General features: G+C 42.6%; 3 protein-coding genes across 6 annotated transcripts in view; all 3 read left to right on the top strand.

Annotated features, from left to right (window-relative positions):
* pclob (piccolo presynaptic cytomatrix protein b) overlaps window positions 1-37,286 on the top strand; it is an 86,049-nt gene extending 48,763 nt beyond the window's left edge. Inside the window, 14 exon segments of the mRNA XM_088996862.1 lie at window positions 1,043-1,110; window positions 1,184-1,425; window positions 2,833-2,880; window positions 3,427-3,557; window positions 5,905-5,931; window positions 6,294-6,387; window positions 8,961-9,032; window positions 9,112-9,403; window positions 19,869-20,063; window positions 21,950-22,094; window positions 22,167-22,225; window positions 23,071-23,208; window positions 26,904-27,049; window positions 36,343-37,286. Coding sequence (XP_088852988.1) covers window positions 1,043-1,110; window positions 1,184-1,425; window positions 2,833-2,880; window positions 3,427-3,557; window positions 5,905-5,931; window positions 6,294-6,387; window positions 8,961-9,032; window positions 9,112-9,403; window positions 19,869-20,063; window positions 21,950-22,094; window positions 22,167-22,225; window positions 23,071-23,208; window positions 26,904-27,049; window positions 36,343-36,486 — 1,801 coding nt within the window. The 3' untranslated portion in view covers window positions 36,487-37,286.
* A 9,034-nt stretch (window positions 37,287-46,320) lies between these two features.
* cacna2d1 (calcium voltage-gated channel auxiliary subunit alpha2delta 1) lies at window positions 46,321-188,399 on the top strand. Of its 3 annotated transcripts, XM_088996844.1 has the most exons (39): window positions 46,321-46,654; window positions 53,723-53,804; window positions 55,833-55,949; window positions 100,829-100,888; window positions 111,411-111,446; window positions 116,282-116,411; window positions 134,028-134,159; window positions 135,907-135,976; window positions 137,417-137,467; window positions 137,626-137,725; window positions 149,304-149,462; window positions 150,726-150,830; window positions 151,042-151,120; window positions 151,200-151,249; window positions 151,324-151,413; window positions 151,793-151,867; window positions 151,955-152,035; window positions 152,899-152,973; window positions 153,549-153,608; window positions 155,203-155,274; window positions 155,369-155,440; window positions 155,533-155,594; window positions 155,975-156,051; window positions 161,896-161,956; window positions 162,068-162,159; window positions 163,889-163,970; window positions 165,140-165,202; window positions 165,338-165,441; window positions 165,940-166,029; window positions 166,770-166,837; window positions 166,932-166,970; window positions 167,054-167,125; window positions 169,612-169,764; window positions 169,844-169,896; window positions 170,666-170,721; window positions 170,964-171,093; window positions 176,285-176,397; window positions 177,663-177,745; window positions 185,208-188,399. In XM_088996844.1, exons 1-39 carry the CDS (start codon window positions 46,566-46,568, stop codon window positions 185,319-185,321), a joined length of 3,297 nt encoding a protein of 1,098 aa, XP_088852970.1. In that variant the 5' UTR covers window positions 46,321-46,565; the 3' UTR covers window positions 185,322-188,399. The 3 variants fall into 3 exon arrangements, with proteins under 3 accessions (XP_088852970.1, XP_088852969.1, XP_088852972.1); XM_088996843.1 differs by lacking the exon at window positions 153,549-153,608 and having other exon boundaries at window positions 165,943-166,029; XM_088996846.1 differs by lacking the exon at window positions 153,549-153,608 and having other exon boundaries at window positions 170,967-171,093.
* A 28,104-nt stretch (window positions 188,400-216,503) lies between these two features.
* Window positions 216,504-260,299, top strand: hgfb (hepatocyte growth factor b). Of its 2 annotated transcripts, none has more exons than XM_088996828.1 (18): window positions 216,504-216,605; window positions 217,969-218,128; window positions 219,916-220,028; window positions 220,524-220,638; window positions 225,215-225,357; window positions 226,245-226,365; window positions 228,591-228,709; window positions 231,509-231,674; window positions 232,378-232,505; window positions 234,992-235,085; window positions 240,130-240,260; window positions 251,615-251,644; window positions 251,809-251,914; window positions 252,116-252,190; window positions 252,258-252,407; window positions 252,484-252,590; window positions 253,195-253,337; window positions 257,531-260,299. In XM_088996828.1, exons 2-18 carry the CDS (start codon window positions 218,073-218,075, stop codon window positions 257,714-257,716), a joined length of 1,983 nt encoding a protein of 660 aa, XP_088852954.1. In that variant the 5' UTR covers window positions 216,504-216,605; window positions 217,969-218,072; the 3' UTR covers window positions 257,717-260,299. The 2 variants fall into 2 exon arrangements, with proteins under 2 accessions (XP_088852954.1, XP_088852952.1); XM_088996826.1 differs by having other exon boundaries at window positions 216,539-216,723.
* The last annotated feature ends 28,059 nt before the right edge of the window (window positions 260,300-288,358 follow it).

Raw genomic sequence — 288,358 nt, 5'->3', positions numbered from 1 at the left:
CCTAACGAAAATCGCTTTACACCGGTTCGTACGTGAGTTAAGTGGAAAAGACTGCCTCTGGCCAGGAGAAGTCTCACAATACATTCAAATAATGGCTGCTAGCTAGCGCGGTACTTACTTAGTGAACTTTTGAAAAAACAGCCGTGTTGTCCTCCAGCCAGAACGTTAGGAGCCCCCACAGCCACCGGAAAGGAGTGATATTCTTTCCGTCTCTCGTGCGGACTTCACAAGCAGGCTTCAGCAAAGAGGGAAAAAAAAAACTTTTTCTGCGCTCTTCCGCTCTTTCTGCGTCAGTCAAGAGGCAAGTCCAGTGAAGGAACTACCTTCCTCCGCTCTCACCCGTCATTTTTTTTAACGGGCAGACCACCGGGAACTCTCCCCGTCTCCTTGTTGACTGGGGAAGCAGGTGGCATTCCTCAAACGCTTAGGCTGGCAGACTGGCATCGGGTTTTGGCATCAATTAATGTTCGAATTAAATTCTTGTTCCTCTTTCCTGGTTCGGTTTTGTCAGAAGTTCAGTGATAAAAATATCAGTAACGACGATAGATGGTGAACAAAAAACTACTTTATTCTAATGAGACAGAAAAGCACTTCTCGTCTCGGTCGGGGCAAAGACATGAGCACACGGACAAAGATAGGAAACCAAAGAGAACGAGCGCCCGCTCTGACAAGTTTTTGAATGTCCACAGCAGCGATCTGTTGTCCAATCAGCTATGGACAACTCAGTGTTGGGAGAGTCTTAGATTGTAGTTGGAGCTGTTGCTTCTTTGCAACGACTATTGAACTAATAAGATTGATAATGCTATTAGACTGAAATTAAACGTGCACTAATCATAATGTATACTAAGCTAAACATGAAATAACCTAATATGTTTACTAATGTGTATAAAACACTCTATCACTTAACAATGACATGGTGAGGAGTACTCTGAAGCTGCTCCATGTACAGCCAATAATTGCTTTCTTCTTTTCTTCCGTGGTCTCGCCACATCGTTCGCACTGAAAGATGGAGGCTAAAATGACAAAGGTGTTTTTTTAACAGCGACCTTAATATGCTGTCTGACCCCGAGCACCCTCAAGTCCTGGATCACCACGTCCATCTTAAGGCTGGTATGTACAATGGATTAGCATGCATGTGTGTAACACTATCACAATGTGATTACTCAGCTGCTTGCTTTAGTAGGAGGTCAACGTTCTCCTGGCGTGGATCCCACACAGCTGGCCGCAGAGTTGCACAATGTCTCCCAGCAGCAGGCACCGGGCATGGTCGGCGCCGGGCTCGGAGGACACACAGGTCTGGGTGTGCTGTCGGCCCTGGAGAGATCGGCTGTGGTCCATTCGGGTACGGGGTCGGCGGCATCTAGCGGCGTGCCGAGCCCCGGCCAATCCGCATCACCTGCAATAAATAAAAAACAGCAATACAAGGTAAGTGAATGGAACCTGCAATTGCATTGTGGGATTTGGAAGAAATCGTTGGAGGTCACAACTTAGTTGGTTACATACGAATGTGTTTATTTTTAATTTCACACACACACACACACACACACACACACACACACACACACACACACACACACACACACACACACGCGCGCACACACACACACACACACACACACACACACACACACACACACACACACACACACACACACACACACACACACATACACACATACACACACTGACCATAATAAACTAAATTGCCAATTGGCAGAAACAAGAATAAAAATTAGTAGTATTCACAGTAGTAATAGTTGCATCAGTATCAAAAATTATTTTTACTACATAAAATACTCTGGTCTACTAAAACTAATCCTGCTGTTTTTAATTCTCTCTACACTACTAATACTACTACTGGTACCCATATCAACAGTGATACCAAAAGACAATTATATTACTGGTATGTTTTAAATACAAGATACACACAATTAATAATATTGAGTATTGCATGTGGTGGAGCACTGGATTTACTGCCCCTAAATGGCAAATCCAGACTGATGCATCCTATCATGCGTCAAGATCATCCTCTGTTCATCTCTGCCATTAATGAGACATCACAAAACGTGTTGAAGTTGAGCCCCAGGGAGGAAGGTCAAATGTTAATATGCTTTACATCAGACATTGACAGGCCAATGATGATAGAACAAGTAAATGGTGCATGACCCTCACTCAAAGTGTGAGAGGAAGTGCACAAGGACAAATGCGAACATGCACACACACACACACACACACACACACACATATACACACACACACACACACACACACACACACACGCACACACACACACAAACATGCACACAAACACACACACACACACGTCGTCGAATGGTTAGCACGTTGACTTCACAGTGCAAAGGTTGTGGGTTCAATCCTCGACCGAGCAACCCTCTGTGGAATTTGCATACACTCAATGTGGAAGTGTAGGGTTTTTCCGGGTCCTCCGGTATACTCCCACATTCCAATAACATGCATGGCAGGCTGATTGAACATTCCAAATTGTCGAGAGTTGTGATATTGAGCATGAATGGACGTTTGTTTCTGTGTGTACCCCGTGATTGGCTGCCCCGGAGACGGCTGTAATCAGCTCCTGCAGCCGCCACGACGATAGTGAGGATGGAAAATGAATGAATTAATGAATAAATGACTTTTTATAGATTCATTTTTTTAAACTGTAGAACCTGACATTTGAGAGGGGTATGACAACTTTTTATAATCACTGTGGATCTCTGAATTATATGAACTTGAATACGGAGTATTTATGAATGTGATCAGGATTCACATGTGTTGTTAATTAAAATCAAGTATTCCTGCTCCGTTTTTTTTCAGCCAATGGACATAATAAGGATGTCTCATCCCATTACTGGAGAAATTCAGGTAAAAAAACTCATTGCTTCCCTTTTCACTCAACAATTAGTAGGAGTCATTAAAAGTAACAGCTTTAAGAGCAAAGGCCGGGCATGGAATAAGTTAACGGCTGTTCTCATACTACCATAGTGAGCAAAGTTAAATATACCTCAGTGGTGTAGTTTGGCAAAGGCAGTGATGGGGAAGGATTTGCAGTGCATACTGAAACAAAATAAATCAAGGACAATGCTAGGTAAGGAGAAAACTAGTAGCAGAAGAAAACCATTCAATGAAAAATGTTATTTTTGGACACTGGAATAAAGCCAGGATTTTTTTTTTTGAAAATGCACAGAACATTTCATTTAAATATATATATATATATATATATATATATATATATATATATTTTTTATTTTGAGCTACTGCAAAGCGTTTAAAGGCAATTTAGAAGATGAACAACGGTTCTTACTTTGCAGCTAGATGAGCAACGGTTCTTACTTTGCAGCTAGATCAATTAAAAGCCTGTCTCATTGCTAGGCAGCACACCAACAGTAACTCTTCCTTCTCCTGCTTCAGCTCCAGATCAACTACGACAGAAATGTGGGGAACCTCATCGTTCACGTTCTCCAGGCCAGAAACCTGGCGCCGAGGGACAACGATGGCTACTCGGACCCTTTCGTCAAGGTCTACCTGCTGCCCGGGAGAGGGTGAGGATATGCAGGCATTTCCAGCCATGTTTCCACCTTGTCTGCCTTACGCATTTGTGTTTATGTTCTTGTCCCGCGTTCACTCTCCCTGATCTCTTGTATTTTATATTTATAAGAAATTAGGATGAGATCACCTGCTGAAATTTAAGTTTTCCCATGAGCAAATAAACTACCACGATTTTCCAATTTACTTACAAGTTTGGCGCGTGAGACAATTAAAGAAAGACATGATTTGTCTCACAATGGAGATATTCCCAGTTTACAGCAGCAAGATTATAAAAGGGAGAAAGCATATGAATAAATATAAAATACAACACATACAAGTCTGTGTCGGCTCTCAGTCATAAAGGAATGGTCCATCGAGTAAAAAGATTTCTTCCACCGTCATCTGTACTTCTTTGAAGGCATCGGATGTTTTGCTCCTCACCCGAAGAGCTTCGTCAGTGAACTAAAGTTGTGCTGGTAAATCTGAACCTATATCTCGAATGGACAGAAGTGGCCCCACCAGACCTCTGCTCTGATAGGTATCTGTGACAGACCCCTGCTCTGACAGGTCTTTGCTCTTAGGTTCGGGGAGCAGTGGAGCACTCCCTGAAGCCAATCTGATTACAACTATTGTTCTATCCCTGGCTCTGATTTCACCTCATTATCCACTCTGATTACCTCTTCACTCTGATTACCTTTCTAGTTCTATCCCTGGCTCTGGTTTATCTCATTAGCCTACGTGGCATCGACTTAAGTAGTCTGTTGTAAGCACGGTTGAAAAAATCTTAAATCACCATGGCGATTTAGTGAAGGGTTTTGCTGTTTCACAAAAATCGCTTCTTTCAAACCATCGACAGTATTTTCTTTAGCTAAGATTTAAACCTCACTGTCGTCAAATGAGTGGTTGATTGCTTTTAGGTTCAGATGTACTGCAGATTGAGGCCCACTAGTATTGTACAGTGTGAGCGTGATAGTCTTTTTTTAAGGATTTGTTTGGTTTCCCCAATGTATTGCTCTTTACAATCTTCAAAGGAGTACAAATGAGGCTGCAGAAACCTTTTCCTCGAAACACATGTAAGGATATCAAAAAAAAAGGTGAGTAGAGTTGAGTCCAACTTTTCAATTTCATCTATTCAATTCCCTGACAGATTTAGTTTTCAAGTTTTCAATAGCATATCACGCATGTTTTGAGATTGTGGTGGGGAAACCGCCGTGCCCAAAGACAACCCACACAGACTGTCAGAACAGTCAAACCCCAAAGAGCCCAGGCTCTGCATCAAAAGCTGGACCTCTGCACTATGAGACAGACATGTTAACCAGTCAACTGTGAAGCGGACATGCTTAGCATTTGAACAACGTGACCCCCGGGCTGATATTCCCTTTAATGGAAATCACCTGGGTAAACATTGTACAGTTACACACAGATTCAGAAAGTGGACATTCATTAAAAAGTTTAGATGAAGTCAAATATATGAAACTATTATGCATATACGTCGGGTATTGAAGGTCATTCTAAAAAAATCCCCAAAAGCCGAATAACACGACTCACTTTTCACTTATATTCTGTTCATTAAACCAATGTTTTTCAACCTTTTTTGAACCGGGGCACGTTTTTTTACATTGTAATTTTTTTGCGGCACACCACGAACCATCTCGCAGGAAAGAGGCAATCAGTGATGTGTTGCCACACGGATGAATATTAAATTACCCTCCCAGTCTTTTCAGCACGGACACAGGGCAATGATATAATACCGGCAGAAATGATTAATAAATGTTTGTAAAATTTTAAATTAAAACACTAGTGTGCCGCGGCACAGTGGTTGAAAATCACTGCATTAAACAACTGTTCTATCCTTTCTAAGTGAGCAAACTCGCAGATCCAGCAGTGAATGAAAATGTTCCTTTCCCCACTGTAAACGTACCATGTTGTTGTTTTTGCTTTTGCTCTGACTGCTCTCTCCATGAGAACTTGAAAATAGCGCAGAGATCAATAGATCCATTAGTCTCCCTAACAGTATCAGTCTCAGATAAAATGCATGTATGTTTTTAAGAAGCAGCACTCTCGCCAAGCTCCTCTCCGTTCGTATATACAATATTGATGGCTGACGAAGCAGTTAGCAAAATAACACTTCAAATTTCCCCATCATCCAATTGCGCTCAGGTGTTTTGGGGTGACTTTGAGGAGAGCATATGGATGGCCTCAGACCGGCTCACTATCCTTTGACTGACTTTTCTTTGAGCTCATTGAGCTTCTCTGATTGTTTTTCTTTCTGTTTATTTATTGCTTATTCTATTATTTATTGTATTATTCTTTCTTGTTTGTGAAAATCCGCCCTGCTCATCCTCTTCTGGACTCCCTCAGCCAAGTCATGGTTGTCCAGAATGCAAGGTAGTGTGGTGCTATCTTTGCTTTCAGATGGTGTTGTACTGATTTTCTTACCTTTCCCTCATATTCTGTGTTTTCCATCCTTTTTGTTGTCTGTGTGTTTGCTCTGTATCGTAGTGTTAGATAAGATGTACCGTAATTTTTGCTTCTTCTTCTTCATGGCCTTCACCTTCAAATCTCCTGTGCCTCTTTTGTAAAAGCATTGAACATAAGCATTGATTATTCATTTATTTCAACCCATAATTTTCAAACAGTCATACCGACAAGCATCGTTTCCTTTATGTCCATGTATATAATTTGTACAACACACTAACCTGATGGGGAGATGGTTTTGAATTATTTTGTGTGTTATCGCAACTCTGCAGTGTGGACAACAAGAGATGGACCAAATATGCACAGAAAACCGTGAACCCGGAATGGAACCAGACAGTCATCTACAAGAACATCCATCTGGAACAGGTGCATGTGAGGGCATGCGCACACATTCCCACACTTTTGTACACACAATTTCAAATCGTCTGTCATATCCATGATGGGAAAAAAACACTTTGCTCACATGAACAAGCCCAATTTCATGCAAAGCATCGTAGTGACAGTAAAGGTTGATGTCAAGTGTTTGGGCTACACAAAAATAAAATGACAATAACTTTATACTGAGTTGTTTGCAATTCATAATGTGTCTTGAAGGCTATTTTCATTGTCCTTGAGCAGACTTTTGTCTCCACTCTCATAATGCATGTTAATCACAAGTCATAGTGCTTCTACTCTCATATATTTTAACACCCAGTGACACCCAAAAGTACTTTATGATATATTTTACAACATATTCTTTTCTTACAGACAGTGGTGTTTTGAGGTGTTCAATTACCTTACGTCACAGGTGTCAATGTCAAGGCCGGGGGGCCAAATCCGGCCCACCACATATTATTTTTTTCCGCCTGCGAAAGCAAATCAAGCTTGTGAAATTCCATGATGCTTGCTAAAATCCTAACCAAAATTTCATATTTTTGGATGTAAACGACAATAACAGTAATTATTCTCGACTTGGGAAACTAGTTATTCATTAAATTGTTGCACACTCTATATGTATTTTGTGGAGGAGATGATTCTAATGGCTTCCCCAAATTCATAACGGCCCTCGAGAGGAAACCATAAATACAATGTGGCCCGCGGCAAAAAATGACTGACAACCCTGCCTTACATTTTTCGGAGTGTACTCCCGACTTCGTCAGAGTGTCACGGATGTTTTTGTGATGCGCCTTTTTCAGCTGATGTTACTATGAGGGCGTGACCTACCTGTCACATCTGACAGGCAAGTCACACCCACTGCTGAAAAAGCTGAAAAAGGCGCGTCACAACAACATCCGCGACACTCTGATGAAGGCGGAAGTACACACCAAAACATGTAAGGTAATTGAACACCTAAAAACACCACTTTCTGTAAGAATATAATTTGTTGTAAATAAGATAATAACTTAACTAATGAATTTAACACAACTAGTACTTTGGACTGGACAACAATCACGGATGCCCTAATCAAAAAGGGACAGAGTCGCCTCTTCCTACTCAGGAAACTGAGGTCTTTTGGAGTTCAGGGGTCACTCCTAAAGACTTTCTATGACTCTGTGGTGGCATCAGCCATCCACTATGGAATTGTCTGCTGGTCAGGCAGCATCACCACCCGGGACAGAAAAAGACTGGAGCGCCTTGTCAAGTGGGCCAGTTCTGTCGTGGGCTGCTTGCTGGACTCTCTGGAGGAGGTGGGCAACAGACGGACGCTAGCTAAACTAAAAGCTATGATGGACAGCCCCTCCCACCACCTCCTGCCTACCCTGACAGCACTGGGTAGCTCCTTTAGCCAGAGACTATTACACCCGCGCTGCAAGAAGGAGAGGTACCGCCGCTCGTTCCTACCGACTGCTGTCAGGCTTCACAATTCTCAATGATCACATGTGAAAAAAAAAAACAAAACTGGACACTTGTAAATATGGGTTGTGGCAATATATCAAAATGCATTTCTTGATTCTGCACTATGTACAGTTTTTTTTCTCTTATGGAACGGTTTTGCACATTTACATTTGCACAGTATACAGTTGACATTTTTATTTTGTTATGCTTAGAATATCTTGTTTTCTATTATTTCACCCCACCCCAACCCCATCCCTTTTCAATTGCTGCTGTGGACTGCAAATTTCCCCATTGTGGGACGAATAAAGGTATTCTGATTCTGATTCTGACTTTATGATGTTTAGTTAATAATTAACAGAGGGATTTGTGCCATATAACCATTTTTATTCATAAAGTATTTTTCATCTCCAAACTACACTAAATATGTTTGTCATGGTTACACTTAAACTCCTCTGACACTTGAGACACTTTTCTAAAACACACGCACTTTTGAAATACAGTACTCTCACATGCTAGTGAAATGGTCCGAGTCATTAGTTTGTGTGTGTGAATGTGTGTGTGTGCGTGTGTGTGTGCCAATGTCATACGGGCCCCATTGGTCTATTTTTGTTATCGCAATGTCCAACCGTCAGCATCCGTTGTGACTGCCCTGATTTTAATCCAAATGGAGAGTTGTCTCAATGAGTGGCTAGTAATTGACTAAGTATTTATCCCACAATGAAACTCAATGGAGCAAACGCTCTGTTATGCCCAAACCAGGAAATACAGGAAACCATCACCCATAGGCACATTTAGCCAGTATTGTGAGTCGGACGTGAGAACCAGTCGACCACAGGGGCAGAAAATAAAATGAAAACAATAGGGTCCCTGAAATTGGACCCTGTGGAACACCACATCTCTGTATGGTGGAGTGAGACCCAGAGAAATTAAGGCTAACACACATTCACGTGTAATTTGAGTGTATTTCCGGAGGAACAGTGAAATTATTTCACTTGTATGTGTGAGAATATTTGATGTGTGCAAGAGCATTACACTGGTCTGAATAAAATAATTTTAGCTTTGTTTTCAAGTATCAAGTTTAGTTGTATTAGCATCTTGTTTTGCTTATGTTCTCTTTAATGTAGTTAAAGAAAAAGACACTTGAGGTGACGGTGTGGGACTATGACAGATCATCAACCAACGACTTCCTGGGAGAAGTGAGTCAAAGCATTTGTCTTCCTTCAAACCAGTTAATCTTCCCAAAACTTATTCTACTTCATTTGTTTTTTACTTCAGGTCTTGATCGACTTGTCCAACACGACCCAGCTGGACAACACTCCTCGCTGGTTTGCACTCAAGCAGCAGAGCGAGAGTATTGAGCACAGCAGAGCCCACCATAGGTGTCAGGGGCCGCCTGCGTCTGGAGCCGGACAGGGGCACAATGCCCAAGGCCACCTATCCGGGACCGGAATGGGACCTGGGCACAGTATGGGACAAAGGCCACAGCAGGGAGAAGGGAATTATGATTTGCCCATGAATTCTGTCATCAAGAGCAGAAGCCACGGAATCTTTCCTGATCCTTCCAAAGGTAAGGAGAATACTTGGTTTAGTCAAGATAACCACCGTGCAGGGTCCATGAAAAAAGATATAGTGACATGGCAACACGGAGAGGCTGAAATCCCATTTGATAAAAAAAAAAAATGGACAGAAGAAAAAAAGGCAATTGGGATGTGAATGTAACACCGAATGAGAGCATTTTCTGACAGTGTGTCGTGAAAAATAACATCTTAGATTGGACTGGATTAGCCTTTATTCATCTTGCAGTAGATACATTTACATTTGACAGCAGCAAGTTACGGAGCCCCTAAGGGGACTTTGAAGAAAAAAAAACAACTTTGCGAGATCTCGCAATACTTTGCAAGATTTAAAAAAATATGCGTTCATGTACTTCCGGTTCATCGTCAGTGTAACCAAAAACAACAAACATGGAGCCTTTTCACCCGTTCGTTCGTTCAATCGAGTTTTACTTTAAAGGACAACCGACGTCTCCGGACAAGTTGTGTCCATAATTTGTAAAATGGCTTCAAATGACTTCTACTGAGCGTACTTTGCAAAGATTCCACCGCATATAGCTATATTTTACGTTTTAAGACTCGCGCTGAATATTCAGGAAGTCTTGTACGTGACGTCACTAAAGGACCGCCCCTGACCGTAAAAAAGACGCATTGTGGCAGTCCTTCCATCATGTCAATGTATTTTGCTGTACTTGTTTGGTCTGGGGACCTCATGTTGCACCCAAAAGCCACCAGAAGGCCAGAAGAGGGCGTCCAAGCGCCATATAAGGAATTTATCAGCCTGTGGAAACGGAAGTGGCCACAGGAGGTCTCCATTTTGTGCCTCTTTTTTGGGTGAGAGATTTCCCCCCAATGTTGCCTCAAAATGGCACTAATAAATTATTTAATCGATTGCAAACATGTATGATTTCCTCTTCAGAACTATTTGAATCATATTCATAACTGGATGTGTAACAAGAAAGCATATTCTCCGAATCTGAAGTCATTGTTTTGATTCACTAGCAATGCAAGGCGTCTTGGCGTGACGTCACGAACTGGGGGTGGGACTTTCTGAAAATGCCTAATTCTCAGCTCAATTTTTTGCAGATATTGGACACTTTAAGTCATTTTTATTGGTGTTTTGTATTTGACTAAAAATATCATTTTTTGGGGTATTTTAGATGCTATAAAACGTTTTTCTGACGTCAGTTAAAAAACAAAAAAGTGATGGCGGTTTTTCTTTAAAATTGGCTTGAAATACAAAGATATAAAATCCGTTCTTTAAACATGGTTTCCTAATAAGTGAAAGACATTTGAAGCGAGTGGTGAACAAAAGTGGACTATTTCATTGAAAAACGTTCGATGACTTGGGTGTCTTGGTTGACTTTATTCACAACCAGCAGCATTCCGGACAACTACACGGTTACAGGTGGATGTACAGTAAGTGCAGAGAACATGGGCTTCTTGTCAGGAAAGATGTTTGTCTGGTCCTGAAAGAGTTGGATCCGAGAGGAGCGTATTTAAGGCAAGCAAGACGTCTGAGACGACGAAAATATTTCTCGAAAGGGCCGAATTTTATTTGGCATATGGATTCATATGACAAACTGAAACCGTTTGGAATTTGCATCAATGGGGCTATTGATGGCTTTTCAAGGAAAATTATGTGGCTCAATGCCTACACAACAAGTAGTGACCCGAAGTTAATTGGAGGTGACTACATTGAAGTCGTGCACCGTTTGGGAGGTTGTCCTCGAATCGTGCGAGCTGATTTTGGGACTGAAAATGGTCATGTTAAAGGCTTCCAGCGTTTCCTGGTGCCCATACCGCCAGGCAGCACCCTTGACAGTTACTTGGATGGAGCCAGCACCGCCAATCAAAGAATTGAATATTGGTGGGCGTTTCTTCGCAGCCAATGCATGGAATTCTGGTTATCACTCTTCAAAGACCTCAGAGACAATGGCTTCTTTGATGGTGGATTTCTGGACAAAAGCATCCTGCAATTTTGTTGCATGGGACTTATTCAGGTGAGTTCATACATTCTGTAGGTCCATTTATGAAATATGTATTTTTGTATTTGAGACACATGATGGGACACAAAAGAAGGTAAAAAAGTGGATAGTGGAAAGAAGATAGTGGTCTGTGTGTGTGGGGACATAGGGTGAGGGTGAAATGATCAAGGTAAACAAAGATGAAGGAAAAGTGGGGATGGGCAGAGTGGTAAACATGAGAGAGTGACGAGTGTAAGGTAGAAATGAGGGAGCAGGGAGAGAAAAGAAGTCTCATTATATAATGTATTGCTCGTAAGAGCTGCTATGACTGTGCAACTCTTCCTAAATCTGTCTGTATATGCGCACCAAACCCAGCAGACATTTAAAGAGCTTCTTCCCTCAAGCTATTAACTCTCTAAAAAGTAACAGAAATAGAACTATATCGTGCCTCCATTTTTCTCCATTTTTTGATGCGACTAGTGCAGTGTGTTCTACAGGAGACAAATTCCTTGTGTTCTACATACTTGGCAAAAAAACATTATTCTGATTCTGATATTATTCTCAACAGGATGAGTTGGATGATACTGCCCGACTTTGGAACAGCCATCTCATCAGGCCCTCAAAGAACATAAATGTCCCCAGTGGTCGGCCCAACGTGATGTATTCTTTACCTGAACTTTATGGCACAAGGGACTTCCTCTCCACAGTTGACAATGAACAAGTTCAACTATGCAAAAGCCAGTGTGTCTTCCGTTTAACTATGCCTTATGATCTGGATGTATTTGCATTGTGTGCTTCCTTAATGGCCCAGTCTGGTCTGATGCCACCAAAAGAGCCGTATCAGGCTGTGAACTTGTACTTGCACCTCAGAGAGGCCCTTTCTGCAACTCTAAATTAGAAGCATGATGTTTTCAGGGGTCAGAGAGATTAACCTTTGGTGAAAACATTTTTGTTTCCAAATACCAGTCAAACTGGAATTATATTGCATTAAAATTTAAACATGAATTACTCAAAGCAATAACCATATATATTTTTGGTGTGTGTTTGGGTGAAACCATTTTATGGCTCCTCAACTGGTTCGAAGTAACATTTATTGAAGGCTGAATCCGACCATTGCCATTTCTTCAACCCTTTGTTCATCATTGTTTTTACCACTTCACTTTAAATGGATAATTGGGATACATTTGAGGACTAATAATACATAGCCATCACAATTTAAATCATTTTTTGTCTGCTGTTTTTCTTCCTGTATAAGGAAAGCATATTTGATCAATATAAAATGTTCGTTTGTCAAATCATTCTTGGTGTCAATAAATATACTGTCTTGGTTGCTGATTTTAACCACAAGTACGTAACCAATATAGATCCTGAATAGTATTCCTGCATCCCAGTACACAATCACCTGCCTGTAAATGATAACATAATTCGAATAAACAACAATCACAAACATATAAATTGAATACAATATCAATTAGAAAAATGACTGCTTTTGTTTGAACAGTGCAAATATTTGCTAGATTACATGACGTATCAACTTCAAACCTTCAAATCATCGGGAACTGGTCTGTCCAGGTCAATGATTTCTAAGCAACAGAGAAATCTGTGGAATTTGGGAGGTCAATCCAAATGGCATCCTGTTCATTTGTGTTGGTGTCCTGCCCTTTGCCAATGTCTATTTCATTATTTGCTGTTGGACTTGAATGAGACGGTTGGGCTTTTACTGCCCCTTCTGCTGTTCCAGTCTCCGTCATTCATCTTTGCTTTTTTAACCTTGCTTGCAAATGGAGTGTCTGCAACAAATATAATGAAAACCCTCAAAATAATTGTCCATAGCAATTGAAAGTCATGTAATGGTAAACATTATGTTTTAATTCGGTGTTGTACAAACAATACATTTTAGGATTCTACTTCAGAACCACTATTATATTGTTGTAAATTGTCGCTCAAATGCAATTTTGAGCAAACATATTCATAGCTAGGACACAGGTTTTCAGTTTTTTAGAGCAAAACTACTTCACTGCTGTTTTACTTTAATCCAATATAAAAATATCAAGTGATACAAACCTGTTCTCGCGTGTCACTGTCAGACGTGTGTGTGTTGGTGACAGATGAATGAGCTTCACTGCATTCATCCAAATGAGATGTTGGAGTATTTTCTTTTGTGCCAATGTAAAATCTTAACAGTTTCAATTTGTTTTTTTCATAGCGTCTGCCAATTGTTTCATCTAAAGCAATGTGGTTTCTTTTGAAATCACAGACCTCAAAAGTAAAGTCTTCAACTGGTCCTTTGGTTGACCTTCCATCTGGGAAAAATAGCCCTTTTCCCAGCTCCAAAATCTGAGTGACACTTGCTGTTTTTTCCAGGATGGCATGCCTTGTGTTGGGTTATTTTTTATCGTTCGCCCTTGGTTCATTGCTTCGACGGGTGTTGATGGAGATCGATGGTTAAATCGTCAGGGAGCCAGGGCTTGAACAGAAAGTTGATTTAATTTGGAGAGCACGGGCATTGTGGTGCGGACGGAGGAGGGAGCGCATGGAGAGAGAGAGAGAGACGAACGGGCTGCAGGAGTATTTGTGATATATGATATATGATAATGATATTGCAGCTAACATCACTCAACACCAAAAGTGAAAATTTTGGCAATGATGATCTAGGCTATTGCCATTCCCCCCTGTTGAGACATGAAAAGTCTCAATTTGCCAATTGGGAACGTGTTTGCGCGGAACACGATCCCTCTTGGACATTGCACAGATCATCAATACGACCAGTCAGACCCTACTTCGCTGACGAAGCCTCTTGGATAGGAGGCGAAACGTCCGAAACCTTCAAATTTGTACAGATGACAGCTGAAGAAACCTTCTCATCGATGGACCACTCCTGTACGACTGAGAGCTTACACAGACATCAATTTGCATAAAACTGCTTGTCAATCATTGGTCAAAAATTTGGAGTCCAAATTTTGGCATGTCTCTCAACAACTGCATGAGAACTAATTCATGTAGCGTGTACCACGGAATTTTTGTACATTGAGCACAGCTTCTTCTGCTGTTACTCCTCTGCTGGCACCCAAGCAAATCATCTCTGCAAAAATGTGTTTTTGGTGGACATTTGCATGTCACCAAATGGTATGGGTGGAGGACAGCCTTCTACAATTTGCACAAATTGACATGGTCGTCAACATTATGGCGATCTGTGTAAATGGTCATCTCGTACTCGCCTTTTGTCATTCAGTTGGAGGGCACCAGTTGACAGTCAGTTTCGCTTCTGCGTAGGACATCCATTCGCGCAACCCAGCTTCATCTGCGGCCACCCTGGCACGGATTCCGCAGGAGTCCTCCCCTTCTGAAGGATCTCTTTCTCTCAATTCTGAAAGAAGCTGGTTAGCGTGGAAGCCCTACACAATATATCTGATTTCGCCTGAATCTCTGGCTGACATCGGTGCCCACTCAACTCATTTGCCAATTTCATTCTTACCGGCGAGAAATTCCTTTAATGTGCACTGCAGTCAATTACTCCAATGTGCACTGCATCCAATTCATAATAATAATAATAATTCACAATCAAATCAATCTTGACAGGTTATCCTGCACTTTTAGTCGTAACTATAAACTACTTTTGAACTGACAAATGTCATCACTGTACGCAAAGGCAGCCAGAAGATAAATTAGCATCTGCATGCTGTCTTAATAAACGTTGGATTTCCTCCATTGCATCTCCAACATTGAATACTTTCAAATCAATCAAGCCTAATTGTAACAATTCGTTGCTCGCTAGATGGTTGGATGAGAAATATGTGCAATAAAAATTGTCATGCATTACAATAAATGCCACACATTATGCTTTTGGAAAACAAAACTATTCTCAATATGGACTTTGTCATTGATACCAAATCATCAGGTGGGTGTGCCAACTCTAGTTCTGCAGGTGCATCCCACCAGCCATTGCGGCCTCTCCTTTGTTGGGTCTCCTATGACAATTGGAGCAGAGATTAAACTTTGTTTCCAAAAACACCAAGAATGCAAATTCGGTTCGGATGATACTCCGGATGAAAATCACAGGATGGGTGGATGAAAATGGCTTGTGCACCCCACAGTTCATCAATTCATCCTGCAAATGGAACAATTTCTCAATCATCATCCCAGCTCTGTTTGCGAATTGTTGCTTTACACATCATCTGCACAAAAAGCATAATGAAAAAAGTTCAGTCATCAAATTTTGCAACTCCATCTTTTCCTTTTGAAATTAATTTCTCTGCTCAGAAACTAATAAAGGTGCATCCGATCAAATTCAATTTATCGTTTTTATGAATCAAATCATCTGCTCTTTGATTTCAGGGGATGACAATTGTCAGGTCAAAACCAGTGTAATGATCACGTCACAATCATTATCTTAATAAATCTATAACTTTCCTTCTATGAAATGTCCAACAATATCAACTGGTGAATCTCTGTAAGGACTTAATCACCAGCAAATTTAGTTACATTTACCTTGCCAATTCCATCCAATTCAAGATAAATGTTCCTGTTATTCAGCCCAATTTACTGACCATTTTATTTACTTTTTCCAATTGAACCGTCGTTTACGAGCCAGCAGGGCCTCCGAATTTTCTCTGGGTCTTTTAAACCCCTCTTTGAAGCTCTGTCCTGACAAAAACCCTTGATAAGAGGCATCGTAAATAACTCTGGCTTGTTTCAAATGGCTTGAACAAGCTGTGGACAGAACAAGGTTCAGCTCTGTTTGACAAACTAAAGTCATAATTTTATAAAGTCACTCTTTGATTCTGTCATGTTATACAATTTCCATTTCATTTCGCATTTGCCCAAATCAGGATTTCAAAATGATTTGTCTTACATGGGAAAGGGCATGTAGCTTCAAAAGAGTGAATTAATCATAATCATTTATCATTGAATCTAGCAACATCTATCTTGCTGATTTCAGTTCAATTTGAGATAAACATCCTTATTTCCTCAATTGAACCGTGATAGAGGAAAAACTTGAGCAAAAACATACATGATTGTTATCCTAAGGAATGCAATGGTCTCACTGCTTAAACACCATCCCCCAGTTTTTGAGACACAGCAGGCTAGATCCCAGCAGTCATAAATAACTCCAAAACGCAAATGGCCAATGTTCAAATCGCTCTTCAGAACAATGTGGCACAATTTCAACGCTGATAATTTTACAAATTCACTGTAGTTCGGCTTATGTCTATTCATTTGCTCACTCAGTCTAATTAATTATTTAATTCAGTTTTTTTGTTTCAAGTAGCATTCGTCAATAAGCTATGGAAAAAGAAACAGTGTTATGTCATTCATGAGGACGTCGAGCGGAGACGAAAGTCTCCTCGCTGCATGGTTGAACAGGTCTCCCGATGAGACAGGACAGCCCACTCCATGGCACCCGGTCGAGTTCTCTCGTGATGACAAGGCCGCCTCGGTTCTGTGGAGAAGAGAGGCCTCGCGGCAGAATCAAATTCGGCAGGAAGAATGTCTTTTATACACATGTTTGTGAATGTTAACGCAGCCCTTTATTAATTTTATTTTCCTTTATTAACTTGTTCGCGAATGAATCAATTTGCCGATCTCAGAATGTGGTTGTGAATTCACCCCCCATCCCTCTTACGGGTACAGAAAGAAGAATGGGGAGGTGGTCTATCCGCATTCTTTGGTTTTCTTAGAAGTTTACACAACGCGCGTACATACACAACAATACATAAAAACACACAATGCATGCACAAAAAGACGAAAGACAAAACACGAAAAGGGAAGACAAGAACACACACACAAGGACTGCTCCCCCTAACGCCCCCCTCCTCCAGCCGACCACCCTCTGCCCCCTCGACAATGAAACTCCCTGGGAAACCCCGTAGCAATGGCTAGCATTGTTGACCATGTGCTAGTGTTGGTGAATTAATTGAATGAAATGAAATTACGGTAATTCACAATATCGCGTCAACAAGCAGGCCTCGCCGAGGGAACGGTCCCTCGTCGCTCTTGTGGATACAAGCAGACGACCACCAAAAGCTAAGAGCTTCTGTCTCTTGTCAACCATTATAGCTGCAGCTATTTAAAACAAAAAACGTCCGGAGTGAAATCTCTCAATTCCCCAATTTCACTCACGGCCCTCGCGCACAGTGAATTCCAAAAATTCACCCCTTGTGAATATTATAATTAGAATTATTCTGGTCTTACAGTATGGCAGCCAGGGCGCGGTAAACCAGACATCTCGATAAATATTAGGATCGATTTGTCGCGTATATATTTAATACACCTCCAGGCACGACTCAAATGGGGACCCGCCTTGGCCCGATCATCAGAAATAGAACCCATTCTTTGAACATGGGCTATAATCGGACGATATCTTCCAATAAAGTCGCGTTAGTAGCCTCGATACGTGGATTACGCGCAAAGAAATCCTTCTGGCCACAAAGGATTCCACATTCGTTCACCCAACATAGCAGCATGCTAGCGGCACTCACCCGTGAAACTCAACCGTGTGGTCAGGTCAGAATGAAGAGGCGCTTCCATCACGCACCCCTCAAGCGCTTCGGACCCAACCGGCGCGGGTTTCTTGGCACCAGAATGTTGGGTTATTTTTTATCGTTCGCCCTTGGTTCATTGCTTCGACGGGTGTTGATGGAGATCGATGGTTAAATCATCAGGGAGCCAGGACTTGAACAGAAAGTTGATTTAATTTGGAGAGCACGGGCATTGTGGTGCGGACAGAGGAGGGAGCGCATGGAGAGAGAGAGACGAACGGGCTGCAGGAGTATTTATGCGGCGCATAGTAATGACGCGACAGGATGTGACGTAATAAAATGCGACATCGTGTAAAGGAAGGCAGGATATGACATACGAGGAAGTTCAAAATGTAAACAAAGATTACAGAGCGATGTTTAGAGATGTTTGTATGGCAAATTACCCTAACACCTTGTTCCTCCATCTTTGCTTGTCCTCACTCACAGCAGAGGACCACTCCCTGTGGCCCCACTGATTGTTCCTACATTCCTGACTAACGACTGGCCCATTTCCCCCACTCCCACCGGTATCACCTCATCAGCATTACGAATGTTGCCTAACCTGTTTTGCCTAAGCAGGCTATTGTATGAACGATCCAAATTGAACCTCACCCCACCAGAACGGTTTAATGAATGATTTTGTTGTTTTATAAGAATTGCTTCTTTTACCCCCCTTTCAAACCATCTATGTTCTTTCGCTAAGATTTTAACATCATTGTCGTCAAATGAGTGGTTGCTAGCTTTTAGGTGCAAATGTGCTGCCGATTGAGGCCCACTTGTATTATCCCTGCGATGTTGATAAAGTCTTTTTTTGAGATTTTGTTGAGTCTCCCCAATGTACTGCTCTTAACAATTTTCATTCTTACAATGTATGGAATAAACTACATTACCTTGTTTTTCATTTGGTAGCCTATCTTTTGGATGCACTAATTTTTTTCCTTAACGTGTTTATCGGTTTGAAATAAGTAGGAATTTTGTGTTGCCAAAGGACTCTTTGTAATTTTTCAGAAACTCCTGCAATGTAAGGTACTGCTACTACTCTCCTTTTTGTATCTTGAGAATTATTGGTTTCATTCCCTATTCTTTCTTTCTGACATTTGTTGAATGACCACTGAGGGTACCCACAGTTAGTGAGTGCTCGCCTGTTATGTTTTGACTCCTTTTCTCTACCTTCGTTGCTAGTTGGTATTAGTTTAGCCCTATGCTGGAGGGCTCTGATAACTCCTAATTTGTGTTGTAAAGGGTGGGTAGAGTCAAAAAGTAAGTATTGGTCAGTGTACGTAGCCTTCCGAAAGACTTCTGTTTTTAGCGCTCTGTCCTCTTTTATAATTACTTTACAATCCAAGAAGGCTAGTTGATTCTCTTTAATGTCCTCACGAGTAAATTTAATGTTGATGTCTACAGAGTTGAGGTGATCTGTGAAGGATTGAATTTCTTGTTTTTTAATTATGACAAAAGTATCGCCCACATATCTAAACCAGTGTCTAGGTTTTGTCCCCGGGAAGGATGTGAGGCAAGGCACTTATAATGAATTTAACAAACACAATAAACATGAAAATTATTTACCTTCTACTACCAATACTATTTCGAAAAAGATCTCGCAAAGAATGCGAGATCTCGCAAAGTATTGTGAGATCTCGCAAAGTTGTTTTTTTTTTTTTTTCGACGTCCCCTTAGGGGCTCCGTAACAAGGTGATGAAAGCAAGAAGAAATGAAAGTAAGAAGTAGAAAACCGAAATATAGGACCTGATGTAAAGGCAGCCACTCTTGTGGCGCCATCTTGAAGTAAAAAAAAAAACGAAATAACAAATAATGTGACAACATAAAAGACACAGACAGACATTCAATCTTAAGCACATTCTGCACCCTCTTTATTGTATGAAGCAGTTCCCAATGAAAGAGGAGAGGATAAATGCTAAATGCCCACATGCTAACAATGACCAAAAAAGGCTACTAATATGTAATACATTAAATCTAGACTGCCATTTCCACAGATTTGCAGATGTTGCCTTTGGAAAAGTCCCACAGCAGCCCAGGCAGCTCGAAGTCTTCTTCAGACGGCCAGCTCCGTTCGCACGGCCCCTCACGGAGCCAAAGCAAGAGCAGCGTCACCCAGGCTCACTTGGAGGATGCAGGAATAGCCATCGCCGCTGCCGAGGCTGCTGTGCAACAGTCCCGCCTGCAACCAAGTAAATCCCTTCTCTACCCTTCTGCACCTCCTTTAACACGCTTCCTCCCCTTTTTACTTCCCTGACAATGTGCATGTAGCTTACACGAAAACCACTAAATTAACATTTTCATTTATTGAATTTACCAATAGTGAACCCTTACGTTTTTGTATTCAGAATTCACTTTTTTTTTTTTTTTTTGGTTTTGTTTCGCTCAGGCCAAAAATATGCCTCAAAGAAAAAAAATATTGATTTGGTACAATCTAATGGCATCTTTTTTAGTGAGTTTTTTTGTGAGGACCCCTGTCCGGCTCCTTTTGTGAGCTTTATGTAATCTCTCATCTTATCTGATTTTCCGTACCGCTTATTCCTCATTAGGGTCGCGGGGGTTGCTGGAGCCTATCTCAGCTGTCTTCGGGCACGAGGCGGGGTACACCCTGAATTGGTTGCCAGCCAATCGCAGGGCACACAAAGACATACAACAGTCACTCACACCTAGGGACAATTTGGAGTGGTCAATCTGCCTGCCATGCATGTTTTTGGAGTGTGGGAGGAAACCGGAGGACCCGGAGAAGACTCACGCGGGTCCGGGGAGAACATGCAAACTCCACATAGGGAGGCCGGACCGGGACGCGAACCGGCGACCTCTGCACTGTGAAGCCGGTGTGCTAACCACTCGACTACCGGGCCGCCCAGCTTTATCTAATGGACATGTGAAATGCGCCGCATGTACGATCTTGTAATATGCTGATTTCCCTTAAAACCTCTGCACCATTCAAAATCGAATCACAGAGAAAATTCCAGAAATGTACAAATATTTACAGCAAATAATGGACTCATGTTTTTTCGTTCCAATTATTTCGAGCTTCCTCTGAATGGAGCAGGAAGCTCAAAGGAAAATATATTGCAGCTCTTTGGTGAGATGGAAAGTATTTCGCTGAACCGCTGTGTGTAGGCCATGGAGCTTTGCTGCTATCTTGTGGCATCAGAAAGCAATTCTGAACGTTTTCATGTGTGCTTCATTAACTTGTAGATTCCTGATTAATATTTTCTGAGCAAATTTTCTGAGCAAATATTTTTTTAATCTAAAAACAATGTGGCATCGTTCACAAAATTAACAATAAATGTTGCAAATGTGTTGTCAACCATATAAGCGTGTCCCTTGGCTTTCATACTGCCATTCTTTGTGTGTCTTTGCATGTGTATACCATGTGAATGGACCACAAGTAAAGAGGCAACATGCTCACATACACACACGTGCACACACACACACGCACACGCACACACACACACACACACGCACACACACACACACACACACACACACGCACACGCACGCACACACACACACACACACACACACACACACACACACACACACACACACACACACACACACACACACACACACACACACGCACGCACGCGCACACACACACACACACACACACACACACACACACACACACACACACACACACACACTCACATGGTATGGCACACCGGCTACCCACCCTATCCGCTACCCTTCTGCCCCCTAAGCACCCACCCTCTTTATTCCCACTGCCCTCAACAATTGGCGGTCAAAGCAGGAAACAGCGTCAATCATTGCCTCATCCGTCAATGAGAGCAAAGACAGAAAAAGGGAAGGTGAGGCAACATATAGGAACAATAATCAATATGATAATCCTACATTATTGAAATATTTTAAACTGAATGCAAACATCTTGTGAGCAAATAACTGACACAGTCTATGGGTAGAGTGGTAAACATGAGAGATCTATCTATCTATCTATCTATCTATCTATCTATCTATCTATCTATCTATCTATCTATCTATCTATCTATCTATCTATCTATCCTCCCTCCCATCCATTCTTCCATCCAAACCCATCCACATGTGACAGGACCAGGCCACCGGTTGGGCGATGTCTCAGGGCCGGTGGTGCTGTCTGCTCCCAGTCTCGTGGGCGATGCCTATGGGGGTGGTCTAGATGGAGTAGAGGGTGGAGGAACTGGAGTGGACAGCGCCATATTTCAAGTCCCGCACATGTGAGAGGATTTTTTTTCTCCGGTCCATTGTGCAGTGACGAAGGCTAACATTGTTTGTCCTATTTGTTGCAGTGGTACAACTATTCCAAACGGAACCGATAAAAACCACATGGGAACTCCTGAGAATGAAGGCAAGTGGCTGACATCTTTTACTTTGAGAACTATGGAGCACAGTGGATGCAGAATATTTATGAATTTGCTGCTTTGCACATTTGGTCGTGAATTTAGATGTGTAGTGAAAAACTTGCATATGCACTGTTTTTGTGCTCAGTTCAAATCAAGGACATATCCTAAAACTTGAGTACATTTGTACAAATGACTGATAGAATGATGTTACTAACCAGTAATAAACACAAGTAGAAAAATAAAAACACACCATGAAGCAAACGCACATATTGAACGAACCACCACGCTGCAGCTGCTGATGCGAACCCGAGGTCGCACTCCTCAATTTCGTATGACACAGAAATAACAATTTGGGTTGGTGTGAGTCACCTTAATTAGATAATATAAAATGGTTGTTTATTTTAAATTCTTTTTTTTTATCATAGTTTGTAATGTTTACCGTATACTTTGTTATATTTAAACTTAACCATGTACCAACAACTGTTTTGTGGTTTGGGGCGCTAAGTTAGACTTTTTGCCGTGTGCCACCATCTGCTGACCACTCAGTCGAGCTGAAAGGAGGCAACAAGATTCGCCTATTTGTCTTTGATTAAGAAGTCCGTTCACATTGCAACTAATTTCCGATTTTCTGGACAATTCGTGACACATGTATCATTTATTTTTCATTAATTCTGAACATTATAATTGTTTTTTTAATTTAATTTCAAATCTGACTTGGTCATCTTTTTTCATGCAGATATAAATTGGATATGAAATACGCCTGTGACATTGAGCGCATGTGCTGCTTCATCAATTGGAAGACTAACACAACTCACTTGACTTTGCAAGTGACTGCGGGCTTTTGTTGTAGGCGGGAAGACACAAGTGATGGGTGAGATCAAAGTGGCTCTGATGAAAGAGGTGAAGACAGACGGCGACCAATTGGTCCTGGAAATTCTACAGTGCAGAAACATCACTTACAAGTTCAAAAGTCCTGACCACCTGCCAGGTAGACGCAACTGCCACAATGTAAATGCCAATGGACAATAAATACAGTAAAGTCTCGTTATATCGATATTCAAGGGAGTCCGAAAAAATATAGATATAACCGGGACTATCGATATATCCGACCCTGTTTGCATGTAATTTTCTCCGTGCGTGCATAGAAATAGTATCGATATAACCGGGACTATCGATATATCCGATATCGATATAACGAGACTTTACTGTATTAGCTGTAAAGGCGTTGTCAGGTCAAACATGTTCTCTTGAAGATGAACCAATGTGTCTCCACTCTACTAAACTGGACATTGTGATGATAATAATAATAATAATAATAATAATAATAATAATAATAATAATAATAATAATAATAATAATAATAATAATAATAATAATAATACATTGTATTTATAAGCGCCTTTCAAAACCCTCAAGGACAGTTTACAGGCACCGGATTTTCAGCTCATGGTAAGTGGCAAAATGGCTAACCCTGAGTTCAATGCAACCTGTTTCAAATTATCATCCAACAAACCAAATATCAATCAGAATACTATGTGTATACTCACGGGGGTGTTTGGAACACATCTAGGTTTTCAAAGGGGTGGGTGTCTTATTTGAAACTTCTCAGTCAATTTACCCGAAAGTTACACAGTATTTTGAAAATATTGAGCCAAACATTTAAACGGTATAATAATTTTTCGCGAACATTATCAACATTTTATGTCAACCTCAACCACAAATGCCCGTTAGTCGAATGGTTAGCACATACAGAGGTTGTGAGTTCAAGACCCAGTTCAGCCTCCCTGTGTGGAGCTTGCAAGTTCTCCCCCGGCCCGCATAGGTTTTCTCCGGCTCATCTGATTTCCTCCCATATTCCAAAAACATGCATGGCAGGCTGACTGAACATTCTAAATCAGGGGTCACCAACCTTTTTAAAACCAAGAGCTACTTCTTGGGAATTATTAATGCGAAGGGCTACCAGTTTGATACGTCTGTGTAAGCTCTCAGTCGTACAGGAGTGGTCCATCGATGAGAAGGTTTCTTCAGCCGTCATCTGTACAAAAGTGAAGGTTTCGGACGTTTCGCCTCCTATCCAAGAGGCTTCGTCAGCGAACTAAAGTCTGACTGGTCGTATCGGCCCCATTTAAATTTAAATTTATAAATTTATAAATTTATATATAAAGTCTGACTGGTCGTATATATATGAATGGGGCCGATATAAATATATAAAAATATATATATAAAAACGTCCGAAACCTTCACTTTTGTACAGATGACGACTGAAGAAACCTTCTCATCGATACCAGTTTGATACATACTTAAATAAATTGCCAGAAATAGCCAATTTGCTCAATTTACCTTCAAATCTATGTTATTATTAATAATTAGTGATATTTCTCTATGTGAAGAAACTGATCATGTTAAATGATTTCTCACAATAAATATATAAAGAGATTAAAATCAATATGCAACACTTTATTTTATCTTTTCTTTAAGCGAAACATTTTCAAATGATCACTTTTGTAGGAAAAGAAAAAGTCTCATTTTAACTAACCACTTACATTTTTTGACACATCATGCACTACTTTGGGAAGGACGCCCCTGGCATGCAAAGTCCATAGCACTTTGGATGAAAACATCATATCCAGTGTTTCTATGAATCAATTAAATGCAAAAATACAAGAAGTAAAAAATTAACAGTCAGATTTTTTAATAATTTATATCACACTTTGAACTGGACACCAAATCTGTTATCTGTTTGTCAGTTAGTGGGAAGCCTGGCATTGCATGCTTTTCACAAAGTGTGTTGTACTCTGGTGTGTAACTTGACACTGCAACTCTGAGTGAGTCTTGTAGATGTGTATCAGTGAGCCTTGTTCTGTGTTTGTTCTTGATGAAATTCATGTCAGAAAAGGCTGATTCACAAAGATAAGTTGAACCAAACAGGCTTGCAACCTTCATAGCTGCTGTGCATACACCACTGTACTTTTCTGTGTCAATAAAGCACCAAAAAGTTGGTGCAGTCTGATGGGCTTTGAGGGGGAGGTCATTTTGCAGTGTTACAATTTCCATCTCGAGCTGTTCAGCATCCAGGCTGAACATTGCACTTAACTGTTCAGCAATACATGATATGTCCACGTTCATGAAAGGATTAGAAATGAACGACACACATGTCTCAAGCTGATCGAGGTCACAAAACCTGTTCTCAAACTCTTGCCCAACTCTGTTTATGACCTGAGAGTACTTTTCTGCAACTTTGTCAAAGGCCTCAGATGCAGAAGCATTGTCTTTCAGCATCATCTGCACAGAGGGAAAGTGCAGCGCCTTTTTTCTCTGTCAGTGCACAGAGAAAATGTTTATCTTAGCTTTAAATGCATTTAAAGCACGAATCATATCAGTAATGGTTTTACCTTTGCCTTGCAGATCACAGTTCAAACTGTTCAGTTTCCCAGTAATGTCTGTCAAAAATGAAAGATCAAGTGTCCACTCAGTGTCCTCCAGCAGCGAGGTGTCCTCACCTCTGGACTGCATGAACTCTTTGATTTCACCCAAAAGTGACAAAAAACGAAGCAAAATCCGTCCCCTGCTGAGCCATCGTATTTCTGTGTGTAGTAGCAGGTCACCATATTCTGCTGACAGCTCCTCCAAAAGTTCCTTGAATGTTCTGTGATGTTTAGCTTTGGAGCGGATGCTGTTAATGATCTTTACGAAGGGGAGTCATTACGTGCTCAAAGCCGATCACTTTTGCACACAAGGCCTGCTGGTAAATAATGCAGTGGTAATGCAGAAAGTTTGGGAAGTTTGAGTCACCTTTACAGAGAGCGATGAATCCTGTGTGTCGGCCGACCATAGCAGGAGCCCCATCTGTAGTCATTGATACTAGCTTTTCCAGCGGCACCTTTTTCTCCACCAAAAACTCCTTGACCGCGTTATAGATGTCAACTCCCCTCGTAGTTGTCTTCAGGGGTAGTATTGTCAGAAGGCTTCTATTGCTTTTTGGGAGTTTTTAACCGGTTAACTCGTGAAAAAAGACTGCTGTTTGCGCAACGCTGCTTTTAACTCACAGGATTTTTCCGCTCGTAGTGCGCTGCCCGGTGGGTAGTTAGCATGGTAGCTTTTGTGACACGTTGTGAAATGTCTCTCCTCATTGTGCCGCTTTGCCGTCGCCACAGTGGCCCCGCAAATAATACACACGCAGGATCCTTTCACAGTGGTAAAAAAAAACTCTACCTCCCAGTCATCGTGAAAATGATACGTTTTCTTTCTTTTTTCAGCCATTTTTGGGGTTAACTCCTCTTGTTCTCGCTGCCCCCGCTAGCTCTCCACAAACTCCGCGGTTTACGCATGCCCACATTACTGACCTTTCAACTATACTAGGTCAAAGTTGATTTATATTAAACACTTTTCAAGGCGTTTTTTTATATTGTTGCCTGTCGGTAGTCAAAGCGCGAAAGCGTATGGTTGGAGGAAAAAAAAAAAAAAACATGGTGTATTATTTATTACCGGTGTTCAGTGGCATTATTTGAGCTATTTTTAGAACAGGCCTGCGGGCGACTCATGTGGTCCTTAGGGGCGACCTGGTGCCCGCGGGCACCGCGTTGGTGACCCCTGTTCTAAATTGTCCCTATGTGTGAGTGGATGGATTTTTAACCACAGTCTGAAAAGATTTTTTTGTCTTCTTTGTCTGTCATACTTCATCAGACCTGTACGTAAAACTATACGTGGTCAACGTGGCCACTCAGAAGAGAATCATCAAGAAGAAGACCAGAGTTTGCCGTCACGACCGCGAGCCTTCCTTCAATGAGACATTCCGTTTCCCCCTCAACCCCACAGGACACTCCATACAGGTACTCACAAAAATAAAATAAATAAATAAAAAAGCATCAGAAAGCATCACAAAAAGCAAATCATAATACGATCAAAAACAATACACTTTGTAAAGAACAGTCTTTATGGAATAAAAGAGGAGAGGTTGTACCGAGCAGAGCAAGTATTGAAACCAACATTTTCTGACAAACACGCTTGTACTACGCCACATAATGAAGAGTACAATTGCTCACAGTCATTCTGAGCATCACAAAATAATCTTAGGTGATGAGAAACATACTGCTTTACCAAGACAAACGACAAAGTACCATCCAAAGAGGACCTGCTATCCTGGACTAAACATAATTTTCACACAGAGTGAACTACTTATTTTGTATGTTTAGTTGGCATTAGCAGTGTCTGAAACTCATGACAAAACGGCAGACACCTGGGCAGAGAACTCTGAAAAGTTGCCTGCCCGGCCATAACGTTGCCTGCTCCATTTTTCCCAACTTGAAACACAATAAGACGACTAATCTTAAAAAAAAGAAAACATTTTTTTTTTTATTAAGGAAGCACCTACTGTTCGGTTTAAATTCTTGCTTCTTTCCTGGTTCGCTTTTCAAAGAAGTTCAGTGATAAAAATATCAGTAACGACGATAGATGGTGAACAAAAAACTACTTTATTCTAATGAGACAGAAAAGGCACTTCTCGTCTCAGTAGGGACGAAGACATGAGCACACGGACAAAGATAGGAAACAAAGAGAGCGAGCTCCCGCTCTGACAAGTTTTTGAATGTCCACAGCAGCGATCTGTTGTCTAATCAGCTACGGACAACTCAGTGTTGGGAGGGTCTTAGATTGAAGTTGAAGCCGTTGCTTCTTTGCAACGACGATTGAACTAATAAGATTGATAATGCTATTAGAATGAAATTAAACGTGCACTAATCATAATGTGTACTAAGCTAAACATGAAATAACATAATATGTTTACTAATGTGCATAAAACACTCTATCATTCCCTCCTGTTGTACATTTAAACATCAGTTCATACATTTCCAAAAGTTGTCATGCATGCACGTCATACTAACTGCACAGGGAACCATTCTTTATTCTTGCTTTACTCATCTAATCTAATCTATCCTATCTAATATTATCTAACTAACACCATGGAGAAGGCGAAAAACCTCTATCACAACTTTGCTGCTGTGATATGCAACCTCTCCATTTTTGAGGGTTTTTAAATTTTAATGAGGAAAACTCCTTCTCGGCTCTCCGTTTCTTTTTTTGCTTTTGTTTGTTGGAGAAACCCCACTCTGGCCATGGTGTACTATTCCAAGCTACAACACAGGGTCCCCTTCACGCATTTGTTGATACAAAAGCTTTGCGTAATTCACCTGAGAATTAGTTATCATATTCATTAGTGTTGCTCTTAAGCATGGAATAATACAACCAATGACTAAGAAAATAAGTACAATCACAATTGCGAATGGGATAAACATTCTGAGCAAAGTCCGATACCAAGGGCCCCCAAGGAGCCCATCAAAGATCCACGGGTGATCAGTCCGTCGATCTTTGGCCATGGCGTCTCTGAGATTCCTGACAACAGACAAAGCATCAGTCATGTTTATGGAATTCGCTTCTTCGGGTATGTACGTACAACAAGTGTCACCCACCATAGCACAGACGCCCCCTTGTGGGGCCGTCAAAAGGTCCAAAACCATTCTATTTTGCAGCACCATTTGTCTAATTGCTGCAATTTCAGTGTTTTGCATTTCATCTACTTCCAAACTGGCATTTACAAACACTTGAAACCTGTAGTCAATTGTTTCAATTCGTAGCATGTTTTTAGCCACTCCAATTTGTGGAAAAAGAGCTAACATTACCTTACTTCCCGTGCTATGGTGTTTGAATTGTTCTGGAACATCAGTTCCCCAGATCGAATCATGGGGCTTAAACGACACTCTTCTTTTCACATGATGGTCCGCTGGACGACTGGTAACGATGAAAGTATTGTCAGTTACAGTAACAGGTGCGCACATACCGTAGGCTCTCGGAGGAATAAAAGAATATACTTTCCAACCACATAACCACCAAAGATGTGAAGATACGGGTAAGATGGTGACATTGGTGTTTAACGGTAGCACATACTGTCATGATCTGGTTGGCGACCAACGGGGGGCGCTGTCGGCCCCGCCTGCACCTGCACAGGTGCTGGTCGTCCAGATCAGATTGGCGACCAACGGGTAGCGACGTCAGCCCTGCCGGCAGCCTCGCAGGTGCTGGTCGTTATGATCACTGTCACTTAAAATGACACCCGGCACGACCATCCGGGGCCGGTCCATTGTTTGTTTGCTGCTTGGTTGCAGCATGCATCGTGTACGTGTTTGTTTAACCTTGGCGGGCTTTTACTTTTGGTCTTCTTTTGCTACTTTGTATTTTTTCCATTCACATCATTTTGATGTTTTACATTTTGTTCCTGCTGACTCTATTTTAATACAATTTGTCAAACAACCTCCTGCTCCCTCCTGCCTGCTTTTTGGGATCCGAACCCGTCATCACCACCTCGCAAACCGTGACACATATAAACATCTATCCTCATCTATAAAACCTAAGTTTTGACCTGTACCGTATATTGCAACGCATACTGGTAATCGCAATCCGCTCTCGGTCATAACCTGATTTTCAGTTTCCAAAATGGTATCTAAACTTGGAACAATCTCTCCTCTCGAAGCATTGCGAAGAACTGGAAAATGTTGATCAGGTTTATGCGAAGATATTAACATATATGCAGCTCGAGCCATTTTATCTCCAAATTTTTTTATCTCCTTTGAATGCACTCTCTGTTGCATCACCGAATGTGGCATTTTGGAACAAACGAAGCAATTACTTTTCCTATTTTGTTTAGCAATTAGTGTAGCATAACGATACCACATGTTTGATAACAATGGATTCCAGTCATGTTTTTCTCCTGCAAACGGCTGATATAATGCGTCCATGACACCTGAATTTTGGGCTTTTTTGTCAGGCGTTTCCATCCAGGCTGTCAGTTTGATGTGTGGTTTGCGCTGGAAAGGCGATGTTACGACTGGTGATGTCACAGATGACATCATGCATATAGTTATGGGAAAACCAATGTGATGTTCACGAAAATCAGGACAGAGTCTCAAGTCCATGCATCCTGCAACCTTGTGGGTTACGATAACGAGTTGGATATCTGTCATTGTGCCAGTTCCAGTTCCTAACCAGTTCCCTCGAGTTATCTTTCTGACAATTCGTTTTGCTTCTTGGGCACAGCTATTTTGAACCCATTTTGTTTTGGGCTCAGAATGGACCACAACGGAGTCCCAACCAGTGGTCCAAGCCTTCCCTGACTTGATACGAGCGTACCAAGAACCATGAGGATAATCACTTCCATTTTGTCGTGCTTCGTTCATGAGGATGTTAAGGGGAAATGAGATGATTCCTGCATCTTATAGTGGCAAGCAGGCAACAGGATGTGCCATGTTTGGGCACTTTTCTGAATTTGTTGGATGTATTAGTGGAATTTCGCAGGCTGATGGAATGGGAGGTTTTACGTGCGTCATCTGGATTGCCTTAATGAATTCGTACAGCAAGATGATGTGGACCAACCCCATGGCTCTTGAGTAGTTTGGCTCCGTCTCTCTTCCACCTGCTCAGGATCTGGTTGGTGAGCGATCTTGCAGTGGCTTTGATGCACCCAGGTGGTTCTTTCGGCGATCTTGATCAGCACGGTGAATGGCCACTCCGACTTTGGTGCAGACCTTGATCAGCGCCTTGCGTCCGGGGCACAGCAGCCTCTGTTCCTGTGGAGGGAACACAGGACTGCGGCAGTACACGTGCTGTGGACCTCTTTGTTGTTGTAAAAATTTTACACGATTTTGCCAACAAAACGCTTGGATCTGATTCATTCTTTTGCCCAAAGTTCACCTTCCTATAATGGGAGGAAGAATGGTCTTCCATTGCAATATCTCAAAAGGCGTTAAGCCATTATTAGTCGGCATTATTTTCATATATATATATATATAATTTAATCAGAAATAGACGTTCAGGCCATAATTTGACTGTTGCCTCCATCGTTTTTCTGAGTCGATTTTTTATCGTACCATTCGTTCTTTCAACTAATCTTGCACTCTGTGGATGATATGCACAGTGGTTCTTTAATTTAATACCTAAATGTTCAGAAATTTTGGTTATTACGTCATTAACAAAATGTTAATGACCATTATCACTCCAAATTATTCTTGGTATGCCATGTTCTGGAATAATATGTTTGCATAACGCTTTTGCCACGGATAATGTATCGGATTTCTTTGAAGGCACGATTTCCCCCATCTGGTGAATGAATCAATTAACACCAAACAGTATTTATAAGAATTACTTGTGCTTAGTTCAATGAAATCCATGTGGACCACTTCAAAGGGGTGTGACCCCTGTGGAAATGTTCCTCTTTTTGGTCGCATGTTACCTTATGGATTGTGTTTACAGCAAATCAAACAATTCCGACAAAAGTTTTTTGCATACGAGTTGAAACCTCTGCTTAAATGGAATACTTTCCCTGCTATAAACACCATGCCCGCTGTTGATACATGTGAACTACCATGGCTCAATCAAGCCACCATAGGGAACATGTTTCTCGGTAAACATGGTTTGTTGTCTATTTTATACAGCTCATCAACGAGCTTAGCACCATCGGCAAGCCACAAATCTTTTTCGGATTTTGTAGCTAACGCTTGCATGTCCTTCAAAACTTGTGTAGGCACTAATTCACGCATTTCTTGATTTACCAAATTGAAAGTAGTCTGAGCAGCCTTCTTGGCGACTGCATCTGCTCTAACATTACCTGACTCATTCTGTCTTTAGCCCTCGTGTGCGCTGCACATTTGCATATAGCTACACTTTTTGGAAAGAGGCTAACCCACAATAAGCCTCTCACTAAATCTGTATGTTCAACAATCTTTCCTTCTATTCATTTACGCTTCAGTCAATGCAACAATTTATGTTGTTTGTGTTGAATACGTTTTTGGTAATGAACCATCAGCAATACTTTCAGTGTGGATGCTGCCAGATAAAGGTATGTCATCCAAATCAGGTTGTAGAAATGTCATCATCTTTTTTCTTTAGAAGTTCAACTACTTTTTGGAAAACTGTAATTTATCCAAAGAAGCTTTGTTACCTGTATTCGCTAAATATTGGAACAAAGCTATTGACACAGTCTTGTTCTCATCTTCAGTCGGTGAAGCAATTAAGATGTCGTCAATGTATAATAGAATTTGAGAAGTCAACGAATTTTTTAAGGTCAGCAATACATGAAGACATTTCTTGTGAGAAAATATTTGGTGTAACGACTGAGTGTCCCCAGTAGGGGACGTGTGTTCCAATCTATTCTCATCCTGACCCACATCTGGTCTACATAAAGCAGTAAGGGGGGGGGGGAGTGAATGTGGGGGAACAAGAGAGGGCAGCCTTCTCGAGGAAGTGGCGGAGTGGACCCCGCGCGAAGATCCTCCCCACCCCTTTGACCGCTGACTCCCAAGCTCAAATTCCCCATTCCACAGCTCGCCCCGCCTACTGCATCGGTTAATTCTCTGTCTCAGCAATGGCGATTTTAAGAACATGAGCTCCTTTGTCCTTCTAAGGCAGGAGGTACTTCTTCAGCGGCCATCTTTGAAGACATAGCTTTTTCATTCTTTCCAATCTGCTTGAATTGCTCAACATATATGAAATCCTCATCATGTCAGAAAATAATACAGTTGGGGTGTCAGAAAAACACACTGAAAGCGTCCTTTCAGTATATTTTTACATGTATCGCATTTTTTTTCTTTATTTTTTTTATGTTGAATTTCATACTCCGATGGATTTTTTCCATAATCTCCGGATGTTCTCAAAGTCCTGTATGCTTGAAGAATTAGCCAATTGAACAAGTGGAAAAGCTTCACAATCACTTTCATTATTCATTTTAATTTCATTCAATTCTTCAAGCGGATACAACAGACATTTGGAGTCATCACAGGGGGGTGAGTTGAACAGTAGAAGGAGGAGGAGGAGGGGGAGGAGGGGAGGGGTCTGAGGCGATCGCCTAGGGACAGCCCACAGCCCCTCCTCATGATCTGCTATGGGGGTGTTCTGCAGTTTGGATCAATGACTGCATCCGATCTTCCATCTTTTTTAATTCGTTTCACTTCCAATTCATGCTCTCTGATTCGCGCTTGTATAAGTCATCTATCACAAGCTAAACTCTCATCATGGATCTTTTGGAGAGATCTGCCAACCGCAGAGGCCTCTTCAACTGAAACATAATTTCGTCCAATGGCTGAATTTGCAAAGCACCAGAATATTCACCATGTTCCATCCACTTCTTGCAATAAAGTTCGCTTCCTGGAAATTTTTTGGACATGAATTTTTTTTAGAAAAAATAGCACCCATTTTCAATTTTCCAACAAACAAATTCCTTCAGTGATTATCACTCAGAAAAGAGGCACACTCCATGATGTTGATACAAACCCAAGAACAAAGGGCGTGATTCGCGCCAACTCTCAGTCACGATGCGCGTTCACGCACACACAAGGAATGCATTTACGCACGCACACACACACACACACTAACGGCTCAAATGACTTCGCCCCCACCTTTTTTCTCCTCTCTGAGACAAAGGACCCTCGCTGTGTCACTATTCTAGCATAGAACAAACCATTTTAAATGCATTAATTTTTCAGATAACCCAGTACTTTTGCAGCTGCTCTTTAAAATAACATATAACGTCTGCATCAGAATTAAAAACCTTTCGGTTTTGTCAACCAGACGCAGTCCTCACACAACTGAATTCCAGATTATCACCACCTTGTGATCAATTTCTTTCGCAGGAAAACTTCTGAATCATAAGTCGGCGTGTGGAACAAAACCAGACACTCTAGTCCATAAAAGCACTAGGATGTCGCGTACACAAGTCCTTTTTGTGCACCACCGGTTCCGTCTTCTTATTGGGCTCACCTTAGTTCAAAGAAAACCGCGTTACACCGGCATGTACATGGGTTAAATGAATAAGATCCTCTGGCCAGGAGGAGTCTCACAATACATTTAAATAATGGCTGCTAGCTAGCGCGTTACTCACTTAGTGAACTTTTGAAAAACTGCCGTGTTGTCCTCCAGCCAGAACGTTAGGAGCCCCACGGCCACCGGAAGGAGTGATATTCTTTCCGTCTCTCGTGCGGACTCACAAGCAGGCTGACAGGCGAAAAAATCTTTGTTTCTTCCGTAGGTTGGCGCCAGCCAAGGAGCAGGTTCGCCGCGCGTCCCCACGCGTCGTCTCCCGTTGAATTTTAAAATGGGCAGAACCACCGGGAGCTTTTTTGAGCTATTTTCCCGTCTCGCCTTGACCGGGCACACAGGTGGCACTCGTCACGCTAAGGCTGGCAGACTGGCATCGGGTTTTGGCACCAATTAATGTTCGGTTTAAATTCTTGCTTCTTTCCTGGTTTGGTTTTCAAAGAAGTTCAGTGATAAAAATATCAGTAACGACGATAGATGGTGAACAAAAAACTACTTTATTCTAACGAGACAGAAAATGCACTTCTCGTCTCGGTAGGGACGAAGACATGAGCACACGGACAAAGATAGGAAACAAAGAGAGCGAGCTCCAGCTCTGACAAGTTTTTGAATGTCCACAGCAGCGATCTGTTGTCCAATCAGCTATGGACAACTCAGTGTTGGGAGGTTCTTAGATTGAAGTTGGAGCCGTTGCTTCTTTGCAACGACGATTGAACTAATAAGATTGATAATGCTATTAGACTGAAATTAAACGTGCACTAATCATAATGTGTACTAAGCTAAACATGAAATAACATAATATGTTTACTAATGTGCATAAAACACTCTATCACCTACCACAAATGCTCCCTTGCTTAATTTATGGTAAATATTCCTTGCTGAAATTTTTTTTTTTCAGCGTTGTCTGCTCAAATCCATGTGGCCTCCTCTTTCTAAGTGGCTTTCAGAACTCTCAAGTACACTTTTAAGTCACTGTATAGTCCGAAGCGGGATACAGGCTTCTGATTGGCTGCCGTGCCGAGTATGCAAATTGTCAAACGAACGTCACTGAAAAGTGTACTTGAGAGTTTTGAATGCTGCTTAGAAAGAGGAGTGCACGTGGATTGCTTGTAGCTTTTGCTTCAATGAATAAAAAAAAAACCCGTTGATTTTAAAATATGGTTCTGTTGTATAATTCGGCCCATTTTTTGTTTGTTTTTTTTTCCCCCTGAAAAAGTAGCTTTGAAAGTTGTCCGCCCGATGTAAAAGTTGTACGCTGCAGACCTCTGGGCAAACGTTATTTCAAACACTGGCATTAGGCTATGTGATGCTTCATCAATACGTCTGTGTAAGCTCTCAGTCGTACAGGAGTGGTCCATCGATGAGAAGGTTTCTTCAGCCGTCATCTGTACAAATTTGAAGACTTTATCAACATCGCAGGGATAATAGAAGTGGGCCTCAATCGGCAGTACATTTGCACCTAAAAGCTAGCAACCACTCATTTGACGACAATGAGGTTAAAATCTTAACGAAAGAACATAGATGGTTTGAAAGGGGGGTAAAAGAAGCAATTCTTATAAAACAACAAACTCATTCATTAAACCGTTCTGGTGGGGTGAGGTTCAATTTGGATCGTTCATACAATACCCTGCTTAGGCAAAACAGGTTAGGCAACATTCGTAATGCTGATGAGGTGATACCGGTGGGAATGGGGGAAATGGGCCAGTCGTTAGTCAGGAATGTAGGAACAATCAGTGGGGCCACAGGGAGGTGTCCTCTGCTCCCCCCAACCTGAGAGTAGGGACCTATCATAGCAGTGGCCGATACGACCAGTCAGACTTTAGTTCGCTGACGAAGCCTCTTGGATAGGAGGCGAAACGTCCGAAACCTTCAAATTTGTACAGATAACAGCTGAAGAAACCTTCTCATCGATGCTTCATCAAATACGCATTATTATCTGATCACGCACAGGAGCCTGTTGAGTTTAATTCAAACCCCTTTATTTTCTATGGCGCTTGTCCTTATTGGTTTTGGGGGATAAAAGAGACATTGGATACACACAAGACTTAATATAATAAGCATTGACACTAGATAAGGACCGTTTATTCTACTCAAGTAACCAAGAATTATGCTTTTTGGAACATGGAGTAAGATAACTCGTGCAAAAATGGCAAGAGCATGCTAATTATTTGAGATTGAAACCTGGATCTCATGACTGCAAGGCAGCTGTGCTAACCACTCACTCATCATGCTGCCCATTTAAAACCTCCTGCTCTCTTCCTTGTAGCTTTTCCTTGTATCCAATGGGGGCAAGTTTGTGAAGAAGACCCTAATCGGGGAGGCCTACATTTGGCTGGACAAGGTGGACATGAGGAAGAGGGTTGTCAGCTGGCACAAGCTACTTGTCAGTTCTGTACCTAACAACCTCTGATCAGATAATCAGATAATACAGAGAATCATCATCATCATTATTTAAAAAAAGGGAGACATATACATTGATACATTGACATCAATGAATATTCGGGAGGTGTGACGTTCCTAATAATGCCCAGCATTTACTTTTTTATCTACAGTAGAGATGTTGGAATGTTTTGTGAACAGAAGAGGTTACAGATAATATCAATACATTCATGTATGACACAGAGAGATACAGACGCTAAATATTAAGACAATGATTTGCCAATTTGGACAGATTACAGTTTCTGCTATAGGAGACAGCGCTGGGGAAGAATTACTGAAATGTCAACTCACAGAGACATACATATACTTTCTATATTGTTTGCCCTCATTTAGGCTCCATGTGAACTTCAATCTATCTATCTTAACTGACTGTATTCAAAAGGGTTTTTGGATGAGCTAATGCCAGTTCCACCTGAATTGGTTTTGAGTGGGGACATACAGCCCTGATTATTCACCCAGATCCCGCAGGGCACAGAGAAAAGCATTTTATTTTCTGTAGTTGTTGTCCAAATTAGTGACTTTGATGAGCTTGAGACTGTCAGAGCTAATTTAAGGAAAGTCAAGACGCACCCCCCTTGACAGGTTGCATCACAAATTTGGGCCATACACAGAGAAACAAGCATTTATGTTCACACTGATTGACAATGTAGAGTCTTTGGTGAACTGGGAGGTTATGGTTTTGTCGTGTGGGGAAAAATAAACTGCCATGCTCGACTCTGAGGCTTACTCCTGCTCATTCCTCCAAGAAAAAAAAAAAAAAAAATATATATATATATATATATATATATATATATATATATATATATATATATATATATATAAAGAGAAAAAATGTTTAGATGATGTGTGACAGGTCACTGTAGGGGTTTGACCCTTGCCCTGTAGACCTTCTTTCATGTATGTGCATGCTAACACTCAGCCTGCATTTTGCACTGCACAGTGCTGTGGGGAATGTTCCAACATGAAAGAATGGCTCGTGTTCATTTTTGCCCATAAATAGCTCCTTCTATGTTTTACTTAGAAGGTCATGGTTCCTCTGTGCGTGCCTTGTGCTCTGTGCTTGTGTTTGTGTGTGTGTTTTGTGTGTGCGTGTGTGTGTGTGTTTTGTGTGTGTGTGTGTGTGTGTGTGTGTGTGTGTGCGCGCGCGCGCGCGCGTGCGTGCGTGCATGTGCGTGTGTGCGTGCGTGTGTGTGTGTGTGTGTGCGTGCGAGCATGAAGAAGACTCAGTGCAACACAGTGAAGACTCAGTGCAACACGGCGAGTTCACTGCCTGTGACCCCCCCCCCCCCCCCAAAAAAAAAAAAAAAACAACAACTTAATTGCACTTAATTACAGTGCAGGTAACCCCATATACAGTCTTAACCATATAGAAAAAATAAAATATAAAAAAACAAAAAAACTGTTGAAGCATATCACTAAATATGAAGAGACCAAGAACAAGATGTCGATTTAAACGTAAAAAAAAATATTTGATAATTAGAAATATAATATGGAAGATTTTTTTTTATTGTGCTATTTTCCGCTTCATTTGAGGTACTTCTATGCAATTTTATTTTCAGTAAATATATGTCTGTCTGTTGAAACATAAGGTCTAAAGCAAAAAAAAATACATGAATAAAAAAAAAAAGAGTATAAAATACTTCACAAGTATTTTATTTTGTAATTGATTCAAATCTATTTATGGGCGTGAAAGCTTGTGCACTTTATCGTTTCCCTCATTCATGTGTTTTCGTATTTCTGCCCTGGAATGAATTGAAAACGTAGGACGTTTTATGTGGCGTGAATTCATTTGTGTCAATGTAGCAAATTTTAGAAAAAAAAATTAAGTCAACATAAAAACGGAGTGCACAGCATATCATGAACAATGAGTGAAAGCTTCGTTTCTGTTTGACTTCTTCACCATTGCCTGTTGATTGTGCAATCATCCCTGTGCGTGAATGTGACTTTGGCAGTGTACATAAAGTGTTTATTTCTACAGAGTGAATGTTTATTTTGTCCAAATATGAGCATGCACAGAGAGTGGAAAGAGATATAAATGTACAGTTACATGTACATGCGTGTCTATAATTGTACAACATAAACGAGAGAAAACAAATGTCTTCATGTTGTGGATGTTGCATGTTTCGTCCAACACATTATGTATAATAATGCTGACTGTAAAGAAATTGCTTGAAAAATGGTCTTGTTTTTCCACCAAAAAAAAAAAAAAAAAACAATAATGTAATGGTTTCGTGGTTGTACACAGGATGTGTTTAGACATGATGCAAATTGTGTTGTAAAGAAATAAAAGATATCCCTGACACCCCTGCACAAGTCAAAAAAATACATATTAAAACTAGACTATATTACAAATGCAGAGTGGAGTTTTGTCTTTCATTTCATGAGTTACACATATGTTTTCAATTATGCCGCAAGGCACAATAAAGTTGCAGTGTGAACACTGTCACGGCAATCATAAAAAAGACAGCACTATGATTTAAAATTAATAGTTTTAATAATGTTATTGTCACACTTGTCAACATTTGGTGTGAAGGCAACTGGTGGATCCAAGTGCACAGAGGCAAGATGGGAGGAAAAGAAAAATGAAGAAATTAAAGAAAAAGATTTAAAAAGAGGGCAAACAGGCTAGAATGGAATAGTCCAAATCCTCAATCAAAAAAAGTCCAAAAACATAAGCCTCAAAGAAACTCGGGTTTACCACAAAAGAGAACATGACAAGAATACATTAAAGCTAAAACAATAGACTGACAAAAACTGAAAGAAACCAGATCACTAAATGCAAGCAAACCGACGAGACAATAAGGCAGCTGATCAAAACACGCGTGGCTGGAGGGAGTTGATTGGTCGCACAAGTAACAGACTTGACCAGACACATGGAAACAAAAATTGAACAAGGTGAAATGACATAAAAAAGGGGCAAAAATAAATCATTCAAAATTAAATTTAAACAAAAATAAAACAAAAACATCATGATGTCTTTTTGAAGCAATGTGATAAAGTTGGAGTACTTTTTACTTTCCTTCCAATTTTGCGGTTTGGACCTCCCAGTTAGTTGAGTGGGATTCCAATGCATTTGTCCTCGTCTGACTTCCCATTCTTCTTGAATGCAGCATACACTCAGAATTGTTCTTGTAAAAGCATTTGACACATTGACAAACATTAGTCTCATCTCATCTCATCTCATTTTCCGTACCGCTTATTCCTCATTAGGGTCGCGGGGGTTGCTGGAGCCTATCTCAGCTGTCTTTGGGCACGAGGCGGGGGACACCCTGAATTGGTTGCCAGCCAATCGCAGGGCACACAAAGACATACAACAGTCACTCTCACACTCACACCTATGGACAATTTGGAGTGGTCAATCTGCCTGCCATGCATGTTTTTGGAGTGTGGGAGGAAACCGGAGGACCCGGAGTAAACCCACGCGGGTCCGGGGAGAACATGCAAACTCCACACAGGGAGGCCGGACTGGGACGCGAACCAGCGACCTCTGCACTGTGAAGCCGGTGTGCAAACCACTCGACTACCGGGCCGCCCACAAACATTAGTTAATTAAGAAATATGTATTTTTAAAACCACAGGAGTTTGTATGGATGATGATTGGATTGGATTGGATTGGATATGCCTTTATTAGTCTCACAGTGGAGAAATTTACATTTCACAGCAGCAAAGTGATGAAAGGAATGAAAGTAGAAAAACAAAATACATGAGCTGCTGGAAAGGCAGCCACTCTCGCGGTGCCGTCTTGAAGTCAAAAGAACAAAAAAAAACTAAATAACAAATAATATGACAGCATAGAGACAATATGACAAAACAAAGACACAGAGAGACATTCATTCTTCAGGACTTGCTGTACCCTCTTTGTGATGACACAGAATGATGAAACAGTTCTCGATGAAAGAGGAGAAGATCAAAGCGTCTTTCCACCAGTGGATCAGGGACATCATGGTGGAATGTGCATGTCAACTACAAGCTAAATGTTGAAAGCAAACACGCAGCTGTAGCATCCATTGACGAAAAGAGATTGCAATTTCTATTCTCCATTCTTATGCTATATCCTTTTCTATTCAAATGTATTGTTTGTCGCAGTCAGCCCAGTGAGGTCACTATTGCTTGGACTTCATCTCAAATTATGTGTGAAATGGAAATGTAATGCTTTCTTTGTATGTGAAAGACATTACAAAAAAACAGAAGAAAAAAAACTCACCAGCTTCAACATCTCGTCTTGTGATGTCAATGTATGACCTTTAGGGTGCGGTATTACGTAATAAGACAAGTACTGTACAGTTACTGTACAGTACTTGTACTACAGTACCTCATCAATGGAGCATGTATGGGCTTCCATTGAGTTATTTTGACTTTTACATTTTTACACTTTTAAAGTGTTTCCAAAAAGCCATCATGAAATCAAATTCTACATTAAAGGTTGTGGTGCGTCAGATCACTTACTGCATATGGTTCTCCCATTAAAGTACCATTTTGGTTTTGTCCTGACATACAAGCGCGGAAGATCTGAAAGATACTCAGATCTTCATCACTGGATAGGGACTTCGTACTTAATTCAACATCCCTATTCATTCACTTTGGTTTCAGTGTAGCGGAAGGATCATAACAGTTGTCGATGCTAATGCACCATGAAGCCAGTTTGATATAATATAATTACATAATAAAAATAATAACAACAACAACAACAATAATAATAATAATAATAATAATAATAATAATAATAATAATAATAATAATAATAATAATAATAATAATAATAATTATTATCTCATCTCATCTCATTTTCCGTACCGCTTATTACTACCGGGCCGCCCAATAATAATAATAATAATAATAATAATAATAATAATAATAATAATAATAATTTATTAATTATTATTATTATTATTATTATTATTATTATTATTATTATTATTATTATGGACGACATTGATTCGCATATTATTATTATTATTATCATTATTATTATTATTATTATTATTATTATTATTATTATTATTATTATTATTATTATTATTGTTGTTGTTGTAAATAAACAACTTTTGAATAACACATACCCTACAAATACTATGCAACTGTACTGCATGTATGATGAATTTTGGAGATCCAAAATGTTTCTGAAGCTTGTTAGTGAAGTGCTCTCTCCACGCGTGAAATTAGTTTCCTCGTCTTTACTGGGAGGTCATGGACTTCAGAATTTCCTTCTTCACTTCACAATTCTTCGCGGTAACAAAAGCTCAACCTTGCCTTGGCGCCACAGGTGTGCGTGTGGGGAATCAGGGCGAGCAGAGGCTGATTTGCAAAAAGGGGTACTGCACTCAACAACTTTGCTGACGTTTGAAAAAGTATGTTGTCAATTTTAAATTCAAACATATCAGACAGTCTCATCATCTGGTAGGTTTAATATAGTGTGTGCAATGTATTTATTTCCTTCGATGGTGTTCTCCACTCAAATAGATGCCTAATCCCAAAGAGATGTGGGTACTTTATATCATTAACTAAATTAGCCATTGAGCTGCGATTTTAAAACATATTAGCCTGAGCTAGTTGTCGACATAGTCAAGTGATACTTGTGTTGGGTGGCACATTCACAGCTCTGCCACGCTTATTGTATTTTGAAGCTTGGCGGTGAAGTGCTGCCCCCTTCAAGGAAAAAGCAATCCACTTTCATCATGATGGAGCACTTCTCACTTTTGTATAATTGTAGCCAATTGCCTAACCACAAGACCCGAGTAAAACCTGGTGAACGAAAGCCTTCCTTGTCATTGGCTCATTAAAACCAAACTGATTTAAAAAACTCTAAAAACAAGATAAATATGTGGTGTGATCTTTTGTCTTGAGTGTATTTTTACATAACAATGCTTTTTTTTAATTGGAAGAGATTTAAAGTCAGTGAAAAAAAGCTGAATCTTTCTTACTATGAATGCAACTATCCAATGTCGAAGTATAAAGTGACAATAAGGATCCCACTTTTCAGTTGTTCCAGATTTTTGGGAGGTGCATTGTCAAAACCCCGTAATAGAAATGAAAGGTGTTGCTGGGATGTATCTAACACCTATTATTCAGGATGTAGCGACATGTTTCCTTGTTAATGAGAAAAAAAGAAGTAATGAATATCTGCCGAAGGAATCTGTCTTCACTTTTTCCTCCCTATTGTATCACTGCACTCGCTAACCCCTCTCTAGAAGCGAAGCGTTCTCATCTTCGCTACCCTCGTCCCAGTGCACTCTGGGAGCAAAACGATAGTGCCTTAAAGGTGTCTTGGAAGAATTTGGAGAGAAAATGAGATGGTGAGATGAATGCAACAGTGTTTGGTGAGAAGGGATAGACAAAGCGGAAAGAAAAGGGAAGTGGGGGCTGGCATGAAGAGGAGGAAGCAAAGGAGGGTGAGAGGACACGCAAGATGGTGTGGTTGCCAAGCAACGATTGATAACCAAGTCCCTGAGCATCCTGCCTGTGCTGCCACACTCCCCACCTCCAGGGTTGCATTACACGCATGCACATCCATGTTCAATATCTCCCAATCAAAACGCTGATGGTCATTTAATTCAAAAGGGAGCATAATATGACTTTGAATGAAAATTCAACAGGAAACACAAGAGTAAAAAACATTTTGCTCGATTTTTTTATTAATTTCTTTTTTTGCAATAAAGTGACTTGAGTAAAAGTGTATCTCTCTCTCTCTCTCTCTCTCTCTCTCTCTCTCTCTCTCTCTCTCTCTCTCTCTCTCTCTCTCTCTCTCTCTTTCTCTCTGAAAAATACAGACCGTGTCATATTCAATATAACATCCTATTAAATTTGGTCATTGGTTATTAATGTAATAGAGCATGGTGAGCCTCTTCATTAACATGTCCGCCATCATAGAAATAGATAGGTTTAGAAGTGGCGTAGAGACGAGGTTGATGGCAAACCCGGAAGTGACGGCACGAGTTGTAGCGTCCATAGTAACGTGGCTTGGTTTGGCATAGAAATAAGATAGTTTTGAGCGTATTTAGGTCAATTTAACGTATGGATGCTGTAAAAAGGAACAACAGTTGGGGGCCGCAATGTTTCGCTTACGGATGCTTCAACTACAAGCTGAAAAACAAAGGAATTTCGTTCTTCAAGTGAGTGAAAATGAAATTTCTATAAAAAGAAAAAAAAATAATTCGTTTTGCGATGTTTTAGCGACTAATTTTCGTCCTGTTTTCGATCTTCGACCATGTATAAGTACGTTCTAGCTGTTCTTCATTAGTATGAAATTGAACTGGCTCTGCCTCCTCAAGCATATAACTAATTCGACACTAAATTTGAACTGCAGGGGTGTGCGTTTCACTAAACATTGCTAACTTAACAATATTGCTAATACAGTAAAGTCTCGTTATATCGATATTCAAGGGAGTCCGAAAAAATATCGATATAACCGGGACTATCGATATATCCGACCCTGTTTGCATGTAATTTTCTCCGTGCGTGCATAGAAATAGTATCGATATAACCGGGACTATCGATATATCCGATATCGATATAACGAGACTTTACTGCATATTGCTAAGTTCATTGTTAACGCTAAAAACGTGTCTCACTAAACATCATTTAGCAATATTGTTAACGCCTAGCAATATTGCTAAATAGCAAAGTTTAGTGAAACGCGCCCCAGGTGAGCCGACTCTGCTCATACAACATACTAATAATTACTTCTTGATCTTTTTGATCCGTTGTAGATTTCACACATATATACACTATACACAGTGTTACCTAATCCTCTACAATTTCTGATTTAGTCCAATTCCGATCACCAATTAAGTATGATCATTCTTTATGAATGTTATTTTTTTCACGTTTGAAGATTGGTTACAATCACACTCAAAAGATAATTATACTATGTATTTGAATTTTCAATCTTAAAGAGCTGTCATTTCTATTATTCATAACATTTTTAGACTCTGAATAAATATACATCAATAGTGGTTTATTTAATTGCAATTGTATGTTTTGGATTATAAAAAAAAATATAATCCAAAGCATATCTGATCTTGAAAGTTGAGGTTTTTGGACTTGTCCGACTTCACATCGCGCCGAAAGACGACGTGAGAGTGAAGTAGTTGTCTTCTAAAACATATTTAGCCACAAAGTATTAGAATTTCGTCGAATACCGGAAGAAAATCGACGAAAAACGAGCAAAAATTATTCATATGGTACAGAACTGTGTCAGAGGCTACAACTCGTGACGTCAATCAGTGACGTCACGACCTGGTGACCGCGGGCGCAATGCTATTGCCTCCTTTGGCCACTTCTAAACCTATCTATTTCCATGTCCGCCATACATTCAATGAACCTGTGCTTGCATGAGTTGGATTTGGTTTTGACAGTGTCCCCTAGCATGCCAAATGAATCACATTGTTCAATACATTGCGAAATTTTCCTTAAGTATGAATGTGAGTGTAAATCCTTATTTGTCTATACACATCCTGGCAATCAATTCAACGTGCACTCTGCCAAAGTCAGCTAGCATCGGTTCCAGCTCACCTGCAACACAAACAAGTATAGAAAATGAATGGATGGCACTAATTTGATTTCATGAACTGTGACGGAAGGCTTCTTCTGCGTTGAGATTTGCTCAGGAGATCTTGAGCGTGAAATCAATTCTGTAACCCAAGCAATCATTATTCCCATGTGGCATTCATATTTTTGTCTTGTCACTCAAGCAACTCGGCACCATAGTAGACAGTATATTTATTACATATTGTGCTATGCAAAAAAGTGATACATTTCACTTGTCATTGGTAAAGAAAAAAGGGGAATACAAAGTAGAGTACAGTGAGACCTCAACTTACAAACACCTTAACTTACAAACTTTTCGTCTTACAAACGCCAAATTTATGAAAATTAAACCTTATAATAAGCACTATTTTCATAATACACACCCACCACGGCTGGCGGAGTGATCTTCGGCGGAAGCACACGACCGAACAGCACCAGAGGTTAAGTTACCAACAGTCTTTATGGAATACGTCTGTGTAAGCATCAAAAAGGTAAATAAAACTTTATTTTACAGCACCGTTTATTAATTTAATTACAGTCCTCATGTAATGCGCCTCTCTTTCCAAACAGCAATTACCTTTGACCTTCGACCTCCAACGCCATTCCATCAAGCCATAAATGAACATCACAAATGTAAATAAAGTGACTTTATGATACAATTCAGTGTATTTCTTTCATTACAATACAATAGCACATTTATTATACATAGAATAAGGTATGCTGTGTGTAGTTTTAAGGCTTATTTAGTTGAAAAGTATATTTTATGGAAATCCGGGAACGGATTATTCCCATTTTAATGGTTTCCTATGGGAAATTGTTTTTTGAGATAAATACTTTTCGCCTTACACACTCTGTCTGGGAACCAATTAAGTTCGTAAATTGTATATATTAGGGAGGGATGGATGGATAGATAGATAGATAGATAGATAGATAGATAGATAGATAGATAGATAGATAGATAGATAGATAGATAGATAGATAGATAGATAGATAGATAGATAGATAGATAGATAGATAGATAGATAGATAGATAGAGTGAGACAAAGAGAGATACATGCATCTGAGAGAAGGGGGATGGAGAGGCAGAGAGAGGCAAAGAGAGAGAGCAAGAGAGAGAGAGCGAGAGAGAGAGACAAAGAGAGAGAGCAAGAGAGAGAGAGAGAAAGAGAGAGAGAGAGAGAGAGAGAGAGAGAGAGAGAGAGAGAGAGAGAGAGAGAGAGAGAGAGAGAGAGAGAGAGAGAGAGAGAGAGAGAGAGAGAGAGAGAGAGAGAGAGAGAGAGAGAGATGGAGCCATACTTCCTTCTGGGTGAGAAGGAGGGGCTCCGGCGCTACCTGTCCTGTCGGTGCCGTCTGTTGTCCCCCTGATCAGCTTAGAAGCGTTAAACCTTTCCCGCAGCGAGCACCGAAGCAGCGGGAGGGAGACGCCGCGTCACGCCGGCGTTTTCTCCTATTTATCAGTGACGGGGTGTGCTCCATTCCAGCACCATCAATCTCTAACCCCTACCCCCACTTCATCGTTTTCCAATGGATACCTGCAAGGCCCACGCCTGGGTGTTTCAGGTCCTGCTCCTCCTGAGTGCGTCTCGGGCTTCCCAGTTTCCCTCCCAGCTCCTGTAAGTATTTAATCCAATTGATCGGCTTTCTCCTTTTCTCTTGTCTTCAACAGAGCCCTCCTGCGAGCACGCGCTTGATTTGTTTTTATAGGGCCATCGGGTGGCGTGGGTTGCCTGTATGTGAAATCAATATGCGCGCGTGGGCTTGCTGGATGTCATCCACCTTTTGTGTAGTGCGCGCGTGTCTCCATCATCAAGTTGTTCTTCTACTTGTTTAGTGTTTGACTCAACTTTGTGGGACTGACTGGACACGCACTTACACTTTATTAAAAATGGCGTGCTCATGGGTCATGGTTTTGTGCTGTGCTCTCATACTGTACACGTAACGTATAACGTGATAGATTTCTAGAAATGTAATGGGTGTGCATTACATAGACAATGATCTCCAAAATCCTAACAATAAAGACAAAAAACATAACTACAACAATGAATTATTGTCATTAATTACCATTGAATGGCATTTTCTCTAACATTTGTCAGACTGCTGTTTTATTTAATGGCCGTTATATAGCTTGTTAGAGTGCTGCTGATACAACCCTTGACTTTTTCCTAGGCGAGACCATTTGCATCCCATAACTGCTCCCAAATTTTCTCTTGTAGTGACATGGTGGAGTTCTATTTCCATACTGCAGAAAGAATCACACATGACAAAAGAGCACAATTTGTTTTATATTCATAAAGCTTTGTTTTTTAATTTTTCAGTGATCCTTGTGTGCGTAATGTATCCAAACTGGTATGCGAAATAGAGTGGATTGATCTATGTATTTACTAATAAAGGTTACATGTGTAATCTATCAAATGTATGTGAAACCATTTGCAACACATCATCCCCTCAAAGGCAAGCAGAACATAACTTAAACAAAAATCTAGCAAGATGGTGTGAAACTTGATTTCAATATGTCCCTGAAACAATGATCAGTGTGGAATTGGTACATCGGCTACTTTTAGTAGTATACAGATGAATCATTGCCTGGGTCAAGATCAATTGCACTTAATGTTTCAGGTCAATATAGTTGGTTTTAATCCTGAAGACATTTTTATTTGAATTATTATTTAAGTTAACTTTTCCTTTGTTTAAGTGCATTTGCAGTCTTAACTGAGCCTAGCCTCTTCTATGAAATTCACTGAAATAAGGAGGTATAACAGACCGATTTCATTTATGTATGTATGTATGTATGTATGTATGTATGTATGTATGTATGTATGTATGTATGTATGTATGTATGTATGTATGTATGTATGTATGTATGTATGTATTTATTTATTTATTTATTTTGGGCTTGCCATCAAATGTGGGTTAGCTTGGATTAAATGATGATGGTGAGGGACACCCTTTATTGGTCATTTTATTCCCCCCCCCCCCAAGTGATGCCGCTTTCACAACATCTGTCTCTTACTTTTTGTACGCTGTTTCCTCATGTGTGCCTCCATTTGCTCTTCGTGCTTTGGGAAAAACAACAATGCATCTGACCCACTTGTCTTCTGTGTGCTGCAGTTTTTCTATACGACGGGCTAATCAAAACACTCAAAGAATAAACCCCACTTGACGTCTGTGTGGGATATTTGAAACACCAGTATCGTCTGAGGGGGTGGCTCATTGGCTGCTGACAGTCGTTGCGAGACCTGTTGCGGCTCAATATGACTTCACATATGGTGCACCTGCGTATAAGGCGCAGGGTCATCGCTTGAAGAAAATGAAGGATTTCGGGTGCGCCTTACACCGCAAAGTACAGTAATGTAAGGAGAAACACTCGACAGACAATATAAAAGTCATCCTCTGCCAAAACGTAGACCATTCTTGCAAGTCACTTAGGGGTATATTTTCCCACAGGTGTGTCGGCCATTTCTATATGCACATTTCTTTCAGGACGATTCCCATGTCTGACACACCCACCTAATTGAAGCAAGATGCTAAATCATGTTAGGTGTTGGAAATACAGCATGATTTACGTAAGTCACTGGAGAGGTGTTCGCTTCCATGGAAATGTCAAATGTGTAACACAGAACAGTCTTCACTGTACAGCTTTTGGCAGTCCAAGAAGGGCTCATTCCACTCCGCATTGACATACAAACTGGGAATATGACTCATTGGGCGGCTATCAAATGCTGATTTGGCATCCGCGATCAGCGTACTCAGGAGCATAAAATAGATCTAGCTACACAGGTTGGAATAATTTGGCTAAACAAGGGGGGGGGGGGGGGTGACTCCCAAAAATATGCCACATCTGAGTCTTGTTACCGAGCTGTACCCACTGATGTGTCACATAATGTGTGTGTGTGTGTGGTTTCCGGATTTAATTTAAAACTGAATCCATTTTTCATTGACTTCAGACTACTACAATTCGGCAAACCTCTGAGGCGCACAACTTTGTAGATGGGGAGCTCAGACAAAATTTACTGGATTTGTGTTTTCACATTTGCAGACCATACTCTTTCTAGACAAACTACATGTAACTGGCGCCAGTATTGTCATTGGTTGCCACAACAAGAAAAATATAATATATTTGGTCCTGTTGTGTTGTAAAAGTGTTGAATGTTTCAATGTGAATATTAGTATTTATGTTTTTGTTACACTAGTTACACTACAGTACTATATGAAATGTGTTTTATGGACTGAAATCTTGTAAAACTGGGTGCCAAAATGTCAACAAAGTGTTATTTTCCTGAAAATGCTCAACTTCAAAATTCAGAGTCCTCCAGCACTCATAGCAGGCTGTGTAATCTGACTTTTGCATGACACATGATAGTCATCAACATTTCTGTTGAAAATTTTTAAATGGGGTAAAAAAAAAAAAATGGTATACTGGTATACCGCCATACTGTACTGTGCGCACAGTCTGGCGATACAGTATGCTTTGGAATGAATTGGATTAGCCTTTATTAGTCTCGCAGTGGAGACATTTACATTTCACAGCAGCAAAGTTATGAAAGGAAGAGGAAAGGAAAGAAAGAACTGAAACACAGAATATAGGAGCTGCTGGAAATGCACCCACTCTCGCGGCGCCATCTTCAAGTCAAAACAAATAAAAAACTAAATAACGAATAATATGACAACACAAAGACACAGACAGTCATCCAATCTCAAGCACCTTATTTGTTGCATGAAGCTGGTCTTGATGAAAGAGGAGAGGATCAAATCGTCCTTTTCAGTAGTGGATCAGGGACATCATGGTGAAATTTGCTGGTCTGCTACAAGCTAAATGTTAAAAGCAAACACAAAGCTGTTGCTTCCATTGACAAATAGCGATTATCTCACATCTTCTGTCCCATGTAAATCCGCTTCAATTCCAAGCCACGACACTTCCACATATACATACCCATCAGCAGTCTGCGCTGATGCGTCCTCCCACATTCCTTAAATATGGATGTGGGGTTAATGGGACACTCTAAATTGTTACTCGGCTTTATTGTGAGTGTAAATGGTTGGTCGTTTCTATGTTCCCTGCGATTGGCTGGCAGCCATTCCAGTGTACGCTGCCTTCTGCCCAAAGGCAGCACGGACAGGTTCTGGCATGTACGCAGCGCTCGTGAGGATAAATCGGTTCAGATAATAGATGGATGGATGATTTCATGCGTAGTCACTGGCCAGGTCCTCACAGCCCTTCTAACACAGTCAGCATCTAAAATGGAATTAAATAGTGGGCATCACAAAATGTGCTGTGGGTGCACATCTCCAGTCCAGAATATACTTTTTTCTTTATAAAACAGACCATTATGCTCAGTCTGCAGTGCTTGTTCATCACAACCTGGCTTTGGGAATTAAAGGAAAGCAGCTGCTTTGCACTGCGATTTGTTCACAATAGATGCCCTTCCCCCTTTCAACAAATTTACTTTGTGATTCTACTGCTGTGATACAAATACACTCATCTTTCTCACCATCAATGGTCTGTATATTTTGTACATATGATTCACTGTCCGTGCAAATATTACACTGCTGGCCTCTTGGTCCTGTTGTACACTTTGCAGCCTGCTCAGCTGCATGAAGCTCGTTCACAACGACCATTACACTCACTCGGAAATATCCTGTGGGTGAGCATATTGGTTTTTCCATGCTTACTCTGCCGGGTGTGGTGTGATGTACATTTGGGGTATTGCGTAACGCCGGCAAATAATAAAGATCAGCAATCTGTCATGATCTGGTTGGCGACCAACGGGGGGCGCTGTCGGCCCCGCCTGCACCTGCACAGGTGCTGGTCGTCCCGATCAGATTGGCGACCAGCGGGTAGCGACGTCAGCCCTGCCGGCAGCCTCGCAGGTGCTGGTCGTTATAATCAATGACACTTAAAAGGACACCTGGCACGATCATCCGGTGCCGATTCATTGTTTGTTTGCTGCTTGTTTGCTGCATGCATCGTGTACGTGTTTGTTTAACCTTGGCGGACTTTTACTTTTGGTCTTCTTTTGCTACTTTGTATTTTTTCCATTCAGATCATTTTGATGTTTTACATTTTGTTACTGCTGACCTTTATTTCAATACAATTTGTCAAACAACCTCCAGCTCCCTCCTGCCTGCTTTTTGGGATCCGCACCCGCCATCACCACCTCGCAAACCCTGACACAATCAGAGCATAATATGCTGACATCATAGCATTTGACTTGGTAGATTATTTGGATTTACTCATTTTATTTTTGTTTCCAAATATGGTGATAAGCATTCTTGCAAGGGGGACAGCCGACTGCATTACTTAAGGATCTACATTTAACATGTATGTGCATGCAAACCAAGCAGGTTGACTTTGTGTCAAATTATATGAAAATGTTCTACCTGTTTTCTTCAACATAAATTACTGGTTTTGGTTATTGTAAATTTGTGGGTGTGGATTGACTGACTTTATACTATTTTTTTTTCATCTAAATGATCGCATCTACATTAATTTCTTGTTCACAAGTACCAGTAAGCACATTAACTTATTCACTGCCAGCCATGTGCAAAAATGTTTCCACTCCACTGCCAGGGTTTTTTCATTGTCACTGGAATTTCAGGACCCACAGAATATTGAGTTGTAGGACTACACAGCCATTCAATACAGTGTTACAAACCATAGACTCTCTTCTTTCATCAAAAAGGAGTAATTTCCTCAATTATATGGGTCTGAAAATGCATGAGCTTAAAATGAGGGTGGCAGGTCAAAAGACAATGTAATGCACCTGTACATACATATTGGTTTATATAGCGCTTTAACAATAGCTGAAGCTGTAACAAAGCGCTAACATGGAAAAAATCGAAATGCTGCCCCCTTGTGGAAAAGAAAAAAAATGCCAGAGGCCATGGCCAGCGATTTGCCGGCACCCAAGCAAGAAAAAAATCAAACCCGAACAAATTTGGGAATAGGCGCTGGACGTCATATTTTCAATTCCTGAATACATTTGTGAATGACAGTGAATGAGTTAAGGTCTTTTGACAACATGGATTTTCGGTTTTACGTTCATGCAACAATGTGGCGCAGTGCTGGTGCTATACAGTACTAAATACATTTTCATTATGTTTGTGAACATAGGTGGCAGAAATGATAAAATACATTTTGTGTTTGGAATTGTAAGGAGGGCAATACTCCACTATGCCCCCAGGCCCACATTTTATAAAAAATGAAAACAGACGAAAGTGGGGGTGAGGATAACAAATAGAGTGATAAATAGTTGAACAAGGGACAATAGCATGTGTTTTAGTGCATAAATTGGGAAGCAAACCTTCATCATTAGGTTTGTGGAAGACATGATTTCACAGACACTTTATGTATAAAATGTTTAGTTGCTTTATCCTTGGGTGATTTAGCCAAGTGTTATCCGAAAGGGCTATCCGACTCGATAACACTAGCTCATCAGTGTATTGGCATTACACAAGCACATCTGAGTCATAAATGCAAGCGACATAAGATATTTCCAGCCTCTCTGTAAATGATGTTTAGTATGTCAAAATTTCCTCCAAATCCATTTTTGAATCGCCCATTTTTGAATCAACATTGCAATCACACGATCAATCTCTCTGGGAAACAATTTTCTTTGCACACCATCTTTTTAGTTGACACTATGCATATATAATTTATCCCAAATGAAAGAATGGCGTTAGTAATCAAGAAAGCCATTTAAACTTCTTTCTCAATCAATCTGCCTTGGTCAAATTACATCCATTTTGGCGAAATGGTGGTAGGGATTGGTGTGTGACATCACAGATTAAAGGTCTATATGTCCAGCCTTTGAGGTATAATGTCCATCGGGCTGTTGTAGACAAGCACATGAGTCTTACCTTTCACTTTCCTAACTGGCTCACTCACATCACAATAATTGTCACTGATGTCAAACGCATTTGGCTGCTTCTACAGAAAACGCTTGATTACACTGTACTGAATGGGTTAGGAATCTATGGCTCGCGAGCCATATAGAGTGCTTTTGCATCTGGCTCGCGTATAAAAAAATATTGCTGGATAAATGGATCCATCAATCATTTTTTTTCTGCACATTTTCTTTTTGGGCTGCACTTGTCTGCAACAGCAATATTGATTGGATAATACTGACGACATTGGTGTCAAGAGGAATTTTGATTGGACGTTGTCCATTGCTGTGGAAACAGGTAAACAGCTCCTTTTAAATCTACCCGCTCAGTCGCTATTGTGAGACAAAAACTAATAATACTGACGGAAATTGTCCATTTCAGGACGAATGGACCAAGGATTTACCTTTGTGGGGAGAACGGGTTCTCCTGTGTGTCTAATTTGCAATTAAACAATATCATCGATGAAACGGTCAAATGTTAGTGGCACTTTGACACCCCCCATGGTGGTATGTTCACAATCAAAATACACTGCAAGAGATAGCAGAAAGCAAGCATGCAAGCTAGCCAGCAATAACTTCTGTTTTGCCAACACCTCCCCCGGTGAATGTCTTGATGTCTCATGGTTGAGGAGTTTGACTGTCGCCTCCTGCGCTCACGTGATTGACAGTTTAATTGCACTATGATTGTGCCTCTGAAGTGGCTGAACAGTGTCCCGATGTGTGTGTGTATGCGCGTGTGTTTGTGTGCGTGTGTGTGTGTGTGTGTGTGTGTGTATGTGTGTTTTTTCTGTACGGCAGCATTAAAGAATGGGTTGATCAGATCCAGAGAGAACTCATCACTCTGGCCGACACCGCCACAGGTGGCAAGAGTCTCGCCCAGGTAAGACCAAGTCACAATGATTGCTCGTTAGCACCTGATCATTGAGATGCTTTCATCTTATTAGAATTGCTTTGCATGTGGCAACTAAATGGCTACTCAGGGTGTTTTATTGTTCACCAAATATTTGTATATACTGGTGAAATTTCTCAGATAATAATTGGCCGGGAATTAAACAAAATGTCTAAACCTGGCTAGTTGGGGCCACAGCAAAACAGTGTTAAGACCAAATATGATCAACTATTTGACAAAAAAATGCATTTGGCAGAAATATCCTGCTTTTAGGCAACCCGGATGTCACCTTCATTCCTCAGAATACAAAAAAGCACCCAATTTAAAACCAATTTGTACCTGTTAAACATTTTCTATCTTATGCCCTTTCATATGAAATTGGCCAGGGCGTTAGCCATTTTGGTTCATAGTGAGGGATTTCATTTATTTACAGTGTATTTATTTTTAAAAGAGGGGTGCGGGGGTGATTGTGATTTTTAAATGTTTAATTTAATCTCCAGTCGTGTCAACTTTGAGATATAATACAATACAATATTGAGTTTTAGGACTACATAAACATTCAATGCAGCATAAGAAACATTAGACTATCTCATATCATCATAAAAAAGAATTAATAATAAATACAATATACACTCAAGTATATGTTAGTGTGCGTGCGTGCGTGCGTGTGTGTGTGTGTGTGTGTGTGTGTGTGTGTGTGTGTGTGTGTGCGTGCGTGCGTGTGCGTGCGTGTGTGTGTGTGTGTGTGTGCCAGGTTCTCAACCGGACTGAATAATGTGTGGAATTCCAAAAATGCTGGCTCAATGTGTGATGTCTTCAATATTTATTGCAAAAAAAGTGCACCAACAAAGTACAATTTGAAATCACTGGTCACAAGGAGCCAGGAGAAAAAAAGGGAAGGTACAAGAGAACACCACGAAAACACAAATTAAATGTCACAAATCCAACAACACAAAACCAAAGATCAAGACCCATGAAAAAGAATAATGAAAAGACAAAAATTCTCTGACAAAACAAGAGCGACTACAAAGGTTAAAGAGAGATCAGGACGACAACAGCGAGCAAGGTCAATACTCCAACAAGAGAAAAGAGATGCTGGCATCCCTTAACTCATTCACTGCCATTCACAAATTTATTCGGGAATTGAGAATAGGACATAGAGCGCCGATCCCGAGTTAGTTCGTTTTTGTTTTTTTCATGTTTCTATGCCTATAAAGCACTGGCCAGACCTTTGGCAATGATTTTTCCCTTCCACAAGGGGATATCATTTCCTTTTTTACACGTAAGCGCTTTGTTCCAGTTTCATCATAAAAGCGCTATATCAACCAACGCGTATGTATTGCATTTTATTTTGGACAGTCACCCTCATTTCAATCTCATATAACTACAGACCCATACAATTTAGCAATTAATTCTTTTTTATGATGATATGAGATAGTCTAATGTTTCTTATGCTGCATTGAATGTTTATGTAGTCCTAAAACTCAATATTCTGTGGGTCCTGGAATTCGAGTGACAATGACAAAAACCCTGGCACTGGAGCGGTCATATTTTTGCACGTCTGGCAGTGAATGAGTTAAATACATGGCAGACTTGATTGGTAAAACATCTATTAGCTATCTAGCTTGCTTTTTGTCTATTTGAGTTACTTCCGGGTTGAGTGAACGCTGGCGCGGCTTCCGCTGCTCACCCACAGAAAAACCTATCCCGTGAATGTAAAGTGACCTTGAGAGTTTTGAAAGGCGCTTATAAATGAAATGTATTATTATTATTATTATTATTTATTCCAGCTGTGGCTGAAATCAAAACAAATACACAGAAGTGACTCCGTGTGCGTGTGTGTGTGTGTGCGTGTGAGTGTGTGTGTGTGTGTGTGTGTGTGTGTGTGTGTGTGTGTGTGTGTGTGTGTGTGTGTGTGTGTGTGTGTGTGTGTGTGTGTGTGTGTGTGTGTGTGTGTGTGTGTGTGTGTGTGTGTGTGTGTGTGTGTGTGTTTGTGCGCACGTGCATGTATGTGTGCAGATTTTTTTAAGAAACAAACACCTCTACAGTGTGGAGCAGAATGATGCAGAGGAGCTGGTCACCAGAGCGGCCATGAACATTGAACAACTGTTGCGCAAGAGGTCGACAGCCTTGGAGGTAAGACTGAACGCACTACACCAAGTAAGCATTTGTATCGGAGTGCAACACAGACATGTCGACATCTTCACTAACAAGGCCTATTGCTGCAAAATTTTGCACTGACAATGGCACTCTCCTAGATGTAGATGTTGCGCATGAGCATTCATACTCATAATCACAGTTTGGGAAACATACTCATAATACTCATACACAAAACTTCAGGCTGCTCAATGGTGCATGTTTTTTGCAATGTGGAGTAATCGGAAAATACACGGGAATAACATGCAAACTCCGCGAAGAAAGGGCGGAGGTTTGACTCAAAGCCTCAACATGTCTACTGTGAGTCGGATATTTCTCACCATTCAAGTGTCTTCCACCTAAATTCCCTTCAGATGGGGAAACAAAAGGATTACCGCAAATTTATTTACATGCTGTTATGCCTGCTTCAATTCTTTTCGCTGCCGTCCATTGCAATGTTCCTCGGTAAAGAACACCATTGTACAGTCGATATTTATAAAGTGTAAAAAACAATATTTCTATGAAATACATTTTTATTGTCACTTCCAAATTGGTAGAGGGCTCTAATGATGTCAATTTAAATTGGTTTGTATCACATTAATAATTACATCTATTCAACGGCTTCAACAAATAGCTTGACCTGATTAATGTCTCCTTTCCCTGAATATGTCAGTTTCCCTCAATGCCATCTGGCTTCTAATTAACTGAATCATATGTTGAATTGTTTGACTGGTTGAGCGTTCACAGTTCCAAGGGACACTGAATGGGATTGTTTGCTTTATCGTGGGATAAATAAGTGCCATTGTGCCCTAAGAGAAAGCCGTTGCACTCCTCCTTGCTGTAATAATCCTCAGCAGCAAACATTCACTTGCAAATAAATAAATATACCGTGTTTTCTGGACTATAAGGTGCACCTAATACACCGGAAAATGTGATATTCAATTACTATGTAGGACTCACAGTAGGGACGTAAAGAAAAAAAAAGCATAATTAAATTTGAAGCCAAACTAAACTAAACTTATTTTAGTTGAATTTAAATACAAATGCAAATAGCTGAAATTGCCAGAGACGATCGTTGTGTATTTCGCATCAAATCATCTTCTTCTTCTTCTTTTCCTTTCGGCTTTTCCCCTCAGGGTTCGCCACAGCGAATCAATGTCCTCCATCTCTCCCGGTTTTGTGCATCCTCTTCTCTCACACCGGCTACCTTCATTTCCTCTTTGAACACATCCATAAACCTCCTCTTCGGTCTTCCTCTCGGTCTCCTGCCTGGCAGTTCTAGGCTCAGCATCCTTCTGCCGATATAGTCACTCTCTCTTCTCTGGACATGTCCAAACCATCTCAGTCTGGCCTCTCTGACTTTCTCTGCAAAGCCTCTAATATGAGTTGTCCCTCTAATGTACTGATTCCTGATCCTATCCAACCTGGTCACTCCCAAAGAAAACCACAACATCTTCAGCTCTGCTACCTCCAGCTCTGCTTCCTGTCTTTTCTTCAGTGGCACTGTCTCCAGTCCAAACATCATGGCTGGTCTCACCACAGTTTTATACACTTTTCCTTTCATCCTAGCTGAAACCCTCCTATCACACATCACACCTGACATTTTTCTCCAGCCGCTTCAGCCTGCCTGGACACGCTTCTTCACCTCTTTTCGCATCAAATCATAATAGGACTTAATGTTGTAATTTATTTACCTAAATGAGCCTAATGGCAAGGCAATGTCCGACCATATATTGCGGGCTGTGCATGGCATCCAAGTTTGAAGATCATGATGATGATTTTCTGATCTTTTGATTTCACCTTCACAGATCAACAGAATATTGGTTGGGCATGTCATTCAAAAGGACAGTGGCATCCATGTTTCACCATTTCAAGAACTTTAAAAAAAAAAAAAAAATGCTCCGGTAAACCACTCAGACGGACCAGTTTGGACATTTCGATCATATAGGGATGCGTGAAAAGGTCAAAAGGACTCATGCAGAATTCATCAGCCATTTTGAGCTAATTCCAGCACTTGTATTTGAAAAAAATAAAACTCATTGGGAATTTGGCTCATTATCCCCAATCAGACGGTCTGGTGGGCCAGTGGTGAGCGCATCAATCTTACAGTGCAGAGGTTATGGGTTCATTCCCCGTTCTGGCCTCCCTGTGTGGAGTTTGCATGTTCTCCTGCATTGTTTTCTTCGGTTCCTCCAGTTTTCTCCCACATTCCTAAAACATGCATGTAAAATCCTAAAGATTTAATGTGAAAAAGAAAGTGTTAATGCTTGTTCGTCACTCTTAGCAGTCGGTAGTTGTACCACATAAAATTCTACCGAACTGCATCCAAAATAAGTTGCATTACACAAGTCATCTCAACAGAAAAGCAGAAATGCAATGTGTTAGTTAAAGCTACAGCACTACTACTTTCTTTTTTCCTTATTTTTTATTTTTTTTATATTTTGTTAACACAGACGTGGGTCATTGATAGACGGTCATATATGTGGTTTTGCATTCAGAGGGTGCCGGTAGCACTCGTCTCTCAGCATCCTGACCGACACCTTTATGAAGCAACCTCTGTGTTGTTTTATTAGCAATGCAAACCAGGTGATTCATCAAAATGTCTTCTAAATGTCTCTCTACCAGCTTAATGTTTCTTTTCCACAACTGACATTGTCCTTTCTTTGGAAAGAAAATATAATCATAGTATATAAATATTTTTGACACTATATACAGTTTTTTTCTGGAACATATTTGTGCGTTTGTTCAGTTCAGTCTTCTGAATATTTTTTATGCATGCAATACTTTGTTTTTCTTTTCGACCTTGCCCCCCACTTTTAACTTTGCTGCTGTAGATTTTCCTCATTGTGGGACTAAATGCTAATCAGAATCAGAATCAGAATACTTTTATTTGTTCCCTAATGGGGAAATTTGCAGTCCACAGCAGCAATTGAAGAGGGATGGGGTTGGGGTGGGAGTGAAAGGATAGAAAACAAGATATTCTAAGCATAACAAAATAAAAATGTCAACTGTATACTGTGCAAATGTAGATGTGCAAAAACCGTTCTATAACAAGACTGTACATAGTGCAGAATCAAGAAATGCATTTAGATATATTGCAACAACCCATATTTACAAGTGTCCAGTTTTTTTTTTTTTTTTTTTTTTTCACATGTGATCATTGGGAATTGTGAAGCCTGACAGCAGTCGGTAGGAAAGAGCGGCGGTACCTCTCCTTCTTGCAGCGCGGGTGTAATAGTCTCTGGCTAAAGGAGCTACCCAGAGCTGTCAGGATGGGCAGGAGCGGGTGGGAGGGGCTGTCCGTCATAGCTTTTAGTTTAGCTAGCGTCCGTCTGTTGCCCACCTCCTCTAGAGAGTCCAGCGAGCAGCCCACGACAGAACTGGCCCGCTTGACAAAGCGCTCCAGTCTTTTTCTGTCCCGGGTGGTGATGCTGCCTGACCAGCAGACAATGCCATAGTGGATGGCTGATGCCACCACAGAGTCATAGAAAGTCTTTAGGAGTGACCCCTGAACTCCAAAAGACCTCAGTTTCCTGAGGAGGAAGAGGCGACTCTGTCCCTTTTTGATTAGGGCATCCGTGTTTGTTGTCCAGTCCAGTTTATTGTTGAGAGTAACACCCAGGTACTTGTAGGAGGTCACCCTCTCAATGTCCGAACCCTGGATGTTCAATGGTGCAGGTGAGGATTGTTTCCTGCAGAAGTCCACCACCAGCTCCTTGGTTTTCCCGGTGTTGATCTGGAGGTGATTCTGCTGGCACCAGTCCACAAAGTCCTTTGTCAGTCCCCTGTACTCCCTGTCGTCTCCCTCTGTCATGAGGCCGACAATAGCTGAGTCGTCAGAGAACTTCTGAAGGTGGCAGGTTGGGGTGTTGTAATTGAAGTCCGAGGTGTAGAGGGTGAAGAGGAATGGAGCCAGGACTGTTCCCTGCGGCACTCCGGTGCTGCAGAGAAGCCTGCCCGACTCACAGTTCTTTACTCTCACGTACTGTGGCCTGTTTGTGAGGTAATCTGTAATCCAGGATGTGAGGTGATGGTCGACTCCGGCATGCCGCAGCTTGTCCCCCAGTAGACTTGGCTGGATGGTGTTGAAGGCACTGGAGAAATCGAAGAATGTGATCCTCACCGTGCTCCCAGCATTCTCCAGGTGCAGCAACGCCGTATGGAGGAGGTAGATGATGGCATCCTCCACACCGATGCTGGGCTGGTAGGCAAACTGTAGCGGGTCCAGCGATGAGCTTGCCAGCGGTCGCAGGTGGGCGAGGACGAGTCTCTCCAGCGTCTTCATCAGGTGAGACATCAGCGCCACCGGTCTGTAGCTGTTGAGCTCTTTGGGGTTGGCAATCTTGGGCACTGGGACCAGGAATGACGTTTTCCACAGCTGTGGAACTCTGCCCAGCTTCAGGCTCAAGTTGAACAAGTGCTGGACAATGACACACAGCTGGTCGGAGCAGGTCTTGAGGAGTCGGGAACTGATATCATCCGGACCTGCTGCCTTCCTCACCTGCATCCTCCTCAGTTGGTTCCTCACCTGCGCAGTTGTGACAGACAGGCAGGAACCAGGAGGCAGAGTGGCGGCTGAGGGTGTGGCAACGGTTGGGAGGGCAGATGTTGGTTGTTGAAAGCTGGTCGTGAGAGGGGCAGGGAGGGTAAGGCCACAGTGAGAGTTGGTGCAGGTGCAGCTACAGATGAAGTTGACGGTGGGCCGGGGGCGGGTGGCGTCTTGTCAAACCGATTGAAAAAGCGGTTGAGTTCATCTGCCCAGTCCTTGTCTTTTTCGTTCAATGTCACTGGGCTTTTGTGGCCTGAGATGTTTTTCAGGCCCTTCCAGACACCAGCGACATTGCTGGCTTGCAGCTGCTCCTCCATTTTCATCCTGTAGGCCTTCTTCCCCTCTCTGATCTTCCTCCTCAGTTGGATCTGCACGGCCTTCAGTTCCTCTCTGTTGCCCGACACAAAAGCCCTTTTCTTCTCCTTCAGGAGGACTTTTATATCGGGATTAATCCATGGTTTGTTGTTGGCAAAACACCGCACAGTCCTGGTGGGTACGGTGTTTTGTTCACAAAAGTTAATGTAGTCTGTGATGGTGTTGGTGAGTGAGTCAATGTCCTCCCCATGAATCTGAGTAAAGAGCTCCCACATGGTTGAATCAAAACAGTCCCGCAGAGCTTCTTCAGCTTCTGTGGACCATCTTTTGATTGTGCGGGTCACAGCTGGTTGCCTCTGGACAAGGGGTTTGTACACAGGCTGGAGATAAACCATATTGTGGTCTGCTCTTCCGAGAGGGGGCAGGGGGGAGGGTTTGTATGCATCCTTGGCGTTTGAATAAAATAGGTCCAATATGTTATTGTCTCTGGTGGCACAAGTTACATACTGTGTGAATGTTGGGAGGGAGAATTTCAGGGAAATGTGATTGAAGTCCCCTGAGATGATAAACAAGGCGTTGGGGCACTGGGTTTGCAGCTTGTTTACAACAGATATGAGGGCATCGGAGGCAGCGCCGCCATTTGCCGTAGGGGGAATGTACGTCGTCACGGCTATGACGTGTGAGAATTCCCGTGGCAGGTAATGCGGCCGGAGGCTAACGGCTAGCAGCTCGATGTCCCGAGTGCAAAGTTTTTCCTTCACCGTGATGTGCCCAGGGTTGCACCATTTGTCATTCACAAATACAGCAATCCCCCCTCCTTTCTGCTTACCGCTGCCTTCATTTCTGTCCGCTTGTACGAGTTGGAAGCCCTCCAACTCTGCGTGGGCGTCCGGAGTGATTGCCGAAAGCCATGTCTCCGTGACGAGTAGCAAGCTGGCTTCCCGGTACTCCCTCTGGTGCCGCCTTAGCGCCGCCAGCTCGTCCATTTTATTCGGGAGCGATCTCACATTCCCCATGATGACGGACGGGAGAACGTGTCGGTATTTCCTCGTTCTTTTGCGGTGATCTTTCCCGGCCCGACATCCTCGTTTCCTCCTCTTCAGTTCATCGGGGATGTCTGGTGCGGCGGCCGCTAGTCCGCTATTAGCCCGCCACGCTAGTTGCTGGTCTCGACTGTAAACAATGGGATTCCGCGTGCGCGTGGATTCCCCGTTCACAGGAGCGATGAAAAAGTAAAAAATAACGGTGATGAGCAAAAGAAAAGATGCCCATCTCCTCTCCGTAGGTTTATGGAACGAGATTAGGCAAAGCAAAAACGGAAAAGTAAAAAAGTGAAAAAGTAGACAAGAAAGGGAAAGAGCTGCTGTGGAGGCAGCCACACAGGGGGGCGCCATTTAATGCTAAAAGCTAATGCTATCTTATCTTATCTTAACTTTTTTTTTTTTTTTAACATTTTTTGAACAGTTAGAAAAGGGAGAACATGGTCACATTGAGCATCATCTGGTCAAGACATCAAAACAAAACATAGATCATATGACCATCTCAATAAGACGTTTTACATTTCTTGCAATTCTGCTGATGCAATGTCCTGTTCACTATGCCGTATAAGAAAGAAAAGTAAAACAAATAATGAAAAAAACAAACAAAAAAACAATCAGAAACAAATAATAGTAATACAAATAAAAATAATGAATAATAGTAATTATAATAGCAATCTTTAACAATTTTGATCTTGAGTGGATTGGGGTTCATAGGTTAACTTAAATATCTTTATAAGCACTTAGGTTGCTGTAATTTTTTTTCCAGGTATCCCATAGTCTCTCAAATTTCACTCGCTCGCCTCGGACAATGAAAGTAATCTTTTCCATTTCATAAATTTCACCCACCACCTTAATCCAGTCTTTGACTGTTGGGGGTTCTTTTGTTAGCCATCACCTCGTGATTGCTTTCTTGCATGCTAACAGCACGATGTTGTATATGTATTTCTGGGCAGAATTAAGAATTAAATCAGATTCCAGACCCAGATACAGGGCTTCGAAGGTTGGAGGAACCACTTTTCCCACAATCCTACCCACTGTCATTCTTGTTTCTTTCCAGTATTTGGAGATGACCGGGCATTCCCAAAAAACATGATAATGTGAAGCTTTGTTGTTGCCACAGGATCTCCAGCAAGCTGTACTTAATCCTTGCGCATGCCCTTGAGCCGGAACTCTAAAAAATCTGATGATGTTCTTCCACCCAAATTCTTTCCAAGAGTGGGCTATTGTTCTTTCCCATGCTTCCTGTTGTATTGTAATGCCTCCCTCCGCCGACCACTTGTGCTTTATATATGCTGTTTCTCCTCCTTCCAATTCCTGAAACTCTTTGTATATTTTTGATATAATTCCTCTTCCGGGTTTTGACATATATGCTAATAGAAATATCTTAATTAAATCGAAACCACTTTGTTGGACCCATCCTTTCTGTAAGTTTCTCTCTAAGTAGTGTCTTAGTTGAAGATATCTATAGAAGTCGTGATTACTCAGTCCATAGTTGTTTCTCAGGTCTTGGAATTGTCGTATCCCTCCTTCCTCAAGGAGGTCTCTATAAATCTTTATCCCTTTTCCAACCCATTTTTGAAAGCCTGCATCATTAGTTAATCCGGGGTCTCCAATAATTGCTTGCAATGGAATATCACTTGATATCTGGCTTTCTATGTCTTTCCATTTCGCCCTATATGATGGGTTACAGATATTGACCAAAATATTTATCTGGGTTGCCTTATAATAATTCATCATCTTTGGTAGGGAGAGGCCTCCCTTGCTTTTCATCAGTTGTAGAGTCTTGTATCGAATTCTAGGTCTCTTCCCCTTCCAAATGAATCGTGATATTACTTTGTCCAACTCTTGAAATATATCCTTGGGTATGTCGATTGCTAAAGTTTGAAATAGATAAAGTAATCTGGGCAACACATTCATTTTGATTGTTTCCACTCTTTGCAATATTCCAAGGAATGGAACCAGATACCATCTGATCAAGTCTGCTTTAATTTGGGCAAGGAGGGGGTAGTAATTTTCAAGCACAATTTTATCTAAGTCTTTTGGAATATTCATGCCCAAACATCTGATACTCTCAGAGTCCCATTTCAGGTTGACTTCATCTCTTCTCATCTTGCTCGAAGAAAAATTAAATGACAATATTTGAGTTTTATAGATGTTTAGTTTGTATCCCGAGAAATCTCCGTATGCCCTGATGGTCGAGAATAGTTCCTGGAGAGAGGTAGATGGTTTTCCCAAGTATATTAATATAACGTCGGCGAATAGGGCTACTTTGTGGGTGTCTTGTCCAATGGTTATACCCTCGATCTCTTCTTTTTGTCGTATCCATTGACTTAGAGGTTCTATAAAAATGGCAAATAATAGTGGGGAAATGGGGCAGCCCTTTCTAACCTGAAAAATTCAGTTGATCCTCCATTCATTCTAACTTATTTATTTTATATTTTTTGAATTTAAATCTCCGTAGTACATTGTTTAAGTATGTCCAATTGACAGAGTCGAAAGCTTTTTCTGCATCTAACCCCAGCAAAATGGCTTCTAAATCGTGTGCTTTTATATGTGCAATTATGTGTAGAGTTCTCTGAATATTATCCATTGTCTGTCTTTGTCTAATAAAACCAGTCTGGTCTAAATGTATGATTTCTGGAAATATTGATTCGAGACGCCTTGCTAAAATTGACGTAAAAAGTTTGTTGTCTTGGTTCAAGATACTAATAGGGCGGTAATTTGCACATTCGGTTTTGTCCTTCCCATCTTTTGGTATCAAAGCTATGTTCGCCTCTCTCCAAGAAGGGGGGATGGTTCCATTTGCTAGGACCCAATTAAATGTTCTCAATAATATTGGAGATAAGATGTCGCAATAGGTCTTATACCAGTCAGTGGGGAAGCCGTCTGTGCCTGGGCATTTATTTAGCTTTAGATGGGAAATAGCCTCCTGTAGTTCACCTATAGTCACCTCAGCCATGAGAACGTCATTTTGATCTCCCGAGATTGTTGGGAGGTTGAGTGATTCCAACATAGCCTCGGGAGCTTCCTCATCATTCGGAACCATTTGGGCATAGAGGTCCTTATAATATCTTTCAAAGCAACTTTGGATGTCCTTGAAGTCGAATTTCATTTGTCCGGTATATGGGTCCTTGATTTTATGAACCACCCTCTCTGCTTGTTGTTTCCTTAATTTATATGCTAGATTTTTCGTTGCTTTACTGCCCGCCTCATAGTAATTATGCTTTAAAAAAATACGTTTTTTTCTGAATATCTATGTCATGGATATCTTGTATCTGTTTTTTAACTGTCGTAATTTCTTGAGCCACCGTCATTTGGGCATTTTTTTGTGTTGACTCTCTAGTTGCTGTAATGATTTTTCGAGTTTCTCCAGTTTTTCCTGTCTGTTTTTCTTTTGTAAAGCCAATTTTGCAATTATTTTCCCTCTTAAGACTGCTTTGCCTGGATCCCATACCATGTTTGGGGGCACCGTTCCGTTATCGTTTTCTAATAGATACAGTGAGATTTCATCTTATTATTATTATTATTTCTTCTTTCATCTTCCCCTTTAATGCACTTAAGTTAAGTCTCCAGGCGTACGGCCCTTTATCGTATTTTATTTGTATGTCCAAATAGACTGGGCTGTGATCCGATAGGTCCATTATTCCAATTTTGCACGTCCTTATAAGGCCGATGTCTTTATTATACATGAAAAAATAATCAATCCTTGAATAACTGTTATGTGGTGGCGAGTAAAAAGTATAGTCTCTAGTGGTTGGGTTAAGCTCTCTCCATACATCACATATACCCATCTCCTTTATCGTCTTTCCCACTTTATCCGCCATCGGGTTATTGTGCTGTTGTGTTGTTTTTGATGCGTCCATTTTAAAATTCAATCTCATGTTAAAATCCCCACCACATATGACCAATCCTTGGGCCTTAGTAATCATCAGGTCGAAGATATGTCGGTAAAAACTCCATGGTGCCCCAGGTGGTGCATAAACATTGATAAGTGTCACCACGGAGCCCTCCATTTTACCCACAACCATATTATACTTCCCTTCCTTGTCTTTAATTTCTGTCTGCAACTCAAATATTACTTTTGTAGAAATAATGGTAGATACTCCTCTCCTGTGCCCCTTCGCATAAGAAGCGAAGAAGATCTGTTTGAATCCCTGTCTTTTGAGTTGCAGATGTTCCAAATCATTTAGGTGGGTTTCTTGTAAAAATATGATGTCTACTTTTTTTTGCCATTTTTCCCAGGATTTTGCTTCTCTTGATTGGGTTTAGGATACCTTTCACGTTGTATGAAGCGAACCTAAGTGGGGTTTTGTAACTCGCCATCACCTAATAGGAAACACCTATTACTGAAGCAACCCCTTTTCCACTCTAACTTTAGTGTGTTGGCAAGGAAAACTACAATAATAAACATAATCTAAATAAAACAAACTTAACAGATTCAGCAGATACCTCCAATTGAGGATTCTGCTGTGGGGATTCATAAATGACCCCAATAGAGCCAGGATCTTCTGCTGGCTCGGAGGGAAAACCTCCACTAACATTTCCTTGTAGAGGGCCCTCATTTCGTTGACGCCCTTCCAAATACATTTGTGTCAGAGAGTCCAAGCATCCTCGATCCACATAATACATCCATGTGTACATAAGTGTATGCACAAAACAGGCATACATACTCATTGACTCACATATGTTTTAAATTGTCACAGCCTAGTGTCATTCAACGTATAGCCACATACGTACACATGCCTACATTCATACTCATGCCTACACACACACACATATATATATATATATATATATATATATATATATATATATATATATATATATATATATATATATATATATATTATTTTATTCCCCACCACATCCAATCCAAAACAGACCAATCCATGGGCCTTAGTAATCATCAGGTCGAAGATGTCGGTAAAAACTCCATGGTGCTCCAGGTGGTGCATAAACATTGATAAGAGTCACCACGGAGCCCTCCATTTTACCCACAACCATATTATACCTCCCCTTTTTTATATTTTATATATATGTGTATATGTATGTGTGTACGTATGTATGTATATATGTATGTATGTGTATGTATATATATATATATATATATATATGCATTGACCCATGCCCAAACATCGTCATACACTCACAACAAAAAAAAGGAAGATAACCACTACCTTCTAATTCAACTAGCCCATTTGTTGTCCAGCGTTGGAAAAACTTGTCCTTTTGTCCGGTTTCAACTTTTTTCCTTTATATATATATATATATATATATATATATATATATATATATATATATATATATATATATATATATATATATATATATATGTCACGGGTGTCACAACAGTGACTGTCTTCATCTCCACGATGCTGCCGTATTAATGAAGACGAGACGCGTGGATGTGTCTTTTTATTTCTTTTATTTCTGCAACACAGTATGGCAGAAGGGATGGGTGAAGTCGCATGGGTTTCGTCTTGTGATTAACCTGAATCTCCTCGAGATTGTTCTGGAAACTATGGGCGGGACATAGTGCCACACTGTGCGCCGTTGCGTCACTTCCTTCATAATTTAATAATCTAAGCGCACAACTCCGTTACATACACCCCCCTTGAATTTTGCAGAAGTGAGGCAACATACACACGGAAGACAACAGAAAGACCAACAGGCACAATAGACAAGGTTATCGGGCAAGGATGTACAAGGAAGTCAATCATAGGAATTCTTCTTTCAGAAGTGTGAAGGAATAGGGTGGTTCAAAACCCATCCTATCACAGACTAGTAGAAATGCCATTTACATTTCACAAAACAGCACATAACTACACCCGTTACTGAGAAGCCATAAAGATAATGGCGACAATTGGCACACAGCACAAGCCCAAAAAAAAAAGAATCAAATGGTCATATTAAACCCACATTAATGTTGGCATCCCGACTCTCTGATAGGACATTTCACATATCAGCCTGTCAGGGGGTTTAACTGTCCTACCACATCTCGTGAAATTGATGGGGCCCTGTGTGTCTTGTGCTTGTGTGCAAATTACCTCCTCAAGTTCAGTCTCATCTGGGGGTGAGTCAGGGGTCGAGCGTGCTATGTCAAACACCGGGTCTGTGGAAAGTTCAGTCTGTGTGTGGATATCATGGCCTGCTGACTGACTTCTCTCACTGACATCCCCTCGACATGCATCGGCGGAATCATGCTCTGAAGAGAAGTGCTCATGTTCCTCTGTCTGAGCAGCAGACTGCATGACCCAGTTCTCAGTGCGCAGCTGAGTGTCCTCCTGATCATCAGGAACTGAGCTTTTGTCACTCCCACAATGTGCGTCCATCTCTGACCCCTCTGAACACGAACCAGGCTCCACCTGCCCCGAGAATGTCAAGAAGTCAACCGGGAGCAGTAAGTTCCTGTGTACGACCTTCTCTCTGCCTGTGGCATCATCTCGGATCCTGTACACATTGATCAACGACTTCACAGACACCACGTCATAAGGGGTTGACTCCCAACGATCCGCAACCTACCGCTTGCCCTTCTCGCCTCGATTGGCTAGTAGCACCTTGTCACCAACAGCCAATGGCGACCCCTTGACTTTGCGGTTGTAGATCTGGGCGTGGCGGGTCTGTTCCTTGGCTGCATGCTGTTGAGCAATTTGCACGGCTTCAGAAAGGTCTCTCTTCAAGGTGCTCACAAACTCTTTGTGACTGACAACATTGGCGTTCTCCAAGACATGATGGAACATGATGTCAATGGGCAAGCGAGGGACACGTCCAAACATCAAATAGAATGGCGCAAAGCCCGTCGTCTCATGTACTGTGCAGTTGTAGCAGAAAGTCAACATATTCAACATTTGTGGCCATTTGGACCTAGACTTTGGGGGAAGTGTTCTGATCATCCCTCCAAGGGTCCGGTTGAATCTTTCTGCGATGCCATTACCGATACGGTGTTGTGTGGGACTTATGCACCCCTGCCATCTCAAGAAGATCCTTGATGAGTCTACTCTCAAAGTTGGCTCCCTGATCCGAATGGATCCTTTTGGGGAACCCATAAATGCAGAAGAACTTGTCCCACAGGCAGCGGGCAACTTGCTTTGCTGATTGGTTCCTGCAGGGGAAGGCTAGAGCCAACTTTGAGAAGTGGTCGGTGACGACGAGGACATCGGTGGTTTTCTTGTCGCCGGACTCTGCTGTCCAAAAATCAATGCATACCAGTTCCATTGGAGCCGAAGTGCGGATGTTCTCCAGGGGTGCCCGGGCGTCTGGCTCGGGGGTCTTACCCAAGATGCACCTCTGGCACTGCCTTACATGTTTTGTAATGTCTTTCTCCATCCCTGTCCAAAAGAACCGTTCACTAGCCAAGGAGAGTGTCCGAGAACAGCCCTGATGACCAGCCGCGTCATGCACACCATGTAGGACTTGGTGTTTCAGAGACCCAGGTATGACGAACTGAAAGACTCTTCAGTTCATGTGGCGATCTTTCCTTACTCTGTAAAGAGTCCCGTCACGAACTTTCAGCTTCTTCCAGTGCCTCAGCAACAAAAGAACACAGCTCGTCTCAGCTGCTCTTTCATGTTTGGTAGGTCTCATATGTCGCTGCACATAGAACATGACTCGGCTGACTGTTGAATCTTGGTGCTGCAGGTCACGTAACTGACTATGGGGAATGACAATGGAAGGGTCTTCTTCAGGTAGTTGTAGTGACAATGGGGTTGCTCCAGGGAGTCGAGAGGTCCCGCCAGTCTGATGGACGTCTAAAACTGCAGACACCTCCTGCGCATCAATTGCACTTCCAGAAGACTGATCAGGAGCTTCTCCCTGGGAAACTTCTCCATCATGATCACCAGCCATGTGGACAGCCTGACAGTTGGTGGTGAAACGGAAAGCATCCTGTACAGTCTCATTCACGACCCCTTGGACTCCATTGAGTAGGTATTGGTAGGGTTCTTTCACCAGGCGATGGCTCACGCAAGACTGAACGAAGGGTTCTCGACTCAGTGCATCAGCCACTATGTTCTTGGGCCCTGGGACGTACTTCAAGTCAAAGTCATATGCTGCCAACTTCGACACCCACCTCTGCTCGCAGGCATCTAGTTTGGGCTTCGTCAGGATATATGTCAAGGGGTTGTTGTCAGACCATGCAGTAAAATGTCTGCCTTTTAGCCAGTGGGAAAACTTGTCACATACGGCCCACTTTAAAGCAAGAAATTCGAGCCGATGTGCAGGGTAGTTCAATTGGGCTCGTGACAGCGTTTTACTCGCAAATGCCACTGGTCTCGCAACCTTGTCATCAGGCTGAAGCTGGGAGAGGACAGCTCCAATGCCGTCAAACGATGCATCGACTGCAAGGATGAAAGGTTTCTCAAAGTCAGGGTGGGCCAACGTTACACTGTTTGACAGATCGTGCTTCAGAGTCTCGAAGGCAGTTTGACATTCAGTGGTCCAGTCCGCCGGTGTCAACTTCACATGACTTGATGCATCCGATGTGGGTTTCGACCTGCGTCTGGCCTTACCATGGGTTTTCTGGCCTGAAAGGAGCTTGAAAAGGGGCTTGGCCTTGATGGAGCAGTCCTCAATGAAGTGCTGATAATACAACACCATTCCCAAGAAAGATCTAATTTTCTTCTGCGAGGGAGTGAGGCCATCACTGTCCATTAGGTCTGGTACCTGTACACTGTTTATCGCTTCCACCTTTTCAGGGTCTGTCCGTAACCCTGACTCTGAGACAACATGGCCAAGGAACTTCACAGATCTCCGAAGAAAGTGACACTTCTTCGGAGCAAGCCTCAGATTATGGTTCTTCAAGCGGGAGAAAACCATCTCCAATCGCTCAAGCGCAATCTCTTCTGTCGGACCAAAGACCATGAGATCGTCAAGATAGCACAGGAGGCTGGTGAAGTTCTTGTCCCCGAAAATGGAAAGCATCATCCGCATGAATGTAGCCGGGCTGTTCGAAAGGCCTTGTGGCATCCGGTTATATTCATGTAGGCCAAATGGGGACGAGAAGGCGGTGTACTTCTTATGGTCCTCAAACAGGGGCACATTATAAAATCCCGAGGTGAGGTCCATGGTGGAGAAGAAGACATTTCCTCCAAGTGCGGCAAGAGCGTCAGCCTGATGGGGCAATGGGTGAGCATCGCGCTGTGTCCTCGCATTTAGCCATCTGAAATCCGTGCAGATGCGCAACTCCCCATTCTTCTTCCACACTAAGACCAATGGAGATGCATATTCACTCGTGGATTTCCGAATAATGCCTTTTTCTTCCATCTCATTGAGAGTCATTCTCAGCTTTTCATATTGACTTGGTGGCACTCTTCGATAAGGCAGGCGGAATGGTCTCTCATCCACGAGGTGTATCTTGTGCACAAATTCAGAGGCCTCTCCACAGTCCATCCTGTTCCGTGAAAATACTGCTTCATATCTCTCAATGAGTTGGAAAAGTCTGTCCCTCCACGTATCGGAGACAGCACATGCATCCAAGTCCAGATCATGTAGTCCAAGCTTGTCCAGTGCTATTGTGATGTCTTCTTTGGACCTTGGCCTTGCGGTTGCATTCTGAACAGATTGGGACATAATTTGGATGTTGTCAGGTTCAGACAAGTCTTCTGTCGCAATGCAGGGAAATGCATCTGCCAGCTTTGTGTTTCTTCTCAACACCACTTTTTCAGTCGAGGGGTTGATGACCCTCACTGGGAGCCATCCATCGCCCCACATCGGTGTGATAATCCGGCCAACCAGAATCTTCCTGGATCTGCACCTTGCTTGAGTTGGTTCAACTATGACCGTGCTGCCAACTGACATTGGTGCGCAGGCGGGAAGCTTAGCCCAAACAAGATGTTCACTCTCTGGTTGCAACATCACACATTGCTGCAACTTCAGCGTGCCAACTTTGTCAGGAATCGTTCCACCCCTCCATTTCTCTGTGTTGGAAAGCAGTGAGAAAAAGTGGTGGGAGTCATCATCAATCGAACTACCGGGCTCTGACATGAGCCGCCAATAGCCTTCAGTCTTCCGCATCAGGTGAAGGATTTTCTTAATGGAATTGCTGCCAAGAATTATGTCGTCGGTTTGTCCAGGCACCACAAACATGGGCACAGCTAGCTTGCAATTGTACACGACTATTTCCAGATCACATATGGCCGAAGGCGTCACCTGGTGACCACCACATCCTACAATGACAACGTCATCTGCAGAGTAACGTTTGATGTTAGGGTTGCACACTAACAATCGTGCCATAGCCGACTCACTCAATGTGCAACCAGTAGAGCCGCTGTCAATCATTGCGGTCAGGGAAATGCCTGCGACAGTGGCAGTGGTGTAGAACAAGCTATCTGACTTCAGGACCTTGTGTGTGCCTTGGAAGATAACAGTCTTCTGCGTGGGGACACTGGAAGTGAGGGACTCTAATATCGAATCAAGATCATCTGTCGAACTGTTGGGAGGGTCATGAACTTCATCCGCATCATACTCCCTTGGATGCGGAGACATTAGTTTCCCGACAGTAGTGATCTTGTGGGCTGCACTTGTGTGGGGCAGTTGCGTCTGGAGTGATCGGGTGAAAAGCACAGAAAACAAAATCTCTTTTCGCGGCAGTGAATAAGCGCAGAATGGTCAGCGCTAGCACAGACAGCACATGGTAGCTTATTCAAACCGTCCACCATTGGAAGCCTTGACTTGCGTCTATCAGAGGCAGAGGGATTGTTAGCTCCTTGCAGCAAAACTCTTTCCAGCATGGAAATGACACGCTCAAGATTTGCGGAGTCGGGTGGCCTGGCTGAGTGGGATATTTTATCGTTGTCCTGACATGCTGTATTCTGAAGCATTTCACTTTTATTTACATGAATGGGTTGACTGTTCGCCGCAGCTGGAGTGGCAGTCCTGGGACTCATTTCTGTCTGGTACTCATCCAGGATGGCTTGGACCTCAACTGCCGACCATTTATCCACTGTTTTTGACCTAAATGTCATGGAAAGATCTTTGGATGGACAATTTTTAATAAACATCCGTGTTACGTCGAGGGAAGAACAGTCGAAATCTCTGCCCTGTTCTTTGAGACGATTGGTGGCAACTTCAGCTGCGTTGTTAAGCCTCAACCAGTAGTCATATGGGGCCTCCTTATCCCTGGGCAGCGTGGTGTAAAAGTCTGCTAGAGGGAGAGGTGAACAAGGGGCAGTAGAAAAATGCTTGCGAAGAAGGCTATAGATGGCATTTGGGTTCTGGGTTACATCAACTCCACTGTTTCTTGTGCTAACCTTGACAACATCTTTAGCTCTACCGCTGATGTTCATGAGGATTTCCTCTGCCTGATGCTCAGGAGCTACTTTTGCTCTCCTTATGTAGTTCCTCATTAGGTCTTCCCACTCATCTACATTGATCAGTGTGGTCACCCTTGAAAGTCGGGGGTTCGCGAACTTTCCTGTGCGGTAGTATCAGAACTTGTGATGAGTCAAGACTTTGTGTTGTTGTGTCAATGGGCGTGTCATGTGGGAATGAGGTGTTATGCATGGGGACGTTATGTGTTGGGCTGAGATGTGCAACAATGCTGTCTGCCAGCTGCTGGCCAATGTGTCTAATTATGTCACTCATCTGACCAACTACGTCAGGTGACTGGGGTAAGGGATCTGTCACTGGTGTGTCAGGAGTCTGTGCGCTCGTCTGAGATGTACTACACTGGGTCTGGGAAGGAACTCTGTCCCCACTAGCATAAGTGGCCTCAGCTAGAACCTGCCCATTCCCCTCTACTACATCACTCTGGATGGGACTCCACACCTGTAACATGGTCGGGATGCCTCTACCTCTACCAATACACTTATTAAAAGGTGTGCTAAATGTCCCTTGGAAGGAGCTCATTCTCAAACTTCACAAAAAAAACTTACAGGAAAAAAAAGAAGCACAACAATTGCAAAACAGCAGCTCAGACAATCAACACACAATTTAAAGAACGGGGTCGACACACCGTCCACCGAGTGATGGGATGAAGACACTGTGCAGCATCGCGGTCCCGGTCCGAAGTGGAGAGTCACTTGTGATCGACGGGTCACGGCACCAATGTCACGGGTGTCACAACAGTGACTGTCTTCATCTCCACTATGCTGCCGTATTAATGAAGACGAGACGCGTGGATGTTCACATTTACCGTTCAAATACTAAGTAGAGACGAGCGGTGACGTCGTTGATGACGTCAGTGCCTCACCAGCCATGAACCTCACCGCACGTCACTGATATACACATATGTACACATACACACATACATACATACACACACATACACACACGCTTACAAACACATACATATACCTACACACACATATATACATATATATATATCCATACACATACACACATACATGCATACATACACACACACATCTATATCTTTATCATACACGTGTTTATACATATATATACACCTACAGCTATACATCTATAAATATACACACATATACACCCATATATACCTAAATGCATACATACATACCCATACGTACACCCTTACACAGATGTATACACATACATACCTATATCTACAACCGCACACCTATCCATTATCTTCTCCGACGTACATTTCCACCTACTCATGTAATACTGGTAAATACATTCGCTTTCTACGCCCATATGCATTCATATTCGACTACACGCATGTTCTTACTCACACATATACATCCATATACCTGTTTGCATATACACCCACCCCACATGCATTGACCCATGCCCAATGTCACGGGTGTCACAACAGTGACTGTCTTCATCTCCACTATGCTGCCGTATTAATGAAGACGAGACGCGTGGATGTGTCTTTTTATTTCTTTTATTTCTGCAACACAGTATGGCAGAAGGGATGGGTGAAGTCGCATGGGTTTCATCTTGTGATTAACCTGAATCTCCTCGAGATTGTTCTGGAAACTATGGGCGGGACATAGTGCCACACTGTGCGCCGTTGCGTCACTTCCTTCATAATTTAATAATCTAAGCGCACAACTCCGTTACATATATATATATATATATTTAAAAAAAAATCCTCGTCTCACCCACCATGGGTGGTGTCTGTCCTCATTTCAGCTCGGGTCCTCTACCAGAGGCCAGGAAGCTTGAGGGTTCTGCGCAGTATCCGTGCTGTTCCCAGCACTGCGCTTTTCTGGACCGAGATATCCGATGTTGTTCCCGGGATCTGTTGCAACCACTCGTCGAGTTTGGGGGTCACTGCCCCAAGTGCTCCGACCACCACAGGCACGACTGTCACCTTTACCTTCCAGGCTCTCTCCAGCTCCTCTCTGAGCCCTTGGTATTTCTCGATTTTCTCATGTTCCTTCTTTCTGATGTTCCCATCACTCGGGACCGCTACATCCACGACAACGGCTTTCCTTTCCCCTTTATCTATGACCACGATATCTGGTTGGTTGGCCATTACCATCTTGTCAGTCTGTATCTGGAAGTCCCACAGGATTTTTGCTCGGTCATTCTCCACCACCTTGGGAGGTGTTTCCCATTTTGACCTTGGGGTTTCCAGTCCATACTCCGCACAGATGTTTCGGTAGACTATGCCAGCCACCTGGTTATGGCGCTCCATGTAGGCTTTCCCTGCCAGCATCTTACACCCCGCAGTTACGTGTTGGATTGTCTCAGGTGCCTCTTTGCATAACCTACACCTTGGGTCTTGTCTGGTGTGGTATATCCCTGCCTCTATGGCTCTGGTGTTCAGGGCCTGCTCTTGGGCAGCCAGGATGAGTGCCTCTGTGCTGTCCTTTAGGCCAGCCCTCTCTAGCCACTGATAGGACTTCTTGAGATCAGCCACTTCTGCTATGGTTCGGTGGTACATCCCGTGTAGGGGCTTTTCCTCCCATGATTGTCCCTCTTCCAGCACCTCATCCTCTGTTCCCCATTGACTGAGACACTCTCTGAGTACATCATCCGTTGGAGTCTTCTCTTTGATGTATTCATGGAGCTTGGATGTTTCATCCTGGACAGTGGCTCTCACACTCACTAGTCCCCGGCCTCCTTCCTTACGGCTTGTGTACAGTCTCAGGGTGCTGGACTTGGGATGGAACCCTCCGTGCATGGTGAGGAGTTTTCGGGTCTTAACATCCGTGGTCTGAATCTCTTCCTTTGGCCACCTTATTATTCCTGCAGGGTATCTGATCACTGGCAGGGCATAGCTGTTTATTGCCCGGGTCTTGTTCTTGCCATTGAGCTGGCTTCTGAGGACTTGCCTCACCCGCTGGAGGTATTTGGTCGTAGCCGCTTTCCTTGTTGCTAATTCGAGGTTGCCATTGGCCTGTGGTATACCGAGGTACTTGTAGCTGTTTTCAATGTCTGCTATTGTTCCTTCAGTGAGTGAGACCCCTTCAGTGTGGACTACCTTGCCCCTCTTAGTCACCATCCGACTACATTTCTCCAGCCCGAATGACATTCCGATACCACTGCTGTAGATCCTGGTTGTGTGGATCAGGGAATCTATGTCCCTTTCGCTCTTAGCATACAGCTTGATGTCATCCATGTAGAGGAGGTGACTGATCGTAGCTCCATTTCTGAGGCGGTATCCATAGCCTGTCTTGGCGATTATCTGGCTGAGGGGGTTCAGTCCTATGCAGAACAGCAGTGGGGAGAGTGCATCACCTTGGTATATGCCACATTTGATGGACACTTGCGTTAGTGGCTTGCCATTGGCTTCAAGTGTGGTTTTCCACATCCTCATCGAGTTTGCAACGAAGGCTCTCAGGGTCCTGTTGACCTTATACAACTCCAAGCATTCATTGATCCATGTGTGTGTATATATATATATATATATATATATATACACACACACACACACACAGTAAAGTCTCGTTATATCGATATCGGATATATCGATAGTCCGGTTATATCGATGCTATTTCTATGCACGCACGGAGAAAATTACATGCAAACAGGGTTGGATATATCGATAGTCCCGGTTATATCGATATTTTTTCGGACTCCCTTGAATATCGATATAACGAGACTTTACTGTATATATATATACTGTATATGTATATACACATGTATATATATATACACATACACACATACATACATACATACATATATACATACATACATACACACATACATATACACCAGTGACGTGCAGTCAGTGGAGGCAGGTGAGGCACTGCCTCACCTGTCATCATGGAAAGCTGTCATGGAAATATCAAATGAAAAAATAAATTAAACAGTTAGATGTATTTCGTGATTTCTACTTTAAAGTTCTTGTCCATTTAACTTCACCGTTTTAGGATTTTTTTCAAAATCGCTGAATTTTCACATTTACCGTTCAAATACTAAGTAGAGACGAGCGGTGACGTCGTTGATGACGTCAGTGCCTCACCAGCCATGAACCTCACCGCACGTCACTGATATACACATATGTACACATACACACATACATACATACACACACATACACACACGCTTACAAACACATACATATACCTACACACACATATATACATATATATATATATCCATACACATACACACATACATGCATACATACACACACACATCTATATCTTTATCATACACGTGTTTATACATATATATACACCTACAGCTATACATCTATAAATATACACACATATACACCCATATATACCTAAATGCATACATACATACCCATACGTACACCCTTACACAGATGTATACACATACATACCTATATCTACAACCGCACACCTATCCATTATCTTCTCCGACGTACATTTCCACCTACTCATGTAATACTGGTAAATACATTCGCTTTCTACGCCCATATGCATTCATATTCGACTACACGCATGTTCTTACTCACACATATACATCCATATACCTGTTTGCATATACACCCACCCCACATGCATTGACCCATGCCCAAACACCGTCATACACTCACAAAAAAAAAGGAAGATAACCACTACCTTCTAATTCAACTAGCCCATTTGTTGTCCAGCGTTGGAAGAACTTGTCCTTTTGTCCGGTTTCAACTTTTTTCCTTTGTCCACTCTTCTCTTGTAGGTCGATGCCACAGTCGGCTCTTAATTCTGTCCATCCAGCTCGTTGGAGATGTGCAGACAGACACTGGAAAACCCCTCTTTCGCATATCGGTTGTGGCCTCATGTGCTGAGTTGTAGAGACACGTTTCCTTCGCGTAGAATACCCTCATCTTTGCTGGGAAAGGAGTCTGAAATCGTATTCCTTTCTCTCGCAGCACCTTCCTTGCCTCGGCGTATTCTCGTCGTTTCTTCAGGGACTCTGGTGCATAGTCGTGGTCGGCAAAAACTCTCTTCTTTTTAAACAAAAGAGACTTTTTACGCAGGAGCTCCTCCTTAGTTTTGTTGCTGGGGAATTTTATGATTATTAACCTCGGCGGGTAGTCAGCGGGAGGTTTTCGGCCAAGTGCCCGATGTCCTCGTTCAATCTTGAGATCGGTGTGAGGAGAAAGTTCAAGCTTTTCTCTCAAAAGGTGATCAACAAACTCTACCATAATTGTAAAGTTGGTCTCATCCCCCTCTTCGACACCATAAATTCTTATGTTGTCCCGTCTTGATCGTCCTCTCTTGGTTGGTTATCTTATCTTCCAGTTTAGCCTATAGCTTTAGCAGCTCCTTCGTCGCTTCTTCCAGTTCCAGCACTCTTTCCTCCGTCTCCGAGATCCTCGTTTCGATGACATCTATTCTGTTGTTGGCAGTCTTAATTTCGTCCTTGATTTCGGTGAGCGCATTGGCGTTTTCACGCCGGAACTCCCTTAATTCTTGCAGGATCGCTGTTAAATTAGCTGCGGCTTCGTTCGGCCGGAGCTCACCAGATACGTGTCGGCCGTCGATGTCGCTCGCGGGAAGTTCCTCTCCATCGGATTGGGTTGATTCAATCCGCGGAGCCGTCTTTTTAATTGCTTTGGCCATTTCGTTAATGCCTTAAAATACACTTTGCAGTTTGTCAAAACATTAATAGAGTATGGCGTTACTCAAGTTGATCGAGGAGCTCTGCAGACGTGCTTCTTACTCCATGACCCGGAAGTCTCGCCACGGCCTTTTTTGAGCTATTGTTCCTTAAAACATTAATAGAGTGTGCCGTTACTCATCTTATCTTATCTTATCTTATCTTATCTTATCTTATCTTATCTTATCTTATCTTATCGTATCGTATCGTATCGTATCGTATCGTATCATATCATATCTATAATCGATAGCAGCTGGGCTTACCAATGGAGGTTGCTCCCGTCATCCACAATACTTCTAGCACTATATACGTGTTTGTGGGTGTGTATGCGTGTGTGCGTGCGTGCCACGTGTGTGTTTGTGTGTATCTATGGTCTTAAGAGTCAGCCAGCTCAACTCGCCTTGAAATATAAATCACCTCTGGCTACTTATTGCATTTTCGTTTCCAGCCTGCCTTGTGAGGCTCCTCCAGGCACATTAATTTTGCCTTCTGCATTGGCTGAGGAAACACATAACTGGATGAATGTGTTAATGGCACACACACAAACACACACACACGCCCACACAGACACACGCGCACACGAGTACATCTTTCATCTGGATGTCATCCTATTTTTATTCCTTTGTCCCTAGTCACCAACACCAAACCAAGGCGACGGTTTAACCAGCCACCTGCATGTGGCAACTAATGTGTACTCATGCCTCCATAAATAGGTGTGTGGGAAGAGCATGGCATGCATTATTAATGAGCCCTTGGCTGCACATTGCTCAGCGAGAGCACAGTATCAAAGGTTTTACGATCCACGCCGGGCCTTGATATCTAGAGAGCAAGCACATTTACTGCCGCGGTGCATTTCACTTGATTGGCTGTGGTCATTTTGTTACCCCAGGTGAATAAACCTAAACACACAAAAATAAAGGTAAAGGGTTTGACTTGGGCATTACTATACCCAATGATCAGTTATGTAATAATTTGTCTTCAGAAAAACAAAATCAATGGGATTTAATTACCACTTTCTTTGGTCAGTCGGCGGTTGACATCATGAACCGGTTGTCAGCCAATCATCCATCCATCCATTTTCCGTACCGCTTATTCCTCATTAGGGTCGCTGGGGTTGCTGGAGCCTATCTCAGCTGTCTTCGGGCACGAGGCGGGGGACACCCTGAATTGGTTGGCAGCCAGTCGCAGGGCACACAAAGACGTACAACAGTCACTCTCACACTTACACCTAGGGACAATTTGGAGTGGAGTTTTTGGAGTGTGGTAGGAAACCGGAGTACCCGGAGAAAACCCACGCGGGCCCAGGGAGAACATGCAAACACAGGGAGGCCGGACCGGGACATGAACCGGCGACCTCTGCACTGTGAAGTGTGCACTGTGCTAACCACTCGACTACCGGGCCTGTCAGCCAATCATTGAGCACACAAAGACAAACAGCCACTCACACTCACACCATGGAACAATTTAGAGTGTTCAACCCGTCTACCTTTTTATGTTACGAATTTTTAATCATGAAAATGATGGTATCTATTACCACAAAAGCCATTAAATTGAGTAAAATATTTTCTTTACAAAAACAGGAACTTGGATTGGAGCACAGAGCACAGAGCTGCAAACATTAAATAGATAAACAGAGAGAGAGTGAGGCCGTTCTCCAAACAAGAAAATGGCAGCCAACTTGTTTTTGTCCTCTATTCCCCGCCCCCAGTCTTTGGTTAAAGCCACGTGATTGGTCAAGAATGCAGCATTGCGGGCGGGGGGGAATTAAACATTAAATAGTTAGGCAGACGACAGAGAGTGAGAACATGGATAGAAAACAGTGCAATTTGGACTTGTTGCAGCTTTGATAGTTCAAAGGCAGAGTGTGGACTGCAAAAAGCTATCAACCCAGCTAAAGAGAACACAATTGATGAGGAACTAGGTAAAATTATCGCAGTGAAAGCACCTACAAGGGATCATTCCTCAAGATGATGAAAGAAGAAGGCTACGTTCCTCATCAAGTGTTTAATGCTGATGAAACGTGACACTCCATTCCATCAAGCCATCAACGACCATCACAAAGGTAAATAAAATGACTTTATTATACAGGACAGTTTATTTCTTTAATTACAATGCAATAGCACATTTATTATACATAAAATAAGGTATATTTTGTGTAGTTTTACGGCTTATTTAGTACAAAATCATGTTTTATGGAGACCTGGGAACAGATTATTCTAATTTTAATAGTTTCCTATGGGAAATTAATTTTGGGGATACACACGTTTCGCCTTACACACTCTGTATGGGAACCAATTAAGTTCATAAGCCAGGGTATCACTGTACAGCCATTGAGGCTCTTGTTCAAATGACAAAGGGTTTGCTTATTATTGTTTGCTTGAGCCATCCTGAAGTTGGTGTGACACCATGGGTAAAAGATTTATATGTGACTCCTTTCACTGGCATACCATAAGTCTTGTTAGAATTCCCCATCTGTGCTGCTCCCTCAGATTCTGTCTTTCTGTCTGTCACACACGTATTCTCACCGGCACACCCATATTCGCACATCTCCTCAGCTTAATATAATCAGTACGGAGCGGAGAAGGGCGGGTGAGGAACATCTGGATCAGAGACTGAGATGTCTCTGATCCTATCATAACCTTGGCTAATTACATTTTCGTGCATAATGTCACATCTTGCACTCATTATGGAAACACTGTGGCAGAAGGCGACAGGTTAATAAATATACCCCCCTCAACCCCCTCCCTCCCTCACACACACACACACACACACACACACACACACACACACACACACACACACACACACACACTCTCTTCTCTCTTGGCAGTCCATCGAAGTCGAAGATGACGTCGCTTCCATTGCTTTGTGGGGTATTGGACAGTGGTTATCGGCGCTGGCGTCGATGCCACTGTAGGTGACTATGAAGCCCGATTCTGGAGCCACAAATCCTGCCACATTCAGGACATGTGAGGCCAGGACCGGGCTGGCGAGGTGATACTGAAGCAGCACAGAGGTGTCTTTGCTCGTGCCGCACGATCCTCCTCTGGGTGCGTTTGTTTTCAAGTTGTGTCACCCCTTCGTGGCATAAGGAATGCCACAGTGGCCTGTTAGCTGCAGCAGACTCCAGATCGCTGGGCTTGATGTTGCATTTCTTTAGAGTCTGTTTAAGCTGGTCTTTGTATCGCAGCTTAGGACCACCAGTCTTCCTATTCGCTGACAGGAGTTGTCCATAAAGCACCTGCCGAGGCAAGCGGCAGCTAGGCATCCGGATGACATGTCCAACCCACCGGAGTTGCCTCTTTGCCAGTATAGCCTCGATACTGGTGGAGGCGGTGCGTTGAAGGATGTCGGTGTGGGACACGATCCTGCCAGGTGATGCAAAGGATTCGTTGGAGGCACCTGATGTGGAATGCATCAAGGCGTCTCACATGGCGTCGATAGATGGTCCAGGCTTCTGCGCCATATAGCAGCGTGGACACACACACTGCTTGGTAGACTGCGACTTTTGTTGGAGTTCTTAAGTGGTTGTTTTCGAACACACGAGTACGCAATCTGCCAAAAGCTTTGGAGGCTTGATGGATGCGGGCCTGGACGTCATCGTCAATTAGACAGGATGGTGTTAGAATGCTGCCGAGGTAGCTGAATTGTTGCCACTGAGGGTGAACGCTGGGGTAGGAGAACTCTCTTTTGCCATGACCTCCGTTTTGGTTACATTGATCACGAGACCGAGTGATCGGTAGACGGAGGACATGGTATCAAGGGCATGTTGCATGGCAGCTGGGCTGTGGGCCAACAGAGCGCAATCATCTGCATACTGTAGCTCGTGGATGTCGCTGATCAGGGTCTTGGTCTTGGCCTGTAGGCGTCTGATGTTGAACAGGCTACCATCCAGGCGGAATTGGATTTGTACGCCGCCACCTTCCTGGATGGACTTATGGAAGAGGAGCGTAGCTGCCATCAGGAACAGGTTGAATATAGCAGGGGCCAGTACACAGCCCTGCTTCATCCCGACTTCCACAGGGAACGGGGAAGATTGCTGGCCACCAACAAGTACAGTTGCTTGCATGCCGCTGTGGAACTGTTTTAGGATGCAGAGAAATTTGGAGGCAACGCCAAATGTCTGCATGTGGTCCAGAGAATGTCACGGTTAACTGTGTCAAATGCCTTTGTAAGGTCGATGAAGGTGATATAGAGGTCCTTCTTTTGTTCCTTGCATTTCTCCTGAACTTGGCACGCAGCGAAGATCATGTCCAGAGTGCTTCGATCCTTCCTGAAACCGCATTGTGTCTCTGGGAGGATGTCTTCGGTAATGTGCGATGTAAGACGGAACAGCATTACTTTTGCAAGAATCTTGCCAGCAGCAGAAAGTAGGGAGATGCCACGGCTGTTGCCACAGACTGACTTGTCCCCCTTCCTTTTATAAATGGTAACAATGTTGCTGTCTTTCCATTCCTGAGGAAGTGTCCCGTTTTGCCAGATGTTGCAGATGAGGTGGTAAAGCTTCCGTGTCAGGAGGTAACCGCCGCTCTTGAAGACCTCAGCTGGAAGTCCATCAGGGCCAGGGCTTTTGTTGTTTTTAAGGCTCCGGATTGCAGAGAGGACCTCTGTGAACTGAGGAGGTTCATCAAGGGAGGGAACTGATGGAAGCTCTGGGAGGGAGTCAAGGACAGATGTGTCTGAAGGGTTTACTTGGTTGAGCAGGGAGTCAAAGTGCTCTGCCCAGCGCTCAAGTATTAGCTGTTTGTCCTTCAGTAGTACTGAACCGTCTGCAGATTTAACTGGGACAATGTGTTGTCTTCGTGGACCGTGCAGGGATTTTACAGCATCATAGAAGGCGTGTGTGTTGTTGTTGTCTGCATGCCTCTGGATTTCTTGGGCCTTGCTGAGCCACCACTTGTTCTCCATCATCCTCAGCTGTTTCTGTGTTTCACCACGGATGGCCTTGTAGTGAGAGAGGAGAAGTGGAGAATGAGGATTGGAGAGAAGTGTGGTATGGGCTTTGCGCTTGGCTTCCAGAAGCTCCTGTATGGCAGCTGAGCTGTTATCGAACCAGTCTTGATGACGTTTCTTAGTGAAGCCGATGGTCTCAGAGGCAGCTTGATGAATTATTGTCCTCAATTTTTTCCACCTGCTTTCAATATCAAGGTCACCGTTACTGGTGTCCTTGTCCAGGCTGGCAAGTCCCTCTGCCAGCTTGTTGCGGTAGCTGGCTGCACACTCTGGGGACTCCAGGGCCCTGGTGTTAAGACGCCTTTGGGGTTGCTGTTTCTTGTGAGGAGGTCGAATTCTCAGCTTGAGCCTGGACTTGATCAGTCGATGATCAGTCCAGCATTCAGCCCGACGCATGGCCCGTGTGATGCAGACGTCATTTTGGTCTCGTTGCCTTGTGATGATGTAGTCCAGTAAGTGCCAATGTTTGGACCTGGGGTGCATCCATGATGTGATGTATTTCTTTTTCAGTTGAAAGATGGTGTTAGTTACAATCAACTGATGCTCAGAGCACAGAGTGAGGAGTCGGAGGCCATTGCTGTTTATTTTCCCCGTCCCGTGTCTTCCGATTACTTGTTTCCAGAACCTGGCATCAGTACCTACTCGGGCATTGAAGTCACCCATCAGAACAAGTTTATCAGAGGCAGGGATTTTGGATATGGTGGCATCCAGGGACTCGTAGAAGGCATCTTTGGTGTTATCGTCAGCATCCAAGGTGGGAGCATAGGCGCTGATTAAAGTTGCGAAGCGACCTTTTACCAGGGGAATACACCAGGTCATAAGCCGTTCACTGATGCCTTGGGGGGACTCAGGGATGTTACTGAGTAAGCTGCTTTTCACAGCAAAGCCAACTCCATGGAGTCTTCGCTCATTCTCTGGGAGACCCTTCCAGAAGAAGGTGTAGCCCTCACCAACTTCTGTGAGTGAATCCTCGCCTGAGAACCGAGTCTCACTGAGTGGGCCAATATCGATGTTGTACCTCCTGAGCTCATGTGCGATGAGGGCAGTTCGTCTTCGAGGTCTCTCCATCCCGTCTCGAGCATTGAGGAGGGTGCGAACATTCCGGGAAGCCAGGTTCATAGTCAATAATTTATTTATATTTCGTTTTCGACCGCAGAGGGGGGATGCCTTAGTGGCTGCGGTGGGCCACCCAGGTGTGGTGGAACAAGCAATGTTTAGGTCACTTTTTCTAGACCCTTCCCCTATAAGGGGTGAGCAGTGCGGACCCTGAATAGGGCTGCTCAGACGCACAGGATGCTGCCGAAGGATAATGTTGCTCCATCCCATCTTCGCAACGACCATCAATCCTGTACCGCCCCTGTGTAGGAATCAAGCTAGAAGCTTCCAGTCACATCCATGACCTGCCCCCGTCACTTTATCCTATCGCCAGTGGACTTAAATGGTGGAAGCTGGAACCTGCGCTACTCGTGGATTTAGTGTGAGGGACGGGGCGCACAATTCCTTCCCCCACATACTTGGCCGCACCCGCTGTATTCCAGTGGCAAGAGTGAGGACTCAAGACGACCTTCAGGTGAGTGCGGTTGCAAGGGGCTGCCGGTGGTCCGATCTGTTGGACTCCGCCTACGCCTACCCCCGGGTGCGGATTTGGGATCACTCTTTGTCTGGCCTCTACCCTCCGACCTGTTCGGCTTGGGTGACCCTGCCAGGAGTACAAGACTCCAGCCGACATAGCTCTCGGGGTCATGGAGACGCGCAAAGTGCCTCACCACGATAAGGTGGTGAGCCCAGTCGAAGCACACACACACACACACACACACACACACACACACACACACACCCACACACACACACGCACACACGCACACGCACACGCACACGCAGACGCACACACACACACACACACACACACACACACACACCATCTTCGAAACAAAGGCAGACATTCTACGAGAAGGCACTTAATTTGCATTGGAAAAATCTGAAAAATGATCTTAATTACTCAAGAACAAAGGAGTCACCAAGAAAGTATTGTAAAACTCGAACAATGAGGTACTATTGCACAATTCACTTGAAGCACACATATTGTTCCATGTTCTATTCATAAGTATGATAACATCCAGGTGTGGACAATGTTTGTTTTGAGGATGACCAGGGGTAGCATATTGCAGTAATAACTTAGAAAATATGAATAGTTGGCATTCCCTGACAAAATGTTTATTATTTGCTTTATCAGCTGGTCAGACTAAAAACACAACACAAATTATGCCCTTAATAATCCTTTAAGACTCCTTTAACAACCTTGCTTTTACAAATAACAAGATGACAGATTATAAGGGGACTCAGAAAACCTTTATTCCTCTCACAATGGGGAAATTTGCAGTCCATAGCAGCAATTTGAAAGGGGTTGGGGTGGGGGTGAAAGGATAGAAAAAACAAGATAGTCTAAGCATATTAAAATAAAAATGTCAACTGTATACTGTAAAACTGTTTCATAAAGAAGAAAGGCATATTGATATATGTAGCTGTATTGCATCAACCCATATTTACAGTGCAAGCGTCCAGTTTTTTCTCCATAACATCTGCTAACGACCCGGGCTAAACTTCGCTCCTCCCCAACATACAAAGCCTGTCTCTCAGTCAAGATGAACTGCTGTCACGATCACTTCTGTACAATGTTTCAATTTAGACTAGGAAGCAACAATTTCACTTCTTAGTAATTTTCACACGTTGTGAGAACGGATGCATTGATTGTGAAGCAATTTGAGCAGCATTGTCAAGTTATGCTCACATTCTTATAATTAAGTTATTCATTGCCAGATGTGCAAAAATGTGACAACTCCATTGCCAGGGTTTTTGTCATTTTCACTCAAATTGCATGACCCACACAATATTGAGTTTTAGGACTACATAAACATTCAATACAGAGTTTGAAACATTTGGCTCTTCCTCAGAAAAAAAGGTAATACCTAAATTATTTGGGTCTGGAGGTATCTGAGATTGAAATGAGGGCGGCTGTACAAAATACAGTACAATACATGCATATTTATTATATAGCGCTTTAACAACAGCTGAAGCTGTAACAAAGCGGACAAAAGGCAAAAACATGGACAAAAGGCAAATGCTGCCCCCTCGTGGAAGGGATTAACATTGCCAGAGGTCTGGCCAGCGCTTCATCAGGACCGTCTGCAAGAAAAACAAAAACCCGAACAAATTCGGGAATGGCGCTTGTCCGGTTAAAACTTCGTTTGTCTTTCCTGGTTCGCGCATTGTCTGGAGTTCACTTGATAAAAATATCAGCAAGTACAATAGATGGTGAACAAAAAACTACTTTATTCTAATGAGACAGAGAAAGCACTTCTCGTCTCGGTGGGACGAAGACATGAGCACAGAGAACAAAGAGAAAGAGCAAAAAGAGACCGAGCTCCCGCTCTGACAAGTTTTTAAACATACAGAGTGGCGATCTGTTGTCCAATCAGTTGCGAACAAGTCGACCTTTCCCGTCCAATCGGTTACGAACAACTCAGTGTTGGGCGGGTCTCAGATTGAAGTTGGAGCCGCTGCCTTTTCCTTCCAACGGCTATTGAACTAATAAGACTGATAGTTTTATTTAACTAAATTAGACTGAAATTAAACGTGCACAATTCATAATATATACTAAGCTAAACATGAAAAAACATATGTTTACTTAATCTAAACATGAAATAACGTAATATGTTTACTAATGTGCATAAACACTCTATCATTCCCTCCTGTTGTACATTTAAACATCAGTTCATACATTTCCAAAAGATTTCGTGCATGCACGTCATACTAATTGCACAGGGAACCATTCTAATCTCATCTATCCAACGTCTAATATTATTTAACTTACCATGGAGAAGGCGAAAAACCTCTATCACAATTTTGCTGCTGTGATATATAACCTCTCCATTTTTGAAGGTTTTTAATGAGGAAAACTCCTTCTCGGCTCTCCGTTTTCTTTTTTTGCTTTTGTTCTTTGGAGCAACCACTCTCTGGCCATGGTGTACTATCCCTAGCTACAACACTGGGTCCCCTTCACGCATTTGTTGATACAAAACCTTTGCGTAATTCACCTGGGAATTAGTTATCATATTCATTAGCATTGTTCTTAAGCATGGAATAATACAACCAATGACTAAGAAAATAAGTACAATCACAATTGCGAATGGGATAAACATTCTGAGCAAAGTCTTATACCAAGAGCCCCCAAAGAGCCCGTCAAAGATCCACGGTTGATCAGGCCGGTGATCTTTGGCCATGGCATCTCTGAGATCCCTGACAACAGACAGAGCATCAGTCATGTTTATGGAATTCGCTTCTTCGGGTATGTACGTACAACAAGTATCACCCACCATAGCACAAACGCCCCCTTGTGGCGCTGTCAAAAGGTCCAAAACCATTCTATTTTGCAGCACCATTTGTCTAATTGCTGCAATTTCAGTGTTTTGCATTTCATCTACTTCCAAACTGGCGTTTACAAACACTTGAAACCTGTAGTCAATTGTTTCAATTCGTAGCATGTTTTTAGCTACTCCAATTTGTGGAAAAAGAGCTAACATTACCTTACTTCCCGTGCTATGGTGTTTGAATTGTTCTGGAACATCAGTTCCCCAGATCGAATCGTGGGGCTTAAACGACACTCTTCTTTTCACATGATGGTGTGCTGGACGACTGGTAACGATGAAAGTATTGTCAGTCACAGTAACAGGTGCGCACATACCGTAGGCTTTCGGAGGAATAAAAGAATATACTTTCCAACCACATAACCACCAAAGATGTGAAGATACAGGTAAAATGGTGACATTGGTGTTTAACGGTAGCACGTATAAACATCTATTCTCATCTATAAAACCTAGATTTTGACCTGTACCGTACATTGCAACGCATACTGGTAATCGCAATCCGCTCTCGGTCATAACCTGATTTTCAGTTTCCAAAATGGTATCCAAACTTGGAACAATCTCTCCTCTCGAAGCATTGCGAAGAACTGGAAAATGTTGATCAGGTTTATGCGAAGATATTAACATATACGCAGCTCGAGCCATTTTATCTCCAAATACCTTTGAATGCACTCTTTGTTGCGTTACAGAATGTGGCATAAAAGAACAAACAAAGCAATTACTTTTCCTATTTTGTTTAGCAATTAATGTAGCATAACGATACCACGTGTTTGATAACAACGGATTCCAGTCATGTTTTTCTCCTGCAAATGGTTGATATAATGCGTCCATGACATCTGAATTTTGGGCTTTTTTGTCAGGTGTTTCCATCCAGGCTGTCGGTTTGATGTGTGGTTTGCGCTGGAAAGGCGATGTCACGACTGGTGTTGTCAAAGATGACAACATGCATATAGTTACGGGAAAACCAGTGTGATGTTCACGAAAATCAGGACAGAGTCTCAAGTCCATGCATCCTGCAACCTTGTGGGTTACGATAACGAGTTGGATATCTGTCATTGTTCCAGTTCCTAACCAGTTTCCTTGAGTTATCTTTCTGACAATTCGTTTTGCTTCTTGGGCACAGCTATTTTGAACCCATTTTGTTTTGGGCTCAGAATGGACCACAACGGAGTCCCAACCAGTGGTCCAAGTCTTCCCTGACTTGATACGAGCGTACCAAGAACCATGAGGGTAATCACTTCCAGTTTGTCGTGCTTCGTTCCTGAGGATGTTAAGAGGAAATGAGATGATTCCTGCATCTTGTAGTGGCAAGCAGGCTACAGGATGTGCCATGCTTGGGCACTTTTCTGTCATCGTTGGTTGCAATGGTGGAGTTTGGCAGGCTGATGGAATGGGAGGCTTTACGTGCGTCATCTGGATTGCCTCCACTAATTCATACAGCAAGATGATGTGGACCAAACCCATGGCTATTGAGTGGTTTGGCTCCGTCTCTCTTCCACCTGCTCCGGATCTGGTTGGTGAACGATTTTGCAGTGGCTTTGATGCACCCAGGTGGACCTCTCGGCGATTTTGATGGCAGTTGGCGTGGTTATCAGCACGGTGAATGGCCCCTCCCACTTTGGCGCCGACCAGGACTTCCGTTTAATCGCTCTGATCAGCACGTGGTCTCCGGGGCGAAGCAGCTTCTGCTCCTGTGGAGACAACAGGGCAGACTGCGGCAGTACACAGGCTGACTGAACCTCTTTTGTTGTAAACATTTCACACAACCATTTTGCCAACAAAGCACCTGGATCTGATTCATTTTCTTGCCAGGGCACACCTTCCCATAATGGGAGGATGAAAGGTCTGCCATGCAAGATCTCAAAAGGCGTTAAGCCATTATTAGTGGGTGTTATTCTCATATATAATTTAACCAAAAACAGACATTCAGGCCAAGGTTTGCCTGTTGCCTCCATGGTTTTTCTGAGTCGATTTTTTATTGTGCCATTCGTTCTTTCAACCAATCCTGCACTCTGTGGATGATATGCACAGTGGTTTTTTAATTTAATACCTAAATGTTCAGAAATTTTGGTGATTACGTCATTAACAAAATGTGGTCCATTATCACTCCAAATTATTCTTGGTATGCCATGTTCTGGAATAATATGTTTGCATAATGCTTTTGCAACGGATAATGCATCGGATTTCTTTGAAGGCACAATTTCCACCCATTTGGTGAATGAATCAATTAACACCAAACAGTATTTATAAGAATTACTTGTGCTTAGTTCAATGAAATCCATGTGGACCACTTCAAAGGGGTGTGACCCTTGTGGAAATGTTCCTCTTTTTGGTCGCATGTTACCTTGTGGATTGTGTTTACAGCAAATCAAACAACTCCGACAAAAGTTTTTTGCATACGAATTGAAACCTCTGCTTAAATGGAATACTTTCCCTGCTATAAACAGCATGCCCCCTGTTGATATATGTGAACTACCATGGCTCAATCGAGCCACCATAGGGAACATGTTTCTTGGTAAACATGGTTTGTTGTCTATTTTATACAACTCATCAACGAGCTTAGCACCATCGGCAAGCCACAAATCTTTTTCGGACTTTGTAGCTAACGCTTGCATGTCCTTTAAAACTTGTGTAGGCACTAATTCACGCATTTCTTGATTGACCAAATTGAAAGTAGTCTGAGCGGCGTTCTTGGCTGCTGTGTCCGCTCTCGCATTGCCTGAGCTAATTCTGTCTTTAGCTCTCGTGTGCGCTGCACATTTGCATACAGCTACACTTTTTGGAAGGAGGATAGCTTTCAATAAGCCTCTCAATAAATCTGCATGTTCGACAGATTTTCCGTTCGATGTAGTCATTCCTCTGCGGTTCCACTGAGCTGCAAAGCAGTGAAGTGTGGAAAACGCATATTGACTGTCCGTAAAAATCGTCACCGTTCTCCCTTTCGCCCATTTACACGCTTCAGTCAATGCAACAATTTCTGCTGCTTGTGCTGAATACGTGTTTGGTAATGAGCCATCAGCAACAATTTCAACATCGGTCACAACAGCATAGCCTACCCTGTTAGCCCCTGCGTCTGACCTAGACGCAGAGCCATCAACGTACAGGTAGATGCTGTCAGGTAAAGGTATGTCTTTTAAGTCTGGTCGTGGTTTGCAGTTCTCATTTATTCTGTCAACGCATGAATGTGGTTCTCCATCCACAGGTAGAGGTATAAGTGTCACTGGGTTAATGCTATTGCACCTCTCAACAGTTATATGTGGTTGTTCCAGCAGGGTTGTCATGATAGACAAATGTCGTGCTGGTGACAAGAAGGTCATTTTTGTGCCTGTAATCAATAAGTCAACTGAGTGTGGTACCATCAGCGTTGTAGGATGAAAAAGTACTAGTTCAGCTGACGACTGAACTGCCAACGCTGCGGCACACACTGCTCTAACACATGCTGGAAGAGCTGCAGCTACTGGATCCAGTCTTTTAGAATAGAATGCAACTGGTCTCAGCTTTTGTCCATGCTTTTGTAACAGGACTGAAGTCATGTATTTGTCTTTGCAGTCAACTGTTTGAACAAAAGGTTTGTCATAGTCAGGTAAAGCTAAGACGCTAGTGTTTGCTATCAAATTTTTTAATTCTGTAAATGCTTTACTGCCCTCTTCGGTCCACTGAATAGAGTCTTTCAGTGCCATTTCGTCTTGGTATATAAGTGTCAATAATGGTTGGGTAACTTGTGCATAATGCGGAATGCAAGTTCTGCAATAATTGCACAGTCCCAAAAACGTCATCATCTGTTTTTTCGTCTTAGGTCGAGGAACCTGCAAAATTGTCTGTTTCTCTTAGTTGTCAACTCTCTTCCCTTTCTTGACAAAAGATGTCCTAAGAAAACTACTTCTTCTTGGCAGAACTGCAATTTATCCAAAGAAGCTTTGTTACCTGTATTCGCTAAATATTGGAACAAAGCTATTGATACAGTCTTGTTCTCATCTTCAGTCGGTGAAGCAATTAAGATGTCGTCAACATACAAAAGAATCTGAGAAGATTCAGGATGTTTAAAATCAGCAATGCACGAAGACATTTCCTGTGAAAAAATTGTAGGACTATCTGTAAACCCTTGTGGTAATCTTGTATATGTATATTTTTTCCCATTAAATGTAAATCCGAACCAATGACGTGAATTTTTGTGTAACGGAATGGAGAAAAAGGCATTGCTCAAATCAATCACTGTAAACCATTTTTTGTCAGGTTTTAAACTGTTCAATAATGTGTGCGGGTCTGGCACACACGGAGCACGTGATTGTATGGATTTATTTACCTGTCGTAAATCATGCACCATTCTCCAAACTCCAGATTCCACTTTTTTAACAGGAAATATCGGTGTATTACATTCACAAGTTGGGTCTTCAATCAAAATACCAGCTTTCACCATATCCCGTATTACAGGGGTGATGCCAATAATAGCGTCCTGTTTTAATGGATATTGTTTAAGTCTTGGTCGATAAGTCGTTTTAGGCAATACTTCAACTGGTTTCGCTGTTTTAAGTAAGCCCACATCAGTTTTTCCCGATGACCAAAGGGTGGCAGGGACGTCTGGAAAGTCCTCCGCCCCTAAAGTGGCCATCAGTCAAAATTCTAGTGAATCGACCTTTACTGGGTCCCCCATAGCGTCAACTACGAAGGACTCCAGAAAATTCACTTTTTTGGGTTTATACCCTTCTTCTGTTGGTACTAAAGCTATTTGCAATTTTTGTAACAGGTCTCTCCCCAACAAATTTATAGGACACTCTCCACTCAAGACCATAGTGACCTTGTATGGAGTTAGTCCCTCATCTAAAATTTTTATTGGTTTGGAAATCGGTAACAATGTCACTTTCCCATCTGCAGATACCACAGAAATTTGTTGTCGACTCGGAGTGACACCTGGAATGGTGTCTCTTAACACTGATCTGCATGCACCACTATCGCAAAGAAATTTGACATCCTTTTTCCCGATTTTTAGCCAATAATAAGGTTTTTCGTTTTCCGGTAAGGTTAAGGCAAACACATTAGTCAAATCCAAGATTTCAACTGGTTTTATTGATTCCCATTTCTCACTGTTGTGATTGTTGTCATCAGTGTTGAAATGGGGTTCCTCGCGTCAATCTGAATGTTTTGTTTTATGTCCTTCACCATATCGCGTATTATATGGTGGAGGTCTGTAAGATTTCCCATGTTTCCTTTTCGGTATAGGTTTCTTTTTGCAGTGGCGAGCAATATGCCCTACACTGCCACAATTGTAGCATCGATCATTGTGCGGCATCCGTCTCTTCATCCGATCCTGGTATAACACGTTCTCCATTATGTTACCCATGGTAGATGCCATCACATGTTCCATCGGCGAATCTGCACCATTTCCCCACTTTTTTCTCACCACTTCTTGGGCGTGTATTGCCCACTCCATGAGATCAACCAACCTTCCAGTCCGGTGTTGGACATAATGTTTGCGAATGAAATCTCCAATTTCCGGCGTCAAATTCTGCAAAAATGTTTGCTTGAATTGGTTGACATATATGGAATTCTCATCAGCAGATTCAGGAATACAGCAGTGGTTTCGAAAAACATTTTCCAAGCGTCCCCGAAAAATGTTAATATCTTCCCCACGTAACTGTCTACAATTCTGAATCAAGCCAAAGTTTGGTGTTTTTTTCCATAATGTTCGGATGTTTTCACAAATCAATCTTCGTTGGGTTGTTGCTTCCTCGTACGACATGTTTGTTCCCATCGATGTTTTCCCAGTAAAGTCACCTTTCACCCGATTCCAATGGTGTCCCAAGCATCTCCTGAGAACCTTAAGTGTTTCTTGTCCATTCAACTGATAAGAAGCACATAATTCCTCAAAATTCTCAGTCCAACTTTCTGCATTTTCAACAACATCACCTAGTCCTTTACACGCCTCTGCAACATCACTGTCGCCCCATGGCCGATAAACCAAGATAGTTTGATCATGTATGCTTGAAGAATTAGGATTTGCTACCTGAATAAGTGGCAAAACGTCACACTCGCTTCCATTATTCATTTCAATTCCATTCAACTCTTCAAACGGATACAATTGTCCAGAACAATTTGCTTTGATCCTCGTACGCGAAGAGACACAATCAGCAGCAATCTGATTTTAATATCAGGTTGCAATCCTCGTATTCCTCCAGTAGGGGTCATAAGCGCTCCATTCTGCTGGTCTGCCCAACAGACATTTGGAGTCATCACCGGGGGGGCCCACCCAGGGGGGCCCACCCGCCCCACAGGGGTTGAACAAATGGCGTCCTCCCCTTTCTTCAGCCCTGCGGAGGAGGGGTAGAAGGAGGAGGGGGAAGAGAAGGAGTGGTAGGAGGGGGGTCGCGGCGCCTGCTCGGCGGCGCAGCCCCCCGCCTCTCTTCCTCGCCTCCCGTGGGGGAGCTCTGGGGATTGAAACAATGGCTGCTTTCCATTTTCCACCAACTTTTCATTGGGACGTGCAACAGACGAAGCCACAGTTTCATCGTCAGAGCCCACTTTGGAAGACATTGCAACTATCGCTTTCTCCTCTTTTTTCATCCGTTTGGCTTCCATTTCTCTCTCTCTGATTTTTGCTTGCGCAATCCAAGCTTCGCAGGCAATTATCTCGGCACGTATCTTTCCAAGAGATTTTTTCATCGCGGATGCTTCCTGAAGTTTCAATCGAAACATGATTTCCTTCAAAGGTTGTAGTTGCAAAGCACCAGAGAACGTACTACAGTCCATCCACTTCTTGCAATAAAGTTCGCGACCTGGGAACTTTTTGGACATAAACTCTACGTCCCTATGAATTGGGGTCTTTTTAGAAAAAATAGCACCCATTTTCACGATTGCAACAACAAATTCCTTCTTTAACTATCACCAGAAAGGAAGCACACCTCGCGATGTTGATTCAAACCCAAGAACAAAGGGCGTGATTCGCGCCAATCCTCAGCCAGGATGCGCGTTCACGCACACACACAAGGAATGCTCTTACGCACACACGCACACACACACACACACCAACGGCTCAAATGACTTCGCCCCCACCCTTTTTTCTCTCCGAGACAAAGAACTTTCTCTGTGCCACTATGCTAGCATAGACAAACCAAGTTAAGAATGTATTTTTGATCTTATTTCTTTCCTCTCGACTCAGTACTATAGCAGCTGCCCTAAAACACTTCCGCTCTTCAGAATAAAAGCGGTCCACCACACTAACTGAATCCCAGCTATCACCACCTTGTGAACAATATTCTTTCGCTGGAAAACTTCCGATTCACAATTCGGCGTGTGGATATTTCGTGCACATTAATATGCACTCCTCCACCGGCATACGTATTCTCATTTGGCCACCTTGCCTAACGAAAATCGCTTCACACCGGTTCGTACGTGAGTCAAGTGGAATAGGACCGTCTCTGGCCGGGAGAGGTCTCACAATGCATTCAAACAATGGCTGCTAGCTAGCGCGCTACTTACTTAGTGAACTTTTGAATGCTGCCGTGTAGTCCTTCAGCCAGAACGCGAGGAGCCACAACGCCACCAGAAAGTTGTGATTCTTTCCGTCTCTCGCGCGGAGGATTGCACGAGCAGGCTTCAGTGAAGAACGAAAAAAATCTTCGTTTCTTCCGTAGGTCGCCGCCAATCAAAGAGCAGGTTCGACGCGCCTCTCAATGCGCGCCTCTCCCGTCAAAAATCATAAAACGGGTCAACCACCAGGAGCTTCTTTAGTTCCTGTCTCGCCTTGATTGGGTCGCCCACGTTGTAGTCCTCACGCAAAGGCAGGTTGACTGGCACGGGTTTCTTGGCACCAATTAATGTCCGGTTAAAACTTCGTTTGTCTTTCCTGGTTCGCGCATTGTCTGGAGTTCACTTGATAAAAATATCAGCAAGTACAATAGATGGTGAACAAAAAACTACTTTATTCTAATGAGACAGAGAAAGCACTTCTCGTCTCGGTGGGACGAAGACATGAGCACAGAGAACAAAGAGAAAGAGCAAAAAGAGACCGAGCTCCCGCTCTGACAAGTTTTTAAACATACAGAGCCGCTGCCTTTTCCTTCCAACGGCTATTGAACTAATAAGACTGATAGTTTTATTTAACTAAATTAGACTGAAATTAAACGTGCACAATTCATAATATATACTAAGCTAAACATGAAAAAACATATGTTTACTTAATCTAAACATGAAATAACGTAATATGTTTACTAATGTGCATAAACACTCTATCACGCTCAAAGTCACACTTTTCAATTCCCGAATAAATTAGGGAATGGTTGCGGACGAGTTCATCACAATGATGATTTGATCAAATCATTATAGCTTCTGTTCACACAAACTTTGTCGTCACTTGTTTCATACATTCGCACATCCAGAAAAATCAGGAATATTATGCACAGAATTTATTATACACCCCTGATGAATTTGTGCCTTTTAATGGCAAGCCATTTCGTCCTTTTTTCCACCTTGACTGTTGAAAGGGATTTGTGATTTCCCATCTCCTCCTGGCACTTAGTTACCTGTGAACGTAGTTTGTCATTATTGTTTTTTTTTTCGTGTAATAACAGTTTGATGGTTTTTTTACCTACCGTTAGTGTATATTGATCGGCAGGTCGGGAGGTGTTCATCTCAACCTAGATGTCAAACACATTTATTATTGCTGCATGATTGTCTGTGTATGTGTGTGTTTGTGTGTCTGTGTGTTTTCTTTTGTAAACGGCCCAAGTGGTGTACAAAGTTTCTGACAACTCCATAATGTGCATTCACTTGCTGCAGACATCATTAGTCCATCTTCCCACTCAGTAACGGTGTGAATGTGTAAGTGAATGCTTGTTTTTCCGGATGTGTCCCGCAACTCACAGGCAATCAGGTGTAGTCTTTTGTACGTGGTTGACTTGAATGGTCTCAAGACTCTAATTTGGAAATAAATAGATTAAAGGGTAGATATTATATTTATAGACATTTAATGCCACAAGATGCTGTCAGGGGAAGACAGCATTGAAATTGGAGCGTGAGACCGAAAAGCAGCTGCCGACCTTCCTGTGGGAAATTCGAGTGAGGCTTTCTCAGTGGGCAACTAGAGCGCTTTGCACTTTTTATTATTATTCTTTTTCTTTTTTTCACCTTCATTCCACAATGACCTTCTTTTTGCCCTTTTGTCACCCTGCTCTATCAAAATGGAATGTAAAAACCAACATGTTTTTATCTGCCCTGACCTCAAGGTTGACACTCTCACTGTCAAACTGAATAATCCAGTCACCTCATATCTCCAACCATTCAGAATATTATTTTTCTCCTGGAGGTATTCTATTTGTTTGTCCTCATGTTTTAATGATTTGTTTTCTTTCTTGCTCAGCATTAATCATTAAACTGATCATTCAGTCTTTTGTGGACTTAAAAAGTTTGATGTTTGTTTTTATTTGTAGAATGGCAGTCGAAAGTAGGTTTGTTGTGAAATCTCATTATTTGTTAAATGGTGGTTGTCCAATCTCCCAGGGAAGTGACATCCAAAAGTCTTGCAGAGCTTGATCGTGGCGTGGAGTCGAGCAAGTCGTGCTGGGAAACTCCGTCCGATGCTGAACGAGTCTCTGCGAGCTGCGTGTCTGTTTGAGTCTGAGATGATTCTCTTCTGCTGTCCCGCGACGGCTGCGCTTTTATCCCGTCCACGCGTGGGAAATGTGTTAGGCTGAGATTCACATCAAAGCCGCGGTGCGCACCTGTTCCGCCACAGGGCTCCCCTCTTGTATCCGAAGTCGATGAAAGCGATGAAGGAAAAATGAAGAACAAAAAAAAAAAAAAAAAAAAAACGTCGTTCGGAGAGGCCTGGCACGATGGCGGTCGATCACCGGGCATGGCGGGCGTCAATGGGGAGGTGGCCGAGGAAGTTTCGATGGTGGCTGAAGTCGTTGTACGGGAGCATGGCGACAAGTGCTCTGCGACTGGCAGTTCCATGGAAACTTTCCTCGCGGGCGTCGAGTCGATTCCGGAATGTCTTCAAACCTCGGAGTCGTTCGGCTGGGGTTGGTCGAGTCGGGGAATCGATGAGGGAGCGTGAGGACAAAGGAGCGTGGGGTTGGTCATGCTGCCGGGTATGGATCAGCCGGTCATCGGCGACGGTGACGTTGATCGCACTGCCATGCGCTCTGCAGGACACAGGAAGAACTAACGTTGGCAGCCGAGTCGGCCATGAAGCGTCTTCCCGAAGTCCGATGGTGGACATAAGCGATGTCCGATGTTGTCCGATCGTGGACATAAACGATGCAGCAAGTAGTCGTCAGGCGAGTTGGATGGTGTTGGCCATCGGGAGTGCGGCAGGTTTCACGGTGGGGGGCGGGTCGCCCACGGCTGGTGGCGGCCCATCGGGAGCTCCCGAGAAGATGCCAGGTTCACGGGTAAATCTGGGCCTTTCCATTCGGAGAGGTGATTGGGCTGGCTGGCTGGACAATAAAGAGTTTGACGTTCTCTTTATTTGTAGAATGGTAGTCGTAAGTAGGTTCGTTGTCAAATCTCTTTATTTGTTGAATTGTGGTTGTCACACGATGAGATTCACATCAAAGCCGCGGTGCGCACCTGTGCCGCCACAGACTCACCTCTACTCAGTTTGCCTCACTAACTGTCCTTTAAAAAGAGTTCTTATACCGTGACTGTAAAGTGTTCTTGAGAGTTTGAAAGGCACTTAGAAATTAAATGTATTATTATTATTATTATTATTATTATTATTATTATTATTATCCTATTTTATAATTTTGATGTGCTCATTATAACATTATTCCCCAAATATTAATGGAGTGGGTGGAGGGAATACAAGTGTGTGTGTGTTTGTGTGTGTGTGTGTGCGCGTGTGTGCGTGTGTGTGTGTGTGTGTGTGTCTGTGTGTGTGTGCGTGCGTGTGTTTGTGTGTGTGCGCATATGTGTCTGATCTTTCAGGCCATTAGTGCTCTTTGCGAGTTTTGTTTTCATTATTGGATTGGATATGCCTTTATTAGTCTCACAGTGGAGAAATTTACATTTCACAGCAGCAAAGTGATTTATTAGTGTAAGAGAGAAAACGGCATGCTCTATCGGATGGACCATTGATTTGAAGCTTTTTTTATGCACACATGAGAGTCTGGGGTTTATTCGGGCTGAACTTTTATATCCACTGTATATGTGCTCGTCTTTCTTCAATGTGTCCTGTGGGAAGTTTGCAAGAAATGGTACAAAGGGTTAAACACTGCATTAAACATGAGACCCCAACAATGTTCCAGCAATACAGAAGATGTGTTTCCCTTGGAATTATTAAGTATGACACAATTTGAATATATTTAAAGAATATCACAATGTTTATCATGATAATTCTTTTGGGATTTTGTCTGCCTGAAATCTGACTACACTTGGATTGGATTGGATTGGGTATGCCTTTATTAGTCATGCAGTGGAGAAATGTACATTTCACAGCAGCAAATTTATGTAAGGAATGAAAGTAAAAAAACAAAATACAGGAGCTGCTGGAAAGGCATCCACTCTCGCGGCGCCATCTTGAAGTCAAAAGAACAAAAAAACACATAACAAATAACATGACAACACAAAGACACAGAGAGTCATTCATTCTTAAGCACTTTCTGTACCTTCTTTGTTACACGAAGCAGTTCCAGATGAAAGGGGAGAGGATCAAAGCATCTCTTCACCAGTGGATCAGGTACATCATGGTGGAATGTGGAACGTTGACGACAAGCTAAATGTTGAAAGCAAACACGCAGCTGTAGCATCCATTGACGAAAACAGATTGTCTCACATCTCCTGTCCCACATAAATCTTCAATTCCAAGCCGCAACAGTTCCACATACGCATCGGCGCTCTGCGCTGACGCTCCTTTCTTCTTATCGCGGGCTCCTCAAGCCATGCATTCATACAGCTGCAGACTGTCCAACAGCACCGACCTTTCCACTGAACAAAGCGGGGCTGTGAAGACGCTGCCCATTACAGACGCAAAAAAGCACAATGGCCCCTTTGGTGTCGAGCGATGACAGTCGAATGGCACCGACATTCCTCCCATTAAAAAACAGCACTGGCATATTATTACTGCCGAAAAGGCGCAACTGCTCAGCAGTCTCCTCCTTGATGAATGTCATGGCCAAAAATGCTGAAAAACAATCTGTATCCATTCCACACGATGCACAACAACACAAAGTGACAAAATAAAACACAAAAACGAGATAAAAACAAGGCTCATGGGAGCACTTGCTGACAGCTGCCTACTTGGGCGCCATCTTGGACTCCTTTCATAGGAATATGACTTAGTGATGCTCATGGAACTGCCCATGGGAGAGAAAAAGATAATAGACTAATAAGCAGTTACAGTGAGATCGTGACAGGAACTGAGTTCGGAACGGCCATTAACTAAATTGTTGCTTTGATGAAATTTGTTTTATTTCCTTGCGACGTAGCACCGATCAGTTGGCATCGATGATAACTTGTTGTAAATTACTTTAGAATGGTGTGCTTTACTGTTATTACACAAATGTAACTAGTTTTGTTCGTGTTGGGAACAAAATACAGGAGCTCCTGTAAAGGCAGCGACTCCCGCGTCGCCATTTGGTGCACATATCCAATTATTACACATACCAATGACTGAGTGCATGTTGCATCATTCCAGAACTAACATCCTTGTTATCCTTCATTCTCCACCCTCTTCTCTAGAAACTAGCTACAGCTGCGGAGAATTTCCAGATGAAACATCAGTGGAAAGATGAGTATGAGGTGAGTAATAATAATAATAATAATAATAATAATAATAATAATAATAATAATAATAATAATAATAATAATAATAATAATAATAAAGTTTGAACATTTCAATAATGGCTTCAAAAAAAGACTATAAGAATAAGCCACACCAAAAATACGTGCTTCATTTAAATCAAAACATGAAACGCCATTCAGTTTTCAAAGCATAATAAGTGTTTTTAAAGAGAAAACATTGATTGATTCATCTTCCGGACAGAGAACAGTCAACCTTGGCTAATAGCTGCCCTTATAAATTATTACAGTTCCCGTATAAAAGTTGTCGTACGCCGTGTATTACTGGTCATGAAAAAAAAAAACGCAAACACAAGCGGTAATGCAGAGAGAGCTTATCGCGCCTGTGCACTTTGTGCTTTTATCAATCTGACCGAATGCAGCGATGAAAAAAATAAGATTGAATATTACTTTTGCTGGTTTGCCATGACAATAGTAACTAATGGCGGCAGCATTGTCATTGGCTACCAGCAGGTCTTGATTTGAGCCAAACTGGTCGTTTTAAGATCCTTTTTTTTCCGTACAAAGTTGTAGTATGCCGTACATTATTTGAAATGATGAAAAAAAACAAAATATGGGGAAAACGTATAAATTGACAGGTTTGTGGACCGCTTAATCCTCATGAGGGTTGCGAGGGGTGCTGGAGCCTATCCAAGCCATTTTAGGGCACTTGGCGGGGGACACCCTAAATTGCTTGCCAGATAATCGCAGGGAACACTGAGACAAACAACCAGTAACTCTCACACTCACACGTAGGTATGCTCACTACTTGACTCCCGGGCCGCCCCAAGAGATAACATATTTCATTACTTTTAACATAAATGCAACGGGCATCGCCATAGCAAAACCGTGGCTTGAAGATGAAACCCAGGGGCCCTAAAATTGAACCTTGTTGAATTTTATCACTCCACTCTTCGGTGGTCTCATTTTAAGGACAACAGTAAAGTAATCAGTGAGGCAGAATTAATGTCAATCTGTAAATTTACAGAATATGGAGAAAAATATGCAGGTATGAACAATGTTTTTTTTGGAGATGGCCCAAGGTAGCAGATTAGGAATCAGATAAGTCTATATTCCTGCAATCTGCTACCTCATCCTCTGTCAAAGTATGTATTGTTACCTTTACTAAAAGGTGTAAGTAAAATATAACACAATTCAAAGCCCTTTATCATAATTCAACACTCATTTGACCACCTTGCTTTTACAAACAACTAGCTGATAGATCAGGGGTCGGAAACCTTTTTAACCAAGAGAGCCATAAAAGTAAAATATTTAGAAATGTTTTTCAGTGAGAGCCACACGCACGCGCGCGCGCACATACAAACGCTCGCGCGCACATACAAACGCTCGCGTGCGCGCACACACACACGCGCGCGCGCGGCCACTTTTCAACAAAATATCAGAATGTATTATTTAAAATAACTTTGTGATAGTACTGACCGTTAACATGAATGGTTTTCCGTTCCTCGTGATTGGTCAAAATCCAGGCAAACGATCGGAATCAGAATCAGAATACCTTTATTCGTCCCGCAATGGGGAAATTTGCAGTCCACAGCAGCAATTGAAGAGGGATGGGGTTGGGGTGGGAGTGAAAGGATAGAAAACAAGATATTCTAAGCATAACAAAATAAAAATGTCAACTGTATACTGTGCAAATGTAGATGTGCAAAAACCGTTCTATAAACAAGACTGTACATAGTGCAGAGTCAAGAAATGCATTTAGATATATTGCAACAACCCATATTTACAAGTGTCCAGTTTTGTTTGGTTTTTTTTTTCACATGTGATCATTGGGAATTGTGAAGCCTGACAGCAGTCGGTAGGAACGAGCGGCGGTACCTCTCCTTCTTGCAGCGCGGGTGTAATAGTCTCTGGCTAAAGGAGCTACCCAGAGCTGTCAGGATGGGCAGGAGGGGGTGGGAGGGGCTGTCCGTCATAGCTTTTAGTTTAGCTAGCATCCGTCTGTTGCCCACCTCCTCTAGAGAGTCCAGCGAGCAGCCCACGACAGAACTGGCCCGCTTGACAAAGCCCTCCAGTCTTTTTCTGTCCCGGGTGGTGATGCTGCCTGACCAGCAGACAATGCCATAGTGGATGGCTGATGCCACCACAGAGTCATAGAAAGTCTTTAGGAGTGACCCCTGAACTCCAAAAGACCTCAGTTTCCTGAGGAGGAAGAGGCGACTCTGGAGAAATCGAAGAATGTGATCCTCACCGTGCTCCCAGCATTCTCCAGGTGCAGCAACGCCGTATGGAGGAGGTAGATGATGGCATCCTCCACACCGATGCTGGGCTGGTAGGCAAACTGTAGCGGGTCCAGCGATGAGCTTGCCAGCGGTCGCAGGTGGGCGAGGACGAGTCTCTCCAGCGTCTTCATCAGGTGAGACGTCAGCGCCACCGGTCTGTAGCTGTTGAGCTCTTTGGGGTTGGCAATCTTGGGCACTGGGACCAGGCATGACGTTTTCCACAGCTGTGGAACTCTGCCCAGCTTCAGGCTCAGGTTGAACAAGTGCTGGACAATGACACACAGCTGGTCGGAGCAGGTCTTGAGGAGTCGGGAACTGATATCATCCGGACCTGCTGCCTTCCTCACCTGCATCCTCCTCAGTTGGTTCCTCACCTGCGCAGTTGTAACAGACAGGCAGGAACCAGGAGGCAGAGTGGCGGCTGAGGGTGTGGCAACAGTTGGGAGGGCAGATGTTGGTTGTGGAAAGCTGGTCGTGAGAGGGGGCAGGAAGGGTAAGGCCACAGTGAGAGTTGGTGCAGGTGCAGCTACAGGTGAAGTTGACGGTGGGCCGGGGGCGGCTGGCGTCTTGTCAAACCGATTGAAAAAGCGGTTGAGTTCATCTGCCCAGTCCTTGTCTTTTTCGTTCAATGTCACTGGGCTTTTGTGGCCTGAGATGTTTTTCAGGCCCTTCCAGACACCAGCGACATTGCTGGCTTGCAGCTGCTCCTCCATTTTCATCCTGTAGGCCTTCTTCCCCTCTCTGATCTTCCTCCTCAGTTGGATCTGCACGGCCTTCAGTTCCTCTCTGTTGCCCGACACAAAAGCCCTTTTCTTCTCCTTCAGGAGGACTTTTATGTCGGGATTAATCCATGGTTTGTTGTTGGCAAAACACCGCACAGTCCTGGTGGGTACGGTGTTTTGTTCACAAAAGTTAATGTAGTCTGTGATGGTGTTGGTGAGTGAGTCAATGTCCTCCCCATGAATCTCAGTAAAGAGCTCCCACCTGGTTGAATCAAAACAGTCCCGCAGAGCTTCTTCAGCTTCTGTGGACCATCTTTTGATCGTGCGGGTCACAGCTGGTTGCCTCTGGACAAGGGGTTTGTACACAGGCTGGAGATAAACCATATTGTGGTCTGCTCTTCCGAGAGGGGGGAGGGGGGAGGGTTTGTATGCATCCTTGGCGTTTGAATAAAATAGGTCCAATATGTTATTGTCTCTGGTGGCACAAGTTACATACTGTGTGAATGTTGGGAGGGAGAATTTCAGGGAAATGTGATTGAAGTCCCCTGAGATGATAAACAATGCGTTGGGGGACTGGGTTTGCAGCTTGTTTACAACAGATATGAGGGCATCGGAGGCAGCGCCGCCATTTGCCGTAGGGGGAATGTACGTCGTCACGGCGATGACGTGTGAGAATTCCCGTGGCAGGTAATGCGGCCGGAGGCTAACGGCTAGCAGCTCGATGTCCCGAGTGCAAAGTTTTTCCTTCACCGTGATGTGCCCAGGGTTGCACCATTTGTCATTCACAAATACAGCAATCCCCCCTCCTTTCTGCTCACCGCTGCCTTCATTTCTGTCCGCTCGTACGAGTTGGAAGCCCTCCAACTCTGCGTGGGCGTCCGGAGTGATTGCCGAAAGCCATGTCTCCGTGACGAGTAGCAAGCTGGCTTCCCGGTACTCCCTCTGGTGCCGCGTTAGCGCCGCCAGCTCGTCCATTTTATTCGGGAGCGATCTCACATTCCCCATGATGACGGACGGGAGAACGTGTCGGTATTTCCTCGTTCTTTTGCGGCGATCTTTCCCGGCCCGACATCCTCGTTTCCTCCTCTTCAGTTCATCGGGGATGTCTGGTGCGGCGGCCGCTAGTCCGCTGTTAGCCCGCCACGCTAGTAGCTGGTCTCGACTGTAAACAATGGGATTCCGCGTGTGCGTGGATTCCCCGTTCACAGGAGCGATGAAAAAGTAAAAAATAACGGCGATGAGCAAAAGAAAAGATGCCCATCTCCTCTCCGTAGGTTTATGGAACAAGATTAGGCAAAGCAAAAACGGAAAAGTAAAAAAGTGAAAAAGTAGACAAGAAAGGGAAAGAGCTGCTGTGGAGGCAGCCACACAGGGGGGCGCCATCTTGTTCACAAATGAAACTCAATTTGCCGGTCCAGAGGCGAAGTTACTGGTAGCTAGCCTGCACACGGCTCATAAGCTTCCACACTTGCTATCTGCAATCTACTTCTCGCAGAAGTATGTTGATGCTAACGTTAACATGGGGCTTGTTAAAATGTCACTGACATTCGACTGTTTCATCGTTGGTATTGTTTCATTGCAAATTAGAATCAGAACATTTTCTCTCCTCTAATGCTCCGGTGCATCCACGCTGATGAGCACTAGTTGGGCGTGAAGTGCACTACGTCTGTGTAAGCTCTCAGTCGTACAGCAGTGGTCCATCGATGAGAAGGTTTCTTCAGCCGTCATCTGTACAATTTTGAAGGTTTCGGACGTTTCGCCTCCTAACCAAGAGGCTTCGTCAGCGAACTAAAGTCTGACTGGTCGTATCGGCCCTTTTTATATATCCCTAATATCCAGGCATGGCGGCGCCGGACACAGCTATGATAGGTCCCTACTCTCAGGTTGGAGGGAGCAGAGGACCCCTCCCTGCGGCCCCACTGATTGTTCCTACATTCCTGACTAACGACTGGCCTACTTCCCCCACTCCCACCGGTATCACCTCATTAGCATTACAAATGTTGCCTAACCTGTTTTGCCTAAGCCGGCTATTGTATGAACGATCCAAATTGAACCTCACCCCACCAGACCGGTTTAAAGAATGATTTTTTTGTTTTATAAGAATCGCTTCTTTTACCCCCCTTTCAAACCATCTATGTTCTTTCGCTAAGATTTTAACCTCATTGTCGTCAAATGAGTGGTTGCTAGCTTTTAGGTGCAAATGTACTGCCGATTGAGGCCCACTTGTATTATCCCTGCGATGTTGATAAAGTCTTTTTTTGAGAATTTGTTGAGTCTCCCCAATGTAATGCTCTTTACAATTTTCATTATTACAATGTATGGAATAAACTACATTACTTTGTTTTTCATTTAGTAGCCTATCTTTCGGATGCACTAATTTTTCCTTAACGTGTTTATCGGTTTGAAATAAGTTGGAATTTTATGTTGCGCTTCCTTACAAAGGACTCTTTGTAATTTTTCAGAAACTCCTGCAATGTAAGGTACTGCTACTCCTCTCCTTTTTGTATCTCGAGAATTATTGGTTTCATTCCCTATTCTTTCTTTCTGGCATTTTTTAAATTACCACTGAGGGTACCCACAGTTAGTGAGTGCTCTCCTGATATGTTTTGACTCCTTTTCTCTACCTTCAATGCTAGTTGGTATTAGTTTAGCCCTATGCTGGAGGGTTCAGATAACTCCTAGTTTGTGTTGTAAAGGATGGTTAGAGTCAAAAAGTAAGTATTGGTCAGTGTGCGTAGCCTTCCTAAAGACTTCTGTTTTTAGCGCCCTGTCCTTTTTTATAATTACTTTACAATCCAAGAAGGCGAGTTGGTTCTCTTTAATGTCCTCACGAGTAAATTTAATGTTGATGTCTACAGAGTTGAGGTGATCTGTGAAGGATTGAATTTCTTGTTTTATTCTGCTCCCCCCACCTGAGAGTAGGGACCTATCATAGCTGTGTCCGGCGCCGCCATGCCTGGATATTAGGGATATATAAATAGGGCCGATACGACCAGTCAGACTTTAGTTTGCTGACGAAGCCTCTTGGATAGGAGGCGAAACGTCCGAAACCTTCAAAATTGTACAGATGACGGCTGAAGAAACCTTCTCATCGTGAAGTGCACTAGTTGGGCGTTTACCTGTTTCAACATGACAGCCACTATCATCCAATCAAAATGGCGCTTTCGGCCATTCTAGGTCAGTGTCATCCAATCAAAATTGCGCTTTCCGGCAACTGCAGCCCCAATGGGAAATGAACGGCGAAAAAAACGACAATATGTATTTAGTTTTATCGGCGAGCCATATGCAATCATCAAAAGAGCCATATATGGCTCGCGAGCCATAGGTTCCCGACCCCTGTGATAGATGATTACACGACTCTTAGTAACTTCTGCAAACAATGCCTTAACCCGTACTAAATTTAGCTTCTCCACATCAGAGAGTGCACAATCTGATGTGTGAAGATGAAAACAGTTATCCATGCTACCTTTGGCAATTCTGATCACTGCTAGTGTTCATCTCGCTAGTTTAACATAATGGTCGATCGAAACTTGTCTGCAATACAAAAAAAGTTGAAGAAAAATCTTCACTTCTTCTTTTCCTCTTGACTTTTCCCTTCAGGGGTCGCCACAGCGAATCATTGTCCTCCATCTATCCCGGTTCTGTGCATTATCTTCTCTCACACCAGCTACCTTCATGTCGTCTTTGACAACATCCATAAACCTCCTCTTCGGTCTTCCTCTCCTGCCTGGCAGTTCAAGGCTCAGCATCCTTCTCCCGATATAGTCACTCTTTCTCCTCTGGACATGTCCAAACCATCTCAGTCTGGCCTCTCTGACTTTCTCTGCAAATCCTCTAATATGAGTTGTCCCTCTAATGTACTCATTCCTGATCCTATCCAACCTGCTCACTCCCAAAGAAAACCTCAACATCTTCAGCTCTGCTACCTCCAGCTCTGCTTCCTGTCTTTTTGTCAGTGGCACTATCTCCAGTCCAAACATCATGGCTGGTCTCACCACTGTTTTATAGACTTTTCCTTCCATCCTAGCTGAAACCCTCCTATCACACATCACACCTGACATTTTTCTCCACCCGCTCCAGCCTGCCTGGACACGGTTCTTCACCTCTTTTCCACACTCTCCATTGCTCTGGACAGTTGACCCCAAGTACTTAAAATCCTCCACCTTCTTTCTCTCTTCCCCCTGTAGCATCACTCTTGCACTTGGATCCCTCTCATTCACACACATATATTCCGTCTTGCTGCGACTGATCTTCATTCCTCTCCTTTCCAGGGCATATCTCCACATCTCTAGTTTCTCCGCTACCTGTTCCCCGTTCTTGCTACAGATAACAATGTCATCTGCAAACATCATGGTCCAAGGAGATTCTTGTCTAACATCGTCTGTGAGCCTGTCCATCACCATAGCAAATAAGAAGGGGCTTAGAGCTGACCCCTGGTGGAGTCCCACCTCCACCTTGAATTCCTCCGTCACACCGACAGCACACCTCACCACTGTCTTACAGTCATGATACATGCATCGCTCTGACATACTTTCCTTTCACTCCAGACTTCCTCATGCAATATCACAGCTCTTCTCTGGGCACCATGTCGTACGCTTTCTCCAGATCTACAAAGACACAGTGAAATTCCTTCTGGCCTTCTCTGTACTTCTCCATCAGCATTCTTAAAGCACACACTGCATCTGTCGTACTCTTTTTTTGACATGAAGCCATACTGCTGCTCACAAATGTTCACTTCTGCTCTTAGTCTTGCTTCAACTACTCTTTCCCAGAGTTTCATTGTATGGCTCAACAACTTTATTCCTCTGTAGTTAGTACAACACTGCATATCTCCTTTGTTCTTAAAAATGGGCATGAGTACACTTTGTCTCCATCCTTCAGGCATCTGTTCACCATCTAAGATCTTGTTGAATAACCCAGTCAGGAACACCACCGCCACCTCTCCAAGACACTTCCATACGTCAATTGGTAAATCATCAGGCCCGAGTGCCTTTCCCCCTTCATCCTCTTCAGCACCCTCCTCACTTCATCCTTGCTAATGCTTGTTATGTCTTGGTCCACAACAGTCACGTCTCATAGTCTTTGTTCCTTCTCATTTTCCTCATTCATTAATTCTTCTAAGTACTCTTTCCATCTTGCCATCACACGACTGGCACCTGTTAATACATTGCCATCTCTATCCTTAATCACCCGAACCTGCTGCAGGTCCTTACCGTCTTTGTTTCTCTGTCTCGCCAGCCTGTAAACATCAGTCTCACCTTCCTTGCTGTCTAGCCGAGCATACAAGTCATCATAGGCCTCTTGTTTGGCCTTTGGATTCGATATGCCTTTATTAGTCTCACAGTGGAGAAATTTACATTTCACAGCAGCAAAGTGATTTTTTTTTGCAACCTTTACTTTAACCGTGCGCTGCATCTCCTTGTACTGCTGTCTACTCTCGTCCGTCCTCTCAGTGTCCCACGTCTTCTTTGCTAACCTCTTTCTCTGTATACACTCCTGCACCTCCCCATTCCACCACCAAGTCTCCTTATCTACCTTTCTTCCACTCGATACATCAAGTACTTTCCGACCTGTGTGTTTCCGACCTTATGTATGCCCAGCCTGCCCCTTCCCACTGCCACACTCACCGAACTCTGAGTACACGCTACATGCTGTACGATAATCCTGAACTCTATTTTTTTGTTATTTCTCATTAGACAAGACCTCACTTCAACCCTTTCTAGTTGTTTGTTTTTGCAATTACGACATTACGTCACTTTATGTACGTCACTTCCTCACTTTACATATGTCACTACCTCACTTTACATATGTCACTGCCTCACTTTCCAGACGACACTACCTCACTTTACATACAGAAATTACATGTATTGTTTGTTGTCAATTGTATGTCTTTTTTAGCCACGTTATAAGTGCCTTGCATGTCTTGCACGCTGGGTCCGAGAGGACATTAATTTCATCTGTGCTGTATGTCATGCATATTAGCATATTTGACAATAAAGCTGACTTTGACTTTGACTTTGACTTTGACTTATGTATGCTGTAGTTTTCCAGTCATCTGGAAGGACCTCTTGCCCACCCAGTGCTTGTCTTACCTGATTCCTAAATGTCATGCAACACTCTTCCTTTTTCAACTTCCACCATTTTGTCCTTACTTCAGCCTTTAGGTTCTTCATCTTCCTCACTGCCAGCGTCATCCTACACACCACCAACCTATGCTGTCTGGCTACACTCTCACCAACCACGACTTTGCAGTCACTGATTTCCTTTAGATGACGCTGTTGACACAAAATGTAGTCTACCTGTGTACTTCTGCCTCCACTCTTATAGGTCACCCTATGTTCCTGTCTCTTCTGAAAGAAAGTATCCACAACAGCCATTTCCATTTTCTTAGCCAAAACTTAGTCCAAACCTGCTCATCATCTTTGTTTCCTGCGCCGACATGTCCATAGAAGTCTCCACCAATTCCAACCCTCTCACTTCTCGGGATGTTCTGTATGACTTCATCAAAGTCCAAACAAAATGTCTCCTTCTCTGCCAGCTCACATCCTACTTGTGGGGCATACCCACAAACAACTTTGAACATCACACCTTCAATTTCTAGCTTCAGACTCATCATTCTATCTGATACTCTTTTTACTTCTAAGACATTCTTAACAAACTCCTCTTTTAAGATAACCCCAACTCCATTGGTCTTTCTGTCTTCACCATGATAGAACAACTTAAACCCTGACCCTAAGCTTCTAGCCTTGCTCCCTTTCCACCTGGTCTCCTGGACACACACAGTATGTCTACCTTCCTTCTCTGCATCACGTCAACCAGCTCTCTACCTTTACCTGTCATTGTTGCTACATTCAAAGTTCCTACTCTTAGTTCTATACTCTTGGTGTTCCATTTCTCTCTTTTCCCCTGGGCACACTTCCCTCCTCTCCTTCTTCGACCAACAGTAATCGATTTTCCACTGGCACCCTCAAGGTCAACAGTACCAATGGCGGCCGTTGTTAACCCGGGCCTCGACCGATCCGGTATGGGATTCAGAGGTTTGAATCACATATTTGTTTTGGCAAAAAAAAATTACATCGGATGCCCTTCCTGACACAACCCTCTGTATTTATCCAGGCTTGGGACCGGCACAAGAAGACACTGGCTTGTGCCCCCTTGTGGCTACATTGAAGAAAAATATTCACTATGCTGAATAATTGTCAGTGTCATCAAATCAACTGTGCCTTTTGGTGTTCAACTCCTAATTTATAAATTTTAGGATGTATCTGCACATTTTTTTTCTTTTTATTTCGGCTGATGCAATCCAATGAGTTGATAGTCAATATACTAATACTTGGGTCTATTTCATCATCTGAGTTGATTTAATATTGCTGCCTGAGTGAATGTCATTGACAGTAATTGCAGCCCTGTCAGTAAAATTGCATATCATGACATATTAGAATGTCCTTTCGGAGCACTCTCACATCTGTGTGAAACTTGAGCACTAACTGAATTTTTTTTCCTCATGCTTGTTTACAGGAAGATGAAATTGCATACTACAATTCCAAGGACAATGTAAGTGTTGCTTGTCCTTTAACCAAAACTGTAAGTGGACCAAAGTATTGGGGACACTCTTGGGAAGACCTTCAACAAAACGTTGGATTATGTCTATGGGAATTTGTACTTTATTCAAATTACTGAAGAAAATGTGATTCATTATGTCTGTAAATTGATGCTAGGAAGATCAGATGATAAAATATATAGGCTTTATATCATAGATAAAAAAAACAATCATTTTCAGTCACATATTATAATAAGTCCAAGATGGCGCCCGAGTCGGCAGCCGTCAGCAAGTGCTCTCATGAGCCTTGCTTTTTTTGGTTGTTTTTGTCTTGTTTTGTGTTTTCTTTTGTCACTTTGTGTTGTTGTGCATCGTGTGGAACGGATACAGATTGTTTTTCAGTATTTTTGACCAAGACATTCATCAAGGAGGAGGCTGTGCTGAGCGGTTGCGCCTTTTCGGCAGCATGAATATGCCAGTACTGTTTTTGAATGGGAGGAATGTCGGAGCCATTCAACTGCCATCGCTGGACACCAAAGCAGCATCTTCACAGCCCCGCTTTGTTCAGTGGAAGGTCAGTGCTGTTGGCAGTCTGCGGCTGGATGGATGCATGGCTTGAGGAACCCGCGATAAGAAGAAAGGAGCGTCAGCGCAGAGCGCCGATGCATATGTGGAACTGTTGCGGCTTGGAATTGAAGCAGATTTATGTGGAACAGGAGATGTGAGACAATCTCTTTTCGTCAATGGATGCTACAGCTGCGTGTTTGCTTTCAACATTTAGCTTGTAGTCGACGTGCACATTCCACCATGATGTCCCTGATCCACTGGTGGAAAGACGCTTTGATCCTCTCCTCTTTCACCTAGAACTGCTTCATCTCATCACAAAGAGGGCACAGCAAGTCCTGAAGAATGAATGTCTCTCTGTGTCTTTGTTTTGTCATATTGTCTCTATGCTGTCATATTATTTGTTATTTAGGTTTTTTTTTGTTATTTTGACTTCAAGACGGCGTCGCGAGAGTGGCTGCCTTTCCAGCAGCTCATGTATTTTGTTTTTCTACTTTCATTCCTTTCATCACTTTGCGGCTGTGAAATGTAAATTTCTCCACTGTGAGACTAATAAAGGCATATCCATTCCAATCCAATCCAATCCAATATTGTCTATATCATAATCACATTTCCAAAATTACAAATCCTCCAAATCATATTCAATTACAGTGATACCTCAGTTTACGAATTTAATTGGTTCTCAGAAAGTGTAAGGCAAAAAGTGTCTTGCAACCATTAATTTCCCATAGGAAACCATTAAAAATGAGAATAATCCGTTTCGAGGTCCCTATAAAACATAATTTTACACTAAATAAGCCTTTAAACTACACAAGATATACCTTATTTTATGTATAATAAATGTGATATTGTATTGTAATTAAAGAAATAAACAGTATAATAAAGTCATTTTATTTATCTTTGTGATGGTCGTTGATGCAGCTGCCTCTTGATATCCGAGTGAAGTTGCTGTGCTTTCTCGGCGATAATACCCTCACACACTGTCCCCTGCTTGCTGCTTTTCGTTAATCCAAATCAACAGATGTTTTTCAACCTCTTCTATTGCCTGAGACCGTTGCTTAGACCAGTGATTTTCAACCACTCTGCCGCGGCACACTAGTGTGCCATGAGAGATCGTCAGGTGTGCCGTGAGAAACTATCCAATGCCCCTTTTTCAAATTAACAATTTTACAAATATTTATTAATCATTTTTTGCCAATATTATGTCATTGTCCTATGTCCGTGCTGAAAAGACTGGGAGGGTGATTTAATATTTGCCCGTGTGGCAACACGTCACTGATTGCCTCTTTCTTGTGAGATGGTTCGTGGTGTGCGGCAAAAAAATTCCAATGTAAAACAACGTGCCGTGGTTCAAAAAATGTTGAAAAACACTGGCTTAGACAACACAGAAACACCCTTAGCCACAAGTAGCAATGTTCGACTTAGCATACTGGTACTGGGACGCTAAGTCACACAAACGCACACCTCGTTCGTGTTTCTCGATGATCTCCTTCTGCTCGACCGTCATTTTGTTTTGTGTCTTCTTCGGCTGAACACTAGCCTGTGGTGGGGTCTTTTTCGGTCCCATAATAGCTAATGTATCCTTGAGAAACAAACCACGTATGCCACGTATGCACTCAGAGAAAGGGTGCGTGGAAAAGTAGTCCGGCAGCCACGGTGGCGCTGTTCAGGCATGTGGTTTGGTGTTCTTGGGCCAAAAACTAGTCCGGCAGCCATTGTGGCGCTCTATGTGTTTCCCCAAAAGTAGTTTGTATGACAAGATTATATTCTCGCAAATTTAATGCTTGTAAAACGAAAAGTTCGTGAGCTAAAGAGTTCGTAAGCCACTGTATCACTGTACTAATTTAAAACAAAATATTTTATTTTGTTGCACTTGTGCCAGCACCCCAACAAGACCAACATCTCTCTTTATGAAAACATACAACTGCTACATCATTCTTCTTTCACAGAACTGTTGTGAGAACAGTCAAAAGAGCGCTGAAAAAAGGAAGAAATACTATGACCGTGGTGTTAAAGACATTGCACTCCAGCCAGGGGATCGTGTACTTGTCAGGAACCTATCTGAGAGGGGTGGACCTGGCAAGCTCCGGGCTTACTGGGAGGAAAAAGTCCACAGGGTCACTGAAAGAGTGGGAGATGGACCAGTGTACAAGGTTCAGGCAGAAAACGGAGACAAAACTGCCCGTGTGTTGCACCGTAATCTCCTAATGTCTGTCAATGATTTGCCAGTTGAACAGCCAAATAAACAGAAAAAACAGCTAGACAGACAGGCAAAGAAGCAGAAAAAACAGCTAGACAGACAGGCTTTTTGCAGGGAAGCAGTTGGGCAGGAGTCTGGATATTCAGATGAAGAGGAGGGATGTTCATACAATCTCCGACGGTTACCTGTGTATACAAGGAGGACAGGCAGTCATCAGGTGTCTCAACCTGAACCGCACAATTTAAGAGCTGTGGCATCAGAATTCCACCCCCAGGCACAAACTTCGGAACCAGAGGATGGGCAGCAGCTAGAGGAAGCGTTTCCATTGGTCGTACCAGCATCATTACCAAAACCAACACCAGCTGACAGCCTGCCTGCTGAGGGAAGCCCGGAACAACTTGTAATGGATGATAATGAGGGTGATGCAGGAGCGCCGGCGGAGTTGGTGGAATCGGACACCGCGTCACAAAGTGGAATGGAATCGCTGCCACGAAGGTCTACTCGTACTCGAAGACCCACAGAGATATTCACATATGAACACTTGGGTCATCCATCATACCAGGCTTGGAGACCTGGGGCAAATGTGTTGTATACTTGCATGCCTTACCCCACGACTCATTATCTAGTGCGACCTGAACACTATTGCTTCTCTACCCCGACGGTATGGACTTGAATGTAGTTGCAGTAGAATGTGATTGACACCACCCTACAGAGACCAGACAGATGACTGTGTTTCTACTGGTACTTGACTACTTGTTGGTATAGTCAAGATGTCGGGGGACATCTTTTAAAACAGGGGAGAGTGTAAGGGGTTAGGAACGACCTCTGTTATTGTATGTTAGTCGATTAGACTACCAAGTCAGGAGAGGGCGCTACGCGCCTGTGAATGGAACAGAGGAAGGCGATGTAGGCTCAGCTCACGCATGCGCAGTTGTCATAAATGCCGTTGTGTGAAGCTGATTAACACGGTTGTCTCGTGTCATCTTTCCTCGTCGTTCACAGGTATTCAAAATAATAAGTGTTAGACATTCTCAAGATGTTAAAGTAATTGGGGACTTATTGGGCGATGCTAGATATGAAACCTTGTTTTGTGGCTTTGATGAATATTTTGTGGCTTTGATGAATTTGGATTTTTGGATGTCAATTGTAGTTCCCAGTACAACACACACGAGCAGGCAGACGTGCATAAGCATGTGCGAATGTGGAGGATATATACAATGTATAGATGTTGAATGTATAGATCTACACATGAATGTATTCTGATATTGAAATTGCTGAATTGATGTTTTGATGAGTAAGTTGTCATAAATGCCGTTGTGTGAAGCTGATTAACACGGTTGTCTCGTGTCGTCTTTCCTCGTCGTTCACAGTGCTACCTGCCTGTGACGCGTTTGAACCGACTCAGGTATCCCCTAGGCCTGAGGCCGGTTACACATGCTTGAATCTGCAATGTGCACATTGCAGATTGAAAGATACATTCAATCAGGAAAACGAAAAATAAATAACTCCCACAGTGATTTGAATGAATTAAAGTGTGCCCCAACACTTTTGTCACCCAAGTCAGTCGGATATGCACCAGTCAAGACATTGACCTCCCTTTCACATTTACGTCCTCCATCTCACTCCCTTGATCTTCGCGCTTTTTCACTCTCATGTTGTAGCTCATCTTGCTTTCATGTGTTGTCGCCTCCTTCAAGGCTTTCTTCTTTTCTCCCTCTCCTTTTGTTGGCTCTATTTCATCGCTCCTCCCGCCCCCGCTCCCTTTCTATTTTACAGGTGAAGAGGTTCCTGCTATGGTTCTCTAATTGACAGATGAGATTGATGAGAAAGCTGTATTGTTGCTTTATTAGGAAGCAAGTGTTCACCCGCACTCCTCTTGCTTCCACCCTCTGTCCTCCTGCTCCGCTGTCCTCCACATCTCAATACACGTTTCTTCGCATATTGTCATGCCTGTCCTACTCCCATTGATGCAACACCATACCCCTCTCCCATCTCAAGCAAGGTGATGAACATATAAAGCATGCAATGTCAAAACATTCACATTCAAGTGATCATCCCATTATCTCTGATGTTTCTCTTCAACAGCTGGATTCAAACGAAACTGAGGGACGTAAATCCAGACTACGGCCCGACTTTAAGGAGGATCCGTCGTTTAGACGCCTCACTGATCACAGCCACACAGCTGTGCACATCCCCACCGACATCTATGATGGCTGTGAGTGCACACACACACACACACCCACAAACACAAACACAAACACACACACACACACACACACACACACACACACACACACACACACACACACACACACACACACAGTAACCATGGATACAGCTGACACACACAAAAGCTGCATTTAAAGATGTTGCAGTTTGTGCTTTTGCCATGTTTGCCTTTAGGTTTAATAGAGGAAAATGAGCCAAAGCAGAAAATGATGATGCTCAGTTTTACACAGTTGGTATTAATACTGTATGATATATATATATATATATATATATATATATATATATATATATATATATATATATATATATATATATATATATATATATATATATATATATATATATATATATATATATATATATATATTCAAGGGAGTCCGAAAAAATATCGATATAACCGGGACTATCGATATATCCGACCCTGTTTGCATGTAATTTTCTCCGTGTGTGCATAGAAATAGTATCGATATAACCGAGACTATCGATATATCCGATATCGATATAACGAGACTTTACTGTATATATATATATATATATATATATATATATATATATATATATATATATATATATATATATATATATATATATATATATATATATATAAAAAAATCCTCGTCTCACCCACCTTGGGTGGTGTCTGTCCCCCATTTCAGCTCGGGTCCTCTACCAGAGGCCAGGAAGCTTGAGGGTTCTGCGCAGTATCTGATTTCCCTATTTCTGAAGTTTCCATCACTCGGGACCGCTACATCCACGACAACGGCTTTCCTTTCCCCTTTATCTATGACCACGATATCTGGTTGGTTGGCCATTACCATCTTGTCAGTCTGTATCTGGAAGTCCCACAGGATCTTTGCTCGGCCATTCTCCACCACCTTGGGAGGTGTTTCCCATTTTGACCTTGGGGTTTCCAGTCCATACTGCACACAGATGTTTCGGTAGACTATGCCAGCCACCTGGTTATGGCGCTTCATGTAGGCTTTCCCTGCCAGCATCTTACACCCTGCAGTTATGTGTTGGATTGTCTCAGGTGCCTCTTTGCACAACCTACACCTTGGGTCTCTTCTGGTGTGGTATATCCCTGCCTCTATGGCTCTGGTGTTCAGGGCCTGCTCTTGGGCAGCCAGGATGAGTGCCTCTGTGCTGTCCTTTAGGCCAGCCCTCTCTAGCCACTGATAGGTTTTCTTGAGATCAGCCACTTCTGCTATGGTTCGGTGGTACATCCCGTGTAGGGGCTTTTCTTCCCATGATTGTCCCTCATCCAGCACCTCATCCTCTGTTCCCCATTGACTGAGACATTCTCTCTCTCTCTCTCTTTCTCTCTCTCTCTATATATATATATATATATATATATATATATATATATATTCTTTTGCTTTCGGCTTTTCCCTTCAAGGGGTCGCCACACCCCAACAGGACGCATCTAACGACAGTACGACAGTTAACGACGACGACAGTACAGTGCATCTGCGGTAAAACCTGCAAGAATCAGAAGGGTTTGAAAATCCATCAAGGCATGATGAAATGTTTGTCCGCGGCAGTGATGACACAACGCACAGAAGTTACTTCTGGTCAGACGGAGGAGGAGCCAGGCCCGGAGGCAACCCACAGTGCCCCAAGCCCCCAAGAGACTGCATCACCTCCCAACAACCTACAAAGCCTTCAAAGCCAGAAAGCTTCAACAGTACCACCTGGCGGAGCGCCTTTGGCCCAACCAAGGATCCAGTGGCCTCAATCCTCGAAGAGAACTGATTGGAAGCAGTTTGATGAGGATGTGGACAAGGTTCTGGAAGCGACATCCAAGGGGGATGTGGACCAGCGGCTGAGAACTATGACCACCCTCATAGTGAACATCGCGGCTGAGCGATTTGGAACTGAGGCACCAAAGCCCACGCCAACGGCCTATGCTCCATGCCGCAGAGCAAGGAAAATCCAGAGCCTGACGGAAGAGTTGAAGCTGTTGAAGAGGCAGTATAAGATCACATGGGAAGTTGAGAGAGCTGGCCTAGCGGACCTGAGAGCAATCCTCAGGAAACAACTCTTGACCTCGAGGAGGGCAGAGTTCCACAGAAGAAGGCGGAAAGAGAGAGCCAGAAAGAGAACAGCTTTTCTGGCCAATCCCTTCAAGTTGACCAGGCAGCTTCTTGGTCAGAAGAGGGCTGGTCACCTTACCTGCTCTAAGGAGGCCATCAACAACCACCTCAAGGCCACGTACAGTGACCCTAGCAGAGAACAACCGCTAGGTCCATGCGATGCACTGACAACACCACCAGAGCCTACATCAGACTTCAACCTCAAGGAGCCTTGCCTAAGTGAAGTGGTGGAAGTGGCGCGGAGAGCAAGGTCGAGCTCAGCACCAGGCCCAAGCGGAGTACCGTACAAGGTATATAAAAACTGCCCAAAGCTCTTACATCGGCTTTGGAGGGCCCTGAAGGTGATCTGGAGGAGAGGAAAGATCCCCCAAACATGGAGGTATGCGGAGGGAGTATACATACCCAAAGACGAGAGGTCTGAGAACATCGACCAGTTTCGTGTCATCTCCCTGCTGAGTGTGGAGAGCAAGACCTTCTTCGGCATTGTAGCCAGAAGACTCTCCAGCTTCCTCTTGAGCAACAAGTACATCGACACGTCAGTGCAGAAGGGAGGAGTACCGGGCGTTCCTGGTTGCCTGGAGCACACAGGCGTGGTAACCTAGCTCATCAGAGAGGCAAGAGAAAGTCGAGGTGACCTGGCAGTATTATGGCTGGACCTCACCAATGCCTATGGCTCCATACCCCACAAACTGGTGGAGGTTGCACTGGTGAAGTATCATGTACCACAGAAGGTGAAAGACCTCATCCTGGATTATTACAGCAAGTTCAGCTTGAGAGTCTCAAATAGCCAGCTGACATCTGACTGTCACCAGCTGGAAGTAGGCATAATCACTGGGTGCACCATCTCAGTCATCATATTCGCACTGGCTATGGGCATGCTGGTCAAGGCAGCTGAACCAGAATGCAGGGTCCCTCTTAGCAAGTCTGGAGTAAGGCAACCTCCCATCAGAGCCTTTATGGACGACCTCACAGTGACAACAACAGCTGTACCAGGAGCCAGGTGGATCCTCCAAGGGTTGGAGCGTATCATGGCGTGGGCACGCATGAGCTTCAAACGCACAAAGTCCAGGTCCTTGGTTCTAAAGAGGGGGAAAGTCACAGACAAGTTCTGTTTCAGGCTGGGACAACACCAGATCCCCTCAGTGTCTGAGAAGCCAGTGAAGAACCTTGGCAAGGTCTTCAACTGCAGCCTGAATGACAGCGAGTCCATCAAAGCAACCAGCGCTGAACTGGAAGGCTGGTTAAAAACAGTGGACGAGTCTGGGCGGAAGATTCAAGGCCTGGGTCTACCAGCATGCGATCCTCCCAAGAATCCTCTGGCTGCTGCTAATCTACGAGGTCCCCATGACCGTGGTGGAAGGTTTTGAGCAAAGAGTGAGCAGCTATCTGCGCAGATGGCTGGGACTGCCCCGCAGCCTAAGTAGCATTGGGCTGTACGGAAAAAAACAAAAAGCTCAGGCTCCCCTTCAGCTCAGTCAGGGAGGAATTCATCGTAGCACGGGCACGGGAACATCTGCAGTACTCTGGATCCAGAGATGCCAAAGTGTCCGGGGCAGGGATCGTTGTGAGGACTGGGAAGAAATGGAGGGCAGCCGAGGCAGTTGAGCGTGCTGCAGAAACTCGACTGAGGCACAGGACCATTGTTGGAGCAGTGGCGCAAGGTAGAGCTGGACTGGGGAGCCGAACAGCGACCCGCTATGACTCTGCCAGCACGAGGGAGAGGCAGAGGCTGGTGCAGGAGGAGGTCCGAGCTGCAGTTGAGGAAGAATGAACCAGCAGAGCAGTGGCCATGCGGCAGCAGGGTGCCTGGATGAAGTGGGAGCAGGCGATGGAGCGCCGCGTCACCTGGAAGGACATCTGGTCATGGAACCCACAGAGGATCAAGTTCTTAATTCGGGGGGTGTACGATGTCCTTCCAAGCCCATCTAATCTGTGCACTTGGGGCACCACAGAAACACCAGCATGCCCCCTGTGTTCCAAGGTTGGGACTCTGGAACACATCTTGAGCAGCTGCCCCAAGGCCCTGGGTGAGGGTCGGTATCGGTGGAGACACGACCAGGTCCTCAAATCCATCGCTGAGGCAATCAGCAAGGGGATTGCGGCAAACCGTTACACCCGAGCCACTGCGAAGACCATTCACTTTGTCAAAGAAGGACAAAGGTTGAATACATCAAGCAACCGCTCTGCTGGTTTGCTCTCCACGGCCCGAGACTGGGTGATGGGTGAAGTTTCCAGCACACATCACCCAGACCAGGTTGAGACCTGACATCATCTTGGTCTCTGAGGCCACGAAGCAACTCTTCTTGCTGTAGCTGACGGTTCCCTGGGAGGAGAGGATGGAGGAGGCTCAGGAAAGGAAGAGGGAGAAGTACCAAGAGCTGGTGGAGGAATGTCGGAGGAACGGGTGGAGGTCGAGGTGTATGCCGGTGGAGGTGGGCAGTCGGGGATTTGCCAGCCACTCCCTGAGCAATGCCTATGGCACACTGGGCATAACTGGTGCAAACCGCAGAAGAGCCATAGGCAACAGCGTGGAGGCACTAGAAAGAGCCACCGAATGGCTCTGGTTGAGGAGGGGAGAGCCGTGGGGGCAGTGGAGCAGTAGCATGCCACTTGGACACAGGCCGGGGCCTTGCAAACCACGGTCGGGTCGCCTGGAGGAGGGTGTCTGTTGAAAGACCCGAAACACCCAGTGATTCTAGGAATCAACACTGATGATGTGTCCAAGTTTGTGCATCAGCAGAGTATTGTTAACTGAAACTATATATATATATATATATATATATATATATATATATATATATATATATATATATATATATATATATATATATATATATATATATATATATATATATATGTTCCCGACACCTGACTTAGATGGATATTACCATATAAAAATGCTATAACAAGGTTATTTGATGTGGAGGTAAGGACAAATTCAGACGATCGTAGTGACCCAGACAAAGATGGATTTAGCCGGAAGGGGCAAACCCTTCTTGCTAAGTCCAGGGACAGCGGTTAGTACAGTGGACACCTTATCATGTTATCGGGGTAGATGTTAGCATTACTGCTGCATGAAAGGGTTACAATTAAATTTGAGATCCAATGTATGAACTGAGGCTCTGGACTAGCGTGACTGCTTAAGAGCGTCTCGTCGCAGCTCTAAACATTTCAAAGAAGAGAGTTTACATTTTCTCTATTGCTAAGCCTCATTCATATCCTGTAGATTGCCTTAATTATTTATTTAAAGGCGAATTGCCTATATTGTTGCCCATACAGTTAAAGGACAACTGACGCCTCCAGACAAGTTGCGTCCATAATTTGTAAAATCACTTCAAATGACTTGTACTGCGCGTATTTTACAAAGATTCCACCGCATATAGCTATATTTTACGTTTTAAGACTCACGCTGAATATTCAGGAAGTCTGTTTTTTTAGTTGGTAACATGCCTACTGTGACGTCACGTCTGGAACGCCCCTGACCTAGAAAGTGCCACACTAAAAAGCTGAAAACTTCGTGTTGATCTGTGTTGATGGCAAGATTAGAAGGAAAGCACATACATAACGCAATGGTGCATCGTTGTGTGTTGCACCAAGACTACTATTTGATACTGGCTGACACATATTCCCAGCAGACAAATCAGCCCTTTTCCTACGGAGCTTGGGTGCCACCTTGTGCATTTTCTGGGACGCTACATTGAAGTCCAGACGGCTTAAAGTGACACGGAAGGACTTATTTAATCGATTGCAAACATTTATGCTTTGCTCTTCAGAACTATTTGAATCTTATTCATAACTGGATGAGTAACAAGAAAGCATCTTCTCCGAATCGGAAGCCATTGTTTTGATTCTCGAGCAAGGCAAGACGCCTTGCCGTGACGTCACGAACAAGGGGGCGGGACCTTCTGACCTTCTGAAACTGAAACTTTCTGAGGTCATTTTGAAGTAGTTTTGGGACATTTTAAGTTATTTTTATTTGTGTTTTTCATTTGACTAAAAATATCAGCCTGTGTGTTTTGGGTATTTTAGATGCTTTAAAACGTTTTTCTGGTGTCAGTTAGGAAACAAAAAAAATGGTATCGGTTGTCCTTTAATGAATGTACAAAGACAGTTGGCATGTTTCCAAACCTTTTCTGCAATGGTTAAAATGCATGAAATTGATTCCATTTTACTCTTGTTGCTTCATTGGATTTTTTAAATCCATAACACATTGCATAATCATGTAATGAGCCAAACAAGCAGTCAAATAGCCGATTTTGGCATGTATTATTATTATTTTTTTTTGCTCGAAAATAACAGCGACTTCAGATTTGAACTGCACTTCATTGGATGAGTTTGTTTGTTGCTAATGACAGATTTCCAACAAGACTGTTTCAAAACGTTATTAGAATAAGATACAGTTAAAAATAATTAAAACCAAAGCCAGGATTAGAATTCATCCATTAAAAGCATTTACAATTCCTTGGTGAGTAAAAGGGACAAACAAGAGCCAGGAGGCAAAAAAAAAGAATTGAGCTGAAGTTGAACAGTTTAATTTGAAGATGCCATCAGGTGTAAATGGAACCATTCATAAATTCTCCATTTTGGAATGGATTAATTCGGATCTCAGGTAAACTGACCTTGTTCACCGACACGTGGTGACGATCAAATGATGTCATGCAGGTGATCCACTTATGTTTCTGACTTGTGAAAGTTTGCCTTTTGTTGTTGTTTTAGCTTTTGTGAAAATATTGACAGTTGTTTTGGGTAACCCTGTTACCATAGCAAACGTAGAACAGATGGAGAGGATAAATAAATAAATAAAAAATAAGAAGAATGAAAAAATAAGCACTTTGTAGTGGAAAGAAATAAAAGAGAGATTGAAATGTTGCTATGAAACATGGGCGCGCTTATTGTGTTGAATTATTGAATGCAATCTGATTGGCTTTTTTTCCCTTGGAGATCGTGAATTGTGAGTCTTGTTATTTTCTTTGGTCATTGTTATGAAATTGTGGAATTAAGCTGACTGTTTTATAGTTGAAACGGGTTCAACCCCACATTTGTATTACCCTTTATTCAGACTCATTTCTCTATAATCATTATAACTATACATGTAGTGTATTTGACCAGCTCCAAAATCTCAGGATAATCAAATTGAAAAAAAAATGCTTTATCTCAACAGCTGAATGGGATAAAATTATGTCTTATCTGCCTTAGTGCAAGGGCATGTCAATGGTGTGTTTAGTTAATGGTACCATCTGAGGTTTTGCAAACCAGAATGTCACGATGAAAAGATCTATTGTGAGGACATTTCATATTTGAGTCATGTCCTCACAGTCGAACAGGACTCAGTTGGGAGTGTCAGCAGCAAACTTGAGAGCTCCGCTGCATTGGTCACGAAACTCACTTTTTCCAGTGTTGGGCCTCAAGTACGTGCAGCAACTATGTGGTGCAGTAATTTACAACATTCATTATCCTGTATTCTGTGAAATGTAATGTGTCAGCATTCACACAAAGGAATGGGACCGTGGAAGGTCCCGGTGTGGGCCCTTCTGGCCCCCAAGGTTACACCGCTGACCTTCTCTTGGGCTCTATCCTTTGGATGAAACAATGGACGCAGATGTACACCACTTTCTCTGAAAGGTCAGGGCTTGTTTGTTATTTTAGGGTTGAACCTGTCGTGACTTTGTCTTCTTTTGCCATTTCATTGACAAATCCCTGGTTATTTTCTGGGCCGTGGGTCATAATACTTCACACTCAAAGATGCAGTGTATTGCTTGCAAGTAATGAATATCAGCTCCTGGCTTATCTTCTGGACTAAGAGATGTTTTGATTTGCTCAATGGGGATTGTCGTGCGGCGAGACAGCAAGCAGGTGGAAAGAGGATAAAAGTTCACTCAGCTAGATGCAGGAAGGGTATTGTGAGTTTTCTTTATTTGAAGTTGATATCAGTTTTCGGCAGACCCCAGGTAACACTGCTCTCCAGGTTGTCCTTTGTCCCGCTTCTTCCTCCCCGAAGTGACTCGCTCAGTCTGGCTTTAAAGGTGCTTCACCTGAGCTTCTGGCCAATCGGGTCCCAGCGGCAATTGGCCATTCCCAGGTGGTTGCAATCACCTTCTCAGAGTTAATTAGTGGTCGCCCAACTCTACTGTTTTGGATGGGGAGAAATGCGTACCTTTCTCCCATCCAAGATCCAGAAAACACAAAATTATTTAACATTTCTCTTAGCATCATGACAGGGACAAAAGTCTGTTTACAGAGCTACATTATGGGGACTTGAGCAGAGTGGTGACCAAAACACAAGGACACTACATACAGTGACATTAAATGAGCAGGTATTTCAAATAATTTAAACCAGATTGTTTTCTTACAGACAGTGTCTTGTAAGTGTTCAAATACCTGACATGTTCCGTGACACTCTGACGAAGGCGGAAGTATACGGCGAAACATGTCAGGTATTTGAACATCTACAATACACCGTCTGTAAGAAAATAATCTGGTTTAAATTAGATATCAAGTAGACATGATGAATTTAGTACAACTAGGTATTTCAAATGATTGAAATTTTAGAGCATGGCTCCATGTGTTTTTTTGTATTTATTATTTTAGGGTGAAGGAGTGGGGATGTATTTATAAACACACACACACAAATACACACGCATACACATTTTTTCTGTATTTGTCTGTGTGTCAGATGTGCGGCACATACATGTGATCAAGTCATGTTAAGTCAGTTCTCAATGCTTCTTGGCTGCCATCGACAATTTACAGGGACAAGAAAACAATAAATAAAGTGTTTAATTAGATATGTTTTCAATATTTTTGATTGAAAATTCATTCTCAACCCCAATTGTGAATTATAAAAATAAAGGAAAAATATACTTATTTGCTTAACAAATACCAGTAAAAGTAACGTACACATTCTTCTTCTTTAAATATAAATGCAAACATAACCAAATTGTGAGCCCAAAAAGCAGGCAAATGGAGGACCAGGATGTACATGTCAAATAGTATTTATAAAGCGAAAAAAATGAATCCGGAACTCATACATGAAAAAAAGCAAAAATCAAAACAACCATGGATTGCTGAAGCTCAGAACTAACTGTGACTTAAAGGACAACTGACGTCTCCGGACAAGTTGTGTCCATAATTTGTAAAATGGCTTCAAATGACTTCTACTGAGCGTATTTTACAAATATTGCACCGCATATAGCTATAGTTTACGTTTTAAGACCCGCACTGAATATTCAGGAAGTCTTTTTTTGAGTTGGTGACGAGTCCGTACGTGACGTCACTAAAGGACCGCCCTTTGACTGTAAAAAAGACGCATTGTAGCGGTCCTTCCGTTACGTCAATGTATTTTGCTGTACTTGTTTGGTCTGGGGACCTCGTGTTGCACCCAAAAGCCGCCAGAAGGCCAGAAAAGGGCGTCCAAGCACCATATAAAGAATTTTTCAGCCTGTGGAAGTGGAGGTGGCCACTGGAGGTCGCCATTTTGTTCCTCTTTTTTTGGGTGAGAGATTTTTCCCCAATGTTGCCTCAAAATGGCACATATAATTCTTTAATCGATTTCAAACATGTATGCTTTCATCTTCAGAAATATTTGAATCATACTATAACTAATAGGGCGGCCCGGTAGTTGAGTGGTTAGCACAACGGCTTCACAGTGCAGAGGTCGCCAGTTCGCGTCCCTGTCCGGCCTCCCTGTGTGGAGTTTGCATGTTCTCCCTGGGTTTTCTCCGGGTCCTTTGGTTTCCTCCCACACTCCAAAAACATGCATGGCAGGCAGATTGACAACTCCAAATTGTCCCTAGGTGTGAGTGTGAGAGTGATTGTTGTTCGTCTTTGTGTGCCCTGCGATTGGCTGGCAACCAATTCAGGGTGTCCCCCGCCTCGTGCCCGAAGACAGCTGAGATAGGTTCCAGCACCCCGCGCGACCCTAATGAGGAATAAGCGGTACGGAAAATGGATGGATGGATATTATAACTAATAATATAATACAATAATAATATAACTAATATAACTGGATGTTTAACAAGAAAGCATATTCTCCGAATCTGAAGTCACTGTTTTGATTCACAAGCAATGCAATACGTATTGGCGTGACGTCACGAACTAGGGGCGGGACTTTCTGAAAATGCCCAATTTGCAGCTCAATTTTTTGCAGATTTTGGACACTTTAAGTCATTTTTATTGGTGTTTTGCATTTGACTAAACATAATGCGTGTTTGAGGTATTTTAAATGCTATAAAATGTTTTTCTGGTGTCAGTTAAAAATCAAAAAAGTGACGTCGGTTGTCCTTTAAGCATGAGCAAGAACATGATTGAGAACAAGAACGAGACATGAACAAAACATGAGCTAGAGGCAAACATTGAAATGTGACAGCAGCAAACAAACAAGTGGTATGTAGGCCCGGGAGGCGTTTTGAAGCAATCACACTATGACCAACAGGTGACATTACACAGTTTTTTTACTCAACTCAACTCAACTCAACTTTATTAATGTCACGGTTTGCGAGGTGGTGATGGCGGGTGCGGATCCCAAAAAGCAGGCAGGAGGGAGCAGGAGGTTGTTTGACAAACTGTATTAAAATAAAGTCAGCAGGAACAAAATGTAAAACATCAAAATCATCTGAATGGAAAAAATACAAAGTATCAAAAGGAGACCAAAAGTAAAAGTCCGCCAAGGTTAAACAAACACATACACAATGCATGCAGCAACCAAGCAGCAAACAAACAATGAACCGGCACCGGATGGTCGTGCCGGGTGTCCTTTTAAGTGTCAATGATTAAACGACCAGCACCTGCGAGGCTGCAGGCAGGGCTGACGTCGCTACCCGCTGGTCACCAATCTGATCGGGACGACCAGCACCTGTGCAGGTGTAGGCGGGGCCGACAGCGCCCCCCGTTGGTCGCCAACCAGATCATGACAGTACCCCCCCTTCAAGGGGCTGCTTCCAGAAGTCCCAACAGTCTCCCAAAAGGTCCACTCGCACGGGAACGGTCGGTAGAGAGGGAAACCGCTGCCTCTCCAGCATACGACGGGCAGCAACGGCCTGATGGGAACGGGACTCGGCCTGGGGTGGACGAAGACGCGGCACGGATCGTCGTGGGCGTGAGTGCGATCCCTCTCGCACGTTCACGTGACGGCGCATGGCTCTGCGTGGACGTCGAACTGCCAGGCGCAGAATGGCACCCCGTACGGCCGTATGGGACCAGGTCTCGGCCGGACGCCGACGTGGGAGTGAACTGCTCGGCTCCGGGGGAACGAGACCAGTCCAGAGCCGCTCCGGGATCCAGCGGTGAGTGGGGTCTCGGACTGACGTTGACGCGGACGTTGCACGGCTCGTCGTGGATGAGACTCAATTCGTCATGCACGACGACAGCGTGGCTGGATGTGGGCGTGCAATGTCAGTCACCCAGTGTCACCCTGGACGGCCACCTGGAAGGAGGTCTCGGCCGGACGTTTACGTGGACGTTGCGGCTCGTCGAGTGGCGCAATTCAAACTCGACGAGGCTTGCGCTAACGTGGACGTAGCATTGCCAGGCACAGGGTGGAAATGAGACGGGTCCGATGTACCTGCGGGATCCGATGGTTAGTCGGTTCATTCTGTCACGGTTTGCGAGGTGGTGATGGCGGGTGCGGATCCCAAAAAGCAGGCAGGAGGGAGCAGGAGGTTGTTTGACAAACTGTATTAAAATAAAGTCAGCAGGAACAATATGTAAAACATCAAAATCATTTGAATGGAAAAAATACAAAGTAGCAAAAGAAGACCAAAAGTAAAAGTCCGCCAAGGTTAAATAAACACATACACAATGCATGCAGCAACCAAGCAGCAAACAAACAATGAACCGGCACCGGATGGTCGTGCCGGGTGTCCTTTTAAGTGTCAATGATTAAACGACCAGCACCTGCGAGGCTGCAGACAGGGCTGACGTCGCTACCCGCTGGTCGCCAATCTGATCGGGACGACCAGCACCTGTGCAGGTGTAGGCGGGGCCGACAGCGCCCCCCGTTGGTCGCCAACCAGATCATGACAATTAATAGAACAGTTACTGTTTTAATTATTTAAAATCTTGGCCTGTCAACATCATGAACAAAAGGAAGCAAGCATATAATATTGTTTACTTGGTTTTTTTTCATCACATTCTGTTGTGATCGAGTGTTTGAAAAGATGTGACCAACAGTTACCCATGTTCATATGCACAGCTTTACTCATGTCCACTGAAACCTGTGAAAATATAAAAACTATCGACACAATCTGATCTTGCTGTATCTAAAATCTGAGTCGTTTGAATAATCTCAATTTATCTTCACAAGGGTTGCAGGCATTCTGGAGCGTATCAGTGCTATCTTCAGGTGGCATGCAGGGGACACCCTGAACTGATTGCCAGCCAATCCCAGGGCACACATGTACAAACATGCATTCAAGCTTACAATCACACAGGAACATTTTTGAGGATTCAATCAACCTTCCGTGCATGTTTTTGTAATGTGGGAGGAAACCAGAGACAATGGAGAAAACTCACAGGGTATTTCCATGTGTGATTCTGCCTTAAGATGACTTGAAGCAGTGCTAGAGATGTGGCGTTTGTGTTAAAGTGTCCAAAATCTGCAAAAAATTGAGCTGCGAATTGGGCATTTTCAGAAAGTCCCGCCCCCAGTTTGTGACGTCACGCCAAGACGTCTTGCCTTGCTCGACAATCAAAACAATGACTTCAGATTCTGAGAATATGCTTTCTTGTTACGCATCCAGTTATGAATAGGATTCAAATAGTTCTGAAGAGGAAAGTATAAATATTTGCAATCGATTAAAGAAGGTCTTCCGGGTCATTTTGAGGGATCAAGACTGATGTGTAGCGTCACAGAAAATGGTTGGATTGGTTGGAAATGGTTTGATTTTTCAGCTTGGAATTTTTGTCAGTGAATATCAAATAGTTGTCTCGGTGTAACATCCAACGATTCACCTTTGCGTTATTTGTGTTTTCCTTCTAATGTCGGCATCAACACGAATCAACACGAAGTTTATAGACCAAACAAAGTACCGCAAAATGCATTGAGGTGATGCAAGGTACAGTGAGACCTCAACTTACGAACTTAATTTGTTCCCAGACAGAGTGTGTAAGGCGAAAAGTGTTTATCTCAAAAAACAATTTCCCATAGCAAATCATTAAAATGGGAATAATACATTCCCGGGTTTCCATAAAATATACTTTTCAACTAAATAAGCCTTAAAACTACACGCAACATACCTTATTCTATCTATAATAAATGTGCTATTGTATTGTAATGAAAGAAATACACTGAATTGTATCATAAAGTCACTTTATTTACATTTGTGATGTTCATTTATGGCTTGATGGAATGGCGTTGGAGGTCGAAGGTCAAAGGGAATTGCTGTTTGGAAAGAGAGGCGCATTACATGAGGACTGTAATTAAAGAAATAAACTGTGCTGTAAAATAAAGTTGTATTTACCTTTTTGATGGTCGTTGATGGCTTATGGAAGGAGAGTCACCTTCCATAAGGACTCGCTGACGAAGCCTCTTGGATTGGAGGCGAAACGTTCAAAACCTTCAAATTTTGTACAGATGACGGCTGAAGAAACCTTCTCATCGATGGACCACTCCTGTACGACTAAGAGCTTACACAGACGTATTCCATAAGGACTGTTGGTAACTTAACCTCTGGTGCTGTTCGTCGTGTGCTTCCGCCGAAGATCACTCCGCCAGCCGTGGTGGGTGTGTATTATGAAAATAGTGCTTATTATAAGGTTTAATTTTCATACATTTGACATTTGTAAGACGAAAAGTTTGTAAGTTAAGGTGTTTGTAAGTTGAGGTCTCACTGTATGTCCTTTCTCGGTCGGGGGCATTCCTTCAGTGACGTGACGTAAGGACTCGTCACCAACTCAAAAACAAGACTTCCGGAATATTCAGCCCGAGTCTTAAAACGTAAAATATAGCTATATGCGGTGGAATCTTTGTAAAATACGGTCAATAGAAGTCATTTGAAGCGATTTTACAAATTATGGACACAACTTGTCCAGAGACGTCGGTTGTCCTTTAAGTCCTGGTCATTGAGTTATGAACCATTGAGGTAACATAGGGTGAAATCATCGTGCCTCCAAAATCCTCACTATTCAAGCAATCCCCCAAAACTGTGTTTTTGTTCAAGCATCAACATTGCAACATAAACAAGATCAAGCCATTTTTCAACATTTATGATTGGTCAAAACAGGCTGGATTTGTGAAAAAAAACATACCAGATTGTGTCATAGATGCCAGCAATTAAAATTCTGGTAATTGTCCCGAATTGTTTATTCGTCCTGTTTATATTATTGTCATTTGCACTATGAATTAATCACTGGGTTCCATGCATAATCAATGCAGTGCAATGTATTATCCAACATAAAAAGCTATTTTATTCTATCACTCCATTGTTACTCGTAGCCTCCCGCAATTTGAAATTTTCTCATTATGCACCATGGGCGATCGTGCTATTTTATCTCACCCCATTTAGAATTCTGCACTTAATGAGGTAAACGCATAATGTGCACACACACACACACACACACACACACACACACACACACACACACACACACACACACACACACACACACACGCACACACGCACACACACACGAACACACACACACGCACACACGTGTGTTTCAATTTAAAAATAATAAAATTGCAACTCAGGCTTCATTAACTCCTGTCGGGAGAGGCATGCATGCAAATGGAAGTGTTTGCACATCAATGGGCCTTGTCACAATTGATACAATGATTACCCATCTATTTCATTTGTGTACTTCTTATAGAAATTTAAAATTAAGAAGAGGAAAAAAACACTACTCTGAAACAGTATGTTGTTTGTGCAAAAATTACATTTGGGTTTACTGCGTATACATTTATTTTCTTTTATATGTGTAATTTGAACACTAAAGAAAATACATCAGTTATTTTATGTCACATACATCACACAAATCACAGAAACATTTAAAAAAAATATTTGGGTAATTCCCAATTCTGATGATTATGTTCACTCAGAAGTGGCAAAATCAGGTCGACAAAGTCAAGTGCAAGCCAGTTTGACTTTGGACAGAATTGTTCCTGCATCCTGGGAGCTCATGTAACTGAGTAGAAGCATGTGTGGCTAAAGGCAAAACTGCGAGAGGGTTTTTACTTGCCACCTCTGCCTTTACTGACATATTTGTCCTGTGAGTAATGGCATTTCCACATATTTTAAAGTCCAAACTAGACAAAATTGAATACAGTGAGACCTTGGCTTACTAACGTAATTGGTTCCCAGACAGTGTTTAAGGCGAAAAGTGTGTATCACAAAAAATAATTTCCCATAGGAAACCATTAAAATGAGAATAATCTGTTCCGTTAATTTTCAACTAAATAAACCTTACAACTACGCACAACATACCTTATTCTATGTAAAATAAATTGTATTGTAATAAAAGAAACACAGCACTGTATAATAAAGTCACTTTATTTATATTTGTGATGGTCAGTGATGGCTTGATGGAATGGTGTTGGAGGTTGGAGGTCAGAGGGAATTGCTGTTTGGAAAGAGAGTCACATTTCACAAGGACTGTAATTAAAGAAATAACCTATACTGTAAAATAAAGTTTTATTTACCTTTGTGATGGTCGTTGATCGCTTATGGAAGGAGAGTCACCTTCCATAAGGACTGTTGGTAACTCAACCTCGGGTGTGGCTTCTCTTCTTTGCTTCTTTGGAGACTCCTTATCATTTTTGCTGACGAAAAACCTCTTAATTGACACCTGTTGCTTTCTGACTTGTAAGGTCTTACAAAACTGAGGCATCACATTATCGTTCATCATGTTGATGATTCTCATAGCCACATTTTTTTCTGGATGGAACTGTTCGATAAAAGCCTGCACATCATTCCACTTTGACCACATTGACTTGATGCGCTCACTTGCTGCTGCAGCCATCTCCTCCTCCTCGCCCTCAGATATTATCGAACCATCCGTTGCTGGCTTTAAAATCCTCAATAAGCGCCGAACTTCCAGGTTGCCGCATGGCAATATCGGAGTGAATTAGCTGTGCTTTCTCACATATAATTGCTTTACTCACGCTGTCGCCGCTGGTTTTCGTTCATCCAAATTAACAGGAGTTTTTCAAGTTCTTCGATTGCCCGAGACCGTTGCTTTGACAGCAGGGAAACACCTTTTGCAACAGACGCACCTTTGATGGCTTCTCTGTTGTGGAGGATGATAGCAAAAACACCACATTCATGTTTTTCAATTATCTCCTTCTTCGCCTTGACTGTAATCTTGTTTTGTGTCTTCTTCGGCTGGACACGAGCCTGTGGTGTTGTCTTTTTCGGTCCCATAACAGCAAAATTATCTGTGAAAAACTCCTTGGAGGCGATTGACGTTTGCATTCAGAGAAAGGAGAGAAAGGCGGGCCGGCCGACTGGGGGGCTGTTGGGTGCTTTGGTGTTCTTCCGCCGAAGATTACTCCGCCAGCCGTGGTGGGGGTGGGGGGTGTATCGCGAAAAGTAGTGCTTATGCCAAGGTTTAATTTTCATAAATTTAATGTTCGTAAACCGAAACGTTCGTAAGGTAAGGTGTTCGTAAACCGAGGCCCCACTGTATTATTACCTTGTGGAAGGGTTTTATCCAGCTCTTGGATGAGACCTATAAAGGCATCGGTAGGTGAGTGGGCATGGGTGTAATTTGAACAACGCAATGTTTAACATACTGTCAGACAAATGAGACTAGCGTTCAAATAATATCTTCAGTGGAAGTAAGGAAACTAAAAATGAGAGTGAATTGAGGGAAAGGATAATAAAAAAAGGAGTGTCGTGAGAGGTTGAACCAGTTTCAGGCCGCCCAGTGTTCCCGCCTTCATCCGTCATTGTGAGTGCCATGTGGCTTTGGCTGTCCAAGTGCTGTGTCACTGCATCCATAATGCCTGTTGCCTCCCACAACAAACACTATCAATCAGCTGCTATCGCACACACGAACACACACGCTCACGCACACACATACACATACTCACACTTTTGTGGGAATTCAAATGTGTTTATCAAAAAAACCAACAAGGTGGTATTCAGTCCACAGAATCTGGGCAATTACAATAATGCATATTAAGGTGTTTGCTTATCTTTTTCTCTTTATAGATGACTTTGAACATATTCGTGGGTTGTAGAAGCTCAGTTATTCTCCAATTGCTTCACTCATGGACAATAACTATGCTTAAATGCTGTTTGACCAAAGCAGGCCAATTGATAACACAGAAAATGACTTGAATGATGTCATAGTTGTATATGGTAAATCATCATCTTCTAGGCCGTCTCGCACTCTTCTCCGGACAACTTTTCATGATATCCACTGAAGTTATTTGTCTCATCTTCAGTATTCTGTATTTACTAGAATTGTTTTTTTTTTAGTTTAAGTCAACGATAGTCACAAGGAAATACATTAGTCTCTGATGTGCACAAATATTTTAAAAAGATCCACCACAATATTTCTTTTGTTTTTAGCAACCATTGTGCTGAACGAGCTGAACTGGACTGAGGCTCTGGAGGACGTGTTTAAGAAAAACAGAGAGGACGATCCCACGCTTCTTTGGCAGGTGTTTGGAAGCGCGACTGGTCTGGCCCGCTACTACCCAGGTGCAAAAGAAAGTACAGAAATGTCTTTACATGCAGAGACCTTTGTACTGATAGAGTTAGGTAGGTAGGGAAGTAGGGACATAGTGAGAGTTTGGAAGGTAAACAGAATGTACAAACTGGGAAGGTAGAAAACAAACTCGTCAGGTTGAGTACTAGATAGTTGCTCCATATGGTAGCCATCCATTTTCTTCAGCTTATCTGGTGTCAAATCGTGGTGGAAGCAAGCTAATCAGAAAAGCCCAGACTTCCTTCTCCACAACCACTTCGGCCAGCTCTTCCGTGGGTGGTTCTACAAGACATTTCAAGTAAATTTCTTGCGGGTCAGCATTGTAAATGAGAAACTGCCTCAGTTTTGGATTTTGGGTTAACAAATGAGCCAAGAATAAATAAATCAATCAATGGATGCGGACGACTAATTACACTCTATGGAAGACTAGGCGTGGTCATGGGTTTAGATCTAATTCCCGGCACCAAATTGTCATTCTCCCAGGCGTATCTCCAGCAGACTTCTTTTGCTGGACTGGCCCGCATATCTTGGTAGAGGGTGGTCTCCAAAGGCTATGGACAGTGAGCCTTGCGTTGGTACAAAAAAAATATGATCTGCCAGCATTACCACCGTGGTGCAGATGTACTTTCTACAAAAATAGAGGCCACTGCCTTTTTAGTGAGTCCTGATTCTTCCTCCCAATCAGTACCAATTGGAACATGTCCTAAATACCAACCAAGAGAAGCTTTCACCTACCCAAATGCCACAAACAACTCATGTTGCTCCTCTCAATGAGAAGTGGCTCAAGTCCGATCCTCTTCTTTCCCACTTTCCGGCTGTTTCTACTTGCAATCATTCTTGTACCAACAGGTCATGACGAAAGGTGAGGGTGGGATTGTAGATTGGACACTAAATTGAGAACCTCACCACCTAATTCTTCACTGCAGCAGACCAATGTAGAGTTCACATCACATGTGCTGCACCGATCCATCTTTACGCTCCTCATTCGTTCGATTTTCCATATTACATTTTCATATCTCTCGTGAGATGGCAGAATGGCACAATATGTTTGTCTCTGTGTGTCATTTATTATCCTACTCAATGCCACAGATTTCTCTGCTTAAGACTATGGGACACAAAATCTACCTCGGTGCATTTGTAGTGCTATTTTTTACTCAAATGACCTTGACTCTACAGTCACCATCTTTGCAATATGTTCATATCACAGCTTATACAGGCTCAACATAAAATCATGTACACGTCTGTCCTGTACAAACCAATCATTCGTGCTTAAGCTTCATAATGTTTTCTATTCATGGCATCGTCTGTGTAGCTTCACCGGAGAGGGTGATTTGCAAAATTCTCGGATGAATTTGATTACCGGTTGACTGGTACCGGCTTTGACTACCGGTATTTTATTACACTATTTTTTTAAACTGCTTAACATGCATGAAGAGTGGGTTCATTCTCTCATGCATGCTCATTTTTCATGCTCCCCCACACTCACACCAAATTGGTGATTGTTAAAGCAATTTAATTAAGCCTGCATGTCCTGTCATGAATTATATTCTGGGCTAAACAAATTAATGATATGTAAAATGTCACCCAGAAATCGACCACATTTTTGTCACCATGGCGTATGTCACTCATCCTGACATGAACATTATATCATAAATAAAATAAGCAATTACTGGGTTTATCGCCTTGCTGTGTTAGACGGGTGTCTAACACAGGTGTCAACACCATTTTCATGTTCTGCAGCATCTCCCTGGATGGATGCTCGCAAGACACCTAGTAAAATTGACCTGTATGATGTACGGAGAAGACCCTGGTAAGAAATCACACTATTAAAAGCTGCTTGCCCTAGTTTACAAGTAGTGTATAGCCTGAACTGGTTTCTAGCCAATCGCAGGTCACACATAAACAAACAACCATGCACACTAAACACATCGAAGGACATTTTAGTCTTGAATCAGCCGACCGTGCATGGTTTTGAAAGGTGGGAAGAAACGGGAGTACCCGGAGGAAACCCATGCAGGCATGTGGAAAACATACAAACTCCAAACAGGACGGACGGAATAATTATTCATACCAACCGTGGTATGAATAATTAATCATTTCAAAATTGTGGAGCTCCATCCATGAAAAGATGGTCAGGCTGCTGAATGGGTGAATAGAAACTCACGACCTCTGTGAGGCGGATGTTCTAACTAGACACCCATCATGCCACAAGGAGTTACATACTATATATAATACACTCATTAAGTCCATCTCCACAGTCTGCTTAGACCACTTATCAAGATAGTTCCACAGCCATCGCAAGATTAAGACCACCCCTGCAATAAAATAAATGTGTGAAATTGAAATAGTCCATAGTCATGTTTTAACAAATTTATTACACTCAGGGAATGAAACAAAAAAGTTACAAAAACGAGAGGAGTAGCAGTACCTTACACTGCAGGAGTTTCTGAAAAACTACAGTCCTTTGGCAACACAAAATTCCTACTTATTTCAAACCGATAAACACTTTAAGGCAAAAATTAGTGCATCCAAAAGATAGGCTGCCAAATGGAAAACAAAGTAATGTAGTTTATTCAATACATTGTAAGAATGAAAATTGTAAAGAGAAGTACATTGGGGAGACTAAACAAATTCTCAAAAAAAGACTATCAACATCGCAGGGATAATACTAGTGGGCCTCAATCGGCAGTACATATGCACTTAAAAGCTAGCAACCACTCATTTGACGACAATGAGGTTAAAATCTTAGCGAAAGAGCATAGATGGTTTGAAAGGGGAGTAAAAGAAGCAATTTTCATAAAACAACTAAGTCCTTCATTAAACCGGTTTGGTGGGGTGTGGTTCAATTTGCATCGTTCATACAATAGCCTGCTTAGGCAACATAGGATTAGTAATACTGATGAGGTGATACCGGTCGAAGTCGCGCAATCAGGCCAGTCGTTAGTCAGAACAATAGGAACTATCGTGTTCTACCGGAAACAAATTCCTTGTGTGTTCTACATACTTGGCAATAAAGATGATTCTGATTCTGATTCTGATTCTGATTCTGATTCTGATCAGTGGGGCTGCAGGGAAGAAGGAAAAATGCATTATTCCCTCGAAAAAAATATGCTTATAAACATTGGTAGTGATGGCATGTCTATTAAAATTATGAGAGATTTTTGGGATACGTGTTGTTTGAGTAATGCATATGAATTAATCTCGTAAATCAAGCTACAAATGTGCTGACTGGTTAGGTGTGTGTGTGCAGGTACATCCAAGGAGCAGCCTCCCCCAAAGACATGCTCATCTTGGTGGACGCGTGAGTTTCGCTGGCGTCAATGATACGTCCCCAAATGATTTCCTCTGATCATATTTAATTTCTCGACTTCTATGTGTCCCTCGAGTTCCGTTCGGGTCTTCTAAAGGTCTTAACTGACAAACACAAGTGCAGCAGACTGATGTTTTCGGTTTTTGCAGGAGTGGCAGCGTTTCCGGCCTGACGCTCAAACTGATCCGGACATCCGTCAGCGAGATGCTAGAGACGCTGTCGGATGATGATTACGTCAATGTGGTTTATGTGAGTGCAGATATTCTACCAATTTGGTATTCATGAAGATATTTTGTATACTGTACATTTTACAATATTTTTGAACCAGATAGGCTGTTTTGAATGACGAAAGGTGTATTTTAGCAGACAAAATTGCATTTTGAAAACACTTTCCCCTCTGTTCCTGAAATTACCTTTAAATGGCAAAGCTACGCACAAAAATAATGATTCTAAATTTGTAGTGACAAGAAAGATCTGTTTTTTAAATGTATTTATGTATTTTTTATCATTTGTAATTTTTCAGCGAAACGCATCGTTTTAGGGGTCACTTGAAACTAAGCTTTTAAGACATTGATATTTTTCATGGGTCTTGTTGGGTTTTTAATCGTAATTTATTATTTGACCCTCAGTAGTAATAGTGTGTTATTTAAAGCATGCAATAAAATGGCACATGGCTTATTGTTTTCAGCAAAGATGCATTGCGACTGTAATTATAATCAATTTACTTTCAGTAGTTCATTTCGGTAGAATGACTAATTTTAAGAGGAACACCTTTATTATATGTAATACTTTTAGAATAATTTTGGGGAGACAGACCTTTTCTTAAGAGTACTATAGGGTTACAGACACATGCAAAGACATCTCACATGTACTCTACAATTTGTTTGTCACACACGCACACACACACACGCATGCTCACACAATACCGCACTGTGGTTCCCAAAGATTGATGACATGTAATGAAGTATGGATTTCTGCCACGTTTGGTGCACGGTCATGCATGCACGGTCATGAAATGCCTGATGCTCCATTTGGTGCATTGGATGAAACTTTGTTCTCTCTTGGCTTCCCCTTTGTTTTATATATCAGCATGCACAAAATAATTGTGACATCTCGCCAAGTTTCCCTGCCACCCTTGCGTTGTGCTTAAATAATTAAACTTCAACATAGAATAGTTCATTCATCATCTCTATTACTAGTTTCCACTTATTCCTTTACGCCAACGACTGAGGCACATATGCACCTTTTTCCCGTGCAACTTTCCCTTTTTAATTTTTTTTCAGAATTTTCTCCCGTCACTTCTTCTTCTTCTTGACCAATCACTCCAAAGACTCGCCACACTTTCATTTCTCGAAACCTTCCAGACTTGTGATTAAGCTTCCAAAAAGCCATTTGTGCGAGTGGTGTGTCCATCGTAGAAGGCTGCCGACTGTGAGGTGATTATTTTGCAACAGTCTGCAGATTTTGAACTTTGTTTTTCTGAAAACAATGTGCGCTTCTTCGTGGACGTCGATTATGGGAAGGTATTTAGCGGCCTGTCATCCTTTTTGTTTTTAAGAATGGGACGGATACAATAAAACAGAGAAGAGATATGTGTGCTTCAAAAACGGTGACAGGTTCATCGTTTTAAGATACAGGTATTGGCTTTAGGCGTGTATATCAAGCACAAGGAGTGGTCAACCTTTGGCCAAAACTTGGAGTGAGTAATGGGTTAGGTAAGCAAAGCTGTCCAGGAGTTTCGGTGATTCAAAATTTAAATTCAATTCAGTTGAAACTAATAATCCACACAAGGTCTGAGCATTATGACCAAGGGGTGACACAGCACAACACGGCAGAGGACAAAGAAATAGTGTGGTAGCACTGTGGTGTTAAACAGTTCAATATTTTTTAATGGGATTTTTTTTATCCCGTTTCAATGCACATTCTTGTTTTTCTTCTTTTATGAATGCAAAGTTGTGGGGTGAGATTTTTTTTAATCAATCTGAAATTTTCATTAATTCATTTAACTGTCGTATTTTATTTGCTATTGTTCTTTACTGATTGGTCGAGTGAGTAGTTGAATGGATAGGCAATCACCATCCTCATAATTCCCTAAACCCCGCCCCACTTGAAACATCAATTAGAAAAGTGCAAATAAACTGCGGTCACACTCATCAGAAGTCATTATTTTTGTGTCAGCGTCACATTCGCAGTATGTCGGTCTTTTTATCGTTGGAACTGCGCAACCTCGAACACGCGTGCATGACACCTGCAGGTGTTGGGGCTTGACATGCCATTAATCTCTGATGTTAGCAATGAATCCTTCCTCATTAACAGCAGCCAAGGGACTAAGTTGGCATTTGGTCAAGGAAGACACGCTCATACAATCACTCGACCCCCCCCCCCCCTCGTACACACACACTCACACATGCACACACACGCACACACACGCACACGCACACACACACACACGCACACGCACACACACACACACACACACGCAGGGACACACTCCCTGGATAACAGTTGTAAATCAGAAGAATGCCTATTGGGTACTTCCTCTTTTTGTGGTCATCTTTTTCCTTTCATATTTTTTTACTTTGACCTCCTTTTTAACACTTCAGGGACAATGGTTACAAAATTGTTTGTCATGTCATCAGGTTACAGGTTGCATGACTGCCTCCATAGCTTCTACTGCTCACAAGTGACAGTGATGTGAAAGTTTCTTTGAGAAATTGATTTAATTATCAAAACATTGTAATTGAGATAAAAAGAGTGGGAAAGTAGAAATCAACAAGACACGTTTGGTTACAGAACTTCATTTGCAAAGGGCCAAAACATCACTAAATGAGACCATTTTAGTTATAAACATTAACACGGTTGTTGTCAAGGTGTGATCTGCAAGCACAGTCAACTGAGACCCAAAATATCATTGAATTACACCGGTGTAAAACCCTTCTTCCTATCAAGGTTAAATCATTATTTTACTAATTTAACTTTTAAATCCAATACATTGGCATGTCGTCTTTTCAAACAAGTTATTTTAAATTTCACATTTGCGATGCGACTGATGTCCTGTCTGACAATTGCTTTCATATGAAATAGGATACACACCACCTCACGCTGCAACCCTGACTGCATAATCACCATCTGTGTAAACATGACATATCTCATGACATGATCTCATTTATACACTGTGCAGAATTATTAGGCAAGTTGTATTTTTGAGGAGTAATTTTATTATTGAATAACTACTATATTCTTAATCAACCTAAAAGACTCATAAATATCAAAGATTAATATTTTTGGAAGTTGGAGTGGATCTTTTTTTTGTTTTGGCTATCTTAGGATGATATCTATGTGTGTATGTAACTATTGTTGTATCGAATTATGAGGCAAATGAATACCCGAATATATAACCAACCATCTCACATTTTTTGATCAGACAAACCATTATAACAACTCAAAATGTACAAATAAGTATTTCTGACATTCAAAAATAACAAAAACAAATTAGTGACCAATATCGCCACCTTTTTTCACAAGGACACTCAAAGGCCTACTATCCATCGATTCTGTCAGCTTTGTGATCTATTCAGCATCATCATTGCATGCAGCAGCAACCACAGCCTCCCAGACACTGGCACTTTCTGCCCTTTTACAGATCCAGCCACGGTCCACATTTCATCAGTCCATACAATTTTCGAAAAATCTGTCTTGAGATATTTCTTGGCCCAGTCTTGGCATTTTATCTTGTGTATCTTGGTCGTTTTTCAGCCATCCTTACCTTGGCCATGTCCCTGGGTATTGCATATCTTGTACTTTTTGACACACCAGTAGCGTTAACGCAATGAAATATGCCACAACTCGTGGCAAATGGCATCTTGGCAGTTTCACGCTTGGTTTTCCTCAATTGTTGGGAAGTTACTTTGCAGCATCTTTTTCCAACGCGTTTCTTGCAACCCTGTTGGCTGTTTGCCACAAAACGTTTGATTGTGTTGTGTGGCCCTGCCTCAAAGGTTTGGCAATTTCAAGGCTGCTGCTTCACTCTGGAAGCTATCTAACAAATTTAGACTTTAGAGTCCGTCAAAAAAGGAAGTTGTCTAATATTTATCCACACCTGATATAAGGTGTTCATGTCATTAGACCACACCACTTATGATTATATGTATTTTGTTACTTTCATTCCTTTCATCACTTTGCTGCTGTGAAATGTAAATTTCTCCACTGTGAGACTAATAAAGGCATATCCAATCCAATCCAAATCCAATCCAATAAATGCACATCATCTGATATACCTAATTGTTAGTAGACTTTCAAGACTCCCTCACCCCCCCCTCCAAATTCTCATCTCCCTCCTCACACACCCTTTCTCACTAATTTTAATAGATTATCTGACATGTCTCATTATGCACACCTCTGTTGTGTTTCCAAATTTAGATTTGCTTGCTGTCTTCTTGATTTGGTGTGTGTTGTGTGTGTGTGTGTGTGTGTGTGTTTGTGTGTGTGCAAAAATCTGTGTGCGGGTGTGTGCATGTGTTTTTGCGTGTGTGTGTGTGCATGTGTTTGTGTGTGTGCAAAAATCTGTGTGCGGGTGTGTGCATGTGTTTTTGCGTGTGTGCGTGTGTGTGTGTGTGCGTGCGTGTGCCTGTGTGTGTGTGTGTGTGTGTGTGTGTGTGTGTGTGTGTGTGTGTGTTTGCAGCCATTGTGACCATGCCCTTTCTGTTAAATAAAGACGTGTTTGTCTCTTATTGTTAAAGGAAACACCGCTTCAGTGTCTGTCGGACATTGGACACACGCCTACACTCACCCACACACACACCCACACACACACACACACACACACACACACACACACACACACACACACACACACACACACACACACACACACACACACACACACACACACACAAACATACACACACATACGTACATGCATATGGGTCAGCTTCTTGATCAATGTTTGCGGATTAGCACAAAACCCTGATAAGTTGAGAGGAGGTATGACAATTTGAACACAATGGATGCTCTTTTTCACATTATCACTGCATGGTATATTTGAAGTTTTCGGAATACAATAATGTTGAAGAAGGTTCACAAGGTATATGGGTTCAGGGAATATTATTATTCGGATTATTATTAGTTGTAGTATTAGCGGTATACAGTTGTGTGTGTGTTTGCAAACATTTACAGTGTAGAGAATATGCCAGGCACATATGTATGCATGTTTATGTATGGATATACTTTACGTCATGCCTTCTTCTTCAAAATTCAACCCACCTCCATCATTGCTTGTCTCTTTTTTGACATTCTCTGGACTAAGTTTAACATGACAAACACTGACAAAAAGCTGCTTTTATTGATCGCATTTCCAATAATTTGCCATATTGTTGGTGCCGGATTAGTGGGACACACAGTGACCACATCGAAGAGAGATCCATTGTTCCAATATGACGGATATAGTTAATGATGTATATTTATGTTTTTAATGCTTTTTACTTTCCATTCTTAAAAAAAATCAACCCAAAGCTACTCAAGCCTGGCCATTTAAACATAGTTGACATCAAATGTCGTCTGGGGTGATCCTTGTTGAGCATTCCCACTGAAGTCATATCATGTGTAGTTAAAACCAATATTCAATGAGGGATACTTTAACAATTGAAATATTGGGACACAGATACTAGTTGTAAGCAGAAAACTGAATTGTTTTAAATGTGCATGTTATAGTCATTGTTTTACAGTAACACTCTTGAATTACACTGAAAAATATACCACATTTGCCAACTCCCATGCTCACGCTGAGGGACTCTACTTACGAATGAGTCGTGTCAAGGACTTTGAGCTGTGTGCATGGAAATGAGGCTTCCTCATTATTTTATTCCCCACAAAACAAAACAAAAAATCCATGGTGTTACTGCATCAATATGAAGCAATTAGTCGGGCTTGATGAATCTGTTTTTCCATTGGTTCTTAACAACCAAGGCCAGGTGAGAGTAAGGCATGTTTGTGCGTGTTAGTGTGTGTGTGTGTGTGTGTGCGTGTTCTCGTTTGCGCTCCCCGGTGGGGACATCAACCTGACTGCACGCAGCCTGGTGGGGACTCATGTACCCGTGGGGACCTAAAATGAGGTCTCCACTGGCAAATTACTCTGAGAGACCATGTTTTAAAGACGTTTCATGACATTTCCTAAAGTGTCCCCACAGGGGCATTCCAGACCAAAAAACTGTGAGTGTATGCGACCCTAATGTGGCAGACTGGTGTACGCCAAGGATGTATCCTCGTACCAGTCCTGTTCAACATCTTCCTCCTGTGTGTGACACTGTTGCGAGAGGATCGAGAAGAACAGTGGGGTTACCATAGATTTCCGGCTTGATGGAATTCTATTCAACATCAGGAGGCTCCAGGCAGTCACGAAAGTAAGATCAGAGCAAGTCATCGAACTCCAATATGCAGATGACTGTGCAGTTGTGGCCCACACACCAGAAGCACTACAAGCTAGTCTCTCAGCTGCTGCAGATGCCCATGGTAGACTGGGCCTCTCTGTCAATGTGGAAAAGACTGAGGTAATCTGTCAGTGGGCATCCATTCCTCCAGTTCATCCACCAACATGCACCATCTCTATTAAGCCACTAGCAATAGTGGACTCTTTCAAATACCTGGGCATCTTTCTCTCTGACGACTGCAGCATCGACACAGAGATACAAAGCCGGATCAAACATCTTTTGGCAGACTTAGGAGGAGAGTCTTTCAAAACAAAGATCTCAAACTCCACACCAAGACTGCAGTTTATCGGACTGTTGTTGTGTCAACCCTCCTCTACAGCTGCGAAGCATGGACGATGTACAGTCTCCACCTCAGGATGATTGAGGATGCATACATCAAGTGCCTACAATGCATCCTTGGGCTATCCTAGAGAGACAGAGTCCCCACACTGAAATACTCTGCAAAACCAACTGCACCAGTGTGGAAGCTACAGTCACCCAGCACCAACTTCGCTGGCTAGGCGATGTGATCAGGATGCCAGAAGAGCACTTTCCACGTAAGGTGCTTTATGGCCAGCTCCATCTTGGCCGTCGCCTGGCAGGAGGCCCCAAAAATACGCTATAAAGACCAGGTGAACACTGCCAGGAAAAAATGTGGCCTGAACCAAACCGACCCAGCTGGAGGACATTGCAGCTCAACGCTCCATCTGCCGGCAGCTCCTCCAACAAGGCATAAGGAGACATCATTCCAGTGCCATACCCACAACCCCAGTCAATGCCTTCACCTGCTCTGCCTGTGGCAAGCAGTGTGGATCGCGGAATAGGTTATACAGTCACATGAAATGGTCCCACAAGAAGAAGTAGAGCTCGACTGTCATCATCGGACACGATGGACAACCTTAAGCAAGTAAGACATTGTAGCAGTAGAGGAATGAGCATGCCCGCCAGAACATATTTCTATGTGAAAATACAGTAAAGTTTCGTTATATCGATATTCAAGGGAGTCCGAAAAAATATCGATATAACCGGGACTATCGATATATCCGACCCTGTTTGCATGTAATTTTCTCCGTGCGTGCATAGAAATAGTATCGATATAACCGGGACTATCGATATATCCGATATCGATATAACGAGACTTTACTGTATGTATAAGTCACACGAGGCCTACAATTGGTGCGTTGCATGTCGCATTCGATGTCACGGCCTTATGCCAACAACGTGGCACACTAGCATCGAGAGCGTCCATATTTCGTTCATATAATGATGGAACTACGGTGACATAGATTGGTCTCATAAATCGTATTTTCGAGTCTGTTGTCACCACCTTCACCATGGTTCATGGCCCAGTGCAACCAGCATTACTCGATGATTTTTATAAAATCGAATTACATTGATACATACAGCTAATACTGCAGCCCCAATTCTATTGTGAACGCAAAAACACATGTGCAGCGATGCATTTGGGTTGCCCCATTTACGCATTTTGACAGCCGCTGGCGCGCGTCTATCACGATTGGCCCATATTGCTACGTGATCTGCGCCTCATAAGACATACTTCTTTTAAAATAGCGAAAGAAACACATTTAGTTAAACAGCAATTGAATTGTTTGTTTTGCTTGAAAGGTTTTAACTTTTGACGTGATTCGCTGGAAACTGCTGAGATAATATAATCGAATAATCATTTACCTATGATACATTGCAGTATTTACATCGAACGACATCGACATAAATGGTTGCATTATGGCGCGAGAGAACAGGAGTAAAACACTAAAAGATATTGAACACACACATATTTTCAGAAGAAGCAACGGAGTGACAATTCGTTTCAGCAAACATTATTTCAGAGCTGTTGCAGCACATTGGAAATCTTCCAAGCAAAGAAATTTAAGTAGACATTAATGAGAAATATTGTGCTAAGTCTGTTCTCTTTGTCATCTCTGTACCGTAGCATATCAATCATTTATTGTGTAGTTGCTTAAGAAAATAGGAATAGTTTGTTTATTTTATCCATCCATCCATCCATCTTCTGCTGCTTATCCGGGGTCGGGTCGCGGGGGCAGCAGCTTCAGTAGGGAAGCCCTCTCCCTAGCCACTTCTTCTAGCTCGTCCTGGCGGATCCCGAGGCGTTCCCATGCCAGATGGGAGACATAGTCTCTCCAGCGTGTTCTGGGTCGTTCCCGGGGTCTCCTGCCGGTGGGGCATGCTCGGAACACCTCACCAGGGAGGCGTCCTGGGGGCATCCTTATCAGATGCCCGAGCCACCTCATTTCGCTCCTCTCGATGTGGAGGAGAAGCGGCTCGACTGTGCTTAATCTATTGCAAATTCCCCCATTGTGGGACTATTAAAGGCTTTCTGATTCCGATTCTATTAATCATAGATATAGGGAAAAACATATTTTTTGAAAACCTGGATTTAACATTTCTTGGTATGTTTTGAATAGCTATTAGAGTAGGTATATATATATATATATATATATATATATATATATATATATATATATATATATATATATATATATATATATATATATATATATATATATATACAATAAAGTCTCGTGATATCGATATCGGATATATCGATAGTCCCGGTTATATCGATACTATTTCTATGCACGCACGGAGAAAATTACATGCAAACAGGGTCGGATATATCGATAGTCCCGGTTATATCGATATTTTTTCGGACTGCCTTCAATATCGATATAATGAGACTTTACTGTATATATATATATATATATATATATATACTTACTGGTAGTTTAGGCCCTATATATATATATATATTTATATTTAGGCCCTATATATATATATATATATATATATATATATATATATATATATATATATAGGGCCTAAACTACCAGTAAGACTTTAGTTTGCTGACGAAGTTTCTTGGATAAGTAGCGAAACGTCCGACACCTTCAAAAAAGTACAGATGATGGCTGAAGAAACATTTTCATCGATGGACCACTCCTGTACGACTGAGAGCTTACGCAGACGTAATGTGAACCCTTACAAAATAAATCGATCCCACCAAAAATATCTGAATTTCATTCAGACCTGCACCGTGCACATAGCACTGAAGTACATATTCCTGATTTTGTATAACTCAATATATTTATTCTGTGTTTACTAGTAATAGGTAAAATTGATGGTAGGGTGGAGCTGGTGAAGATCTCTGAAGGTAAACTGTTATCTAGTGGCTTGTGAATGTGTTATCATTTGATGTATAAAAACTACAAAACTGTTACAAAATAGACCAATGATGACTTTGGACAGCACTGGCCTGTGTCTTAACTTTTGGGGGACTATTAATTTACTGTCCCATTTTATATAGGGAAGGAAGAAGTAAAAAAGTGGACAGAAGAAGAAATCCATGCCTTGGAGAAAACCTTGATGGACTCCATCAGGTCTCTCAAGGTTCCAGGCAAAGACGAATGCATGAACTGCATTAAGGCTTCACCAGAAGAATTGAAAGGGATAACTTGGAAGGGAGTTAAATATTTTGTGATAAATTAATGAAAATGTCCGCAAAACGCAGGTAAGGTTAGGTTCGAAATTAAGGAAAGGTTAGGTTTGGCAGCTGGAACAATGCATTGTTTTTATGTATGTTATATGTGTCATGTGCACTTGTTTCTGGCACATTTCAATACAACACAGACAATAGCTTTTATTTCAACATATTGAGTGTTGTTTTTTTCTTGAATATACAGTAAAGTCTCGTTATATCGATATTCAAGGGAGTCCGAAAAAATATCGATATAACCGGGACTATCGATATATCCGACCCTGTTTGCATGTAATTTTCTCCGTGCGTGCATAGAAATAGTATCGATATAACCGTGACTATCGATATATCCGATATCGATATAACGAGACTTTACTGTATGTCGTCTTAACTTCTCGACACACCAATTTTGTCCATCACTTTTATTTCAATCTTGAACGTTTTACACACAGTTGTTAATATGAAAGCAATTTGTATTTATTTTCTTACCACAATGTCTTGAATGTTTGAAATTTCAGGTTGATGTATTTCAATTATTAAAAAGATTGGAGGCTGCCATTGAAATTGGTACGTGAGCAGTGTTAATTTACTTGATTCTCTTCAATCTATTTTATAATTGTCATGTTATTTGTTATTTAGTTTTTTTTTTTCTTTTGACTTCAAGACGGCGCCGCGAGAGTGGCTGCCTTTCCAGCAGCTTCTGTATTTTGCTTTTCTACTTTCTTTCTTTCATAACTTTGCTGCTGTGAAATGTAAATTTCTCCACTGCGGGACTAATCAAGGCAAATCCTATCCAATAAATATGCAAGAAAAAGTATGTTTGTTCTCGCAACTTAGATTGAAAATTGAGAAAATTAAAATGGTTCAGGTCCGATCTGCACAGGGAGTTAGTCAATATGTAATTAAAAGACAAGAGATATTTTCCATAGATTAAACATACAAATCTAAAAACTACACAAAGAGCACACCAAGTGTTGGAACTCAGCACATTTATGAAACAAAAATTTGCTGGCAGCACCAATGGGATGTAATTCACAGATAAATAATAAAGAATAGCACATTGAAAAGTCCAATACTGGATGCAGTCAAACTTTTGGTTGTGACAGAACCTGGCAGACCTACATCTGGTGCTTGATTATTCTGTCGGATATCGTGTCTGAAAATGGGAGGGGGCTTGGACCCAGTTGTGCATGTGAACAAAATAATTCACAATTTATGTGTTAAAAATTTAGAATTGTCAAAAAATATACAATCATGGCTCCTGCAAAACACAATTGCTGACCTTACAGGCTCTAAATATTGACTGTTGAAAAAAAATAAGCGCCACCTGCTGGTAGTTTTGGTTTGACATGATTCGTTAAGTCCCCACGAGTTGCGAAAAACCTGGAAAATTTAAATCAAGAATTATGCCATTTTAAAGTGATTTCTGAGTGATCACAGGCTAAAAAAATGGGTCCTAAAATCAATTTTTTATGACTTTCATAAATGTTTTTTTCATGTTTGAAATTGGGTTGCCACGTGTCAAAACTTTTGCACTTTTGCACATCATGTCCCCACCATGTAGCAAAAATGTGTATGTGTGTGTGCGTGCGCATGCGTGTGTGTGTGTGTGTGTGTGTGTGTGTGTGTGTGTGTGTGTGTGTGTGTGTGTGTGTGTGTGTGTGTGTGTGTGTGTGTGTCTGTTGGTGCGTGCCACGCTATATTTCATTTAGGCATATGTTGCCTATGTGATAATGTATTCTAAATTGCGGCAAGGCAAATTCGCACAGAGGACTGTGTTTCACTCTACACCAGCGTGTCATTGGGGTCTGCACATTGTCATTTATTAAAACCTGGCTTTTTTTCCCAGTTCAACACCATGGTGAAGAAGACGGCATGCTTTGACCATCTGGTTCAAGCCAACGTGAGGAACAAGAAGTTGCTGAAGGATGCGGTGCAGAACATCACAGCCAAGGGCATCACCAACTATACCAAGGGATTTGAATTTGCATTTGAGCAGCTTGCTGCGGTAATGTTTGACCTACTTTCTATATTTTTATTTTGTTCATTTGGATTTTTGTTTTGTCTTTTTTTCCTTCAGGGATGGGATTAAAATAATCATTGCATTGTTATATTTTCCTGACTCAATTTATCAAAGTCATATAGCTTTTCTTACCTGTTTTTTTTCTGGGTTTAATCATGTGACATTCACTATCAGACTCGTGATTGGTCGTTACTCGAACCTAGACCAGTGCTTCTCAATTATTTTCTGTCATCTCCCCACCCACTTTAAAATAAGAACCCCCGTGACTATGAACAGTATAATTTGTTTATAAAATTGTTAAGTACGTCTCTGCACTTCATCACTTCATACTCATTATGTCATACTTTGTCCTGTGCGGAATGTGCGCATGCTCGCGCAAGCAAACCCCTAACACCGAATTCACTGCCGCTCAATGTAGTGGAGGTGCAATTGCATTTTATTCCAGGACAGTATAAAAAAAAAACATGTTCCCCTGAGACTCACTATTTGAGAAACACTGGCCTAGACCAACTATCACATAATTTAAAGTCAACATCAAGAGGCAAAGTGGCCATCCCTGAGATTGATTACAAACATGCTTGAGTGTATATTGTAGGAAATCTCTATTCATAGTTGATCAGACTTTATCCAATTTAATTTTATGTGAATGATAAATAAAATCACCACTAGTTACTGCTTTGTATATATGTGTGAAACACTTACTACTTGCTCACTCTTAATATTTTGTTCTTACAAATACAGTACAATCAATGTGTACTCTGATATATTTTATGTCTCAATACTTATTGTTTTGGTACTTGTTATAATTTTGTTTTCCCCAATTAAGGAATGTTTTTGATTCATTAATTACATTTAGTATAATTAGATCAACATCATTTACAAAAATATATTCATTTTCAAAAACTGATGAATGGGGGAATACATATTTTGGAGTACATCTTGCATGAAACATTTTTGTTTCCTTTTTAATGCATGTATTAATATGAACCTAATCAATTACATTTTCATATTTATACGTATTCATTTTTTGGATACATTCAATTCGTGGATGGATAATGCTGTTAGTTACTAAGGTGTGAACGTGGGCATGGGATGATGGCTAGAATATTATCCTGATATTTGCTGCCATCTGCTGGATACATTTTCTTCCTTTACATATCGTTCCAAATGGCATTGACTGTGTTCTATGAAATAACCCACCAAAAAAAATCAAAGTACAGTAGTTTCCTCTTCCTTGTGTGTGAACAGACAAATATAAGCAGAGCAAATTGTAATAAGATCATCATGCTGTTTACCGATGGGGGAGAAGAGCGAGCACGAGCCATACTGGAGAAATACAACGCTGACAAAAAAGTTGGTTTCATACAAAACAACACATAATTGCTTGTTGTCTTCAAGTGTTTATTGTTTAACTCGAGGGGTCATTTTACTGTTTAAAGTAAATTGAGACGGAGGCATGTTATGCTTAATACAGGATGCAATCCTGCATGTTATAGACTTTGTAGAGAGAGAAAAGTGCCATGATTGGGAAGCTTGAGTCAAAACAGACATCATAATGTTGTAGGTGAGGATCTTCACCTTCTCTGTGGGACAGCACAACTATGATAAAGGACCCATTCAGTGGATGGCCTGTTCCAACAAAGGTGAAGCATCGTCCACATTCACATTGTCCGCAATATGCCATCATACAATTCATCTCCTCGTTTTCGTAATCTATTTCAGGATATTTCTACGAGATTCCCTCCATTGGAGCCATTAGAATCAACACACAGGTGATTTTACTGAATGCTTGACATCGTATAATCATCCACATCCAGACATGACTGTGTTTTGTGGTCCGATTTAGGAATACCTGGATGTCTTGGGCAGGCCCATGGTTCTGGCAGACAAGCAGGCCAAACAAGTCCAGTGGACCAATGTGTACCTCGATGCACTGGTGTGACATTTCTGTGCTCTAAATTCTGATGACATTCACCAATGTATGCTCAATTAAAACAATGATGGCAGTGGTGGGAATCTTGAAAATGAGGTGACATTGTTCAATGTGAGTATGAAACAGTCCAGAGAACTATCTACAGGCAGTTCTGAAGCACCATTAGAATGTTCTTGATGATTTTATTAAGGTGATTTGCACGACTGCTTCCCCCACGGCCCACGCTCTCCACTGTGGGGCCAACCCAAGTATTGTTTTATTCAGCAGACGTAACTAGGGTATTGTTTAATTTTAAACATGATGGGTGGACAGGTACTATTTTTAAACGAGGCATTAAAAAGTAAAGTTAATATAATCCATGTTGTGTTTGTGCCTTACTCAGGAACTCGGTCTGGTCATTACCGGCACCCTTCCCGTCTTCAATAAGACCAAAACCAAAGACGACAGGAATGAGGAGGTACGGTGAAGTTGACATATGCTTACAGACTTAGCAGTTCTAACAGTACAATCCAGCTTATGTATTTTCCTTACTACCATTTCTCAGCATCAGAATCAGCTCATTCTCGGCGTCATGGGCATCGATGTGTCGCTGAATGACATCAAGAAGCTCACGCCACGTTTCACAGTCAGTCAAACTCAATTTTTGTAATTTTACTGCTTCTTTACCTGTCTTTGTGTTCATAAACCATGATGTGAGTTGACCTGTTGCTGCAGGCTTTATAACAGGGGTCTCAAACTGAATTGACCCGGGGGGCCGCGGGAGGCAAAGTCTGGGTGAGGCTGGGCCGCATCAGGCTTTTCCACAAGAAAAGGACAGATAAAACATTCCAATGTTGTCAAAATCTTGATTTTTAACACACACATCAAAATGAATTAAATGAATAAATGGAAAAATGAATACAAAATAAATTAACCAGCAATAAATAAATAAATAAAATGATTATAATATCATAAGGCAGATACAGACAACTGAAAAAAAACACATGCAGGAAAACTAATTATTGCGTTTTTTATTGCCATGCGTTTTGCTGTTTTATTTTTGCACACAGCTTTGACAAGATAATCCATGAATTGAAATTTAATATTTTTTTTGTGTTACTCCCTTTTTTGGTGGTGTTTAGATAGCCACTTCCCACCAGTGAGAATGCAACAAGGCTTGGCTGGGTTTAGTCTGCGTGAATGAATGAAAAAAAATATTTCTATCTTTCCGTTGTTTCTTCCATAAAACCACAAACAGTGTTCAAATGCAAATCTTCAACTGTAAACTAGATGGCACTGCCAGTCGTGTAGTTAAAGTCCAAGTAAGGTACAGTCTGATACCAACGATCTCAATCCCAAATCAAAGCGTAACATCTTAAATCTTTGGAAAGCAAGTCACAGTCCTACGAATGACTAAAGTCGGACATCAGTCAAGTCATTTGATTAGAGTCACCCTGTTCTGAGATTTATTGAATATAAGGGTGCCCTTTGCTGCGTTCCTTTCAACAGATCGGCCCAAACGGATACTACTTTGCCATTGATCCCAACGGCTATGTGTTATTGCATCCCAATCTCCAGCCAAAGGTAGGTGTCACAAGTTTACACTATGCTGTTACGGATTGCTTCAAATTGACATTTGACATTGTGTCTATAAATAATAATTCACAAAGCATTTTTTGCGGGGGTTCTACATTTCGATATACCAATGACATCTCAGTTAAAAAAAAGTTTTAGAGTTATGATCAAGTTTATCCATGCAAGAAGCCTTACAACCTCTTAGACATATATTGGTGATTTAGTTCATAAAGATATGGAATCAGCTGCATCGGTTCTTAGCTGAGAGATAACATGACATGTCAAGTAGCGTATTTTTTGGTGTATAAAAAGCCTTCATTTTCTTCAAAAGTTGAATGATACATTTCATTTGTAAGCGCCTTTCAAAACTCTCAAGGTCACTTTACAGTCACAGGATAAAGTTTTTTTGTCTGTGGGTGAACAGCAGCAGCCATTATAACCTGATGCTCCTGATACACCGTAAAATATGGTACTTTTTTAGACTTCCTATGAGCTTCATGTTTTTAGGGCACTTACAATATTGTCAATCCAACCAACAATGATTGTAAGATAGTTTACTAAACAATTTTTAATGGTTTTTGTAGAAAAGGATCCATAACAGGAAGTTAAGGCTTTATGACAAGTATGCTGTAACTTTTCATGAGGTGAGATCTCACTGAAAAGTAGCAATTCTGTTTAGTGCCATAGATGTAGACATATTGTAGATATATATTTTTAGCATACCATAGTTTACTCCCAAAGTGACATGCTGGCATAGTGTTTGTTATTAGACACATAGGGTAAAATGAAGTACCTCCTGTTTCAAACGTAACTGTGTGTCGTTGTAATACTCTAAATGTAATTCCCTCTTCCCTTTCTTTAAGTTGCTTTCATTTCTTTTTCGCAATGTTTGATGTTTTATTCTGTCTCATGGGTCATTGCTTAATCTCTTTTTTCTGCCTTTTTCTCATTTTCATGCTGAAATGCGGCATTTATTTATTTATTTATTTATTTATTTATTTATTTATTTATTTATGCATTCCCATAATCATCCCTTTCAATTATTGAAAAACGTAAGGAACTTGTGCAGTTTCAATGTTTCGTTAAATATTTTACACACTTCTTCACTGTTTACATTGAATGTGACGTTAGTGGATATTTTTTGGGGATATTTTTAAAACAGTAATGTTGCTTCATCAAAATGGCAGTGTTTCATCTATCTAGGCATTAAACTACCACCATTATTGTAGTCACATTTCATTTTGTACCAATATCCATACACAGAAAAAATACCAACAACTACATTTCATACACTGAAGAATCATGAAACACTGGACGTGATGTTTTTCTGTCCATTTGTGCCAATGGATGGTCCTCACATGAGATTAGCCTTGATGTTGAGAGTGCTGTGGGAGCTGTGCATCAGGGATGGGAAGGTTGTGAATTTGGGACACATCGTCAGTAGTGTGCCAAGGAATCATTGGGTGTTTCGCCCTTCCATCACGAGACACCGTCACCGATGGTGGCCAGTGACAGGTTGATCATGCCAGCGCTTGTGTCCCATGCCCAATCGGAACACACATTATGGAGGTCATGCTGCTCTATGCCTTAGAACAATATTCCATATCCATATGGCAAGATACCACCCCCTAAGAGAAAAGAAAAATGTTACTCTCTTGATTAAATGCACATTGCACATTGCAGTTCAAAGTGTCTAATTTAAGATGGACATACTTTACCGTATTCGATAGTCTATGTCAATGAACATTTCAGGTGACACATATCCGATATAGCAATCCAATTTTCACATTTATGTTATAGTCACTCACACTGAATAATATCCGATATGTAATTGGACATTTATGACAAATTTGGAAGAGGTGGGTGGTACGGTTGTTGATTGCTGACCACACCTGCGAGCCTTGTGACAATAAACAGGTGGAGGAATATATTTGGGTAGGGGTCGATTCTTATCTGAAGATCTGATTCTTTGTAACCCCCTCACCAAATATTTGCTGCTATGACAAATAGACATAATAGAGCTTTGAAAGATTGACTCAAGGAAGTCACTTATATTCATATGATTCAGTTGCACAATGAAAATGCTACAAACTAAATTATATATATATATATATATATATATATATATATATATATATATATATATATATATATATATATATATATATATATATATATATATATATATATATATATATATATATATATATATATATATATATTTAATGTTCCTTGTAGAATCCAAAATTCCAGGAGCCGGTTACTCTCGACTTCCTGGATGCCGAGCTGGAGAATGACATTAAAGTGGAGGTATTCTCAGCAGCATCAATGGTGTTGCATGAACAGTGATGAGTCTTAATGTAGTCAGAAATAAACTGTAGTGGTGCACGTCTTCACCATGCAGATCAGGAGAATGATGATCAATGGCAAGATTGGCGCTCAGACCATTCAGACCCTGGTGAAAACTCAGGATGAGGTCAGAGACTATGATTTTGTTTTCAATGACGACTAAAGAGTTTTCAATCATTTGCGTCTAAATTAGTATTTTATATTCATATCATGTTCTAGAAATACATTGATAGAGGAGTAAGAACATACACTTGGGCACCAGTCAATGGAACCGATTATAGGTGAGTTATCTGAGCTTTCTAGAAGATCTTATGTGGTGTTAAGTGTACTACATTTAAGCATATACATTGATAACTAATCACAGAGCGGTCACCTAATCATGAAGGGTCTGATTTAACGTCTGACCTTGATTTAGTATGTCAGGCTGACATTACTGAGGATAACTAGTTGATTTGTTCACAAATGCACAATGCATAAACCATTTGTTTCATGAAAAACATTTTGTAATCCAAATTGTCTTGATTCATGCATTATACTTATACTATAACAAAAGGGAATTAATTTGATTATTATTATCTATGATCTCCCACATCAACCACATCAAGACCCACATGTGTCTTTGAAATGAAACAACAAATGATCATGTGTGTTTCTCGCGCAGCCTGGCTTTGGTTCTGCCGAAATACAGCGAACACTTTATTCAAGCCAAACTGGGCGATGACATCAAGCAAGCCATGTGTGAGTGCAACACCATCCGTGATCGTATGAACTGCACTTGCATTTGCTTTCATTGGCCCTTGTAGAGAAACTCCTTGACAAATTCACATTGGGTCACCACTGTTGTTTCCAAGCTGGAACTGCAGGCTGCTCCTTGTGTACCACATTCCCGACATATTTTTTCGTTTGTAGTGTAACCTGTTGGTCAGCGGCCATGCACTCCCACAGACAGGCGGACATATGAACCCCTTGTCAGGGACCCAGCCTGAGGTTCTTTTGATCCTCTCCAAACTTTTTTTCCCTTCCCCCTTTTCTTTTGTTCCAATCTGCTTTTTGGCCTTTTACTTTGCGCACAACTTTTCCACTTACCATAACCAGTTAGGAAAATGTATGAAGCATCAAAAGGATGAAATGTAACCACGACATATTTTACAACAGTATTTCTCAAATAGGCATCCACAAAACTTATATTGGTCCCTGTAAAAAAAAAAAAAAAAAAATCTGGTGGCATTTTGGAAACCGAAGTGAGGTGAAGAGCAGAATTTAGAGTCAAAGTAGTACTTATTCAGTCCTTATTCCCTGCATAGAGCAATGATTTATTTTACCCACGTACCCTTTGCCTCGTAGCATATTACCAAGGGTGTCTCCCATAAAAGATCATTTGATGCATACAGAATCTCAATACATTGAGTGTTATTTCAAGGACATTATATTTTCAAGTTCAATGATCCAATTTAGTTCGGTAGAATTAGCACTTAAAGGGCAACCGACGTCACTTTTTTGTTTTTGAACTGACATCAGAAAAACGTTTTATAGCATATAAAATACCCAAAACATGCAGTATGATATTTTTATTCAAATGCAAAACACCAATAAAAATGACTTAAAGTGTCCAAAATCTGCAAAAAATTGAGCTTTGAATTGGGCATTTTCAGAAAGTCCCGCCCCCAGTTCATGACGTCACGCCAAGATGTCTTGCATTGCTGAATCAAAACAATGGCTTCAGATTCGAATAATATGCTTTCTTGTTACACATCCTTTTATGAATATGATTCAAATAGTTCTGAAGAGGAAAGCATACATGTTTGCAATCGATTAAATAATTTATTCTGTGTCATTTTGAGGCAAACAGGCGGGGGGGAATGTCTCACCCAAAAAGAAGCAAGAAAATGGCCGCCGAGCTGTGAGGAATGAATCAGCCCGTTTCCAAAGGCTGATAAATTCGTTCCATGGAGCTTGGACTCCCTCTGCTGGCGGCTTTTGGATGTAACACACGGTTTTCAAAAAAAAAAACAGTACAGTAAAATACACTGACGCGGTGGAAAGACGCTACAATGTGTCTTTTTTCGGTCAGGCGGCGGTCCTTTTCTGACGTCACGTGAGGACTCGTCACCAACTCAAAAACAAGACTTCCTGAATGTTCAGCGCAAGTTTTAAAACGTAAAATATAGCTATATGCGGTGGAATCTTATTAAAATACGCCAAGTAGAAGTCATTTGAAGCCATTTTACAAATTATGGACGCAGCTTGTCCGGAGACGTCGGTTGTCCTTTAATTTGATTTGGGTATGGCTGAAGTCGGAAGATTCTGATGCATTTTTTTGCTCAGAGTTGACCATCTTTTTATCATTTTATTGAATTAACTTTTCAGAATTCTAAATGTGCTATTCCCTGCAAGTAAATTTCGGAAAGATGAATGAATGCATCTGTTACTTTTTCTCATGGTTATCAACATGTTATAACATGTAATACCAAGGTCCCTAAGGCCCAAACTATTAAAATTCATTTAATTCGAAGAAACAAGCAATCATCAGGAAGAGCAAACCGATTCATATAGATTCCTAAATTTTTGATTATTTATTAACCAGTTAAAGTTACATTTCGATTGATTGGTTCGCGTACCAATTAAAATTGGTTTTCGTTAGACCCCAAGTATGTCACAGACACACACACACACACACGCACACACACGCACACACACACACACACACACACACACACACACACACACACACACACACACACACACACACACATACACACACACACCTGTTGGATTTCTGAATTATTTCTGTATGATTTTCGACTAAATTCTTTGGTAATTCTCTGGTGTGCCTTCTCTGCTGGACATTTATAGCATCATCTTGGGGCAAGTACTCCCTTTTCTATCATTTCTATGTTTTTCTAATATTATGTTCCTTACACGTCTTGCATGCTTTTGTCCTCCATGCATTTTTGGATTATTACATTTTGGGCTCTGATGATGATTACCTAAAACATCAGGATGCCAAAAAACAGCCTTAAAAGAAAAAAAAAACATATGTCCCGAGTGTATTTTCATCACTTTGCTGTGTCTCGACAAAGCCATTTGGCTAATGGCGCAGATATCCCAGTAGAGTGCTTTGCCCTTTGTGTCACTTGCTGTCATGAAGAGTCTGTCAACGTTTACGGGGCCGTGAAACAGCTCAAGTCCACTCAGGCATCGGTTCAAGTACAGTATGGAGCCATCTTCTATACCATATTTTCCGGTGTACAAGGCATAACCAAAAGCTGAAAAAGGTGTGTCACGACAACATCCATGACACTCTGATGAAGGCAAAACTAAATGCTAAAACGCCACTGTCTGTAATAAAATAATCTGTTGTAAATTACCAAACACCTTCATTTTCTTCAAAAGATGACCCTCTGCCTTATACGAAGATACGCCTTCTATGTGAACTAATATTGAGCCACAAGAGGTCTGGGAACTACTGTCAGCAGCTATTTCCCCCTGTAGAAGTAGTGCATAACCCCAGCATATACTGTAGCGCCTTAAAATGTGGTGTGCCTCATATTGTATTTAGAAAACTTTTTGATATTTATATATTATTTTTGGAAAACGTTTTTCATTCATTGGAGGTGTGCCTTATAGTTCTGTCCAACTTATATATGGAACAAATTTGAAAATACACCATTCATAGGCGGTGCGCCTTTTACTCTGGCGCGCCTTATACACCGGAAAATATGGTACATATTGTGTACTCTTTTTTTCCCGTTTCACACTAGAGAGCAGTCATATTAAGATTGCAAACATTTATATCTACAATGTTTTGTAAAGAGCAAACATTCAGCACAGTTCGTCTGTGTAAGTTCTCAGTCGTACAGGAGTGGTCCATCGATGAAAAGGTTTCTTCAGCCGTCATCTGTACTTTTTTGAAGGTGTTGGACGTTTCGCTTTTTATCCAAGAAACTTTGTCAGCAAACTAAAGTCTTACTGGTCGTATCGGCCCTAATTATATATCCCTAATGTCCAGACATGGCGGCGCTGGACACTGCTATGATAGGTCCCTACTCTCAGGTTGGGGGGAGCAGAGGACGACTCCCTGCGGCCCCAACGATTGTTTCTACATTCCTGACTAACGACTGGCCTGTTGCCCCCACTCCCTCCGGTATCACCCCATCAGCATTACTAATGTTGCCTAACCTGTGTTGCCTAAGCAGGCTATTGTATAAACGATCCTAATTGAACCTCACCCCACCAGACCGGTTTAATGAAGGATTTAGTTGTTTTATGAGAATCACTTCTTTTACACCCCTTTCAAACCATCTATGTTCTTTCACTAAGATTTTAACCTCATTGTCGTCAAAAGAATGGTTGCTAGCTTTTAGGTGCAAATGTACTAGGCCCACTAGTATTATCCCTGTGATGTTGATAAAGTCTTTTTTTTTGAGAATTTGTTGAGTCTCCCCAATGTACTGCTCTTTACAATTTTCATTCTTACAATGTATTGAATAAACTACATTACTTTGTTTTTCATTTGGCAGCCTATCTTTTGGATGCACACATTTTTGCCTTAACGTGTTTATCAGTTTGAAATAAGTAGGAATTTTGTGTTGCCAAATGACTCTTTGTAGTTTTTCAGAAACTCCTGCAATGTAAGGTACTGCTACTCCTTTCCTTTTTGTATCTTGAGAATTTTTGGTTTTATTCCCTATTCTTTATTTTTGACATTTGTTGAATGACCACTGAGGGTACCCACAGTTTGTCAGTGCTCTCCTGATATGTTTTGACTCCTTTAATCTGCCGTCAACGCTTGTTGGTATTAGTTTAGCCCTATGCTGGAGGGTTCTGATAACTCCTAGTTTGTGTTGTAAAGGGTGGTTAGAATCGAAAAGTAAATATTGGTCAGTGTGCGGTACTAGTAAGACTTTAGTTTGCTGAAGAAGCATCTTGGATAAGAAGCGAAACGTCCGACACCTTCAAAAAAGTGCAGATGACGGCTGAAGAAACCTTCTCATCGATAGTTGTCCTAACTGTAATTGAGTAGGTACAACCCATTCATGGGAAAGCTTCAATTGACCGGATATCTTTATGATTATAATAAGAACGGGAATAGGGAAGTCTTTATTTGCCACACAATTGAGACATTCCCAAACTATTCTTATTTTTAAAATGTTAATGAATCACCAAGGTGGCGTGTGTGAAGAGCTCAAGCTGGGATGTGACGTCAGCTAGCTCAGGGCACTGAATTGTCATACACCACTCTATCGATTAGCTTAACAAGGAGCCTTGGTCAATATTTGTATTTGATATTGTCTTCAAAAAAAGGGCCACGGTCAGCGATGGGCAGGCCAACTTGACCAGACAACATTGGATCGCATGCACTGTTTCTCTACAATGCCATTTTTTTTTACAAAGAAGCTATTCAAAAATCTGTTTTCCATCAATCTTTAAGTTTCACAACAGAGCCGGACCTCCGCGAACATCTCCCTTTTATAAGAAAAACTTGCCCCCTCCCAAGTAGTACATAAACATTCATTCCTCTTCCAGCGGCTGCTATATATGATAGAGTGCAGCCTGCCTATAAATCTGCATGTCGTCTTTTTTTCACGGACAAAGTTTCGTTCCACAGCAATTTTCCATGACAATGTTCAAAGTGGGTCATTCAGTGATGGCTTTTGCAGACAGTGCCACCATAAAGTCGAAGAAAACAATTTTGAACGATGCTGAATGATGCACGTCTTGTCATTTACGAGATCTGGAATGTTTGACCACAGCTCAGAAAGATTTGTTGTTTTTTTTTTTTGGGGGGGGGGCTAACAAGTTGTTTCGATGCATGATATAAATGTTCGTTTTTGAAAGAACATTTTCCAATTACTTTCTGACTTTTATTCTGATCTCCTCTTTTCTGTTAATGGAGGATTACAGGGTTAATAGGCAAGTATTTAATTCCTTCTGAGTTGCCACTCTTCACTTTTCTCTCTTTGTGTAGCATCTCATTTCTGTGTATATCATGTGCCCGTTTGTGTGACTGTGTGTGTGTGGGGAGGGGTGAGTTTGTGTGTGTGTGTCTTTGTGTGTGTGTGTGCGTGTAAATGTGCGTGTGTGTGTGTGTGTGTGTGTGTGTGTGTGTGCGTGCGTGCGTGTCTGTGTGTGTATGTTGTATTTGTCTTTGTCTGCATGTATGTGTGTCAGTGTTACTACTTCTATGTTTGTCTTGTACAGTATGCATGTTACTATTTCTATCAAGGAGCAAGAATATGACTGCATATAAAATGTTTTGTGGGATCCAACATGGCAGTCAAATTATATATATATTAAGACAATCACCTATGTCCAAGTGTCATGTCAATAGTGTGACCAAATTGCAGATGATGTAAATTAAGATGTGTGTGTACGTGTGCATGTGTGTGCGTTTGTGTGTTGTGGGTCTGTGTGTGTGTGCGTGTGTGTGTGGGCGTGTGTGGGTGTGTGTGTGTGTGTGTGTATGTGTGTGCGTGTGTGTGCGTGTGTGTGTGTGTGTGTGTGTGTGTGTGTGTGTGTGTGTGTGTGTGTGTGTGTGTGTGTGTGTGTGTGTGTGCGCATGTGTGTGTGTGTGTTCAAAAGTGATGGAAACCCTCCAGCTGAAGAATTTCGACAAGTTTGGTCACACCTTCATTGCTCCACGGTGAGTGGGCCAACCGTGCCCCCTGACCACTCCCTCCAACCGAACGTAGCGTTGCGCATGCTAGAGCAAACGTGGTGCAGAGAGTGAAACTGATGGTTGCTGTTTCTTCAGGGAGTACTGCAAAGAGCTGACGTTGTCGCTCAACAACACCCAGTTTCTCCTCGATTTCAACCAGTACATTGATAGGAACACTCCAGATGCATGTGAGTCATGCATCTCTCTCAGTGTTTTGGTTTTCTTTTTAAATACTTGCACTGATGGTGTTTCGCCCTTCATCAATGTACACTGTGTGCAGTAATTTAAATGTGAGACCTGTTTGTGTGCATGCGTCACAGTCCATTTTTCGCATTAGCAATCATTCGCGTCTGAAGGGCAGACCAGCTCAGTTGATGAGTCCGGCCTGATCGACTGACCCCATTTTGTCATTCTATGCAGTGACTCATCGGGTTTGATTGGTCGTCATTTAATGGATCTCACTGGCCGAGATAGCTTACGGCCATTACCCCCCCCCCCCCTGCTAATGGAGGCATCTATCACTGCTCCATATGGAGCCAAGGTCACACTTGGCCTTTGAAACATTTGGTGTCCAAACCAGGGTTGTCCAACATCTGACCAAGGGCCATTCACAGTTGAAGCGTTTTTGGGATCACTGTCTTATATTCTTCGTAGATCACGAGGAACAAGGAATTAATAGTCACTACTCAGAACTGCAGCCCTCACCAATAATGTTGTACTGTGTTTCTGTGTGTTTGTGCAGACACGCGAAACTGGGCAATTTGTGGCAGCAAATCACAGTCACAAAGACACAAATGAAAATTACTATCAATGACTCAGAAAGCTGCAGTTTCTTATTTTCCACTGAGAGTAAAGCATACTGAACATGCCTGTGAATTTTGTTGTATGGCCTGTCTACATGTGTATTCAAATCGGACTCGTTTCAACTTTCTTGATAGTTCAAAGGCATAGTGTAGACTGCACGGTTAAAATATCCTATCAATCAGGCTTCACAAATAACCCGCACAAGCCATCTTTACGATTTGAAGAGAACATAGAAGCAAGGAAACCAGCTATTAATAAAGTTTCTAGTGTGTCTGCCTGTATCTTTTGCGGTTGCAATATCACAACCTCTCAAATGTACAACCCAGAGTATGTACAACCTAGCTTGATGGAATGGATAGCTTTTTTTGCAAAAAGCTATCCATTCCATCAAGCCATCAGTTTGTTTATTTAATTACAATACCATAGCACATTTATTATACATACAATAAGATATATTGTGTGTAGTTTTAAGGCTTATTTAGTTGAACATTATGTTTTTATGGGTAGATGGGAACGGATTATTCTCATTTTAATTGTTTCCTATGGAAAAGTAATGTTTGAAATACACACTTTTTTCCATACATACAATTTCTGGGAACCAATTAAGTTCGGAAGCTATGGTATCACTGTATCACACAAATGCTCGAGAAGCTCAATAGAAATAAAAGAAACAATTTTGCGCGCTATTTCGCTTGTACTAATGTCCACATGTGTGTGTATTAAAACCACAACTTTCAAAATCAAAGCACCACTTGTACATTTATTTTGAATTGATCGTCACTCTGAAGGATGGTCTGAGTCTATGGGCAGGAGGGATGTAGGCCCTTCGTCTCACCTTGCCAAGGCCTGTGTAATAGTATTGAATAGTTTTTGAGCCTGTTTTTAAAATCACAACATGAAGTATGATCCCACCCTTTGGCCTGTCAATTGCCTCAATGTTGCCCTCAGTGGAACATAATTGGACATCCCTGGTATAAACTATTAAAGATTAAGACATGTTAAAACCATTTACCTTTCAGTGACATGCTTGTTGTCCATTCAATTTGCTTGCAAGCCTAGCTTCTGAAGCTGTAACATGCATGATATGTAGACAGCATCTGTCTTTAATCACAGGCAATGTATCCCTTGTGAGTCGACTTATCTTGGATGCGGGCCTGACAGCCGAGCTGGTTGACTTGTGGAGAGAGCAGAAAGTGTGAGTAAGACTCATCCAGATTTGTAAGCCACGCTCCATTGTTTTGCCGGGTTATACGCGTACAGTTTTTGGAATAAAATGCTCGGCCCGGGAGTCAGTGTGTGTGTTGTGCATCCGGTTAAATTGCAAAGCAAACAAAACTCACTGCTGCCAAACAACACAAGTAGCACTGCCAGGAATCAGTTCAGAATGTGCACAAATTTAAATATGATATTGGGTTGCATTTCAGACTGCTTTCCATGAAGTTGAAATTGTTTACGCATGTGGAGCATCGTATAAACATGGCAGAAAATCTGCAAATTATCATCCCAGAAAAGTTTTGAATAGTGATTTATTTGTTTTGTTTGATTATTTAACTCAAAAAATACAATGGACCCATGGAAATGGGCAATCACTTTCCAATTTAATTAGTATTTTAGTCTAGTTAGGCAATTCCCTTTCTGCCATTTTGCCCATTATGAAAGAACATTTTGACTGATCTTTCAGGACTCAAAGAATGTGTAAAATTGTGAAACACGGGAAAAAAAAACTACGCTGGCTTGCCGAATGACTCCATTTGAGACTTGATGGTTTATTTGAGCCGCATGAAGATACTGATCATCATTTCTGACGATTGTTTCCCATCATTCTTCAGTCCTCACCAAAGCCGGTGTCCGTCAGTGATAGTTTCACTGACTGATAGGTTTGTCATTTTGAGGGAATGCCCATCTCTACTCAGTTTTCTATATTGACAGTTCAATTACTATTATTCTTATTTTTGCCTTTTCATTGGAAAGGATCAACGTACCCAAAAAAAAAAAAGATTCAGGAAAAACAGTCTCAAAAAATTTGGGAGGCAGTTGAGAAGAGTTGATTCCAGTTTCTGTTGGATTCGTTATTGTTTTTGGATATTGAGATCATATGTTTGGTAGCAAGTTCCAGTGGTCCTCGCTACATGGATGCATGACTCTGGTTGTGAAATTTAAGAGTATCTTTCTCCCCAACACATAACATACAACAACAACAACAAGTTTCATAACTTTGCTGCTGTGAAATGTAAATTTCTCCACTGCGAGACTAATAAAGGCAAATCCAATCCAATCCAATCCAATCCAACTGAGGATTCATAGAGCGACTATTTGTTAATGTGATCCACTTTGACACTTGACCATCTTTTTCCATCCTCTCAGGAATGGGACGCTGGCCAGGTTTGTAGCCACAGATGGAGGAATCACAAGAGTTTTCCCGAGAAGGTAACCCTTCTCGCCTTTTTCACCAGTGCAGCAAAACGAACCTGAAAGTTAGGGTTAATCATCTGTGCACATAAATATGCGCAACAGAAAATAAATAAATGTTAATTGATTTGAATATATGGACATTTTTTTTAGCGCCGCAGCAGATTGGATTGAGAACCCAGAGACGTACGAGTCCAGCTTCTACAAAAGGGCCCTGGACAACAACATATACATTTTCACCGCTCCGTCTTTCAACAGTAAGAACCTTGTATGTACGCACGTTTAGTGCTGGAGCTTTTCATTTTCAGTGTGGTCTGGCGTGGAATCCTAGTGCTTTTGTAACTCAGCCAGAACTGTCCTGGCGAAGATCGCACTCCTACACCCATGACATCATGCCTTTTATCCTCGCCCTCTTCCCGGCTTATATTATGTTTGTCAGCATTCATCCTCTGCCTCACTCTTGGACTGAGAGCTCCCGCTCTTTTATATCTCCACTAATCTCTCCGGCAGACGTTAGAGGAGGCAAACAAATGACTGTAATGCAGTCGGTAACACTCGACTAGATTAGAACATGGGGCTTCGCGAGCACCATCAGGCTCAATGTGAATTACAAGATCTGGAAGCGTTCCCCATCGTGGATAACAATGATTCCCATTTTAGGCATGGTTCTGAAATGTTGGCTTCTGCATGCTGTTGAGCCAAATGTGCAATGATTATATTCAATGTTCCCTTATGTGTCCTTTTCTCTGTTGCAGCAGAAGGCAGAGATAGTGCGTACGAATCTGGTATCCTCGTCAGCAAAGCTGTGGATCTCACCATCGATGAAGTCACACTTAAACCGGCGGGTCCGTTGTGCTTAATCTGACACCAGTTGTTGCTGCTTGTAATAAAGATTTGTCATTAAACCACAATTTCAAACCTTCGGGGAGCTCTGGGATCAAAAACAATTTTAATTAAAGTACGTGATTAAAACATCTATGTTTTAAGTTTCATTCATGTTTGATGAAGGCAAAGTGGATTTTTTTTTTCATGTTCTCAAACGCCAACTCAATATTTATTTAAAAATGACCTAATTTGTTTTACATCTCCATATTTTTAATATATTAATTAATTTCTAAATTATATGTAACAACAGTCATGAAAAACTCACTACAAAAAGACAATCATAGCATAACGAGAGTAACGTCTAATCATGAACCAACCAAAATCGAAATAACTTGGTTGACACAAGCACAACCGTGTGTGTGTGTGTGTGTGTGTGTGTGTGTGTGTGTGTGTGTGTGTGCGCGTGTGTGTGTGTGTGTGTGTGTGTGTGCGCGCGTGTGTGTGTGTGTGTGTGTGTGTGTGTGTGTGTGTGTGTGTGTGTGTGTGTGTGTGTGTGTGTGTGTGTGTGTGTGTGTGTGCAAACTGGGCTATCTGATTAGAAAGGGTGGAAATCACATTGCATGAAAAAAAGACAACAGAACACAACATGAAACTTGCAACCACCAAATTGCATCATTTGAAAATGTAAAAAGAAATAAAAGAAGTTGTAATATGTTCTTGGTTAATGAAGGCCATATTTTTACTGCTCGTCTGTTTTTAGTGGTGGGAGTCAAACTGAATGTCACTTTCTGGATGAACAGTTTCATGAACGCCACACTCAAAGAGAATGTAAGAGATGTTCACATACTCCCTTGTGTTTATAATTATTCTTTTTCACACAATGAAACATTCACATCAAATTAACTTGTATTCTTTATTTTAGTGTAAAGATGAGATCTGTGGCTGTATGAGGAATGACAAGGTACAGTGATGCATGTTTAAAAAAAATAAATACATCACACCACACTCGTTGCCATGGCACTGAACTGTTTTGCCCTTTTGCAGCATGTAGACTGTGTCATCCTGGATGATGGAGGCTTTCTGCTCATGTCCAATCAGGATGATTACATTATCTTGGTGAGTGTCAATGTTTAAAGCCACACGACAATGTCTTCTAATGGCATGTGCAGCTCTGGTTAATTGTTAATTTTGTTCTCTCTAAAAATGATATATTGGATTTGCTTTGGTCAGAGCTGCTATTTACAGGGCTTGGCATTTACAATTGAATATAATTGTATTTTTTGGATTGGATTGGATTGGATTGGATATGCCTTTATTAGTCTCACAGTGGAGAAATTTACATTTCACAGCAGCAAAGTGATGAAAGGAATGAAAGTAGAAAAACGAAATACATGAGCTGCTGGAAAGGCAGCCACTCTCGCGGCGCCGTCTTGAAGTCAAAAGAACAAAAAAAAAACTAAATAACAAATAATATGACAGCATAGAGACAATATGACAAAACAAAGACACAGAGCGACATTCATTCTTCAGGACTTGCTGTACCTTCTTTGTGATGACATGAAACAGTTCTAGATGAAAGAGGAGAGGATCAAAGCGTCTTTCCACCAGTGGATCAGGGACATCATGGTGGAATGTGCATGTCAACTACAAGCTAAATGTTGAAAGCAAACATGCAGCTGTAGCATCCATTGACGAAAAGAGATTGTCTCACATCTCCTGTTCCACATAAATCTGCTTCAATTCCAAGCCGCAACAGTTCCACATACGCATCGGCGCTCTGCGCTGACGCTCCTTTCTTCTTATTGCGGGTTCCTCAAGCCATGCATCCATCCAGCCGCAGACCGTCCAACGGCACTGACCTTTCCGCTAAACAAAGCGCGGGCTTTGAAGATGCTGCCCATTACAGGCGCAAAAAAGCACAATGGCCCCTTTGGTGTCCAGCGATGACAGTCGAATGGCTCCGACATTCCTCCCTTTCAAAAACAGTACTGGCATATTCATGCTGCCGAAAAGGCGCAACCGCTCAGCACAGTCTCCTCCTTGATGAATGTCGTGGTCAAAAATGCTGAAAAACAATCTGTATCCGTTCCACACGATGCACAACAACACAAAGTGACAAAAGAAAACACAAAACAAGACAAAAACAACCAAAAAAAGCAAGGCTCATGAGAGCACTTGCTGAGGCTGCCTACTCGGGCGCCATCTTGGACTTCTTTTTTATTTAGGCTTGTTTTAGTTTCGAAAACATTATAGAACACAAACAACAAAGGGCATATTTGTTTTTCATGGATTCAATTAATATTTTGCTATGCCAAAATTCATTTCCACATGATCTGGCACAAAATATGATTCACGTGATATCATCTCACGGGACTGCATTAATCTCATAGCAAGGTAAGGCAAAAAGACTTATGTCTAAGTTTCAAAGATGGCTTACTTGCCTGCTTAGAACTCCTTTCAAAGCTCCTGGACGAGGTAGGTTCATCCGTGCCTCTGCTAAAGTACAACATCAGATGCAGTAGGATGATCAAAGTTAAGCTTCTTTCAGTCAGGGATGTTTTAGTGTAGTGAGTCTCTTGTGAATATGAGCCTCTCACACGGGGGTATTCACTGCAGACTGCTGTGGGTCCCTATGGGCCAATGCTCACATATGTACTGGACTGAGGAATGCTCCTTGTCAGTCAAGGAATGACATACTGCATGTTTTTAAAGGAGGCACTTTTTTACAAAATGCCATTCAGTCCCCAAGTGTCTTCTTAAAATGGTTTTGCCAATATAGGTTTGTTTACAGTTTTTTTCCATGCAGTCCCTGTGATTTGTTATTATTTTATCAGTTTGGCATCAGGGTTGATTTTTCTGTTTTGTTTTGTTTTGTTTTGTTTTATTTTCGTAGTGTGTGATTGAAAAGAAAAAAAATGGCTCTTGAAAATACACAAGCGTTCTTTTGTAACTTTGGGATGCTAATTCTTTTGGACCGGCATATCCATTTCAAACAGACATTCTACAGTTGTGAATTGTTTGGCACCTTACTAAAGTCCATCTTCTTTAAATTGGGGCTTTTATTGGTTGGGTCTTTTATTTTGGTGAATTGAAGAAACAATCAAATGTCATTGGATTTGAAATGTCAATGTTGTATTTTCAAATATCAGTGGATTTGAAATGTCAATGTTGTATTTTGTATGCACGAAGGCTACCTGTGGAAAACAACAAGCAATGGAACATATATTTTTTTAAAATCTGTACACTTACATTTGTCCTTTTTAGCAAGGCAGAAAATGGGAGCAATGTAGTCGAGGAACTTTTTACAGGACCCTTCAGAAAAAAAACAAATCCTCTGTGGATATGGCAGGAATATAATACTGTTGCATAACATCTGACATTGCAATACTGAACAGAAGGGGAACAGGACATGGCAATGGCCCACTCCATTACATGCACCAAAGATGTGTTGACAGCTGGCTGCTTCAAGGGATTGTCTGCGTCTGACTGAACTCTCCATGCAAATTGACATAGAAAGCAGATGCCAGTTTTTAAGGAACTGATTCAGTGCCACCAATTCAGCAGCACGTTTCCCAAAATGAGTTTCCATTTTATGCGTCCAGATGGGTCAGTTCTTTGGCGAGGTAGATCCCGTTCTGATGATCAACCTGGTCAACATGTCTCTCTACTCCTTTAACAAGACCTACGACTACCAGTCTGTTTGTGACCCGGAGAAAGACAGCAAGGCTGCGGCGGGGCCCTGCTCCATCTATGTGGTCGGTTGTTCGTTGGATTTGTTTTGACATATGACGGGCATGCCGTGAACTGCTTTAACCTACTTTTTTTTTTTTGTAGCCAACCATAGCAGATTGCCTCAATGTTGGCTGGTGGGCTTCCACTGCTGCCTGGTGAGTTCATGTGTTTTTCACATTAATGATTTTTGATGGTAGCGGCCATCACCCTCATGTTTGTTGAATCTGTGTACAAGAATGTTGAGTGTGGTTGCAGTCAGTTTCTATCCTTTAATCTACTTGTATTTGTAATGTATGTCGGGATTGGAGTAATTGGGGGAATAAATTCATTAAAGATTTTTTTTATATCGAAAATAATCAAAATGTGTTTCTTTACTGGAGAAGGTGTCCTCAGTTTCAAATGGCAACATACCCGAACTCGTACATACTTTGGAAATGCAGGAGTCTATCACCAACCCACACTAGAAGACCTAAAGTAATAATTACAGACAATACTTTTATGAAAAAAAGACTGATATTGCATGAATATAAAAGGGTACAGTGAAAAACAGTTCGTACATCACACCTTTGGGCGGTGATGTCACCTTAAGTTTAACTGGTTTATTTTGCAATGTTGTAAATTTGAAACATTGTATGTCAGCACTGTGGTAGACTTTATAGTTTATAGTTTGGAAGGCGGAAGTAGACGCCGAAACATGTCAGGTATTTGAACACCTACACTGTCTGTAAGCAAAGAATCTGCTTTAAATTATTTATAGTTTATTTTTTCTCTAATGGCTTTACATTAAAATATGTACTTGTTTATGTGAGTTGTACATTGTCAGCAATAGACAAATCGTCATTGTAAATAATCCTGCTTTATACAGGCAAATGAGTGTTTTCTGGGTGCATCAAACTAAAATAATCAATAACGATCTTTGTGTAGGTCTATACTCCAGCAGCTCTTCTATAGCCTCATGTTCCCCAACCTTCTGGAGGCTGGTGAGTCGTAACACTTCGTTTTTCAATTGCTGCCAGTACTTGCTCCTCATGTATTGCCTTTTTCCCAAAACCTGGCTTTACTTGCCACTCACAGTTAATCATCCGCAGGTGTTTGGATGAACTATTCCAAACATGTTCTTCAATGTTGTTGACGAGATACCGGAAGGGCGATTTAAACGATTGTGGAATGGAAAAGCAGCATATGTTTCCTCCAAACAGTTCTTTGTGCAAACCTCATTTAGCAGAGTCATCGGATGAGGACATTGCTGATGCCATGTTTAAAGAAAGCTGTATCACAGAGCAGATACAATACTTCTTCGACAATGATGAAAGATCCTACTCGGGTGTTCTGGACTGTGGAAACTGTTCAAGGTATGCCTGTTCGTCACCGTGGGTATGCTCCTTGTGTGATATTTTTTTCATGCATCCCCACAAAAGGTCAACTTTCTCGTTTAAGTGTGAATGGGGTATAAATGATGCAATGAAGGTTTCCCTCACCTTCTCTCACCATTTTCCTGAACATCCTTCTGTTTAATGATATGTAGAGGTAGGTTAGGAATAGTGTTGCCTTCCTGAAGGGCCTTTCAGTTTTTACTTCAGGGGGCTTCTATTACGAGTTCCATGCAGGCATATTTCAAAGTCAAAGTCAGCTTTATTGTCAAATATGCTAATATGCATGACATACAGCACAGATGAAATTAATGTCCTCTCGGACCCAGCGTGCAAGACATGCAAGGCACTTATAACGTGGCTAAAAAAGACATACAATTGACAACAGACAATACATGTAATTTCTGTATGTAAAGTGAGGTAGTGTCGTATGGAAAGTGAGGCAGTGACGTATGTAAAGTGAGGTAGTGACATATGTAAAGTGAAGAAGTGACGTATATAAAGTGACGTAATGTAGTAATGCAAAAACGAACAACAAGAAAGGGTTGAAGTGAGGTCTTGCAGAAAAAAAATGAGAAAGAAGAAAAAAATAGAGTTCAGGGTGATCGTACAGCATGTAGCGTGTACTCAGAATTCGGTGAGTGTGGCAGTGGGAAGGGGCAGGCTGGGCAGGGCTGGGAGGGAGTTGAGTCTCCGGACTGCCTGGTGGCAGAAACTGTCCTTGAGCCTGCTGGTCTTGGCTCGGAGACTCCGCAGTCTCCGACCCGATGGCAGCAGGCTGAAGAGGCTGTGGGAGGGGTGGGTGGGATCGCCAGCGATCCGGATGGCTCTGCGGGTGAGGCGGGTGTTGTAGATGTCCTGAAGGGGGGGGGGGGGGGGGGGAGACACCGATGATCTTCTCAGCTGTCCTCACGATGCGCTGCAGAGTCTTACGGCAGGACACGGTGCAGGCGCCGTACCACACGGTGATACAGCTGGTCAGGATGCTCTCTATGGTACCGCGGTAGAAGGAGGTCGTGATGGGGGTCGGGGCTCCAACTCTTTTGAGCTTGCGGAGGAAGTACAGGCGCTGGTGGGATCTCTTGGCCATTGATGCCGTGTTGTGGCTCCAGGACAGGTCTTCGGATATGTGCACTCCCAGGAACTTGGTGCTGCTCACTCTCTCCACTGCAGCACCGTCGATGATTAGTGGAGCATGCTGGGGGCGCACTCTCCTGAAGTCCACAACAATCTCCTTCGTCTTCTCCACATTCAGACGAAGATTGTTGTCCTTGCACCACGTGGCCAGGCGGCTGACCTCGTCCCTGTAGGCTGTCTCCTCGTCGTTGTTGATGAGGCCCACCACAGTTGTGTCATCCGCAAACTTTATGAAGAGGTTGGAGCTGGGTGATGATGGTGAGCAGTCGTGCGTGAGCAGAGTGAAGAGGAGGGGGCTCAGCACACACCCCTCGGGGGCCCCTGTGTTCAGCGTGATGGTGCTGGAAGTGTTGTCGCCAACTCTGACTGCCTGTGGTCTCCCCGTCAGGAAGTCCAGCAGCCAGTTACACAGGGAGGTGCTGATCCCCAGTTTGCTCAGTTTATCGGTGAGTTGTTGGGGGATGATTGTGTTGAATGCTGAGCTGAAGTCGATGAACAGCATTCTGACGTAGGAGTCTCTGGTCTCCAGGTGGGTGAGCGCTGTGTGGAGAGCAGTGGAGATGGCATCATCGGTCGAGCGGTTGGGCCGATATGCAAATTGGAAGGGGTCATGGTTGGGGGGGAGGGCAGCCTTGATGTGGTTCATAACTAGCCGCTCGAAGCACTTCATGAGGATGGGAGTGAGTGCGACCGGGCGGTAGTCATTGTGGCAGGTGGGGGACGACTTCTTCGGGACCGGGATAATGGTGGTGGCTTTGAGGCACGTGGGCACAGCAGCCTGGGTCAGAGAGGTGTTGAAGATGTCCGTGTAGACATCTGTGAGCTCCACAGCGCAGTCTCTCAGAACACGGCCAGGAATGCCGTCGGGACCCGGGGCTTTTCGTGCGTTGGTCCCTCTGAGGGATCGCCTCACGCTGTCCTGGGACAGTGTCAGCACCTGTTCGCCGGGAGGTGGTGGGGTCTTCTGTGCTGGAGTGCTGTTGTCTGCCTCGAAGCGGGCGAAGAAGTCGTTCAGCTGGTTCAGCAGAGTGGTGGAGTTCTCGCAGGTCTGTGGAGTGGGCTTGTAGTCTGTGATGGTCTGTATCCCACGCCACAGGTTCCTGGTGTCTCTGCTGTCTTTGAGGTTGCCGATCCTCCTGGAGTGCTGTCTCTTGGCCATCCTGATGCCACGTGACAGGTTGGCCCTGGCTGTCCTCAGGCCCAGCTCATCGCCAGCTTTGTAGGCAGCGTTCCGAGCCCTGAGGAGCCTGTGGACTTCACCCGTCAGCCATGGCTTCTGGTTGGCCAGGATGGTGACAGATCTGGTGACAGTCACGTCATCCATGCACTTCCTCATGTAGGAGGTAACAGAGTCTGTGTACTCTTGGAGGTCGGTGTTGTTGTTGTAGGTGGCCGCTTGTCTGAACATGTTCCAGTCAGTGTTGGAGAAGCAGTCTTTGAGTGCCTCTGACGACCCATCAGGCCACACCCTTATCTGCTTCTTGACTGGTTTGACGACTTTGACAAGTGGCCTGTAAGCGGGCATTAACATGATAGTGGAGTGTCCCGAAGCTCCTAGGTGGGGGAGGGGTAGGCTTTGTAGGCTCCTTTGTGTGTGGTGAAAACATTGTCCAGAATGTTGTTACCTCTCGTCGGAAAGTTAATGTGTCCATGGAGATGTGGAAAAACACTTTTCGAGTTGGCATGGTTGAAATCGCCAGCCAGGATAAGGAAAGCATCTGGGTGGGCTGTCTGTTGCTCGCTGATGTGCTGGTAGAGTTCATTCAATGCCGCGCTCCTGTTGTTAATTGAGCTCGGGGGGATGTAAACTGCTACCAGCAGTATGGCACTAAATTCCCTCGGCAGGTAGAATGGCCGACATTTTATGACCATAAGTTCCATCAGTGGCGAACAGTGTTTGCATACCACAACAGCGTTGCGGCACCAGGCATCACTGATGTAAACACAGAGTCCCCTGCCGCGAGTCTTCCCCCCCTCGACGAGCGCTCTGTCTGCCCGGAAGCTAGTTAGCTGGGCTAGCTGGATGGCACTGTCCGGTATGCTGTCGGTCAGCCATGTTTCCACAAACACAAAGGCACAACACTCACCCACGGTCTTGGAAGTTGAGCGGAGAAGTCTGATGTAGTCCATTTTATTGTCCAGCGAGCGCACGTTAGCCAGCGTGATGGTAGGAATGCAAGGCCGGTGGCGGCTAGCCGCGAGCCTAATGCGAATACCACCACGCTTTCCCCTCTTTTGTTTCCTCATACAGCGCTTATGGCGCCTCCACTCTGGGTTGGGTGCAGGAGTGGGGGTCGGTGGAAGAGTGGGGCTCAATGGACGAGCCGACTCCCTGAGCAATCCATGCTTGCGTAGCACTTCTGCTTCAGCTGGTTTAGGTTTTAAAAATGAACTGCCGATGTCGAGCAGAACCTCACGGGAGTAGGTACGCCTCGGGTGTAGCGAGGCCAACGGAGACGGACATTTGCACGAGTAAGACAAACACAATAATCAGAATCAGAATCAGAATCATCTTTATTGCCAAGTATGTAGGACACACAAGGAATTTGTTTCCGGTAGAACACGCTGCACTAGTATCGTTGTCAAAAAAACTGCTAAGTGGCACTATACAGTAAACACGAAAAAAACAATTTGCCGGGAGAGAGAGGAGCCGCTGCGTGTGCACGCGCCGCCATCTTGGAAAAAAAAAATTGACCTTGATCCGTCACTGGCGGGAACTGCAGGGGGAAGCACAAATACTTCCCTGCAGTCTTTGGCTTTTCTTCAAATTAACTGATATGCATGAGCTGCTGCGCATTTACTTTGCTTTAACCTACTTGTGTGTCAATTTGGGGGTTAAATATGGCTGTAATTACGCAATTTTATGGATCCCACATGTCTGGTTCCCAATGTCAGTGGCTGCACACACACACACAAACACACACACACACACGCGCACACACACACACACACACACACACACACACACACACACACACACACACACACACACACACACACACACACACACACACACACACACACACACACACACACACACACACACACACACACACACACACAGAGAAAGCCTCGTGGCAGACATAAAAAGGCCAATAAGAGGGAAAGCTTACACAGGCAACATGAACAACTGCACGGGTCCAAGCAGAATGTATCAAATGGGACTGCTTATATTACATAGCAGCTCATAAAGTAAATCACTGTACCGTTAGCAGACTGCCCAAAATACATATTTGGACAACTTGGATAAAATTTTACCAACCCTAAATTAATCCCCTTCCAGTAATGACAAGATGCGACGTATAGCATGACTATTAGATGAATGAACACTTCCGTGGATGTGGTTGATTAGATGCATGGGTTGAGGGGCGGTCATTGCATGGATGAATGGATAATTAGGTAAATGTGATCAAAGGCTAGCAGATTGTTAGAGTATATCGGTGGCTAAATAGGTGGATGGATGCATTGAAGGTGGTAGTGGGAAAGATGGACATTTGATGTACTGAAGAGAGATGAACAGGTGAGCAAAGGATTGATGGATACTGATTTTTTTAATGGTAATATGTTTTGTAAAATTATTTTTTTATGGAAAATGAGATGAGAGATGCATTGAGATATCCTTTATTCGTCTCAGATTGGAGAAATTCCCAAATCGCAGCAACACAGTTATGAAAGGAAGAGGAAAGAATAAGTACAAAAACAAAATATAAGAGCTGCTGTAAAGGCAGCCACTTTCGCGGTGCCAATTTTTAGTCAAGGTAGGACTTTCAGAAATATATGTTTTATTCACAGATACGTTACATTGTTTCTTTCGCAACTAGGTACTTTCAGAACCCCGCTGAGGGATATGTCTATGGCTTTATGTGTGGACGTAGATGTGAAAGTGGTAGACAGACAAACAATTATATGGAGTGCAAATTCAATCAAATTTATGGAACGATTCAGTGACTTAAACCGAATGCAAGAATCCATAGTTCGTAACTTTATGTATTATTGCCAAATAAATTCACACTGGGTGTCTCCCAATGGCTCACAGGATGTATCGAGCAGAGAAGCTACCAAACACCAACCTGGTGTTCCTGATCACCGACGCCAAGGCCACGTGTTTGTCATGTGACCCCAGACCGCTGCGACAAGCCGAACAACCTTGTATCCTTTCACTCAAGCCGTAAACCGTCAACATGGGAGTGACATCATGTTTTTTTTTTACTCCTGCTTCCCTCCATCCATCAGCACTTGTGACAAGAAAGCTTTAAAGTCATTGTGCAAGGACACACGCCAAAGTACTTTTCAACAGGTCCCTTCTGAGCGTCTGCGGGTGAGCAGTAAACCAGATGCAGTGCATATAAAATTGCGCTCTCACGTTACTACCAGATTGACATTTCTTTGTTTCGCTCCTGCGCGCCACCATCAAGTTAAATGAAGGTTAAGAGCAGAGGTGCACTTGTCTGCTGAAAGGTAAACAGGATATCTGTTTGACAGATGTCGCTTTAATATGGGTTGATTCTCAAACAGTAAAGGTGTCATCACAGCATTTGTCACAGGGTTACTACAGGGTGCATTTGTTGCCACGAAGGTCATTGCACTTTAACACGGACGAACACATTGTTCATTTTACTATTTTACTATTTGTTGGCCTTTCGTCTCAAAATGACTTTGATTTCTGAGTGTTTTGGACTGTGTTATTTCCTGTTTGGCCGGATTTATCGTTTCCTAATGCGATTCAGGGTCTTGCGCATCTGTGGTTTGTTTTCTGACATTTGTTTCATGTTAAATTCATGTCTAGTTAATTTTATTTCATGCCTTCTGTGTGAATATGATCAGTTCCTTTCTCAGCTGTGTGGTTTTTTTTCCTGCCTTTTTTATCATTAGTTCTATACACAACATTTTTATGAAGGAGACTTAGCAGTCATTAACTTTTCTTGCATGATGTCCAATTTTTTCTAGCAGTAGCAATGTTTGATTCACTCCTATTTAGGTTTGGTATTTTTGTAATTATATTTGATGCAATTTGTTGATATAGTAGTTACTATCATCCAAGTGTTTTTTACTTTTTTGAGAATAGTTTTTTTTTTTTTCTGAGAAGGGCAGAACAATAACTCATTTTTTTTAACACAACCTTAATGCTACTGCTCAGGTTGTTAAAAAAATGTATGTTTTTTTGTTTGTTCATTTTTTTTTCACTTCTGTGTTGGGATAATCAGTTCAGTCCTCATCCAGTTTTTTTCTGAGGCTAATTTTAAAACTCTTACATTTTTTTCAGTGGTAGCAATTTGTTTCAGGCCTTGTACTTTGTTTCTGAGAGTTTGTTTCTTTTTATTTGACATGCTTTGCATATTTAAGTCAGTAAGTAAGTAATCATATTCTGGTTTATCCCCACATTGTTGCTTTTTTCCTAAAATCTGCGTGTTCAGCCGAAGGTCCAGATCCATGCGAACTAGCCCATAATCCGAGGTACCGCAAGGGGCCTGATGTGTGCTTCGACAAAAATGAAAATGTAAGACATTGACCTCAGCGCCTGCGTGCTGACAGATTTATATGACCTCGAGTTGTTCACAAATGTTATTCACTGTCAGATTCAGATGAGTTTTGGCCTTTGGGTACAATGTTATCTTCCTTCCTTCCTTTTTTCATAACTTCTCATGTCATTGTTCCCTATCGATCTGTCTTCCTTTTGTATTTCTTAATGATTTTTGTATTCATCTTCTCATTTTATTTGCCTCTGCCTCCCACTGGCTGTCCCTCTCGTCCATCATGGTAGGATTAGCCCCTGTGTCCAATCAGCAGAGGGTCCACATTGAGCGACTCAGCCATGCTCTTGTTTCCGTTGGTTCTGCTCACTCTTTTTGGGTTAGTGTGTCACCTGTATGTACAATAGACAAGTCCGTATTATTTGTTGTTTTGCGCGTGAATTTAGTTTCAGAGGAACATTCTGATTAATATGCTTGAGATCATGTTGTCAAAAAGGAATAAAACCGGAAAAGCTTACTTTATTAAAGTGAAAGTTGTTATTTTAATACAATATTATTATTCTGCACAATCATATTTTATTACATGATTGTCATTTTTGTACGAAGTGTCAGACTTGAAACAAATATTCTTCCATTGCATATGAATGAAATGCCAATCAATATGATAAAAATAAGAATAATAATAATAAAGTAATGGTTTTGTTTTCTGAGAATCCTTTTGTAATGCACTGGAAATTGTCTGGAAGATTAATAATATGCTTAATATTATTGCAGGAGTAATGTTTTCAACCATTATTATTATTATTATTATTATTATTATTATTATTATTATTATTATTATTATTATTATTATTATTATTATTATAAATAACGATTACAATGTAAATGTTTGATTTTTAAAATCAATACACAGTATGTGTAAACTAATTGAAAATTTGGTATTGTTTGGTAAAATATTTCAACATTTCCCCCTTGCGACACTTGGAGATTCTCTCCACATGAAGTGCTTTTCATAAAATGTCATTGCAGGAAGCAATATTTCAGCTCTGTTGTTCACACCCATTATTATTCAATTCGTGACGTGGATTCCACCAAAAGGGGGGAAAGGGCTGTGCAGTTCATGTGTTATATAAATCAACATAAATTGGCAAAATCAAAGGAGGAATGTGTATGAAATACTATTCCTGAGCGGCCGACTTTGCAGCGTTTATAAATTGTCTAAATATTTGGTCTTAAAAATGGCCTCATATCTATTCGCCCAGCCTTTCATTGTTTTTTTTTTTTTTTTAAGCTTCTTAGATCAAGACACTTGATGCCTGGGAGTGTGTGCTGGGATGCGGAAAGAGGAAATAGGAAGTTGGGCTTTCTCATCTTTCCATCTCTGTCTTACTTACTTTTCTTTGCACTCCTCATAGCGAGACAGATTGTGTCACTGAAGTAAACAGAGGAAGCCCCGCTCGGCTTTCCTGCCTTTTGAATCCAGGCCACTCCGAAACCTTTTTAAGCCCAGTTGATGGCATGCCTGACCTTCCTGAGTTAACCCAACTTATTCTCTGTCACGAGAGGTGGTGATGGCGGGTGCGGATCCCAAAAAGCAGGCAGGAGGGAGCAGGAGGTTGTTTGACAAATTGTATTAAAATAAAGTCAGCAGGAACAAAATGTAAAACATCAAAATGATCTGAATGGAAAAAATACAAAGTAGCAAAAGAAGACCAAATGTAAAAGCCCGCCAAGGTTAAACAAACACGTACACGATGCATGCTGCAACCAAGCAGCAAACAAACAATGAATCGGCACCGGATGATCGTGCCAGGTGTCCTTTTAAGTGTCATTGATTATAACGACCAGCACCTGCGAGGCTGCCGGCAGGGCTGACGTCGCTACCCGCTGGTCGCCAATCTGATCGGGACGACCAGCACCTGTGCAGGTGCAGGCGGGGCCGACAGCGCCCCCCGTTGGTCGCCAACCAGATCATGACAGTACCCCTCCTTCAAGGGGCTGCTTCCAGAAGTCCCAACAGTCTCCCAAAAGGTCCACTCGCCAGGGAACGGTCGGTGGAGAGGGCAACCGCTGCCTCTCCAGCATACGACGGGCGGTGGCCTGATGGGAACGGGACTCGGCCTGGGGTGGACGAAGACGCGGCACGGATCGTCGTGGGCGTTAGTGCGATCCCTCTCGCATGTTCACGCGACGGCGCATGGCTCTGCGTGGACGTCGAACTGCCAGGCGCAGAATGGCACCCCGTACGGCCGTATGGGACCAGGTCTCGGCCGGAGGCCGATGTGGGCGTGAACTGCCCGGCTCCGGTGGAACGAGACCAGTCCAGAGCCGCTCCGGGATCCAGCGGTGAGTGGGGTCTCGGACTGGCGTTGACGCGGACGTTGCACGGCTCGTCGTGGGTGAGACTCAATTCGTCATGCACGACGACAGCGTGGCTGGACGTGGCCGTGCAATGCCAGTCACCCAGTGTCACCCTGGACGGCCACCTGGAAGGAGGTCTCGGCCGGACGTTTACGTGGACGTTGCGGCTCGTCGAGTGACGCAATTCAAACTCGACGAGGCTTGCGCTAACGTGGACGTAGCATTGCCAGGCACAGGGTGGAAATGAGACGGGTCCGATGTACCTGCGGGATCCGATGGTAGGCCGGTTCATTCTGTCACCGTTCGCGAGGTGGTGATGGCGGGTGCGGATCCCAAAAAGCAGGCAGGAGGGAGCAGGAGGTTGTTTGACAAATTGTATTAAAATAAAGTCAGCAGGAACAAAATGTAAAACATCAAAATGATCTGAATGGAAAAAATACAAAGTAGCAAAAGAAGACCAAATGTAAAAGCCCGGCAAGGTTAAACAAACACGTACACGATGCATGCTGCAACCAAGCAGCAAACAAACAATGAATCGGCACCGGATGATCGTGCCAGGTGTCCTTTTAAGTGTCATTGATTATAACGACCAGCACCTGCGAGGCTGCCGGCAGGGCTGACGTCGCTACCCGCTGGTCGCCAATCTGATCGGGACGACCAGCACCTGTGCAGGCGCAGGCGGGGCCGACAGCGCCCCCCGTTGGTCGCCAACCAGATCATGACATTCTCACACATTAACGGTCGCAGTCAGGTGTATTACGTCACTTGGCTGACCCAATTGTTAATGGACATGAACTGCTTAGCCTGTCTAATCTCCGTGGCTAACCAAAAGGTACCTAGTGAGGAGCATTATTTCATTGTGCATGCATGTTTTTTTGTACTAATAAAAAGACCACCTCGCTCAAATGATAGATTGCGATCAGGACACGATACATTGTTAAATTGTAAGAGGTCATCGTCGGCTTCATAGCGACATATTTTCCGATCTGCTTCTGAAGCCAAACCCTAGGTTGCATGCATGAATGGTCTTGATTTTAGTTAGAACATCTGGTCGTGGTGAACTCCAAACTTGCTCGTGCTGGAATGACCGTAATAATAAACAAACAGGTTAGAAAAACAGCTTCGATACAGTAAACATTCTCGGGCTGCCATGATTGATTGCACTTAATTAAAGCCGCTGAACCCTTTTATGCACAAATCATGATAACCTGTAACCTGATAATCTGATTAACTACCCACGATAATAAAGGCTGCCCCTGAAAGGGTTAGATAAAAAATCTATATAAGGAATGTCCGTTTTCCAAGTGAGAATGAAAGTTGCATGTTTTGTAACATGTCAATCAATTAACGATGCTAACACAGTTCTTATGCCATTATTATAGGATACATTTTAATCCAAAAATAGTAAGGTCGGGAGGGGGGGTTATTTGCTGCTTAAAGGGTCAGTTTAAAACTTCTGTTGAAACATGTTCAATTCTTGCTGCTTGCAGCCTCCACTGTAGATATTACCACCACGCTAAACCTGAATAAGTGACATATCCAAATTTGCTCTTTCCAGATGAATTGCACATTTTCAAAGCTTTAAAGAGGATGTTTTGACTTGTTAATTCTTAAAGCGTGAGATCTTCATGAGCAGCTGCTTGGCAAAACTAAAATCCATTTTACGGCATTAATAACACTTCAAGCCACGTCAAGGGTATTTGAACATAAATACGTAGTGTAGCAACATCTGATCTCGTCTCATTTTCCGTACCGCTTATTCCTCATTAGGGTCGCGGGGGTTGCTGGAGCCTATCTCAGCTGTCTTCGGGCACGAGGCGGGGGACACCCTGAATTGGTTGCCAGTCAATCGCAGGGCACACAAAGACATACAACAGTCACTCTCACACCTAGGGACAATTTGGAGTGGTCAATCTGCCTGCCATGCATGTTTTTGGCGTGTGGGAGGAAACCGGAGGACCCGGAGAAAACCCACTCGGGTCCGGGGAGAACATGAGAACAAACTCCACACAGGGAGGCCGGACCGGGACGTGAACCGGCAACCTCTGCACTGTGAAGCCGGTGTGCTAACCACTCGACTACCGGGCCGCCCGTGTAGCAACATATTTAAAAAAAAAACAATTTACTGTATAACAGAAGTGGTTGTTTTAAAGTGCTCCAATAATAGAGCTGAGTTGAGTTGAGTAAGCAAAAAGCACTTACGCAATCCGTGTCATAAGGCACTGACTGGAACATCTACTGGGGGAGACTTTAATAGAGCTGACTTTTAATCTGTCATCTTAATTCATTAAAAAATAATCAAGAAGAAAGGAAGAAGACCCGAAGAACATTTTAATGAAACTTGTGGGGTTTTACCGGAAATATGTCATATCTTTCCTTGTACAGTCTGTACAAGAAGTCCATTACTGCAGTTTGACTGCCTTCTTCGTGTATAATTACACTGTATGTGTTACAGTGAACCCTCGTTTATCGTGGGAGATACGTTCCAAAAATAGCCCGTGATAGGTGAAATCCGTGAAGTGATGTGTGATGAATGAAGTGAGCTTTTCTTTTTTTTTTTTTTTTTTTTTTACAATGCAATACTGTACTGCAGAATGAAACAAAAAAATAAAACCTCTTTTCAGGCCCAAAATGTGTTTAAGAATTAGAAATACAAGTATTAACGTTTTCTTAGAACGTTAAATAACAGTGTCTTAAACTCATGGCAAAATGTTAGCGGACACCCAGGCAGACAACTCTGAAAAGTTCCCTGCCCGGCCATGAAGTTGCCTGCCCCATTTTTCACAACTTGAAACACAAATTGCCAAACGAACGTTCGTTTGGTCATTTGCATACTCGGCACGGCAACCAATCAGAAGCCTGTTTCGTGCTTCGGACTATAACGTACCTGAAAAGTGTACTTGAAAGTTTTGAAAGCTGCTTAGAAAGAGGAGTCCACAAGCTTAGAGAGAGGAGTCCACGTGGCTTGTAGCGGTTTGGTTGTAGCTTTTGCTTTATTGAATAAAAAAATAAGTTTGATTTGAAAATAATAGTTTTTTTTTTTCTTGAAGAAGTTGTCGGCCACCCGGGCCAAGACGTTTTGAAAGTTGTACGCCCGACATAAAAAGTGTACGCCCCGGGACTCCGGGGAGACGTTATTTCAAACACTGCAAATAACTATAATAGTGTAACGTCCGGTGCTTGTGGTGCATGTTTGGGGGCTGGGCTTGTCGGGGGAGCGTGACGACACGAAGAGAAGGGAGGACCCGACAACGAAGGGTTCGAGAGAGTGCCTGAGGAGAATGACTGCGCGTAAGTTGTGGCGTAACAACAGCTCCTGTTTGTATGAGATAACTGCTACGTTTTAATTAAAAGACCAACCCGCTATCCAACGACTGTGCGCTTCATTTGTCACGCTGAGGGGGCATTACAATAGTTTAGAAAAAAGCTATATTTTTTGTATAGTAATTAATACAAGGTAGGAAACATTGTCACTCGTGTATTTCACAGCCCCATCTGCTGCGCCTCTTCAGCCTGACTCTGCTGCGTTGTTGCTCACGTATTCCTCCGCGCCAGCTGTATCCGCGGAGGCGACCTCTCCGTGCAGAGAAACGTCTTTAAGTCCAAAGTGTTTCTGAAATTTCTCAAACCAGCCTTTACTGGCATTAAATGTGCTTGAGATGGCGTGAATGGCCCGATCCGCATCCCCCTGCCCTTCGCTGTCATGAGGAACATCGCTGTCGGCAAAAGTCTCATCAAGTGTTTTAGCTTTTGTATGGATAACGTTGGCATCGAGCATAATGCGCTATTTCTGCAGTCATTAATCCACAAAGCTAACACAGATTCCATCCTTACAATGGCCTTGTTGCGGACTGTCACAACTCTTTTTTCATCCTTGTTAGAGCTTATTGGTGTATATTATTTTCATCCTTCTTTATGGATCGAACTGAAGATTCGTTTATTCCGTAATGGCGCCCTACAGCCGCATAGCTTTTACCTTGCTTCATCCATTGTCAGCACCATTGTCAGTTTTGTCACGGAGAAAAATTGCAAATGTAAATATGGCAGAATGTATAGAAATGAAAACTATTGGCATGGGTCTAATGAAAAACCAGTATCAACTTTATTTCACGTCGAGAAAACAGTAACGCCCCCGAGCCAATCAGGATTCACTGTAAAAAAATAGCACTGTAAAATAGTCTGCGAAGCTGCGGTAGGTGTAGTGTGATATAGATCACTGTAATAATAATAATAAATACATTTCATTTCCAAGTGCCTTTCAAAACTCTCAAGGTCACACAGCAGGGGTCGGGAACCTATGGATCACGAGCTATATATGGCTCTTTTTATGATTGCATATGGCTCGCCGATAAAACTAAATACATACTCTCGTTTTTTTCGCCGTTCATTTCCTTTTGGGGCTGCAGTTGGCGGAAAGTGCAATTTTGATTGGATGATAATGACCTAGGTTGGTGGAGAGCGCAATTTTGATTGGATGATACTGCCCGTCATATTGAAACAGGTAAACGCCACTTTAAATGAGCCCGACAAGTACACTCCAGCTTGAATGCACCGGAGCATTCGCCTTTGAGGAGAGAAAATGTTCTGATTCTAATTTGCAGTGAAACAATTCCATCGATGAAACAGTCGTATGTCAGTGACATTTTAACAAGCCCCATGTTAACGTTAGCATCACTATTTATTTATTTATTTATGTGTTTATTTATTTATTTATTTGTGTTTCCATCAAATGGCCCAATTAAAGAGTTCAGTATTTGCATTTATTAGAGGCTTTGGAGAGAAATGTCAGAGAGGCCAGACTGAGATGATTTGGACATGTCCAGAGGAGAGAGAATGACTACATTGGGAGAAGGATGCTGATCCTTGAACTGCCAGGCAGGAGACAGAGAGGAAGACAAAAGAGGAGTTTTATGGATGTTGTCAAAGAGGACATGAAGGTAGCCTGTGTGAGAGAAGAGGATGCACAAAACCGGGTTACATGGTAGGCACTGATTCGCTGTGGCGAGCCCTCAAGCGAAAAGCCGAAAGGAAAAGAAGAATAAGAAGTATTTGCATTTTTGCCATTAGTGCAGAATTTGTTATTGAACTGTTTGTGTCTTAAAACCGACTATAAATTTCCTCCGGCAGGAAGACGACTCTGATTGCGGCAGAGGAACCGGCCTGAGCCCGTGCCTTGGGACCACGGTCGCACTCCAGCTGTTTCTACTGCTGTGGCTCGGCACGCCTTCTCCAAGCTCCTGATGCCTTAGAAATGTCCAAACACAAATGGCTCGAAAAACTTTCAGCATTAAGTGAGGCGGCAAAAACGCTATCAACAAACCGTCTCATGTCACTTGAGGAAGATGGAGGATGTCCTCCACGTCAGTTTCACAAACGCCGTGTTAATTTGTTCCCCACACAGTCTTCATTTCAGACACCAAAGGTTTCTCACTCATTTCCTTTTTATCGCGAACCCTGCTCAACTGCTTGTTTTCATACTGCACCCTCACAGAATCCACGACGGGGTCCAAGGGTAAGCACGAACAAAACCCTTTAATTTTGTTTAGTGCGCTCACTGATAATGTTGATTTGTGTAGTTGTTGCGATTATTTGTATCAATTGCGTATTGAGGGTGATGAACCCAACAACCCTCTACTCTTTTTGTCGTCGAGTATTTAAACATGTACTGCACCTGCTCAACAAGCATTTTGCGACTGGGTCAGTGTTGTATTGTAGTGATGTGCGCTTCATATAAAACAAAGTACAAGATACCTGGTAATCTGAGCCACACCACCCAAAAAAATAAATTAACATGCACACAAACTGTTGTTTTAAATCTGTCGCTTTGAATTGGCCGTATGAGCATACGCGTAGATATTCAAACGTTCACTCCCAACGCAGGCGGAACACTTACCACACAGATGAAGAGACTTGAGATGTATGCCGTCGACAGACTTCATTGAGCACAATTCTTCATCGATTTGAGCTGATTTGCCATCTCGTAGCATTCTAGTTTGAGTTTTACAGAGAGCAAACATTTTTCAGAACATAATAGAGGATATGTTTAAAAAATATGCTGGATGTTTGTAAACAATAGAGAAAAGGCTTCTTCTGGGTAGCAGAAAAGGAAATGAACTGACTTGAAATGAAAAAGGACAACAAAAACTTGTCTTTCACCTCAGAGTATCCCCCAGTTTATTTTGTTCCCATTAAAATAAAATAAAAATAATTTGAAAAAAAATGAATCTCGTGAAATGTATGGGTATGAAGGATAATGGAAATCACCAAACTGCCTTTTGGGAGATTTGGTTTGTTTACTGATAATAACACTGACAATTGCTTGAGCTTCTGCCATGTGGAAGGACGTGTCATGTCATAATGAAAAGGCCGGGAATATTAAATCACAAAGTGATCAAAAATGATCCTTGGCACCAACGCCCAACAGTATCAAATTGAACATCTGTATTTTGTGGGGGTTTCCTTCACTTGAATTGCATTGAATTCCCAGTGCCAGCGTTTTAACTCAGATGCCCGTTTTTCCAGTGCACAGTGCCGACAAGGTACCATATCCAGTTCCTAGTCAGCCGGAGTTCCAAACATTTCCGTAGAAAGGACAAAAAAACATTACCCTGTCGCTGTGCCTTGGCTTTGGACAGTGCGGCATTATAATCCAAAGTCTCCTCTTTGCTGCAGCTGCCCTCATTATCCTATAAACTTGAGATTTGTCAGTGTCAAAACCACGAGAGTGGAACCGAACTGGCCGTGTGGTGGCAATGAGGGCAACATCAGGATAATTTCTAGAATCACTCCGGAAGGTCTCTCGCAACGTTTGGAACTTTTTGGTTTTAACCTTGTGGCCCACCAGTCTGGTCTCATTACAATACAAGCGGATTTTAAGCACAGTATATTATCAGTTTTATTACCCGCTGCCTTTCTGCCTCCCTCTGAATTTAAAGAATACAATGCGAGCCGCTTGGACTGGCCAGAGGTTGGCTGTGTTCCCCCACAGACTGGTGCGAACGCCGTCTTCTATCTGCGTTAGCCTTGCAAAATACGAACAGAAAGACTGCCTTCCATGCGCAGTTAGACTGCACTGAACATTAAATAGGGGCCCAATGAATCATCGTCTCTATGAACGTATCCACCGCTTTCTAATATTTAAAAACAATATGCCTAGCCCATATTAAATACCTTTCAATCACATCTTCGTTTTTGGGTTGCCTTGAATGACCTCTTTAAGGCTCAAACGTATTTTTTATCAAACTGTTTTCCGAAGTGCATCAACTTGGAGAAAAACGATGATAGTTCAAATAGTGTTCCCAGTTTGAACCCTTTCTTTAATGTGAACCTAGAAGTCGTTGCCAGGTGACTTTTTTCAATTATTCTCATTAAAAATATATATTTATAAAAACAAATATGCTATTGTCATATAAATCCTGGATGGATCGATTGCGATACCAAAACATATTCTTTAGTGGTGCTCATTTTCCCGGTTTATAGATGAACAATGCTGAATCATATCTCTTTGACGCAATTTCTGACTAAAATCTCTTGAGACCGTTGTACAATTTGTAACATACAGAAAAGATGAGGAATGTCCTTTCCTCCCTGATCCACCTCCACGGAAAGCCGACTCAAGGTCTCGCCGCAGCATCTCCTTGAATTTACTTTTATTTTCTCTCCACATCACCTCGACTCAGGAGCCAAGATGACTTGTGAATGAGCTTCATATTAAACGGGACTGTCTCTTTGTTTTGCTTCCCCTCCTCCTCTGCTTCTTGCTTGTTTCCTCTCTGTTGTCACTATATTAAAAGTGCTGTGAAGCAGATGCCAGTTTACGGCATGCTCGTCCAAAATGCCCCAAAGTTCCCGGATTATCGTTTTGTTTGTTGTGTTTCTCGCACCCATCTGTTCAGCATCAGGGCCTGTTGGAGAGATTGTGAGAGGACAAAGTATCAGTGATCATTCACAATTGCCTTACCTCTCTTGAATTGGTATCATGGTCGCCATGTGCATGCCTTTGAGGTTCAAGTTCTCTCCATCTTGCCTTTGTGCTGAGCTGCCGGTGCTACTGCCTGTTCATCAAAGTGTTGATGTGAATTTAATGCAGAATTGGGGGCATGGAGGTTTTCATCTCTATTGTTGAGAAGGCCTCCTCTCGCGCCACGATATCTGATTGTGCTTTATTTACTCTTTTGTGGAACTTGACTATAGCCTGAATTCCTTTTTTTTATACATTTGTACACTATTTACTGTATAAGAGATAAATTACAGAGGGTTAAAATGTTTATTACATGGTGTTGATTATTGTGCAAATATATTCACAATAAAAGTGTTGTATTGTTATGGCTTTTTTTTTTTTTTACTTTTTAAAATTGTTGACAGTACCTCACAAGACATCACTTTTGATGTGAATACACATTGATTCACAATTTCCCTTGAAACTTGTAAAATGCCTTCTAATCTTTATTTTTGACTCAAAAGTGGTACTGATTTCAAATCAAAAAGGGATAATATGGCACCATTGGCAGGAAATGTGTTACCGTTGTTTACATTGGAGTACATTTAGAGAGCAGTGGTTGACAAACTGGAGAGACCCTTCATCACCCCTCTGTTCCTACCCCTTGATAAGCCACAGCATTGAAACAGTTCATGGTTCGTCTTGAAATAATTGTGTCCTCAACAAAGAAGTGTGTGATGTCAATGTTGATCTTTGGTATATTTTAACCTGAGCATGTCATTCAACTGAAAAGTCACACGCATAGCTAGGAAATCATAACATCCCAACATATTGACATCTTAAAGAAACACTCCCCTTTCATGAATACAATTTAATTCAAGAAATATCCACTCGACCAGTAGACCTCAACTTTGCACCTTTGCAGGGATCTGCACTCTCCTTTCTTTATCAGCCATGTTGTTTTGGCTTCACCGCGGTCATGTTTGCGGTTATATGTGTTTATTGTGATATCAATCTGAGCACCGGCTGGGCTGCAGCTCCAAAGCCTGTTATCTCCAATACTGTTTGTTTCTTTTGGAGATGTGTGAAGACAGGGAGGGCTCTGATCGTTTGCTCTAAAGTGATCTTCTCGAAGGCAGCTCGTAAAGGGATACCCATGTGAAAGGGGAAATGAGGTCGCAGCCCTTGACATGCCTGACTAAAGGAGGTACAGACGCGGCACGAGATGTGGTAGTGGTAGGTCTTGCAGCTCACCCTCGTTTTGGGATTCCAAATTTAAATACAAACCATGCGTTTTGACTTGCACATTTGTAATGTATTCTCCACTTGATGTTTCAGTACAACGACCCAAACCAGGACTGATTTAATTGGCTCGTAAGCACTCGAATAAGAGAATGCAACGAACCGCAAAGGGATGTCAACTATATATATATATCAGTGGTGGGCCATCAGAGCCAGCAAGGCCTTCTCTGCTGGCCTAACATAATCAGACATCATTATCATAATTATAATAAAAGTCAATTTCATTAAAAAAGTATTTTTTCTAAATATATATATATAATTATTCTACATACTGTTTTCTTGATGTTATATTATATCCATTTGGTTATGCTCCTTTCAGTGTTGTAGTTTTAGGTCAGAGTTTTTAATCCAATCAGAATTCAGCTTGCTTGTGTCACCAGGCTGTATGAAATCTGACCAACGCCTTCAGAATCAACAGTGAGGGCGTCTGTGCGCTGTACATGAACGGGCACATGTAGTTGATATACAGTTGCGATAGCCAATCAGATCACAAGTTGGCACAGTAAGGCCAGCTAGAGGGCCTCGCGTTGAACATGACATGTACGCGTCCTCGCTGTCGCATGTAGGCCTATTCTCAAGAACAAATGAAAAAGATTTGTTTACTTTTATTTTCAACAAATAGTTCGTTTTGTGAACGTCTTGTTGTTTTTCTTGTTTAAATTAAACTGACATTTTGTAATTTTGCGTAAAATCTTGTTAAAGATTGCATATTCTTTGTGGACTTCATAAAACTTTGTGGACAAATGATTTTTAATTTCCTTTTATTTTTAAGTGTTTCCAGTATCACGTATAGTGACAAGTTCTAATTGCTGATGCAGATTTATTGATGTGTAATTGCTCCGGAAAATAGCCTGTGTTGTAGACGATTAAGGTGTGCCCAGCCGTTGTGTCATAAATTATGGTATTACAAGGGATATTTGTTCAAGTCGGACTAAGTAGGACTTCACTGAAGGCCTAGGTGTGAAATGCACGGACCGCCACTGATATATATATATATATATATATATATATATATATATATATATATATATATATATATATATATATATATATATATATATATATATATATATATATATATATATATATATATAAATCCTCGTCTCACCCACCATGGGTGGTGTCTGTCCCCATTTCAGCTCGGGTCCTCTACCAGAGGCCAGGAAGCTTGAGGGTTCTGCGCAGTATCCGTGCTGTTCCCAGCACTGCGCTTTTCTGGACCGAGATATCCGATGTTGTTCCCGGGATCTGTTGCAACCACTCGTCGAGTTTGGGGGTCACTGCCCCAAGTGCTCCGACCACCACAGGCACGACTGTCACCTTTACCTTCCAGGCTCTCTCCAGCTCCTCTCTGAGCCCTTGGTATTTCTCGATTTTCTCATGTTCCTTCTTTCTGATGTTCCCATCACTCGGGACCGCTGCATCCACGACAACGGCTTTCCTTTCCCCTTTATCTATGACCACGATATCTGGTTGGTTGGCCATTACCATCTTGTCAGTCTGTATCTGGAAGTCCCACAGGATTTTTGCTCGGTCATTCTCCACCACCTTGGGAGGTGTTTCCCATTTTGACCTTGGGGTTTCCAGTCCATACTCCACACACACACAGATGTTTCGGTAGACTATGCCAGCCACGTGGTTATGGCGCTCCATGTAGGCTTTCCCTGCCAGCATCTTACACCCTGCAGTTACGTGTTGGATTGTCTCACGTGCCTCTTTGCACAACCTACACCTTGGGTCTTGTCTGGTGTGGTATATCCCTGCCTCTATGGCTCTGGTGTTCAGGGCCTGCTCTTGGTCAGCCAGGATGAGTGCCTCTGTGCTGTCCTTTAGGCCAGCCCTCTCTAGCCACTGATAGGACTTCTTGAGATCAGCCACTTCTGCTATGGTTCGGTGGTACATCCCGTGTAGGGGCTTTTCCTCCCATGATTGTCCCTCTTCCAGCACCTCATCCTCTGTTCCCCATTGACTGAGACATTCTCTGAGTACATCATCCGTTGGAGCCTTCTCTTTGATGTATTCATGGAGCTTGGATGTTTCATCCTGGACAGTGGCTCTCACACTCACTAGTCCCCGGCCTCCTTCCTTACGGCTTGTGTACAGTCTCAGGGTGCTGGACTTGGGATGGAACCCTCCGTGCATGGTGAGGAGTTTTCGGGTCTTAACATCCGTGGTCTGAATCTCTTCCTTTGGCCACCTTATTATTCCTGCAGGGTATCTGATCACTGGCAGGGCATAGCTGTTTATTGCCCGGGTCTTGTTCTTGCCATTGAGCTGGCTTCTGAGGACTTGCCTCACCCGCTGGAGGTATTTGGTCGTAGCCGCTTTCCTTGTTGCTAATTCGAGGTTGCCATTGGCCTGTGGTATACCGAGGTACTTGTAGCTGTTTGCTGTCTGCTATTGTTCCTTCAGTGAGTGAGACCCCTTCAGTGTGGACTACCTTGCCCCTCTTAGTCACCATCCGACTACATTTCTCCAGCCCGAATGACATTCCGATATCACTGCTGTAGATCCTGGTTGTGTGGATCAGGGAGTCTATGTCCCTTTCGCTCTTAGCATACAGCTTGATGTCATCCATGTAGAGGAGGTGACTGATCGTAGCTCCATTTCTGAGGCGGTATCCATAGCCTGTCTTGGCGATTACCTGGCTGAGGGGGTTCAGTCCTACGCAGAACAGCAGTGGGGAGAGTGCATCACCTTGGTATATGCCACATTTGATGGACACTTGCGTTAGTGGCTTGCCATTGGCTTCAAGTGTGGTTTTCCACATCCTCATCGAGTTTGCAACGAAGGCTCTCAGGGTCCTGTTGACCTTATACAACTCCAAGCATTCATTGATCCATGTGTGTGGCATCGAGTCATATGCTTTCTTGTAATCAATCCAGGCTGTGCACAGGTTGGTATGTCGGGACCTGCAGTCTTGAGCGACTGTTCTGTCAACCAGCAGCTGATGTTTGGCACCTCTAGTATCTCTACTAATGCCTTGTGTATTGATCCATGTGTCCACTTATCTTAGCCGCAATGATGCCTGACATGAGCTTCCATGTTGTGGAGAGACAGGTTATTGGCCGATAGTTGGAAGGAACTGCACCCTTTGAGGAATCCTTCATGATCAGGATTGTTCGCCCTTCGGTTAGCCATCCTGGGTGAGTCCCATCCATCAGCAGCTGGTTCATTTGTGCTGCTAGGCACTCGTGGAGAACTGTGAGTTTCTTTAGCCAGTAGGTGTGGACCATATCCGGGCCTGGTGCCGTCCAGTTTTTCATACCTGAGACTCTTCCTTGTATATCTGCCGCTGTGATGGTAACTGGGTTCTGTTCAGGGAGGTTGCTGTGCTCCTCTTTCAGAGTCACCAGCCATTGTGCACTGCTGTTATGTGCGACCTCCTTCTCCCATATGCCTTTCCAGTATCTTTCAGTTTCCAGCCTTGGAGGGTCTGCTCTGCTGTTAGAACCCTGCCACTGAGCGTACACTTTCGCAGGTTGTGTTGCGAACAGCCTGTTTATTCTTCTGGCCTCATTCTCTTTCGTGTACCTCTTTAGGCGACTGGCCAAGGCCTGGAGCCTTTGTTTGGCAGTTTCAAGTGCTTCAGGTATGGTTATCTGCATGTACCTCTTGGGTATTGGCCTTTTATTCACACCTCTCTGGGTCTCCGTCAATTGACTCACATCTTTCCGAGCCGCCTTGATCTTGGCCTCCAACCGTCTTTTCCATGGTGGGTAATGAATCTCGTGGCTCTCATGGTTGCTCTTGTAGCCAAGCATGTCACTGATGCTGAGGTGTATATCAGCTCATTGGTTTCCGTGATCGTTCCGGTCGGGATCGTTCTCAGTGCTGCATTCACAGTTTCCATGAGACTTTCAGGTGGTACTTCACATAGCCGTTGTAATCGGTGCCTTCGTTGCCCAGTTTTCATTCTTGCCATGATCTTATCTCTCAGGTCATTTGCTGCCTCGCTCAGCATTTCATTTATTGGGGCTGGCTTCCCAATCTCATTATTCATTGGGGCTTGCCTCCCAATCTCTGGTTGAACCTCTTCCTGTGATGTGGCAGCCTGGGGCCCGTCACCTCGGAATTTGTGTTGTACCTCATCAATCTCAAGTTGTGATAGCAATTGCCGTTTGTGGATATTGGAACACTGAGCTACTAGTTGTTTCGTGGTCAACCGTGACTGTGGGTTTCGAAGTAACCATTCAGCCCCCATTCTCCGCATGTAACCCCTCTGACTAGGGTTGCTTGAGTAGTAGCATTCCAACAGAGCCATGTTATCGCATCTCGTCCATCTCCGCTTTGTTCCAGTAGCCTATTTTTCATCAGGGTGCTCTGGTTCCCCAGCACCTGACGCAGACCTTGTTTGGCCGGGCGACGTCTGAGCTGGCATGTCATTCCATTTATTGTCTCTCATCATTGTATGAGGTAGGCATTAGCATGAAGGGTCTTGCCCAAGGACCCACACTGGATGATGTCATTGTGCTCATTTTCTCTGCCACAAGTGGGATTCGAACCCTCGTCTCCCATATGCCAAACCGATGCCTTATCAACTGAGCTATCCAGCCGCTTATATATATATATATATATATATATATATATATATATATATATATATATATATATATATATAGTGGTACCTCGTTTCTCGAACGCCTCACAGTTGAACAAATCGGTGTTCGAACAAAATATTCAAGATATTCTTGTTTGCGTTCGAACATCAATCGGTGTTCGAACACCAATACGACCCGTGAGTGCGTACGCGAGGGTGGGGAGCGCTCGCTCCGTGACTGTTGTCGCGTGCGGGCGTGCAACGTTTGCGTTGTGTTGCCTGCTTAACACTACGAGGACTCCACTTTCTCAGCGGCTTTCAAAACTCTGAAGTACACTTTTGAGTCAGGGTGTAGTCCAAAGCAGGCTTCTGATTGGCCGCCGGTGCCGAGTATGCAAATTGCCAAACGAACGTTCGACCGTATGACTGTGCTATTGAACTGCAGCCAGGGGCTCCATTACCGGACTCCAGACTTTTCCATATTTCTCAACCAGAACGGGAAGCCCTGAGCACCTATATAGACTCCTCCCTAGCGGCGGGACTCATTCGCCCGTCACGTTCTCCGCTGGGCACTGGATTTTTCTTTATCGATAAGAAAGACGGATCCCTGCGCCCGTGTGTCACCATCCGTAACAAATACCCTCTCCCCCGCATGGACTCAGCCTTCGCGCCCCTTCAGTCATTTTTTCTAAATTGGTCCGTATTCGTGAGGGGGACGAATGGAAAACAGCATTCAAGACGCCATTAGGGCATTTTAAGTACCTGGTGATGCTGTTCGGACTCACGAACGCGCCCGCCGTCTTCCAAAATCTAATCAATGATGTGCTCAAAAGCGGTTATTTGCGGTCGAATCCGTGCCGAAATTACCTCACAGTAAAGAGGTGAAGGGTTCAATTCTGGCTCCTTGGTCTCCACGGGCCAGTATCGGTTTTCTCCAGGTATTCCGGTTTCTTCCGGGATTCACTCAACATGCATGGCCGAATCAGAATCAGAAAGCCTTTCTTCGTCCCTCAATAGGGACAATAGGCACAGCAGCAATTTGAAAGTGTCACATCTCGTCGCAGTCCTGGGAGCGCCCCGCCCCTCCCGTCACCTCCTCCACTGCTCCCTGGAGACGGCCCCTCCCATCATCACTCACCTGGGCTCCCACAGCTGTTTGTCATTCACTGATTGTGCCTTCTGACTATATATGCCGATCTCACATTACCGTCTCCGTCGGAGAATTCCGGAAGCTACCCTCGCTACTACCTCGCCGTCAGGTCTGCCTTTGTTAGTTGCCGTCACTTACCTTTCCCTGTTTATTGTTTTGCATGCGTGTCTCAGTAAAGACTTTTTGCTCCTGGAAATCTGTCTCGCCGTGTATTTCGGATCCAAACCTTCCCACCTTCCTTCGTCACTCGAGTCCTGCCTTCTAGCCTCGAGTGTCGTGACAGAAAGGGGATAGGGTGGGAGGTGAAAGGATTAATGGGACTCTCCAATTTGTCCCAAGCTGTGAGTGTGAGTATGGATGGTTGGTTGTCTGTGTGTGAGTATACCCTGAGATTGGCTGGAAGCCGGCTCAGGGTGGCTCCTGCCGACCGCCCGAAGACGGCTGGTAGAGACTCCAAGACCCCCCATGAACCCTGTGAGGATATAGCGTAATCACAAAATAAATGGAAGGATAAATGATGGATCGAAGAAGCACCCGGACAGACCCACACAAGAACTGCAAGTATGTGCATGCTCCTCTGTCCAAAGCATTAATTCAAATCCAAACCTCAAAACTGTTGGGTTTATGTGGAGAATGGGAATCGATGGCGATATACAACATCAGGAATGCATCCACAGCTGATTCAATGACATAATAAACATATTAGGCCAATGGTACGGTGACTCATGCAATGTACGCTGTTTTATGATTTCAATGTCAGAGTTTTATGTTTCTCTGCATCAGTAACTTTTTTTTTCACTCTCCTTCTGCAATGTTCTTATTTTAGCAGTGTTGGCCTGCTCAAGTAAGAGCACTTCACCCTGAAGCTGTAGCCGTGTGACTCACTGCAACATAGGTCAAAAAAGCATCTTCTTTTCAGAGTTTGTTCCGCTAATTACAGGAAGTGAAAGACGTGCCGGACGCTTACTGTAGCAAAATGAGCGAAGAGAAACACATGGCATGTTTAACCCCCAACTTTGAAAAGTTCATCAACACTATTTTAATAGTAATAAAGCATGCATCACTGGAGATTACACTAACAAACTCTATCTATGGTGCAACACAGCAATGGCGGATGCCTAAATTTAGCCTCAACGCTCTCAGTGGCTTCGGCCCTCATGACCCCACCCGGGGCAGTCAACCCGCATCTGGATAAACTTCCCTGAAATCTGCTCGCACATCAGTGGATACAATTTTAATTGGCATTCTTTGATTTGCTGTTTCTTTGTTTTTTAAGCTTACTGTAAATTGCAATATATTGTAATATATAGTGGGGGCCTCAGTGTACGAACACCTTGCCTTACAAACTTTTCGGTTTACGAACATTACATTTATGAAAATTAAACCTTGGATTAAGCACTATTTTCGCGACACACCCCCCACCACGGCTGGCGGAGTAATCTTCGGTGGAAGAACACCAAAGCACACGACCGAACAGTGCCCCAGCCGGCCTACCTTTCCACACCCCCTTCTATGAGTGCACACGTCGATCGTCGTCAACGATACTTTTGCCGTTATGGGACCGAAAAAGACCACACCACAGTCTCGTGTTCAGCCGAAGAAGACACAAAACAAAATTACAGTCGAGGAGAAGAAGGAGATCATTGAGAAAGACGAAAGAGGTGTGCATTTGTGGCGTCACAGGTATGCACCGCGGCTGTCATGTGAATCTCAGCCTGACACATTTCACACGCTGTGTGTCACTTCCCTGAGAGTAACTTTCTACTACCATTCTACAAATAGAGCCCGGTATGCTAAGTCCACCATTGCTACCATCCTTCACCTAAAGGCTTTACACAAAGGTGTTATATAGGCGATGCTTCCCCGTGACTAATGACACCGAAATTGTCACGTGCTAGTTGACAGCTGGGGCGGGGCTGCCGCTCTCGACCTCCGCCAGCTGATGTCAATCCCCTGATCACCGATACTGGGACGTTTCAACGAGTCGCTCTCACCTCACCATTGACATGATTACGACGCCTCTCACCTCGCCAGTGTCTTGGACTTGCCAGCGCACGAGTTTGCTTCGCCCGAGATGATTGTTAGCCGCGATCGTGTAAGTTTGTTGCTTTCCGGGATTGCGTGTTTGTTTTTCACCCCCGCGTGCCATTTTATTTTGCCTAGCTTGAAGGGCTGGACACCTTCTTTTGTCGGGTCCGTGGAATCATCGGACTCGCGCCTTTTCTTGTAATAAAATCTCTGCCAACACCTACATCTCTGCCGCCTGCTTAGCTGATAGAAAAGGTGTGGTGTAACCCTTCGATTCTTGAAAGCAGCATGGAAGAATTTGTGATGTGCAGGCTTTTATTGACCAGTTCCATCCAGAAAAGACTGTGGCTATGAGACTCATCAACATGATGAATGATAATGTGATGCCTCAGTTTCGTAAGACCTTACAAGTCAGAAAAGAACAGGTGTCAGTTATGAGCCATCAACGACCATCACAAATGAAAATAAAGTCACTTTATTATATAGTGCAGTGTATTTCTTTCATTACAATACAATAGCACATTTATTATTTATTATTAAATTAAAAAGGTAATGTAGCCACAAGGGGGCACAAGCCAGTGTCTTATTGTGCCGGTCCCAAGCCCGGATAAATACAGAGGGTTGTGTCAGGAAGGGCATCGAACGTAAAAATTTTGCCAAAACAAATATGGGAATCAAACCTATGAATCCTATACCGGATCGGTCGAGGCCCGGGTTAACAACGGCCGCCATTGGTGCTGTTGACCTTCAGGGTGCCAGTGGAAAATGGACGACTGTTGGTCGAAAACGGAGAGGAGGGAGGTGTGCCCGGAGGAAAAGAGAGAAATGGAACGCCAAGAGTATAGAACTAAGAGTAGGAACTTTGAATGTAGGAACAATGACAGGTAAAGGTCGAGAGCTGGTTGACATGATGCAGAGAAGGAAGATAGACATACTGTGTGTCCAGGAGACCAGGTGGAAAGGGAGCAAGGCTAGAAGCTTAGGGTCAGGGTTTAAGTTGTTCTATCATGGTGAAGACAGAAAGAGAAATGGAGTTGGGGTTATCTTAAAAGAGGAAATTGTTAGGAATGTCTTAGAAGTAAAAAGAGTATCAGATAGAATGATGAGTCTGAAGCTACAAATTGAAGGCGTGATGTTCAATGTTGTTTGTGGGTATGCCCCACAAATAGGATGTGAGCTGGCGGAGAAGGAGAAATTTTGGTTGGACTTTGATAAAGTCATACAGAACATCCCGAGAAGTTAGAGGGTTGTAATTGGTGGAGACTTCAATGGACATTTTGGCGCAGGAAACAAAGATGATGAATAGGTGATGGGCAGGTTTGAACTCCAGATGAGGAACGCTGAAGGACAGATGGTGGTTGACTTTGCTAAGAGAATAGAAAGGGCTATTTATTGTGAATACTTTCTTTCAGAAGAGACAGGAACATAGGGTGACCTACAAGAGTGGAGGCAGAAATACACAGGTAGACTACATTTTGTGTCAACGGCGCCATCTAAAGGAAATCAGTGACTGCAAAGTAGTGCAAAGGTTGGTGAGTGTAGCCAGACAGCATAGGTTGGTGGTGTGTAGGATGACGTTGGCAGTGAGAAAGATGAAGAACCTAAAGGCTGAAGTAAGGACAACATGTTGGAAGTTGAAAAAGGAAGAGTGTTGCATGACATTTAGGAAGGAGGTAAGACAAGCACTGGGTGGGCAAGAGGTCCTTCCAGATGACTGGCAAACTACAGCGAACATAAGGTCAGAAAGACACAGGTCGGAAAGTACTTGATGTATCGAGTGGAAGAAAGTTAGATAAGGAGACTTGGTGGTGGAATGGGGAGGTGCAGGAGTGTATACAGAGAAAGAGGTTAGCAAAGAAGACGTGGGACACTGAGAGGACGGACGAGAGTAGACAGCAGTACAAGGAGATGCAGCGCACGGTTAAAGTAAAGGTTGCAAAAAAAAATCACTTTGCTGCTGTGAAATGTAAATTTCTCCACTGTGAGACTCATAAAGGCATATCGAATCCAAAGGCCAAACAAGAGGCCTATGATGACTTGTATGCTCGGCTAGACAGCAAGGAAGGTGAGACTGATCTTTACAGGCTGGCGAGACAGAGAAACAAAGACGGTAAGGACCTGCAGCAGGTTTGGGTGATTAAGGATAGAGATGGCAATGTATTAACAGGTGCCAGTCGTGTGATGGCAAGATGGAAAGAGTACTTAGAAGAATTAATGAATGAGGAAAATGAGAAGGAACAAAGAGTAGGAGACGTGACTGTTGTGGACCAAGACATAACAAGCATTAGCAAGGATGAAGTGAGGAGGGTGCTGAAGAGGATGAAGGGGGAAAGGCACTCGGGCCTGATGATTTACCAATCGAGGTATGGAAGTGTCTTGGATAGGTAGCGGTGGTGTTCCTGACTGGGTTATTCAACAAGATCTTAGATGGTGAACAGATGCCTGAAGAATGGAGACAAAGTGTAGTCGTGCCCATTTTTAAGAACAATGGAGATGTGCAGAGTTGTACTAACTACAGAGGAATAAAGTTGATGAGCCATACAATGAAACTCTGGGAAAGAGTAGTTGAAGCAAGACTAAGAGCAGAAGTGAACATTTGTGAGCAGCAGTATGGCTTCATGCCAAAAAAAAAGAGTACGACAGATGCAGTGTTTGCTTTAAGAATGCTGATAGAGAAGTACAGAGAAGGTCAGAAGGAATTACATTGTGTCTTTGTAGATCTGGAGAAAGCGTATGACAGGGTGCCCAGAGATGAGCTGTGGCATTGCATGAGGAAGTCTGGAGTGACGGAAAAGTATGTCAGAGTGGTGCAAGACATGTATCATGACTGTAAGACAGTTGTGAGGTGCGCTGTTGGTATGACTGAGGAATTCAAGGTGGAGGTGGGACTCCACCAGGGGTCAGCTCTGAGACCCTTCTTGTTTGCTATGGTGATGGACAAGCTGACAGACGATGTTAGACAAGAATCTCCTTGGACCATGATCTTTGCAGATGACATTGTGATCTGTAGCGAGAACAGAGAACAGGTGGTTTAGAAACTAGAGATGTGGCGATATGCCATGGAAAGGAGAGGAATGAAGATAAGTCGCAGCAAGACGGAATATATGTGTGTGAATGAGAGGGATCCAAGTGCAAGAGTGATGCTATAGGGGGAAGAGATAGAGAAGGTGGATGATTTTAAGTACTTGGGGTCAACTGTCCAGAGCAATGGAGAGTGTGGAAAAGAGGTGAAGAAGCGTGTCCAGGCAGGCTGGAGCGGCTGGAGAAAAATGTCAGGTGTGATGTGTGATAGAAGGGTTTCAGCAAGGATGAAAGGAAAAGTGTATAAAGCAGTGGTGAGACCAGCCATGATGTTTGGACTGGAGACAGTGCCAGAAAAGACATGAAGCAGAGCTGGAGGTAGAAGAGCTGAAGATGTTGAGGTTTTCTTTGGGAGTGACCAGGTTGGATAGGATCAGGAATGAGTACATTAGAGGGACAACTCATATTAGAGGCGTTGGAGAGAAAGTCAGAGAGGCCAGACTAAGATGGTTTGGACATGTCCTGAGGAGAGGGAGCACTATATCGGGAAAAGGATGCTGAGCCTTGAACTGCCAGGCAGGAGACCGAGAGGAAGACCGAAGAAGAGGTTTATGGATGTGGTCAAAGAGGAGATGAAGGTAGCTGGTGTGAGGGAAGAGGATGCACAAAACCGGGATAGATGGAGGACATTGATTCGCTGTGGCGACCCCTGAGGGGAAAAGCTGAAAGGAAAAGAAGAAGATTATTAAATTAAAAAGGTATGTTGTGTATAGTTTTAAGGCTTATTTAGTTGAAAATTATTTAGACTTGCAGGTAAATGACCCGCAAACTCCCCCCCCTGGTGCCATCACATGGTCGATTGCTGTGCAAGAGTCAGATTCTGGCTGGCTGGCCAAAATTGTCGGACACTTCGCTGGCCTGCTTGCGAGTTGCGGTGCCAGGCGTCGAATAAAAATCTTAATAGCACCAAGATGCCAGTAGGTGGCGATAGAGCAACGTCTTTACGGTATACCAGCGCACAAAATCTTCTTTTCCTTTAGGCTTTTACCTTCAAGGGGTCAAAATAAACAGCATAAATGATTTTTTCCTCAAACAGTGGTGGATTATTTCCTGAAAAGAAAGAATAATTCAGCTAAAATATGAATTCATAATACATACAATAAAGTCCTTTAACGGGCACTCCACCTGGATTTCAACCACGACTCTGAATATGCTATTAGCTTTCATAAAACTGGATTATGTTCAAGATTGTGGGTTGGACAGTGCTTTAACTTTTCATCTTTTAATTGGAAATATAGATAATGGATATGATATGCAAATCAAAGAATACCAATTAAAATTGTTTTTAAAAAATGTAGTTTAATGAGGAATCAGCCAGCCCTCCCTCAAACATCTCCAGTGGTGCTGCTCGCTTCCATTAATGGAGCTTGCAAGAAGGACAGCATAAGCCCAATTTTAGATTCGCTGCATTAGCCTCAAGTTAGTTTTATCGTACTTCAATATTTTTTTGTCACTTTACTTGGCCATAAGTCAATCCTCCATTAAGCGTCTCCAGCTGGTCCAGAAGCTGCTGGTCACCTCCTGACTGGTACTCGTAAGAGGGAGCATGTAATTCAGACTCTGGCCCTTCACTGGCTCCCAATACATTTTAGATTTATGTTTCGTTCATGTTATTCGTTTTCAAAATCTTTAAATTTTTCAAATCTTTAAATGACCGTGCACTACCTTAACTCCTCAACCTCATCCGCCCCTTCTCATGTTCTCGGCACCCCAGGCTTGCGGAGCAGATATTGTGAGAAGTATCAAGAATTAAACGGAGGCTCAGAGGGGATCAAGCCTGTTCCGTTGCTGATCCTTCTCTCTGGAAAAACTTCAGCAAAGGTCCTTACTGTCCATCTTAAAAACCAGCCTGAAAACTCACTTGTATTCTTTGGCATTTGACTCAGCGTGACTCAGAGTTGATCTTAGTTTTCCTGTTGGATGCTTTCTACAGTATTTTTCTCTGATTTATTGCTTTATTGTTGGAGGTATGACAGTTACTCCATGCACAGCGCTTTGTACATCGCGATGTATGTTTTTTAGTGCTCCATAAATACAGTTGAGTTGAGTTGAGTTGTGTTGAGTGGAGTTGTCCAATATTAAAACGAATTTGAAGACATCATTGTTATGGTAATTTTATAGATAAAGTGACTGTGTGAGAGCATTTCAGAATAAATCACAGTATTTCAATAAACTAAAAGATAGAAGGCTTCAGAAATTAGTTTGAGATCTTTCCAGTAGTGTGTATATGAGAATCCTGAATTAATGTATAAACAGGGATGGGGATAACATGCAAAGTCCAGACTTCACGCAGGAAGGCAGCGGGCGGGAATCAAATCCATGACATCTGTACTGTATTGTGAGGCACACGCTCGAACCAGTCGACAATAAGCCACCTTTAATTATAAATACAATGAGTAATATAATTTTTCATCCATCCATTTTCCATACCGCTCTATCCTTATTAGGCTCGCAGGCTTTATCCCAGCCGTTTTGGTGCACTATAAACGGGAGACACCCTGAAGTGGTTGCCAGCCAATCACATATATTTTTTCAAACTATATATATTTGTTTATTGATTGCAAATACTTGTCTGTTGTATTTTAATTAATAAACACAGACTGATAGCCTCAATATTAATCATCATTCAACTTGTCTTGAATACAAACAGTTTGATTAGTTTTTCATCATTAAAATGTTATTTCTTCTTTTTCTTGTAACTTCTTATATAATTGACCAGGCCCATGTGTTTGCTTCAAGAACCGAAAGCGGCCCTTCAACCGAAAATACTGTAGTTTCTATCCCTGTGTCATACAAACGCATAATTAATGCTTTTGTTTTCTTTTAATATAGTCTTTGCCAATGAATAATAAGACTGTTGAATTCATATTAAAAGGATAAAAAAACATGTCAAACAACAAAATTAATTTGAGCAAATCCAATAACAGTGATGCCAGTCTTCCTGATTTAGGGACAGGGTTTGAGCATCGCTTATGGGTGTATGGTACCCACCAGCACTATTGTCTTTAGGTCATTCATTCCGTTTTCAAATTCCCAGTCTAAGACAATTTCAAGTTTACAAATGCATTTCCACCTCTTATTATAAACAGTCTCAAACAGAAATGGCGGGGGAGAGACACAGATGATCTTCTCAGCTGTCCTCACGATGCGCTACAGAGTCTTACGGCAGGACATGGTGCAGGCGCCGTACCACACGGTGATACAGCTGGTCAGGATGCTCTCTATGGTACCGCGGTAGAAGGAGGTCGTGATGGGGGTCGGGGCTCCAACTCTTTTGAGCTTGCGGAAGAAGTACATGCGCTGGTGGGATCTCTTGGTGATTGATGCCGTGTTGTGGCTCCAGGACAGGTCTTCGGATATGTGCACTCCCAGGAACTTGGTGCTGCTCACTCTTTCCACTGCAGCACCGTCGATGGTTAGTGGAGCATGCTGGGGGCGCACTCTCCTGAAGTCCACAACAATCTCCTTCGTCTTCTCCACATTCAGACGAAGATTGTTGTCCTTGCACCACGTGGCCAGGCGGCTGACCTCGTTCCTGTAGGCTGTCTCCTCGTCGTTGTTGATGAGGCCCACCACAGTTGTGTCATCCGCAAACTTTTTGAAGAGGTTGGAGCTGGGTGATGATGGTGAGCAGTCGTGCGTGAGCAGAGTGAAGAGGAGGGGGCTCAGCACACACCCCTGGGGGGCCCCTGTGTTCAGCGTGATGGTGCTGGAAGTGTTGTCGCCAACTCTGACTGCCTGTGGTCTCCCCGTCAGGAAGTCCAGCAGCCAGTTGCACAGGGAGGTGCTGATCCCCAGTTTGCTCAGTTTATCGGTGAGTTGTTGGGGGATGATTGTGTTGAATGCTGAGCTGAAGTCGATGAACAGCATTCTGACGTAGGAGTCTCTGGTCTCCAGGTGGGTGAGCGCTGTGTGGAGAGCAGTGGAGATGGCATCATCGGTCGAGCGGTTGGGCCGATATGCAAATTGGAAGGGGTCATGGTTGGGGGGGAGGGCAGCCTTGATGTGGTTCATAACTAGCCGCTCTAAGCACTTCATGAGGATGGGAGTGAGTGCGACCGGGCGGTAGTCATTGTGGCAGGTGGGGGACGACTTCTTCGGGACCGGGATAATGGTGGTGGCTTTGAGGCACATGGGCACAACAGCCTGGCTCAGAGAGGTGTTGAAGATGTCCGTGAAGACATCTGTGAGCTCCACAGCGCAGTCTCTCAGAACACGGCCAGGAATGCCGTCGGGACCCGGGGCTTTTCGTGTGTTGGTCCCTCTGAGGGATCGCCTCACGCTGTCCTGGGACAGTGCCAGCACCTGTTCGCCGGGAGGTGGTGGGGTCTTCTGTGCTGGAGTGCTGTTGTCTGCCTCGAAGCGGGCGAAGAAGTCGTTCAGCTGGTTCAGCAGAGTGGTGGAGTTCTCGCAGGTCTGTGGAGTGGGCTTGTAGTCTGTGATGGTCTGTATCCCACGCCACAGGTTCCTGGTGTCTCTGCTGTCTTTGAAGTGGTTGGCGATCCTCCTGGAGTGCTGTCTCTTGGCCATCCTGATGCCACGTGACAGGTTGGCCCTGGCTGTCCTCAGGCCCAGCTCATCGCCAGCTTTGTAGGCAGCGGTCCGAGCCCTGAGGAGCCTGTGGACTTCACCCGTCAGCCATGGCTTCTGGTTGGCCAGGATGGTGACAGATCTGGTGACAGTCACGTCACCCATGCACTTCCTCATGTAGGAGGTAACAGAGTCTGTGTACTCTTGGAGGTCGGTGTTGTTGTTGTAGGTGGCCGCTTGTCTGAACATGTTCCAGTCAGTGTTGGAGAAGCAGTCTTTGAGTGCCTCTGACGACCCATCAGGCCACACCCTTATCTGCTTCTTGACTGGTTTGACGACTTTGACAAGTGGCCTGTATGCGGGCATTAACATGATAGTGGAGTGGTCCGAAGCTCCTAGGTGGGGGAGGGGGTAGGCTTTGTAGGCTCCTTTGTGTGTGGTGAAAACATTGTCCAGAATGTTGTTACCTCTCGTCGGAAAGTTAATGTGTCCATGGAGATGTGGAAAAACACTTTTCGGGTTGGCATGGTTGAAATCGCCAGCCAGGATAAGGAAAGCATCTGGGTGGGCTGTCTGTTGCTCGCTGATGTGCTGGTAGAGTTCATTCAATGCCGCGCTCCTGTTGTTAATTGAGCTCGGGGGGATGTAAACTGCTACCAGCAGTATGGCACTAAATTCCCTCGGCAGGTAGAATGGCCGACATTTTATGACCATAAGTTCCATCAGTGGCGAACAGTGTTTGCATACCACAACAGCGTTGCGGCACCAGGCATCACTGATGTAAACACAGAGTCCCCCGCCGCGAGTCTTCCCCCCCTCGACGAGCGCTCTGTCTGCCCGGAAGCTAGTTAGCTGGGCTAGCTGGATGGCACTGTCCGGTATGCTGTCGGTCAGCCATGTTTCCACAAACACAAAGGCACAACACTCACCCACGGCCTTGGAAGTTGAGCGGAGAAGTCTGATGTAGTCCATTTTATTGTCCAGCGAGCGCACGTTAGCCAGCGTGATGGTAGGAATGCAAGGCCGGTGGCGGCTAGCCGCGAGCCTAATGCGAATACCTCCACGCTTTTCCCTCTTTTGTTTCCTCATACAGCGCTTGTGGCGCCTCCACCCTGGGTTGGGTGCAGGAGTGGGGGTCGGTGGAAGAGTGGGGCTCAATGGACGAGCCGACTCCCTGAGCAATCCATGCTTGCGTAGCACTTCTGCTTCAGCTGGTTTAGGTTTTAAAAATGAACTGCCGATGTCGAGCAGAACCTCACGGGAATAGGTACGCCTCGGGTGTAGCGAGGCCAACGGAGACGGACATTTGCACGAGTAAGACAAACACAATAAACACGAAAAAAACAATTTGCCGGGAGAGAGAGGAGCCGCTGCGTGTGCACGCGCCGCCATCTTGGAAAAAAAAAAAAAAAGCATGTAAACATTACTTTTTTTTCTTTTTTCTTGAAATCATTCCAGTTTCCAGTATTGTTTGGGGGGGGGGGGGGTAGTTGTATGTTCTGTGTGCTTGACAATGGCAATGCATGTGATGTTATGCAGATGGTGGTGGAGGAGTCGGGGGGTTGTAAAGGATATGCCCTTGAAACAGTTTATTTTGCAGGCATACACAGACTCCACTAATTGTTCCTCCCGCATTTTGCCTCCTCCGTATACGCCGACACCCATAAACAAAAGAGTAAGACAGAAAAAAGTCTGAAAGATTGACATTTTGTCCGTGATTGAAAGTGTGACATGAAAACGTGCCAGCGCAATCCCGTTGAATGTTAAAACCTACATCGATGAAGTATGACTTGTTTGAAACTGGTGATATGTGATTGATGAAGCAAGTGATACAGGCCCAGGGAGAACATACAAAATCCACACAGCAAGGCCAGAACTGGAATTGAACCTGATAGCTCTGCACTCTGAAGTCAACAAGCTTACTACTCGACATATAATATGTGCTGCCTGGAAAATATAAATACTACTGGAATTTAGTTTATGACTCTCTCTTCCTCTACTGCTAGTAGTCTTTTGTCTCAAATTGTAATCACTCATATCATTCAGATACTTTAGTTTAAAAAAAAGCTAATAAAAATCACAAATACAGTCCGTCAAAAGTTACTTCACACAATAGTTGTGCGGGGGAGTTGTATGTGTGTGTGTGTGTGTGTGTGTGTGTGTGTGTGTGTGTGTGTGTGTGTGTGTGTGTGTGTGTGTGTGTGTGTGTGTGTGTGTGTGTGTGTGTGTGTGTGTGTGTGCGCGTGTGCGCGTGTGTGTGTGCGTGCGTGCGTGTGTGTGCGTGTGTGTGCGTGTGTGTGTGTGTGTGTGTGTGTGTGTGTGTGTGTGTGTGTGTGTGTGTGTGTGTGTGCCTCGACTGGGATCACCACCTTATCGTACCCTGAGAGCTATGTCGGCCGGAGTCTTGCACTCCTGGCAGGGTCACCCAAGCCGAACAGGTTGAGGGGTAGAGGCCAGACAAAGAGTGATCCCAAACCCGCACCCGGGGGTAGGCGTAGGCGGAGTCCAACAAACAGAACTACCGGCAGCCCCCTGCAACTCCTGCCAGAAAATGGTCGTCATGAGTATGCTCATGACACCAGAAACTCATCTGGTAAGAGCGAAGATGGTGGAAGTGTGGACTGTGCACCCACACACTCACCTTAATCTCTACCTTTGCGCAAGCTTCTTGCCCCAATCTCCCCCCCCCCCCCCTCCCATGGAAACCCAAAGTCCTGTGACGATGTGGAATGGCAGTGGGCACAGGCCAAGGATGTGGCTGGAAGTGCCTAGCCAAACCATGCACACAGGCGACAATGGAGTGATGGTCGTTGATAGTGCGGGATGGAGCAGCGCATCTCCTCGGCAGCTTCCATTGTGTCTGAGCAGCTCCACACTGCTCACCCCTGTGATGGGGAAGGACCTAGAAAAAGTGGTCTAAAAATTGTCTGCTCTCCACACTCCGGACGGTAAACCGCAATCGTCGGAGCATCCCTCCTGCGGTCGAAACTTCAAAAAAACGAATCACAAAAAAACTAAGCATTGCTTCGTGGAATGTCCGCACGCTGTTGGACCTGGCTCAAACCGCTGAGAGGCCCCACCGGAGGACAGCACTTGTAGCCATGGAGCTCGCAAGATACAACATCGACATTGCAGCCCTCAGCGAGACCAGACTACATGGAGAAGACTCCCTGACAGAGGTTGGTGCAGGGTATACCTTCTTCTGGAAAGGGGTCCCCGAAGGCAACCGCCGTATCCATGGAGTTGGCTTTGCTGTGAAGTCCCAACTGCTGCAATGCATTCCGGAATCCCCTATTGGCATCAATGAAAGGCTGATGACCTGGCGCATTCCCTTGGCAAAGGGACGCTTCACGACGCTCATAAGTGCTTATGCACCAACTCTGGATGCCAACCACATTGTCAAGGATGAGTTCTACGGAGCTCTGGACACCATCCTGCAGAAAACTCCGGCCACGGATAAGCTCCTCATCATGGGAGATTTCAATGCGAGGGTGGGCATGGAACATCTTGTATGGAATAAAGTTATTGGCCAGCATGGAGTGGGAAAGATGAACACCAATGGCCTTCGGCTACTCTCCCTCTGTGCAGATTATCACCTGGTCATTACTAATACCATCTTCCAAATGAAAGACAGGTTCAAGACCACTTGGCAGCACCCCCGCTCCAAACATTGGCACCTCCTGGACTATGTGATTGTCCGTCAGAAGGACATACAGGATGTAATTATTACCTGTGCCATGCGTGGAGCTGAGTGTTGGACTGACCACCATATGGTCAGATCCAAACTCCTCATACGCATACATCCCGTCGTCCAAGGACAGCTCCCAACGGAAAGGTCTGCTGCACAGCACTGACCAACCCCACCATCAAAGCCAACCTTCAACGTCTCCTTGCCGAAAAACTCGACAAGATCCCAGAGGAACCGGTCGACTGGCAAGCTCTGCGTCAGGCTATTTACAGCACAGCCTCAGAAGTGCTTGGACAGTCAAGGAGAAGACACCAGGATTGGTTCGATTCAAACTCGGATGAAATACAGTCCATTCTAAAAGCAAAACATGAGGCCCACAAAGCTCTTCTGTCCTGTCCCACATCTCACACCCGGAAAGCAATATTTACTGAAGCAAGGGCAGCAACCCAGCGCGCACTCCGTGTCATGGAGGACACCTGGTGGTTGCAGAAGGCACATGAGATCCAATATCTGGCAGACTGTAACAACACCCGGGGTTTCGACAATGCCATCCAAGAACTGTACGGCCCTAGAAAGCAAAAACTTTCTCCAGTGCAATCTGCTGATGGTTCTGTGCTCCTTAAGGACCGCCATGAGATCCTTGCTCGCTGGGCAAACCATTTCGAGACCCTTCTCAACATCACCAACCCCGTCAACTCAAAAATTCTGGACAATGTTCCAGACCTGCCGCCAATCATGAGCCTCGACACCCCACCGTCCTTTTTAGAGACCAGGCAAGCCATCATGAGCCTTAAGGACAACAAAAGTGCTGGACCTGATGGCATCCCTGCAGAAGTTTACAAACACGGAGGTTATCTCCTCACGCGCCGTCTGCACCTCCTTATCTATAACATCTGGGAACACGGGAAGCTCCCACCGGACTGGAAGGATGCCAACATCATTGTAATCTACAAAAAGAGAGGGGACAAAACAGCGTGTGGGAATAGCCGAGGAATCTCTCTCCTCTCCACCGCAGGGAAAATTCTGTCCAAAATCATGCTCAGTAGGTTGGTCAAGCATCTCTAAGAGTCTGTGCTTCCAGAAACGCAGTGTGGTTTCCGGAAGACAAGATCCACCACAGACATGATTTTTGTATTAAGGCAGCTTATGGAGAAGAGCAGAGAACATCACCTGGACCTCTACATAGCCTTCATAGATCTCAACAAAGCATTTGACACCGTCAACCGTGAGTTGCTATGGAAGCACCTCTCCAAACTTGGGGTTCCACCCAAGTTTCTTTGCATTCTCCAGCAGCTGCATGACGGGATGCAAGCCAGAGTATTCTTCGGAGAGCTCCAGTCAGAGCTCTTTGGGGTGAACGCTGGGGTGAAGCAGGGCTGTGTCTTGGCTCCAGCACTCTTTAATATCCTCCTTTCTGCCATCACTTGCCTATTTCACAAAGGCATCCGACATGAAGATGGCATCCGCCTGGAATACCGCCTCGATGGAAACCTCTTCAACATCAGACGGCTCCAGGCCCACACAAAGACAAATATCTGCCACATCTGCGAACTTCAGTATGCTGATGACTGTGCTGTACAAGCTCACAGCTCAGAATCTATGCAGCATGCTCTCAATACCATTTCTAACTTATACCAGTCTTTTGGTCTCCAGATCAACATAAAAAAACAGAGCTCATGTTCCAACCTGTGTCGCGAACTCCCACACCACCCAGCCTTCACATCAATTTCACTAAATGTAGTGGATTGTTTTACCTACCTTGGCTCCACTTTGTCCACCAATTGCTCCCTTGACATTGAAATACACAATCGTATAAATAAAGCCTCATCCTCGTTTGGACGTTTACGCAGAGAGTGTTTATGAACCGTAACCTGAGAATTGGAACCAAAATTGCCGTATACAGCGCAGTATGTCTGTCCACTCTCCTCTATGGGGCAGAAACATGGACCACATACCGCCGGCACTTAACTACCCTTAAGGCCTTCCACATCCGGAGCCTGCAGAAGATCCTTGGCCTGTCCTGGGAAGATCGAGTTCCTCACGCAGACATCTTTCAGCGCACAAATTCCATCTGCATGGAAGCAGCAGTTGCAAAAAAACACCTTCGGTGGATTGGACACACCATCCGCATGCCCGATCACCGCCTGCCCCGCCAAGTCCTCTATGGACAGCTGAAAGATGTGAAGCGCTCTGCAGGGGGGCAAAAGCGACGCCTCAAGGACTACACCAGGGACCTCCTCAAACGAGTCAACATCAACATCACGGAGCTCTAAGCTTTGGCCTCAGACCGACAAACCTGGCAGACCACTAGTGCCAGGATAGTCTCTAAAATACATCAAATCCACATAGACAGACAATTAGAGAGACGCAATCAACGGCACCAGCGGGCGGCTGGTACCCCCCTGCCATCCGGCCTCCCATGTTCCATCTGCGGACGTGTCTGCGGCTCAAGGATTGGGCTCTATGCCCATGAAAAGTGGCACCAGCGACATCGTCGCTAAGCCCCCCCCCCCCCCCCCCCCCCCCGCCCCAACATCCCCTCCCCAAGCGTCATCATCACCTATGATGGACAGCTAGAAGAAGTGTGTGTGTGTGTGTGTGTGTGTGTGTGTGTGTGTGTGTGTGTGTGTGTGTGTGTGTGTGTGTGTGTGTGTGTGTGTATCTGCGAGTGCAAACTGTCAGCAGGGTTCACTTACAAGCAGCGCCGTCAATCTCACGCCCGAACAACAGGAAGCATCTGTTTGTTTAAGGCGACAGGATCTCCTAACACGGCGTATCTATGTTTACTGCATCTGGGTCTGTTGTCATCACTAACCTCAACACACACACACACACACACACACACACACACACACACACACACACACACACACACACACACACACACACACACACACACACACACGCACGCACGCACACACACACACACACACACACACAGACGTACAAAAAAAACACACACGAAAAAGGTTCATTAAGGATGCAAAGCTATTCAACCAGTGTATTTAAGTTCAACATTAGTTACGAGTATTTTAATGTTTTTTTTTTCATATCCGGTAGCGAACTGGAAACCATTATAATAATATTACAGTGATACCTCAGCGTATGAATTTAATTGGTACCCAGAAAGTGTGTGTAAGGTGAAAAGTGTGTCTTCCAAAAAATAATTTCCCATAAAAAAAACATTAAAATGACAATAATCTGTTCCCAGGTCCCCATAAAACACAATTTTCTAATAAATAAGCCAGAAAACTGCACGCAATATACCTTATTTCATGTATACTAAATGTGCTATTATATTGTAAATAAAGAAATAAACTGTAATGTATAACAAAGTCATTTTATTTAACTTTGTGATGGTCGTTGATGGCATGATGGAATGGGAAGGGGTGGGAGGGATGGAGTTACTATTTGGAAGGCGAGTCAGATTCCATAAGGATTGTCGGAAGGAGGGTTAGACTATCTGTCATCGGCTTATGCCCAGGCTTATGCCCACTTTTCTTCCTGGGTAATGAAAGTCCGGTTAGGCATCTTTTCCCCCAAAAGGCCGGTTTCATCAGCATTAAACACTTAATGAGGAACGTAACCTTCTTCTTCCACCATCTTGAGGAATGATTCCTTGTAAGCTTCGGCAGTTTTATCGTTAGAACTGGCTGCCTCACCATGACGAATGACACTATGAATCCCTGTACGACGCTGAAAGTTCTCGAATAATCCGTGGCTAGTCTTGAAATCGTCAATGGATGACGAACTTCCAAGTTGCCTCTTGACGATATCCGAGTGACGTTGCCATGCTTTTTTAACAATATTTCATTCACTCATGCTGTACCTTGCTCGCTGCTTTTCGTTGATCAAAATTAAAAGAAGTTTTTAAACCTCTTCTATTGCTTGAGACCGTTGCTTAGACAGCACGGAAACACCCATATCAACACACACACCTGTAATAGCTTCCTTGTTCCGAAGGATGGTAGCAATGATCGACTTTGCATACTCGTACTGGGACGCTAAGCCACACAAACGACCACCTCGGTCGTGTTTCTCGGTGATCTCCTTCTTCTGCTCGACCATAATTTCGTTTTGTGTCCTCTTCGGCTGAACATTAGCCTGTGGTGGGGTCTTTTTCGGTCCCATAATAGCAAATGTATCCTTGATAACAAACCACGTATGCACTCAGAGAAAGGGTGTGTGAAAAAGTAGTCCGACAGCCACAGTGGCGCTTTTCGGCTGTGTGGTTTGGTGTTCTTCCGCCAAACACTAGTCCGCCAGCCACCGTGGCGCTACAAGATTCTATTCTCGCGAATTTAATGTTCATAAAGCGTTTGTAAGCCGAGGTATCACTGTACTTTGCTTTTTTGGGGGGCAAACATTATTGTGCCCCACATATTTGGGCCACATATTTGGGTGGGTTTGGATGGATGGATGGATGGATGGATGGATGGATGGATGGGTAGCTACTGTATTTTCCGCACTATAAGGCGCACCGCATTATAAGGCGCACCTTCAATGAATGACATTTTACAAATTTTTCCATATACAGTAAAGTCTCGTTATATCGATATCGGTTATATCGATAGTACCGCTTATTACGATACTATTTTCATTTCCCTTGCACATTTGTAGTCTTTTTATGTATAATTAGTACCGTTTAGTACGATACCCGGTTATTACGATAATCCGGTTATTACGGTGCTCCTTTTCATCCCCCGCCGGCCATTTTTGTTATTTATATCGATATATCCGTCGCGTCATTGGTCAACTTGGTCACGTGTCTTGTTACGTGAGCCGCCATCGGTCGCGCCATTGGTCGACTTGGTCACATGAGCCGCCATCGATCGTGCTATTGGTCGACTTGGCCGTGTGACTTTGTCACGTGACACGTCATCGGTCGCGCCATTGGTCAACTTGGTCACGTGTCTTGGTTACGTGTCACGCCATCAGTCGCGCCATTGGTCGACTTGGTCAGGTGACTTGGTTACGTGCCCAGCACCCGTGTAGCAGAGCCATTTTCATTTTCAGACGCTAGCTCGTGTGTAGCAGACGAGATTGAAGTGTTTGTGTTAAAAGGTAAAAATGGGAAGCAGAAGAAGATTGATGACTTTTTTAAATTGTATACATAATAGAGTAAGATGTAAGCGTTGCAGTTTCCCTGTTGTGTTATGTACATGCCCACTGTACTGTATATGAATGCAATCGTTTTTTGCAACAATGTTTCTTGTTTTGTCTGCTGAAGCGCGATGATTTTGAAAATTATTAACATTCCATACTGTGTATTAAAGGACAGCCGATGTCACTTTTTATTCAAATGCAAATAAAAATGACTTCACGCCAAGACGTCTTGCATTGCTTGTGAATCCAAACAATGGCTTCAGATTCGGATAATATGCTTTCTTGTTACACATCCAGCTATGAATATGTTTCAAATACACTGTCGTTCTGAAGATTAAAGCATACATGTTTACAATCATTAAAGAATTATATGTGCCATTTTGAGGCAACATTGGGGGAACATCTCTCACCCAAAAAAAAAGGGAGCTAATGGCCAGCTCCGTTTCTTATATGGCGCTTGGCTGCCCTCTTTTGGCGGCTTTTGTTTAATGCAGTTCGGCGCAGGATCGGATATATCGATAGTCCCGGTTATATCGATATTTTTTCGGACTCCCTTGAATATCGATATAACGAGACTTTAATGTATAAGGCATTGTAAGGCGCTACAGTAGAGCCTGGGGTTACGTTATGCATTCGGTGCTAACACTGCTTAGCCTTAGACGGTGCTAGACGCTGCTTAGACGGCTGCTTAGAATGTCAACAAAACAGTCAGATATGTCAGTCAAACTTTATAAATAGATTACAAATCAGCTTTCTGACAACTCTATTCACTCCCAAAATGAATAAACAGCTGTGTTATGTCGGAAGAACGAGAGGAGAGGACTTGCCTGCGAATGGTCTTTATTTACAACTGCATCATTCTCAACTTGATGCTGTTAACAACCCTGCTTTATGACACTGCTTTACAACACTGACGCGACGTCACGTGACACGTCACAAACTGTTTTATTATTTTCTCTGAGGTAAAGTATTCGTATTTTCGTGAAACAGTTCAAGCTACAACGCGTAGTGCATCATTTATATCACATCGTAAAGGGAAACCTTTCCTCCATTCAGTAAACACGTAAAAAACATTTTGATGCTGTTACGGTGAATTAATAAACTCTTAATAGTGCAAAGCAATAACAATCACAATAATAACTCTAAAGCAATAGCATAATAACTGTTGTTGACGCGTTCATGTCCCATACCTGTCAACCTGTACGTTTTTGCCGTACAAACTACGTTTATTATGCATTTTAAGACGTGTACGACGTACAAGAAAATCTGCACGAAAAAACGCAAATTTGTCAATTACAGGTACCATCCGGTATACACCGACTATCACGAAACAGCAAATCAATCAAGTCAAACGAGTTCGCTGCAGTCGCCTCTATCTCTGTATCATTTTTTTCATTGCAAATGAAGCGAGCGGTTTGATGCTACTGTGCGCATGTGTCTACCGCCAGTGGCATACAATAGAGAACACTGTAGTAATTAAGCAACATTTCATCATTTATTAATATTATGTACAGAATGATATAGCGAAACACATGTACAATATTACATGTTAAACTACATAAATAAACACGCTTGAAAAAAATATGGTGTGAGATTATTTTGTATTTTGTAAGGGAAAATATGACAGTTTGTAAGGGCATGGAGCCGTGGAGGTTGACAGGTATGATGTCCATATTCACAATATGACCAAACTTGTTGAACTGTAAAGACACAAAGGAAACTCGTAAAGATCAGTTCAATCCTCATCAACGAATCCCTGGAATTTTTCTTCCATGTCCGAATTGAACAGCTGGACGAATGCGGCATCCAACACGCCCGGCTTTGTCTCATCCAAGTATCGGTAGTCATTCGTGGAGTCAGTGTCGCTATCGTCTGGCGGTTCGGTGACAATTCCTGCCTTCTTGAAAGCGCGGACCACAGTTGAGACTGATATATCAGCCCAGGCATTTACGATCCACTGGCAGATAGTGGCGTATGTTGTCCGGCGCTATCTCCCCGTCTTGGTGAACGTGTGTGTCATGATGCCAAAAGAAATGTTAAATAATTTTGTGTTTTCTGGATTTTGGATGGGAGAAAGGTGCGCATTTCTCCCCATCCAAAACAGTAGAATTGGGCGACCACTAATTGACTCTGAGAAGGTGATTGCAACCACCTGGAAATGTCCAATTGCCGCTGGGACCTGATTGGCCAGAAGCTCAGGTGAAGCACCTTTAAAACCAGACTGAGCCAGTTACTTCAAGGAAGAAGAGGGAGAAAGGACAGCCTGGAGAGCAGTGTTACCTGTGGTCTGCCCAAAACCTACATCCATTGCAACTTCAAATAAAGAAACCTCAAAATATCCGTCCTGGATCTGGCTGAGTGAACTTTTATCCTCTTTCCACCTGCTTGCTGTCTCGCCGCACAACAGTGTGTTCACCTTCTGCTATCCATCGCTCGCACGCAGTGTGCAGTCTAGCTTTGAATGCTCTGTAGACACCACCCCAGCATGCACCGCGCACTACTTCTACGGGGGGAAAATGGAATCTCGGCTGCTTACCGTAGTTGAGAGACCTGTTGCGGGTCAATATTGATCCATATATATGGCGCACCGGATTATAAGGCGCATGGTCAACTTTAGAAAAAAATTAAAGCATTTAGGTGTGCCTTATAGTGCGGAAAATACGGTAGATATAGAGATAGAGAGAGCAAGAGACAGCAAGAGAGAGAGAGAGAGAGAGAGAGAGAGAGAGAGAGAGGGATAGAGAGGGATAGAGAAGGATAGAGATAGATAGATAGATAGATAGATAGATAGATAGATAGATAGATAGATAGATAGATAGATAGATAGATAGATAGATAGATAGATAGATAGATAGATAGATAGATAGATAGATAGATAGATAGATAGATAGATAGATAGATAGATATACTTATTGTTCCAATATTTGTTGATGAGAACTGCTGCACTGGGTTTTGTCACTGCAATGACTTTTTGGGGGGGAATCAAGAAGGCTGAAAGAAGTTCATGGGGTGGGCACGAGAAGTATGGGGAGGGCTGAGACTGAGGAAGAGGGTGTGGAGGAGGGGTGAGGGAGCCGAGGACGAAGTACTTGGAGGAGAGGAGACGCATCCTCTGCGCAGTGGTGGGAGCAAAATCTCCCAGTGAGCGTCGGACTCATCCGGTACTTTGGGCGCATTTCTCTGATTTTCATTACTTATTTGTATTTGTGGTGTACGATACGTGTATCGTGATGTGGATTTACAAGTTACTGCTGACTATCTCCGTGCTCTCTTACTCAGGTAAGCTTGACCGCCACATCCACGTGAGCGCTCGAGCAGACGCGTGTGTGCGCGTGTGCGTCTGTGCATATCATGACGCACAACCAAGTAAAATCATTCAATCGTCATCCAGCATGACAAGATCAATTTGGTTTGCTTTTTTTCCAGAAATACTTTGTTTAGCTCACGTCGACCAGTGAGTGTCAATTCCTATCTCGAGTGTCAATTCCTATCGTAAAATGCGTCTCCCCGGACACTTGCACGTGCGTCTGTGCGTGTATGAGTTGGGGAACTCAAATTGTAATCCTTCCTGACCGCTCTGGATCACCGATTTGCGTGCGTCATCATCCACTTAGTGTGGGTGCTCGTCAACCTCAGTCAGCAGTGATGTTACCACCATGATCCGCTATATAATAATGAATTACTGTGCGTCATTATGGTACTGTATTTACCATAGTCAAAACTTTCATCAGTCAACAACAAATCTGTGATGACTTTTAAACAGCTTTTTTCTTATTGTCATTATCCCATATTTTTTTATTTTAACATATTGTTAAATGCTTATTGCATGGTTATTGTACTATATGGTGTGTGCTGTGTATTGCCAAGTGAATATCAGTTTAATTTAATGTCTCAAAATGTTCCTGTATGAGGCATCACAGCAAAGTGTTTGGAAGTCATTGGTTAGCTTGTTTGGCGAAGTTCTGAAGGATAGTTTGGGGCATATAATGTGTGCATGGGGCATACACGTTTGTACATTCTCCCCATTGTTGTGTGGTTTTTCTCTATGAACTGCAACTGCCCCCTACATTAGAAAAAAACATGGATGTCATGTTTACTTAAGACAAAATTATGAATGTAAGTGGTTGTTTCTCGGCCCTCAGTGTGTGCATCAATAACAAAGTGAGTTATGGCACACAATTAATGCTATTTATGATTCAGCATTTTGTATTTTATTAAAGTTGTTGTTGTTGTATGTAAAGTTGTCTGGTATATCAAAGTATCCTGTACATCTGGTACTTGTAGTATACTGTAACATGCTATGGCACATTTGCAAAGTTCATCCTGATCTGCTTGCCGGAGAAATACGTTTTTTTTCTTCAGAATGTTTCTTCATATTAGGAGCAGCTCACATAATGATGCACTCCCCTGCAAACTACAACTACAATATTAAACCAGAACTTAGCATTAAATGTACTTTACATCTCATTGGCTTGTACTAAATTTAATGAGCATTTTTTTCTGTATGTGATGTGATTCTTTCAGAGGGTAGAAGAAATGCACTGCAAGACTACATCAAGACTGATGGCTTGCGTCTGTTTCTTACACCCCCGAGCTCCTCCCATCCGACCAAAAGTAGGAAGGTCAGCATGGCCAAGTGCGCTCGAATCTGCAGCCGTAACAAAAAACTCCCTTTCACCTGCAGGTAATGCCTCCACTCTAATGTCACTGCACAGAACGCACTGACGTTGGACTAGATCCCAAAATGTGCACTCCATACCAAAATAAAGTGATACCTTGGCTTACAAACTTAATTGGTTCCCAGACAGAGTGTGTAAGGTGAAACGTTTGTATCCCAAAATGGAATTTCCTTAGGAAACCATTAAAATGAGGATAATCCGTTCCCAGGTCCCCATAAAACATAATTTTCTACTTTCTAATTTTCTAAGCCTTAAAACTACACAAAATATTCCTTATTTTATGTATAATAAATGTGCTATGGTATTATAATTAAAGAAATAAACTGTACTGTATAATAAAGTCGTTTTATTTACTTTGTGATGGTCGTTGATGGCTTGGTCAATGGAGTGGCCGGTTTCATCAGCATTAAACAATTGAGGAGGAAAGTAGCCTTCTTCTTCCACCATCTTGAGGCATGATACCTCGGATGTGCTTTCTCTGCGATAATTTTACCTTTTTCCTCATCAATTGTGTTCTGTTTAGCTGGGTTGATAGCTTTTTGCGTCAAGTGTACAAATGGCTTGTGTGGGTTATTTGTGGCGCCTGATTGATGATATATTTTAACATTCCAGTTTACACTCTGCTTTTGAACTATCAAAGTTGAAACGAGTCCAAATTTCACTTTTTTCTTACCATTTTCTCATCATTTCACTTTTTTTTCACTTTTGTTTCTTTTGCTCTTTCGTATCCTTTCTGCGCATGTGTGTGTTTTATCACTCTCTCTCTGTCGTCTTATATTTGGAAACGTTTTATAGACTTAGATATTCTATTTGGATTTTTTTTTTCATTCATTGAAGGTGTGCCTTATACTACGGTGCACCTTATATACCATAAAACATGGTATATAATTTGAATTTTGAAACACACTTTATTGGAGCTCCAGAAATGGCCAAAATTGTCCTAAAATGGTGACTTCATGCCAGGGTCGATGAAAAGGTTTCTTCAGCCGTCATCTGATGACAGATGACCTCTATGGACCACTCCTGTACGACTGACAGCTTACACAGACATATTCAAGCCAGCGGGTTTTAATTGTGTCATTTCGGCTGTGGCATTTTGAGACTTGTTCATGAATTGCCTTAAGTGATTGACATCCCAACCGAGTTTCATGTTGCAAAGCAAAACTAGGTATGAGGGACTGAATTTAGAAAAAAAAAGTTTGATTGTTTCATAAAATTGCATTCATGCCGAAAATACATTTTCACGCGCTTACAAGATAATTTAAAAGTAATTTGGGATACGCTTAATAATATAGGAACAAGCCACTTTCAAAAGCGCTTTGTTTCTTCTTCAGTTGTTTTCCGATGTTCATTAATGTTAAACAGGCCACTCTTAATTGTGTTGCATCATGTAACAAAGTCAAAGTCAAAGTCAAAGTCAGCTTTATTGTCAAATATGCTAATATGCATGACATACAGCACAGATGAAATTAATGTCCTCTCGGACCCAGCGTGCAAGGCACTAATAACGTGGCTAAAAAAGACATACAATTGACAACAGACAATACATGTAATTTCTGAATGTAAAATGAGGTAGTGTCGTATGTAAAGTGAGGTAGTGACGTATGTAAAGTGAGGTAGTGACGTATGTAAAGTGGGTAGAGGTGGTTGAAGTGGTTGAAGTGAGGTCTTTCAGAAAAAAAATGAGAAAGAACAAAAAAATAACGGTGTTAATTGAGTGAAATGCATGCTTCACTTGTGTGATTTTTTTTTTCTTCCTTCACTGTCTTATTTTTATTTTTTTGGTGCACAGAGCGTTTCTCTATGATCAGCAAAACAGGAAATGCCAGTGGCTGTCTTTTGACCGCAACTCACCCGTCGTCAAGACGCAACACGACTTGAATGTCCGACTGTATCAAAAGAAAGGTGATTATCTCGCGCGATATGTCATCCAAAAAAAACAACAACAACCCTGGATTTTTAGCTTTGTTAGGATGTCATCCTTTGAGAAATAAACAAGGGAAGGGCAAGAACCAATGTCGTTGTTTATTGTGTCCCAGCACATTATGAATCATTTTGTGTCATTACAGATCTTTTGTATAAACTGGAAATTCCACCCACCCTAAAAACAGCTCTGATTGCCCAACACGTGAAAAATCTTCATGCAAACACATTTCAAAAAGCCAAAGTCAGCTTTATTGTCAAATATGCTAATATGCATGACATACAGCACAGATGAAATTACTGTCCTCTCGGACCCAGCATGTAAGGCACTTATAATGACTTTAACAAACATAATAATCGTGAAAACGCCAATTTGCCGGGAGAGGGGATTTGTTCATTACAGCAAGACCATAAAAAAGAACTTAAAAAAAAATATATATATATATATATATTTTGTTTTTTTTTTTTTTTTTCCAGACTACATTCGCGAATGCATCATTGGTACCGGTGGAAGGTACAGAGGTAGAAAGTCAATGACAGTCAGAGGAATCCCGTGCCAGTCCTGGGCGTCCCCAATTCCTCATGAACACAAGTAAGAATCATCTACTGCATATTTATATAGCTGTGTTTGTTTTGGTCTGTTAGTGGTGCAATTAGTCAGTAGCTATAGGCTATGGTGGATGCTTGTGCACACGATATGAGAGAGTGAGAAATCCCGGGGTGCAATCCATCATCAAAAATGCACACATCAGTTCTTGCTACAGGCTTAGTGTTTACCCAAAAATGTGTGTGTGTGTGTGTGTGTGTGTGTGTGTGTGTGTGTGTGTGTCGTGTGTGTGTGTGCGTGTGTGTGTGTGCGTGTGTGTGCGTGCGTGTCTATGTGTAGGTGTTTGTGTAAAAACACGATTATATCTACCAGCCTAGGGTGAAGCTGGAGGTACTTTCTTGCTGAGTAACATTCCCAGATAAACCACATTTTTCAAATCGGATACCCTGTAAAAATAAAACAAGGCAATTAAAAATGTACTCGTGCAGGGAGTGAAACATTGTTTCTCTACTGTGTTATGGTGAAAGTGTGGTGGGCCAGAAAGGAGGGATTTTACGCTTGCATTCAGTATGAAAGTCTCATTGCAGCTGTTGTGGTGTGGCTGGAGAGAAAATACAGAAAAGGACAAAACCAAGCTCAAACGAATCACAGATGAATATGTTGCATCATTTTATTTAGCAAGCAACCAGTGGAAAAACAGCTAAAATGCAGAAAATCATAACACAGTTGACCACTGGTAACTGCTCGGAAATCATTTCAGTTCTTACTTTTGCTATAAGTGAAATGGTCCTTTCAACTTTGATGCAAAAAAAATGAAAATTGCTTCAGATACAAAGGAGAGTGTCACATTGACCTTTCAACCTCAATATGATTTAAACAGGAAGTAATTATGAACATGGCTTGAAAAATATAATTGTGGAGAACATGAGAACGCTTATGTGAAGCTAGGTGGGCCAGTGGTTAGTGCAGAGGTTCAGGGTTCAATTTCAAATCTGGTCCCATTAAATGGACTTTGGATGTTCTCTTCGAGCCTTTGTGGGGTTTGTCAAGTTCCTCCGGTTTCATCCAACAATCCAAAAATATGCATGACAGGTTCATGGAACACTCTAAATTGTACCGAGATGTGAGCGCAGATGTTTGTTGGTCTCTGTGTTGGAATCCGGTTCAGGGTGTCCACCGCCTCCTACCGGAAGACAACCAAAAACATTGATGGAAGAATAAGTGGGTGCCAGACAAATCAAATTAAAGATAGGGATTACCAAGTGTGCTTTTTTCTACATTAGGAACATCCGAATACAATGTTTATGCCAGTGCGAAAGCTAGTTCACTTTATACCTACATAGAAATTAACTCATTCACTGCCATTCCAGAATGTTTTTGGTAATTGAAAAGTGTGATGTGGAGCGTAATTCTCGAATTATTTCGATTATTAGTTTTTCTTGCGGGGGGAGTGGTGTCGATAAACCGCTGGCCAGACCTCTGGCAATGTTTTTTCCCTTCATGGGGAGCAGCATTTGCATTTTGTCCTTGTTAGTGCTTTGTTATAGCTTCAGCTGTTGTTAAAGCTAAATATGAGTTAGAGATAAATATGAATGTATTGCATTGTATTGTATTGTATTGTATTGTATTGTATTGTATTGTATTGTATTGTATTATATTATATTGTATTATATTGTATTATATTGTATTATATTGTATTGTATTGTATTTTGTACATCCGCCCTCATTTCAAACTCAGATACATCCAGACCCATGTAACATAGGAATTAACTATGTTTTTCTGATGGAAGAAGAGAGTCTAAGGTTTGTAACGCTGTCTTGAATGTTTATGTACTCCTAAAACTCAATATTCTGTAAGTCCTGCAAGTTGAGTGAAAATGACAAAAACCCTGGCACCGGAGTGTACACACTTTTGCACATCCTCTGGCAGTGAATGAGTTAATTCAAAAATATTTTTTCAATTTTTTTATGGGAAAATATACTCACATGCCTCAGATTTTTTCACAACACACTACTGTATTTCCCCTAGCCAAATCAGCAAAGACATTTTTACTGACCTATCCAGATGGCCTGTGGATGCGGTTAACTATGCAACCAGTTCAGAGATGGTCTTTCCATCATCACTTGGAAAAACGATATTTGGCTCACCATGTGGCTCTCTGGAGGCCAAGGCCATGTGCGGTCCTCATGGAGAATATATGAGTCACCATCATCATTGTCGATTGTTTATACAGTAAAGTCTCGTTATATCGATATCGGTTATATCGATAGTGCCGCTTATTACGATACTATTTTCATTTCCCTTGCACATTTCTAGTCTTTTTATGTATAATTAGTACCGTTTAGTACGATACCCGGTTATTACGATAATCCGGTTATTACGGTGCTCCTTTTCATCCCCCGCCGGTCATTTTTGTTGTTTATATCGATATATCCGTCGCGCCATTGGTCAACTTGGTCACGTGTCTTGTTACGTGAGCCGCCATCGGTCGCGCTATTGGTCGACTTGGCCGTGTGACTTTGTCACGTGACACGCCATCGGTCGCGCCATTGGTCAACTTGGTCACGTGTCTTGGTTACGTGTCACGCCATCAGTCGCGCCATTGGTCGACTTGGTCAAGTGACTTGGTTACGTGCCCAGCACCCGTGTAGCAGAGCCATTTTCATTTTCAGACGCTAGCTCGTGTGTAGCAGACGAGATTGAAGTGTTTGTGTTAAAAGGTAAAAATGGGAAGCAGCAGAAGATTGATGACTTTTTTAAATTGTATACATAATACAGTAAGATGTAAGCGTTGCAGTTTCCCTGTTGTGTTATGTACATACCCACTGTACTGTATATGAATGCAATCGTTTTTTGCAACAATGTTTTGTTGTTTTGTCTGCTGAAGCGCGATGATTTTGAAAATTATTAACATTCCATACTGTGTATTAAAGGACAGCCGATGTCACTTTTTATTCAAATGCAAATAAAAATGACTTCACGCCAAGACGTCTTGCATTGCTTGTGAATCCAAACAATGGCTTCAGATTCGGATAATATGCTTTCTTGTTACACATCCAGTTATGAATATGTTTCAAATACACTGTAGTTCTGAATATTAAAGCATACATGTTTACAATCATTAAAGAATTATATGTGCCATTTTGAGGCAACATTGGGGGAACATCTCTCACCCAAAAAAAAAGGGAGCTAATGGCCAGCTCCGTTTCTTATATGGCGCTTGGCTGCCCTCTTTTGGCGGCTTTTGTTTAATGCAGTTCGGCGCAGGATCGGATATATCGATAGTCCCGGTTATATCGATATTTTTTCCGACTCCCTTGAATATCGATATAACGAGACTTTACTGTATTTCTTCTACTATGGAATCATTGAACACCATATCATTTCGCTTGTATTATTTTCAGTGTTGGGAAGTCGGACTTTGGTACTGTCCTTCAGTATTTTGAAGGTTATCTTGTACTCTCCAAAAATGATTTTCCATGAATGCTTTGTGTTTTACATCATCTTAAAATCCACCAGTTTATTGAGTTTGAAAAGTCATTTCATCGGACGAATGTCAAATATTTAAAAATATGTAACACATATTTATTTATTTCTTTATTTATTTATTTATCAATCCATCCATCCATCCATCCATCCATCCATCCATCCATCTATTTTCCGTACCGATTGTTTTTACATTCGGGTCACGGGGGGTGCTGGAGCCTATCCCGCCCTGAATTGGTTGCCAGCCAATCGCAGGGCACACAAAGACAAACAAGTCACTCTCACTCTCGCACCTAGGGACAATTTGGAGTGTTCAATCTGCCTGCCATGCATGTTTTTTGAATGTGGGAGGAAACCGGAGGACCCGGAGAAAACCCACGCGGACCCGGGGAGAACATGCAAACTCCACACAGGGAGGCTGGAGCGGGACGCGAACCGGCGACCTCTGCACAGTGAAGCCGACGTGCTAAACACTATTCCTGTGACTGTAAAGTGTCCTTGAGAGTTTTGAAAGGCGCTTATAAATGAAATGTATTATTATTATTATTATTATTATTATTATTATTATTATTATTATTATTATTATTATTATTATTATTATTATTTATGTATTTATTTATTTATTTATTATTGCGAACCTTGTCAGATTACAAAGCTATTGAAAACCTTTTGAAGACATAAAAGTGGCATGTCAAGTTTTTAAAACAGATGCACCTGGTTTGGCATTTGTAAATGTGTCTCTTAATTTTTTTTTGGGTCATATATTTTGTTATTAGCTGGATATCTTGTCTATTTGCCGTTATTTTTAAATAACTAATGGATAATGATGATGTTTTGTTGTCCTCTTTGTTTAAAATGATATGTACAAAATCTGAATAAGTTTGCCATCTCTGATCTTCCGCAAAGTGATTCACACGCAGTCATCAAGGTGACAGTGCATCAATTCCGCTCACACTGAGTGGACACCAACTGTTCGGGATAACGGCTGCTGTGGCCTTGAGGGCATTTGTGGTTTTGTTTGTTTTTCTTTTCTTCAAAACATCTCTCCACACGCTACCTGCCAACAACTTACAGATGGTATGGTCCTTGCACAAATGCTACATGTGTGTATAATGGCTGCTTTGATCCCAACAGATTTATGTCCAAGCGTTTTAGCAAGAAGGACCTCAGGGAGAGCTACTGTCGAAACCCGGACAACTCCACCGTCGGTCCATGGTGCTTCACCACGGACCCACGCCACAGACACCAGGAGTGTGGCATACCACAGTGCTCTCAGGGTAGGACACACAAAAAATGGAGTGGATTCAGTGGTACCTGAGAAGTCCATTAAATTTCAAGTCACCGTTTGGGTGTGAAAACTCAAAATTTCCATTTTTTGTTTTGTCTCAAACCCTCATCCAATATTTAAACCCTAATTTAAAACCGTTTCTTAGTTTGTAGCCTTGATGCACAGCTTTAATTTAAAAGCTCAAAACTTATACTTAAAACCCTAAAACTGTACTGAATCCCAAATTTCAAACAGAAGTCCTTGTTTGGAACCCTTACCCTGACTTGAAGCCCTTAGCTGAAACTCCAACCCTGGCTTCAAACCTTACTTTGAGAGCAACCATACCAACACCATGTGATGAAAACAAGTTTGAAAACGCTGTTTAATGGGAAACATGCTTGCTTCGAAGTGCACAAAATTTGCAAAAGAAATGCATGCATGCAGCTCATTGCGTAAAAGCACAGTCCACCGCAGACATCTGCCTTTAATCTATGAGTGCCGTGTTGTTGACAGTCGACAGCATGTACCATTCTGGGTGAAGCAAAAAAAAGAGTTTTGCCTACATGAAATGAATCGACAATTTATTGGCTTTTTAACTTGAATAAATGCTTTGAAGCATGTGTATGTGTCGATGTTTCATTACCAAATGGTGTGTAACCTAGACAATACAGTATTGCTGTGATAAAATATATATGCAATTAAATGCTGTTTAGTTTTATGGAACGGTCATAAATCGAAAAACTTTTGTACGAGAGGACCACATTTGGATTTAAAGTCAGCTGTATGGGAAACGGTAGGTAAATGGGGTTTGAAATGATTTTGAAAATGAACATTATTTGTTTCTGTAAGTTCTTTTGAAGCATTAATTGTCTGCATGCATATGTCATGGTTGTATAGTGGAGTGCATACATTGCAACGGGGAGGGCTATAGAGGACCCATGGACCACACAGAAAGCGGAAAGGAATGTCAACGCTGGGACCTGGAAGAGCCGCACAAGCACCTGTACCATCCCGACAGGTAACATGCACAAACATGATCCTGCAAGTTGGTTAAATTAGCTCGTCTGTATATATTGCTGCCAAACCACCCGGGTCGGAGTCTAGACTACTCTGACAATGTGAAGGAAAGTTTTTTTTTTCACAAATGAGGTCTGAATTTTCCATACAAACTGAACCTTCATGGGTTTATTAAGGATGTAACTGAGAAAAGCAGATAAGCAGATGAAATGTTTTGAGCATTCGGGCTGAAGAACTCACTGGATGGCGCTTCACAGTGGACCGAAACACAGCTCATAAGCAACCAAAGAATTTGTGAAAGCAAATACTAAGTTACACAGTTAAACCAGTGACCTGACATCAATTGGACTGAGCATCAACTGAGATGAAAGTCACCATCATGTGTTGTTTTTGGTGCGTTCCAGAATAAGCTAAAATGATCTCTATGGTCACTAAATATGTAGTTAAAAGAATTAAAACTTGAAAGCGTCTGGAACAAAATTATACGAGATGCATTGTTAAATAAACTATCATGATTTTCTTGCAGTCTGGATGTATGAGACCTTTTGTGTTGTCCTTGGCTGGTCCGTGTCACACACTGCCCTTCTGTGATGTGGTGTTCCACAGGGCTCAATGTTGTTCTCACTATACCTGCTCCCACTGGGTTCCATCCGAAGGAAACATGGCATTTCATTCCACTGCTTGGCAGATGACTGTCAGATCTATGGCTCACTGAGCAAAAAAGACACTTTCTTTAAGACCACTTTTATCCTGCCTGGAGGAAATCCAAACCTGGATTCAATGAAGAAGTATTACTTTTGATATTGGTTGGTCCCATTGGCCCATGTATATGTCATCCTGTTGACTTGGGTTCCCCGGCTCCTTATCTGAAGTCAACAGTCTCAGACTTGAGTCTTAAACTGGACAGTGAGTTTAAACTTGACCGACAAATTTGTGCTGTTGTTAAATCCAGCTTCTTTCATCTTAGGCCACTGGCTGAAATAAAACCTCTTATTTCTCATGAGCACCTTGAAGCAGTAATTCATACATTTGTCACATCTCTGCCTGATTACTGTAATGTGCTTTCCGTTGGAGTCGGCCAATCCTCCATGAAGCGTCTCCAGCTGGTCCACAATGCTGCTGGTCGCCTCTTGACTCGTACTCATAAGAGGGAAACATATCTCCTACTCTGGCATCCCTTCACTGGCTCCCTATACATTTTAGAGTTATTTTCAAGATCTTACTATTTGTATACAAATCTTTAAATGGTCGCGCTCCTCCTTACCTCTACAAGCTCATCCACCTCTACACATATGTCAGGTCTGCTGACCAGACATTCATAGATGTGCCAAAAACTAATTGGAGACTCAGAGGGGATCGAGTATTTTCCGGTGCTGGTCCCACTCTCTGGAATGACCTGCCACTTAACATTTGGCAAGCTCCCTCGCTGCCCATCTTTAAGACCCACCTCAAATCTCACTTGGAGTCTATGCCGTTTGATTTAGGATGATTTAGCACTATATAAATCAATATGTATTGTATTGTATTGTATTGTATTGTATTGTATTGTAATGCTCTGATTGCACCTGGGAGATGTTTCTTAGTATCCACAAGAAAAAAAACACAAAAGGCAGGACCGTTTATCATGTTTCTTTTTTTCAAGACAAACATACTGTAAATGTGCAGAAAACAGACCAAAACAAGTGAAATGATGGTGATTCTGGAAACTCGGCCGTTCATTGAGCGCACTAATGAAGTGAGCAGGGGGTCCTGCAGTCTCCTTTTTCTTTAATTAACTTCTTAAGAAATCATACAAGTGATTTTATATGACTGATTCTTAAGCTTTTAATTCTTTTGATGCATGTTTCACAATAGATGAGAAGGTTTCTTCAGCCGTCATCTGTACAATTTTGAAGGTTTCGGACATTTCGCCTCCTATCCAAGAGGCTTCGTCAGCGAACTAAAGTCTGACTGGTCATATCGGCCCTATTTATATATCCTCTGCCCCCCCCCCCCCCCAACCTGAGAGTAGGGACCTATCATAGCTGTGTCCGGCGCCAGCATGTCTGGACATTAGGGATATATAAATAGGGCCGTCAGACTTTAGTTCGCTGACGAAGCCTCTTGGATAGGAGGCGAAACGTCCGAAACCTTCAAAATTGTACAGATGACGGCTGAAGAAACCTTCTCATCGATGGACCACTCCTGTACGACTGAGAGCTTACACAGACAGATGTTTCACAATAGGCATCCTGACAAGGGCCTTGATGATAACTACTGCAGGAATCCAGATGGACGCCACAAGCCCTGGTGCTTCACCACAGACCCAAACACGGACTGGGAATACTGCACCATTAAAGTTTGTGGTAATACAACACTTAGTGATTTTATTCAATCTATTAGAATGGAAATAACACTGGTGTGTGAGCAACTTTGAGTGTTGAAAGAATCACAAAATGAAGCGTTTACCTAATGTGGTGGCAATGCTTTTTTTAACTCCAGTGCAGTAGTTGGTAAGTATACGTTTCAATTTTTTACTTTTACATTTTAAGAAAAGTATATATCCTTTTACCTTTGAATAAGTATGTTTTTAAACATTATGTTTTTAATTTAGCTTTCTTTCACATTTTATTTTAAATATAACTTTGTTTCAGTACCGTTCTTATTATTCAAACTGGGCATTATATTACAGGGATTTTTTAATGCACACGTATCTAAATAATGGTCTTTATGATGGTACTCCGTGCTGAGATATACATTTTTAAAAAGTGATTTCATTAAAATGTTTTGTACATAAAAGCAAAATTTAAAACATGAAAATAAATGGTTGAGAACAACCTGTTCTAAAAAAGAAACCTCAAATGTTTTTTTTTTCTTCAAAGTGATCTACAACTGAACTGCAGTTATAAAATGTACAGTATTTGAAACAACTTCAAATCACCGTTAGGGCGCAATGAGCATTTTGTTCGGCGATTCATAATCATTGGACCAACAATCTGACTTTGATTAAAAATATATTAAAACTGGGATGCTTGCAGAATCTGTGACAAAATGAAGAAAAGTTTTCAAAAATGACAACTTGACCCAGCAAGTAACACATTTTATTGGCAACTGAAAATAATGCAGTGGGTTGGAACTGGCCCCCGTGCATGAAACGGATCTGTTCAAAGGCAGTGAGTCCTCTCTGCAGTGAGGCCGCTGTTTTGTCATCAGCCTGCTCGGCAACTTGTTTACTTTGAGGGCACTTTTCTGTGTGAACCCAAAAACGATTCTGTGCCCCCTCCTACCACCACCGCTATTCTTTAAAAATAAATAAATATATCCATTCCTGCCCCTCGCCATCCCTGATATGGAGGTGGGCTGGAAACAAAGCGACTTCACGACTGAGAGAGTTTTAATGAAAACAAGGTAGCGAGAGTGAGGGTTCACAGTGTTCTTTTCTCTGTCAATATTTGAATTTGTTTCTTTTTAACATGTAAACATTGTTTTTGGGACTCATTCTTAAATGCCCACGATGAAATCAATTGGCTGCTTTTAAAAGCAAGACCCATTTACCCAGTTGTGTGACCCAAGTCACACAACTGGTTCAGGGTGTACCCTCTCCTTTATCCAAAGACCACTGTGCTCAGCTCCAGCCCCCCTGCACTACTTGTGAGGGTAAAGCGGATTGGAAAAGAGATGGATGGTTATTGTTCATGCTGGTGTGTACACCATAGCCTGATAGTGGAAGTCGTAGAGTTGATTATGTCCAGAAGTGCTGCATCTTTCTACTGTGTACAATGGCACTGACCACTATACTACAGGCACATCGGTCACTTCTTTCATTGCCATGCAGTGATTCTTTATTGAATTAATTTATTAAATAATATACCTCAAAGCATTATTCTTTTGTCGGTCTAAATGTGTTGCTCTGAGGTTTATGTTCACATAAGAATAATGTTAGTTCAAAAAGAATAAACAGTAATTATATATTTTTGTCACGTTTGAATTAATGTAAACATCCATGGACAGTAAATACAATTTTGGTGAGCTGAATCGATAACAATGTAAATCTCCTAAGAGAGGGAACATCCATAGCAACACCACAGCTTTGAGCAAACTGTAAGAGTTAAAGCTCCTTATAGTTCCAATGCTATGGTACAAACTGAACACACATGTTTTTAATTATCTTACATTGTTATCTTAGCACTTATGATGCGACAGTCTGGGTTTGGCTCTTCAGAAACAGCTGCGGTTGGTTTTTCTTTGCCAAACAAGTCTGACTCTACAGGACTCTATAAAGTGAAGGTGTGGATAAGCATGGAAAATGGCAGGCATAGCATCTGGGAGGTGTTTGTGTGTGTGTGTGTGTGTGTGTGTGTGTGTGTGTGTGTGTGTGTGTGTGTGTGTGTGTGTGTGTGTGTGTGTGTGTGTGTGTGTGTGTGTGTGTGTGTGTGCGTGTGTGTGCGTGTGTCTGTGTGTGCGTTTATATGTGTGTGCGTGTGTGTGCGTTCGTGTGTGCGTGCGCGTATGTGTGTGTGTGTGATTTTTTGGAGTCCTTTCATAATTTGCCTTCACACTTTTCCACATCCTGAAAACATTCTTACTTCTAATTGTCATGCTCTCCCTCATTTTATATTTCATCTCTCACTGATTTTTGAGCTCGGATGAACATTTTTTTCCAGAATAAAATAATTTAACTTCTAATTTAAAGAAAATATGATATTTCAATAATTACATTAATTTAAAACATACATTATTTATTGTGTCTGATATTTTAAAATGGTAATTGGACTGACAATTGAAGATTTGTCTAACTGAAACGAAAGTTAATTTATACATAAAATATACAACCTCGAAGGTTGCTGATTTGACTGCTCGATATCTGTGTAATTCAGATATAAAATACAGTTGATAGTCAATTATTATATCTGAAAGTCATCGAACAAAGATAATTATTAAGTTATCAAAGGAAAATACAAAACCGTGTACCCCTTGTGTATGTTATACTGCATACAATTATGAAATGTGTGTGTGTGTGTGTGTGTGTGTGTGTGTGTGTGTGTGTGTGTGTGTGTGTGTGTGTGTGTGTGTGTGTGTGTGTGTGTGTGTGTGTGTGTGTGTGTGTGTTTTTAGGACTATTTTCCATTTTGTGTCCCTTCTTTCATTTTTTTTTGCCTCCGCAGAATCTCCTCCCAAAAGAACCACGTTAGAAACCAGCGAGTGTTATCAGGACAAAGGACGAGCTTACAGGGGCACAGTAGACATGACCCCCACTGGACTCACCTGTCAACGCTGGGACTCGCAGTACCCCCACAACCACTCATTCATCCCAGAAGCGTATCCTTGCAAGTGAGTCATCCATCTATCCATCCAAAATCCATCCATCCATCCATATTTGCCAATTATAGTTACATTCTTTGTTACAACCTGGGGATTTAGCCATGTTCAAAATGTATATTTTACATTTAAACATAGGCTAAATGTAAGTCAGCATTCACTTGCCAACATTTAAAGTTGCACTGATTAACCACCAATACGTACACTGCAGCTTTTTTTAGTTAGCTTTTCTTCACATGTTTGGATTATTTATTTAATCAGAAGCTATTTTTCACAAAAAGCTTCCATGGCCGCCACCAAGGAAATCTCATTTTTCAAAGGAATCAATAAAGAGATGGAAACAAAATAATTCCCAAAACATTAGATTCACACTGGAGCAGCGAAACACAATCTCAACGAGATTTTTGTTGAGTTGTGGGAAGCATTAACGTAACAACAACCACATAAAAACAGTCAAAATATGTCGATCTCCCTCACACTGAACATCTGTTGGCTTCTTGTTTTCTGAAGGCTGATATTTAAAGAGGCAGCCCAAGGAAGTTTTGACCTCTTGCCTGTGTCTATGACAAAATGCCTCCCAGTTATGGGCAATATGATTGTAGGAAAACATTCTGAAATTATTTTCCGTGGTACACTTTGTACCAAACAAACCTGTCACTTGAACAAGCATGTGCTGACTTTTTATATCCACTGTACATTTCTTGCTGCTTATCAGGGATTTGAAAGAAAACTACTGCCGCAATCCAGATGGTCAAGAATTCCCATGGTGCTTTACAACGGACCCGAGAGTACGCTCCATGTTGTGCACCAACATCCCTCAATGCGGCTCCCAAAACAAGCCTGGTGAGAGACTGGCTTTGCATTCTAAAATAGCAGTGGCTAGATTCCTTTTCTCACAATCAGAGTTATACTTTACCCAACTTGCTGTGAAAACCGCATAGACTCCATTGTCAATGTATTTTCACCTCGTCCTTTGTGGGGAACTATAGGATTGTGGGAAGACCTCGCCACCAGGCCTCAAACAAACTAAGCCTGATGGGACGGACGGATTAGAGCAGTCTGGTATTATTCTTGTGGACTATTATGGTCAGAATACATTGAGATCTGAATTACTTTAGAAATATCAAAATGCGCTGTGTTCGACACTACATTGTCAATGAAGTCTACTTTTCAACTTGTTTGCTATGGGATCTGGATCACAGTGTATTTGTCTGGATCAATGAAGCATTATAACAAGTGAGAAACAAAACAATCAATCACCTCTTTGTGTTCATGTCTCAGTGTCATGGTTCATTTTGCGTCCATGTGTCAATGTGACCCACTCACTCAATCATACAAAAATGAAAGTGCACAGAAGAAGAGGAAAAAAGTAACGCGAATGGACAATTATCGTTATTTCATTTTCTTTTCTTGCATTGCAACCACAAGATTCACCAATCCTTCCATGTCAAATAAATGAGATTGCGCTGCAACATGTATCACATTTAATCCAAAACTCTTTCCGTATTTCCGTTTTAACGTTTTGAATAATAATAATAATAATAATAATAATAATAATAATAATAATAGGTGCGGCCCGGTAGTGAAGTGGTTAGCACGCCGGCTAGGTGGTGATGGCGGGTGCGGATCCCAAAAAGCAGGCAGGGGGGAGCAGGAGGTTGTTTGACAAAATTGTATTAAAATAAAGGTCAGCAGGAACAAAATGTAAAACATCAAAATCATCTGAACAGGAAGAAATACAAAGTATCAGAAGAAAACCAAGTGTAAGAGTCCGCCAAGGTTAAACAAACACATGCACAGCATACAATGCATGCAATTGCAGACAAAGCATGCAACAAACAATGAAACGACACCGGATGGTCGTGCTGTGAGTCCTTTTAAGTGTCACTGATTAAAACGACCAGCACCTGCGAGGCTGCAGGCACGGCTGACGTCGCTACCCGTTGGTCGCCAATCCGAACGTGGCAGTCCGCCACTGATCGGGACGACAGCACCTGTGCAGGTGCAGGCGGTGCCAACAGCGCCACCCGTTGGTCGCCAACCAGATCATGACACACAGTGCAGAGGTCGCCGGCTCGCATCCCGCTCCGGCCTCACTGTGTGGAGTTTGTTCTCCCCGCGTGGGATTTCTCCGGGTCCTCCGGTTTCCTCCCACATTCCAAAAACATGCATGGCAGGCAGATTGCACACTCCAAATTGTCCCTAGGTGTGAGTGTGAGTGCGGATGGTTGTTTGACTCTGCGTGCCGTGCAATTGGCTGGCAAACAATTCAGGGTGTCCAAGCGCCCGAAAATGGCTGGAATAGGCTCCAGCACCCCCCGCGGCACAGGATCAGTTTTTCTGTGGGTGAGCAGCGGCAGCCATATGCACCAGCGTTCACTCAACCCGGAAGTAACTTAAATAGATAAAAAGCTGGCTAGCTGGCTAATAGGTAGCTAATAGCAGTGTTTGATATAATGTCGGCCCGTAGGCAATAAAAAAATATAACAAATAATAATTCAAATCAAATGTTTGTTTTATTCAATATAGCAAAAGCTACAAGCAAACCGCTACAAGCCAGGTGGACTCTTCTTTCAAAGCGCCTTTCAAAACTTTCAAGTACACTTTATAGTCAGGCTATAGTCCGAAGCACGAAACAGGCTTCTGATTGGCTGCCGTGCCGAGTATGCAAATTGCCCAACGAACGATTGTTTAGCAATTTGCATACTCGGCTCGACAGCCAATCAGAAGCCTGTTTCGTGCTCCGTACTATATACTGACTGTAAAGTGTACTTGAACGAATGTACGATCGTTTGGCAATTTGCCTACTCGGCACGGCATCCGATCAGAAGCCTGTTTGGTGCTTCGGACTGTACCCAGACTGTGTACTTGAGAGTTATAAAAGGCGCTTAGTGGCTTGCAGCAGGCAACGCAACGCAAACTTTGCATTGTGCACCATGATGACAAACGGCAAAAATGAGCAAAATCTTCAACAAGGGATATTTACTAATACAATTCAGCAAGGGAGCATTTGTGGTAGGTACTTCCTTAATTTAAAAGAAGTCCTTTATACCTCGCAGCAATGTTTTTTTTTTTGCGATTAGTTGTCTTATTGTGTTTCAAGTTGTGTAAAATGGGCCAGGCAACTTCATGGCCGGGCAGGAAACTTTTCAGCGTTGTCTGCCTGGGTGTCCGCTAACTTTTTATCATGAGTTTCAGACACTGCTAATAGATATCTAAAAATGGTCAGATGATATTTAGAAGAATGAGAAACGTCTCCGTGAATTCACTTTTTCATACCTGTCTTTGAAGCACACATTTCTTTATTCAATTTCTCTTGTTCAATTCAGACTGCTACGAAGGCTTTGGAGAGAAATACCGAGGGGAGCAGTCAAGGACAAGATCCAACCTGCTTTGTGCTCCTTGGGGGGAACATAGCAATAGGTGAGCCTCCTACAGTCTCAATTTTTCTTTAAAACAACCTATGGCATCCATTACATTTGACCACCTTTCCCACAGATCCCGGTGAATGTATTTTGACTTTTTAATTGGTTTAATATATATTTTTTTCATAAATATGGGAGTATAATCCCAAACACAACAAGTCAATTCGTTTTTGACTCCTGAAAGTGCTTTGTCATTGACTGTTCACAAACTTCATTAAAATGTTTGGCTGTCTGTGGAACTTTACAAAGCGTTAAAATGGATTTTCCAAAAAATGAATGCCTTAATTATGATGAGAAATGAGACTTCTTCAGCATTAAAACCACATTTTAAAGGACTTAAAATTGCCATAAACAACAAGTGATATTTTCTTGGAAACACTTGAATGACTTTGTAGTTAATCTGGATCGAGAATAAAAAAAAAAAACATTATCACATAAATGATTTGGAACGTATCCCATCTTACTTTGAAGCATAATATAAACAAACATCAATTTCGACTCTTATTCACTGCAATGCACACTTAATTGTCTGTGAGAGTAGGATTTGTCGAAACATGACTAGAGCTGAGTACCTCTCGACTGCCAGGGCAGGTATGCTCACCATTAACTTCCTGCACGGTCTTGCATATTTCTTCTATGTTTCTTCATATTTCATAAGTCCTTTGTAAATGACAAGTCCAAAACTTGATTCAAGTGGCTTTGAAAAAGGCCACGTAGATCAAGTTTTTTTCGAGGACAAAACAGCTATTGCATCATGTCTCTGTGCATGAAACAAGGTCAATGCTTTGAGTCGGATGTGGAAGGAGACACCTTGGATGAATTACAATACACAGTAGTTTTTTTCCCAGAGGAAATGGGCTAAGCAACAGCAAAATCTATGGACCTGATGTACTAAGATTGATTTTCAAGGTGAAAGAAGAAAAAAACATAATGTAGCAGTTGGGAATATACAATCGTGTGTGTTAATATATCAGCTTCCACATCTGTTTTTGAGAAAATCACATTTTGACCTATTTTGACCTTTTGTCCCTTTATCCATTTTTGCATAATATAACCGGCCAGGTTTCCCAGAACTTGAATCCAGCTTTAAGAGAAGTGAGTATTTGTGCATCTAAAACTTGCAGTTGATATTCGTTTTCTGATGAAACCACTGTGACCACACTTCCCTTGAGATGACCTAAATCGTCAAGAGTGACCCTTGATACGGGAAATCACCTCTAACACGGCACCCGTCCTATGCTGCAGCTTTTCAAAGTCGTTGTGGTGCATGCCATGGCTCCGGCCCATAGGGGCTCAGAGGTCAAGGTTTTGGGAGTCAACCAGAAAATTGGCTGTTAAGATCATCGGTTGTGATTCAACAAACACGAGCGATCATTTGTTACACCTCGCTATAGGTTTCCTATATGGATAGTGTGGAGGGATTTTCACAGGAGGCAGAATCATGTGTCAAAGAGTGTAGGTGGCTATTTTTGTGAGTAATCACCTCCTTATCTCGTCCCGTAGAACAGAGAGCCTACACAGCTGTGTATTTCCACCAGTCAGATCGTATCAGTGCGCATGTGTTCGGCTTTTACAAGAAACTCAAGCGCTTGGAAGTCTTTATATTACAAAAGGGAATGAGGGCTTTCTTGAGATTGTTTTGCATCTCTATATCTATTTTTTCACTGGTCAAATAAATGGTCATTTTAAGGGATTTTCCATTCTTGAACACATGTCAAACTTTACAAGTGTATTGAAGAATTCAACCAATGAAGAGGTGATATGGCCATTAGCAGTCCTGTCTCATAGAAGTAGAATCACCAAAACAGTTATACCAAACCCATTGCTGCAAGCACAAAAAAGTATTACAACTATACAACTATTTTGCTCACTGAAGGGTCCCTTCAAAAACAAAACCTGTCTTTGCGATTTCATCTGACAGCGACCAAATTTCGCTTACTTATACTTGACAGATGGAAAAAGCTAAATTGCAAGAGATTTGTGATTTGGTCTCCCTGTGGTGGATGAATGTGGGCTGAGCATGGCATGAACATTTGATGACTCTTCATGAAACACAAAAATAACTCCACAAGGTCAGAACCAAACGTAATATTTCACTTGGCATTGTTACATTTGGGAGGCGTATATATCATAACTATGTATGAATAAATAAACAAACAAATACTGTATTTTCTGGTGCATAAGGCACACACAAAAGCCTTCATTTTCTTCAGAAGATGACCCTGCAACTTGCGCCTTATATGTAAAGTAATATTGAGCCTCAAAAGGTCTCGCGACTACTGTCAGCAGGCGACGCTTCCATTTCCCCTGTAAGAGAAGTAGTGCTGAACACCAGCCTCTACTGTAGCGCCTTATAACGTAGTGTGCCTTACATTTGGGAGACTTTTGTCTCTGTATATATTTTATTTGGAGAACTGTTTTCATTCATTGATGGTGCATCTTATAGTCCTCTCTCTCTCTCTCTCTCTCTCTCTCTCTCTCTCTCTCTCTCTCTCTCTCTCTCTCTCTCTCTCTCTCTCTCTCTCTCTCTCTCTCTCTCTCTCTCTCTCTCTCTCTCTCTCTCTCTCTTTCTCTCTCTCTCTCTTCATCTCTCCCTCTCTGTCTCATGTTCTCTCTCTCTCTCTCTCTCTCTCTCTCTCTCTCTCTCTCTCTCTCTCTCTCTCTCTCTCTCTCAGACTGACAAGATGGTAATGCCAACCAACCAAAGCCCAGTGCTGGGAACAGCACTGTTACTGCGCAAAACCCTCAAGCTTCCTGGCCTCTGGTAGAGGACCCGAGCTAAAATGGGGTTTGCTAAAAGTTGGTTTAATCTTGAAGACAGCGGAGACATTGTGGGAGGTCAGCGAAGGAGGAAGGCAGAGAGAAGAGAGCGTGAGAGAGCGAGACAGCGGGAGTATTTATGTGGCGCACAGTGTGTGACGCGATAGGATGTGACGTAATGTAAATGCGACATCATGTGAAGGAAGGCAGGATGTGACATATCAGGAAGTCCAAAATGTAAACAAAGATTACAGAGCGATGTTTAGAGATGTTTGTATGGTGAATTACCCCAACAATATACGAAGTTTTACACAAATATTCTGGTAATTTGGGCCGTTTCAGGTGCCCTTTAAAGATTGGAGTAAACGCTGCCTGCCGCTGTTCACCCACAGAAAAATGTAACCTGTGAATATAAAGTGTCCTTCAGAGTTTTGAAAGGCGCTCATCTCTCTCTCTCTGTTGGTTCTAATTCCTGTTTCTCATCTGGTTCGGTGTTCAACGAAGTTCTGTGATGAAATACCAGCGAGGACGATAGATGGTGAACAGAAAAACTACTTTATTCTCGTAAAACAAAAGGATCACATCTCTCGTCGTAGCGGGGAGCCAAGAAGCACACAAGAAGAGCAAGAAGAAGGACAAGAAGGAGCAAAGCCCGCCCGCTCAACTAATTTTTAAAGTACACAGCAGCGATCTGTCGTCCAATCAGCTACAGACAAGTATTGGAAGTCACATAGCAGCGATCTGTTGTCCAATCAGTTACGGACAAGTATGTTGGGAGAACATCAGACTGAAAGTTAATATTGTTACATTCTGCTTTCACAACTATTCAACTAATACGCTTCATAAATCCATGTAGACTAAACTAAACATGCAATTACATAATATGTACTGATCTAAACATGAAATAACATAAAATGTACTAAGCTAAACATGGAATAACATAATGTTTACGAATGTGCATAAAAACACTATCATTCTCTCTCTCTCTCTCTCTCTCTCTCTCTCTCTCTCTCTCTCTCTCTCTCTCTCTCTCTCTCTCTCTCTCTCTCTCTCTCTCTCTCTCTCTCTCTCTCTCTCTCTCTCTCTCTCTCTCTCTCTCTCTCTCTCTCTCTCTCTCTACACATTCATACACACACCACACACACACGGAGAGGCACGGATATACCAGGCAAGACCCAAGGTGTAGGTTGTCCAAAGAGGGACCTGATACAATCCTTAAAGCTTACATGGAGCGCCATAACCAGGTGGCTGGCATAGTCTACCGAAACATCTATGCGGAGTATGGATTGGAAACCCCAAGGTCAAAATGGGAAACACCTCCCAAGGTAGTAGGGAATGACCGAGCAAAGATCCTGTGGGACTTCCAGATACAGACTGACAAGATGGTAATGCCAACCAACCAGATATCGTGGTCATAGATAAAGGGCAAAGGAAAGCCGTTGTCATGGATCTCGCGGTCCAGAGTGATGGAAACATCAGAAAGAAGGAACATGAGAAAATCGAGAAATACCAAGGGCTCAGAGAGGAGCTGGAGAAAACCTGCAAGGTAAAGGTGACAGTGGTGCCTGTGGTGGTCGGAGCACTCGGGGCAGTGACCCCCCAAACATGCCGAGTGGTTACAACAGATCCTGGGAACAACATCGGATATCTCGGTCCAGAAAAGCCCAGTGCTGGGAACAGCACTGTTACTGCGCAAAACCCTCAAGCTTCCTGGCCTCTGGTAGAGGACCCGAGCTAAAATGGGGTTTGCTAAAAGTTGGTTTAATCTTGAAGACAGCGGAGACATTGTGGGAGGTCAGCGAAGGAGGAAGGCAGAGAGAAGAGAGCGTGAGAGAGCGAGACAGCGGGAGTATTTATGTGGCGCACAGTGTGTGACGCGATAGGATGTGACGTAATGTAAATGCGACATCATGTGAAGGAAGGCAGGATGTGACATATCAGGAAGTCCAAAATGTAAACAAAGATTACAGAGCGATGTTTAGAGATGTTTGTATGGTGAATTACCCCAACAATATACGAAGTTTTACACAAATATTCTGGTAATTTGGGCCGTTTCAGGTGCCCTTTAAAGATTGGAGTAAACGCTGCCTGCCGCTGTTCACCCACAGAAAAATGTAACCTGTGAATATAAAGTGTCCTTCAGAGTTTTGAAAGGCGCTTATAAATTAAATGTATTATTATTATTATTATTATGTCACACGGCTACCAAATTTGAATAGTGATTTTTTTTTCCTTTTTGTGGTCACTTTTGATTCATTTTTGATTAATAATGTGTTTTATAGCGGCGAGAGAGGAGTAGCAGTTGCAGGCCTCTCGCGGAACTACTGCCGAAACCCCGATAAGGACAAGCATGGACCATGGTGTTACACTAACAATTCTGCCATCCATTGGGACTACTGCAATGTGAAACCATGTAAGTGTGCAATTTGGAAAAATGAAACCCCAGTAAATAATCTGCTCCATAAAAAAAATGTGGCATACTGTACATAGTCTGAAAGCAAAGAGCACATACATTTTCAACCACGCAGAATTTGTCGAAGAGGAGTGTGATCCAGATCTGTGCATCGCGATCACATGAAATTGGCCTCACAAAGAACGGTGGAAACAAGTGGAAACATGCATACCAGAAACACCACCCATAGTGAAACAATTTTGCTCTTGAGTAGAAAACGCATACAGTACTCCAAGATCCAGTTTGCCACACTCCAGACTAATATGCTAGGACAAAAAGAGAGTCGAGGTTGGCATTTGACCCGTAGTAAATAAATGAATTGAAGTCAGCGGAGGAGGGCAGGAGGGGGTCTTTCCCCTTGTTCGGTTCAAATTCTTGTTTCTCTTCTGGTTCGGTGTTCAACGAAGTTCAGTGATAAAAATATCAGTGACGATGATAGATGGTGAACAAAAAACTACTTTATTCTAGCGAGACAGAAAAAGCACTTCTATCGTCTAGGCAGGAGAAAAGTTAGAGCACACGAACAAAGATAGGAAAAAAGAGGGAAGAGCTCCCGCTCTGACTAGTTTTTGAACGTCCACAGCAGCGATCTGTTGTCCAATCAGCTACGGACAACTCAGTGTTGCCTGGACATCGACGGAAACTTGATACTCGTTACATCCTGCTTTCATACGGTTAGACTGAATTGAACATGCAATAACATAATATGTACTAAACTAACATGGGATAACATAATACGTTTACTAATGTGCATAAACAATCTATCATTCCCTCCTGTTGCACATTTAAACATCAGTTCATACATTTCCAAAAGTTTTCATGCATGCACGTCATACTAACTGCACAGGGAACCGCTTTATTTTTACTTTACTCATCTAATCTAATCTAATCTAATCTAATCTAATCTATCTAACATTATCTAATATTATCTAACCTAATACGTCTGTGTAAGCTCTAAGTCGTACAGGAGTGGTCCATCGATGAGAAGGTTTCTTCAGCCGTCATCTGTACAAAAGTGAAGGTTTCGGCCGTTTCGCCTCCTATCCAAGAGGCTTCGTCAGCGAACTAAAGTCTGACTGGTCGTATCGGCCCCATTTATATATCCCTAATGTCCAGACATGGTGGCGCCGGACACAGCTATGATAGGTCCCTACTCTCAGGTTGGGGGGGGGCAGGGGACCCCTCCCTGTGGCCCCACTGATTGTTCCTACATTCCTGACTAACGACTGGCCTATTACCCCCACTCCCCCCGGTATCACCTCATCAGCATAACGACCCTCATCAGCATTGCGAAAGTTGCCTAACCTGTTCGGCAACATAAAATTCCTACTTATTTCAAACCGATAAACACGTTAAGGCAAAAATTAGTGCATCCAAAAGATAGGCTACCAAATGAAAAACAAAGTAATGTAGTTTATTCCATACATTGTAAGAATGAAAAGATGGGAGATTGGGGAGACTCAACAAATTCTCAAAAAAAGACTTTATCAACATCGCAGGGATAATACTAGTGGGCCTCAATCGGCAGTACATTTGCACCTAAAAGCTAGCAACCACTCATTTGACGACAATGAGGTTAAAATCTTAGCGAAAGAACATAGATGGTTTGAAAGGGGGGTAAAAGAAGCGAATCTTATAAAACAACAAAATCCTTCATTAAACCGGTCTGGTGGGGTGAGGTTCAATTTGGATCGTTCATACAATAGCCTGCTTAGGCAAAACAGGTTAGGCAACTTTCGCAATGATGATGAGGGTCGTTATGCTGATGAGGTGATACCGGGGGGAGTGGGGGTAATAGGCCAGTCGTTAGTCAGGAATGTAGGAACAATCAGTGGGGCCACAGGGAGGGGTCCCCTGCCCCCCCAACCTGAGAGTAGGGACCTATCATAGCTGTGTCCGGCGCCACCATGTCTGGACATTAGGGATATATAAATGGGGCCGATACGACCAGTCAGACTTTAGTTCGCTGAGAAAGCCTCTTGGATAGGAGGCGAAACGTCCGAAACCTTCACTTTTGTACAGATGACGGCTGAAGAAACCTTCTCATCTATCTAACCTAATCTAACTAACACCATGGAGAAGGCGAAAAACCTCTATCACAACTTTGCTGCTGTGATATATAACCTCTCCATTTGTGAAGGTTTTTAAATTTTAATGAGGAAAACTCCTTCTCGGCTCTCCGTTTCTTTTTTTTTGCTTTTGTTTGTTGGAGCAACCACACTCTGGCCATGGTGTACTATCCCTAGCTACAACACAGGGTCCCCTTCACGCATTTGTTGATACAAAACCTTTGTGTAATTCACCTGAGAATTAGTTATCATATTCATTAGCATTACTCTTAAGCATGGAATAATACAACCAATGACTAAGAAAATAAATACAATCACAATTGAGAAAGGGATAAACATTCTGAGCAAAGTCGTATACCAAGGGCCCCCAAAGAGCCCGGCAAAAATTGGGACGGGTGATCAGTCCATGGCATCTCTGAGATCCCTGACAACAGACAAAGCATCAGTCATGTTTATGGAATTCGCTTCATCGGGTATGTATGTACAACAAGTGTCACCCACCATAGCACAGACGCCCCCTTGTGGGGCCGTCAAAAGGTCCAAAACCATTCTATTTTGCAGCACCATTTGTCTAATTGCTGCAATTTCAGTGTTTTGCATTTCATCTACTTCCACACTGGCATTTACAAACACTTGAAACCTGTAGTCAATTGTTTAAATTCGTAGCATGTTTTTAGCCACTCCAATTTGTGGAAAAAGAGCTAACATTACCTTACTTCCCGTGCTATGGTGTTTGAATTGTTCTGGAACATCAGTTCCCCAGATCGAATCATGGGGCTTAAACGACACTCTTCTTTTCACATGATGGTGCGCTGGACGACTGGTAACGATGAAAGTATTGTCAGTTACAGTAACAGGTGCGCACATACCGTAGGCTCTCGGAGGAATAAAAGAATATGCTTTCCAACCAAATAACCACCAAAGATGTGAAGATACGGGTAAAATGGTGACATTGGTGTTTAACGGTAGCACATATAAACATCTATCCTCATCTATAAAACCTACATTTTGACCTGTACCGTACATTGCAACGCATACTGGTAATCGCCACCCGCTCTCGGTCATAACCTGATTTTCAGTTTCCAAACTGGTATCTAAACTTGGAACAATCTCTCCTCTCAAAGCATTGCGAAGAACTGGAAAATGTTGATCAGGTTTATGCGAAGATATTAACATATATGCAGCTCGAGCCATTTTATCTCCAAATACCTTTCAATGCACTCGTTTTTGCATCACCGAATGTGGCATATAGGAACAAACAAAACAATTACTTTTCCTATTTTGTTTAGCAATTAATGTAGCATAGCGATACCATGTGTTTGATAACAACGGATTCTAATCATGTTTTTCTCCTGCAAACGGTTGATATAATGCGTCCATTACACCTGAATTTTGGGCTTTTTTGTCAGGTGTTTCCATCCAGGCTGTCAGTTTGATGTGTGGTTTGCGCTGGAGAAGCGATGTAACGACTGGTGATGTCACAGATGACATCATGCTCAAAGTTACGGGAAAACCAATGTGGTGTTCACGAAAATCAGGACAGTCTCAAGTCCATGCATCCTGCAACTTTGTGAGTTACGATAACGAGTTGGATATCTGTCATTGTGCCAGTTCCTAACCAGTTCCCTCGAGCTATCTTGATGACAATTCGTTTTGCTTCTTGGGCACAGCTATTTTGAACCCATTTTGTTTTGGGCTCAGAATGGACCACAACAGAGTCCCAACCAGTGGTCCAAGCCTTCCCTGACTTGATACGAGGGTACCAAGAACCATGAGGATAATCACTTCCATTTTGTCGTGCTTCGTTCACGAGGATGTTAAGGGGAAATGAGATGATTCCTGCATCTTGTAGTGGCAAGCAGGCTACAGGATGTGCCATGCTAGGGCACTTTTCTGAATTTGTTGGATGTATTAGTGGAATTTCGCAGGCTGATGGAATGGGAGGTTCTACGTGTGTCATCTGGATTGTCTTCACGAATTCGTACAGCAAGATGATGTGGACCAAACCCATGGCTATTGAGTAGTTTGGCTCCGTCTCCCTTCCACCTGCTCAGGATCTGGTTGGTGAGCGATCTTGCAGTGGCTTTGATGCACCCAGGTGGCTCTTTCGGCGATCTTGATGGCAGTTGGCGTTGTTATCAGCACGGTGAATGGCCCCTCCCTCTTTGGTGCAGACCAGGACTTCCTCTTGATCGCCTTGATCAGCACCTGGTCTCCAGGGCGCAGCTGCCTCTGTTCCTGTGGAGGGAACAAAAAGGACTGCGACAGTACACATGCTGACTGGACCTCTTTTGTTGTAAACATTTCACACAACCATTTTGCCAACAAAGCACCTTTTTTTCTTCTTTTGCCCAAAGTTCACCTTCCCATAATGGGAGGAAGAATGGTCTTCCATTGTAATATCTCAAAAGGCGTTAAGCCATTATTAGTGGGCATTATTTTCATATATAGTTTAACCAAAATCAGACATTCAGGCCATGGTTTGCCTGTTGCTCCATAGTTTTTCTGAGTCGATTTTTTATCGTACCATTCGTTCTTTCAACTAATCCTGCACTCTGTGGATGGTATGCACAGTGATTTTTTTAATGCAATTCCTAAATGTTCAGAAATTTTGGTTATTACGTCATTAACAAAATGTGGCCCATTATCACTCCAAATTATTGTTGGTATGCCATGTTCTGGAATAATATGTTTGCATAACGCTTTTGCAACGTTCTTTGAAGGCACAATTTCCCCCATCTGGTGAATGAATCAATTAACACCAAACAGTATTAAGAGTAGTAAGAACTACTTGTGCTTAGTTCAATGAAATCCATGTTATCTCTTACTTCTTTGTGCCTTCTTTCACAATTGGTGATAATGTTTTGGGTTTAACCCTGACAACCACTTCAAAGGGGATTTGCATACAGCAACTTTTTGGAAGGAGGATAGCTTTCAATAATCCTCTCAATAAATCTGTATGTTCAACAATCTTTCCTTCTATCAATTTACTCTTCAGTCAATGCAACAATTTCTGTTGTTTGTGTTGAATACATTTTTGGTAATGAACCGTCAGCAATAATTTCAACGTGGATGCTGCCAGATAAAGGTGTGTCATCCAAATCAGGTTGTAGAAATGTCATCTTTTTTTTCCTAGAAGTTCAACTTCTTTTTGGCCAAACTGTAACATAGTCAAGGAAGTTATATTACCTTTACTTTCTAGATTTTGGAACAAAGTGATTGACACAGTTTTTTTTTTCTTTTAGTTAGTGAATCAAGCAAGATGTCGTCAATGTATAAAAGAATTTGAGAAGTCACCATTTTTTTCTTTTTTAAGGTCAACAATACATGAAGACATTTCTTGTGAGAAAAAATGTTGGTGTAACGACTGAGGGTCCCCAGTAGGGGACGTGTGTTCCAAACTATTCTTATCCTACACCACATCTGGTCTACATAAAGCAGTAAGGGGAGGGGGAAGAGTGAATGGGGGGAGAAGAGAGGGCAGCCGTTGGAGGAAGTGGTGGGGTGGACCCCGCGCGCAGATCCTCCCCCCTCTTTGACCTCTGACTCCCATGCTCAAATTCCCCATTCCACAGCTCGCCCCGCCTACTGCATCGGTTAATTCTCTGTCTCAGCAATGGCGATTTTAAGAACATGAGCTCCTTTGTCCTCCTAAGGCAGGGGGTACTTCTTCAGCGGCCATCTTTGAAGACCTAGCTTTTTCATTCTTTCCAATCTGCTTGAATTGCTCAACATATATGGAATCCTCATCATGTCAGAAAAGAATACAGTTGGGGTGTCAGAAAACCACATTGAAAGCGTCCTTTCAGTATGTTTTCACATGTATCCCATTTTTTTTAATGTTGAATTTCCTACTCCGGTGGATTTTTTCCATAATGTCCGGATGTTCTCACAAACCAATCTCCGTTGGGCTGTCACCTCCTCATACGTCATGTTCGTTCCCGTTGGAGTTATACCAGTATAACACCCTTTCACCCGATTCCAATGATGTCCCAGGCATCTCCCGAGAACCTTCAGCGTTTCTTGTCCATTCAACTGATAAGCACACAATTCCTCAAAATTCTCAGTCCAACTTTCCGCATTCTCAACAAAATCACCTAATCCTTTGCATGCTTCAGCGACATCACTGTCACCAACAATCTGATTTGCAAAATCAGGTTGTAATTCTCGTATTCCTCCAGTAGGGGACCTGAGCGCTCCATGCTGCTGGTCTGCCCCAGAGACAGTCATCACAGGGGGAGACACCCGCCCCACAGGGGTTGAACAGATGGCTTCCTCCCCTTTCTTGAGAGCAGCGAAGGAGGGGTAGAAGGAGGAGGGGGGGGCTGAAGCGCTTGCTCGTGGCAGCCCACAGCCCCTCCCCTTGGTCTCCCATGGGGATGCTCTGTAGTTTGAAAAAAATGGTTGCTGATTTGCCCCGAACGCCATCTTGTCATTGGGACGTGCAACAGATGAAGCGACAATCATCACATCGTCAGAGCTCACTTTGGAAGACATCACGCCCATTGTCTGTGTAAGCTCTCAGTCGTACAGGAGTCGTCCATCGATGAGAAGGTTTCTTCAGCCGTCATCTGTACAAAAGTGAAGGTTTCGGACGTTTCGCCTCCTATCCAAGAGACTTCGTCAGCGAACTAAAGTCTGACTGGTCGTATCGGCCCCATTTATATATCCCTAATGTCCAGACCTAGTGGCGCCGGACACAGCTATGATAGGTCCCTACTCTCAGGTTGGGGGGGGCGCGGGACCCCCCCCTGTGGCCCCAATGATTGTTCCTACATTCCTGACTAATGATTGGCCTATTACCCCCACTCCCCCCGGTATCACCTCATCAGCATAACGACCCTCATCAGCATTGCGAAAGTTGCCTAACCTGTTTTGCCTGAGCAGGCTATTGTATGAACGATCCAAATTGAACCTCACACCACCAGACCGGTTTAATGAAGGATTTTGTTGTTTTATAAGAATCGCCTCTTTTACCCCCCTTTCAAACCATCTATGTTCTTTCGCTAAGATTTTAACCTCATTGTCCTCAAATGAGTGGTTAGTAGCTTTTAGGTGCAAATGTACTGCCGATTGAGGCCCACTAGTATTATCCCTGCGATGTTGATAAAGTCTTTTTTTGAGAATTTGTTGAGTCTCCCCAATGTACTGCTCTTTACAATTTTCATTCTTACAATGTATGGAATAAACTACATTACTTTGTTTTTCATTTGGTAGCCTATCTTTTGGATGCACTAATTTTTGCCTTAACGTGTTTATCGGTTTGAAATAAGTAGGAATTTTATGTTTATGTAAAATATCAGTTCTTCTCAGTAGTGCCAAACTTCCTCCGTCCAACATAACATTAGAAGAGAGAAAGGCGTTAACTACTCTACAAAAAGACAAAAATATTACTATTTTGCCAGCAGACAAGGGCAGATGCACAGTGCTGCTCAACACATTGGATTATGAAGACAAAATAAATAGGTTAATCAGTGATTCTAACACGTATGAGCAACTAAAAAGGGACCCTTCCAATAGATACAAGAAAGAAATGATTGACTGTCTCCAAAAGCTAGAGAAAGGAAAACATATAGATAAACAGATGTATTTTAGATTATACCCGGGAGAGGCCACGCCATGTATCTATGGCCTGCCAAAAATACATAAAGAAGGGTTCCCCCTCCGACCCATTGTTTGTAGCATTGACTCCTCTACATACAATGTAGCCAAATATTTAAAAACTATTTTAGCTCCGTTGGTTGGTAACACAGAATACCACGTAGAGAACACCACAGGGTTTGTAGAGAGGATCAAAGACCTCATATTGGAACCTGAGGAAACTTTGGCATCATACGATGTGACTTCTCTCTTTACATCTGTCCCAACCCCAGCAGCAGTCTCAGTGGTGAGGACGAGGCTGCTGGCGGATGTTTCTCTGCATGAAAGAACCAAACTGAAACCGGATCACATCTGCCAATTATTAGAAATCTGCCTTAATACTACGTATTTTCAATTTCGGGAAAAAATTTATAAACAAATCCATGGTTGTGCTATGGGCTCACCAGTTTCACCCATAGTGGCTAATCTTTACATGGAAGAGATGGAGAAACAGGCCCTCACATCCTTCCCAGGGACGGGGATATGTGGACGATACTTTTGTCATAATTAAGAAACAAGAAATTCAATCCTTCACAGATCATCTCAACTCTGTAGACTTCAACATTAAATTTACTCGTGAGGACATTCAAGAGAACCAACTAGCCTTCTTGGATTGTAAAGTAATTATAAAAGAGGACAGAGCGCTAAAAACAGAAGTCTTTAGGAAGGCTACGCACACTGACCAATACTTACTTTTTGACTCTAACCACCCTTTACAACATAAACTAGGAGTTATCAGAACCCTCCAGCATAGGGCTAAACTAATACCAACTAGCACTGAAGGTAGAGAAAAGGAGTCAAAACATATCAGGAGAGCACTCACTAACTGTGGGTACCCTCAGTGGTCATTCAACAAATGTCAGAAAGAAAGAATAGCGAACGAAACCAATAATTCTCAAGATTCTAAAAGGAGAGGAGTAGCAGTACCGTACATTGCAGGAGTTTCTGAAAAATTACAAAGAGTCCTTTGGCAACATAAAATTCCTACTTATTTCAAACCGATAAACACGTTAAGGCAAAAATTAGTGCATCCAAAAGATAGGCTACCAAATGAAAAACAAAGTAATGTAGTTTATTCCATACATTGTAAGAATGAAAATTGTAAAGAGCAGTACATTGGGGAGACTCAACAAATTCTCAAAAAAAGACTTTATCAACATCGCAGGGATAATACTAGTGGGCCTCAATCGGCAGTACATTTGCACCTAAAAGCGACTAACCACTCATTTGACGACAATGAGGTTAAAATCTTAGCGAAAGAACATAGATGGTTTGAAAGGGGGGTAAAAGAGGCGATTCTTATAAAACAACAAAATCCTTCATTAAACCGGTCTGGTGGTGTGAGGTTCAATTTGGATCGTTCATACAATAGCCTGCTCAGGCAAAACAGGTTAGGCAACTTTCGCAATGCTGATGAGGGTCGTTATGCTGATGAGGTGATACCGGGGGGAGTGGGGGTAATAGGCCAATCGTTAGTCAGGAATGTAGGAACAATCAGTGGGGCCACAGGGGGGGGTCCCGCGCCCCCCCCCCCCCAACCTGAGAGTAGGGACCTATCATAGCTGTGTCCGGCGCCACTAGGTCTGGACATAGGGGATATATAAATGGGGCCGATACGACCAGTCAGACTTTAGTTCGCTGACGAAGTCTCTTGGATAGGAGGCGAAACGTCCGAAACCTTCACTTTTGTACAGATGACGGCTGAAGAAACCTTCTCATCGATCACGCCCATTGCTTTCTCCTCTTTCTTAATCCGTTTCACCTCAAGTTCCTGTTCTCTGATCCTTGCTTGTGCTATCCACTTCTTACAATAAAGTTCACTTCCTGGGAACTTTTTAGACATAAATTCAACATCCCAATGAATTGGAGTCTTTTTGGAAAAAAAAAATTGCACCCATTTCCAATTTTCCAACAAAAAAATTCCTTCTGTTCACTATCACTCAGAAAAGGGCACACCATGATGTTGATTCGAACACAAAGAACAAAGGGGTGCAGGCCGCGCCAGTCCTCAGTCACGATGCGCGTTCACGCACACACAATGAATGCACTTACGCACACACGCACACACACGCGCACTGACACGCGCACTAACGGCTCAAATGACTTCTTCGCCCCCACCTTTTTTTTTCTTTGTGAGACAAAGAAACTTGTCTGTATCAAGATTCTAGCATAGACCCACCAATTTAAAAATGTATTAATTATCAGATAACCCAGTACCGAAGCAGCTGCTCTTTAAAATAACATATAACGTCCGCATCAGAATTAAAAAAACCTTTCGGTTTCTCAATCCAAAAGCGGCCCTCACACAGAACTGAATTCCAGGGTATCACCACCTTGTGAACAATCTTTTCGCTGGAAGACTTCCGAATCAAGTCGGCGTGTGGACAAACCAGACGCATCTGGCCCATAAATAAGCACCATAATTCGTTGCGTGCACAATTCCGTTAGTGCACCACCGGTCCAGTTTTCTTTTTTGGGCTCACCTTAGTCCAAAGAAAACCGCGTTACACCGGTACGTACATGGGTTACATGAATAAGACACCTCTGGCCAGAAAGGAATCTCACAATACATTCAAATAATGGCTGCTAGCTAGCGCGTCACTCACCTAGTGAACTTCAAACACAGGCCGTGTAGTCAATCAGTCAGAACGATGGGAGATTCACAGCCGATACGAGCAGGTGTTTCCAAGAAGATTATGGTCTTCATGTCTCCCGCGATTACGGGCAACTCCACCGGAGAGATTTAAAAAAACAACTCTCCGTCTCTCGTCGGTTGGCGGCAATCAAGAGGCAGGCTCACCGAGGAGGACCGACTTTCCTACACTCGTCTCCCGTGCGGAATTCTTTAAAGGGCAGAACCACCGGGAGCTTCTTGAGCTTTTTTCCCGTCTCCCGTTGATTGGGGCACACAGGTGGCACTCTTCAAACGCTGGCACGGGTTTCTTGGCACCAATTAATGTTCGGTTCAAATTCTTGTTTCTCTTCTGGTTCGGTGTTCAACGAAGTTCTGTGATAAAAATATCAGTGACGATGATAGATGGTGAACAAAAAACTACTTTATTCTAGTGAGACAGACAAAGCACTTCTATCGTCTAGGCAGAAGCGAAGTCAGAGCACACGAACAAAGATAGGAACAAAGAGGGAAGAGCTCCCGCTCTGACTAGTTTTTGAACGTCCACAGCAGCGATCTGTTGTCCAATCAGCTACGGACAACTCAGTGTTGGCTGGACATAGACGGAAACTTGATACTCGTTACATCCTGCTTTCATACGGTTAGACTGAATTGAACATGCAATAACATAATACAGTAAAGTCTCGTTATATCGATATCGGTTATATCGATAGTACCGCTTATTACGATACTATTTCTATCAACGCAAGGAGAAAATTACATGCGCGCAGGGTCGGATATATCGATAGTCCCGGTTATATCGATATTTTTCGGACTCCCGAGAATATCGATATAAGGAGACTTTACTGTATGTACTAAACTAACATGGGATAACATAATACATTTACTAATGTGCATAAACACTCTATCACCCCTCCTCTCTTATTTGTATCCGTTAATCCTCGCTCACCCCCTTATTTGTCTCCCATGTACAGGTGATGCTTCCCAGGACACCATTTCACTTGGTGAGTGTCTCGGGAGAGCTCGTCGGTCTGTTTTTAGCTGATTCAGATTTAATGCCATGGGAGCACTGGACATGTTTTTATGTACACTTGTCAGTTATAGTAGTTGTGAATAAAAGTCATGGCGAAAGAAAAAAAAACATAATCCTAATTTCATGCTTGTGCAGGTGAGCGGTCCTCTGTCGGCTGTTTTGTCCATAAGAGGCCCCGAATCGTCGGAGGAGGTCCGGTGAGTGTGTCAGCCGGAAGCTGGATGGTCAGCATACAAAAAGGGTACGCCTGAGCCTTTATTATTCTGTGTGTTTTTCCACGCCTTGAAGGGCATGCAGCCTTCCAGCAACTTCATCAGCAGTATTAATATTCCATGCGGCTGCTTTCGAAATATCACTTAATGTCACTGTAAATTTGACGAACAATAATATGCCGTGTTTCCTTTGATCAATTCTAATTGATTGTTTTGGATGTCCTTTGCAGGTCAGCGCACTGGTGTGGTGGTTCGCTGGTACGAGAGGAGTGGGTGCTCACCGACAGACAGTGCTTCTCCTCATGGTACCTTCACAATTGCTCAACTTTTTTTATTTTTATTTAACCATCTAACGCTTGCAATCTACATCAGCGTTCCAGACCTAAGCGACTATTGGGTATGGCTGGGCGTGTCCAATATTGCAGCCAATGTGTCTGATTGGGCGACGAGACAGGAAGTGCGCATTGCACAGGTGATATGTGGCCCCGAAGGATCCAGTTTGGCCCTACTAAGGCTTTCCAAGTGAGTGACAAGAGCCAGTTATGGATTATATGTAGTGTGCCAAAATTCACACTGTGTCTTTTCTATTTTGTTGCAGGCCTGCACTTCCCGCTGAAAACGTTCACACCATACAGCTGCCTGTAGATGGCTGCTCCATCCCTGAAGGAACCCTTTGTAAAATGTATGGATGGGGAGAGACCAAAGGTGATTCTGCTTTAGAAAACTTTTTTGTATAGTTCATATAGTCATTATATTGTTTTTTCATCATTACACTAATAATTAGTATTATTATGATCAAAATCTTTTTAAGACAACAGCATTTAAAATATGTTCATATTAGGATTAGGTATGAATCATATTTTTTTTAACAAATATGATAAAAAGTTCGCAACTGAAGGCTATTCTGAATAATATCAAGAAAACAGGATTCTAATATGTTTTGTAATTTTTCAAAAAATATTGAGAAATTATGTGTTAAGTAATATATCATGTCGAAATAAATATAAAAACATGTTGAATAAAATGAATAAAGTATGTTATACTATAAAATACATATTTTGCTGCTTGTTATTATGCATTAATTTTTTTTGTGTCAAAAAAAAAGATAAATCTATAATTTATCCAGTTATAGAAAAGTATGTAAATAGTAGTTTTTCCCCCTTTGTTTCCTTTCTGATTAACATATTCAACCAAAAGCGTCAGAATAGTAACACTAAATAAAAAAATAAATAAATAAACAACCATGATTACAATAAATCAATGCATGTGCTATGCAAACACTCCTGTACTAAGTGCTACTTTTCCTCAGGTACAGGCCACGACGATGTCCTGAATGCAGTCAACCTTCCGATAGTGAACAATGAACGGTGTCGACAGCTGCACCGGGGTAGTCTGCACATCACAAATAGCAAAATCTGTGCAGGAGGGCGCAGGAACGAGGGCGTGTGTGAGGTAAAGCCCCCCTTTCATGCTTACCCGGCTTTTTGGAATCTGATAATTGTTCCCCGTGTGAATCGAAGCAAATCTTCCAGCTCTAGCTTCCTCGCTTGGATTTCCGAGATCTAAATCTTCAGCAAATTTGTGGTCTTAGCGTGTGGAGTTTGATGTAAAGTGGAGCAGCTGTGAGTTGTGCTGCATTTCATCAGCGAGTCTAAGCCCAAAGCCTTTGTGATTTTGGGTGTTTTGGGGGAGCTGTGCTGAACCTCTAGTAACCACGATAACACATTTTGCTTGCTTTCAATATGAGGAAAATACGCTTTGATGTTGTTTTAATTATGACCATGCAGAGGTGGCAGAATGTTAAGTCCAGCATGTGCAAAGTCTGAAATCTCACCTTTGAGTTTCAAGCATGCCCAAAGCCACTGTAAAAAATGTCATGGCTGACAATCTCACTTAGTCACAGCATATCAGGTGGAAGCAAATGCACCAATACTTTTCATGGAATCAAAATGTGCACAATTTACAATCCATAAAACTATGACAAAGCAATTGAATAGGTGAAATTTGCATTTAACTGCTATTGTGTGGCAAAAATGGACAATTGTACTGGACATTATTTTGGTGCAAACTCAATGGTTCTTACTATGGAGTTTTATTTATTTTGTTAAAAAATAAATATGTTCACCATTTTAGAAAATGTTCTTAAGTTTCTCGAGTAATTCATTCTTTATGAATTAGCAGTTGAATATGGTCAGCTTTCATTCCGATCAAAAGCCTCTGACCCTAAACAAGCTTTTTGCGAAGATAATCATGAAGCAGAACAGTGACTTAGATAATCACTGTATGTTTTTACGACACACCCAAGAAAGGACTGTGAAGGCAAAATCAAAGTCAAAGTCAAAGTCAGCTTTATTGTCAAATATGCTAATAAGTATGACATACAGCACAGATGAAATTACTGTCCTCTCTGACCCAGCATGCAAGGCACTTATAATGACTTTAACAAACATAATAAACATGAAAACGGCAATTTGCCGGAGAGGGGAGCCGCTGCGTGTTCACGTGCCGCCATCTTGGGAAAAAAAAACAAAACAAAACAAAAATAACAAATATGACAACACAAAGACAGTCATTCATTCTTCAGGACTTGCTGTGCCCTCTTTGTGATGACATGAAGCAGTTCTAGTTGAAAGAGGAGAAGATCAAAGCATCCATGTCAGCAGTGGATCAGGGATGTCATGGTGGAATTTGTACGTCTACTACAAGCTAAATGTTGAACGCAAACACGAAGCTGTGGCATCCATTGATGAAAATACATTGTCTCACATCTCCTGTCCCACATAAATCCGCTTCAATTCCAAGCCGCGAAAGTTCCACAAACGCATCGGCGCTCTGCGTTGACACTGCTTTCTTATCGCGGGCTCCTCAAGCCATGCATCCATCCAACCGCAGACTGTCCAACAGTACTGACGTTTCCGCTGAACAAAGCGGGGCTGTGAAGATGCTGCCCATTACAGGCGCAAAAAAGCACAATGGCCCCAGAGCTGTCCAGCGACGACAGTCAAATGGCTACGACATTCCTCCCATTCAAAAACAGTACTGGCATATTCATGCGGACGAAAGGCGCAACCGCTCAGCACAGTTTCCTCATTTTTTTTTCCTCAGCACAGTTTTCAGCATTTTTGTGGCCAAAAATGCTGAAAAACAATCTGTATCCGTTCCACGTGACGCACAATAACATAAAGTGACAAAAGAAAACACAATAACAAGACAAAAACAACAAAAAAGCAGGCTCATGAGAGCACTTGCTGATGGCTGCCTACTCAGGCGCCATCTTGGAAAAAAAAATAATAAAAAAAATATAATAAAATAATTTAGTTTCAAATATACAACAGGAAAATGTATCTGTTGCAGATCCACTACATGGCTCGAGACGAATATGAGTAGCTTTTTGACATAAAGTGTGATATTCACTGTATAAAATGCATTTTTCACACACAGTCACAATACACCCATTCTACAAGCTACTGTGAGACACAAAAAAAATAAATTCTGTTGTAGTTTGAGATACCTAAAATTATTATCTGAAGCGAGGCACATCCCTCCCAAAATACAGTGACGGACATGGTACAGTGAGACCTCAGCTTACGAACACCTTACCTTATGAACTTTTTGGTTTACAAACGTCAAATTTATGAAAATTAAACCTTGAAATACGCACTATTTTTCGCGATACACACCCACCACTGCTAGCGGAGTGATCTTCGGATCTAGCGGAGTGATCTTCGGATCTTCGGCGGAAGCACACGACCGAACAGCGCTCCAGCCGGCGCACCATTCCACACCCCCTCTCTCTGAATTCACACGTCGATCGCCTCCGCGGAGCTTTTTGCAGATAATTTTACTATTAGGAAATGAATGCAAGATCATCCCCTAATAATCACCGTCGAGGAGAAGAAGGAGATCATTAAGAAACACGAACGAGGTGTGCGTTTGTGGCGTCACATGTGCACACCACGGCTGTCATGTGAATCTCAGCCTGACACATCTCTCACGCTGTGTGTCACTTCCCTGAGAGTAACTTTCCACGACCATTCTTCAAATAAAAAGCCCGATACCGTTCACCATGGCTACCATCCTTCGCCTAAAAGCTTTACACAAAGGCGTTATTTAGTCGATGCTTTCACGTGACTAATGACGAAATTGTCACATGCGAGTTGACAGCTGTGGCTCGCAACCTCCGCCAGCCGAAGAAGACACTTCAATTTCATTTGATTTCAACGAGTCGCTGTCACCTCACCAGTGATATGATTACGACGCATCACGCCTCGCTCTGTTTTGTGCTGGCAAGTCCAACAGTTTGCTTTGCCGGAGGTGATCGTTAGCCGCGATCACATATGTTTGGTGCTTTCCGGGATCGCGAATGTGCGTGGTGTGCGTGTTGATCCCCTCGTCACCGATACTTGGACATTTCAACGAGTCGCTGTCACCTCACTAGTGACATTATTACGACGCCGCGCTGTGTCTTGTGCTGGCAAGTTCAAGAGTTTGCTTTGCCGAGGTGATTGTTAGCAGCGATGGCGTAAGTTTGGTGCTTTCTGGGATCGCAAATGTGCTGGACGGATCACCCTGCCCGCCTTCTTTTGTCGTGTTTTATTCCGCGTCCGTGGAATCATCGGACTCGCGCCTTTTGTTGTAATAAAATCTCTGCCAGCAACTGCGGGACTCGAAGTGGATGCAGATGACATTGAGGAGCTTGTTGCTGACCATAATGAGGTCCTCAACACAGAGGATTTGATTTGCCTTCAAGAGGACAAGCAGAAGCAGTCCATCCAGGAGTTGATGTGCAGGCTTTTATTGAACAGTTCCATACAGAAAAGGCTATGAGAATCATCAACATGATGAATGATAATGTGATGCCTCAGTTTCGTAAGATCTTACAAGTCAGAAAGCAACAGGTGTCAATTAAGAGCCATCAACGACCATCACAAATGTAAATACAGTGACTTTATTATACAGTGCAGTGTATTTCTTTCATGACAATATAATAACACATTTATTATACATAGAATAAGGTATGTTGTGTTTAGTTTTAAGTCTTATTTAGTTGAAAATTATATTTTATGGAGACCCGGGAACGGATTATTCTCATTTTAATGGTTTCCTATGGGGAAATAAATGGGATACACACTTTTCGCCTTATACACTCTGTCTGGGAACCAATGAAGTTTGTAAGCCAAGGTCTCACTGTATAGCTTCCTTCGACTTCAAAGCAAAGCTGAGCTCCAATCAAAAGTGATACAACACTGCCATCTATAGAGATCTGTTAGTCATGACAGTGTTTTCCAAACCGCAATTACATAAATAGACAGGAAAAAGCCCACTTTCACACTGACTCATTGGGAAATATACTGAACGAACGAATACCTGAACTACTGTATTTTGGTGACAGTAAATGAATGTCACATGACAAATACCGGATACACACCACTTGGGTATTGAATGATTTTGTTACAAATCCACACATCTCTCTGCCAGCAATGGATAGTGAATGCCATGCAAAATATGCTCTTCAACATGATGGATCAAAGTTCAAGGAGAAGATCATTATTGTTTCTGTGTACCAAGTTTATGTGACTTATTTGCATAGTACAGGATTTTTTCAAGAAAATAAATCACTGATTTAATTTATGCCAACCCCGCAGAGGGATTACGGCGGTCCTTTGGTGTGTCAAGATGGTGAAATCAAAGTCGTGGTCGGTGTTAGTGTCCACGGCCGAGGCTGCGCTCGCGCCAACCGGCCCGCCATCTTCATCAATGTGCCCTTTTACACACAATGGATCTACAAAGTCTTCAGGCATTACCCAGAGCCGGACCTGAGCATCGCATAACACCCAGCCAGGTTGTTACTCCGACATCGGAGCTGGCAAAACTACTCGGGAGGACTTATCTGCTTGTCGGATGTACGGATGAGAGAATTGCTTCGAAATAGTGAATGACGAAGGCAAATGGAAGATTTATACACACAGGGAAGAGAGTCGCCCTCGCTCTGACAGCAAACAATGGTAATTAAAGCAAAAAAAAAAAAAAAAAAAAAAAAAAACATCTGTTATTCAGGTGTTTAATAGGAAATAAAGGCAGCTACTCTGAAGTTGGCCGTCAAATCACAATATCAAATTTTACACAATGGTGATTCAAAGTTTCGTGAGAGACTAAAATGTTGCTGTTTGAGAACATTCCTTCGTCTTTCTGTGAAAAAAGTAAATGTCAAATAGCAAGCAGTTCATGGATGAGATACATCTGAGTACACGGGCCTCTGAAACGATACACAAGCAAGGCCAAAGGTAAAATATAACTGCTAAAATATAAAACAATAGAGTTGTGAATACTCACAAAAAGTGCTGATATTGAAATAGCCAAACTGTAATTTTTATTTTGCAAGGGCTGATGAAAATAGTGTATTTGATGATGCCATGTTGCAATATAAGTAATGAATAAGAAATAAATTGCAAGAACAAAATTGTGGTATTCAACGAAAAAAAAAACAATTTTACATGAATAACTTGGTCATTTGAATGACTTGAAACAAAGGAAATACTTGGATTTTTTTTTACTGCGGAACTTATGTAATATTCCCCAAAAAGTAATTTTGGTCGCATCTAATATTATTGGACGAACAAAAAAAAATGCACCATTTCAATCTTATACATTGGTGTTGTTACTTTACAATGTTTCATCATGGCCAACTACCTCAATCAGTAATTTAAAATGGTTCAAAAAACAACTGGAACTCTCTTCAGAAATAAAAAACATAACTTTGGCATGCTACACTTTAGATTCCTTCAAAAATGTAGACAGTTAAAATGAGATTCTAATAGCGACCAACCACATGAAAATAACCAATTGTTGGGATTGTACTTTTGCGGCCACTTGTTGCTAGGCAAAATTGAAAGGGGCGATAAAATAGCGTAGGAAATAAAAACAATCCAATTCCAACACAAATCTGTAGACTGAATAAAACATAAGCGCGGAGTACATGCCCCTTTTGTTGACTATGATGGGGCACTGTCCTTCATGAAGCACCCACACTAGTACTGTCGCAAAAGGCGCTGAAGGTGTGCTGCATGTATGAATACTTCTGATTCCTGGCATGACTTGAAACCTTTGAACTCCGTGTGTGTATGGGGGGGAGAGGGTGTTACGACAGCGCCCCCACACATTTGGCAGCCCACTCGGCAGGCCACTCTTGTCCTTTTGTGTACATAGTATTTAATGAGTGTGTTTGTGGCACTTCATGTTGGGTCTCGCAGACCTCTGGCGGAAGAGAGAAGTGAATGCCTTTGTTAAATGTGTTTATGTGTGTGTGTGTGTGTGTGTGTGTGTGTGTGTGTGTGTGTGTGTGTGTGTGTGTGTGTGTGTGTGTGTGTGTGTGTGTGTGTGTGTGTGCGTGTGTGTGTGTGTGCGCGCGCGCGTGTGTGTGTGTCAACATTTTTAAGCATATAAACTTCACATTCACTCAAAGCCACTGATTGGTGTCTTTATACTAAATACAGTGTTGTACAGTATATGGATTATATTTTGTTCCCATGTGTTCTGTTCTGTATATAACAATTCACCTTTTATGGGAGTTCAATGGTGTTTTATCAGCGTTATATATTGAGTTTTGCAATTGGAGATGTGCACTTCCAAATGCTGCGGTGCCATGTTCCTTAAAGTTATTTGTTTGAGTTTACAAAAGAAAATTTGGAATTAAACACACAGAACCGGTTAGCAGCAAATTGCAGGTCACACATGGATGGACAAACATCTGCCACTAACAGTCACACTTGTGGATAATTTAGAATGTCCCATTAACCTACTACCAGCATAATTGGAATATGGGATGAAACTGGAGTGCCCAGAGAAAACCCACGCATGCACGGGGGGCAGATGCAAACTCCACACAGAGAGGCCCCATTCGCAATCAAACTCTTTACATCTGCCTAACCAGTCGAACACCAGATGACCTAATAAGGCGTATCTCATCTAGTATCATGAAACAAAACAATGAATTTGTATCAACAACATTTTGAATACTCAAAGAAACCATTTTTCTTCAATACAAAATTCATGTCTGTGAATTAAGAGTATTACATTTATTTCATATGATCTTTACAATCTTTACAATTACACCATGATGTCCCTGATCCACTGGTGAAGAGACGCTTTGATCCTCTCCTCTTTCATCTGAAACTGCTTTATGTAACAAAGAGGGTACAGAAAGTGGTTAAGAATGAATGTCTCTCTGTGTCTTTGTGTTGTCATGTTATTTGTTATTCAGTTTTTTTTGTTCTTTTGACTTCAAGACGGTGCCGCGAGAGTGGCTGCCTTTCCAGCAGCTCCTATGTTTTGCTCTTCTACTTTCATTTCTTTCATAACTTTGCTGCTGTGAAATGTAAATTTCTCCACTGTGAGACTAATAAAGGCAAATCCAATCCAATCCAATTCTTTGATTTTGCTAATACTGTGCAAACTTATTTTGCTTGGATTTTGTCATGCTTAAAAATCAAGCCATTACTGCATCTTCAAGGACTTGGAAGTTCTGTTTGTTATGGAATGTAGAGAAAGAGATGCCCATTTTACGGTAAGATCAGAGCATTGTCATCAAATGGTAAGTATAGTGTTTGCTTCTTTCAATGTTGCTGTGCCGATGACCATTTTGTGTTTGGGAGTCTTTTACTGAGCGAGTTGCTTGTTCTGTAGCCACAAAGGGACATAAGTCTTCTTGTGCCGGTCCCAAGCCCGGATAAATACAGAGGGTTATGTCAGGAAAGGCATCCGACGTAAAAGCTTGGCCAAAAAAAAACATGCGGATCAAACCTCTAAAGATGGAGGACACTGATTTGCTGTGGCGACCCCTTGAAGGGAAAAGACGAAAGGAAAAGAAGACTTCTGTGTTTTATTAACATTTGGCAATGTTCTCACCTCTTGTTACCACGAGGGTATCGTTCACTTTCCCTCATCATAGAATTTATAACTTCTAATTGATATAATGTCCATCCCGACTTGCAAAACTTTGATAAACCACTGAAGGAGAAGAATGACCATCAATGTGTGTTTGTGTCCACTTGGACAGTCATATTTTTTTCTTCAAACCATCTACTTTAAAGTTAAACCCTTCCATATCCAGTATAGAACATGTAAAAGCCCATTTTTAAGGATATGTGACTTATCGTATAATGTGACTCTCCTATTAAATGTTTTCGTCCAAAAATTGCCTTCTTTGACTTGAGTGACAAATGGAAGTGGAAGTTGCCGTTTGCTCAGCTTGCTGCAGATGGCGACATAGTAGCACATAGGTCATTTTCAAAGTGTTCGTGTATCTACAGTATTAGTGTGAAAGTGCCTAATGAGAAGCAGAATAAGAATAAAATCATGTGAAGCTCCATTCAATGCATATTGCAGTTGGCCACAAAACACACGTAATTATGACGGCCTGTGTGGGTGAAATGGTACACAATATGTGTCTGTGAATGTTTAAATATATTTACGGTAAATAGAGGGTGGGACGGTGAGTAACTGGTCAGCACGTCGGCCTCACAGTTCAGAGGGGAGGGGTTGGATTCCCATGACACAGCATTCCTGTGTGGAGTTTTCACGATTTGTCTGTTCCAGCGTGTTTTTTTTTTCGGGTACTCCACTTCTCTCCCATTATCCCAAAACATGCAAAGGCTGCTTTTTGATGTGTGCCCTGTGATTGGCTCACCACAAATTCAGCAGTGACGTGCGGTGAGGTTCATGGCTGGTGAGGCACTGACGTGATCACAATCAGAAAATATTGCATTTTGTTTTCAATTAAATTGTACAGGTTGCCTGACATTGATAATGAATATATTAGTGAAAAATGTATTGTGGTCTCATTAACTCATTCACTGCTAGACATACAAAAATGTGTCTACTCCAGTGTCTGGGTTTTTGTCATTGTCACACCAATTCCAGGACCAACAGAATATTGAGTTTTGTGACAATATAAACATTCAATACAGCGTAAAAAAACCTTAGACTCTCTTCTTTCATCAGGCAAAAGTTAATTCCTAAGTTATATAGGTCTGGAATTAGATAAGCTTGAAATGAGGGCAGCTGTCCAGAATACAATGCAATAGATACATATTGGTTTATATAGCACTTTAACAATATCTGAAGCTGGAACAAAGCGCTAACATGGAGAAAAACAGAGAAATTCTGCCCCCTTGTGGGAGGTAAAACATTCCCAGAGGTCTGGCCAATGCTTTATCGGCACCCAAACAAGAAAAAAACGAAACATGAACTAATTCAGGAATGCTGCTCCATGTCATATTTTCAATTCCGAATAAATTTGTGAATGGCAGTGAATGAGTTAAAAAAAGTCAATGAAGACAATAACCTGATAATTAAAACAAATGTCATACTTTTTTATGATTGCAATGATAAGGTGGAGAGAAGCAGGTGAGAAGTTTGTGCATAATGGAGCATTTCTATGGGCTACGGTCTAATTGTATCATTTACTAGCACACAGACACACAAACATCCACACATGCACAAATGCACACACACACACACACACACACACACACACACACGCGGACGCACACACACACACACGCACACAGACACACACACACACACACACACACACACACACACACACACACACACACACACACACACACACACACACACACACACACACACACACACACACACACACACACACACACACACACACACACACACACACACACACATTTTTGGGTAAACACTAAGCCTGTAGCAAGAACTGATGTGCACATTTTTGATGATGGACACATACACACACTTATCTGCAGTGTACGTCAGAGGAGATTCACAAGTGCTTTCACGCAAGCATGAACAGCTGTGACACCCGCCATGTTCTCTGGATCATTTGGACTCATGCATGCCGTCGATCTTATGGTGCATTCAGTGAAGTGAGGTCTGTGTGTGTGTGTGTGTGTGTGTGTGTGTGTGTGTGTGTGTGTGTGTTTGTACGTGTGTGTGTGTGTGTGTGTGTCGGCGTGTGTGCGTGCGTGCGTGTGTGTATGTGTATAGATGTGTGTGTGTGTGTGTGTGTGTGTGTGTGTGTGTGTGTGTGTGTGTGTGTGTGTGTGTGTGTGTCTCCTTCCGGTTACCTCCTCTTTATGACTGCATGTTCTCCCTCACCATCCTTTCCAGCTGACCTGCAGAAACATATTACACTCTCTTATGCCCTTGAGGGCACTAAAGGACACACACACACTCACACGCACGCACGCACGCACACACACACACACACACACACACACACACACACACACACACACACACACACACACACACACACACACACACACACACACACACACACACACACACACACGCACGCACACACACACACACACACACACACACACACACACACACACACACACACACACACACACACACACACACACGCACACACGCACGCACGCACACACACACAAACATTGGATGGACATCTATCCAGAACAGGAAAAGATCAGAAAATGATAAGTCATTTAAGGAAGCGAGATAAACGTTTCAATGAAGAGTCAGCAGCATACACCCACTACCATTTAAAGTCCTTCAAGTTTAGATGCTTTAGTAGGCTATTTATGACATTTTTATGTCGCCTTTGCTTTCGTTATCAAGATTTAATTTCAGTTACTCAATAATGGTTACAGCTACTCAGCTACAGTTAAGTACTGGTCCAACAATTTAATTACAGTTCTTGAGTGACAGTTACTTGGTTTGAGTGAGTCGGGTACCATTTTCCATGAGTTTAAACGTGATTGTTCAATTATGATCAAAGCCACAAATACGGGGTGCGCACACATGTACAAGCACAAAGTTTCAGTTGTTACACACCCAAAAAGCCATTGATGTTCTTTTTTCTTCGGGAAGAGGCATGGCAAAGCCATCCTGTGTGGCTGCACGTATTGCATATCCCAGAAACCACCACTCACCGTTAATGCACCAGTGAATCAGTGAAAAATGAAAAGGAGAGAGCAAAAGACATTTGAAACGGCTTTCACAAACCACTGGACTGCTGTGAAAGGCGGATGACTTATGACACAAAGTAACGGCAAATTTCCTAATCGGGTTAACACTTCTCTCTAATGGCATTCATCTTCTTCAGTCCACTCCCAAGCCCTTCTTTGCAAGCAAGGCTTAATGACTGCAAGTATGGGGAATAAGATTGGTGGTTTGAATATTTGTCATAGCACCAGTGGATCCTGTAAATTGATACAATCAGATCTAGTTGTTTCAATGTAATTTGTCTTGGATTCTCTAGCTACCTTTTTGTTGTTGTTTTTTGTTATTTACTTTAGTTAAGTCATCCTATTGACCTTAAACAAAAAAAAGTGTGCTTTCCTCTATCAACAATATCAGCTCTGTCACATTACAATCCTTCTCGAGGGACTTGACTTAATTTTCTCACGGCTTTGCTCGTGATGACTGTCCCATGCTGTTAAGTCCCAATCTTATTCTAAGTAAGATTTCACTTACATTACTGTGACTCTTGGGGAGTTTGAGCATCACGATAATAAGAAAAAGAAAGTTTGATGCCCATCAAGACAAAAGTATTGGATCACACTGTGGCGACTGCGGTACATTGACTCCTGTCAAGTGTGCGACACACCGCATCTCCTTTTGGATGTTATATTTCAGCTTTTCTTTGAAATATAAAAAAATGTGAATTTTACATCAATTTGAACGTTTCATTTACTGATATTATGTCAACTTCATTAAGAAATCTAGCAACAAGGGACGCACCAACAAAATTTTCCAATGTTAAATATAAATGTAAAAGTAAAACAAACAAAAACACAACTTTCAATCAACAAAATTATTGCATATTGAACAGCTATTTGTTTTCCTTTAATGCAGGCAGGCTAAAAAATTATCCCGGTGTCCCCCATCCACTGTCCGACTGGGATAGGCTGCACCCCACTCGGTGAGCCTTGTGAGGATAACACAGATCGGAAAATATACAGATGGATGCATTTACTTGACTGCTCACGGCTTGTTACTCAAGTTATAATGACTCAATTCAGCCACAAGATTCAACAATCTCTTGAGAACAAAAGGGTGAGTGAACAGTATTTATTCATTCAGATCACACGAATACATGTTGTTTGATTTAAAGCGTATATCATTTTGACCTGGTTTTGAACATTTTCTTTAGGACCCCCCCCCATATAAAAGGCCTTGTAGTAGAACCCCACCCCCCAAAAAAATGAATACTTGAATGATATTCCAAGTCACCATCGTGCCAAATGTAATTAGTGGGAATCTTGCGCATCTTTCAGTTTCATCTCGAGTTCTACAGCAAAGTGTGTTGTAAAACCGGACATTTAACAGTGCTCTCCAAAAACACTTGGCTGGACATGTAGCTCTTCTACAAGGCGTTACAGTAGAAGGGGAGAATCAACATTCTTTTGCAAGACTTCAGAAAAACATGATACAAACATTTTTTTTCAAATATTTTGAGCCCTGTTATTGGGCCAGATCAACTCTTAACATGATTTAAACATCATGGGAAGGCACTTTTATAAGAACGTGATGTATTTGATGTCCTTGGTAAGGAATCTTGGATCAAAATAAATAGTAAGTTTTTCAAAATGATGGTGTTCAAATTTTCTCGCAAGAAAAAAAATGATGGTGTGATGTGATTGATGTTTACAAAAAGGCAAGATTGAAGGAAGAGTAGAATTTCACTTTAATGTTATTCCAAAAGTGTTGTTATTATTATTTATATCTCCTTTCATTTGACAAAAGCATAAAATAAGGTTTCAAGCGACATGAGTGCCGCAGACAAAATTGAAATGGCTGAGTCAAAAAAAGTCAATTACAGCAGCAAAGATTAAAGGTGTCCAATATTTTTTTGTGACGTCTGTGTGCACTCACATAAATTAGCCGGCGTCTCATTTGAGGAGGCCTGCACTTTTGAGCATGGCAGAAGATTACTTTTCAATCTGAAACCACCAAAGATCAAATTTTCTTTGGAAATCATCGCTGATTGATTTTGTTGCCAAACAGCTATCGGTAGAATGATTGTGTCATTATGAACATACAACAATCCTTTATTGTCTTAGCAGAAGTTATATTACCCAAATGTATTTGTCTTGGATGCATTTAATACGTTTTTATAGATTTCATTGACATAAAATATAAATACTACGGCTTAGAACAGGGGTCTCGAACTCGCGGCCCACGGGCCAAATGCGGCCCCCGAAATAATATTTTGCGGCCCGCCTTGATATGAAAGATTAATGTTAGTGTGGGCCGCATGATTGATAAGGTAAAAGGCTCTGAAGGGTGGCACATCGTTCAGGCTGTCCAGTGCTTCTCCAGTGAAATAAAATAATTCATGGAGAAAGACAGGGTGGTTGTTCCTGTGCTAAGTGATCCAAAATGGCTCATTGACTTAGCTTTTCTCGTTGATATCACACATGAGCTTAATGTGCTGAACAAGAAGCTACAAGGCCAGGGGCAACTTGTTAGTGCTGCCTATGACAACGTGAAAGCATTCTGCACAAAACTTGTGTTATGGAAAGCCCAGCTCTCTCAGACAAACCTTTTCCATTTCCCAGCATGCAAGGCACTCTTGGATGCAGGCAGACCATTCAGTGGTGAGAAGTATGTTGAGGCCATTTTGGAGCTACAGAGGGAATTTAATCACAGATTAGTAGACTTCAAGACGCACAAAGCCACATTTCAAATTTTTGTGGACCCATTCCCTTTTGATGTGCAAGTTGCCCCTCCTGTGTTCCAAATGGAGCTCTGTGACATACAGTGCAACTCTGCACTCAAAGCCAAGTTCAGGGATGTGAATGGAGAAGCAGACAAGCTTGGGCAATTTTTGAGAGAGTTTACCCCCAGCTTCCCTGAACTTTCCCGAATGTTCAAGCGTACCATGTGTCTTTTTGGGACCACATACTTATGTGAGAATCTCTTCTCCACCTTGAACTTCAATAAGTCCAAATACAGGTGCAGACTTACTGATGAGTATCTTCAAGAAAACAAGCGCTGCCAGGTCTCTAGCACAGGAAGTAGGCAAGAGAAGCCATGTTTAGGACAGTTCATGTTAAATATTTTATTTATGTTAAGAAAGTTAAAGGTTAAAGAACTGTGAATACAGACATTTGAAACTTTATTCAAATAATTAGTTTTCCTGTGTTTTTTTTCAGTCGTCTGTATCTGCCTTATGATCATTATAATTATTTTCTTTATTTATTACTGGTTAATTTATTTTTTATTCATTTAATTCATTTTTTTGTGTGTTACAAAGAAAGATTTTGAGAACATTGCAATGTTTTATCTGTGCTTTTCTTGTGGAAATCCTAATGCGGCCCAATCTCACCCAGACTCTGCCTCCAGTGGCCCCTGGGTAAATTGAGTTTGAGACTCCTGTCTCCTCCTGTCAAAAGAGTATCTGATAGATGAGTCTGAAGCTAGAAATTGAAGGCGTGATGTTCAATGTTTTTTTGTGGGTATGCCCCACAAATAGGATGAGCTGGCAGAGAAGGAGAAATTTTGGTTGGACTTTGATAAAGTCATACAGAACATCCCGAGAAGTGAGAGGGTTGTAATTGGTGGAGACTTCAATGGACATGTTGGCGCAGGAAACAAAGATGATGAGGAGGTGATGGAACGCTGAAGGACAGATGGGGGTTGACTTTGCTGAGAGAATGGAAATGGCTATTGTGAATACTTTCTTTCAGAAGAGTCAGGAACATAGGGTGACCTATAAGAGTGGAGGCAGAAGTACACCGATAGACTACATTTTGTGTCAACGGCGCCATCTAAAGGAAATCAGTGCCTGCAAAGTAGTGGTTGGTGAGAGTGTAGCCAGACAGCATAGGTTGGTGGTGAGTAGGATGACGCTGGCAGTGAGGAAGATGAAGAAACCTGTCACATCTCGTCGCCGTCCTGGGCGCGGCCCGCCCCTCCCGTCACCTCCTCCGCTGCTCCCTGGAGATGGCCCCTCCCGTCATCTCTTACCTGGGCTCCCACAGCTGATTGTCATTCACTGATTGTGCCTTCTGACTATAAATGACGATCGCACATTACCGTCTCTGTCGGAGAATTCCGGAAGCTACCCTCGCGACTACTTTGCCGTCAGGTCTGCTATAGTCAGTTGCCGTCACTTACTTTTCATTGTTTGTTACTTTGATTGCATGTCTCAGTAAAGACTTTTGCTCCTGGAAATCTGTCTCGCCGTGTACTTCGGATCCAAACGTTCCCTTTGCCACTCGAGTCCTGCCTTTCAGTCTCGAGTGCGTGACAAAACCAAAGGCTGAAGTGAGGACAAAATGGTGGAAGTTGAAAAAGGATGAGTGTTGCATGACATTTAGGAAAGACGTAAGACAAGCACTGTGTGGGCAAGAGGTCCTTCCACATGACTGGCAAACTACAGCGAACATAATCAGAGACTATGGGAAGGAGTAGTTGAAGCTAGACTAAGAGCAGAAGTGAACATTTGTGAGCAGCAGTATGGTTTCATTCCCAAAAAAGAGTACGACAGATGCAGTGTTTGCTTTAAGAATGCTGATAGAGAAGTACAGAGAACGTCAGAAGGAATTGCATTGTGTCTTTGTAGATCTGGAGAAAGCGTATGTCAGGGTTCCCAGAGAAGAGCTGTGGTATTGCATGAGGAAGTCTGGAGTGACAGAAAAGTATGTCAGAGCGGTGCAAGACATGTATCATGACTGTAAGACAGTTGTGAGGTGGTGCTGTCGGTGTAACGGAGGAATTGAAGGTGGAGGTGGGACTCCACCAGGGGTCAGCTCTCAGCCCCTTATTTTCTATGGTGATGGACAGGCTGACAGACGATGTTAGACAAGAATCTCCTTGGACCATTATGTTTGCAGATGACATTGTGATCTGTAGCGAGAACGGGGAACAGGTGGCGGAGAAACTAAAGATGTGGAGATATGCTCTGGAAAGGAGAGGAATGAAGATCAGTCGGAGCAAGACTGAATATATGTTTGTAAATGAGAGGGATCCAAGTGCAAGAGTGATGCTACAGGGAGAAGAGATAAAGAAGGTGGAGGATTTTAAGTACTTGGGTTCAACTGTCCAGAGCAATGGAGATTGTGGAAAAGAGAAGCATGTCCAGGCAGGCTGGAGAAAAATGTCAGGTGTGATAGAAAGGTTTCAGCTAGGATAAAGGGAAAAATGTATAATACGGTGGTGAGACCAGCCATGATGTTTGGACTGGAGACAGTGCCACTGAAGAAAAGACAGGAAGAAGAGCTGGAGGTAGCAGAGCTGAAGATGTTGAGGTTATCTTTGGGAGTGACCAAGTTGAATAGGATAAGGAATGAGTACATTAGAGGGACAACCCATAGTCGAGGCTTTGGAGAGAAAGTCAGAGAGGCCAGACTGAGATGGTTTGGACATGTCCAGAAGAGAGAGAGTGACTATATCGGGAGAAGGATGCTGAGCCTTGAACCGCCAGGCAGGAGACCGAGAGGAATGTATGGATGTTGTCAAAGAGGACATGAAGGTAGCTGGTGTGAGAGAAAAGGATGCACAAAACTGGGTTAGATGGAGGACATTGATTCGCTGTGGCGACCCCTGAAGGGAAAAGCTTAAAGGATAAGAAGAATATTGACAGAAAATATAACCATGACACACGGAAATATATGATGGTTCATTGTGTTCTGTGGAATCTTCTTTGAGAAAGATATTGGACAAAATTACAGAAATTTGATCACGCTGTCGTGTCCAAAGCATCCAAAATCATGTTCATCAGGTGACATGTCCGGTGAGGATTCTGACAATGGAAGAACTGCGTTGTTTTTAATTTCGGGGATTTGTCCACAGAATCTTGCGACATGCGGCTGTGCATTATCATCCTGCACTGTGGTTTTGTTGGTGGATGAATAGTGCAACAGTTGGCCTCAGGATTTTGTGACGGTATCTGCACATTAAAAATGCCATCAATAAAATGCACCTGTCTTTGTTGCTCGTAAAATACACCTCCGCATTTCATATACCCTGACATCATCGAGTAACACTCGATCCATAACGTCGACATAAACAAACCGCTCAGCCGCATAACTTCACGCACGCTGTTCAACATCTGCCCTGAACGGTGAAAACCGGGATTCACCCGTGAAGAAAAGAACCCTGCACCGTGCCAGATGCCATCAAATGTGAAAATCAATCTGCTGAAATCAGTTCAGATGACATACTGCATTCAGGTTGAGAAGAAGATAAAAATGACAGGAATTCAAATATGATTCCCTCAGACCATTTCTTACAGGTTATGCAGAAAATATACAAGACAATTGACCGGGGGGGGGCTGGTCTCAGGCGATCTTGAAGGTCAAGATGTGGAGCTGAAGGGCCGCATGAACTGGCAAATAGTCTGAAAAAAAAGAATGACCTATTTTAATAATAATATAATAATAATAATAATAATAATAATAATAATAATAATAATAATAATAATAATAATAATAATAATACAACATTTCATTTATAAGTGCCTTTCAAAACTCTCAAGGATACTTTACAGTCACAGGATATTTTTTCTGCGGGTGAGCAGTGGCAGCCACACCGGAAGTAACATAAAGTAAAAAAAAAAGTACATAAAGTAAAAAAAAATACAATAAAGTCTCGTTATATCGATATCGTTTATATTGACAATACTGCTTATTACGACACTATTTTCATTTCCCGTGCACATTTCTAGTCTTTTTATGTATAATTAGTTCCATTTAGTACGATTCGTGGTTTTTACGATAATCCGGTTACTACGGTGCTCTTTTTCATCTCCCGCCGGCCATTTTGCTGTTTATATCGATACACGCCACGCCATCGGTCGCGCCATTGGTCGACTTGGTCACGTGACTTGGTCACGTGACCTGGTCACGTGAGTTTTTTACGTGACCAGCTCCAGTGTAGCAGAGCCATTTTCATTTTCAGACGCTAGCTTGTGTGTAGCAGACGACATTGAAGTGTTTGTGTTAAAAGGTAAAAATGGGAAGCAGAAGAAGATTGATGACTTTTTTAAATTGCATACATAATACAGTAAGATGTAAGCGTTGCAGTTTCCCTGTTGTGTTATGTACATGCCCACTGTACTGTATATGAATGCAATCGTTTTTTGCAACAATGTTTCTTGTTTTGTCTGCTGAAGCGTGATGATTTTGAAAATTACCATACATTCCATACTGTGTATTAAAGGACAACTGATGTCACTTTTTATTCAAATGCAAAACACCAATAAAAAACGTTTTGCATTGCTGGTGAACAATTGCTTCAAATTCAGATAATATGCTTTCTTGTTACACATCCAGTTATGAACATGATTCAAATACACTGTAGTTCTGAAGAGGAAAGCATACATGTTTGCAATCATTGGGGGAACATCTCACCCGAAAAAAAAGAGGCACAAAATGGCGAGCTCATGGCCAGCTCCGTTTCTTATATGGTGCTTGGATGCCCTCTTTTGGTGGCTTTTGTTAATGCAGTTTGGCGCAGGACGGATATATCGACAGTACGGTTATATCAACATTTTTTTCTAATTCCCGAGAATATCGATATAACGAGACTTTACTGTACTAACAAATAATATGACATTTTGGCTGCTCAATAACAATAAACACATTATGCACGTGTTTCAATAACAAGGAATAGCACAATATCACAACGTTAAAAAAAACATACAGTAATGACATGAATAGCCTGTCAAGAATAGACAAGAAACCTCCATTGTCAGATTTCTTGCTTCAATTCACTGGATATTTTGAAGCTCCTTCTCCTGACTTGGCCACCAGGGGGGCAGCATAATGCATACAGAACAAGGATATCCATAAGGACAGCTTTTTGCAGAGGATAAAGAATATGTCCATAAGTTTTGTTACATTGTCTGTTTGCACATGTTATGTGCTATATGCTCATGAAAAGGTTACTTATTTATTTGGGTTCCCCAAAAAATGGTGTTTACCTGGCTAGTATTGGCTATTATATTCTTTTTTTAGTTGGGCCTCCTTGGAGAATCTTACCCTGAGCCGCAAGAGTGTACCCCAGAGGAGAATTCTGTCAGAGGCATTCAGAAAGATTCTGGAACGAGTGGGCGCCCGCAGCTTTTTGTGCAAGCCACGCTGGTTTTCGAAGGGATCACACTTCATAAAGTCTCTGGGGAAAGTGGGCAATAAACTACAAACAATATTGAGGCTGGAACTGGACTGGGTATTTGGATTTGCTGACAGGAGCCTTCAAGAACAAAGGGGATTGAACATTTCTTTGAAACTCAATGGAACTTGTTAAGGATATAAACTAAGCATGACAAGTCTTTTTATAAGTGGGTATAAAACTCTTTGCTTCCATACTGAACACTTTTTTTTCCTGACTGTTTTAATTTCATAATAATAACACCCTCCACACACACACACGCACGCACACGCATGCGGGCACACACACACACACACACACACACACACACACACACACACACACACACACACACACACACACACACACACACACACACACACAGAGACACACGCACACATACACACACAGACTTCCATAGACAAGAGAATAAGGGGGGCCCTCGGACAAAACATGTTAGAACTAGTTTTACACATCCTAAAAATATCCCATATTATTCATTTCTACTTATTCTTATCAGTTAGAAAGTCCATATATATATGTAGTTTAGTTATTTGTATATATTACTTAGTATACATGTGCTCAGCTTAGTATACAAACCTTAGGCTATCATTTTTCAGTCTAATAATAAATTTCAATGATTGTATCTGTCGATGAAAAGGTTTCTTCAGCCATCATCTGTACTTCTTTGAAGGTGTCGGACTTTTCGCTTCTTATGCGAGATGCTTCTTCAGCGAATTAAAGTCTTATTGGTAGTTTACTGGTAGACTTTAGTTTGAAGCATCTTGGATAAGAAGCGAAACGTCTGACACCTTCAAAGAAGTACAGATGATGGCTGAAGAAACCTTTTCATCGATGGACGACTCCTGTACGACTGAGAGCTTACACAGACATGATTGTATCTAGCAGATCCTTTCCAAAGTGACATCACTCCTGTTGTCGACATCTGCTCGGGACGCACTCTGCCAACCGCTCTTGTCTCTCTCTTTTTTTTGGCTATTGAACTTCCCTCAAGAACTTCCTCTAGCTGCCTGATAAATAAATATTATTTTTTGTACATCACCTTGCTTCCTGCTGATTTAAGATTTAGACTACACAATTGAAGAACTGTACCAGGAATAACCAGATTTAATTCAACATTTGGAGCCGAAACTTGCCTGGCAGAGAGACAGAGTCTGGAGAAGAAGGGGGAGGGGGTGTTTTTTTCCCGCCTATTTGAGACAACAATGAGGTTAAAATCTTAGCGAAAGAAACACAGATGGTTTGAAAGGGGAGTAAAAGAAGCGATTTTCCTAAAACATCTAAATCCTTCACTCAAGCAATATGGCGGTGGGAGGTTCAATTTGGATTGTTCGTACAACAACCGGCTTAGGCAACCTAGGATTAGTAATGCTGATGAGGTGATATCAGCGCAAACAGGGCAATCAGGCCAGTCGTTAGTTAGGACAATCGGAACAATCAGTGGAGCCGCAGGGAGTGGTCCTTCCAAGCACTTAGGTATTACACTAAAAAACCGCTGCGCATATCACCCACAAAGTGCAGGACCATTTGAACGAACGAATGGTACAATTAAAAATAGACTCAGAAAAACGATGGAAACAACAGGCAAACCATGGCCTGAATGCCTGTTTCTGGTGAAATTATATATGAGAATAACACCCACTAAGATATTGCATGGCAGACCATTCATCCCCCCATTATGGTAAGGGATACCTTGGGCAGAAAATGAATAAGATCCAGGTGCTCTATTAGCAAAATGGCTGTGCGAAATGTTTACAACAAGAGAAGTACATTCCACATGTCTACTGCCGCAGTCCTCTTTGCTCCCTTGACAGGAAAGAATAAGACAAGGAGACGAGGTCCTGATCAAGACAAATAGAGAAAGACGTGGCCGGCGCCGAAGTGGTAGGGGCCATTCACCGTGCTGATCACAACACCAACTGGCATCAAAATCGCCGAAAGAGCCACCTGGGTGCACCAAAGTCATTGCAAGGTCGTTCACCAACCGGTTCTTGATGGGGTGGAAGACGGGCGGTGCCAAACCTGTACCTACAGAAGAAGCAAGTTTTGAACCTACTCACTAGCTATGGGTTGGGTCAACATTATCTTCCTGTATGGACTCATGGGGGCCATCCAGATGACTCAAGGAAAGCCCTCCACTCCTCCCGCCTACCTAACTCCTCTATTCTATCCAGCGACATCAGATAAATACCCAATCATGGCACATCCCGTGGCCTGCCTGCCTCTACATGCTCCTGGAATAGTTTGGTTTTCCCTCGGCGTCCGAGTGAATAAAGCATGACAAAATGGAAGTGATTATCCCCATGGTTCTTGGTACGCTTGTGTCAAGTTGGGGAAGGCTTGCACCACTGGTTGGGATTCCATTGTGGTCCATACCAAGCCCGACACAAAATGGGATCGGGACAGCTCTGCTCAAGAAGCAGCACAAATTGTCCCCAAGATAGCTAGGAATCCCCCAACTGGCACGATGACAGATATCCAACTTGCTATCATAACCCACGACGTTGCAGGATGCATGGACTTGAGGCTCTGTCCAGGGCTTCCTGAACATCACATTGGTTCTCCCGTAACTACTATATATGCATTCTGTCGTGTGTGGCATCACCAGTCGTGACGTTGCCAGTCCACCACAAACCACACATCAGACTGTCAGCCTGGGTGGAGGCAGCTGACAACACTGCCGAAAGCCCAAGTGTCATAGACATATTATATCAACCGTTTGCATGAGAAAGACATGACTGGAGTCCGTTATTATCAAACACGTGGGAAAGTTATGCTACACTCATTGCGAAGCAAAATAGAAAAAGTAATTGTTTTCTATCCTCTTATATGCCTCATTCTGTGACACAACAACGCCTGCATTCAAAGGTATTCAGAGAAAGAATGGCTAGAGCTGCATATTTGTTAATAGCTTTGCATAGACCCGATCAACATTTTCCGGTTCTTCGTAAAGCTTTGAAAGGAGAGATAGTTCCAGGCTGAGACACTGTTTTGGAACCAGATAACCAAGTTACCATTATGCGTTAACATTATGCGTTACCATTATGCGTTACAGTATACAGTACGGGTCAAAATGTGGGTTTTATAGATGAGGATAGGTGTTTATGCGCTACCGCTAAACACTAATGTCATCGTTTTGCATGTATCTTCGCATCTTTGGTGGTTATGCGGTTGGAAAGTAAATTATTTTATTTCCCCGCGAGCCTACGGTCTGTGCACACCTGTTATGTGACCGAGAATACTTTCATCGTCACCAGTCGTCCAGTACACCATCATATTAAGAGAACAGCATTGTTTAAGCCCCATGACTCCATCTGGGGGACTGATGTTCCAGAACAGTTCAAACATCATAGCATCAGCAGTAAGATAATGTTAGCTCTTTTTCCGCAAATTGGAGTGGCTAAAAACATGCTACGAATTGAAACTATTGATTGCAGATTTCAAATGTTTGTAAATGCCAGCTTGAAAGTGGATCAAATGCAGAACACCGAAATTGCAGCAATGAGGCAACTGATGTTGCAAAATAGAATGGTTTTAGACCTTTTGACAGCCCGATAAGCGTCTGTGCTAATGCTTTGTCTGTTATCAGGGATCTCAGAGATGCTATGGCCAAAGATCGGCAGCCTGATCGCCCGTGGAGCTTTGCCATGCTCTTTGAAGGACCGTGGTACATGACGTTGCTTAGACTGTTTCCTTCACAGTCTAAGCAACAGAACTACACAGTTCAATCGTAGTTGGTGATGGCAGTAAAGCAATCTGAAAGGAGCAAGCCTGACAAGTACATATTGAAAAGACGACCTACTGAGTTGAACAAGACAAAGTTTGAAATTCTTTTTAACTTGTATTTTTCTTCTTCTTCTTCTTCTTGTGCTTCTTGTGTTTTTTTTTTGCGCCTGTAATGGGCAGCATCTTCACAGCCCCGCTTTGTTCAACGGAAAGGTCGATGCTGTTGGACAGTCTGTGGCTGGATGGATTTCTTGTTTAAGGAGCCCACGATGAGAAGAAAGGAGCGGCAGCGCAGAGTGCCGATGCTTATGTGGAACTATCGCGGCTTGGAATTGAAACAGATTTACTTGTGACAGGAGATGTTAGACAATCTCTTTTTGCCAATGGATACTACAGTTTCATGTTTGCTTTCAACATTTAGCTTGTAGTAGATGTGCACATTCCACCATTACGTCCCTGATCCACTGCCGAAAATGACGCTTTTATCATCTTCTCTTTCATCTAGAACTGCTTCATATCACAAAGACGGTACTTTGTGTTGTCATATTGTCCTTGTTTTTATTTAGTTTTAGTTCGTGTTTTTATTTAGTTCTTTTGTTCTTTTGACCAGCAGCTCATGTATTTAGTTTTTCTACTTCATTAATTCCTTTCATCTTCTTCTTCTTCTTCTTCTTCTTCTTCTTCTTCTTCTTCTTCTTCTTCTTCTTATTATTATTATTATTATTATTATTATTATTATTATTATCAGAATCATAATCATCTTTATTGCCAAGTATGTAGAACACACAAGGAATTTGTTTCCGGTCGAACACGCTGCACTAGTATCATCATCAAAAAAATTGCAAAGAGGCACTATACAGTTCAATTTGGGCTACTGTTCAAAGAGTTAATGGGTGAAGAAGCGGTTTATTATTATTATTATTATTATTATTATTATTATTATTATTATTATTATTATTATTATGAATTATGTAGTATTCATTATGTATTAATTAATTAACTTCTTTTTTACCACCAAGCTGATTTCGCACAAGAGGTGGGGAACACCAATGACTCACAGGGGCTTATTAAGCACTTGGTATTAAAAATCCATGACCATTCGTTGTCTCGTTTCGCGAGGTGGTGATGGCGGGTTCGGATCCCAAAAAGCAGGCATGAGGGAGCAGGAGGTTGTTTGACAAATTGTATTAAAATAAAGTCAGCAGGAACAAAATGTAAAACATCAAAATGATCTGAATGGAAAAAAAAAACGACGGGCGGCGGCCTGATGGGAACGGGACTCGGCCTGGGGTGGACGAAGACGCGGCACGGATCGTCGTGGGCGTGAGTGCGATCCCTCTCGCACGTTCACGCGACGGCGCATGGCTCTGCGTGGACGTCGAACTGCCAGGCGCAGAATGGCACCCCGTACGGCCGTATGGGACCAGGTCTCGGCCGGACGCCGACGTGGGCGTGAACTGCCCGGCTCCGGGGGAACGAGACCAGTCCAGAGCCGAGTCCCGTTCCCATCAGGCCGCCGCCCGTCGTATGCTGGAGAGGCAGCGGTTGCCCTCTCCACCGACCGTTCCCTGGCGAGTGGACCTTTTTGGGAGACTGTTGGGACTTCTGGAAGCAGCCCCTTGAAGGGGGGGTACTGTCATGATCTGGTTGACGACCAACGGGGGGCGCTGTCGCCCCCGCCTACACCTCACAGGTGCTGGTCGTCCCGATCAGATTGGCGATGTCAGCCCTGCCTGCAGCCTCGCAGGTGCTGGTCATTATAATCAATGTCACTTAAAAGGACACCGGGCACGATCATCCGGTGCCGATTCATTGTTTGTTTGCTGCTTGGTTGCAGCATGCATCGTGTACGTGTTTGTTTAACCTTGGCGGGCTTTTACTTTTGGTCTTCTTTTGCTACTTTGTATTTTTTCCATTCAGATCATTTTGATGTTTTACATTTTGTTCCTGCTGACTTTATTTTAATACAATTTGTCAAACAACCTCCTGCTCCCTCATGCCTGCTTTTTGGGATCCGAACCCGCCATCACCACCTCGCAAAACGTGACATTCGTGACTTTGGCAACCTTAAAATCCTGACAGTTTTGAAGAGAGGCAGGTAGTGAAATTCTCAAGTGTCAAAAACCTGCATGTCTGTGAATATATTAGATGGCGAATGAGGGTGTCATCACATTATTAGCAAAATGCTAAAATGCTAAGTGCGTGTTTGCGCGTGAGTGCGTGTGTGTGTGTGCTTGTGTGTGTGTGTGTGTGTGTGTGTTTGTGTGTGTGTGCCTCGACTGGGATCACCACCTTATCGTGGTGAGGCACTTTGCGCGTCTCCGTGACCCCGAGAGCTATGTCGGCTGGAGTCTTGTACTCCTGGCAGGGTCATCCAAGCCGAACAGGTCGGAGGGTAGAGGCCAGACAAAGAGTGATCCCAAATCCGCACCCGGGGGTAGGCGTAGGCGGAGTCCAACAGATCGGACCACCGGCAGCCCCTTGCAACCGCACTCACCTGAAGGTCGTCTCGAGTCTTCACTCTTGCCACTGGAATACAGTGGGTGCGGCCAAGTATGTGGGGGAAGGAATTGCGCGCCCCGTCCCTCACACTAAATCCACTAGTAGCGCAGGTTTCAGCTTCCACCATACAAGTCCACTGGCGATAGGATAAAGTGACGGGGGCAGGTCATGGATGTGACTGGAAGCTTCTAGCTTGATTCCTACACAGGGGCGGTACAGGATTGATGGTCGTTGCGAAGATGGGATGGAGCAACATTATCCTTCGGCAGCATCCTGTGCGTCTGAGCAGCCCTATTCAGGGTCCGCACTGCTCACCCCTTATAGGGGAAGGGTCTAGAAAAGGTGACCTAAACATTGCTTGTTCCACCACACCTGGGTGGCCCACCGCAGCCACTAAGGCATCCCCGCTCTGCGGTCGAAAACGAAATATAAATAAATTAATGACTATGAACCTGGCTTCCCGGAATGTTCGCACCCTCCTCGATGCTCGAGACGGGATGGAGAGACCTCGAAGACGAACTGCCCTCATCGCACATGAGCTGAGAAGGTACAACATCGATATTGGCGCACTCAGTGAGACTCGGTTCTCAGGCGAGGATTCACTCACAGAAGTTGGTGAAGGTTACACCTTCTTCTGGAAGGGTCTCCCAGAGAATGAGCGAAGACTCCATGGAGTTGGCTTTGCTGTGAAAAGCAGCTTACTCAGTAACATCCCTGAGTCCCCCCAAGGCATCAGTGAACGGCTTATGACCTGGCGTATTCCCCTGGTAAAAGGTCGCTTTGCAACTTTAATCAGCGCCTATGCTCCCACCTTGGATGCTGACGATAACACCAAAGATGCCTTCTACGAGTCCCTGGATGCTACCATATCCAAAATCCCTGCCTCTGATAAACTTGTTCTGATGGGTGACTTCAATGCCCGAGTAGGTACTGATTCCAGGCTCTGGAAACAAGTAATCGGAAGGCACGGGACGGGGAAAATAAACAGCAATGGCCTCCGACTCCTCACTCTGTGCTCTGAGCATCAGTTGATTGTAACTAACACCATCTTTCAACTGAAAAAGAAATACATCACATCATGGATGCACCCCAGGTCCAAACATTGGCACTTACTGGACTACATCATCACAAGGCAACGAGACCAAAATGATGTCTGCATCACGCGGGCCATGCGTGGGGCTGAATGCTGGACTGATCATCGACTGATCAAGTCCAGGCTCAAGCTGAGAATTCGACCTCCTCATAAGAAACAGCAACCCCATAGGCGTCTTAACACCAGGGCCCTGGACTCCCCAGAATGTGCAGCCAGCTACCGCCACAAGCTGGCAGAGGGACTTGCCAGCCTGGACAACGACACCAGTAACGGTGACCTTGATGTTGAAAGCAGGTGGAAAAAATTGAGGACAACAATTCATCAAGCTGCCTCTGAGACCATCGGCTTCACTCAGAAACGTCATCAAGACTGGTTCGATAACAGCTCAGCTGCCATACAGGAGCTTCTGGAAGCCAAGCGCAAAGCCCATACCACACTTCTCTCCAACCCTCATTCTCCACTTCTCCTCTCTCACTACAAGGCCATCCGTGGTGAAACACAGAAACAGCTGAGGATGATGGAGAACAAGTGGTGGCTCAGCAAGGCCCAAGAAATCCAGAGGCATGCAGACAACAACAACACACACGCCTTCTATGATGCTGTAAAATCCCTGCACGGCCCACGAAGACAACACATTGTCCCAGTTAAATCTGCAGACGGTTCTGTACTACTGAAGGACAAACAGCTAATACTTGAGCGCTGGGCAGAGCACTTTGACTCCCTGCTCAACCAAGTAAACCCTTCAGACACATCTGTCCTTGACTCCCTCCCAGAGCTTCCAACAGTTCCCTCCCTTGATGAACCTCCTCAGTTCACAGAGGTCCTCTCTGCAATCCGGAGCCTTAAAAACAACAAAAGCCCTGGCCCTGATGGACTTCCAGCTGAGGTCTTCAAGAGCGGCGGTTACCTCCTGACACGGAAGCTTTACCACCTCATCTGCAACATCTGGCAAAACGGGACACTTCCTCAGGAATGGAAAGACAGCAACATTGTCACCACAAAAGGAAGGGGGACAAGTCAGTCTGCGGCAACAGCCGTGGCATCTCCCTACTTTCTGTTGCTGGCAAGATTCTTGCAAAAGTAATGCTGTTCCGTCTTACATCGCACATTACCGAAGACATCCTCCCAGAGACACAATGCGGCTTCAGGAAGGATCGAAGCACTCTGGACATGATCTTCGCTGCGCGCCAAGTTCAGGAGAAATGCAAGGAACAAAACAAGGACCTCTATATCACCTTCATTGACCTTACAAAGGCATTTGACACAGTTAACCGTGACATTCTCTGGACCATACTGCAGAAATTTGGCGTCCCCGCCAAATTTCTCGGCATCCTTAAACAGTTCCACAGCGGCATGCAAGCAACTGTACTTGTTGGTGGCCAGCAATCTTCCCCGTTCCCTGTGGAAGTCGGGGTGAAGCAGGGCTGTGTACTGGCCCCTGCTATATTCAACCTGTTCCTGATGGCAGCTACGCTCCTCTTCCATAAGTCCATCCAGGAAGGTGGCGGCGTACAAATCCAATTCCGCCTGGATGGTAACCTGTTTAACATCAGACGCCTACAGGCCAAGACCAAGACCCTGATCAGCGGCATCCACGAGCTACAGTATGCAGATGATTGTGCTCTGCTGGCCCACAGCCCAGCTGCCATGCAAAATGCCCTTGATACCATGTCCTCCGTCTACCGATCACTCTGTCTCGTGATCAATGTAACCAAAACGGAGGTCATGGCAAAAGAGAGTTCTCCAACCCCAGCGTTCACCCTCAGTGGCACACCCCTCAAGGTTGTCCAACAATTCAGCTACCTCGGCAGCATTCTAACACCCTCCTGTCTAATTGATGATGACGTCCAGGCCCGCATCCATCAAGCCTCCAAAGCTTTTGGCAGATTGCGTATTCGTGTGTTCGAAAACAACCACTTAAGAACTCCAACAGAAGTCGCAGTCTACCAAGCAGTGTGTGTGTCCACGCTGCTATATGGCGCAGAAGCCTGGACCATCTATCGACGCCATGTGAGACGCCTTGATGCATTCCACATCAGGTGCCTCCAACGAATCCTTGTCATCACCTGGCAGGATCGTGTTCCACACACCGACATCCTTCAACGCACTGCCTCCACCAGTATCGAGGCCATACTGGCAAAGAGGCAACTTCGGTGGGTTGGACATGTCATCCGGATGCCTAGCTGCCGCTTGCCTCGACAGGTGCTTTATGGACAACTCTTGTCAGCGAAGAGGAAGCCTGGTGGTCCTAAGCTGCGATACAAAGACCAGCTTAAACAGACTCTAAAGAACTGCAACATCAAGCCCAGCGATCTGGAGTCTGCTGCAGCGAACAGGCCACTGTGGCGCTCCTTATGCCACGAAGGGGTGACACAACTTGAAGACAAGCGCACCCAGAGGAGGATCGTGCGGCACGAGCAAAGACACCTTTGTGCTGCTTCAGTACCGTCTCGCCAGCCCGGTCCTGGCCTCACATGTCCTGAATGTGGCAGGATTTGTGGCTCCAGAATCGGGCTTCATAGTCACCTACAGTGGCATCGACGCCAGCGCCGATAACCACTGTCCAATACCCCACAAAGCAATGGAAGCGACGTCATCCTCGACTTCGATGGACTACCTACACATACACACACGTGTGTGTGTGTGTGTGTGTGTGGGAGTGGGAGTGGGGGTGGGGGGAGATCTGGAAAGAAAAATGCAGGGAAATGGGGAGCTTGCTGACTAAATAAATCAAACAGGGTGACGAGTTACATAAAGGAAGGAAGTATGGTATTTGAAATGAGGAGAGGCGCACAGTGTAACTATTTACATAGGAAATGGGGACAAAAATGTGAAATCAACAACAGAAAAACTGAGTTAATTGAAAAAATATGAGGTGGCTGCGATTTGATATTAATCGTTAGTCTATCAGTGCCGTGGGAGGCAGCGCGACAAATTTACATTTCACTGCAGCCAGACCAAAACGAGCAGGCAGCCAGGCTGACACGCCGCAGTGTGAATCATCCATTTGGTTCAACCGTCTGGGAAATCAGTCAAAAAGACAAACGGTATGTGCATTCATGCACACATTCCATTGACAAAACTTCATACCAAGTCAATGGAATTGGTTTGTTTGGGCAAAAATCAAAAGCCCCATGTCCAGCCCAAGTCTCCACCAATTACAACCCTCTCACTTCTCGGGATGTTCTGTATGACTTCATCAAAGTCCAACCAAAATTTCTCCTTCTCCGCCAGCTCATCCTATTTGTGGGGCATACCCACAAACAACATTGAACATCACACCTTCAATTTCTAGCTTCAGACTCATCATTCTATCTCATACTCTTTTTACTTCTAAGACATTCCTAACAAACTCCTCTTTTAAGATAACCCCAACTCCATTTCTCTTTCTGTCTTCACCATGATAGAACAACTTAAACACTGACCCTAAACTTCTAGCCTTGCTCCCTTTCCACCTGGTCTCCTGGACACACAGTATGTCTACCTTCCTTCTCTGCATCATGTCAACCAGCTCTCTACCTTTACCTGTCATTGTTGGTACCTACATTCAAAGTTCCTACTCTTAGTTCTATACTCTTGGCGTTCCATTTCTCTCTTTTCCTCTGGGCACACCTCCCTCCTCTCCTTCTTCGACCAACAGTAGTCCAATTTCCACTGGCACCCTGAAGGTCAACAGTACCAATGGCGGCCGATCCGGTATGGGATTCAGAGGTTTGAGTCGCACATTTGTTTTGGCAACATTTTTTACGTCGGATTCCCTTCCTGACACAACCCTCTGTATTTATCCGGGCTTGGGACCGGCACAATAAGACACTGGCTTGTGCCCCCTTTTGGCTACATTAATTCCCGAATAACTACTAATAATATTAAGAAGAAGAACAAAACTATTTTTTAACAATGTTTGCCACCCTGAAATATGATGTTTTATCGCAGTAAAGTACACCGCTGTGCAGTAATACCTCCTGAGACAGCAAGGGAGCTGATACCAATCACTCTCCAAACACAATGTTCCTCCAAGGACTCTGTGCATTGAAATAATGTGCTGGTTTCTTGTGCTTCATTTTCTAGTATGTCTGTCTTTGACTGCCTTATATAACTGCAAAGAAACACCTTCGGTGTATTGGACACACCATCCGCATGCCCGATCACCGCCTGCCCCGCGAAGTCCTCTATGGACAGATGAAAGACGCAAAGCGCTCTGCAGGGGGGCAAAAGCGACGCTTCAAGGACTATACTATGGACCTCCTCAAATGAGCCAACATCAACACCACGCAGCTCGAAACTTTCGCCTCCAACCGACAAACCTGGCAGACCACTTGTGCCAGGATAGTATTATAATAAGAGAGACGAATTCAACGGCACCAGCGGACATCTATCTTTGTCTGTCAGGATGACCTGCCAGGGGTTATGTTGTATGTTACTTTTTCCCAACAGGAGATTGTGCAGGTATCCGTGTTCTTGTCAAGCCACGGTTGAATTAGAAACAATAACTGCCCCGTGACGAGGAGACAAGTGCTATATTCAGCCACAGATCCCAGAGAATGTTCTCTGGTCGCATGTTCTCGCCAGGTGTCCCACGGTGTGTGCGTGTCTCGTGCGTCATCTTACTTTCGGCCGGGCCTTGACTCCCGTTGGGCCTGTGCATATGGTAATTATTGGAATATGACATGTATGCCACGAGTGGCCCTTTGTGAACAATGTCTGGAATAACAGAAACGTTTTTTTTAACGCAAAGCTTTGATGGACCTTTGAAATATTATTTGCACTGTTATTTGTTTGTATACTTTTCTCTTGAGCCTGTGAATTGAGATAGAAAAAAAACATTTATCTGCTTTTAAAACTAGTGTCCCGTGGCCTGGTATTGAGTGGTTAGCATGTTGACCTCACAGTGCTGAAGTACCAAGGTCAATTTCAGCCACGACATTCCAGTATGGAGTATGCATGTTCCCTCCGAGTCTTTTTCCACAATTTCAATTCAAATTTTGTGCGACCAAAACAATGATGCATCTTGGTGATGATTTCAAGTCCCTCATTCGTTGTAAGGAATGCATATTTATATTTAAAAAATCCATTTTACAACCAATCTGTTGACCTGGGCTTTAGAGCACTTTAGAATGTGTTGTTGCAGTGCGATGACTTGGTGAGATATCTTGCTTTCAGATACAAAAGATTTTTATAATACATTTTACAATACATATTTGCTTTGACAAGCTTACGAGTGAGTAATACTATCAAAAATTGCAATCATATGCCCACTTAAAGGACAACCAACGTCTCCGGACAAGTTGTGTCCATAATTTGTAAAATGGCGTCAAATGACTTCTACTGAGCGTATTTTACAAAGATTCCACCGCATATAGCTATATTTATGTTCTAAGACTGAATATTCAGGAAGTCTTGTTTTTGAGTTGGTGACGAGTCCGTATGTGACATCACTGAAGGAATGCCCCTGACCAAAAAAAGACACATTGTAGCAGTCTATCACGTCAATGTATTTTGCTGTACTTGTTTGGTCTGAAAACCTCGTGTTGCACCAAAAAGCCGCCAGAAGAGGGCGACCAAGCTCCATGGAAGGAAGTTATCGGCCTGTGGAAACAGGCTGATTAATTCCGCACAGGAGCTTGGACGCCATTTTCTGCCTCTTTTTGGGTAATACATTTCCCCCCAATGTTGCCTCAAAATGGCACGGAATAAATTCTCTAATCGATTGCAAACATGTATGCTTTCCTCTTGAGAACTATTTGAATCATATTCATAACTGGATGTGTAACAAGAAAGCATATTCTCCGAATATGAAGCCATTCTTTTGATTCTCCAGCAATGCAAGACGTCTTGGCGTGACGTTACGCACTGGGGTCGGGACCTTCTGAAAATGCCCAATTCGCAGCTCATTTTTTTGCAGATTTTGGACACTTTAAGTCATTTTTATTGGTGTTTTGCATTTGAATACAAATATTATGTAATATATGGGTATTTTAGATGCTATAAAACGTTTTTCTGATGTCAGTTAGGAAACAAAAAAGTGATGTCGGTTGTCCTTTGAGGTCACTAATTTGCATCAAGGGTTGGTCATATCAACAGTAAACGGGTTCTCGATAGAAAATACAGAGGACAGTTTATATTAAAACAGGAATCAGAGTAAGTTTTAGGGTGGGAACTGGTTTTGATCATTTAATGCATTTCCATTCTAAAAATTAGAAATTGAGATGTTTTACTGTAAGAATGTTTTACAAAGCAAACATTGCCATGTGGTATTCACAGAAGAGCGCTTTTACCCAAAATTACGATGATGTATGGATTTGGCTGCTTCAAAGTCATTATCTACTTTAGAAAAAATAAAAAGTGATTAATGATTTTTGCTGTTAATATGACAATCAAATACATGTGTCAGATTTACTGGCTACAGCCAAGGCAAAATAAAGCATCAATGTTGAGCCCAAAGACCATAGGAATTATTAGATGAGGCATCATTTCCCAAGGATGCTGGATGGGATTAAACCGCGGGGCTTGTGGGAGGCTGGAATCGTTTTTCCTCTCCCAGGGGTTGTCTTGGGTAACAACTACTCCAGCGTTATTAAAAAGCTAATACCAGCGTATACGGTTAGAGCAACATGAAATCCGCAACTATGGCCTCCAGATAGGACTACCAAGTCAGGAGAGGGCGCTACGCGCCTGTGAATGGAACACAGGAAGGCGATGTAGGCTCAGCTCACGCATGCACAGTTGTCATAAATGCCATTGTGTGAAGCTGATTAACACGGTTGTCTCGTGTCGTCTTTCCTCGTCGTTCACAGGTATTCAAAATAATAAGTGTTAGACATTCTCAAGATGTTAAAGTAATTGGGGACTTCTTGGGCGATGCTACATATGAAACCTTGTTTTGTGGCTTTGATGAATATTTTGTGGCTTTGATGAATTTGGATTGTTGGATGTCAATTGTAGTTCCCAGTACAACACACACGAGCGGGCAGACGTGCATAAGCATGTGCGAATGTGGAGGATATAGACAATGTATAGATGTTGAATGTATAGATCTACACATGAATGTATTCTGATATTGAAAGTGCTGAATTGATGTTTTGATGAGTAAATGGTCATAAATGCCGTTGTGTGAAGCTGATTAACACGGTTGTCTCGTGTCGTCTTTCCTCGTCGTTCACAGTGCTACCCGCCTGTGACGCGTTTGGACCGACTCAGGTATCCCCTAGGCCTGAGGCCGGTTACAATGCAGCTATTTTGAGTGAATGTATTGTGGAATTCTCTCGGCCAAAAGTAATTCCATTTACGGTTAATCTGTGTATCTTCGGCTAGTAATGAGAATTTTGATCGGGTCAAGGCGGACCATCCTAATTCGAGCCGATGTGCAGAGTTTTCGCACGTAACTGATTGACGCCATTTCGGGTCGAGAGTCTGTTTCTGCGCCTCCGGCGGACGGATTGTAAAACCGGGAAAGTTCCAGAAGGAGATTATTCAGAAGGGATGAAATTCTGGAAGTTCGGGTGTGAGGACTGGCGAAAATTTGATTTATTAATTATTGATTTATTAATTTGGAGCCAGACGATTTTGTGTTTTTTTTTTTTTTTTTGTTTAATTGCAGCTGCAATAGATCGTGGATTACCGTAACATTATTGCATTCACCAACAGTAGCGCGTGTTCAGGACAGGAAGCCGTTGATACGGGGTTTCCCAGGGAGTTTCATTGTCCAGGGGACAGTTCGTGGGTACAGTGAGGTGTCGGCTGAGGAAGGGGGGCGTTTGGAGGAGCCATATTTGTGTGTCTTTTGTTTTCCCTTTTGTGTCCTTTGACTTTTGTCTTTCTCTGTTGCATTGTATTTGTGTATTTTTGTGTACGTGCACGCGTTGTGTGAGCTTCACTAAAACAAAGGGGGCTGGGCTGCCCGCAGAGAGAGCGGGCAGCCCAGTCCTCCCTCCTTCCTCCTTTGCCCAAAAGAGGGGGGGTGGTAAATTCACAGCCGCATTCTGAGATCGGCAAGATTGATTCGTTCGCGAATAGGTAAATAAACGGAAATAAAATTAATCAGGGTTGCGTTAACATTCACAAACGTATTGTGCAAAAACATTGTTCCTGCCGCATGTGATTCTGCTGCGCAGTTCTCTTTTCTCCTTTCACAGGATGAGAGAATGTGCCCATGGGGAAGAGCCCTGTCATTACAAGAGGACTCGATGGTGGTGTTCTACTGTTTCATCGGGAAACCTGTCCAACCATGCAGCGAGGAGACTTTCGTCTCCGCTCGGCGTCCTCATGAATGACATAACACTGTTTTTTTTCCCATAGCTTTTTGACAAATACCGTCCACTTGAAACAAAAAAAAACTAAATTAAATAGGCAGGCAAATTAGACTGAGTGAACAAATAAATAAGCCAACAAACAAATGAATAAACAGAAGCCGAATTTGAAGGCAAAAGTAAAGTATTTTTGTTAGATTGGATAAAGTGTTTTCACTAAGAGAATTGACCACCTTGAAGTCAAGATTCCAATATTTTTGCCTGTGATCGGGACAAATAATTTTGACATCCTGATTTGGGCGAATGCATAATCAAATGGAAATTGTATACAATGACAGAGTCAAAGAGTGAATTTATAAAATTATAGAATTCGTTTTGTTAGATTGAGCTAAACCTTGTTCTGTCTAAAGCTTCATTATGCCATTTGGAAGAAGCCAGAGTTATTTACGATGCCTCTTCAAGGGGTTTGTCAGCACAAAATTTCAAAGAGGGGTTTAAAACACCCAGAGACAATCCTGGGGCCCGCACCACATTCCTCTGTGTTGACCTCTCGTAAATGAGAGTTGAATTGGAAAAAGTAAATAAAATAGTCAGTAAATTGGGCTAAATAACAGGAACATTTATCTTGAATTGGATGGAAATCGGCAAGGTAAATGTAACTAGATTCACGTGTGATTAATTACTTAAAAGAGATTCACCAGTTGGTATCGTTGTACTTTTCACAAAGGATATGGATTTATTAAGATTGTGACATGATCATTACACTTATTTTGACCTGA

This window comes from Hippocampus bargibanti, linkage group LG05, assembly GCF_051943395.1.
Source record: "Hippocampus bargibanti isolate YZ-2025 linkage group LG05, ASM5194339v1, whole genome shotgun sequence".
Classification (NCBI taxonomy): domain Eukaryota; kingdom Metazoa; phylum Chordata; class Actinopteri; order Syngnathiformes; family Syngnathidae; genus Hippocampus; species Hippocampus bargibanti.
This window is presented reverse-complemented; position numbering and strand designations above follow the sequence as displayed.

Bases quoted from the DNA above. Each gene is read 5' to 3' on its own strand.
- cacna2d1 (XM_088996844.1), top strand. From the start codon at position 46,566: ATGGATACCTGCAAGGCCCACGCCTGGGTGTTTCAGGTCCTGCTCCTC. The intron at 116,412-134,027 runs GTGAGTGCACAC...TTTTGTTTTTAG, and splicing joins CACCGACATCTATGATGGCT to CAACCATTGTGCTGAACGAG. The intron at 155,441-155,532 runs GTCAGAGACTAT...ATCATGTTCTAG, and splicing joins TGGTGAAAACTCAGGATGAG to AAATACATTGATAGAGGAGT.
- hgfb (XM_088996826.1), top strand. From the start codon at position 216,675: ATGTGGATTTACAAGTTACTGCTGACTATCTCCGTGCTCTCTTACTCA. The intron at 220,029-220,523 runs GTGATTATCTCG...TTTTTTTTCCAG, and splicing joins CCGACTGTATCAAAAGAAAG to ACTACATTCGCGAATGCATC. The intron at 252,408-252,483 runs GTGAGTGACAAG...ATTTTGTTGCAG, and splicing joins GCCCTACTAAGGCTTTCCAA to GCCTGCACTTCCCGCTGAAA.